The sequence below is a fragment of the Gopherus evgoodei genome, chromosome 5, assembly GCF_007399415.2.
Source record: "Gopherus evgoodei ecotype Sinaloan lineage chromosome 5, rGopEvg1_v1.p, whole genome shotgun sequence".
NCBI lineage: Eukaryota > Metazoa > Chordata > Testudines > Testudinidae > Gopherus > Gopherus evgoodei.
Window position 1 is genome coordinate 104206064 of NC_044326.1, and position 288358 is coordinate 104494421.

At 42.1% G+C, this 288358-nt stretch overlaps 4 protein-coding genes and 1 long non-coding RNA gene across 6 annotated transcripts; 3 read left to right on the forward strand and 2 right to left on the reverse strand.

Annotated features, from left to right (window-relative positions):
* The first annotated feature begins 28778 nt into the window (after positions 1 to 28778).
* On the forward strand, positions 28779 to 131115 carry PDE5A (phosphodiesterase 5A). Its single transcript, XM_030564293.1, is given in 23 exon segments — positions 28779 to 28992; positions 52273 to 52861; positions 55961 to 56050; positions 70590 to 70661; positions 73341 to 73430; positions 74701 to 74838; positions 76230 to 76297; positions 80386 to 80494; positions 83792 to 83876; positions 91758 to 91933; positions 93346 to 93405; positions 104287 to 104433; positions 105826 to 105951; positions 108010 to 108104; positions 111206 to 111293; positions 112485 to 112585; positions 112683 to 112760; positions 113783 to 113846; positions 114874 to 114895; positions 114898 to 114947; positions 121568 to 121651; positions 125417 to 125516; positions 125519 to 131115. Coding segments are annotated over 23 exon segments (2571 nt in total). The 5' UTR covers positions 28779 to 28888; the 3' UTR covers positions 125554 to 131115.
* Positions 131116 to 143721: 12606 nt separating this feature from the next.
* On the forward strand, positions 143722 to 146639 carry FABP2 (fatty acid binding protein 2). Its single transcript, XM_030565079.1, is given in 4 exon segments — positions 143722 to 143788; positions 144744 to 144916; positions 146552 to 146580; positions 146582 to 146639. Coding segments are annotated over 4 exon segments (327 nt in total).
* Positions 146640 to 158828: 12189 nt separating this feature from the next.
* Positions 158829 to 165616, forward strand: LOC115652361. The gene is made up of 2 exons (XR_004000611.1): positions 158829 to 159060; positions 163644 to 165616. It is a non-coding gene; the product is annotated as an uncharacterized LOC115652361 (long non-coding RNA).
* A 271-nt stretch (positions 165617 to 165887) lies between these two features.
* USP53 (ubiquitin specific peptidase 53) lies at positions 165888 to 239255 on the reverse strand. Its single transcript, XM_030564295.1, has 16 exons — positions 239003 to 239255; positions 214267 to 215015; positions 211222 to 211314; positions 208689 to 208823; positions 205031 to 205144; positions 204866 to 204948; positions 200924 to 201029; positions 193886 to 194032; positions 192223 to 192372; positions 191359 to 191524; positions 189896 to 190045; positions 188158 to 188304; positions 187111 to 187837; positions 183098 to 183174; positions 169603 to 169717; positions 165888 to 168621 (listed from the first exon to the last, which is right to left on the reverse strand). The coding sequence occupies exons 2-16, from the start codon at positions 214408 to 214410 to the stop codon at positions 167625 to 167627; spliced, it is 3351 nt and encodes a 1116-aa protein (XP_030420155.1). The 5' UTR covers positions 214411 to 215015; positions 239003 to 239255; the 3' UTR covers positions 165888 to 167624.
* Positions 239256 to 250432: 11177 nt separating this feature from the next.
* MYOZ2 (myozenin 2) lies at positions 250433 to 279998 on the reverse strand. 2 transcript variants are annotated; one of them, XM_030565441.1, is made up of 6 exons: positions 279858 to 279998; positions 279197 to 279299; positions 267291 to 267460; positions 263032 to 263161; positions 260883 to 261066; positions 250433 to 251986 (listed from the first exon to the last, which is right to left on the reverse strand). In XM_030565441.1, the coding sequence occupies exons 2-6, from the start codon at positions 279270 to 279272 to the stop codon at positions 251755 to 251757; spliced, it is 792 nt and encodes a 263-aa protein (XP_030421301.1). In that variant the 5' UTR covers positions 279273 to 279299; positions 279858 to 279998; the 3' UTR covers positions 250433 to 251754. The 2 variants fall into 2 exon arrangements, with proteins under 2 accessions (XP_030421301.1, XP_030421302.1); XM_030565442.1 differs by lacking the exon at positions 279858 to 279998 and having other exon boundaries at positions 279175 to 279263.
* Positions 279999 to 288358: the final 8360 nt, after the last annotated feature.

Here is a 288358-nt window from a genome sequence, read left to right on the forward strand (position 1 = left end):
TCCTTGTACCACATCCAGAAGTTGATCTCTGAGATGTAAAATCTTCCTTACCATCAGCAGGACAATTCAGACACACAGGAATGTGATCTCTAAGTGAGAATGATCCCCCATATCCGGGATGAAGTCTTCATGCATCCCATAGGTCTGGCTACGCATGATCACCCTTTTACAATGGATATCAGAGAACAACAATTGTCAGATCTGGCTTCACTTCCAAGTCATGCATGACCTTCGCTGCTGCCATGGTATTTGCTTTCTGTGTTCTCAGACTGACATTTCAGTACAGACCCTGACTACGAGAATAGTGTAGGGTGAAGTGCTTTTTCAGTATTTCCTATCTGTTACCTACACTTCACTCTATAACCTGACTTTGTGTGAGTGAGTGTGTATGCAAAACAAAGTAACAGCCACAAAATATCAAAATAATGTTTTCCTTTCTAAAGTGACTGCCTGTTGTTTTTCTCTCATATTTTGAGTCCATCTGTGTCTCCCTGGCTATGGATGTGCAGAGATGTCTGCCTAATTTTGTGAGTGTGTGTTTACATTGAAGGGGAAGTTGGAACCTGCCAAGGAATAATTGTCAAGGCCTTTTTTGTTTTTATTTTTGAATCTGTTATTTTTGAACTAAAAGGGTTTGGCTCTCCTGTCTCACCAGCGTAAATCTGGATTAAGTTCATGGAGTTACTGGTGTAGACACCAGTGTAAACAGAATCAGGCCCTTAAAGCACGAGACAAATGTGCCCCCGCGCAGCATATCCATGTACTTTATTTGATCATACACAAAGACTGGGTCTACACTAATTTTTTTCTTCCTCCCTTCCTCCCCCACCTCAACATATTTCTAACAGTACTGCAGCTCTATACATGATAGCAATTTCAAAGGGCTACATTAGACAAGTCCCCTGGGTACAGCCAGTCTTTTAACCAATGTGTCTTCTAGACCTGGTCAGGGCACAGCAAGATGACACAGATGTCGTGTCTTGTATACTAGCTCTTCCACTAGAGCTAGTACCAGTGGAGCTGCCCTGGTATTAGAGTAATGGCTGAACAAGTCCTGCACCCTGCCAGTGTAGACAAGGCCTAGAAAATTCTTTTTGTGCAAGTTGAATAAAGAAAAACACAAATAATATTTCAGTAAATTTTTCAATCTGAAATAAAAAAAGTGGCATTATCAGCTGGAGTTGTCACTTATTGAGGGTATTGATCTTGGCACGATCTAGGTGCAGAATACCCAATGAAGTCAAATAGGCATTATGAGTCAACTTCCGTGTTCCGCTATACTGGTGTAATTCTGAGATAACCCTGATAAAATCAAAGCAATTACTCCAAATTTACACCAGGTCAATGGAGAGTAGAATTTGACCCATTGCGTGCAAATGATTACAGGGCCGGTTCCTTTAGCTGTCACTGGACAGTAATTGAAAGGATAATTGTAAAGTTGATTGCAGTGATTAGTACTGGTGTTTTTGAGGCCATTTCTTTTCCTAATCCAGGGTGTGGTATATAATAGCTTTTGAAAAGTTACTGATAGCAAGGAAATTAGGCGTCATATCCAGCTGTTATTCTTAATGTCTGACACAGTATGATGTGCTGTTCACAAAGCAGGACAGCTAGATGCCTAAACGACAACTAAAAGCAGAATTCTAATTAAGTTACAAGATTTTGAAAATGACAAACGCCCATTGGCTTCAATAAGAACAAGATCAGACACCAGATATTGACATATACAAGCTTGCTCTTGTGATATTTCCAACCCAATTTTGCAGACCAGGAGCTTTAGGACTTGACATACTTCAGATAAAGTTCAGATAAGTACCCAAACTTTGATGTGTTTATCAGAGCTCAAGCTCTGAAACTTTAGAGGGTCACTCCTCGGTACAAATTATCCAACTGACTCTTGGTTCTTTGCTTTGTCAGTTCAGTTCTATTGATCTCATTTATCACAAGGCAGCCAATAGTATTAAAAAGGAATACATTTTATGTTCCAACTCTGCAAGAGATGTGGGGCATTTCCTGAGAGACGAGGCTTGCTTAATATCTAAAGAAAACCATGTCATACACTGACAACACTAATGCTAAAAATTTTGCAAGGCCTGGCAGGCAACTCTATATGTGACTTAGCGGCTTTGTGGCAGGGAGGTCTGTTACTGTGATAATTACGATTATGAGGTCTTGATGGAGGGCAAAATTTTTCATCCAAATCTCTGTGTTTTTTTTAAAAAGAAATATTGCTCTTGGTTACATTTTTTCCCCCTTTTGTTTTGAAGTTTGCATCTAGAAGCTGCCATTCACTCTTAACAAGTGAAAGTAGTTTATTTGAAATAAAAGGGCACTGTGATATGAGATGCTTAAGCTGAATAAAATGCAAATAGTAAACTAACAACATAAATATTTTTGCTCTCTCAGGACCAAATTCTATTCTCAGTCACACCAATATAACATCTGGTTTAAATTCCCAGTGTGAGAGAACTTTGTGTATAGCACTAGAAATACAGAATCATGTGATTTAACTAAAACACTGGGGCAGATTCTTATCACAGTTACACTGGTGCATAGCTAGAGTAACTTGCAGATTTACATTAATCTAAATGTGATCACAGTTTGACCCAATATTTTTAAAATGCAAAGCTATCGCATCTTAGCTACCAATGCTATGCAACTGAGCATTACACAAGCAGGTTAGTATCTAGTAATGTATCCTATATATAACCCTTTCTAAGATTCCTTTCTGGATGAAATGGCAAGTCTTCTTCCTAGAGGTGTATTCCCTGGGTTTGCAAGAGCCCCTTCTTAAAGTCCCACCACCAAATGGAAGGCAAGGTTTCCTATGAAGGTGTCAGACTCTCTCTCAGTACTGTTAGATCATTCCTACCAGATAAATTTAATCTGAAGGATTCATGCTTTGAAGAGCACTATTTTTGCTTTGGAACATACCAGTGGCAGGTATTTTCGATACAAAATTAGGTTTCCTTAGAAGGTTAAAAATATTCACTATACCCTCTCCTGTGCCAAACTGCGAAGCTGAATATGGCCATGTTATCAATACAGCTAGTATATTTTTCAGAAACAAAGTATAAGCATATAGCTAATGCACTTAATATAACTTTGCTGCGGACACTTGCTTCCTTTCTTGGTTATGGTTATGAGAAAGTGTTTGTTTAAATGGGGGGAATGAATAGATTCCCCAGACTCCTCTCCTCTGCCAGCACACACATGCTTCTCTGCATGTTGTGTAACACAGAGTGAAAAGGAAAACAAATGCTGATCCTCTTTTAAAATATTTGCAGCATACCACTGCTTCTCCCTCCTGTAAATGTACACTTAAGGCATGATCAATAGGAGTTTTACCACTGACTTCAAGAGAAGTCTGGTTTAGTCTCCCAGAATAATCAGAAAAATCTTTGATCTTAATTTTGCTTTCACACTGGCATGAATCCAAAGTAACTCGACTGTGTCTCTCCTAGTGCTTTCATGTAAATATTGAATAGGATGGTGGAAGAGATAGTAATCTGTGGAACTCCACAGGTGAGAGCTCTGAAGGTAGAGGTACAGTTTCCCACCACAAGCCACTGGCATTATTAAGAATGGAATGGTTTGAACAATTCTAGTGGGCCACTGATACCCACTGCTTGTTCCCTGATATGCCCCAGCAGGAACTCATGACTGACAGTATTAGATGCTATAGAATGATCCACTACAATGAGTATGGATGTTGCCCATTGTCCATGGCTCATGGGAGATCATTCAACAGTGGGAACAGCACGATCTCTTTGGTGCCTCTATGTTTCCAGTGTGAATCCAGGTTGATAGTACACAGCTACCTCGATATAACGCCACCCGATATAACACAAATTTGGATATAACACGGTAAGGCAGTGCTTGGGGGGGTGGGCGGGGCTGCACACTCCAGTGGATCAAAGCAAGTTCAATATAACACGGTTTCACCTATAACACGGTAAAATTTTTTGGCTCCCAAAGACAGCGTTGTATCAAGGTAATTAAAACTTGTTACCATCTGAAGGCTGTTTGGTAGCATATGGGAAATGAGTTTTGTGATCACTCTCCAGTGGATAAGTGCCACATAAAAAAGCTACTACCATAAATGTCATGAACTGGCAAACTTAGGGACACCGAGGATTTGGATAGGCCTGGACATTGAGCACTCCTTTCAAAAATATAATTAGTACATCCAAGCCATTGTTGCAGCATGTTGGATACACCTACACTGCAACAAAATCCCTGTGGCAGTGAGTCTCAGGGCCTGATTCAACTAACAGAGGCTAACGGGGCGCCATCTAGGGGCTAAAAGTAAGAGTGCAAATGGTCTCTGAGATCTATTCCCCGCCTCCAGGTTTATGAACCAGAGCACTACCCCAAGTAGAATGTCCCCACTTCTATTTGTAGCCCTGTAGCACAACCCCTGTGAACCCAAATCAGTTGACCCAGGCTCAGAGACTCACTGCCGCAGGTTGGTTGGTTGGTTTGTTTGCAGTGCAGACATCCCCACTCACACTATCGTGCTCTGTGGAGAGGGACCCATAGAACTTGCTGTATCTGGTTTGAGGGTAAGTACAATGCTTCAGTCTTTAGCCATGTCAGACCAACATCCTTCACAAGCATCAAAAATTCACACACAAATAAAGTAGCAGGCTTGATGATGATCTACTGCTTTTCCTGTTGTCTCCAATTTCCAGCCCTGGTGTCTCTCAGGAAAAGTCTTCTAGTTACACCAGAGAGCGCGAAATAGACAAATTACTTTCTAACAGCCACATAGGTACTATCACCAGGTCCCCAGGAGTCTGATTCAGAAGACAATAAGACAACTGTATTTATTAGCTCTGGATCCCTTTGAACTGAACTTCTATTTCATCTCTGTATGACAAACATCTGTGGATGATGATCCCTTAAAAACTCTGGCAGCTGGCTAGAAAGCAGGTGCAAGTGAATGCATCTGCTTTCCAGACAGCTCCGATGTATGAGTGACTCTGCTGATGTGTCTGAGGAACACACTACCTGTCAGCTGTTTGACAGGATGAATTTTAAGGAAGATCCAGGAGAGACTGTTCGAGAAAGGCCAGGGCACAATTCAAAAGCATTTTTTTCTTGCCACTCCTCTCTTTTTATATATTTGCTCATACGGCTTAAGTTATTTCTCCTCCATTATATAAGTGCCACTGGGTGCTTCAAGCAAGGCCTGAGGAAGAGATGTGGCCCAGGCTGGCCTATAGTGCAGCTTACGGTAGTCATCTTCTTCCTGTACATACAGAGTGAGGACAAACCTGATCAACTGCAGATTTTTACTGCCAAGTTATTTATATCCAGCTGTCAAGAAAGAGATGAGTTCAATCAAATATTTTGGTGGTGTTAACCTAGTTTTAAAAAAAATTAATAAACGTCAGTGCAAACTAAGTAGCTTTTGAAAAGTTACCAAAAAAGTCCTGTGCATTGCATATTTCAATCACATATTGTAAATTTGCCTAAAATCTATGTTTCCAACCCTTCTCTGTATGCTCTTAATCATTCATTTATATCAATGTTTATGAATGTAAAGTGTCTATCTGGAGCTCTAGAGGCCATAAATTCTTAATTAAACACTTAGACATATCCATCTGGATCTATAGTTTTTTTTTGGTACTTCTTAATATATTTTAAAAAGTACCACAAAAAAATCTCACAACCCACGACAAATAAAACCCTCCCTTTAGGCTACCCTCTACCTCAAACACCTCATGCCCTAAAGCAGTGTTTCCCAGACTTGGGACGCCACTTGTGTAGGGAAAGCCCCTGGTGGGCCGGTCTAGTTTATTTACCTGCCACGTCTGCAGGTCCGGCTGATTCCTGGACCACTGGCCACGGTTCACTGCTCCAAGTCAATGGGAGCTGCTGGATGCGGCAGCCAGTACATCCCTTGGCTCATGCTGCTTCCAGCAGCTCCCATTGGCCTGGAGCAGCAAACCATGGCCAGTGGGAGCCATGATTGGCTGGACCTGCAGACGGGGCAGGTAAACAAACCGGCCCAGCCCACCAGGGGCTTTCCCTACACAAGCAGCATCCCAAGTTTGGGAAACACTGCCCTAAAGGAAAGGGTGGGGAGAACTAGAGTGTGTGAGTTACTCAGCTCTTCAGTGGCTGGAGAACTGATTAGTTAGGTCTAAGGTTTGTAAATACTATGCTGAAATCAGTTCATTCTGTGAATTGTGTCATATTTTATTTTTTCAGTCTGCTTATGAAACTACTGGACCAAGTTAGGCACAACAAGCACTCCTGTCTGCAAGGGACTCTCAGCCTCCTTCTTGCTTAAGATTTAGTTAAAACAAAAATTAAATAGTTTTTTTTCCAACCACATTTCTGGCTAAAAGGGAAGAAAACTCTGCAGAGTTTTCCTACAAACAATTGTCTGACATAGCCAGCACCTTTGGCACAGCTGGGGGGAATTACAGGCTTCTGAAGAGTCTTTTTGACATTCCTAACTGATTCAAAACACCAGCTTCAACGAAAGTGTATGCTTCTTGGGTATCACTGTCCAAGTGTATCCATTTCTTTCAGACTGATTTGCTCTCCTTGGGTCTGATTCAGCTCATACTATTAGCATTGTCATGATTTACTATTTGTAGCACTGTAGTGGCTAAAGGTGCCATCTGAGATTGGGGCCCCCGTGTGTGCTAGGTGCTGTACATGCACATGGTAAGAGACAGTTCCACTAGTAATACACGTGTGTAAGTCCATTGATTTCAGTGGAATTACTCCTGATTAATACCAGAATTATGGTCTTTCAGTCTTTGGTGACTTTGGCACTGGGTCCATTTTTATTTTATTTTTTTTTAGCCATAGAACAAACACTTTGCATGCACATTTATCCCATCTGCACATACAAGTACATGTTTCTGTGTAGATCCGGGATTTTAAGGGGAAAAAAAACCAAACTTGTCCCCATATTCATTTTGCTAAGGGTATGAAAACATGACTCCTGGAGTGCAAGATTCAAAGCACAAAACTCCACCTGTAGACCCAACTGCAGTTGTTCTTCTCTCCCCTTCCTAAAAAACGGTTGTGCCGTGTTTCTCCTGCAGAATGGCAGCTCTATTTTCTTGAAAAAGGCAGCTTTCTGTCACATGTCAGTGAATGATTTCTATATATTGGGGACCTGGATGCCCTCAACCCCTGCTGAAGTGAATGAGATCTGAGGGAGTCCAGTATTTCCCTTAACATCTGGCAAGATCCAGTCCACAGTCTGAGGAGTCTTTTGGGGTACTGTGGACACTATGGCCCAGTCCTCAATGGTATTTAGGTAACTAATTCCCATTTATTTAAAATCAATGGGAATTAGCAGCCTAAATACCTTTGAGGATTTGGCCCTATATAAATATCAATTGTTAATGTAATTTGTTGTTATTGGTCTAATGATAGCTTCTAGGTAACTTCTTTTCTGCTTTATTCTTGAATGGACTTTGCCCTTCTGAGCTTTGCTTCTTGTGGATGTGTGCTGTTCATGTTAAACAACATTTTACTATCAATTGCTTCCTGTGTTGGATACTATGCTGGCCTATTCATCAAAAGCGTTTTCAGCCCAAATGAAAGGCTTCTTCACAGGACTCTCACATAACAGCTCTCCACATGTTTTTCTACACATGATTCTGCAACATTTCTTGCAGGCATTATTGGTTTGCTTTAATGCAGCCATGCCAAACTGTGCCCTTTAAGCCATTTATTGCTAGTGACTGCTAAACCTGTGCCCATCAGATAAAGTTGCAGAGCTATCAACACTGACAAAATCAAATTAAAAAAGGAAATGTTTTCAGCTTTCAGCACTCCCGTGAGAATCCCATCTGATCAATGTATAAAACAAGTTGTTATAACATATAAACCATTAGAATATTTCACTTAACAAATACATCTTTATGCCAGATTTCAAATCAGTTGTAATACTTCATAGTGAGGAAGTGTTTTACATTAAATAATATATTATATGCTAATGTTAAGAAGCAGGGCCAGATTTTTAGCTGGTGCAAATCACTATAGCTTCATTGTAGTTAATGAAGCATTGGTGATTTACGCCAGTTGAGGTGTGGCTAGTAATGTGCTAGGAAGAAAATTTGTAGTTATCTACATTATAACAGTTGATTTCACCATTGTAAGAGATGGCTAATTTATCTTCTTATAGATCCAAGTCTCATAGAGACAATTCTGAAAGGTGTTGAGTTCTCTCAATTTCCAGTGCAGTTTAGTGGAAGTTGAGCATGCTTTGCATCTAACAAGATCAGGCCCTAAACAGCAGCACTGGTCATAAGTTCCCTTGAATCCCACGTATCATTTTATAGATAATCAACTGTTTCTTCTGTATTGGGTACATGTTAATTGTTTCTTCAAGCTACCACTGTTGTATGTAGTGTTGTTGTAGCCATGTTGGTGCCAGAATATTAGAGAGACGAAATGGGTGAAGTAATATTTTTATTGGACCAACTTCTGAAGTTGGTCCAATAAAAGATATTACCTCACCCATCTATCTCTTCAAATTCAAACCTATATAGCTTGATTTCTACTGAATCAAGTTGACCTAATTTGAACTGACCAGTATTTCATCCTCTAAACAACCAGAAGTTCACATAAAAATGTTTGCGGCATACATCAGTCTAATACAGTCAACTCAGATTTTAGATGTAGACTAAGTATATTAAGCCATTGGTACAGTACCTTCGTTGTAACCGTTGCTTGCGGTTAACTGGAAAGGTATACTTAAAAGTCTTGTCTCATGCGCCTATTTAGGTGAGATGGGACACAGGATCTAGCATAGAATGACTATCCTGTTATCCAGCTGTTTCACAGCATCAAGTGCTGCGAGCGAGGGGGGAGGGCCCATGCTCAGGGGAGGAGGTGGCCATGCTCAGGGGAGGAGATGGAGGTGGAGCAGAGGTGAGCTGGGGTGTGGGATGGGGTGGGGAGCTGCAGCCTCAGAGTTAGGGTGACCAGACAGCAAGTGTGAAAAATCGTGACAGGGGTGGGGGGTAATAGGAGTCTATATAAGAAAAAGACCCCAAAATCAGGACTGTCCCTATAAAATTGGGACCTCTGGTCACCCTACCCAGAGTACCCATGGAGTCGGCGCCTATGGTGTAGGGTATTAAGCAGGACTGGCAGCAAGTGACTTCTGTTATAATTCCACCTCCAACACAGATTCTTTCTGTAGCCTTGGTCTAATCACTTAACATTTCTGCTTTAATTCACCCATCTGTAAAATAGGACTAATAATAACTACTTTACTTACCTTTCTCACAGAGATATTATTATGATTAACATGGTTAACATAAGAGCTTTTTGAAGGCACAAATGACATTAAGGTGCCTAACTCCCAGTGAAAATCATTTTCTCTTGCAATCTGTAAGTATATATATTACAACAGCATTCAAAGGCCCCAATCAGATTGGGGCCTCGTTGTGCTATACACTGCAGAAATACACATCAAGAAACAGCCCCTGCCCCAAAGAGCTAACAATCTAGAATGGGTCAGAGATGGAAGGTAAGTAGGAAATCAAAGAATGGACAAAGAGAATAAGCATGGAAAGACACACACAACCTTTAGGTAAATTTATGTAATGTATCTCTATGTCTTTATTTGATTGCATTTCCCTGGCAGACATCTTACATCTCTATTATGGCTAGGGGATGACTGTCTTGAGCACTTACACTGTAATATTGCTGGAGTCTCTAGATTCTATATCTAAATAACTGCAGAAAAATTCAAGAGGGCCAAAGTCAGCAGAGATTGCAGGTGTTCCGCACTTACTGAATTTGTCCCAAAGAATATGACCTGAAATTACAAACATATTTAGAAAACTTCCTACAACTGGAGCCTGTTTACCCCCAAAGCTCTGCCCTAATTGGAGAATTATTCTTTGAAAAATATTTCTAAATGTCAGTAACTATGCACGGATCCCAGCACAAGCACTTCAGTTTCAATACTTCTGCAGCAAGGGAGGCTGGTGGTGCCCCAATTATTTGATGGGAGGGGCCAAGAGTCACCTCACTAACCCTCTCCAAAATCATAATGCCAGCAACTTTTGCCCCAATCTGGAATGGTTTTAATTAGTAACCTAACAGTGAAAGACTCTGTAGTCCACTGTGTTGTCCTGAACCAGAGGTAGTCAATAGCCAGATCATAGGCCAAATACAGATCGCTAAATGCTTTAGAACAGACCTAAAAATATTTTTATTTACTTATTATTATCATTATTGTTATTATTATTTTCTCTGGAGTCTGAACCTTGACTATACGTTGACCAAGAAATTTGGAGCTTGGCTAAAAAAAAAAATTGAATACTCCTGCTGGAACCATTCAGGCTCTAGATTCCCACTCCCTAGGTCAGCTAAAGCTAGGGGGGAAAACTGAGGTGGCAGAATGCACAGCCACTGTGGGGAACACCTCTCATCAGCTTGCAGCTGATCTAATAACAGCAATGGTGGGCTCTGAATAGTCCCTTTCAGACTCCCTTGGCTGAACAAATGTCTACACCACAGAAGTCTTTAGGGATGGGAGACATGAAAGCTGAAGGGGAAAATGGAAGGATCCTGAAAGGAGTACGCCATACTCTTCCAAAAAAAATCAAATAGGATCCAGAAATAGACACATACTAGTAGGTAACAACCTCTTTCCATCTTAACTGTTCTTGTACATTTTTTTGTTGAGTATAATTAAATGCCACACAACCCCAATATATACAGTTTGCAGTGCTGTGGCTAGTATTAGCTGCAAACTAATTTCTAAAATCTTTTGCCTATACTTCTTCAGAAGAGTGGAGATTTAAGTTCAAAACTAGTCATTCTTTTAATTTATCTATCAGAACATTATGATTAAGTAATCTGGCTCTTCACTTTGTTTACTGTTTTATTTCTGTTGCTAAGGGATTGGTAACTGGAAGTGTTTTCACTGACCTTTCAGAATCACAGATTAGTATATTACTTACTTATCTGAGTCCGTCACGCCATGCTGTAAAGTAACTTGATAATAATTTTCATCTCCACTGCATCCTACTTGTGTGGTGTACTGTGTGTTTAATTTTGAGCTCCATGTGTTTTTTTCCCACCTTGATTAAGAAGGTGCTTGAGTATTTGATAATGTGCCCAGATCAGCAAGAGGTATTTCATGGTGCAGCTTCCAGCATAATGGGTCCCTGATTGGAGCCTTTACACAGAACTGTAATAATTATTAATAATTATGATTTTCCCAGAATCAGTGACCCACATTGCAGCAGCATCACTTTAATGACCTTACCAAACCTGAATGTCATTTTACTGAAGTATATGTACTCCCAATGGTTTAGCCAAATAAACTGAAACCTTTTTAAAATTTAAGTATAATGCGGGTTTGGTAAAGGAAACAGTTCATCATTCAAAACTGTCTTCTAGATATATCTATAGAAAACGTTCAATAGTTGATTACTTAGGAATCTGGATAAGATCAAGTCTGAGTTCTGGGTACCAGACTAATCCCATAAGTCAGCAGTTCTCAAACTTTAGCAACCTGAGGACCCCCATTTTGTTTTACAATTTTTTGTGGAGCCCCAAATCCCCAGCGCAGCCCCAGATCCCACCCCTCACTTTATACCCCCATCTCTTCCAGCCCTGGCTCCACCCCATCCCTCCTTTTCCCTGCCTCTTTCCACACCCTCCCATAGGCACGCCCCGTCCCCGCTCCACCCCCACCCTCCCAGTGCTTCCTGCACGCTGGTAAACTGAGGGTATTCTGGGGGTCCGCTGGCCCCAGTGATCAACTCCTCCCTCTCTCTCCCTCCCTCAACTCCTCCCCCACCCTCCCAGTGCCTCCTGCATGTCGCTGAACAGCTATTCCCCGGTGTGCAGGAGGCACTGGGAGCAGGGGAAGGACTTGAGGGAAAAAGGGGGAGGAGTTGATCAGTGGGGCCATCTGACTCCCTGGAGTCTGCAGGCCCCAGTTTGAGAAATGCTGCCATAAGTAAATAAAATCAAAGGGTATACTTTTAGATTCAGAACTGTTTAAAAACTGGGACACTAAGTGTCTGTTTTTGCTATCAGTGGTGGACTACAGTATAATAGGGTGAGTAGGATGACATCTACAAATGCTAAGGGCAAGTTGACAAGTGCACAGCAATATGCTTTACAATACACGTTTATTTTACGATGCAATCATTAGGTAGCACTTCACTCCACATGGTAAGAGGGAAGAAACCAAACCAAATGTATACAAACAGTTAGGAACCTCGTGTCTTTTATTATGAAGATTTCAAATTAATTTTAAGCTAGAGATAGGGCAGCCTTGAAATGTTTCCCTCACCTGGTAGCACCAAAATACATCTCAGGTAATCCACCAAAGTGTAGATTTGGAAGTTTGTTGCAAATCCCAAAAGTGCTAATGGATGGATTAATTACCTGTTTATTAGCCCAAGCTTAAGTACAATAAAATTAAAGGGAACAGAAAGCTCAAAGTCAGAGAAACATTGCATTGAGCAGAGTCTTAGAATACTGGAGAAGTTCCACAGGTCTGGATAAAAAGCTAATGAAAGTATATAAAAAGGGGTAAATGGCATGACTCAGGTAACTTTAAGCTAATTAGCTGACATGTCTCTGGCAAAATTATAAGAAGAGTGATATGGGATGCAATCAGCAAAGAATTAAAGGATGGTTGCATAATTAATGCCAATCAACATGGTTATATAGAAAATAGGTCTTGTGAAACAAAGTTTGTATCCTTGTGGTAGCAAGTTGGTCCCAGGATATTAGAGAGACAAGGTAGGTGGACCAACTTCTGTTGGTGGAAGATAAGCTTTTGAGCTTATGCAGCCCTCTTCCTCAGGTCTGGGTAAGACATTCAGGATATGTCTACACTTAAAACGCTACAGCAGCATAGCTGCACCTCTGCAGCTGCATTACTGTAGCACTTCAGTATAGACACCAAATACACTGATCCTCCTCTCAGTGTAGGTAATCCACCTCCCTGAGAGGTGGTAGCTGGTTGATGGAAGAATTCTTCACCAACTAAGTGCTGTCTACATGGGGATTTAGGTCAAATTAACTACGCCACTCAGGGATGTGGATTTTTCACACCCCTAATTTCCGAGTGTAGACCAGACCTCTGGGTGTTTCCCCTAAATACAAGATGGATCATTGGTTAGCAAAAGGAGTGAACATATATTGTAAAAGACCACTCAAGGTAAAGTGGGCAGTTAACACCATAGGACAAAAGAGGATTAATGGGTTATAGATTTTTGTAATGAGCCATAATCCAGTTTGTTTATGGAGTCCATGATTTTTAGTGTCTAACAAAGTTATTAATTTAAGCTCCCGGGCTAGTCTTTTGAAAGCATTGTTTAGGTTTCCTTTGAGGATGAGAACTGACTGGTCAAATATGGTGAGATAATTTTGTTAGAAGCATTCATCCATGGGTGATACGGTGATTTTGCCTTTTATCATTTTTCTGTGAGAGTTCATTCGGGAACATAGTGATTGTCTCATTTCACCCACACAGTTGTTACCAGGACATATAATGCACCGGATGATATATACTACATGTTGTGACAGGCATTTGTACCACCCATGGATCTTGAAAGATGTGTGATAAAGAGTACTGATCATGGTAGCAGTAGAGATATGTCTGCATGTTTTGCATCTGTTATGGAAGGGTCTGGTGTCACTTTGAGTTGGTGTGTTCTGGTCTGGGGGGGAGCTTGCTTTTGATGATGATCTTGATGAGGTTGCGGGTTGTTTGAAGGCCAGAAGTGGGGTTCAGGAAAGATTTCTTTCAGGATTGGTCCTCATCAATATGGGTTTTAATTGTTTGATGCCCCATATGGATTCCAGAGTGGGGTGGTAGGTGACAACTAGGAGTGTGCAGTCCATGTCCCCATTCCTCCAGACACACATTTTGAGTGAAATTCCACCTCATTGAGTCCATGCAAGTTCTTCCATTGATTTCAAGGGACTCGGTATTTCACCCCTTATTTATATCCAGGCAATCCTGATTCCATATTCAACATGATCTAAATTGCAACAGTACCCAATGGAGTCAGTGCATACTGACTATAGTCTTTCGACAGAGATATTAACCTTCTGTATCTCTGACCCACATCAGAATGACTAGGACCAGGAGATAAAGAACAGTCTCTCTTGCCAGAACTCCTGTGCACCATACAGTGGAATGGCTGGGTTATTTGCCTCATTGCATTGGTTCATTAATGTCGAAGGTGACAATTGTGTGGAGGGCATAAGTCCTTGTTGGATTCCCAGAGTAAAGGACTGAATCTATGACAGTGTTGACACAAAGTCAGGGGCTATTCCAGACATAATGTCAAGCCTTTTTAAAAAAATAAATCCTAACAAGTGCTTCAAGGGGTCAGCAACATGCCAGATCTCATCTTGATTATGTGAATTAAGAATTCTCCCACACTTGGAGCCATGTGAATGATGGGAATTGCATGGAGCTGAGCATGCATCTGCACAGCAAAAAAAGAAGCTGAGAAAAGGTTGACATTGCATTGGCTGGTGCACTCCTGAGTGATTTCTGATCACCAGTTTGACAGCCTTGTTATATCTGCATTAAATGACTTCAAATCAATTATACAAGGCAAATCAGGTAATTACAAAAGTTTCAGAGAAAAACCCACATATTATTGTTATCGCATATGCTAAGCTTCTGTGTGAATTTGATGCAAGGAGCCATATATATCAAGTGCCAGCTTCGGGCTGGCCAGAATCTCACTGGGGAGTGCAGCGTCTGCTGCCTCGTGGCACCTCTGTAAGGAGCTGCTTACCTTCAAAGGCAGTGGGAAGAGGAAGTCCTTCCCCTGTACCTCTCCACAACACCCAACAGACCTCACTGGTTCTGGCATACAGGGGCGGCTCTATGTATTTTGCTGCCCCAAGCATGGCAGTCAGGCAGCCTTCAGTGGCGCACCTGTGGGTAGCAGTGATTCCAGGCACCAGTGCTCCAAGCGCATGCGTGGGGCAGCAAGCCATGGGGCGCGCCCTGCCGGATTCGGCAGCAATTCGGTGGCAGGTATGCCGAAGCTGCGGGACCAGGGACCTCCCGCAAGCATGCCACCGAAAGCAGCCTGCCTGTCATGCTTGAGGCGGCAAAAAAGCTAGAGCCGCTCCTACCTGCGGGAGGTCTGCCAGTCCTGCGCCTTCAGCATACCTGCCGCCAAATTGCCGCCAAAGCCGCTGGACCAGCGGAAATATTGGTGAAATTCCTTTACTAGCTTCATCCTTCATGAGTTTACAAAGATCAGAGGATTAGAACTGTTCCCTGCCCCCAGTGAATTTACAATCTTGCTTTAAACAACCCAGCAAGATCTTCAGCTCCCATGGGACAAAATATTTTTCCTGAGGGCTTGGCTACACTAGAGAGTTGCAGCGCTGGTGAGGGGGTTACAGCGCTGCAACTTAGGATGTGGCCACACTTGCAAAGCACGGCCAGCGCTGCAACTCCCTGGTTGCAGCGCTGGCTGTACACCCGGTCGAGCCTCGGGTGTAGCAATTCCAGCGCTGGTGATCCAGCACTGGTCAGCAAGTGTGGACGCCCACCAGCGCTTTTATTGACCTCCGGGGTATAAGGAGGTATCCCAGAATTCCTGTCCACAACAAACCGAAAGAAAGGGAGAGCTCGGAGTTCAGCCAAACTGCTTATTTAAAAAACAAACACAGCTCCTGTTTGCTGAGCGAGCGGAGGCAGGCTGGGGAATTACTTTGGAATGTTCACAGCTGTTTGCTTGAAGAGAGAAACAGCACTCTCACACGGCAGGGGGGGAGAGGGAAGTCCATGTTCAGCAGTTGCTGATCTGGTCTGACGGGTATTTAGCAGTACATAATTTGCATTTAGTGAATGCGAGAGGAGTGGGGGAAGGGAGTTAGAACTTTTAAAATGATTGAAGGTAGGCACAGTCCTTAGAACTTGCAAGGCAGGGAGCTGAGAACAGTGTCAGCTCCAAAAATCCACTCTCTCTGTCTCCCCCATGCTCCCTGTCACACTCCACCCCACCCCCGTTTTGAAAAGTACGTTGCAGCCACTTGAAAGCTGGGATAGCTGCCCACAATGCACCACTCCCAACAGCGCTGCAAATGCTGCAAATGTGGCCACACTGCAGCGCTTTCCCTACACAGCTGTATGTAGACAGCTGTAACTCCTAGCGCTGTACAACTGTAAGTGTAGCCATACCCAGGGATAAAAACTAAACAGTAGCCATCACCTAATGAATTAAACTTTGTGCCCAAAGTCTAAGCCAAGGGTTCTCACACTTCATTGAACAGTGACTCCCTTCTGACAACAAAAACTGCTGCACGACCCCCTTGGGGGGGGTGTCAAAGCCAAAGCCTCACTGCCCAGAGGGGGTGGAGGGGGGAGCTGAAGCACAGGGGCTTCATCCCCAGGCAGGGGACCTGTAGTATGAGCCCCACTGCCCAAGACTGAAGCCCTCAGGCTTCGGCCCCAGAGAGTGGGGCTCAGGCTTTGTGAACCGCTGGTCTAAGTTATTCTTTCCAGACAGTGAAATAGGAGAGGCAATTATGATCCAGTTGATAATCTGTATATTACAAACAATTTGAGAAGCTGCTAATTTCCTGAGGGTGAGAAAAATGTTGGCTGCTGCTTTGATGGAGGCAAATTACTGTATCTTGTTCAAATCAAAATAGGAGGAAGCCACTACTTTGCATGGCTTCCTGTAAGATATATGCAATGTTATTCCAAAGGAGAAAGCAGTGTAGGTAGCATGGTAGCAGCTCTGTGAAGTTGTGTTTATTTGGGAAGCATTTCCAGTCATTATTAGGAAGGGGTTGGAGAAATAAACTTGCAAGAAATTCTCATGAGATTATAAAATTAAAAACATGTTCTTTAATTGCAAGGAATCAGATTCTGGCTGCTTTTATCACTCAAGAAATGCAAAGGGTCTGGAAAGCTTGCATCAATAGCCAGCTAGGAATTACCCCAGTGTGTGGAAAACCTCCTGCTAGTGTAGAGCCAGCACAACTTGCTGCACCCATTTCATTCCAGTCCCTCTGGTAGTTTGGAACAGCCCTAAGGTTACTGTAAGTTGTGCTAGGAGCCAAAGCAAACCAATCACTGGCTAGCCTCAGGATCAGGGATGGCAGGAAGGTGGTGAAAATCTACCTTGCCCCCAACTCCCAGCCCTGCCAAACTGCTCCAGTGCATCTGTGGATGGAGTCCAGTAACACCATTGCTTCAATGAAATGGATTTACTTCTGTAAAACAACTCTGTTTATGACTTTATAAACAGAAACACACAAATAATGACAAATCTCTAAAGCAGTCTCTTTTCTCTCATAGCATTGATATTCTGTTTCTTTCATTTGTATATGTGTGAGTAAGAAACACATATATAATAAAGGATTTCAACAGTAGGTAGCTACTTTCATGTTTTCTGGTACACTAGGCTGAATATTTTGTGCATCTCAAAACAAACTCTTAAGTGTTTTACATGTTTCTAGCTGTATCTCCTTTACACATTTGAAATTGGGTTAGAAATAAAATCTTCATCATACACATTAAAAAAGTTTTTAGGTTAGTAAAATAAAAATCCTTCATTTAAGACAAACTCCTTGCAAAATTCAAGGACTGTGGGTCTACGTCCAAGCAACTTGACTGATGCACCAAATATAAAATAGCACACAAAAAATGAAGCCTGAACAGTTTAGATTCTCAAAAACTTAAGGACGTTTTTGAGTTTTTAATTCTTGCCTGATTTTTAAGAGAATTAATTTAATATGACTTAGTTCTGCTCTAATATTTTCCAGTTGTGTGGATGTGGTGAGACTGTAGTGAGGATGTAGTGAGACAAGTTGTAGCAGCCATACAGTTGCTCTGACTTACAGCACTGGAAGAATCCCTTAGAGTTCCAACACCCATGACTGTCAGAATGCATTGTGTTCCAGCTCTCTCCTCTTGTGCCCCTCACATGTCCCTCCTTGCTCGGGAACACCCTCGAAGTGGATAGGGAGATCATGAGTGACATAAAGTGGACTACATTGGCTTTATACAGATGAGCAGCATTCCCTGCTCTTCATGATTAAAGCAGTTTTACATCTGTAATGCACCAGTGGAGCAATGCAAAGTGGGCATATCTAGGGTTGAGGACATGGCTCAGTGTGAAGAGCAATTATCAGTAACGGAGAATGGTGAAAAGGGGCAGCAGAGTGTTTTAGCAGCAGGTCTTTATGTGCCAAAAATCAGACAATAACACTGTTTAAATGTTGATAAATGACTGCATGCTGTACTGTAGATGGAAGCAGAATTTCATTTTGGCAGTGACATTGACAAGTGTACAGATCACCTCAGTACAAGGATTATAGATGGCAATTTTCTGCAATGGGAAAAGAATCCTGCAGGCACTACACACCGGCCTGGTCTACACTACGCATTTATACCGATTTTAGCAGCGTTAACCCGATTTAACACTGCACCCGTCCACACGACAAGGCCCTTTATATCGATATAAAGGGCTCTTTAAACTGGTTTCTGTACTCCTCCCCGACGAGAGGAGTAGCGCTGAAATCGGTATTACCATATCGGATTAGTGTGGCCGCAAATCGATGGTACTGGCCTCTGGGTGGTATCCCACAGTGCACCATTGTGACCACTCTGGACAGCAATCTGAACTCGGATGTACTGGCCAGGTAGACAGGAAAAGCCCCGTGAACTTTTGAATTTCATTTCCTGTTTGCCCAGCGTGGAGCTCTGATCAGCATGGGTGGCGATGCAGTCCCAAATCCAAAAAGAGCTCCAGCATAGACCGTACAGAAGATAGTGGGTCTGATCGCTGTATGGGGAGGCAAATCTGTTCTATCAGAGCTCCATTCCAGAAGACAAAATGCTAAAGCATTTGAAAAAATCTCCAGACAGAGGCCACAGCAGGGACTCAGCATAGTGCTGCGTGACAAGTGTAACGGAAAGCCAAAGAATCAAACGGACACTCATGGAGGTAGGGAGGGGGGATTGAGGACTCCAGCTATCCCACAGTCCCCGCAGTCTCCGAAAAGCATTTGCATTATTGGCTGAGCTCCAAATGCCTGTAGGGTCAAACACATTGTCTGGGGTGGTAAAGGTATAGCTCATCAATTTACCCCCCTCTCCCCTCCGTGAAAGAAAAGGGAAGAAAATCGTTTCTTGACTTTTTTCAAATGTCACCCTATGTCTACTGCATGCTGCTGGTAGACACGGTGCTGGGGCAATGAACAGCAGCACCCTCTCCCCTCCCCTCCTTGGTGGCAGACGGTACAATATGACTGCTATTCATCGTCATAACTTCTGTGCCAGGGAAGATAATGGAGCAGGTAATCAAAGAAATCATCTGCAAATACTTGGAAGGTGGTAAAGTGATAGGGAATAGCCAGCATGGATTTGTAAAGAACAAATCATGTCAAACTAATCTGATAGCGTTCTTTGATAAGATAACGAGCCTTGTGGATAAGGGAGAAGCGGTGGATGTGATATACCTAGACTTTAGTAAGGCATTTGATACAGTTTCGCATGATATTCTTATAGATAAGCTAGGAAAGTACAATTTAGATGGGGCTACTATAAGGTGAGTGCATAACTGGCTGGATAACCGTACTCAGAGAGTAGTTGTTAATGGCTCCCAATCCTGCTGGAAAGGTATAACAAGTGGGGTTCCGCAGGGGTCTGTTTTGGGACCGGTTCTGTTCAATATCTTCATCAACAATTTAGATGTTGGCATAGAAAGTACGCTTATTAAGTTTGTGGACGATACCAAACTGGGAGGGATTGCAACTGCTCTGGAGGACAGGGTCAAAATTCAAAATGATCTGGACAAATTGGAGAAATGGTCTGAGGTAAACAGGATGAAGTTCAATAAAGATAAATGCAAAGTGCTCCACTTAGGAAGGAACAATCAGTTTCACACATACAGAATGGGAAGAGACTGTCTAGGAAGGAGTATGGCAGAAAGAGATCTAGGGGTCATAGTGGACCACAAGCTTAATATGAGTGAACAGTGTGATACTGTTGCAAAAAAAGCAAACATGATTCTGGGATGCATTAACAGGTGTGTTGTAAACAAGACACGAGAAGTCATTCTTCCGCTTTACTCTGCGCTGGTTAGGCCTCAACTGGAGTATTGTGTCCAGTTCTGGGCACCGCATTTCAAGAAAGATGTGGAGAAATTGGAGAGGGTCCAGAGAAGAGCAACAAGAATGATTAAAGGTCTTGAGAACATGACCTATGAAGGAAGGCTGAAGGAATTGGGTTTGTTTAGTTTGGAAAAGAGAAGACTGAGAGGGGACATGATAGCAGTTTTCAGGTATCTAAAAGGGTGTCATCAGGAGGAGGGAGAAAACTTGTTCACCTTAGCCTCCAATGATAGAACAAGAAGCAATGGGCTTAAACTGCAGCAAGGGAGATTTAGGCTGGACATTAGAAAAAAGTTCCTAACTGTCAGGGTAGTCAAACACTGGAATAGATTGCCTAGGGAAGTTGTGGAATCTCCATCGCTGGAGATATTTAAGAGTAGGTTAGATAAATGTCTATCGGGGATGGTCTAGACAGTATTTGGTCCTGCCATGAGGGCAGGGGACTGGACTCGATGACCTCTCGAGGTCCCTTCCAGTCCTAGAGTCTATGAGTCATCATCAGCCTGTGAGTGCTCCCGGCTGGCCTCAGGTAAGGTCGGCCGGGGGTGCCTGGGTAAAAATAGGAATGACTCATGGTCATTCCCAGTAGATGGTACAGAAGAGCTGGTAACTGTCTTCATCATAGCAATTGGGGGCTGAGCTCCATCAGCCCCCTCCTTTCATGTCTAAAGAAAAGATTCTGTACTGCCTGGACTATCATAGCAGCGGGATGCTGGGTTCCTCTCCCCCGCACCACTTAATGTCCTGCCTGGACTATCATAGCAGCTGGAGGCTGCCTCCCCCTCATTTTCTCTCACTAAAAAGTCAGTGTTGCTTATTCCTGCATTCTTTATTACTTCTTCACACAAATGGGGGGGGTACTGCAATGGTAGCCCAGGAGGGTTGGGGGAGCAGGGAAGCAACGGGTGGGGTTGTTGCAGGGGCATCCCCTAGAATGGCATGCAGCTCATCATTTCTGCGGGATCTGACACGGAGCGGCTGTGCTCTCTAGTACACTGGTTCTCTAGCACACCTGCCCCATATTCTAGGCAGGACTGACTCTATTTTTAGATAAACCATAAAGGAGGGAATGACCCGGGGGATCATTTCCATTTTTGTCTTTGCACCCCCGGCCAACCTCAGCCAGGAGCACCCATGACAGCAGCAGACGGTACAGAATGACTGATAACCGTCATCTCATCGCCAATTTACAATGGCATGGCAGACAGTACAGAACAACTGATAACAGTCTCTGCTATCTTGCAAAGGCAAATGAATGCTGCTGTGTAGCGCTGCAGTACCGCCTCTGTCAGCGGCATCCAGTACACATATGGTGACAGTGACAAAAGGCAAAACGGGCTCCATAGTTGCCATGCTATGGCGTCTGCCAAGGCAATCCAGGGAAAAAGGGCGCAAAATGATTGTCTGCCGTTGCTTTCACGGAGGAAGGAATGAGTGACGACATTTACCCAGAATCACCCGCGACACTATTTTTGCACCATCATGCATTGGGATCTCAACCCAGAATTCCAATGGGTGGGGGATAGCTACGGGATAGCTACCCACAGTACAACGCTCCAGAAACTGACACTAGCCTCAGTACATGGACGCACACCACCGAATTAATGTGCTTAGTGTGGCCGCATGCACTCGACTTTATATAATCTGTTTTACAAAACTGGTTTATGTAAAATTGGAATAATCCCGTAGTGTAGACGTACCCACTGAGAACTAAGTTTGCTGACAGTGTACCCTTTAAACACCTATCGCTGCCTGTGCTACATTTCAGGTGGCAATCACAGTTTTTGAGAAGCAGATTTTCAGAAAGTGAGGTCACTGGATGACTTGCCATTTCTGCAGCTAAAGTGAAAGACTAAAATACCCAGAAGAAAATGTTTATTCCCTTTTATGGGGAAACATGTAGGAATGACTTATTATTTCAAATGAGAATGAATAAACATAGACTCTATTTATGCATAACATAGTACATGAATAGATCAATCTCTAAACTATATACTTTTCTATTTGTTGTTACTGACAAAGATGAGTTATCACACTCTCTAATTTATATATGTCAGACTAGGCAAAATCATATTCTTATCTTCTAATTGTCTCCTTGCTTTGTGTTATTTGAAAAGCATACAAAGCAAGAATTCAGTACATCTCAAAGCACTCCCAAACCCTACTACGGCTCCAGAAATCAAGCATTAGCACTTTTCTACATGCTGGCTCTTATACTGAATGTGACAGATATTGCAACCCCCACGTAATACCCTTTGGGGACCATAGTATTACATTTATGAATAGTTTATGTATGATTGTGTTCTACTCCATGGAGTATGATTACCACAGCTCCTCTAGGAGATAAAACAGTAGAGGGTGATCACCTCAAAGATTGTAAACAATTCCAGAGATGTTTCATTCCCTTGGGTGGTTTGCATAGACTGGTTCAGGAGGAATTTCCCAGAGACTAAGAAACAAAGAAAGGGCTTGTGGTATAAAAAGATAATCTTGAACTGACTCATGACATTCTTCCTGGTCCAGCAAACAGACAGGCCCTTCTGTCCAAGGGGAGACCCTCCCAACCATTGTGGAAGGATCAGAAAGACTTTGGCCTACTAGGACTGCAAAAGACTGATAGGTGGGTGACTCCTGGTATGTTAGTGTGTGTTTAAATCTGTTTATTTTTATTGTGTTTTCTCTGTAATACTTTTACCTTACACATAAATGTGCTGCTTAGAGAGAACTGCATAGTAACTTGTAACAGCTGGCAATACACACTTCATACCCCTTGGAGAGAAGGCAACGCACAGGCACTGGCCATTAGGCAGGCTGGTTTGCTGGTCAGTATAAGGCAGGGAGCTTTGCAGTCTTTAAAACCCTGGTCAGAAGGGAGTGGGACATGGTCTATTCCAGGAGTACCTGACTGAGGTACTCCTGGAGTAGACCATGAAGGGGGAATATAGGTGCAATTACCCTGAAACTGTGAAACTGAACACACAAATGTCCCGCTTTGCCAGAAGTAGCTTTTGAACTTGAATAGGGTTTACTTATTCATAGATCATTACTCAGAATCCTTTCCAAGCTCACAGCTATTAGTGCTGTCATCTGAGCTCTGGGAACAAACTGAAAAGCCTTGGTGTGAGCTGAGAGGCAGAGTTCTTTCCTGTATGCTTTGCAAGCCAGAGTATTGGAAGGCTTTTTCCACTTTTAGCCTTTACATCTTTGTTGTGTTTGGCTCTTATAACCACTTGTCATCTTAAAAATGAAAATAGCATGTTCAGGATAGTACAAATAGTATATTCATGAAAATATACAGTGACAATCTCCTTCCGTACCCCCTAGCAGTTCCATTTATACTTGTTGTGGAAAAGGGTATTCTAACTTCTGTTTGTACTCAGCCACTAATGTCTTACCACTGTGAATGCAGGAAGATAATCTCCTATACTAGCTACATTGTCTCTTATCTATGGGCTAAATCATGGTATTGTGACAAGCCGGAACCAGAATCTGCCTCCTGGATTTCCCCTTTCCTTGTGTGTGGGAAAATGCAATGTATGCTCTCCTACCTGGTGCGGGTACTCTGATCATTCCAGTTTATACCCCATTGCTCCTGTGTGTCTGTGCAAGCTGGGCCATGCTTCAGCTCTACATTTCCATAGTGCCCAGAACAATGGGGACTCAATCTCAACCGGGGCCTTTGTGGGGAGCTACTAAAATACAAATGTTATTCCTATCAGTGCTACTTCTACCAATAATAATCTGAGATGTGGGATAGCATGTGTTGCAACTGAGATACACAACACACTGAGAGGCCTTTTATTTAGAGGCAGATTGTAAGGAATATTTCATATTAGAGAGTGAAACATCCATAGGAAACCTGTGACAGTCTCCATACGTGTTTGCGTGTTGTCTATCATTATTTACAATGGCATTATATTTCCTTTGTAGTACTAACTTGATAGTCCACCCAAATAAAGCAAACCAGCTAATACAAACACACCACAATCATGTTATCATATACGTGCTGAAATATCACCCTGGATTTGGCTCATCCAGAAAAAAAAAAAAGGTCACTGTGAAGACCTGAGACTGTAGTAGCCTTCAGAGCGAAATTTCCCCTAGATTTTAAAATCAGCAAAATTTGTGAAAAAGAATTTTAAAAAAATCATTATTTGTACAGTGGGAAGAAAATTGAAGGAAAAATATAGAGAAGATAAAAGAATATCAGTATTTTCATATATTTTTCAGTTTGTTTTGTGAAATAATCCAAAATATTTAAACAACTTAAATATAAGTGAATGCTCATATTTCTTATCAGATGACAGACTGGAAACATATGTGCAGACATCGAGGGAACACAGGAATTTCCACACGGTTCCAGACCCAATGTCAAACTAGTCTAGTGTCCAGTCTCTGGCAGTAGTCATTGCCAGATGCTTCTCAAGCAAGTGTGAGAACCTCACAGCAGACAGATGTGAGACAACCTGCCCCCACATTAGGTCTCCTCCTGGTCTAATAGTTAGAGATTGGCTTAAACTTTGAAGCATTAGATTCTTTCCAAAATGTGTTAGCATTTACTATGACAGCTTTGGATATACTTGTTACCTGTATAACTGTCTAATCCCCTTTTGAATCACATTAAGTTTTGGGCTCAATTATTTCCTTCGGCAATGAATTCCACAGAATTTCACACAGTGAGTTGCGTGAAAAAGTATTTCCTTTTGTCAGTTTTTAATTTGCTACCTTTTAATTGTTCTTGTGTTATGAGACAGGCAGCACAGAAATTCCTGACCTATGTTTTTCATACTGTTCATTATTTTATTCTTTTTCTGATGTCCCCTCTTATTTGATTCCTTCCAATCCTCTGGACCAGTGGCTGTTTTTAATAAGATTACATATTTTTGTTAGCAACACTCAGCAACTTCATACTTTAGCACCTTCAGAACTCTTGGGAATATGACAGATGGACCTGGTAACTTATTGCTTTTAAATTAGTTATTTGTTTCAGCGCCTCTTCCATCAGCACCTGAATCTCTGAGAGTACTTCATCTTTATTACACTGGTCTACAATTTTTGAGAAGTCGTCTGCTTCAGAGATAAAATGTGATATTTATTATGTATTTTGATGTGCTGAATTCAAATATGACAATTAAAACAACTGATTGGCTACTGTTTCTAAGATATTTAAGTTTTTACATTTTATGTCTATGTATATTGTGTAGATAGTAGAGTTTTAATCATAAATTGTAAACCTAGGTCTTTTCATGTGTTTATGGTTGCTTTACACGATAATATTTCACCTGTCCTGTTTATGTAACACTTTAAAAATCAGCAAAAGGGTTATATAAATAAAATTGATTATGAAACAAAAGGCAAAAAACTATTATATAAATAGTTTAGTCCTATTCAGTGTCTACTCGGCGCTTCTTGGCTTGTCTCTTGTATTCATTAAATGGAGCATCTCTTGGCACTGTCCAGCAATAGTCTGCAAGCATTGATGGGCTCCATTTGCTCTGAGAGCCTGCCAGGAGATTCCACTGCTGTAGTCTGGAGCCCAACAGCTCTGCCTTACTCTTGGGGTAGTTCCAAATCCCTGACAAGGTCATTCAGTTCACCTTGTGTTATGAGGTGTGGTTCAGAGGTGGAGGATGGGAGAAAATGTGGGTCCTGTGACATTGATGGTTCAGGACCAGAAGTTTCATCCTCTTCCTCTTCCTCGTCTGACTCAAGTGAGAATGATTCTGGTGCATCAGGAACCGGCAGTCCTTCTCCGTGGGGTACTGGACGTATAGCTGATGGAATGTTTGGATAATGCAGAGTCCGCTTTTTCTTCTTTGATACACCTTTCCCAACTGGAGGCACCATGCAGAAGTAAAAATTGTTGGTATGATCTGTTGGCTCTCTCCAAATCATTGGCACTGCAAAAGGCATAGATTTTCTTTTCCTGTTCAACCACTGGCGAAGATTTGTTGCACACGTGTTGCAGCATATGTGTGGGGCCCACCTCTTGTCCTGATCTCCAATTTTGCAGCCAAAATAAAGGTGATAGGCTTTCTTAACCATAGTGGTTATACTGCACTTTTGTGATGCAAAAGTCACTTCACCACAAACATAGCAGAAGTTATCTGCACTGTTCACACAAATACAAGGCATCTCTGCTCACTTTGGCTAAACAGAAATGTGTCCCTTTGGAAAATCAAACACTGACAAATAAGAGAGCACCACACTGTATGATTTCTAGAGCTGATATAGGGCAATTTGTTCAGCAGAGTGATGTAAGCTTCATTATGATTGCATCATCTATGACTTCTAGGAATAACGTGATGCAATTCATATCATGTATGACGCAATACCAGCTTCAGATTGCATCATTCATTGTTTTGCCTAAAAAGCAAGTACTGTCCAAACCTAGTCATGGATTTATTCATAGATCCAGTCAAAGATGTATTTTAGTCATTTCTGGTTTAAATTGAGATCCCTTCCCTTTATAACTCACTTACCCTCCGCTATTCCCAAGTCAAGGGTTGTATATACTGACCCAATAGCATATCTTGAAAACTAGAGCCAATCAACAATTTTAAGCATCATTTTCGTTCTCAGTGACCCAGAATTAGTAAAATTGGACTACATTTATTTCAGAAGCATTTTGGCTGTAGAGCAGTGTTATCAGAAGAGAGCAAGTGTTGAGTAAGTTTCTCCTTGTATCCCTGGTAGTGAAGACTGGTGCAAAGTTATCTTTTAGCTTTTCATCAATGTCTTTATTTTCCTTAATTGCGTCCTTTAACCCATGATAATACAGCAGACCTGCTGTTTCTGTCCCAGGCTTCCCACTTCTGATGTACTTAAAGAATCACTTATTGTTCATTTTACACCATTAATTTGCTCAGTCCATTCTGGCCCTTCTAATTTCCCTCCTACTTATTGCCTGCTGTAATTTCTGTTCCTATTTATTGGCTTCACTAGGGTCAGATTTCCAAATTTTGAAGGAGTTCTGTTTAGGTCGAATAGCCTCTTGAATCTTCCCTTTTTCTGCAGCCGTAGACATGCCTTCTGAGACTACTATAAAACAAATAAGGGAAGTTCTTGTTGTTTCCTTTTCTGTGTGCCCAGCTTTATCATAATTACAGTTTAAATTAATGAATCCTTCACAAAGCCCAAGCATTTGGATTTTCTGCATACATTACCTGAGAATGATAGAAAATCTGTTCCCTCAGGCTGCATAGTTGCAAAGCCATTTTATGAGCAGGGCCAGTCACCACTACCTCAGCCCACACTCCCAAAGTCTGCATCAACCTGTTTGGAACTGCAGTGGAGTGCCCCTAAAGAGCACACAAGAACTACAGAGGCATTCCTGGGTATCTGCGCTATTCACAATCTTCCAGCCTTCATCACAAGTTTATGTGTGGCTGAAAATACTGTATTGGCCTTCTGCAATGAGATGATAAACACCCGATATGAATATCTCTCTATGCTACTTGATTACAAAGTAGGCTACTCATTTTAAATTCCTGTTTTCCCCTTTCCACAGAAACTTGCTGTTATATGTGAGATGTTGCCATCAGAAATTCAAACTGAGGACAGACAACTACACATATTAATAATTGCACTTAATCTCCAGTCTCCTGTGGTACAATATTTCTCATTCCTGAGTCTTTGTCACAAATTTAAAGCCCCTAAATCTCACATTTACTTATCCCTGTTCAAAGGTCTAACCTTCAATATTAGGAGGGCTCTCTAGATAGATAGATAATCTGGGATTCGAGGGCTGTGTGATTCTTGTGCTTGGGTCATACTAGGGGTTAAGCACATAGCCCACAATTTTCAAACCTGTGCACCTAAAGTTAGAGAAAATAGGAGCTGTGAGTGCGCGGCACTTTTGAAAGGCAGGCTACTGCTGTTTTGGTATCCACGTATGGATCGAAGAACCTAACCTTAGGAAGGCAAGATGGAAAATGGGGGCTTTAGAACCCTATGGCTAGAGCTATGTTCCAGTGAGATAGTTTGGAAAGGGATTTCAATCTGCCACCTTTTATACAAGGGATGAAACATACGACTCTTTAAAAAATAATACTGTGGAAAACCCAAGGCCCTCAAGGCACACTCAGGATTCACGGTTCTGTTTTTTCAACTTACTTTTCTCTCTTTCAAGGGCCTTCTCCTGAGGCATCTGCTCCACGAGGCTTCACCTTCCAAACAAGGAGCAGCTCCAGCATGCGGCACACAAACGTCTCATATTTTTCCTTCAGTCACTTAATCAAGGGCTCTCCTGGCACTGCCTTGGGCTGCAGCTGGGAGGACGTTGTGCCCCACGGACAGCAGGCTCGCTCCTGGGCGCTTCCCGCTCCCCTAGCAGAGTGCTGCTGTAAAGCCAGGTCCCTCGCGCCTTTGCCCCCGTTTGAAGCGGGGCAATCCCCGACCCCTGCACGGGGAGGTAGAGGAGCAGCCGCAGCGAGACATTTTGAGGCCAGCAGCTCCTGGGGGCGCCGGCGCTGCGGGACAGGACCGGGGCTGGAGTCGCGGCGGAGCTGACTGGCTTCCCGCCGCCTGCCCCGGGCAAACACCTGGGAGCAGGAGAGAAGCAGAAGGCTGGGTGGGGCGCTGGCTGAGCGCCAGGGTCCAGGCTGTGCGCGGAGGAAGAGGAGGAGGAGGGTCTCGTGAGCTCTCCTGTCCCTGGTTAGACAAGAGGCCGCAGGGGAGGGGGTGAAATCAGCAACAACAAGCCGAGCGCGGCGGTGGTGGCGGTGGCAGTCCGAGAGGCGGCGGGCAGCGAGCGGCTCGGACCATGGAGCGCAGCTGCCTCCCCCAGCCGCAGCAGGAAGCGGTAGAAGCCTGGCTGGATGATCACTGGGACTTTACCCGCTCTTACTTTGTTAGGAAAGCTACAAGGTAAGAGCAGCGGGGGGCGAGGCGAGGCGGCAGAGCCCCCTTCCCCGCACCCCAGCCCTCGGATTTCCCCGGCGCTGCCTCTTTTACAACCACCTTCCCTCCGCCGCTCCCCTCCCGACAGCTGCCAAAACTGAAACCAACACACAGCCGCTCTGTTCCGCTGCCACCCAAGTTCGCAGGCAGGCGCTTCCCAGGGTTTTGCTCCGCAGCGGGCTCTGCCTGCCCGGCCTGGCCCCCAGCAGAGCCGCGCTGCGCATAGGTGTTGGGTGCAGAGGGGGCTGGGGTTGCTGCACCCGAAGTGCTTTTCAGCCTGTGCAGGGTTTGCAGTTTGCTTGGGTGGCTCTCAGAGCCCCCACGCTACACGCTGCCCCGGGCGCTGCGAGGCTCTGAGCCACGGGGCAGTGGGGACTTGACATGCAGTGCAAGGGGGACTGACGGGTCTGGAAACCCTAGGCCTGACCTGGGTCTAGGGATCGCTCTGTAAACCTTCATCGTTCACTTGGCACGAGTAGCCACGGGGACACCCCCCCCTGCAGAAATAGGCCGCCCCCCCGCTTTTGGGGGTTGTGTCACTTGTTAAGGGCCACACAAGTCTCCGGGCTCCGCACAGCGGGCCGGTTCTGACATCTCAGTCCCGGGCGGCGGCCGCGTGTCTGGCGCGTACAGCAAGGCAGGGCGGGAGAGGGGGTGAGCGGGTGCAAGTGCCAAGTGGGTTCAGGCGCCTGGAACGGCTGGTCGTGAGCTGTCTCGGCGCTGCGTTTGGGGAGCGAGCTGGGGGTGTCTCCCCACTTAGGGGAGTGTGGCAGGAGTGGAGAGCATGGGGACGGGACCTGGGAATGCTTCTGCAGTTGGGGAGGGAAGTAGGGGCTAAGGGGAGTGGCGCTGTGTAGCTGGAGGAAGGGGGGGTGCCTGGCGCAGCATTTGGGGAGGGGAGCAAAGTCTGCACACGTGGAGGGGATCTGCGGCCGGAGGGGTTCTGCAGGATGAACAGAGGGAGCGGTGGGGACTGAAGGGGCTGGGGGGAGCTGCAGCAGTTAAGGAAGGCGGTGGGGATTCAGGGGGCCTGGGTAGTGCTGGCTGGTGTCTGGGAGGTGGTGTCTCCACGTGGACGAGCTCAGCGCGGGGAAGCGACCGGGGAGGGGATTGATTAGGGGTGTCTCTCGGAGGAGCACAGCCGGGTGTAGACGGTGGAGAGAAGTTCCCAGTGAGACTTAGACGCTGCAGGGAGTTCTCGGCAGGGATATTCCCCGCCAGAGGGCAGCGCTGCGCTGCCCACCGCGAGAAGCAGCCCGGGGACAGCGCCAGTGCTAAGAAGTTTTCCTATGAACTATTATTGAAGGGTGGCTTGGATTTTATTTATTTATTTATTGCAAAGATTTAGTGTAGAGATCAGAGGCGCTCGTCTGAGCTGACGCCCCTCTGGCTTGTCATGCTGCCGTTTGGAGATAAGACGAGGTATATTTGCTCATCATTATCACTGACACCTCAGCGGTGGAATTGCTGTTGAAAGGGAGTAAATGCAACTATTTTTAGAAGTGGAGTCGGGTTTCCAGTTCGAATATTTTCCTATAAACAAAGCAGTGGGGATGCAAAGTGCAGGAGGTCTGCCGCTCCTGCGACATACCGAGTGCAGGGCTGGTTAGTAAGTTGTGTAATTCGGTCCTTCGAGTGCACGCACCATCTCTGCGGATTCACTCTTGTTCCTGAGCTGCTTCCACCATCTGCTATTGCTGCTGATTTACTTACCTCCCAAGTCACTTAAGAGGAATGGATGAGTTCTGAAATGAGTTTTGCTGCTGCCCCTCTCTGCATGGGATGGAGCGGTAAGAAGAGAGAGCCCCATTAATTATTGACTTGCAGCGAGCAAGAAGGCTTCAGGGGTCAGTCACCTGCTTCCCTGTTACCATCTGTGCGAGATCCCTTCTCCTCCCCTCCTGCTGCTTCATAGCAGACAGGCTGTCAGATTCATCTCTCTGGAAAACAGCAATCAAAATGTGCTATCTTAAAAAAACCCCTAAAATAAGTTAAATAGCTTTAAGAAAATAAGAGCTGGATGGGGATAATTGGCATGTGTGGTTAACCTTTATATTTTTACAGAATACTGGTGTATGGTATATGAGTGAAGGATACTTTGTTTATCCATGAAAAATAGGGTGGTAACATTTTAACCAGCTTTGAGAAGTAGCATTTTATCAGGTCAGCTTGCCACACTTCCTTTGGAAACTGGAAGTAGCACTGAACAAATACAAATGCTAATTAATAGTAACCATTATGTCGATTTGTTTTCCCCATGAAGTAGGTTGGCTAGTCTTTTTTTTAGCACTCAGAAACAGTTGTATTTTTGTAAAGGTATGAAAAAGGCAGTGTTTTACAAAATACAAATTAATTGGGTACCTGTGACTAACTGAAATACCCTTACATTTTTATAAGATTTCTACAGAAAACTGTCAGCTTCAAATGCTTGTTTGGCAACAATTCTGTTGTTGTTTTTGTTTTATAGCAATGGAGATGTCACATTATTTTCAGAACTGTCTGCCAGTCTGACTTAAAAGTATAACAACTTGTTTCTTTTTTTGTTTTGAACTTATTTTATAAGTAGGAGTCTATACAAAGAAAAGGCACGTTTTCAGTTATTTGATGGCCTATCTGGTTTTCTTTGTATACTCTCAAATTACGCTTCATAAACCTTTAAGAGTTTGAAGGAATCAGTGTGTTTAGTAAAAACAACGAGGAATTCAGTGGCTCCTTAAAGACTAACAGATTTATTTGGGCATAAGCTTTCGTGGGTAAAAAACCCACTTCTTCAGAAGCATGGAGTGAAAATTACAGTGTATTTAGTAAAAGGTATAATTGTCTATGTTGTGGAGTTATTTTAGAATATGGCTTGATAGAGAACCTTGAACTTGATTCCATATTTTGTTATTTTTTTTAAAATTGCATCATTTGTGCTACAGTAATAATTACATTGAACAGAGGTGATTGCAGTTTACTTTTCATGTTTTGATTGCTTAACGTTGTACTTGTTCTATCTGATAAATGGGATTTCTCTGAGATTCTGACATAGTTTTTAACCTGTACTTTTAAAATCTAATTTAGTTTGCACTTTTTAGTTTGTTTCATCAGTTATATACACACATGCACGCACGCACCTTGAATTAATTTGGTAACTCATGGAACAGGTACATCATCTTTTAGTCTGAATTCATATTTCTATGTATAATTAACTTTATTTTGTTGAAGGCATCAGAGCTTTTCTGTTACATCTTCAAATATGAATACAAATGAGCAGAAACAGAATTGAGCTCCATTATTTGTTGCAAGGTTAAGAATCAAAGTTGAGAATAAACATTGAGTGTGTGATTCAAAACCCAATCATTGTAACTCTTTCCATTGATTTCAATGGGCTTTGGATCGGGATCTTATTGAGCAAGAAAGTATCTTTGCAATATTAAAATCAATTATACAAAATATTCCTCTCTCCCTTCATGGATTAATTTGTGCAATTCCTTACTCGTAGAGTAATCCCACTGACTTCAGTAGGAGTACTCACATGAGTAAATAAAAAAAAAGAAAGAAAAGATTAGTTTAGGTGGGTTTTATCCCAAGTATTTTATAAATTTAGAGCCACAGTATCATACATATTCTGTAAAAAATAGGTAATGTTTGTCTATTTTGTATAAATCACATCATCATTAATGGATTTCTGTGTATGGTTTATGGGAAGACATTTCCTAGAAAGCAACACTTTAAAATAAAATATATATTTCAGTTAATTTATAATTATTTGTAATCCACACAGCTATGGAAGCGTTGCTAGTCAGTATTCTGGACTCATGTCAGTATGGGCTGCAAGACTGGACTACTTGGGTGTTAAATTTGCATAGCATTGTTATCCTTTTTATAAAAGTTAATTATATAAACAACAGTTTAAACCTTATATTTATTATGGCTACAAGCTATGGATCTAATCCTGCAAGATGCTGAACCATCTCCTGTAGGCTGCTCAGCACTTTTTAGGAAGTGCTCAGTGTAGGCTGAAATACTTCTGTTCCACAGTTGGTACTGATTTCATGGATGAATGAATTATGTGATGCAGTATGTTCTGATATGAGAATGTACAACCTGGGCCTGATCCTACAAAAACTTATTCAAATGTGAAGCTTTTATCCACATACTTGTTTCCATTGACTACATGGGAGTAAGGACTACTCACTTGATAATGGTTTATAGTATCAGGTACCCACAGGTATTTTATTACTTTGTTTTGTACAAGGTTATATGGGAAGTGTATAAATATATATTAAATGTGAGGTTTTTATGAAAGCTCTTGTTCAATATGCAGAACAATGGTTCAAATTTGTCCCTGGCACACTTACTTAAGTTACACTAGTGCAAATATGGCTCCGTTTATTTAGGCCTGTTTAATTTTGGCTTACTCAGATGCAAAATTTTTAGTGGTAATAGTTCAGACTGTACATCTGTTGGTTTGTTGTACCACTTCTTCAAGTTCCTATTTCCTACTAAAATTAAGCTATTTCTTTTTTAAAGCATCCCTCTACTAAAATTAATCTTCCTTTTTAATGTTTTTTCCCCTTTCAAAATTTTAGAATTTTATTTGTAAAAGTGGCTTTTTCAGAAAGGGGAGAAGATGGTTTTCAAATTAAATTTAATTCTTCTCATTCTTGTACAGCATATGGACTTGATTTTAGAATCTATCTTTTGATTACCCATACTATTATTGTAGCCTTTTCATAATTGATGTTAATAATCATTCTTCTGTTACAGTTAGGGGTGAATCTGTTATCAGTATCAGATTACTGATGATATACTTTTTGTATTACTTTTGTAAAACTGTTATCCAGGCAGTTTGTCACATCACTTTCATGTCCCAAGCTTCACCCTTACTTAAAGCTCTCTTCAAGAAACCAGTATACTGTATACAATATTTCTGGTTTCCTTTATTGTTCCTCTTAAAATACTGGTGTGACTTTCTCTTAGTACCTTTCGCGCTCACAGACAAATTCACTGTTCACTGTTGATGCACTCAGCTCAGGGGAAAATTGCGTTCCAGCTATGGGCAACTTCATTGTTCCATAGAGGGTTCCCCCCCGCCCCCGGCTTCCTAAATGTATGGTATGATACATAAAAATTATTAAGCTAAGATTTGCTTTTGTCCTAGTGAAAATAAGACTCTTCGCAATAACTGTCTTGGGTTATTATAACACAGGTTGACTATATCAGTGATATGTGAAAGGGCAAGCATATTTTATTTCTGTTAATGACAGCTCCAAGTATTCCATTTGGACCGGTTTCTCAGTTCAGAGCTTCAGTCTCCATCTTCAGGGAGATATTGGAAAATGTCTTTCATTTTGAGCTATCTATGTAGTGTTGATGCTTTGTAAGCCCATGTTAGTTATAGTTCTTGGGTGTTCTCTCATAGTATTATTCATAGCAATATGCCTATGCTTAGTTTTTCTATATAAGAGGAAGTTTATGCATTTTTATAATAAGTGTACAGAAGTTCAGACTGTCAAACAGATTCTGAATGTGTGTTTTGGAGAGTTATTTTTGAATGATCAGATTTGAAAATACTTTGGTAATCCCCTCTGAAAAAAATGAATCCTAAAAATATAGAACATTTTTACAGGAATGAGTCAAATCAATCCCTTGTGTAACCTTGTTGACATTAGTCATGTTACACCATTCTGGCCACAGTGTATTTTCTCCCATTTGCACATTTTGTTCACGTCATATGTATTTACAGAGTTCGCCTGAGAAAGGAGTGGATGAGGTTAGGGTTGTTGGATTTTTTTTTCTTTTTTTTTTCTGTAAAAACCATGAAATGTGTTTCCTTTTAAAACTAAATTTCTTAAAATCCTTTTCCTCTAAGTAGCCCACACATTCTTAAACACTTTTCTCAGGAACCTTAGCTCCCCAAAGAAATGTATACACTGCATTAAGATCACTGTAAAAATTTAAGACCAACTCCAACAAATGCTTAGGCATGTGTGGAAAGTTACTCATATGAGTCAAGTTACAATTATAGGCAAGTAAGTTACACTTGTGCCTACTTGTTTGCAAGAAAGGGGTCTAAAAGGAGAAGGGCAATGCAGCTGCAAAACTTCCTATGAATTCAGAGAAAGCAGGGTCGACAGGCTCTCCCCCCCACACACCTTTTGTACAAAATGGAGAGAGCATGATTCCGCAGTGCCAGTGTAGGCAGTTCCCTCTTGGACTTTACTGGGAGCTTTGTGTGCATCAGGGTGAGAGGATCAGACCCTAACTTTTTGGTATAAGAAAATGAAGTGTGGGAAGGGGAGTATAAATTCCATTTGAAGGATGTGGGAAGGTGTGATGGATAGTCAGAGAATCTTTATCATTGGGTTAGTATTTTTTAGCCATAGGAATTCACAAACATTTTGGCTACTGGTGTCTATTGAAGAATCCTCCCAGATTTCAGCTACTGCTCGTGAATGAAGTTCCCTCCCTGTGCAGCAGGCTAGCACAAGGCTATATACTACTTAAATCTCACTTAAGTCTGATTAAACTGGTGATCAGAATGTCTTCAGGCCGAAGAGTGCATGTTCCTGTTTTCATAGTGTGTTTGCATGTTTTCGAATGTTTGTCTAAAGGTGAATTGTGTGGAGAATGTAGGATCCAGGTCAAGTACTGCAAACAATGCAGCTCAACCTCCTACAGCGTTTCCTGAGTCAGACTAATACTGTACAATCTATTTTCATTTTGAACATTAAATTAAAGGAAAGCTATTTTGCTTTGTCATAGACAAATATAATTACCAAAGTCACACAATGTAAGTCTCCCTCTTCTTTAATGTCCAAGAAACATAAATAAATTTACATGGAATAATTTGTGATTTATATGAATTGCTCAAAAAACATCATTAGATGCAAAAGACTCTATTTGCAGAGTGCCAAAAAAAAACCCTTGTTCAAATGGCCCCTGTGAGTAATTCAAGGGTTGTCATTTCACATTAGGCCTGGCACCAGCCACAAAATATATTTACTTAGTAAAAAGAATTTTTTTTTCCCATTTATTTATGTGCTAAGGGTGAATTCACTCCTGTACAAAGGCTCAGCCCAAAGCCTCTTCACCACTTAAATCCCTACTTAAGTGGGACTTTAGTAGTATATAGCGGTGAATTTCACCTTAAGGGTTTGAACCTTTTTCCACTAGAATCAATGGCTATTGGCTTCATAGGAGAGTGAATGGGTCCCATAGTTATTTTGAGGCTGGGGCAAGAAACAAACATATTAGCAGGAAAAATAAAAGATCTCATTTATTATTATTATTTAAAACCTTGACCTTTGCATCGCTGTAGTTTTGCTGTGCCTTTTTTGTATTTTGAATGGAAAAACCCTTCTAGGGCCAGATTGCTGTTTTTGAAAAGAAAACAAAAAAGGTTGGGCCTACAATTAAGCTGTAAAAGATGACTTGTAAATAGCCAAGAATAATAAATTATCATAAGGACATGCACTTTTTGGTATCTTCACTTCAACCAGCTAATCGAATTGTATGTCCTATTTAAAAAAAACCCACCAACATGAGGCAAAATTTAAATTATTGCATAACACTGAAAAATCATTACTTTTAGCTCTAACAAGAATACTGTATCTGAATCAGGAGCCAGAGTTCTTCATTTACATTTATACTTGGCAAAGAACTTGTTTAATTTGAAGATCATGAGTTGTCCCATTCATTACTCACATGTTTAAAGTTAAGCATGTCCATAGGAACTTTGCAGATCTGCGCCCATAAATGGACACTATCATCTTTAAAATCACACTTCTATCTTTAAAAAAAAAAAGTGTTTACTGTTGTTACAAGTAACACATCAAGGGATTAGAAAAGACGGTTACTCACCTTTGTAACTGTTGTTCTTCGAGATGTGTTGCTCATATCCATTCCAGTTAGGTGTACGCGCCGCGCGTGCACATTCGTCGGAAAACTTTTACCCTAGCAACTCAGTGGGCCGGCAGGTCGCCCCCTAGAGTGGCGCCACCATGGCGCTCCATATATACTCCTGCCGGCCCACCCGCTCCTCAGTTCCTTCTTGCCGGCTACTCCGACAGTGGGGAAGGAGGGCGGGTGCGGAATGGATATGAGCAACACATCTCGAAGAACAACAGTTACAAAGGTGAGTAACCGTCTTTTCTTCTTCGAGTGATTGCTCATATCCATTCCAGTTAGGTGAATCCCAAGCCTTACAAAGGCGGTGGGGTCGGAGTGAAATGTGGCAGAATAAAACTGCCGAGCCAGAGGCTACAGCCTCTCTTGACTGCTGAACCAGGGCATACTGCGAAGCAAAGGTAAGGACCGAGGACCAATGGAGCTTCGCGACAGGTCTCGTGGGTAGAAACACGAGCCAGCAAGGCGGCAGATGAAGCCTGAGCCCTGGTAGAATGCACGGTGATGTGGCTTGGGGAAATATGAGCCAAATCAGAACAAGTGGGGATGTCCGCCATCACCCAAGATGAGATCCTCTGAGAGGAAAACAAGCAAGCCCTCCCTTTGGCCCGCTACCGGGGCAGAGCTGGGGCACCTTAGGAAATGATTCTGTCAGCACAACATAATGCGAGCACTCCACAGATGTCCAAGGAGTGCAACGGTTATGCCCATTGCGTTGAGCTGTGGGTAACATGAAAGGCCAAAACACCTTAGGGAGGAAAGCCGGGTGCGGTCACAACTGCACCTTGTCTTTGTGGAACCTTCGTAAGAGCTCTGATCTCAGAGACCCGTCTGGCCAAGACTAGGTTGAGGCCCCAGGGCGGGGCTGGGCGGCGCACCCGAGGGTGCAAGCGCTCCAAGCCCTTGAGGGACCTCGAACCCATAGAGCGTGGGACACTGAACGTCCATCTTAGCCTGCTGGAAGGTAGGGACGGCTGCTGAGAGTATCCTCAGCGATGATACCGCCAGATCCTGCCGCTGAAGGCCAGAGGCAGGCCAAATAGAGGGGATCGAGACCTCAGCAGGAGCAAGATCGAGCGTACTGCAGCTGTAAAGGAAACGCTTCCACCTGGCTCGGTACGTTGACCAGGCGGAAGGCTGCCTGTCACCCCGACTCAGGTACGTGAGGCGAAGAGGCTGCAGGTCCAAGTGACGAAGCCTGTCATTGCCCTGAGTGATGAGGTCTGGGCTGACAGGCCGAGCAACGTGGTATGTCAGTGCTGCCTGGACCACTCTGGAGTGATCATGATGATGCACGCTCCGCCCCTGCGGAATTTGAGCAGGACGTAACGAACCAGTGGGAACAGCGGGAAGGCATAATGCAGTTGGCCGTTCCACGGCAGCAGGAATGCGTCCAAGATCGATTCCGAGGAGAGACCTTGGAAGGAGCAGAACACCTGGCATTTCCTGCACTCGCGGTGAGCGAACAGGTCTGTGTGAGGAACCATTTCCACTTCCGGAAAGCGGGACGCCTCACATGGGGCAGAGTGATGACTCGTAAGACAGGAAAGACCTGCTGAGTCAAAGAGATAAGACGTTCCGAACGCCTGGGAGAAAGGACGTCGCCAGCTCCATCGAGTGGGCCATGCAAAAGACCCGGAAATGGATGGCCTCCTGACAAAAAAGGGGGGAGGACTATGTCCCCCCTGAATGCTTATGAAGCACCTGGCCATTGTGTTGGCTGTAAACACCGAGATACAACGGCCTCGCAGCTGCCGATGGAACCCCTGGCATTGCAGGCGGACTACTCTCATTTTTGGGGCATTAATGAGGAATGCCAGCTCCCTAGAAGACCGAAGGCCTTAAGCTCGGAGGTGACCATGAGCACTCGAGCAGAGAGATGATGCGTCCGCCGTCAGGGGCAGTGAGGGCTGGGGCGGATGAAACCGCATCCTGTCCACACCAAGGAGGGAGTTAGCCACCACTCTAGGGAGCCTAAGGCGTTCGAGGGAACGGTGACTACCATGACCATTGGCTCCCTGTCCAAGCGGTACGCCGAGGTGGGCCGGACTTGGAGAGGACGGAGGCGGAGCTTGGCGCGTTTGGTTACAAACTTGCAGGCAACCATGGACCCAGGAGACTGAGACAAGAACGAGCTGAGGTCGTTGGGAAAGCCTTCAGACCTCAGATGATTGATGCCATCGCCTAAAACCGCAGTTGCGATAAGCAGGCTCCGGCTAGGTAGGAGACCAAGATAGCCCCTAGGAAGCCCAACCTCTGCGTGGGAACCAGAGCGGATTGCTCTATTAGTAATCATCAGGCCTTGATCTGTGAATAAGACCGTGACGATGCCCACGGGCTGAGTGGTTTGTGTGTCAGAGTCTCCTCGGATAAGCGAATCGTCCCAATACGGAAAAACGCATATCCGACATAGCTACGGTAGGCGGCGACTATGGCCATAAACCGGGAGTATTCACCGCTGGCTATAAAGCGGAGGCATCTCCCATGCGGAGGGAAGATGGCATTGCAAAAGTACGCGTCCTTCCTATCCAGGGCGGCATAGTAGCCCCCCGGAGGCAAGGATGGAATAATGGTTCCCAGGGATACCATGCAGAACTTCAACCTTATCCCAAACCGGTTGAGTCCATGCAGGACCAGGGAGGTCTGACCTGTGGTCGAGTGGGGGACTAGGGCATAACGGGAGTAAAACCCCTAGCCCCTTTCGTCCGCTGAAGGGGAACAGGGCTGGAGCAATTTTAAGGTGGTACCTATGCTCCATCGTGCGCAGGACCCAGCGATCTAAAAGTAACTGGGGCCATGCCAGGAGAAAGCGGGATCAGGATCCCGTCCTGCGACTGGTACACCGCCCTCCGGCGAACCTTGGAAGGTCCGTCTTTGGTCCCAGTGGTAATTGCGAGGGACCTTGACTTTGGCTTTTAGGGGGCCTGACGTTTGTCTGCGACCACCTTGGCCTTGCCGTTTTCCAGAGTTCTGCCTCTGGCTAGGCACAGAGTATGGCGGCTGGGGCCATAAAGGCCTGCGTTTGGTCGCAGGCGTATACATGCTGAGACGCATTAGGACCCTATTGTCCAGCAGGCTTCGCAGTCTGGGGCTGTCTCTGCCGCGAAGATGCCTTTACCAACAAAGGGTAAATTCTTTCCCCCGTCCTCCAAGACGGCAGCGAACTCTAGGTGGGAGGTTCGAGGGAGAAACTCCTCCACCCAGGTGCTATAATTATCGCAGCTAAGCAAGGCTTGTTGCTTTGCTACCCAGAGGTGCAGGGCCCCTGCAGAGTACACCTTGCATTCGCCAAGGCTCTTTCTGCTTCGGGGCTGGCGCCCGCTGGCCATGATATCAGGATCGTGGTCCTGAGCATAAAATCCGCGCATATGGGGTGACACGGATGCGTGTCCGGACGGCCATGGAGGTACTAAAAGAGGGCACGGGCCGAGTCTCTGACTCACTCGGACCTTGCCCAACTCGGCACCGGGGACCGGCATCGGGAGGCGTATCGGTACCTGGAACGAGATCCAGACCCGCAACCAGAACGGTGTCGGGAGGTCGACCGAGATCTCGAGGCTCGGAGAAGAGCTACAGGAGGCAAGGTACCTGCCCCGGTGCCAGATGTCGGAACGGTGCCGATAGCGGGTCAGCGAACGGGATACCGACCGGTGCAGTGAGTGTGACCAGTACCGAGGAAAACAGTACCGGGACTGCCAGTGGTGTCCGGCGTGCCGACAGGACTTGGAGCGTCTGCGGGACCGTGATCATAGACGGTGCCGCTCTGCTGTACTGACAGGGGACAGTCCCTTGAAGAGACTGTATTACCCGTACCGGCGGTGCCCGGGTCAGGCAGCACTGACTCCGTCATGGCACTGAGAGCCCTCGCCGTTGGTAACATCTCCGGCGCGCAGGGAACAGCAGGCTCAACCACAGTGCGTACTGGGGAGCTGTCAGGCACCGGATTCGACGGCCCTCGTGGGGCCGGGATCCATGGTACCGAGGTCATCAGAGCTTCGGTAGGTGCCGGTGCCGGGAGAACCGAGTTAGATAAGCCGTCTGGCTGGGGTGCCGTCAGCACTGAAGCAGCGGGAGTAATACGCTCAACCACGGCGCGTGCCGGGGAGCCGTCGGGCACCGGATTCTACGGCCCTTGCGGGACCGGGATCGACGGTGCCGACGTCATCGGTGCCGCAGCAGGTGTCGGTGCCGGGCGATCCGACTTAGACTAGCCCTCTGGCCGCGGTGCCGTGGGCACGGAAGCAGCCGGAGAATTAGCTCGACCACGGCGCGTGCCGGGGAGCCGTCAGGCACCGGATACTACGGCCCTTGCGGGACCGGGATCGACGGTGCCGACGCCATCGGTGCCGCAGCAGGTGTCGGTGCCGGGCGATCCGACGTAGACGAGCTCTCTGGCTGCGGTGCCGTTGGCACGGAAGCAGCCGGAGCAATACGCTCAACCACGGCGCGTGCCGGGGAGCCGTCAGGCACCGGATTCTACGGCCCGTGTGGGACCGGGATCGACGGTGCCGACGCCATCGGTGCCGCAGCAGGTGTCGGTGCCGGGCGATCCGACGTAGACGAGCCCTCTGGCTGCGGTGCCGTTGGCACGGAAGCAGCCGGAGCAATACGCTCAACCACGGCGCGTGCCGGGGAGCCGTCAGGCACCGGATTCTACGGCCCGTGTGGGACCGGGATCGACGGTGCCGACGCCATCGGTGCCGCAGCAGGTGTCGGTGCCGGGCGATCCGACGTAGACGAGCCCTCTGGCTGCGGTGCCGCTGGCACGGAAGCAGCAGGAGCAATACGCTCAACCACGGCGCGTGCCGGGGAGCCGCCAGGCACCGGATTCCACGGCCCTTGTGGGACCGGGATCGACGGTGATGACGTCATCGGTGCCGTAGCAGGCGTCAGCGCCGGGCGATCCGACTAGACGAGCTCTCTGGCTGCGGTGTCGCTGGCACGGAAGCAGCAGGAGCAATACGCTCAACCACGGCGCGTGCCGGGGAGCCGTCAGGCACCGGATTCTACGGCCCTTATGGGACCGGGATCGACGGTGACGACGTCATCGGTGCCGTAGTAGGTGTCAGCACCGGGCGATCCGACTAGACGAGCTCTCTGGCTGCGGTGCCGCTGGCACGGAAGCAGCAGGAGCAATACGCTCAACCACGGCGCGTGCCGGGGAGCCGTCAGGCACCGGATTCTACGGCCCTCGTGGGACCGGGATCGACGGTGCCGACGTCGTCGGTGCCGGGCGAGCCATCTTAGACGAGCTGTCTAGCTGTGGTGCAGCTGGCACAGAAGCAGCAGGAGCAGTAAGCTCTACCACGGCGCGAGCCGGGGAGCTGCCAGGCACCGGATTCCCTGGTCCTGGGGGACTGGAATCGACGGAGCCGAAGTCATCGGTGCCTCTGCAGGCCGGATAACGCAACTGAGGCGAGCTCTCTGGCTGCGATGCAGGTGGCACGGAAGTAGCGGGAGCAGGGGGCTCAACCACGGCGCGTGCCGGGGAGCCGCCAGGCACCAGCAGGAATCGTAGACTCTCTCGACCTCGGAAGAAGGGAACGGTGCCGAGTCGACATCGGTGCCGGCGACGGTCGGTGCCGGAAGGCCTTGGTGGTACCGGCGGGGTCCGGTGCCGAGGAGGCGCTTCTGCCCGCCGCTTGAACATCGCTCCGCGCCCAAGGTGGAGGGGCAAGTGAAAGTCCCGCACCTTTTTGTTCTCGGCTTAAAAGCCTTGCAAATGGGGCACTTATCTGTCAAGCGTGATTCCCTGAGGCACTTCAAACAGGAGTCATGTAGATCTCTCTTCGGCCGCGGCTTCTGGCAAGCCGGGCCCCTTTTGAAAACCCGGTGAGCCATGCATGGCTCCGGCACTGGGCTCATGGAAGGGGCTACTTCCTGAACCCCGCTAACTAAACTAACCATGTTAGCAAGGAAAACACGTATAACCATACAAATATATATATAAAAGTGTTATAACTGCATAATTATATACGAGAAAACGAGTAGCTAGGGAAGTGGAGGTCAGCTAAGCCGCGCTCCACTGTTCCAACGACCGACACGGGCGGTAAGAAGGAACTGAGGAGCGGGTGGGCCGGCAGGAGTATATATGGAGCGCCATGGTGGCGCCACTCTAGGGGGCGACCTGCCGGCCCACTGAGTTGCTAGGGTAAAAGTTTTCCGACGAATGTGCACGCGCGGCGCGTACACCTAACTGGAATGGATATGAGCAATCACTCGAAGAAGAACAAAATAGTTTTCTACGTGTTTTCAGTTATGTGCATTTGACAGCACTTTGTATATTGTTTTTTTTCATTATTTCCACTATGTAGTCATACAATTTCTCCTGTTTGTTTAGGTCTTTCACAAAGCATGAGGGGAGAGAAAAACATTTTAAAAATGTGTGAAAATGGGAAAACCTCAACTCTTGGCAAGGGAACACATGGCAGTTTTAGTGCCAGAAACGACCTTGAACTGTTTTGTTAAAAAAACTAGATTTCAAGTTGATGATGATCCTTGAAATTATTTCCGCATCTAAATTACATCAAAAAACTGAAAAGAAAATTTGTTGACGGCTAGTGGTTATTCTAAGAAAAGCACATTGATAAGGATTAATTATTAGGCCTATCTTGAAAAACTATTGACTTCAACAGCAGTAGGATCAGGCTCTAAAAATTAATGCAACTGAATGTTGGCATTCTATACCAGATGAATTCAGGCGTGAGTGTCTTTCTTCTAAGGATCTCAAAGTGCTTTATAGATGTTAAGGCGATCCCTTTGTGACCCTTATTGACACAGCTAGTATCACTACTAATGTGAGGAAGGCAATCCTAATTTCTCCTTAACTCATTAAATATCACCATAGGATTTTTGGGGTAGGTAAGGATAATATCTATTTTGCAGATGGGTAAAATGAAACGCATGGTGGTGAAGTCACTTATCTAAGGTCACAGTGAATTAGTTGCAATGAGAGCAGTTAGTGGGGAACAGTATCGTCTGTGGGATTGAACCAGGAGTCAGGAGAGCTCAGCTCTACTCTCAGATCTGCCCCTGGCCTGCTGTGTGATCTGGGGAAGTCACTTCTCCTCTGTGCCTCTGTTTCCCCTTCCACCCACTTTCCGTCCTTGTCTATTTTACTTGTAAGCTCTTTATACAAATAATAAACAACAAGAGCTGGGGTTATGTAGCTCTGTACAAGGGAACATCCGTGTAGTGAAGGATATGTTTTTCCCCAAATATTTTATTCTCCATTTTCATTATCCCTCCAATAACACCCCCCTCCCCGCCCAATCCTCTCAAAAGGTTTTCTGTTGGAAGAGGTTACCTGGCAAATTCAGTTCTCACCATACTCTAACATTCAACATCTTATAAATGAGAGGGAGGAGTGGATGTGACTAAATGCAAATGACTGTAAAAATAGCCATCACCTACTCCCATTCATGAACTTTGGGCTCAGTTATGGTTGCCACAGTGCAGGCTCACTGGAAGAAAAGGATGCAGGCAGGCAGTAAGGAGGGCGTGTGGCTGTAGCTGCACACGAAGCAATGTTTAAAGGGCTACGCTGGGATGAGAGCATATTACAGTTTTGAAAGGGTGAACAGACTTCTTGCAGCACCTGGATATTAGTATTTTCTCCTGTTTTATACAAAGCTAATCTCTGCTGTCACTGCTGCAACTTCTCCCTCACAGCAGTTCTCTGGCCCCAAGAACCTTAGCGCCAAATCCTACAAATACCTATGCCCCTTGAAGACAGCTTGTGTGATTTAGGAGTGTTTGCAGGATTGACCCTTAATTTGGTCCTTTTCACATCCCATTTGTCTCATAAATAGTGATTTCTCATTTATTTCCACTAATCTCTCTTGTAGTTCAGTGTGTGTCTGGTACTGATAGACCTTACTTACATGGCTTATTGTATGCTGAGAAAATAATTGTTATACTTGTCATGCATGGCTATGGAAAATGGTACTAAAAAAGCAAAAACAAGTCAAGTCAATCCTCTGATTGATTTTTAAAATAGATTAAAATGACTATGTTTTGCATTTCATCCAAATAAAACATTAGTTCTTCAACCCATGCATATAGCTGTATGAGAAAACGGAGCTGAATAATTTCCTTATAAGAAGTGTTACTCAGAACAGGTCAATAAAATTGTTGTTAATCCAGCTGAATTTAAACAACTTTACTGTTACCTAAATTCTGCAAATGCCTAATCAGTTTAAAGTATAAGAACATGTTTTGCTCTCGTCTTAATCTACACAATTTCGTTAAAAACCCACACAGTAACCTGTTAGCAGGTTACTAGACCACCATCAAAGAGACATTTTGGGGGAAGATATATGTTTTTCTAATTATGCAGTTCTACAGTCAAGCTAACAGAATATATAATGCATAGTCTTGTGCCATTTCAAAGTGCTTTACAAACAGAGTCTAATAGTGCAAACTCTCTTTCTAATGAGGAGAAGGCCCTTATTCCAAGGCAGTGGGACTACTTGTATGAGAAAAGTCTTACACAGTCAGGTTCTAAATCCTCTCACCACCCCTGTGAAGCAGGTAGATAAGTTTTGAAATCCCTACTTTACAGATGGAGAAGATGAAATGGAAAGATTGAATCATTCTTGGTCCACAGAGTCAGAGCTGGGCAGGGCTGCCCAGAGGATTCAGGGGGCCTGGGGCAAAGCGGGGGAGCTGCGGCGCTTGTCCTCACCCAGCGGCGGTCCGGGTCTTCGGCGGCATTTTGGTGGCAGGGAGCCCTTCAGTCGCTCCGCGTCTTCGGCAGCACTGAGGGGCCCCCCTGCTGCCTGGGGAAAATTGTCCTACTTGCCCTCCTGCCCCCACCGCCAGGCAGCCCTGGAGCTGGGTTTAGAGGTTTTTGTTGTTTGTTTGTAATTGTTATTACATTAGTAAACCTGTGCTATGGCACTTTACAAACAAACAAAGTGGCAAGTCTCTTCTCTGAAAAACGAAGTCCATACTGTAACCAGTACACTGTGCACCTGATTCTCCACTGCCTTATATTTTGTAGTCACTTACACCTGTGCAAACTGAGTGTGAAACACTACCAGGACAGAGTGATAGCATTTTACTCTTCCTTTCATCACATGTAAATGATCACACAGATGCAAGGCAGCAGAGAATCAGGCTCCGTGTACCTCTTATAATAAACTGTGGTCGTTCAGTAGGTGGAAACAAATTTATCATAGACTTACAAATGTTAAGTATCTGAGTACATTTGGCTGATTAATGAGCAGGTTAGGAAGGCTATTCCATCTTGTTCTTTGCTTGTATAAATGCGTTTAAATTTGATTTTACAGTATTTCTAACCACCAATGTTCAAAAATTATGAGTCAGATTCCACACAATCTGAGATTGGATTAAAAATCAAAGAGTTTTTAACATAATAATAAATGGGTTTTTTAGTTGCCTTCTAGTTTCTGAGCCTTCAGGGTGCACTCAAATCACATTTTCAAGCTTTCTTTGCAACCAGGAGGGCTAGAAGCTTATTTTTGTTAATAAAAACAGAGATTTTCAGGTAATTGTTTGTCTCTAGAGCTAAGGCTTAAAGAAAAATGCTAAATATCACACGTCTCATGCTGAAATCACAAGAGTCAGGAACACGGATTTTAATCCAGGGATGCTCACGGAGTCTTCTTATACAACTATTTATTTAATAATCACCTGTTTTTTTCCTATGGGGATATTTTTGGCCATTTTCATGATTTTTTCCCCCTCTAATTTCCCTTTCCTCCTTCCATTAAGATAATGATTAAGATGTTGGCTTCTTATTTTGTCTCTTACTCAAACAGTTTGCAGCATGAATTTGCTGACATGCCTCTTGAAAAGTATGATTTCATGTATTTTTATTGTACAAAGTCTTCTCTCCCACATTTTAACATCATCTGTGGAAGCTCAGCATATTAAGTGCTATAAAGATGTCCTTCTTAAAATCAGAGTTATGATAATATATTAATCATTCTTCCTATTGATGTAGTTTTTCATATGAAAGTATCATTTCATAAGCCATTTGGGTGAAACCAGATCTCTTTTTCAAAGAGATATTGATGACCTGTAAAGAAGACAGATAATTGAGAATATTTATTTATATTAAATAAACCCCGAATTTACTTCCTAATTTTTTTTAAAATAATTAACCATAACCCTCTCTTTCACAGCAATAGTGGAGTCATTTATTGGTCATTCTATTGCATTTTATTATCCGACATCATTTTCTAGTAATCAGACTGGTTTAATATTCATGGGTGCTTTATAATAGATGTTGATGTACACAGTAATAGTAATTATTATTATTATTTCACCCAAAAGTGTGCTAGGCGCTTCACAGAAGAAGGGGACAGGATTTCATCCCACCTGTTTCCCCACTGAACTCGATGGCAACACTCCCATTGACTTTAATGGGGCCAGCATTTTATCCAAGTTAGCTACCCAAAAGAGCATGCAGTCTAAAGCCCTGATTCTGCAAAAGACTTAGAATTGTGCTTAACTGTATGGACTGTAGTACCATTGACCTTGACAGGATTATCTCACAGTGTGTGAATAATAAGCACATGTGTAAATATTTGCAAGATCAGGACCAAAATACTGCAATTGGGAGCCCAGATAGAGATCAGATTCTACTTTCAGTTATGGTGTGATTAAGAGCAGAAATTGGTCCAGCAGCTCTATTAGATAATTTTAACCAACCACTGCTCTGAGGGAAAAAATATTCTCTCATATATGACCCTGAAATCCTTACTGATGTGTTGTCTACAGTTACATCACTTCTTTTCCTGAACAAGTATTCACTACATAGGCCTTGTCTACACTACGTGTTTATACCGATTTTAGCAGCGTTAAACCGATTTAACGCTGCACTTGTCCACACAACGAGGCCCTTTATATCAATATAAAGGGCTCTTTAAAGCGTGAAAGAAAAGGGAAAAAAATCGTTTGTTGATTTTTTTCAGTGTCACCATATGTCTACTGCATGCTGCTGGTAGACACGGTGCTGGGGCAATGAACAGCAGCATCCTCTCCCCTCCCTTCCCCGGTGGCAGACGGTACAGTGCAGTAGGACTGGTAACCGTCCTCATCATCAGCCCATGAGTGCTTCTGGCTGGCCTCAGGTGAGGTCGGCCAGAGGCGCCTGGGTAAAAATAGGAATGACTCCCAGTTATTCCCAGCAGATGGTACAGAACGGCTGGTAACCATCCTCATCATAGCAATTGGGGGCTGAACTCCATCAGCCTCCCCCTTTCATGTCTAAAGAAAAGATTCTGTACTGCCTGGACTATCATAGCAGCGGGATGCTGTGCTTCTCTCCCCTCCACCATTTAATGTCCTGCCTGGACTATCATAGCAGCTGGAGGCTGCCTCCCCCTCATTTTCTCTCACTAAAAAGTCAGTGTTGCTTATTCCTGCATTCTTTATTACTTCATCACACAAATGTGGTGGGGGGACCCTGCAATGGTAGCCCAGGAGGGTTGGGGGAGCAGGGAAGCAACGGGTGGGATTGTTGCAGGGGCACCCCCTAGAATGACATGCAGCTTATCATTTCTGCGGGATCTGACACGGAGCGGCTGTGCTCTCTGGTACACTGGCTCTCTAGTACACTTGCCCGATATTCTAGGCAGGACTGACTCTATTTTTAGATACAACGTAAAGGAGGAAATGACCCAAGGGGGTCATTCTCATTTTTGTCTTTGCGCCCCCAGCCAACCTCAGCGAAGATCAGCCAGGAGCACCCATGACAGCAGCAGATGGTACAGAACGACTGATAACTGTCATCTCATCGCCAGTTTACAATGGCATGGCAGATAACTGTCTCTGCTATCTTGCAAAGGCAAATGAATGCTGCTGTGTAGCACTGCAGTACCGCCTCTGTCAGCGGCATCCAGTACACATACGGTGACAGTGACAAAAGGCAAAACGGGCTCCATGGTTGCCATGCTATGGCGTCTGTCAGCGCAATCCAGGGAAAAAGGGCGCGAAATGATTGTCTGCCGTTGCTTTCACGGAGGAAGGAATGAGTGACGACATTTACCCAGAATCACCCGCGACACTCTTTTTGCACCATCATTCACTGGGATCTCAACCCAGAATTCCAATGGGCGGGGGAGACTGTGGGAACTATGGGATAGCTACGGGATAGCTACTCACAGTGCAACGCTCCAGAAATCAATGCTAGCCTCGGTACATGGACGCACACCACCGAATTAATGTGCTTAGTGTGGCCACATGCATTCGACTTTATACAATCTGTTTTGCAAAACCGGTTTGTGTAAACTCGGATTAATCCTGTAGTGTAGACGTACCCGTAGACTCACCACATTTTAAATCTATTCTCATTCAGTGAATCAGTTTTTAATACCACATCTGTGTATTTCTTAATCCCAGCCAAGACTTCAAGTCATATGTCAGTGCTCAAATCTTCGCAAGGGAAGACAAATATTCTTCTTTTTCAGGTTATGGCTTACTGTAATATCTATTGTTTTGAAGTGTAGTTGAAATAAAAGACTTTAGAGACAAATCAATCCCTTTAACTTTGCTTTGCCAATCATTTTCAGCAGCCCCTCACTGCTTTGTATTTTACAATGCTGTGGAGACCATCCTTTTAATAAAGAATATATGTATACAGAGATGGTCTCTTGGTTCTCTTGTATTTGTTCATAAAAATGTTCAAAATGTCTTGTTTTCATTCTGATGTGGAACAAAACCACATTCTGAAACCTCAGAATGTTTTGAGGAACAGAATTCTTGTTTTCCAGCCAACCTTACTTGTAGTAGATCACTGACCAACTAACAAGATTCACTGTGCTTCTCAGTCTGCTGCACCTCTGAAATTTGATATGCTCATTCTATGGTATGCTGAGTAAAGAAAAAAATCCCAAATTTGAAATATGACCTCTGACTTTTCCATCATAAGCTACTAAAAGATCAGACATTTTTACTGGGTTTCAACTGTTCAGGTGCCCACGTTATGTGATTTGCAAAATTATATTAATTTATTCTGTGATCTGGTCATATACAGTATGATGCTTCCACTTTAGAACAATGATGATCAGCTGAGATTACAAAATGTTATGTTTCAGATTTTAGCCAAGAAAATGTCGCTACATGTTTATTGGGTACATAAGAAAAATTACTTTGATTTCAGAGATGATGCATGTTTTCATAAGTAAAGGGGTCGGGTGACTGTGTACATACCTTGGGGATCCACTAAAGACAAAGGGCAGTCATGTGCTAGCCTTCCTGATGACCCTTCTATTAAAGTGACAACTGTAAATAATGTCACTGCATTTAAAAGTCAGAGCTTGCAAAGGGCAAGCAAGTGCACCACAATCACAGACTCTGATTGCCACATCTGCCTTCAGGATATACTGCACTCAACTTGAGGTAAATACATTTTTTCAAGAATATTTTTGAACCAGCTCCTCTTTATAATATTATGGACCTTGTTTGGTAATGCTCTTGTATGTAACTCTCGTTCATTACAAGAGTGGAAAAATCATTCAAGAGGAGCTATCTCAAGGCCAAGTCCTGCAACCTGGGAGTTTAGGTGCTTGGTTCCTTGCAGGATTGGGCCTTTGTGCAGTAATTCTGTTTTGAAGAGCTCTATGTTATCTATTCCAAGTTTTCATTGCTGTCTCTCAGTCCAGTACCCCAAGTTCTCTTTCTAGAATTCTGTTTATTCTGTCAGATCTTCAGTCTCCAAGGAAGTATCACACTATCATCTGGCACGTTGGCAGTCATTGCTGTACCATCTGTATGGGATAAAGTTCTGTACAAATTGGACCTTGTAATACTGTTACTGAATTACAAAAGCAGGGTTTTTTAGAAACAGAGACACTGTATACTATGCCAACAGCTTAGTACCTCTCCACATTTAGAGGGTGGAGGTGTGGAAACTCTAATTAAAATACCAACATGTATGGTCCATGTGTCCCAAAGTTTACACACCGACGCTGTTGCCCCATTAAGATCAATGGTACTAATCACGTGAGTAGAATCACACGTTTGTAGTGTTTGTAAGATCCTGACTTTAGTGAGTGACTAGGAACATGCATGAATTGGAAGTTCATTATATATTTGAGGAGTGACATGTGGGTATGCAGTTAAAGACTATATCAAAATGTATATGCTCAAGGGGCAAAATTAAGGTGGCATGTTCAACCTAAACTTTGTCTGACTTTTGAGTATTTAACTCTGCAAGCTTCAGTGACAATACTTGGGTGAGTAAGGATCATTCAAGTGAGTAACAGTCTGAACATTTAGGATCTAATCTGGAACTGCTGAGGTTGATAGGAGTTTTGACATTACTGTCAATAGGAGCTGGATTGGAGCCTTACTCCTTAAGGTTTTTTTGGTTTTGTTTTCCTTCAGCGTGACTTCCCCTTATTTTGGGATAAAAATAAATAAAATGGTCAAGCTCAATTTTTTTAATATTAATTAATCAACCAAAGTTGGATGTGAAATGTTTAAATGTATTGGTCAGAATTACAGCTGGCAAAAAAATTTTGGTTGAAAACTTTCTGTTGAAAAATGTCCTTTTCTTTAAATGAAAATTTTCAATGGTTGTATTTTTCTAATTTTCATTTTTACTATTACAATTTTTCTGTCAGTTTTTTGTTTTTTGGTCTTCTTCCTCTGAACCATCAGAGGGATGGCCATGACTGGAGATGGGATATTGGGCAAGGTCTCGGAGGTTGCATTGAGCATTCTCTCTCTCGGGTGCTTGGATGGCTGGTTCTTCTTCACATGCTCAGGCTCTAGCTGATTGTCATATATGGGGTTGGGAAGGAATTTCCCCCCAGGTCCAATTGACAGTGATCTTGTGTATGTGTGTGGAGGGGGGATTGCCTTAACATACCCTGGTGCCGCAGATGATCATTTGCCAGGATTATCTGGATAGTTCTCACTTAATTCCCTGCCATTTCAGGGGCTTTGGGCATTGGTACACCTCGGTTCCTCTTATTCCCTCCCAGTGGAACATAATAGTCTCATCTCCTGTGATAGGAAATCAGATGATCTGGTGGTCCTTTGTGTCCTTAAAGTCTATGACATGAAAAGGATGAAGTATTTGAGATTAGTGTAGTCATAATTTTCAGCATTTATGCACTGAAAGCTATGTCATGAGTAATTTTCTGTCTTACTCAGCGTCATTTATTTAATCAGAAATACTGCTTTTTATAAGACAAGATATTAGTGCTTAAGTCTCAGCATTGGCTGGAAATGAACAACACTGAGTTAAAGAGAAGCAGGTGTTTCACTAAATGTATTTTATGTATTATTGTGTAAAAAGCGTTGGTCCCTTTAAATTATTATTGCTTGGGGATTGTTAACTCAAAGTATTTATTACCTTTCACTTCTGTTTTTTAGAGAAATGGTCAATGCATGGTTTGCTGAGAGAGTTCATACCATCCCGGTCTGCAAGGAAGGAACCAAAAACCACAGTGAAGATTGCTCTTGTCCTGCTCATCAGACTACCCGAGCTGAAAGCCCCAACCCTGGGACGCCAGCAAGGAAAATCTCTGCTTCTGAATTTGACAGGCCTCTAAGGCCCATCATTGTCAAGGATTCTGTTGGAACCGTGAGTTTCCTTTCTGGCTCTGGAAAAAAGGAACAGATGCCTCTGCAATCTACAAGGATTGGGACTGATGCAGGGGATCAGTGCTCAAGACTCTTAGAACTAGTGAAAGATATTTCCACTCACTTGGATGTCACAGCCCTTTGCCACAAAATTTTCCTGCACATCCATGAGCTCATAGCTGCTGACCGTTATTCCCTTTTTCTGGTCTGTGAGGATAGCTCCAATGAGAAGTTTCTTGTCAGCAGGCTGTTTGATGTTGCAGAAGGTTCCACCTTGGAAGAAGCTTCTAACAACTGCATTCGCTTGGAATGGAACAAGGGGATTGTGGGACATGTAGCAGCTTTGGGACAGCCTTTGAACATTAAGAATGCATATGAGGTAAATATGGTAATTTTGTGTAAGTAAAAAGAGGCCAGATCCTCAGCTAGTGTAATACATGCAGTTCATTGAAGCCAGATTGATTTTACACTAACTGAGGATCTGGCCTCAAATATCTCGGTATAAAATATATGCACATTTGGCTACATATGATGTTTGAGGAATGGATGTTTGAAAACAAGTGATGGACATTTGAGAGTAAGGGTCAAGATTTCATCCTGGCCTTAACCAGTTTTCTATTTCTCTACCCACAGTTATTTGCATTTGTAATTCAGGTCACTTAGAAATTTATGATTTTGATTGTACGAAGAAATTATGTATTTAAAGTGGACTACATTATAGGGGCAAATAATGTTTGCATTTTAAAAAATAAACATAGGCCAATATATGAAAATCTACTTCTAGGAATTGTATACCAAGGCTGCATAACTTGGCATAATGGGATGAAACTGAGCAAAGGAAAATGTAGGCTGAATATCAGGAAAAAACCTTGATAATAAGATACATTGGGCTGTAGAAAAATCTCCTAATGGAAGTGATAGAACCCCTATTACTTGAATGATTTAAGTGCTAGACTGGGCAACCTGGAGAATATCCTACAAGAAACAATCCTGCTTGATAAAGCAAGTTTTGTGCTTTCAAAATTAGGGATAAGGGAAGAGAAGGGTTCCCAAGTGGAACAAGCACTGGAATTTTGACTTGCAAATTAGCACTTTCAGTTGGTCATCTCTTCATCCTCCTAAATGGATTTTTTAGGATGTGTGATATTGCCAAACAATGTTTTCCAGCAGCAGTACATATAAGGGTGATATAATCTGCTTTAATGGTCATTGTTCATGAAGACTGAGTATTTTCTGGATTTGGGCCTAAGTATATATTTCATCTTAAGCAAGTGAGATCAGTGGGAGTATTCATGTGCTTAAAGCTAACTACATATGTAAATACTTTCCTGGATCTGGGTCAGTGTACTGAGCTTGAAATCAACTATTGGTGAATTAATAATCTTCCTTTTAAGAACATTTTGCTGCATTTTAGTGAGATGATTAAATAAAATCAGTGTTCTAGAATGATACACCGTTTAAACAAACAACCCCAAAATCAAACTCAAAATGAAAAGGAAAGAAAATGAATCTCATTGCATAATTTATACCTGGAATTTTTGGACGGTCTATACCACTTCTCATTGCATTTTATGTAAATACAAGGGGAATGATTTAAAAAAAATACTCATGGTACATAGTCACAGACCTATACCAATGGGTCTGCACTTAATTGTGTTACCAAATGTGAAATTAGGATTAAGGCTGAGTGAGTTTCAGTGGAATTTGGTTGCCTAACTCCCTTATGCTCCTTTGAGAATCCCAGCCTAAATGACTACAAGTTTGGTTATAGCAAAAATGTTATATTGCCAGTAGAGTTATTTTCAGTGTTTCCATCTTTTTGCAGTAATAATAGGGATTTTATACATACACAATACAAATGAGACTTTATATGGAGTGTTGCTTTTTCTTCTGGCCAGCTGCCCTATGCCTCACACTCAAGACCATTCTTCCTGTACAAGTACTAGCTTACCGCAAAGTGGTGGTGGCAGAGGAGCCAGAACCAAAAGCTCTTTGTTTTCAGTTCCAATTGTAGTATGTATTCCTACAAATGCCATAATGCTTAAAGTCTGCCAGCTCCCTACTGGACTGATTGCACTGAATGACTCAAATTGGTGGTGAGAATTTGTTCTGATTGTCAATGATTATTTTTAGGTACATTACTGTAGACAAGCAGACTCACCCCTGCAGCACCTCCTGCTGGTGACTCCTGGAAATTAACTCTTTTTCTAGCCAGGAGCACCCTCTGCAGGCCAGTGATCTGCCTGTCCTCTGGCCTCCATGTCCCTCCATGGACCCTGGTTCCCTTTTAACTGGGGTGCTGCCCCCTGGCAGTACCCCACCAACCTGGGTCTCCTCTCCTTGGGGAACCCCCAACCCACTACTCCCACTTTGCCTCAGTTTTGGCTACTGCCCAGTCTCCATCTAGCCCCTGTTCACTGGGGCAAACCGTAGTATCAGCCACTCATCATAGGCAGAGGGGTTTGGACCTGCTGCCTCTGCCTACCAGTGAGCTGCCCCTTTGCAACCCCAGCACCCAGTTGGCCTTACCCTAGGCCTGCAGGGTTTCCAGACCAGAGCTCCCAAGCCCCTCTTGCCTTCCCCCCAGCCCTGCTCCACCTTCAATACCCAAGTGTGCTCCCTAGAAGCCAGGCCCTTCTCCCTCTAAAAGCAGAGAGAGAGTGATTGCTCCTGGTCTTCTTATAAGGTCCTGTTGCTCAGTTTGGGGCATGGCCCCAGCTGCAGCCACTTCCCCCAATCAGCCAGGGTTTAGAGCTGCAGCTTTCAAGCCCTCCCAGGAGCTTTTTAAATCCCTCAGGGCAGAAATGGGTAACTAACCTGCTACAATTATGAATAAGTCTTGCAGGAGCAACAGGTTTTAGAAAATGGTTATTTTTGTATTAAAGCTGCTTTCTGAAGCTCATGGACTTGACTTTTCAGTACGCATGGGAGAGAGATTTAGGAAAGCATGGGAGCTTGTCAGCCTTCTCCTGCAAACACTTTTCAACTCTGAAAAGGAAAAAAAGTACATTTCCAATGTTTTTGGTGTATATTCCATAAAAGCCCATTCTCTGACTTTCTCAGATGGGGTATTATTCATTTTAACCCCCAAGTGGAAATCCTAATTCTATTAATAAAATTTAGCCTTGCCTGCTTGTCTTTTGGAAATTTCCTCTGAGAACAAAAGACATACTAAAAATGGTTATGTGTGAATATCTAGCCTGAACAAACAGCTTTTCCTAAGCTTACTGCATTTTCTGACATTTGTATTTATCCACAAGTGTTTATATTCCTCATAAACAGTTTGTTTTGTACAATATTGCTGGAAATTCACTCAGTAGTAACATATTTACAGAGTCATTGTCTCATAATGGAAACATTGTGACACTGGGTAACAGTTAAGACAAATGCTATAATTCCTCTATGGGCCTATAAATTGGGGAATTAAACAAGACATTCTTTGAGGGCGTATTTAATTTCACTTTTTCCTCCCTGTCAGGATCCCCGATTCAATGCAGAAGTTGATCAAATCACAGGATATAAGACTCAGAGTATTCTTTGTCTGCCAATAAAGAACCACAGGGAAGAGGTAAGATGCGGTACCTGGATCATCTTATACAATAGCGTCTATAGCTCTAATTCCTTTAAACACTTATCTCACAGTAGAGAAAAACCTTTTTTTTACTGTCCTATCTGCATATCATTCCATGGAGTCAAATTTTATCTTTTCCACTTTATTTACATTAACCAGAGTTGTTGAGAAGAGCTTACACACAATTTTTGTTTTTTTAAACAATGTTGTTTCTATTTCCAGTTAAGAAAAGGAGTCTGCATTTGTTATGCACCCAAAACTCCCAGTTTACATCAGTAAAATCAATAGGAGCTTTGTGTGTGAAAGAAATGCAGGAACAAGTGGTAAAATAAACGAGCTTCTTTCAAACTATAGCTGCTTATCATATATGTGCTACTATCTTTAAACATGTAAAATACATGCCAGTAGTGCCCAAATAACTTCAGACCTAATTACAGTCCTACTGATTGTCCCATGCATTGTAATAAGCTATGAGAAGGGACTTTTTCCTGCCGAAACCTGTGATTATCTTATTTTGAATGAAAGATGATCTTCCTTTTCTCTCTTTTCTGAATCAAAGATACTCCCCAAATGTTTTACTGTGGCTTTTCACAATGCATATAAATCTTATCTTTAGGTGACACTTTTCAGTTTTTACCACTATGTAAAATGGTGACCACATTTTACCAAACACCTCACAAGTTTAAGATATCGAGCAGGGGCTCCTTTTCATAGACCCAGGGCAACATTTTCAAAGTTATGTACCTGAAGTTAGGCACCTGTATCCACATTTTAAGTACCTACATAAAAATGGCATGATTCAGAGAATCTGAGCACCCACAGCTCACATTACCCTTAATTGATTTACACTGGGGTGCATGCGATCAGAATCAGGTCTTCTGGTTCTCTGCACAGCTCTCCCCTCCAGTCCTGTGTCACTTCTCACAGCAATACTCTTTTAAGGTCTGATCCTGTTACAACTAGAGTCAAGGAAGTTTTGTCATGGACTTCAAAGCATAAACAAAGTAGGTCTCTATTGGGTGGCAACACCTAAAACACTATCAAGAGGAAATTAGAAAATGGGAAATTAAGTGAGGAATGACATTATGCTGAGTATTCACCATCAGCTATCTGAGTAGAGTGATCCTGGTTTCCTTCTCACACTGAAGTAATTCAAGAGTGACTCCAGTTAAGCCAATGCAATTACACTGGTGTAAAATTAGTGTAAGTGAACAGAAAATCAGGCTCATTGTATATTTATGTATTGCCAGTAACTGAAAGAGCTTCTTGAAGCTGGAAGGAATAAGATTCAACTTCTCAGGATGTTGGCACAGCATAGGCTATCCAAGGAGGGCCCCAGAAATTTTCAGACAGTGATTTGCTGTCCACTGAATCTTCCTTTTTCAGCAGAGTTCATGGTGCGTGTCTAATCAGTTCATACTGTTAAACATTGCTCAAAAAAATGATTTGAAAATACCATTTTCCCTTCTTTCTAACCTTTCCACTCTCCCAGTCCTGTTGTGTAAGACACCAATCTCTCATGTTTAACCCCAATTCTCATTTTTACTTTGATTTATTTCACTCATTTGGGTCTGATGTTCCTGGTTGACCCAATGATTAGATGTGGGATCTCCTACATCTGACTTCTGTTTCAAAGTGTTTTTTCCCTGCTCCAGGTCTCATAAGGAAAGTGTTTAAAATTTACAACCCACTACCTCACACTGATCATGATCACTGTTCTCCCAGTCAGACATTGCTCCCACTTCAACATGCCTCCCCATGTTAATTGGCAGTAGATGCAACTGGCCGTGAGCTAATCAGTGAGCAAGAAGAATGTTGCGTGCAGTGACATCTGGCTTGGAGAGTGGCGCTTGAGGTACGATTGACGCAAGATGGAGCGTCTATGTTTTGTCCAGGTCACATGCTTTATTTATGTGCATTGGAAAAAACACAAGAATGCTATAAGCTAAGAACTTGGAATCATAAATTCATGACAAAATTCAGCTGGCCACAATACATGGGTGCTTCTTACTCTGGTCATACATGAGAAAGAATTAAGTAGAAGTATTCTCTGCTCATATATATCAGCACTGACTTGGGCTGAATGAACCTGTAACTGGCAATTTGCAGATCCTTAGCTGGGTTTCCCCTCTAAGCACAACAGGGGTTCTAGATTAAATAAAGCAGGCACCTCTTTATTATGAACATAGAAAATGACTGACAGATTAACAAATTGATGAAGGCTAAAGGAGGAGGGGGGAAAATGAAGTGTTACTCCTATATGCTGTAAACTGGAAGATCTAAACTACGGAATTTCTCATAGAGGACTCTTTTGTTATTTTAAAGTCGTTTACCAGAAGGTTCTTGTCACCCTCAGTGTAATGCTTTGACACTTTTCTGGAATGAGATTTAATTCCGTGAATCAATCCCTCAATTACCATCTGCTTTCAGCTGGTTTTTCTACTAAAAGCATCTCCCACCCCAAACAAAGAAACCACCGTGGTTCCTCCATGCCTCCCCAACCTAAAAAACAAAAAATAGACCAAGCCTTTGTAATGATATTGTATTTAGCACAGGGGTGGGCAAACTTTTTGGCCTCAGGGTCACATCGGGGTGTGAAACTGTATGGAGGGTGAGGTAGGGAAGGCTGTGCCTCCTCAAACAGCACTGGCCCCAGCCAACCTCTCCTACTTCCTGCCCCCCCCGCAAGCCTCCCCCATTAACCCCCCCCATTCCTTGTCCCCCGACCGCCCCCTCCTGGGACCCCTGCCCCCTAACCACCACCCCTGGACCCCACCCCCATCCAAACCCCCTTGTTCCCTGTCCCCTGACTGCCCCAACCCCTATCCACATCCCTGCCCCCTGACAGGCCCCCCAGGACCACACCCTCTATCCACTCCCCCCTGTTCCCCGTCCCCTGCCCGCCCGAACTTCTGGCCCATCCAACCACCCCATGTCTCCTAACTGCCCTCCAAGACTCCCTGGCCTATATCCAACTCCCCAGACCCAGCCCCCTTACCATGCAGCTCAGAACAGCATGCTGGAGCCGCACCTCCTGGCCAGAGCCAAACATGCTGCCCTGCATGAACGTGCCACCCAGAGCACTGCTTGCATGGCTGCGGGAAACGGGGGGACAGCAGAGAAGGGGCCGGGGGCTAGCTGCCCAGCCAGGAGCTCAAGGGCCAGGCAGGAGGGTCCCACGGGCCAGGTGTGACCCGTGGGCCATAGCCTCTGATCTAGCAATTAAGGAATACTGCTTTAGTGCAGAATGTCACTAGTCACAGTCCAATTAGGTAGCCAAAATATGTCTCTGAGACACATCTGAAAATAAATACTAAGAAAGAGAAGCAGGTCTTTTCTACCTTGAAATTTGGCCCCCGGAAAATACGTATGATACATTTGTTGTGTGTTTTATATTATTGATATGTTTAAAACAAAAAGTCAGTGTTTGATCTGCAGAAATATCATGGTTGAATATCAAACCTCTGGGCCAGTTGGGGAATTAAGATTTTTCCAGTAGAGATGAAAAGTAGGCTCAGATTAGTCTAAACTTCCATGTGGAGCCTGAGCTGAGAAGCCTACTTAAAAATAACACAAGATGAGGAATAAGCTCTTCAAGAAGCAGATCCCATGGAGAAGGACTAATGAAGGACTGTAGTGGTCTTACCAACAAAAATGCACCATATGTCCCAGCATATGCAAGAGCAAGAACCTCAGTACTTTATAGACACACAAAGAATGGAAGTAGCTATGTTAATAACAAAGTAAACTTTTTTATAAAGCTTTTTTCCTACTTATTAATTATAGCTGATAGGCCTAGTTTCTACTGGCTCTCTCAGGCCCCGAACTAGAAAACACTGCTGTATGTACTCTTCAGGCTCAGAGCAAAGGGAGAGTTATATAGGAGCTTGTTACAAACAGAGCTAGCACTATTTTCGCCATGAAGAATTACAGATGAAAGCCGGCCAAGCTTTGAGTTGGACTTAAAGGCTTTTGAAGCAAGTTCTGATATCTGCAAGCCACTTCTGCACAATCTCTGGTAACTAAATGGAGCCTCTGTCCCATCCTACACAACCACCATTGCCACATAGTTTGCTTTGGCATTCCAGAATATGCCATCTGATGTTTATAACTATTTAGAAAAATCAAGAGGGAAGAAAGATGAGAAACCTCACTTCTATGCTACAAAGGGAAAAACAAACAAACTGGCCATGAGTGAAACCATTTCAAACTATATCTGTTTAAAACTGTCATACGGCGACTGCAAAACCATTTGAAACATGCCATTTGGTTCCTTCTGGGTTTTTTCTTCTGGCAATTCTCTGACAATAATAGATAACTCTATAACCTGATACCCTCTTAGTTTATGAAATCAGCCACACTGATTATGAAATGTAAGAACACACACAACTCTAAAATTGACTGAATTCTTATCATCAATGGTACTGTGACCACTAGTAGAAAGTTGGTATTAGCCAGCTGTTACCATATAATTACCATGGTTATATCTTGTTGTATTTGTAAGGGGAAACTGTGGTGTCTGTTGGCCACAACTGTAGCTGTAGATCTTGACCAGTTCAATGCTACAGTGTATTTTCATGAAGCAGGATTGTTAAAAGTACCTTCCTTCTGCTGAGAAGATAGCTTGTTCATTTTGGTTAGGAGAGCCATAATACAGCCTTCCAACATTCTTAGGGCACCAAGAGTACTCCTCACTGCAGGAGAGATGCCTACACCTATATTCCCAGGGTTTAAATTCTTATTTTCTGGCATCCCCCACACTCCCTCCAACATGCTACAAAAACTCCAGGGCGTTGAAAATATTTACCGGAGCTCTGCTCCAGACAGCTCCAGCTGAATTTAAGCCCTTTGTATTCCTCCGTACATGTGCTATTCCACATCAGCCATGATCCAGAAAATAACTTAAAGCACGTTTAACTTTGAAGCCAATAAGACTACTCACATGCTTAAAGTTTAGGATATGTTTAAGTGCTTTGTTAAACTGAAGGCCTGATGCTCAGCTCTATGCTCAGCAACCTTTAAGCAGTATCTTTCTCTGCAAGTTTAGTTCAGTGGGAGTAAAGTACTAACCAACATGAGAAAGGATGGCAGAATCAGACTCTTAATGTTCTGTCCCAGGAACAGGAGTATGGGATAACTGCACATTTCATATGTGACCTTGGACTAAGTCACTTCTCCTTTTTGATCCTCAGCTGTAAAATGGGTATAATAACACTTCTTTACTTCAGAAGAGTGTTGTAAATTATTTAATTTATTAATATTTGTAAAGTGCTTTGACAGCTTCGGATCAAAGGCATCATATATATGATACATGCAAAGTATCGCTTATCATAAGCTAACTGTAGTGGACAGGCAAGCAAATACCTTGTAGCCTAAGATTTCATGATTTATCAGCAAGAGAGAATAGCAGCAGAAGCCCTGGGACGGTGGCAGCTCAGTACCTTGATCTCTACTGACTGCATAGACTGAGTCTCAGAAGTTTTTTCCATCCCTGAGGTACACCTTTTGGTCCTCTAAAATGACACATGGACACCTAAGATCACAGGAGCGTCACTAATTTAGCCTCAGGCACCTTTATGCTTGAAGTGAGTGGGTTCCAATCACATTTGGTTTTGGATGGATTTATAGATCTGAAAATGGACTACAGAAATTGCTGTAAATCTTTATCTCCACTTCTGAGCACTTTTCCGTCTAATTTTTCAGACTTGTATATGACCATTTTAAAACCACGCCTTTCAGCAACGTCCCATAGAACTGCATAGTAAATTATTTTTTTGTGTAGAATTTTGTGGCTAGAATTCTAAGTTAAATTCCTGGTTGGTTTAGAAAGGAGAATTCTCTATTAAATTCTATAGACTGTCTACAGTAGCTTCTATAAAATCCTATTTTGGTTTCACCCCTATTAACTGTATATAGGATTTTGCCATATGGGAGCTTTGAGCTGAATTAACTCCCAAGCTCTGAGCAGAAGTACGCGAGATTCAGCTTCCTGCTCGGTGAATGTTTCATCACTGCAGTTGTTTGGTTTATTTAATTTTGTTTTTATTTTTGCCTGGTCTTCTGTCACTGGAAAGTGCTTTGCTACAAATCAAGGGTGCTATGCTTTTTATATCAGTTTTTTTGTTGCTGTTGTTTGTTGCTGTCTTGCTGACTTTTATTTTTATAAGGCTTAGCCAAGGGCATTAATGACAATCAGCCTGGGAAGGTGGTTCTTACCTCCCTCCCACAATGTAGACATAGTTGAATTATGCTTATGCCCTGATGTTAACATTGCCTAATAAGCACCTGTACACCTTGGCACTCCAACAGTTAGCTAAGGCACATTATGGTGAAGAGTATTAGAAATGAAAGTGTTGTTAGTTAAAAGCTAGAGTCTGTAAGTAAATATCTGAGCAGGACTGCATACTTTTGTGGCCATGAATCATGCTCAGCCTCTGCAGGGATGAGGAAGCAAAATAAACCTAAAATCACACGGGTCATAATTTCATATCAGTTGGTCCCCCCCCTTTTTTTTTTTAAAGTAGATAGTGTTGAATTTCCTCTTTCTGTCATCATTATTTGTTTTAGTGAATCATCTTTCTTCTGGTGCTGGCTTTATTGAATCATTAAATCTTCTCAGGAAGCAAAAGAATGTTCTTAAAGTCAGTGAAAAGGAAGTGACTGTGAAAAAGGGCACTGGCTCTCTTTGAAGTAGCTTTCACAGAATTAGGCCTGAGAGTGGCATGTACAAAAATGCAGCAAGAAGCCATCCAGATAAAATAAAATTCAGAACACAGCCATCAGCACTGAAGAAATGTCTGCTGTGTTCCATAAAATCCTGAGGGGGTGCACTGCCACTGGTAGGTATAGAGGTCAGCTATCCATTTCAAACAGTTTTAGTGACTGTGGTGGCTTCTGACAATTAAAGGAATGTTCTCTCTCCCTTTATAAGATGAATCAGGCCTTATGAAAGGGGATAACTGACATTCCTGGAGCCAAAAGCCTTCCATCTATTGAACAATTAGCAATAATAGAAGCTTCCCCATACTGTCAGCTATGCTTTGGTGGGAGGAAATGAGTATAAAGGGCGGTTATTCCTATTTATTTCTTGGTCTCCCTTCTGTGACTGGTGACAAGGGAGCCAGCTGAATTACTGCCAGTTGTGAAGTTGCATTTGTTTGTGGTGTTGGGTTGTCTCCTATAAACTGGAGAGACACTACCAAAACATGTAGCCTCTGATCCAAGAGGAGTATTTCCATCGACTTTATCAATAGCTGGATCAGAACCTTAGGTCCTCCCCCCCACATACTCTCTCTCCCCCTCTCAGCCTCTTTCCCTCCCTCTCTCTCTCTCTGGGCTAGATTCTGATCCTAGCTCCTACACACTTCCCTAGTCACGTGCGAAGGGGCTGCAACAGCCTGGGGGATAATTCCCCTTATACAGGAGATGCATAAGGTTGGCACAGGCAGTCCTCTGCTTCCCCTTCCTCACCACCGCAGCATAAGGGCTGTGCTGGGGCTGAAAAAGGGAATAATTAACACTCAGCGTTGAAGCCTATTGGCAACCATAGAGTGGCTGTGATAAATTAGAGGTCTCCTGATGTAGGTAGATTGCCTGTTATTTCGGTCCTTAACCCTCCCTGTGTCTCAGAGCTTCCAAACCTAAATTCTTCCCTGCCAACTTCTGCCTGTCATTCCCTATTCCCGCTCTTTCTAAACCCTCACTACTGGGAATACTAGAACTATATGGGACGTTTTTGTGGGCACATTACAAGAATAACAAGAAAATGAAAAATAGCCAACTTGGCTTCTGTTGCTAAACTATTCAGCTTTCAACCCAGTTCACACATCACCTGCTTATTAAAGAATTAAGGAAGGTAAAATATTGGGCCTAAGCAACAAGACATTGTCTAATAAAACACATTTTCTTCTTGTTGCTGATTCTCTTACACCAATGCAGTGTCTTCACCAGCTCATAGACTATCAGGGTTGGAAGGGACCTCAGGGGGTCAGCTAGTCCAACCCCCTGCTCAATACAGGACCAATCCCCAACTAAATCCCCAAATGGCTCCCTCAAGGGTTGAACTCACAACCCTGTGTGTAGCAAGCCAATGCTCAAACCACTGAGCTATCCTTCAAGGTGCTTGAATGTCTGTGGATTGTTAGTGTTTGCAGCATCCTTCAGGGTTTACAGAGAGCAGTAGAGAAATTCTATAGAACCCAAGTATGCTAGGTGCAGTGTGGATTCCACTCTTTCAATATACATGCTATTCAGTCAGGCTTCCCACATTTTTGTGTTCATAGATGCATAGATTTCAAGACCAGAAGGGACAGTTGTGATGATCTAGTTTGGCTTCTTGTATAACATGAGGTACAGAACTTTCCAAAATAATTTCTAGAGCAGATCTTTTAGCAGTATATCCAGCATCATTGTTACAATCACGTTGGGGCTAGATTTCCTTCAGGTATAAACTAGCCCAGCTCCTTTTGAAGTCAATGGAGCTAAACCAAATTATACCAGCTGAAGATCTGACCTATTTTCATTTATGATTTGCTCACAAGAAATTTTTTTGAGGTGTTTTGGTTTTATAATAAGCTTAGATCTCTCTCTAACATACAGATCCTATAGTCTTCGTGACCTGTGTGCTGTCAGATGAAACACATTTGTCCTAATTACTCCAGAGACTGGAACAGGTCCTCTTGAGTTTTATATGTCTCTTCCTAATTGCCTGCCTGTAGGAACATTTCCCATAGTTTGGCTAAGTAGCTTTTCCACCTGAATTTTTTTTCTCATTATTGTCACTGGGCCAAATCTCATAGAAATCAGTACAGTTTGTTGGAATTTGTACTGTTGTCAATGAGGTCACAATCCATTTATCTTGTACGTAGAAATGGCAAACACCTCTAAAACATCTTTTAACATTTATAGTGTCACTGAACCAAAAATTGAACCAAAAATTGCTAAGGTTTGTCATCCACTTCGAATTTTTATCATCATAAGAAAAGCCATGAATTTCTAACTGTTTTATTCCTTTTTCTTTTTTTAAACACCTATTAATGAAGGGCTTTACAGGGATCTAAAAAGAGCACAAGTACTCTTGGTATGCATCCTTCTCTCAGTAAAAGAGAAATCTGCAGTGCTAATGAGAAGAGACTAAATGGTCTTTTTAGTATATGCTAACATAGTCCTTTTACTGTTTCCTCGTGGCTCTTTAAGCACCACAAGCTTTCCTTTCATAGAGGAAAGGTGTTTACACAGGATAAAAGTGCTCACCTTTCGGATGCCTCAGAGAGCGTGTGAGCTCATTAAAATTGTCTTAGCTCCTGTGGTTCAAAGCTAATAAAAATACAAGAAGGCCAGTGGTGTGAATAAAGACCTGAGCATCAGTCAGTGTGCCTGTAGGTTACTGCAAGAGCATGTGAGAGGGCTAGACAATTTCCTTACTGTTCAGAGGCTGCAGCTGTACTTAAGGAAAGCTGCACCTCAGTACAGCAGTGTGAATGCTCATCGGATAAGAGGCATCGTTCATTGTGTATAAATAGGGTTGCCAATTTTGGTTGGATATATTCCTGGAGATTTCATCACATGACAATCTTTAATTAAAGATTAATCTTTTAATTCCTGGAGAGTCCAGGCCAATCCTGGAGGGTTAGCAACCTTGTGTATAAATCATATGCACACTCCTGTTCCCATTGAAGTCAGTGAGAGTTTTGCTGTATGGAGAAATGAACCGCGTGGTCCTCACAATAAAGTCTTTATTTTAAATGGACATTTTTGAGTCTATAGCTGGTAGTGGCTCATCTTGCAAAACAATTACCTGACTTGTGACACTGATATTTTGGGAGGGCTCATGTGAGAGACTTTAAATTGTCTTCTCTCCCATTAAGAGAAAACTATTTTTCCAGCTGCCTTAAGTACTGGCTTAACAGTTATAACTTTAATGAATAACAGTTAAACACAGTTCTTCAGACACGTGCACAGCAAAGTTCTTCTGATGTTGTCTGTACTAAAAGCAGGATGGAAAATACCATTATTTTAACCATTCACTGAACTTTACACTGCTAAGGTCACAAATAATGCCGTTTCTCTGGAGCATGGCCAGGACTTGCTGCAAATGTGCCAAAAATTCTGATCTGAATTAAAAGCATAATTTCAAATAAACCGCCATGCTTCTCACTGTGTAACTTTTCAGATTCTCATGCTCCTTCTACACTGGTGAATTACATAATCATAATTTGCCACCAGTGCAGCTCCACTGCAAGTAGCAAGGGCAAATGTGACTCAGCTGCTTTTAGCGTGTCTCTGAATAGGATTTGACATAGTGATAAAGTTCCTGGATCCTAGCCTACTCTTCTGCTTCCACTCTTGTTAAATTTGCTCTCATTGGTGGAGCTTTATCGATGTTGATTTACAGCTGTAAAGTGTTCTTGTATAGCAAAGGCTAGAGCACATTTTACTTTCGCCAACCCTTTTAGGTCACAATTCTTGGTAGGTGTCAATTGGCATAGCTGCCTTGAAGGCAGTGGATCTATGCCAACTTATACAAGCTAAGAACTCAGATTCCAACCTTAGCTGTCTAATAAGTGCTCTATGAAAGAGACTGATTAATTGATTACAGTGGTATGTAAAATATGGGGAGGGTAAAAGAATGTAGGAAAGATCTATATTTATATTATTTGTAATAGTAATAAATATAATATGAATCAAAGGACTTCTTAAAAATGGAATGGCAGAAGCATTAAGTAGATTCTCCTCTCATTTACAGGCAAATCAGGAGAAATCCACTGAAACCCCACTGTTTGTCTTCAGAACCCCTTTCTTTCCTATTGGAGCCTGCCGTTAAATCACTAAGTTAAACTTATGACACTGCCATCTTTCATGTGGCGAAAGATTATGAGCTCATAAGCACAATAATAAGTGTAGGTTCAAGAAGAAGCTAAGCTAGTTTGTGCGATGGAGCATTCTGTGTCAGCACACAGATAGTTGTAATAATTGCAAGGGGAGCACAGATAAATACTGTCCAAGTGAATAATTTCTTTGGACAAATACTCTCTATCCTCACATTTGCTCCTGTGAAAGTCTGTGTTTAAAATCCTTTGTTTTTGTTGGCTTCCATCACAGACTCCAGTTTCTAAAAAGGATGTCCATGGCCTTCATGAAAGGCCAGGCTCTAAATTGGTCACAAATTGAGGACTAAGCTTCAGAGCAGCCCTGCAATTTCATTTCTGCCCAGGCAGCAGAATCACACCCTGCAGTAGAGAGCTGGAGTCAATACTAAGCAGTGGTCTCATTTCCACCCTCATCTGCGTGAGTAGTTTAGCCAGATGGATTTTTGGTGGATAGGAAGAGTTAGACAAGCCATGTGCAGCTTACTGCAGCAGCTGAGAAACAGCTTTATATGATCAGAGGATACATATAGAGTGGGGAACAAATAAAGAGAAGCAAATAAAACCAGAGGGGGAGCCATTACAGAATCCAGGCTCGTAGTAGGCAGTGGGCCTGGGCCAGAAGATTAAAACTCAAAGTGAATTGCTAAATTTTAAGGTGGGGATTGTATCTTGAGTTTCCTTTGGGTACTAATCCATTTAGTGATTTATAGGTTGGTAAATGGAATTAAGTCAGAAATTTTTGAATGCACAGTTTTGAATTTTCCCTCTCTCCGCCTTTTTAATCCCCATCCTCTGTTCAAAAGTATGTGTGTATGTAGGAGGGAGAGAGGGGTTCCCACCCAAAACCAAACAGAAATTTGAGTCTTGATATGTCAATTGCATGTGTAAAAGTTCTCCATGATTAAATTTTGTTATCCTGAAAGTGCAGCTACATTGGAAAATTAGGCCCTCAAATCCTTGGGCATAGTAAGAAATAATAGATCAGATCCTGGCCACTTCAGTGTCTGCTTTGCTGCTAGTCTGTTGGTTCAAAGCAGCCAAAAGCCCAATTTAGCCTCTCTCTGAGAATTCCCCTGGCACAGGCCTCAGGATGGCGGACAGAAGGTGTCATCCTTCTACCTTTCCCAGCCTCAGGCTCACAGCAAAGATGTGCCAGATTATGGATCTAATCCAACAAGTATCCCATAGAGGCAGATGACTGCAAAATTGAACTAGTGTTCCTTTTCTTTTACCCTTCCTTTGAGGTAGTTTGTTCAAGTGGGATATTTGTGCATTGACTCATACTGTGAGAAATACATCATGCAGTTTTCACTTGCCACCTATATTAATTAATAAAAATTGCATAAGCATTTAGAAATAAATTCAATTTTCTTCAGCTTTAGTGCTGCCTACAGAATGCTGTTAGTCAAAGAGTGTCTGAACATGCCCCGGGAGGTATTTGTTGGGAGGTGAGAGCATTCAGCACCCCCAGGAGGCATGCTGTGGCTTGTCAAATTACTTAAAATTTCCACCATGTTTTGAACAAATACATTGCTCTTCCAGGTCCATTCTGCACCTTTTATCTAAATAAGCACACTGCATCAAAAGGTCACTTTTTGGGCCGATTTTCTTCTCTCCAGTAGGTCCCAAAAATATGAGAAATTCAGATATTAATTGACCTCCCTGGATGATTATTTTCTGTATTCTAAGAAGTAAAGTTTTAATCTCACCATAGAGAGAGAGTTATGTCAGGAAACTTGAAATCAGAAATTCCCCCAGAACTGTTTTGTATACAGAAAAGATTCAGTTAGGAATTTAAAGTAACTTGAAGTTAAACAAACTTTTATAAGAGTTCATCCTAAGAGGAAATAGAGCTGGTCTGTTGATTTCTGTAATCATTTCAGAGATTACAACAGAAAGTATTTTTCTGGTTAAAGCAATAAGGAGTTTTTACTATCTGGGGAGTGACATGATATATGCAGATTATATAATATGTAGAGGATCTTTGTTATGTGAGGTCAGTTGGATGTTCATTCTAATGCCTTTGATGAGACATCAAAATATCTGAAAGTTAAGACATTGATTATGTCCAGAGCTCTAGTGAATAAGGGCATCAAACATGGACTCAGGCGACCTGGTTCAATTCCTAGATGAGTCATAGACTTTCTCTGTGACCTCAGGCCTGTCACTTATCTATCCTGTGCCTGAGTTCCCCATCTGCAAAATGGGATACTTCCCATGGCAGCTGTGAGAATGTAATCCATTAATTGTGAGGTGCCCAGACATTGTGGTGGTGAGGTATGTGGATAGTGTGAAATATTCACAGTGTTAACAGAGGAAAGATACCTTTGTTATGGTGCCTGCTTAATATGTTTTTAGGAAAAGCCTAACTTTAAAAAAATTCCTTAGTTTGAAGAATAAATGTGAATCTGGTAAGAATATTACATGTGAATTATATTTATAATCCTTGTTTATCATCAACAAGAAAAAATCCACGATAGCAAATTATTTGGGTACAAATTGTGGAAAATACATTCAGATTCTAAGAACAAAATCCTGGACTCTACCAATAGCCCCAGGAAACTGGGGCTCCACCTCACAAAAACAGCAGAGTTACTCCCAGGCCACTACTACAGGCTTGTGGTTGAAGAAGTGCCTGTAGCTGTTGCTACTCCCTGGGAATAGCTTGGTTCTATGTAATCATGAATCTACTCTCCTCCTCTTCCTCAGACCTATCTCTATCTCATCTCAACAAACCCTTTGTGTGCTGACCTATAAGAGGTCCTCATCAAGCACAGAGTGCAGACCCCCTGCAGAGGCTACTTACCACCAGCATCTCAACCCCAAGTAGTAGATTCCATTGTATTCAAGGCTTCCATGGCTGCAGAGGATTTGCCCCATAGGGACTAGGGCCATGCTTCAGCAAGGTACTACAATATGTGCCTATCTTTCAGCACCTGAGCAGTCCCACTGAAGTCACCAAAACTACTCACATACTTAAGCTATGCAGGTGCGAATGTATCTTGTTGAACTGGGGCCTAGTCTAGTACAATTAAATCAGCTACATCAACACCATATTTAGTCAGCCTCAAAGGTAAGTTAAAAAGTAGTTCTGAGTACTGCACCTGCCTCTGAATCCTATTGCTAATTTTTGTGGCGGTCACATTTTCTTATTTTTAAAAATGTTTTTACTATTATTTGTTATCATCATTTGTCTTGCAGTAGCACAGAGGAGCCCCAGCCATGGACCAAGGACCCCATTGTGCTAGGTGCCGTGCAAACAGAACAAAAAGATGATCTCACTCTTGTGTGAAAGACTCATACAATCTGAGTGACTGAGTGTGGAAAATGCCATCAAGTGCACAAAGTAAAGAAACTGGCAAATATGGGAAAAATGTCCATACTCTTTCTATTATAGCAATCTGAAGTGTCAGTAAGAATAGTAGGTAAAAACAGTCAATCCAGTAGTACAGTTTTTTAGTTGAGAACATCCAATTCTAAAGAGCTAGTCAGTAATTTGTAAAAATAAATAATTTAGAACCATAGACCCAGCTCTCTAACTAGCCAAATGTTGAGTGTAAAAGTACCTGTAATCAGTGCTTGTCATCTTCTGTAAATATTGCTTTCCAGACCGTGCAGAGGCAAACTCCTCTTAGTTACCTAACTCTTCTTTATTTTCATTGCATTAGGTTGTTGGCGTGGCTCAAGCTATCAATAAGAAATCTGGAATTGGTGGGATATTCACAGAGCAAGATGAAAAGGTATAAGGGATGTGGAGAGAGAGTGTGTGTGTGTGTGTATCATCAGTGGTTTTCTTTTATGACAACTAGAAATCTTGAAGTTATCCATACTGCACTAATCTTTGAATAAGTAAAAAATGGTTTGATGAAACTGTAATTCTTTCTGAGGCATTGCAGAAATGTCAGCGTGAATCAGTTTAATTTCTGGGTCAGTTTGGTTTCTCTCTTCTATTAGGATTCGCAGTGTTTCCATGCTTTATTGAATGTATTATAAAGGGGTGTAGGCTTAACAGCTAGTAGTTGAAGTCACCTTATCTCAAAGGAATATCACAATGGACACTCAGTAGCAGCTTAACATTAAAACTAAAGCTTGCCAAGCAACTTTCAAAATTACTACATAACTTAATTTCTGTGTACACTAGTTGTAGAAAGAAAGAAAGCACTGGATAAATTACACTCGTCTGACATAATCAGTAGTGCAGAAACCATATAGATTGTGAACTCTCACATTGCAGGCACTTTAAGAATGCTCTCAGACTTAACATGCAAACTGTGGTGCACCACGAAAGGCTGAAGTCAGGCCGAAGAAATTGACTTAAGCCTTGGCAATAACAAAGTAAGAATTTACACCTTCCCTGTTCCAATGGAATGCATAATGAACATCTGCAGGACATCAGAATTAATCCCTTTCCTGAAGAGAAACAGCCCTTGGCTTTGCTACTTAAGCAAGATTCGATTTCCACTTCTAAAAATATTTAATTCCTTGTATACTAGATGCTCATTTTGTGTGTTCAGTTTTTAATGGTGAGATTTTAGTTGGGTTGGTTCCCCAAAACTGCTTCTTATTCCAATACAGTTCTGCCAAGATAAAAACATGAAGCTCAATCATTTGTTTCTAAAAAAGGTGGGAGATTCCTGCTGAAATGGCAGGAAGAGATCAAGACCAACCAAAGAAAACAATTTATGTATGATTACCAAAAATAACCTTCAACATACCAATTACTACCACAAAGTGAAAACAAAAAAAACTGCAATGTGTATATCTTTGTTTAGATTTCAAGGATTTTTTGTTTTGTTTTTTTCCCAAAGCTTAAATTTAATTGGGAGTATTACTCCTGAGGGCATTCTGCACCAAAAAAAATAAAAATTCTGTGTACTATATTTTAAAATTCTGCAAATTTTATTTGTCAAATAAATGTGGAGGCTCCAGCCTGGCACTGGGGAGCACAGGCCACTAGCTGTACAGAAGTGGGAGATCATTATCCAGTTCCCTCCGGGACACAGACTCAGCAGTGAGGCTGCACCCAACTCTGACATAGCACAAGGACCAGGCCTGCCCCAGAAACAGCCCAGGGCCCTGCCCTCTCATGTGGGCAGGCAAGCTCAGCAAGGCAGGATTCAAGTGTGGGGAGATCCAGGTGTGTTTTGAGAGGGGTCTGTGTGGTGCAATCTGGGTGCGGGCAGCTCAGTGGGGGATGTAGGGGGGGATCTGGATGTACAGTGGCTTGTTGGGGGGTTCTGGATGCAATGGCAATGGGACTCTGCAGGGGGTTCAGGTGAAGGTGGGTGGGGCTCAGCGGGGGAGGGGGAGAGATCTGGGTGTGGTGGGGATAGAGCTTGTCAGGGGGGTCTGGGTGTGGGAAGCTCAGTGCAGGGTCCGCATGCTGGGGGAGTGGGGCTCCAGGTGCAGCTGGTTGGGGCTTGGTGGGGTGCGGATTCGGGTGCAGGTGGCTTGTCAGGGTAGTCCAGGTACAGAGGGAGTGGGGCTTATCAGGGTGGGTTCTGAGTGCCAAGGGGTGAGGCTTAGCAGGAGGGTCTGGGTATGAGGGGGTCTGGATGCACAGGGGTTAGGCAGATGGGAGAGCAGCTCCTTGTATAGGGATCCCTCCCTCTGCAGCTAAGGAGCTATAGGTGCAAGAAGCGGGATGAGAGAGAAGTTTGCAGAGCTTCCTGCAGCCTGGAGAGAAATCTCGGGGTTGGTCTGACCCGGGCCCAGATGCTGTGCAGGGGAAGAGGAAGTCCTGTATTTACAAGCCCAGTCGGGACTAGCAGTGGGAGGCCAGTAGCTTGGCGTGGGCTCGGCTGAGAAAGGACCTTCAGGTGTTGGGGGCTGGAGGCTCAGCCCAGTGCTGGGGCTGGCCCGGCGCTGAGGTGGGGTCCAGTGGCTCAGCCAGGAGAGGGCCTTCAGGGACTGGAGGGCTGGGGACTTGACTCAGCCGGGGTGGGGAGGGCCCAGTGTGGCTGGGATGAGTGGGCTGAGGCTCCTCTGGTCGCAGGGGACCCCTCAGGGCTTTTCCTCTGTGTGTGGGGGGGTTCAGGGCTCTGTCGTGCAGGGGAGCGGGGCCTTGGGCAGAAGGGGTGGAGTCAGTGTGCTAACCTCCCCAAAGCGGGTGAACTCCCTTGGGTTCACCTGCTACCCAAGTGCTTAAGTTGCACAGATAATAACGCACATACCAAAGACCATTGTTTCTTCTTTCTGTGTATTTACAGGTTGACCACAAACTGTACTGCCAAAGTTCTGGCCATAGCCAGGATGATTTGATGGACTTTTATTAAAAGATGAAAACAAACATATTTATATTGAAGCTGAAAGCTTGGAAAGAGAAAATAATAAAAACCTAGTTCTTCAGACACATTAAGTGGGCATTTTGGATGTGAAAATACAACTTTGTTAGAAACATTTAATTATCTGTTTTTCAGGATTTTGCTGCTTATCTGGCATTTTGTGGAATCGTTCTTCACAATGCTCAGCTATATGAAACATCACTGCTTGAAAACAGGCGTAATCAGGTATGTCCAACAGGTTTATTCCAGCCTGGGATGTGGCATTTGTGATGAGCAAGTAGTAGTTAGTACTTGTTATCTACAGCTTCTGGCTTTCACCAGATGGTAGATATTCCTTGCATATGTTAATTATTTATTTGTCTCTTTGTGGGGCTTCCTGTGCCTCTCTATTAAACCCTAGTACCAGGTGTCCTGCATAATGGGCTGGCAGCAGAATGTTGAGTAAATTGCAGATTTTTAAAAAACTAATGCTTAAATTTAATTGGGAGCATGCTGTTTTAATACTTCATCTAGAGAGTTATTCCTGGACTCCGTGCACTTTGTGGAGGGCTGTGCATAAATACCTGTAAATTCCTTCCCCATCAGTATCCTGGATTCTGCATAAAGTCAGAATGTGTCTTGCTGCATGTGCATGTTCGAGTGTGTAGCAGAAATGCTTGAGCTATACAAACCTAAGTTATTCTCATGCAGCCTGTTAGACTCCCTTACACCCACAACCAACCACTTACGGTATCTGCAGCAACAGTGGGAAGCAGAGCTGATCTGTCTGTGTGTTTCTAATTGTGCATCTTACAGCCATCCTCTTTGTTAAAGAGTTATTTATACCACTGCTATTTATTGAGGAAAGTATCTGGATCCACAACACGCAATATGAAAAAAGGTGTGTAGAAGCAAATGGGCAGAAACTGTTCCAAAGCTTTCCAGCAGGGTAGAATTTCAAAGTTGTTCCTTGAGTTTACAGATCAATAAACATGTCAGGCTAGATTCTCAGACCCTGGTTCCATACCCTTCGTGCCACCTGAGTGGGGAGCAGGTAATATAATCCGGCCACATTTGGCTGGTTGAGAATTCTCCCAGCAGCATCTCCTAAGTCTATCAGGCTATAGTTGGATACACTTATTTAGCTAGGTACACTCTTTGCCTCTTTCATCAAAGGTGTTCACAATGGATGCCATTAATGACATCCCACATAGCATGTTGCCCTGCAAAAACTTAAAAGAGAGAGTTCAGTGGTTTGAGCATTGGCCTGCTAAACCAAGGATTGTGAGTACAATCCTTAAGGGGGCCATTTAGGGATCTGAGGCAAAAATCTGTCTAGGGATTGGTCCTGATTTGAGCAGGGGGTTGGACGAGATAACCTCCTGAGGTCCCTTTCAACCCTGATATTCTGTGACCAAAGTTATCAGACAAGGGAAAAAATCCAAGAGGGTAATAAATATAATTATCATTTAACTCCTAGAATTAGAATTTTCACAAAGAGTTTCTTTTTGTCCAGGTGCTTCTTGATCTTGCTAGCTTGATTTTTGAAGAGCAACAATCTCTGGAAGTAATTTTGAAGAAGATAGCTGCAACTATAATCTCCTTCATGCAGGTGCAGAGGTGCACCATTTTCATAGTAGATGAAGATTGCACTGTGAGTATCAAGTGTGACTTCATTTAAAGGGAGTGATGCTCTTGTTCTTTAGAGGCCCCTTGGGTCAGATTCTACATTTCCCTCCTCCATTTTGATTTGGTCACATTTTACACCCACTTTGCACAATTCAAATTACTACATAAGTGCAAGGAATTGGAGAATCAGGCCTCCACTGTAAAGAAGAGGGAAGACAGAAAGGCAATGGTTGCAGTGTACTCTTCGGTTCACAGTAGCAGATTCCTTCTGTCCACAGTTCTTTTACTAGCCTTCCATCACTGATCCATTACAACATTTTCTTCCCCCATTCTCATGCCTCCTCACCTCTGTTTGTATGACATCCTTTCAGTTCAGATGTCAATTCTTCGGGGCATGACCTCTCTCAGGATCAGATTCTGTGGTTTGCATCAGCCATTTTGCACTGCCGGCTAGTGTAATCTGTCTCTCAGGTCATCTGAAGCATCCCAGAGAGGATCACCTCCAGGGTTAGTATACTCCTCCCGTGACAAAGAGCTGACATGGGCTGTTGAATCACTCACTCACTCTGCGACTGGTGTAGAAGGGAAAAGGGGAGTGGTCAGAGGAAGAATGATGTGGCCAAAACCAGCTACTCTAAATGAGACCTTGGCTTCACTTTGGGCCCTTTGTGGCTATTGCAGCCCAACATTAATTAGAGCATGAAGCTCAGGAGAAACTGCCCTGCAGAGCAGTACTAGCATCACAGGAATGCAAAAGAGAGATTTATGTCACCTATGCTCCCAGTTGCATACGCACTCTCACACACACACTCTCTGATTTATGCTCTGTGCAGTTTAGCCAAAACCCAGGGGTCTGGCCCGGTTCCTCTCTGTGCCTCAATTTCTCATCTATACAATGGGGATAATGATAATTCTCTGCCTCACAGGGGTATGTGAGAATAAATTCATTGGTGTTTGCAAAATGCTCAGATACTACAGTGATAAGAAGCCATAAGGAGATCTAGCAATACGTTTAAGGCTCATTGTTGCTCCTGCGACTTTCTACATCCAAGCAAAGTGACATGACTGAGGTTGATCACAAATACACACTTACTCTGGGGTTGGGTAAATGTTAAAATAGATTCTTAGCTCTGGAGCTAACTGTTAGCAATTTGTAAACATGCCTGCTCTCATTTGGGGTGAATGTTCCCTGGAGATGCAAGGGTTTTCAGTGACACAGGGAGGTTAAATTTCCCTGTTCATGGGGCTGGCAGGGGAGAGGGAGTGTAAAATACAAGGATTTCTCTCTTTCCCCGTTAAGGCAGACTCAGTATAAATAATTGCAGCTGACTTTCTCCTTTATACTATTGTTACTGTTAATCAGGATTATGAATATTAATCGTTTCCATCCAATAAGAATCCTTTTTGTATTTGTAGGATTCATTTTCTAGTGTGTTTCACATGGAGTTTGAGGAATTAGACGATTCAGCTGATGTCCTGAAGAGGTAAAACAACTTGATTTGAATTTCTATTCATTACAGGCAAATGGAAGTGACTGAAGAGACTTTGTTTTTAAAAACTTTTCATAACTTCAGTAAACAGAATTAGACAGTGCATTATTATCTACTGTAGGCTTTTACTCTGAGATATGCATGCACTGTTCCCATTGGTCTCAGCAGAGTTGGTCACACAGTTGTGTCTAAAGGCAGCTTTGTTTAATTTTCTTAATTTCATGCAGTGTTTTAAATGTTAAAGAGCCCTGGACAACGTGTGCTCTAAACCTTTTTCCTACACTGTGCTATTAACTATCTCCCCAAAAGCCTGTTCGCATTCATTTTAAATATAATTGTTTTAGATTTTGATAACAATTTTAACATCACAAGCATTTTCAACCAAAGAAAGAAAAATTAAAGCAATACAGAAAATTACACCACCCAGCACAACCAACTTTCAATGGCCCCTGGAGTATGGCTCCCATAGCCCCCTGAACATGACTCTAAGCACAGAATGGGAAGTATGGCACATTAATGCAGCCTTTTTCTGTTGATTTAGAAGGGATGTGAACTGAGAGGAGTATACAGGGCTCTCCCATGCCACCCTTTACTTGTCCTGTCCTGCTCTGCAGAGACCAGCAGAAGGATCATTGGTAGTAAGCAGCAGTATGTGAGCCAGAGTACACTGTACCATTGGCTACTGTCCTATCCTGCATGCAAACAATGTCATTCTCCAGTTATAGAGCCTTAACAGAAATATTGCCACCCTGCCACTTAGTGGAATGCCTTGCTAGCTTACATTTCAAGCAGGGTAGGTATCAGAACTTAGGAAAAACCAAAGATTTTTGGGCGTGGTTTTAAATGCTGAAAATAATCTAGAAAATGAAGTTAGAACGTCACGTAAACAAAATATTTTCATATAGACTTTCAGTATTGGGGGGAGAGGGGAGTCCAATATTAAATCAGTTTCATTCCACTGCATAGTTTTTGTGAGTTCTTAATAATTTAGTATCCTAGGAGTTCTGGTTAGGCCTTAAATTCTGATTACATGGCTTTGTATAACAGCGGCACCTACTGGCTGAACATGTATTATTACTATTATTTCATTAAAAAGCGACAAAGAATCAGACAGTCCAGACTAACACGGCTACCCCTCTATTATTTTATTATTTATTAAAAAAAAATTGCAATAGTACCCAGCGACCTCAATCAAGATTACACCCCACTGTGCTATCATCATCATCATCATGTTCCTATTACGCCTCCGGCATTTAGGCTAATGACGAAGCTCCTCCATTCCTGTCTGTTTCTGGCAAGTCTTTCAATGGTTCCCCAGCTGTGCCCCAGGTTTTTCAGCTCAGCTTCCACAACTCTTCACCATGTTGTTTTTGGGTGGTCTTGTTTTCACTTGCCTTCAGGTGTCCATCTTATTGCTCCTCTGGTGATGGAATAAGTTTCCAACTGAAGCACATGACCAATCCATCTCCAGTGCCTCCTGGCAATGATGGTACGCAGATCCTCTTGGCTGTACTGTGTCAATAGATCTTGGTTTGGGATTATTCTGGGCCAAAAGATATGGAGGTGCTAGGCCAGAGGTAGGCAAACGACAGCCACATCCGGCCCACAGAATCGTTCTGCCTAGCCCCAAGCTCCAGGCTCGCCACCGGCTCCACCCCTCGCCTCCCCCGCAGCCTCAGCTCGCTCGCTCCACCGCCGGCACAATGCTCGTCTGGGCAGCGGGGCTGTGAGCTCCTGGGCAGCGCAGCTGCAGAGCCCAGCCTGACCCAGTCTCTGTGCTGCACAGCTCCAGCCAGGCAGCACGGCTGTACTGCTGCCAGCCATCAGTGCTCCAGGCAGCGCGGTAAGGGGGCAGGGAGCGGGCTGGGGGGAGGGTTGGATAGAGGGCAGGGAAATTTGGGGGTGGTGGTCAGGGTTGGGGGTGTGGATAGGGATCGGAGCAATTGGGAGTGGGACAGGGGACTGAAAGGGGGCAGGAGTCCCGGGGGGGCAGTCAGGAAGGAGGGGAGGTTGGATGAGGCAGCGGAGGGCAGTCAGGGGCAGGGGTTCTGGGGGCAGTCAGGGGGCAAAGAGAAGGGGTGGTTGGATGGGGCAGGAGTCCTGGGGAGGCCATCAGGGATGAGAGGAGGGGTTGGATGGAGTGGCAGGGGTCTGGAGGAGGTCAGGGGACAGGGAGTGGGGGTGTGTGAATGGGGCAGGGGTCCCAGAGGGGCCATCAGGGAACAGGGGGGATTGGATGGGACAGGAGTCCCCTAACCGGCCCTCCATACAATTTATGAAACCTGATGCGGCCCTCAGGCCAAAAAGTTTGCCTGCCCCTGTGCTAGGCACTGTACAAATACACAAGATAACATGATCCTTGCCACAACAAGCTTATAAATATGACCCTGATCCTGCAAATACTTAAGTGTGTGTGTAACTTTAGGCATATGAATAGTCCCTTGAAATCAATTAGGGACTACTCATGTGCCTGAAGTTACATACATACTTACATCTTTGTAGGGTCACAGCCTAAGAAAGAGCTTGCAGCCTACAAATAGCTGTATCTAAAGACTATCCTGCAGGTCTGTGTAGATGTACAAAAAGCAGAAATCCAGCTCATATAGGCACAAACCTCTAGTCTAGAATTTACCCGTGAGAACCATGTGCATTTACATCTGAAAAATAATAGACTCCTACTCACAAGTCAAAGAGAAAATGCAGAGGCCTGATGGGAACAGGTATATCGATAGGAGATGGGCGCTCTCCCAGATGGGTGGGGAAGGGCTATGACAAGAATCAAAGTGCCTTAATTAAATACATAAGCACTAAGCAATTAGAAAAGAGATGATTGATTTTGTAAAGTTATTTTAGGCCCTGATTTGGGGGAAACAGATGTTCTGTGTCAATAACGCAATCCCCATGCAATTAATTGTTCATTCATTCTAAGAGCACATTTTACATTAACTTAAAAGCAGAAAATTCATAAATGCTGCCATCTGTTCTCAGTTGAAAAAGATATGAATTTCATCTATTATTGATTTTCTAATGTGTCAGATTTCTAGATGCACATTATTTTTGAAGTGTTCTATTTCTGTGAACACACATTCAGCTGGTTTAGGTAACATCTTTTATTGGACCAACATCACACACCTTGCCTCTAATATCTTGGGACTGATATGGCTACAACTACATTGCATATATTCATCTGTCATTCATTTTTATCCTTCATTCTTGTAGACTACATTGATTTATTTCCTAAGTTTAGTATTTCTAATACATCTCTAACTATCCTAACATTTAAGAGTATAATTTCCTCTGAATGCTTACACAAGACATTACTAAGTTTTACAGCTTATCTCCATCAGAAAGTTGCACTGGTTTATCTTAAATAAGTTTTTAAACCAATTTAGTTAAATTGGTGCAAACCCCTGTGTGGATGCATATATTTCAATTGAAATCAGGCTTATTTCAACTGAGCGTAAATAAGTTAGGGACAAGTTTAAACTAAACTGAAATAAGCCAAACTTAAATCAAAATGTCAGCAGAGCGGTTTGCACTAAAACAGTTAATTTTTAAACTTGAGTTATACTTGTGCAGCTTTCTCATGTAGACAAGTCCTTAGCAGAACCACAAATATGTAGAGAGAACTTGTATGGATTTTAATAAAAGTCACTTGCGTGCATGGAGCACTAAATACACCCACACATCTCCTGTGTTTCATTTGTAATTGATTAAACAAAATAAACACGTGCATCAGAGACAAGGCTTATAATGTTACTCTCAGAATACTGTTAATTGTTTGATCTTTTGTAGTGATGTGCACAGTATGGAATGGCTGGACATTATCATCTCTGTTAGTTTAATTTAAATGAGACATGGATATGCAAAATTGGACTGTCTGAGTCATCTAACTGTAGCACAGCCTACGATTGTGTGTTGGGTTGGAGATGATGGTGGATCTGTGCTTGGGAATTGATCACACCTTTCCCTTTGATTTACACATGTTGATATACTTTACATTTGCTTAGAATAATTGCATGTGCCAGTGTCATAGAAAGAATACCATGAATAATATCTGTCTGTTCCCGCTGTTCCATCAGGGACTATGATGCAAACAAAATAAATTATATGTATGCTCAGTATGTCAAGAATACCATGGAGCCTCTTAATATACCAGATGTCTGCAAAGACAGAAGATTTCCATGGACAGTAAGTAAAGTGAAATTGGGTTTGGAATCCAATAATTAAAGACACAGTTGATTTTTTGTTTACCTTTCATATATGACCTAGTCTTGTGTGTTCTACCCTTATTACTACTATCATTGCTGTATTTACTGACTGCCGATGCTCAGAAGTGTTTAAACTTCGAGGAAGATACACAGTCCCTGACCCAAGGAGTTTACAGACAACACAATTCTGACACACAGTGGGGCAGGATGGCGAGAAGATGGATTAATCACAAAGAAAATCAGTATAAAAATAAATCTAATTATACTTATTTACTAGAGAATACATGTTCCTAGGCCAAGAGAAAGAAGTATGTTTTAAGGGAGGTTTTAATGAAGACAGGATGGAAGCTTTCCACATCAATCCTAAGGATTGGTCACCACAGTTTGCTGTAAGATTTGGGAGTAGACTCAGAAGTTCTTTCTCCCACTTTTGGTCTGGGAGAGGTTAGCCATGATACAGATGTGAATAGTTTGCTGTTCTGAGGAAGGCACAACTGCACTTCTCTTCAACACCTCATGCTTCCCAGTCCGCAGAGCGGCATCAGGAAGAGCCAGCTTGTGGCAGGGTGTCCCAGAGACCACTTAGATAGAAGCTGGAGGTTTAGGGAGGAAAGGACAATTGGTAACAGACCAGTGTAGTGGAAAGCCCAAGCAACAGCTCTAGTGCCCTGGCGTCCCTGTCAGCAAAAAGCAAACCTGTGCCTCTTACTCCCAGAACAGTGCATGGAAAGCCGCCTGGTCTTCTTGTTACACTTTTGCAAAAGCAGGTTGGTTTACTATAATCTAATAAATTTGTTGGAAGCCTCTTAGACAGTGGATGAGGGAGAGAGTGGGAGGGGGGAGGGAGTGTATTATTGTCAGCAGATGGGCTTCCACTATACTCTCTCCCTTCTGGGGTCAAGCAGCAGGCAGGGCAGAAGGTACAATGGCCAACAAGATTGTTCCAGTAACTGGATAATAGGAGCTGCTGGAGAGCTATGCAGTGTTTCCACTTTCAGCTGTGCACACTGGGAGCTGAGTGCTGTGCATTTTGCAGAGTAGAGCCCATGACTAGCCCCATTTAATGTCTCACTGGAGGGAGTGGGGGGACAAAATGGATGTCCTAGATTAGATAGACAAAATAGGTGACGTTGGCAGAAAATTTAAAATACCTAAAAGAAACATTTGGGGACTAATTTCAAACAGGTGTTTGTTTAGGACAAGCCCTTTGATTTGGCAGCAGAATTTGAATTTTGTGCTTATGCAGAAATGCATTGTTCCCTGGGCTCTAAATGATTTATTATGCCTAAGAAAAATGTTGACATGCATTTACTTCTAGATACATGTCATACATGGGTAAAGAGAAAACAATTGTACTACTGGAGAGGAATTCTGGATAATCTATTTCTTCAGCACAATGACACTAAGTGCACACCTTATATTCCTTTCATATCTATTCTCCCTCCCTCCATCTTTCCAAACAATTGTCTATTTTCTGTAAGCAGGGTGCATTGTGGGGTGCTCCAAAGTCCACGCGAGTCAACGGAGAGACTCCATGGGCTTTGGATTAGGCCACATATGAACATAACCTTGGGGCCACTGTTTCCCCTCCTCCTCCAAGCGCTTAACTAGCTTTCATAAAAGTCATCCTTCAGTGTCTTTCAGCTGCAATTGCTAGAGAGTTAGAAGGGAAGGAACATTTGGGACAAATAATGGTTGCAGCTTAGAGAAAAGGTTAATGATTTAAACTTTAAACAATAGGGAAATCAATGGAAGAGACAGGAGAAGAGGAAACAGAAGAGTGGCAAGAACAGAAGGAAATATCAGGGAGCGACAAGAGGAGAAAGTGGGAAGGAAAAATGGAGTGACAATGGACAGAAGGGAAGGACATGCATGAAAAAGGAAGAATAAGAGTAGAAAACAGAGATCTGCATGGAGTGGATAGGATAATTTTCACCACTGATTCAAGTTAATGGAAAAACTTGTCAGCTAACCAAGTACAAACCTTGTGCACGGCTAACACACCTTAGAAGGGCAGCGTGCAAGGTCGTACTCCACTCCACACTGGCACTGAAAAGAACAGATGTCTGTTTGTCATTTTGAGGAAAGCAAGCAAATCTTTTTTTGATTGCTGATGTTCAAAGAAGGAGAATTGGTGTATGGGGATGAGAGATGAATCATGAAATCAAGGCTCCCTGCCAGTTTCTTTTCTTTCCATCCCAGTTTGGGCTTTAGGACTCTCGATAACCCCCAAAGCGTTATCAGCTCATTTCTCATCAGCACCCTGCCCCTGTTGCAAATTGTTGCATTTATAATGATTAAGCTTACCCTTGAGTATTCAGACAGACATCCTCATACCTGTGTAACTAGACTATTGAGCAAGTGTACAATGTGCAGCAGCAGATCTTTGAAGATATGTGTCTGTGCACCTGAGAGGAGAGTTGAGACAATAGTTGTTACCACCATAAATTAAAACACTGTAGACAAGAGCAACACAGTATAGGTCACTGTGTTCCAAACTGTGGTCTGTGAGGAGCTGGCTGGCTTCAGGGGGCTGGTGTTCCTGCTTATTTCCAGTTAATTTCACAGGTATCCAAGCTCTTAATTGCAAAGAAGTGCCTGGAGTCATATAAAGCATTACACATTACATCATCCCTTTGAAAGTTTTCTACAAAGAATAGCATATGCTGTCCTACACTGTAGGATGTTCCTTTATTTGTGCAATGATCATGCCTGTAAGGCTAAAGAGAAACTAACTGAGGCAGCCAAGAATCGAAGAAAGTTCAGAGCTGAAATATTAGCATGCTAATATTTTTTCCTTCCCTTATATGGAATCAGACATTGGGCCATGCTTTGTTCTTGTACAAGGTGTAACAGAGCAGAATTAGGTCCATTTTCTTTCATTACTTAAGAATCCTCACAACTGGGGAAGTGGAGAAGGTATCTTAGAGCCCCACTAATTTCTCCTCAGCTACCCTAAATTGAAAAATCTGTCCTGAGTGTACAGTAGAGTCATTTTCATTCTAATGAAAGGAACTATCATAAAATGAAAAAGTAGACCCAAATGACTGTAAATTCATCTTGAAACTTTGTTATTACTCATTTATTTATTATTCCTTAGTCCCCGTTAGGCTAGATGCTGCATAAACACAAATGAAGACATAGTCCCTGCCCCCAAAGACTTTATAGTCTAAGAATTACAGTTTTATAATCTGCCTTCCTTGCATGGCCTGCCAATCAGGGCTCATGAATAGATCTCTCTGTAAGTTTTTAATTGTATTCTTTATTTGCTTAACAGAATGAAAATGCAGAAAATGTAAACCAGCACATAAAAAGTTTGCTTTGTACACCAATAAAAAATGGGAAGAAGAATAAAGTGATAGGTATTACCATTTTGATTTGTTTACATTTCTACTTGCACACTGCATGCTCAGTCTTTAAACAAAATATCATAACATACATCTAACTGTTGTCTTTATGTGAGATAAAATGTATTGATATTATACTGCTGGTATGTAACTATGTAGGATTTTTTTGGATACTTGTGTATAATTGCTATACAGAAGTATTTCTGTACTCCAGAGTAAAATCTCAGCAACATGAAATCTAAAATCACAAGAGAAAATCCTTAAGCACAATGAAATAGTCATCATGATTTTAATTCAGGGCACCATCATACTCCTGTCTGTCATTTTTTACCTGCTATAGGTGAAAAAATACCAATAACACCTCAATTATTTTTTTTCTACTTTTTCTATTTATCTCCTTTGTGCGCCTGACAGTGCTCTGTTACTAATTATTTCCATGGTATCCCCTGTAGACAGTCAGAGTTCCTTGTTCTTCTTATGGGTCTTTTGCATGGCAGTAGGTAAGAGAAAAGCTTTTCTTTAAAAAATAGGAAAATATAAAAGCCTGAGACACCTGGCATATAGACTAAGGGGAAGAAGAAGCACCTAAAACTACTTTTCTTTTATATTTTATTTAGATTTCATGTTGATAGTTACTTTTTAACAATTACACATGCTCCATTAATGTAACAAATTATTATGTTAAAATTCCAGTCTAATCAATATTGTATTGAGGAACAGGAAGGACAGTCTATGGGATGTAGTGTTTAATCATCCAACTCATTTGTGCCACTCAGCTGGTGCAAAGAGGCTAGAACTGATTACAGCTGGTCAGCTGAAAATCCCCTTGTTGGAGGGGAATGCCCAGGAGATGTTAAGTGTGCTAGTGTTGAAATCGTCACCTGTCAACAACTGTTCTGGCATGGGGGCATTTTGGGGACAAGGTGGAGCTGCACCCATTAAGTATCCAGCATCAGTGGTGCAAGTTGAAGCTGCTCTAACACTCATCAGGGGTATGACAGACTGGCCTGATTACAGATCTGGAAATGGTTCTGAGGAAGCCCCCACACCCAGAGCAGGAAGCAGAGCTCAACCACAAGAGTGAAACCCTAAGGGTCAAACATGAATTTCTTCTAAGTCCTTACACAGAAGAATTCTCATTTTCCTCAATGGGAGTTTGGACTGATTGATTGGCATTCACTTGGGTAAAAGCTCAGCCAAACCTAAGGAAGAGCCTCAGGATCTCCTCCATAGGCATTTCACATAACGCTAGTCCAGACTGGGAGTAAAGATGTATTTTTAAAACAACTAACTTTTAAAAACTTTAATGTGGACATAGAAAGATTTATTGTAACAGGTCAAGGTGGTCTCTAGTGGGTAGCCTGGGGTTCATCTCAACTAACAAATCTGTTAAATTACAGCTGGCAGTGCATATTGGGATTTAGGTAACTTGGAAGGCTTTGTACAGATTTTTGCATACAGCATACATGATTATGGGAAAATAATGGATAGGATTCTGGGTGGCACCTCTAAGAGGGGCAGCACCAAACTTGCAGCCCAAGGGATGTGGGAAGCTATGGTGGTTTTAAGCCACAATGTGGGTCTTGATATAATGTAGACTGCCTTGGAGGTCTATATAAGTTATGACAGCCTCCCTATGGACTGAAGCCCTACATGTGATGACCCTGTCCCTGATGTGTCCCTCCTGTCCCCAGCCCCGCCCCCATCACACTCTCTACTACCAGGCTTACAAGGGAGTTCTCTGAGAGCTGTTTTCCTCAGCTGTTTTCCTCAGTTCCTGCATCAGGAGACTCCTCTCCATGACAGATCTGGGTGTTTGAAGTCCCTTTACACCACTCCAGACATTTTAGCCAGAGTATAAAGCTCAGAGCCTGGGTGAGGACCTCATCCTAGGTATTCTTAGTCATTAAAGTCTCCGTACCATAGGCCTTTAAATATGTTTACAGTGTGAAAATTCTCTAAAAAGAAAAGTGAATCAAAGAAGGAAAAGCTAGAAAGGTAGAAAGTGCATCTAATGAATGATCCAGTGACTAGGTAGTGCCAAAAGTCACTCATCACACTCAACACAACTTAAGATCCGCCAAGCAGCTAGATGTTACTTGTATGAATTATTCAGAGTAATTATTATGCAGAATAATTCAGCATCTATATCCTTTAGCTAGTGGAACAGGCCCAAGGTAATAAATGACACCTTGTCACGTTTTTCATTTAATGTTGATGTAATCTTTTACTATAGTCTGTAACATGTCTTATTACAAGATCTTGTTTGTTGTTTGAACAAAGCTGTAAAGAGAAAATCTACTTCTATTCCCCATTACACTTGTGTAAATCTAGAGTAACTCCATTGAAATCATTGGATTTCACTTACTGATGTAATTTACTGTAAATAAGCGATGAATCAGCCCCAAAGAATAGAATAATGTCTGCAAGTGGGTGAATATAATAAATGTATGGTCTTGTGTAAAGTTACAACAGGTTTTATATTTCATGCAGTTATGAGATATTTCTTTAAGAAATCAGTGGTTTCAATCGCAAGGTGAGATGGTTGGTACTGTGTTTGGCTTGGTGAGTACAATTGCATAATCCTTTCATGGGATCCACATAGCTCCAGATTTTGTCTCTCTTTCTGATGTTTTTCCCATTTAGTGTAAGCATCTCCATTATTGCTGTAGGTCAACCACCCATTCTTCAAGTGAGCAGTTAGTTTTCTTTTAAAAAAACTGAAATAGGAACATAAATAAGCAGGGTTTTATTCATAATTTTTGTTGAATTTCGTGATGGTGGTCAGAATGTTTCTTTGTGTTAGTAAAGAAGCAAGCACCAGGAAATGTTGATTTGGGAGTTAAAATGAAAATATTTAAAACATGATCATCTATCTCCTGCCACTTTCTCATTTCTCTGATGAGTTTTTACCCTAAGATTAACAAAGGCAGCTCATGTTCTCACAGTTTTTTCCCTGTATCCTGCATATTATTTATACGGCTCTCAGAGCACTGACCCACAGTGTCTGCCTCTCCTTACTCTTTCTAGGATTCTACTGCTTCTGTGACAGCATAGTGGAAATGCTGTCACTGGTCCTGTAGGGTAACATTTTCGAAAGCATCTAATTTCAAAAGAGACTAAAAGAGGCATCTAGGACTTTAAGGCCCGTTGACTGTCAAACAGGATTTCAGTTCCTATATGCAAGTCACTTTTTTGAAAGTGGAACTTCAGTTCATACAGTGCATCTGCACTTTGCGCTGGAGGTGTAATTTCCAGCTTTGGTAGACATACATATGTTAGCTTTGATTGAACTAGGGATCTAAAAATAACAGTTTAGCTGTAGCAGGATGGGCTAGCCACCTGAGTAAGTATATAGGGAACATGCTCTGGACAGCTAGCCTGTCCCACCACCCACATTACCACAGCCACACTTCGGTTTTTGGCATGCTTATTTGATCAAAGTGAGTGTATGTACGTTACCCCAGCTGGACATTCCACCTCCAGCTTGAAGTGTGAATATACCCTAAAGTCACTTTGGAGCTTTTAAAAATGTTATGCCTGGTCTGTAGATTTGCAGGGTTAGAAACCATGTATATGTGCCTTTTCCAGCAGCAAGAAGTTACCCAAGACTATATAATGGGGACAGTTTCTGTCTCATAGAATCACAGACTTAAGGTCAGAAGGGACCATTATGATCATCTAGTCTGACCCCCTGCACAACGCAGGCCACAGAACCTCACCCACCCACTCCTGTAACAAACCCCTAACCTATGTCTGAGTTACTGAAGTCCTCAAATCATGGTTTAAAGACCTCAAGGTGCAGAGAATCCTCCAGCAAGTGACTCGTGCCCCATGCTGCACAGAAAGGTGAAAAACCTCCCTGGCCTCTGCCAATCTTCCCTGGAGGAAAATTCCTTGCCGACCCCAAATATGGTGATCAGTTAAACCCTGAGCATGTGGGCAAGACTCACCAGCCAGCATCCAGGAAAGAATTCTCTGTAGTAACTCAGATCCCACCCCATCTAACATCCTATCACAGACCATTGGGCATATTTATCTGCTAATAATCAAAGATCAATTAATTGCCAAAATTAGGCTATCCCATCATATCGTCTCCTCCATAAATTTATCAGGCTTAGTCTTGAAGCCAGATATGTCTTTTACCCCCACTACTCCCCTTGGAAGGATGTTCCAGAACTTCATTCCTCTAATGGTTAGAAACCTTTGTCTAATTTCAAGTCTAAACTTCCTAGTGTCCAGTTTATATCCATTTGCTCTTGTGTCCACATTGGTACTGAGCTTAAATAATTCCTCTCTCTCCCTGATATATTTATAGAGAGCAATCATATCTCCCCTCAGCCTTCTTTTGGTTAGGCTAAACAAGCCAAGCTCTTTGAATCTCCTTTCATAAGACAGGTTTTCCATTCGTCGGATCATCCTAGTAACCCTTCTCTGTACCTGCTCCAGTTTGAATTCATCCTTCTTAAACATGGGAGATCAGAACTACACACAATATTCCAAATGAGGTCTCACCAGTGCCTTGTATAATGGCACTAACACCTCCTTATCTTTACTGGAAATTCCTCGCCTGATGCATCCCAAGTCCGCATTAGCTTTTTTAACAGCCATATCACATTGGCGTCTCATAGTCATCCTGTGATCAACCAAACTGTCGTGTGTTGGTTTCTGACAGCAGTTGTCACCCAGCTTCCTATTTCTCAACCACCCACACCACTGAATTCTGCAGAATCCCAAGTGTGTGTTGTTAGACTAACACGGCCACCCGTCTGATACTTGTTTTGTAGAAGGGTTTCCAATGACTACATTTGGGAAATGGGGGAATACTTCATAGTCAGCGCTCCTACCTCCATATGTATTTTTGGGCTTCATTTCATGGAGACAGATTGTTCTTAGCCGCCAGCTCCATGTAGCTGATGAAAACAGAAGGTCCTCAGAGAGAAATTATCTTTAACTTGTCTAGTTCTCAGGATTTACATTTTATACCAGCTGCTTTTATGGGACTGTAGTGCACTGGATGATCTCTTGTTTTGAATACTCTACCGATGCACAGAAGGCTGAGTTGAAGATTGAAATGATTTGGGCACAAGTAGGAATTTTTCACTGTGCTTGTTGCTCTATGACAGACTTTTAACTCCTCAGACAGGTTTTTCTATTGTTGTTTGCTGTTTAAATTCATGATTAAACATCTCAGGCAGGCTGCATTATGTAGGTATATTTTTATTTTTAAGCTAAACGTCTCTGATAAGAACAGTAAATTTTTCGGGAGAGCAGCTTTCTCCATCTTCAACAAAGAAAGAAAACCTTTCTGTTTGGTCTCCTTTTGAGCCTCCATACCCTTTAAATATGTGCTGAGAGCATTATAGAAACCTTCTGTGGTTTTATAAGTATGCCCTAAAAAAGAATTTGGGCTCCTTTAATTCTGATGTGCATGGAACTATTGATGCCTCATGGGAAAACTTTTGAAAAACATTCTATTTAGAGAGTGCTTTGGCTTATATATCATGCAGAATATTTACTGTAATTCTCTCCCCATTTTTATTAATAGAGTCATTTACATGAAAACAAAATCTATGTTTTTCAGAGTTCATCTGATCTCCTGGTTTAGTCACTGCTGGAAGTCATCATCCCCCATTCATTACATCACAGTTGCTATGGAAATGATTATAATGTCATAAACAGCACTAAACAGAGAGCTGAAAGTGAGATCCATGAGATTGTCCCACACCCTCAAAAGAGTCTAATGATAGATCAGTTCCTCTTCCACAGAGGGAAACCAGTCCATTTCCCAGTGAATTCTTATTCGTTGTTGCGTATTATCTATAAAGCTGTAGTACTGACAGGTCCCAATGAGGGATTAGTGAATCACTGTGCTAGGCACCATATTCCTACATCACAAAAAGACAGATTTTGCCCCAAAGAGTTTATAATTCAATTGCAACATTCGTACTGATCTCTGTGAGAGCAGGATCTGGTCTGGGAGAATTTCCCATAATAGGGCATATTTGGCAAAAAAGGGACACTGTTACTGTGCTATAAGTAGATTGGAAACTGTTCTGTTTACAGAACCTTTACATTTCAAAGAACTCATTCCATATGTAGGTGCAACAATCATTTTGTTCTCAGAGTTGCTATAGACTGTTACAGAGAAGACACATCAAGACTTTGATCTTTCTTGTTGTTTTTCCTTAATGTAAAATGAGTAATTTTAGACCATAAGTGTAGATTGCTAGCAATGGTGGGAATTTTCTGTAAACATTCCGTAGTGTAGGGAAGGCCTTAAAAAGGTGCTGATTACACCCGCTCTCGATATAGTTGCAAAATTTTTTTCATTATACTTCCCACCCCACCCCCACTCCCCTTTCAGAAGCTGAGAGCAGCTCTGGTATTGTTGAGGCTCTGACCCTAAGACTGTATATTATAAGAAACAAAAAGCGAGGGATCCAAATTCTGCTCCCATTTACAGTGGTGTAATTCCAGAAGCAAGAAAATGCAAAAGTTACAGTTCCAGTAGCAGTGTTAGATGGGTGTCACCCAAAATAGTGTTTTGTATTCCAGTTTTATTGGTGAACTATATAGTTTAATATATTATTGTTTAAACTGTTAAATGTGTGGCATAAAAAGCACAGCATATGCAATATGACAAAACTATATCTTCAGTCATAATTTTTGCATTTCCTAACTCATTATAATTTTTAATTGTTTATCTGTAACTTTCCAGTGGCATAATTATTTACATTTGATCAGGCAAGTGTTTGCCCTCATAGTCAAAAATGTTAGAGGCATGTACACAGAAAGTTCTGTGTGTATATTACTGAATAAAGTCAGTAGAACTTGGTGATAACATCTATAGCTGTTTATTTTTAATAATAAGCCATCTGCAGTTAGGGCTTGATCCAAACCCAACTGGAGTCAACAGGAGGCTTTCCAGTGACTTACATGGGCTTTGATCGGGCCCTTTATTGGAGAGACCACATCTCCATAGAACGGTGGTGGGCAACCTGCGGCCCATGGGCTGCACGCAGCTCATCAGGGTAATTTGCTGGTGGGCCATGAGACAGTGTTTATATTGACCATCTACAGGCATGGCTGCCCGCAGCTCCCAGTGGCCATGGTTGGCTGTTCCCAGCCAATGGGAGCTGCAGGAAGTGGCAGCCACCATGCCCCTGTGGCCCACGTTGCTTCCTGCAGCTCTCATTGACTGGGAACGGCAAACTGCGGCCACTGGGATCTGCGGGCAGCTGTGCCTGTGGATGGTCAATGTAAACACTGTCTCGCAGCTCACCAACAGATTACCCTTGATGGGTCGCAGTTTGCCCACCACTGCCATAGATCCTAGCAAGCACACTTGAACTTTAAGCCTGAACTTGAAATATTTTCTGTTTAGTTTTTTTTTTAACTTTCCGGTACTGTTTCAAATAAGGAAGTGCAAACTTTATGTGCCACTATCCTGATATTCAAAACTGTTCTTTTGGCATAGTTACAAAAATCTAATTAGCCTCTGACTTAATCCCTAAAGACAATTTGTCCTTCAATCTAAAGTACTTTTAACAATAAGTCAAGAAGAAAACTGCCCTGTAGAATTTTGCAAGATAATGCAAGCTATACAGAGCTACATATCTGCATTGTAGATCTTAATGAATACTTGTAAATCCACAGAACAACATATAGTAGTGTAGTTTTTATTCTTTGGCATATGAAAATAAATCTAGTAAAGTCCTTTTATAGCATTCTGATTTGTGTCCTGTATATATTTGTTTTAAAAATACATTGATTATTTGTTTTATAGACTATAAGAATTCAGAGAGCTAATATCTTGTTCTGTTTTGTTTCCCATAAGTGTGGTATTTTAGCAATTGCTATATTACTTATTTTTATTCCTGTGACCTGATGTAGGGGTTTGTCAGCTTGTAAATAAGATGGAAGAAAACTTGGGCAAAATCAAGGCTTTCAACAGAAATGATGAACAGTTTCTGGAAGCCTTTGTCATCTTTTGTGGCTTGGGGATCCAGAATACACAGATGTATGAAGTTGTGGAGAGAGCCATGGCCAAGCAGATGGTGACATTAGAGGTGAGCTCAAAATCTAGGCAATCCTTATTTGGCTCAGTATATAATCTAATTTTGGTCCAAATTTTGCTTTCCTTACTGGCAACCTAAAACTACTCAGATGAGAAAAGTGAGCAGAATTTGGCCCCCTGCATTAACAGGAACTACACTTATTTGCTGCTTGTTTCCATATTTGAATGCATAGTATTTTATGTGTTGTTGTATTTTAACTGCACTCATGGGATCCAGTGAGTCTGCCTTCCCTAAACACCAGGCTGCACACTGACTACAGTGATCAGCACAGTTGGTTTGTCCAATTACACAGAAAGAGGAAATAGTGTGGAGGATTAGGGGTGTCCTCTTTGTTTTGAGGTTTTCTGTGATGATTTTGGCTCAGTTCTTTAGACAAACCAGCATATACAATAACAGCAGGATTACTGTAGGCTTTCTGCAACTTCCTCGAACTCCATCAAAGTATATTAAACATGAATGTCATCTGGCCTAGCCTTTGAATTGTTTACTGTTAGGTTTAATGACCGTGGTGTTAAAGGAGGTTCTAGCATGATATGCTGAATTACTTGGAAGATAACTGTAAGCCTGAAACTTAAATTTTGTAGACTTTGGATCTGTCCAATATGTAAATAAGAGTGTTTGCAAAATTTCTAAAATGTGGATTATGTACCCAATAGCTTCTAAAGGAAACATTACAACTCTCATTTAAAGATGTAGTTAGTTGCTTCAAGTGGGGCACATGATAACCGTACTGTCAAGTAATTTCATTGCTTTTTAAAAATAAGATTGGGTGGTTTATTTACGTGTCACATTATTGACTCTGCTGGTTTATCATTTAAAAAATAAAATTCTGTAGAGGCTGTAAAAAATGTCTTTTTTAAAAAAGCCAGAGTTGGTCTGTTAGTTGCACATATGTTTAAACGAACTCAACACAGTAGCATTCTCCTCTCTTTTATTCTCACAAAGAAAAAATAATATATAGGTTGTTGGGTTTTTTTGTTTTTGTTTTGTTTTATTAATTTAAAATTTTATCCAGGACGGATTTTTCTTTAATGTCTGAGTTATACACCCATGAAAGAAAGGGACTTATTCTGGGAACAGTGTCATCCTATAGTTTATAGCTGAGCTGTGATATATTTGTCTTTGAAATGAGGTATGAAAGCTTTCCCAAGAGAAGGGGTTTTGGTGGTTTATTTTATTTTTATTTTAAATCAGAGCTCTTTGCGCATGTATAGATTTTCTTGGCCTGGTTATATCAAGAAGCCACTATGATGAGCATTTCTATGCTCATGCAGGCTTCATTAAAGTCAGTATATTGCAGGCATAATTTCAGCCTTTATCTCTTCTAAAAAAAAAAAGATTCAGTTGCTTTTACATTGTATGCTTTTATTTGTACTTAGGTTTCTTCATTCCTTATCCCATAGGTCCTCTCATATCACGCTTCAGCCACTGAGGAGGAAACAAGGGAGCTGCAGGTAACAGCGGTAATAGCATTTTTAAAATAATAGTAAAAACGCATTCTTAATATATGGAGCAATGAAAGATGGTCCAATGTGCAGGGTAAAGTTTTCAAAAGTGCTTATGTTAATTAGGTATCCTAAGTTACAATGAAAATAAATCTGTTGCTGAGTTTCATTGGTGTATCATGGGTAAGGCTATGTTTTAGTCACAGGTATTTTTAGTGAAAGTCATGGACAGGTCATGGGCAGTAAACAAAATTCATGGCCCATGACCTGTCCATGACTTTTATTATATACCCCTAACTAAAACTTGGGTGAGGGGGCTGTGGGTGGTGGGGAGGCTGGCCTGGGACCCCTGCTGGTGCTGGGGTGGAAGTGGGTGACACGCAGCCTGGGACCCCCCTGCTGGTGTTGGGGGGAGCATGCAGTGGCATGCACCCCAGCACTGGCCCCTTCACCTAGGAGCTGCAGGGACATGCCGGTGGGAGCCAGGGAGCCCCTCCACCCTGAGGTGAGTGCCGCCCTGCACCCCAATTCCCTGTCCCTAGCCTTGAGCCCTCTCCCACACACCCAAACTGCTGCTGGTGGCTGCTGCAGAAGTCATGGAGGTCATGGGAAGTCATGGTATCCGTGACCTCTTTGGCAGACACGCAGCCTTAATCATGGGACATGAAAAGACTCTAGCGCATCATGGGAGATGTAGTCTAGCCAGGGAGCTAGGCCCATAGGGAGAATAGGGGCATTGGGGTCTGAAACTACAACTACCATGAGGCACCATAGCAACTCAGGCAGACGCAGAGTTTAACATTATCCCAGAATGAAATTTTTGATATTTCTGGATTAAAAATTTTGATAACTTTTTATTCCACAAAATGTTTTATATTTCAAGTTTTCATCTGCTTTGGGATGAAAACAAATGTTGAAATATCAGAATTTACACAGGACAGAAATTTTGTTTTTCTGTCAACTTCTATCTAAATAGTAATCCTGGGGTATTATAATTAATGTATTCCCCTCCTTTGCTTACTGTGTACTTCTGTAGTTAACATCCACTACCCCATCCATCTAGTAGGTCAAGACATGTTTCAGTCTTACTCCTCCTGTTCTGGGACATATTGCTGATGCCCACTGTTTGTTCTTCCCTGTAGATCTCAGTCACCACATCTTCATTATAAAATTGAAGCTTGTTATCATTAGGTATACTTCTAACTTATCTAAGGCCATCCATCTCTCTCTTTTCCCTTCTTCTCTCTTCTGTGTCTGATACAGTACTCCTGGTTTTGATACCTATTGTCCTAGTCCCTAGGAGGCAACAATTGTGTTTTCTTTATTGGCCACACTTTCTTGTGCCACTTTTCTCCAATAGAGATACCACCCAGGAGAACATTCCTCTTCTTTCTAGTGGCTTCCATTTAGGGCTTGCCTCTTGATCACTGATTGGACTGTTGATCTCTGCTGGGTTCTTAGTCTGAGGATAGAATACCAACTGCAGGCACAACTGTTGAAACAGTTCTTTTGTGCATTATCTTTTCTTCTTACAGCTTTTAGCTTTCATTTAAGCCACATTCCTCTATCTTTCTTCAGTTCTCACAGCCTCTGCTAAGCTCTGCATGCTCTCAAATTGCCTTATCTTTCTTGAAGATCCCTTTTGTCTCTTTCCAGTTTGTCTTTCTTTGTGACTTTCTTCTCATTGACTTCATCTGCCACTCAAACGTTTCCATCCTTCCTCCAAATTAGAGAGGGCAGATTACATTTCAAGATGGGTATCCCTTATGTTCTTTCATTTGTTGCGCATGTCCCCCCACACCAGACTGATTTTGATCCTTCGTTTGCCATTCTTTTTAATTCATCAATGATTGTAAAGAGCTTTGAGAGCCTCCGATCAAAAGTGCTATAGAAGTGCAGAGTATTATTACTGTTATGGCAAATGGTGTTTCATACTTTGGAATGTCTCTTCATTTCTTGGAAACTTATAGGCCTGGTCTACACTACGCATTTAAACCGAATTTAGCAGCGTTAAACCGATTTAACCCTGCACCCATCCACACAACGAGGCCCTTTATATCGATATAAAGGGCTCTTTAAACCGGTTTCTGTACTCCTCCCCGACAAGAGGAGTAGTGCTGAAATCAGTATTACCATGTCGGATTAGGGTTAGTGTGGCTGCAAATCGACGGTATTGGCCTCCTGGCGGTATCCCACAGTGCACCATTGTGACCACTCTGGAAAGCAATCTGAACTCGGATGCACTGGCCAGGTAGATAGGAAAAGCCCCGTGAACTTTTGAATTTCATTTCCTGTTTGCCCAGCGTGGAGCTCTGATCAGCACGGTTGGCGATGCAGTCCCAAATCCAAAAAGAGCTCCAGCATGGACCATACGGGAAATTCTGGATCTGATCGCTGTATGGGGAGACAAATCTGTTCTATCAGAGCTCCATTACAGAAGACAAAATGACTAAGCATTTGAAAAAATCTCCAGGCTATGATAGACAGAGGCTACAGCAGGGACTCAGCACAGTGCTGCGTGACAAGCGTAATGAAAAGCCAAAGAATCAAATGGACGCTCCTGGAGGGAGGAAGGGGAAACTGAGGACTCCAGCTATCCCACAGTACCCGCAGTCTCCAAAAAGCATTTGCATTCTTGGCTGAGCTCCCAATGCCTGTACGGTTAAAAACATTGTCCGGGGTGGTTCAGGGTATATCTTGTCAATTTACCCCTCCTCCCCCCATGAAAGAAAAGGGAAAAAAATCGTTTGTTGACTTTTTTCAGTGTCACCGTATGTCTACTGCATGCTGCTGGTAGACGCGGTGCTGCGGCGCGGAACAGCAGCATCCCCTCCCCTTCCTTTCCTGACGGCAGACGGTACAAAATGGTGGAAAACTGTCAGCATCCCGTGAGTGCTCCTGGCTGGCTCGGTGAGGTCGGCTGGGGGCGCCTGGGTAAAAATGGGAATGACTCTCTGTCATTCCTGGCAGACAGTACAAAATGCTTGGTAACCATCCTCATCATAGCAGCTGGAGCCTGAGCTCCTCCCCTTTCATGTCTAAAGAAAAGATTCAATACTCCCTGGACTATCATAGCAGCTGGAGGCTGCCTCCCCCTCATTTTATCTCGCTAAAAAGTCAGTGTTTCTTATTCCTGCATTCTTTATTACTTCATCACACAAATGGGGGGACATTGCAACAGTAGCCCAGGAGCATTGGGGGAGGAGGGAAGCAACGGGTGGGGTTGTTGCAGGGGCACCCTCTAGAATGGCATGCAGCTCATCATTTCTGTGGGATCTCTGGGGCTCTGACCCGGAGTGGCTGTGCTCTCTGGCTCTCAAGTAGACTTGCCCCATATTCTAGGCAGGACTGACTCTATTTTTAGACAAAACATAAAGAAGGGAATGCCCTGGGGATTCATTCCCATTTTTGTTCATGCGCCCCTGGCCGACCTCAGCAAGGCCAGCCAGGAGCACCCATGACAGCAGTAGACGGTACAAAATGATTGATAACCATCATCGCCAATTTCCAATTGCAAACGGTACAAAATGATTGATAACCGTCATCGCCAGTTTACAATGGCAGATGGTGCAATAGCGATGGTAACCATCTCTGCTACCTTGCAAAGGCAAATGAATGCTGCTGTGTAGCACTGCAGTACTGTCAGCAGCATCCAGTACACATACGGTGACAGTGACAAAAGGCAAAACAGGCTCCATGGTTACCATGCTACGGCGTCTGCCAGCGCAATCCAGAGGAAAAAGGACGCGAAATGATTGTCTGCCATTGCTTTCACGGAGGAAGGATTGAGTGATGACATTTACCCAGAATCACCCGCGACACTGTTTTTGCACCATCATGCATTGGGATATCAACCCAGAATTCCAGTGGGCGGGGGAGACTGCGGGAACCATGGGATAGTTACGGGATAGCTACCCACAGTGCAATGCTCCAGAAATCGACGCTAGCCTCGGTACATGGACACACATCACCGAATTAATGTGCTTAGTGTGGCAGCATGCACTCGACTTTGTACAATCTGTTTACAAAACCGGTTTATGTAAAATCGGAATAATCCCGTAGTGTAGACATACCCTTAGTGTCAAAGGACTCTACTACCCTAACAGCTCCCATGCTGCACTCTCCTGTTTGCTTCTCAGCTAACTTTTTTTGTGCTGTACATTTTGCTCCCAACTCAGCTACTGCCTTGTTTATGCCATGGTTTACCACTCGGTACTTAACTCCTGCACATGTCAGACTTTTGTTTGGATTCACTCTGTTGCTGGCTTTTCTCTCTGAGACCAAAGATAAGCTTGAGATCGGTGGTGGTACCTGAAGTCAAAAGTTTTTTAAAACAAAAGGCAAATTTTGCTAAATTTTGAAATGCTTTCTAGATTTGTTTATTAAAACAATGTCGGGCGAATTTGGCCTTCAGACTGAGGCTAATAGTGGGAGCTTGCTTTTTCCACTTTCTTTGAACTTGGCACTTATGCTGTTCAAGTCTCATGTGTATATCTACAGAATGTAAAATAATAACACATTGGTGGCTTAACAGGCTACACCACAGATCTTCTGGAGAGGCTGCCAGTGGCTAATTTCCTCTCAACCATCTGGTGGCTCTCTCAGGATTCAGAGACCACTAGTGAACTGTTTTCCTTTTGTAGAAATTGTAGGACCATGAAGGGCCTCTGGCTGCTAGCCTGCTCCACTTTCCTATTGCAGAAAACAATAGGCCTTTCTCAGTCTTGCTACTTTGTGAAACAGATCTTTATTTACAGTGAGCCTCCTTTAAGTGAATAAAAGAGTTAACCTGCACATGATAGTGATAGATGACATCAAAAAGAAAACTTGCATTCTGTTTTGCATTTCGTCATTCAGAGTTTGAATAATATTCTAAAGAATCATTCTTTTTTATTGCCTATAACATCTTCGTGGAGGAACTTTTATTTTTTTAAGAGAAAACCCAAGCCAAATCAATAGACCTTCTGCTGGTCATAATTCAAGATGTGATGAGCACTGCTGAGCATGCCAATGTTTGTTTATTTATTTATGTTGATTTGTCGAAAAGAGGGAGCATTTTCTGTTCTGTTTTTATATACCAAGGCTCTGGTGCCTCTGCCATATGTTAAAAATACAATCAAACCAATACACACAAAAATAACTGCAGCCTCCCCGAAACCACAAATGGAAAAACATAAGACACAGCAACCACAGACTCCAGCCCACAGCACATTCACCTTCCCTCTCCAAAAGCCTGGAAAAGTGATTGGGTTTGTAGCATGTGTTGAAGGTCAGCAGGATTGTGCTATTGTGATCAAGGATGGTGATTTACTCCAGAGTGCAGGGTTCCTGACAGGGAAGGCCCTGCCAGCAGTTTCCTTTTTTCTTTTAAAGCTGGCCGAGGGGAGTGTTTCTTCTGTACCACTGGGAGCCTTACCTTGAGAGATGTGGTTTTTCACCTAAGCTGATCCCAAAAGCTTTAGATCTTTATAGATTAAAACTGTCATTAGCCTAGAAAAGGGGAGAAATTATTGGAATATTTTTTCCTTCAAATTTTGAAATTTCATCAAAGTTCAAAACATTCTGACTAATTCTATAGCTGGGTGAAAAATGGGGCAAATATACATTGTGAATAATATCTCAATGTTTCCAGTTTATTTTTTGAATTTCATCATTTCAGATTGTGACCTGTGCTGGTCAATGGCAGGACATTAGGTTTCAAGGGTATGTCTACACTGAGCTGGGGAGTGAGCACTCCATCCTGAGCAGACAGGGCTCGAGCTAGCATGCTAAAAATAGCAGGGTGAATGTTGTGGCTCCATCAGAGACTCAGACTAGCCACCTGAGCTCAAGCCTGTGGGGCTGGGTGCCCCCATACAGCAGGAAAGCCCATTTGCCAAAGAGGCTGCCACTTCCTGCCCGAGCATCATTTTCTGAGTTGATTCAGAGTGCAACCCCTTGTTGAGCGCATTGCAGGAGTCTAATCTCAAGGAGACAATGGCCTGGATCCTGGTAGCAAGTTCACAACCAAAAGAAATGATCTCAGTCTCCTGGCCAGGTATGTATGAGCAAAGAAGCTCTCCCAGTCACTGCTGCTACATGATTATCTAACTGCAGCTGGGGATCTAGGAATGCCCCAGATCTTTAACTGGAGTAACAAATGGTGGGTTCACAGTGTCTGTTAAAGGGCCAGATAAGATCTCTGCAATACCTTCAGTTGCTTACCCCATCTCACCAGCATCACTTCTATCTTAATACCGTCTGGAGGCATATTAAACCCAGCAATATGAGTCACCTTCAGTCAGCTAGTCCTCATCCAGGCTTATATTCCTATCAAACAGCAGGTAAGGCATTTGGGTCAGATGAAATTCAGAAAAAGAACTGGGTGTCACCAGCATACTGAAAATACTGCCAGCCCAAGCCTCATCACTAATTCTGCCAATGACTGAATATACATGTTCAACAAAAGGGGGTACCAGATAAGAGCTCTATGAAACACCACGAGAAAATCCTAGTACTTCCTTCTCAGACCCATGGTCTCTGCTGGCAAACAATAGGCGTACACCAACCCCTGAACCCTTCTAGTGTCCCTGGAGTGCCAGCCTCTGTTCCACTGCACTCACAGGACTCACAGATTTCACCACTCTTGAAGGAATAGTATACCCCAGCTTATTAGTTTTAACTCCAAATAATCACTCCACTTAACAGACAGCACTTAGATACTTTTATAGTGAAAACAAGAATAAGTTTATCATCAAAGAACAGAGATTCAAGTCAAGGAAAGCAAAAATATTGGAAACAAATGGTCATATATAAAACGAAATCATAACATTTTTTAGAGCCTCAACTTAACTCCTACAGAACAGTTTACCCTAACTCCTTTTCCCAGTATTTTCAATCAGGTTGTTTGAGATCCCTCTTTCATAAGATCAAGCCTGCTGGTGGCTTGTCCTCACAGACTGAAAGAATACTGGGGATTCATCTGCACCCCAGGTATAGTTCCAAAAGTTCATTAGCTTTTCTCGTAAACAGGCCCTGCTTTTCTTGTTAGTACTTAAAGTCCCCACAATCTACTGATTAGCATTTTGTTCAGACTGTAAATGGGCATCCTTGGGACCCATATAATACTCAATTTCACATAACCAGCTAGGGAGAGATCTCTTTCCTCCCTCCTTACAGGAGTATATGGGTCACTATTTGGTGACCTGTCTTTACATACAGACCTAGAGAACATAATTTGTAGTATCTATCCATAGCTCCTCACATATTGTCCATACATGCATCTCACTATGATGAGTGTGGCACAGGCTTTCATTAGAGAACTTACCTGGCATTCTTTGGCAGACTAGTATGTAGATACGAGACCCAGAGAATCTCTGTAACCCTTATGTACCCCAGTTGGCATCAAGAGGTCCTTGGGTCACACACTCACCGGGGCTTCTCCTCCACACTGGGCTAGGATAGAGAGAGTGACCCATACGCACACACTGGAGAGCAGGGCCTGACCATTTCACTCAGCTCCCCTCAAAGAATATTTTTACCAGGTGACTATGATTGGAGTCCCTAATTGGGGCCTCCTGACACAATCAAAATACATACAGTAAACAATAGTAATTATAGGCCAGCTCATTGCATCACAGTTATGCAGAGAAAGGTAGCGGTAGCTCCTCTTCTTTCCTTCCCTATGCTGTGCCGGTTTGTAATTTTGCTGAGGTGGAAAAAGTGAACATTTTGGATGAAAGAAGTGGTTGTTCGGGAGGTTAATACTACATTTAGAAAGTACCATGTATTTCAATAGTACAGGCTGGGAACAATAGTTAAAATGGCTTTCAAACAGTGACATGGGAGAAGGAGCTCTGTTGTCTCTGAGAACTGAAAGGAGAAATAACCAAGCCACAGTTGTTTTGATGTATAGCTGGAAAGCTGTGGTTTCTATATCTCAGTTGGGGAGAAGCTTGTTGCTTTTCTTCCCACGTGGGCATCAAAGGCAGGAGATCAGTGAATAGAAAGAGATAAATTATAGAAGAGGTCAGAATGCAAGCATGAGAAAATGTCCTGCTGAGCTCCTGCTGTGTACATCCTTTTACCTCATGAAAGATATGGTTGCAAAGGCCTTGTGCTTGCTTCACTTTGTATAGCTAGGGGGAGAGTTCATACGCCACTAAAAGGATGGTGATGATATATACTGCACTCTGCATTATTAAAATCCTGCGAGTTCCACCCCCCAAGACAGCCAGGCTCATATGCTCTGTGTTTAATATGCCTCAAGACAGTTGAAATCTCTCACTGGAGGGGATGTTAATTTATTGGGGAAAAGATCAGAATCTCCCATATTGAGAATCACAAAATTACTCCGATTGCAGTGTGATGGGTTCCCCCTGGAACTGGGGTACCACTGAGCCCTCTGACCCACCATCCTGGGGTACCTCTCACACTGCACTGCTGTGACAAGCTGCAAAGTCCCCCAAGCTTGCACTTTCACCAGCATTCACGCAGGTAGGGACACACCCAGCTGCAGTTACAGGCAAGCTTTCTAACCACCAGCCTAGGACTCCAGAGCAGAATCATCCTGCCCTGGTCAAATCTGGCCAGTATATGGGTTTAATACCTGGTCTGCCTCTCCCTCAATGTGAAGAGGACCATGCACACTTGTGGTAACAAAGCAGAGATTTTCCCCAGACATCTTAGTCAAATGTACACTGTTTGGATTAAAACATAAAATAAGTTTATTACTACAAAAGATAGATTTTAAGTGATTATAAGTGATAGCAAACACATCAAAGCAGATTACCTAGTAAATAAACAAAAACTCAAACTGAGCTTAACATACTAGAGGAATTAGCAAATTCTCACCCTGAGAGATAAGCTGGCTGGCAGATTCTTAAGGCACAAGCTACCTTGGTTTTGCAGCTTGGGTTTGCCAGGTTTTCATACACAGGCTAGAAATCCCTATAGCCTGGGACCATCACTTCCCCCAGTTCAGTCTTTGTTCCTCAGGTGTTTCAGGTGTGCTGTAGGGAGAGTGAGGTGCCATCATGATGACATTTCCCCCTTTTATTTCTTCTTCCCACTTACTGGAAAGCTCTTTTGTTGTGACCTGGGTCAAACAGTTCCCACTGTGTAGTGCTATCTCTGAGAGGTCTATCGTACACAGTCCCTGGGGTAGTCCTTGTGTTTGTATGCATTTCCTCAATAAACCATTAACATTGTTTGGCCTTTTTGCTGTTGTACCTGAAAGGCTGCTTGTGGGGGTTTTCAACCTCACAACATGTTTCAGTAACACATACATAGCCAAACTTCATAACTTCGCATACGATGATAGCACATACAATTCAACAAGATATAGTCTAGCAGATGAAGACTTTTAGAATGATACTTCACGAGGCATACTTTGTGCAAAACATATCCTAATTACATGACCGTGATGAATAAGGGGTGCCAGGGTGTTACATACAGAACTACGTTCCCCCCCATTTAACTATTTTGAATGAGGTGTAATAAATGTGATGTAATGTATTTATTATCAACATTTTATAAGTGGAAGAGGTTGGGAATTCCAGGAAAGCAAAGTAAAATAGTAGTCCTAGTTCACTAAATCATTCTTTTTGCACAGGGAAACAATGTGAAAAAGCTGTAGCATTTGGAGTTACATTTTGAGTGGCCATTAGGTTTCGCAAGTGGTTGTATTATTTCCTATGGAGAATATTGGCAGCATGGCCCCTTCACCTACCAAGGCAGTTTATAGTAATGTTAGATTCCTTCTTAAATGTCAGTTTCCATAACCTCAGTTTCATGATTCTACATTTCTGATTTAAGTAATACACAGCAATAAAAGTGAGAAGAAAGTAAATGTGGTTATGAAAGAACGATGTTATTTCTACCAAGAGAGAGCTGAGCAGCATGATTACAATACTAGTGTTAATAGAAATATTCCTGGACTTCAGTAAGGCTAAAGGTGAAAGATAAAACACAGGTCTCCTTTTTATCTTTCACTGTCTTGATTTCTATCTGATTTTTTAAAAAAAACATCAATAGATACATAGTTGAAACAGCTGTAAGGGAACTGCACTGGAAAAATCCTGCCTCTTTTTATTTGATAAAAAAAAAATCGGTATGAGATTTTGGATCATAGTGCCAGATTCTGCTTCATTCATCTTGATATTTATTTCTAACATCCTAAATGTAAAGGCCATGAAGATGCTGCAAAGGGGCTTATATCGTGAATTTCACTGCTGTATAAAGAAACTGAAAACGTTTGGAGACATTGGAATAGTTAGTGCTAAATATAGTGCCAGATTTTTAAAGTTAAGTTGCCATGGGTGGAGCTGAAATTTTCCAAGCCAAGGGTCAGCCTCGCAGTGATTTTTTTTTTTTTTTAACATTTCAGCAGTAAAATTTCAGCCATTTCTGAGAATGAGGTTAGAGGAAAATGGGTAGTTTGATCCACTTTAAAACAGTTTCCAGCTGTTTCTTTGTTTAGGTCTAGCGCTTCCAGGGTTTAGAGCAGGAACTTGAAATTTGGCAGGGTCTTATGGTCAGAGAAGTGCCTTTTGTGTCCCTAATTCACAAGCCTCTGAACATTTTCAGTAGAGCATGTTAGCGGATTGCAGCTAAACCCTGCTTAAAAATCAATGGCATGATAGTGCCATGGGTAATTTAGGTGACAAAAGGATGGTCCAGGTAACCCTTTTAATAATTTTGGCTTATTGATAAATTTATATTAATTCTAAGAACCAAATAAGATTAACATTGAACAAATAAGGATCGGAACAGATAATCAAGGGAATGTAGTCACCAGCTTTCAGTACAATGCAAAGGTAAACTATCAAAATATTGCTGTTCTCTTGATGCAAAAAGATGCGATTATTCCTGACTTTCTAACTGCTACTGCTCAGTATGTTCTCTTTTATTTTTCCCAAGACGGCTGTTGTACCATCTGCACAATCTCTCAGGCTAACTGACTTCTACTTCAGTGACTTTGAGCTTTCCGATATGGAGACAACACTGTGTTCAATTCGAATGTTCACTGATCTCAACCTGGTGCAGAATTTCCAAATGAAACATGAGGTATGGAAGCTGCAGAATGCTATTTACATGTGGAGGGAAAACATCAGAGAACTTCACTTCAAAAATGTGTGTGTGTCCTCAACACACTGCCAAGACCAATTTTAGGATGAAAGACTGATTTGGGGGACTGGATAGCTGGGGCAATTGGTAGTGAGATAAAGAGCCTTTCAACTAGACCATCAATTCATAGATTCGTATATTTTAAGATTATTAGAATTTAAGATTAGAAGGGACCACTAGATCATCTAATCTGATTTTTAGGGCAACCCCCCCGAGCTCTGCAAGTTTCAGCACTGTAAAGTGCCAGCATATTCAGTTGCTACTGTACAGGTGTCTGCATCATAAAAAAGCACCCCCACAATTGGCACCCATGTTGGAACCCTCACCAGAAACACCAAGTCATTAATGGACGTGGAAAATTGAACTATCTTTTCCCACCAGCCCTGATCCCTCCAGTCTCAGATTAAAGCATATTGACAGGAGTAGCAACTTATATTGCTCTTGCCTGTTGCTCGTTGCTCTTTTTTGCGAATGGATGATGTTAATTTTCCATTGCTGTCAATGTGACACCTTTTGCAAGAGCACTAAAATTCCCTTAAACAAAATGATATCAAGATCCTTAGCTGGTGTTAATCAGCATAGCTCCATTTAAGGCAACAGATTCAGACCAATTTACACCATGTGAAAATCTGGCCTTTATACCTTTCACTTTCATAAAACTACGGTAAAATCTATGTCTTTTTGTTCTGTAAAACACCTAGCAGGGATCTGCATAAATAATAACAACAAACAATATAATAAGCATTAAAAGCCTTTATATCATACTTACATGATTTACAAGCTCCATCTGTCTCTTCTTATGCTTTGATTCCATCTGGTGTGAAGCAGGAGCTCATGTTCACTTTCCAATCCACTTTTCCAGAAAACCTTTACGATTCCCTCTAATTCAAAATGAAACAGGTTCTGGTGAATACATAAATACTGTGAACAAATTCTTCATTCAGTTAAATCAGCATAACTCCAAATTCTAGGTCTGCACTAGTGTACCTGGAACCATAATTTAGCTATTGGTTCATGTCACGGATTGGTAACTTTAGGAATACGGGTGTCCACATAATAAATAAAACAAAGCTGTAGTTGCCTATTAACTGTTTAGCAAACTCTAGGTTTTGGACGTGAGGACGCTAAACTAAGAGATTACACAGATTTTCCTTATCCATATTTTTACATAAAAGTGCATCAATATTAAACTCTACTGAAGACAAGTAAAAACGAAAATTTTTCCACATTAAATCTACAATAATTAGAATTCTCTTTATTTTATTTTTGTGCGTGAAAAGACTAAAGTTGTAGTATATTTTGCATTTAACTGAATGATTCTGTTTGTTAAAGGTTCTTTGCAGATGGATTTTGAGTGTGAAGAAAAATTATCGAAAAAACGTTGCATATCACAATTGGAGACATGCCTTTAACACAGCCCAATGTATGTTTGCTGCTTTAAAATCGGGTAAACTTCAGGTATGTTTAACTGTTTTCACCCTAAGAGCCTTTTAATTAACTAAGTACTGTAAATTTCACAGACCCAGTTTTGATCTCAGTAAGACCTATGTCAGTCTGGAATATCTTCACTGAAGTCAGTGCATCTTCTCTGAAGAGTTCAGAACCTCACCTTAGAATCATAGAAATGTAGGGCTGGAAGGGATCTTGAGAGGTCATATAGTCCAACCCCTTGTGCTGAGGCAGGACCAAGTATACCTAGACCAGGGGTTGGCAACCTTTCAGAGGTGGTGTGCTGAGTCTTTATTTATTCATTGTAATTTAAGGGTTTTGCGTGCCAGTAATACATTTTAATGTTTTTAGAAGATCTCTGTAAGTCTATAAACTATTGTTGTATGTAAAGTAAACAAGTTTTTTAAGATGTTTAAGAAGCTTCATTTAAAATTGAATTAAAATGCAGATTTTATCAGTTTAGTGCAGTGGTTCTTAACCTGGGGTGCACGCACCCCCTGGGGCAGGGCCAGTGCAAGGATATTTTGCGCCCTAAGCGAAACTTCCACCTTGCACCCTACCCAGGACCCTACCCCCTATTTGTCTCCTGACTGCCCCAACCCTTATCCACACCCCTGCCCCCAGACAGACCCCCAGAACTCCCAACCCATCCAGCCCTACCTCTGCTCCCTGACTGCCCCCCTTGGACTCCCCTTACCATGCCCATGCCAGTCAGACGCTGGCTCCACATGGAGGCAAAACATGCTGCTGGGCTGCTGCACGCATAGCCCCTCCCTCACAGTGCTGAGGCAGCGGGAGGGAGGGGAGCTGCGGGAGGGGCAGCGGTGGTGGCTTACACTTCTGGGAGCCGCAGAACCCGAGCGCAGTGAGGGAGGAGCCAGGCGGCGCGCCTGCCAGCAGTCTGGGGTCCTGGCCGCTGGCCCCGCTCAGCCTCCTTCCAGCCTGGGGTTCCGTTCACTCAGCCGGCACCAGGCTGAGTGGGGCTGGCAGCTGGGACCCTGGCTGGGAGCCACATGCCAGGCAAAATCGGCTCATGCTGTAGGTTGCCGACCCCTGACCTAGGCCAATCCCTGACAGACATTTGTCTAACCTGTTCTTAAAAACCTCCAATGACAGAGACTCCACAAACTCAACTACCCTTATAATTAGAAAGCTTTTCCTAATATCTAACCGAAATCTCCCTTGCTGCAGATTGTTGATTATGTCTTATCCGACCTTCAGTGGACAGTTGATCGCCATCCTCTTTATAACAGCCCTTAACATATTTGAAGACTTTTTATTAGGTCCTCCCTCAGCCTTCTTTTCTCAAAACTAAATATGCCTAGTTTTTTTAACCTTTCCTAATAGGTCAGGTTTTTTAAACCTTTTGTTTTTGTTGCTGTCTTCTGGACTCTCTCCAGTTTGTCCACTTCTTTCTTAGAGAATGGTGCCCAGAACAGATACAGTACTCCAGGTGAGGCCTCACCAGTGCCAAGTAGAATGGGACAATTATCTCCTGTGTCTTACATATGACATTTTTTGTTAATACACCCTAGAATATTAGCCTTTTTCATGACTGCATCACATTGTTGATACATATACAATTTGTGATCCATTATAATCCCCCAAATCCTTTTCAGCAGTACTAGTACCTAGTCAGTTATTCCCCATTTTGTAGTTGTACATTTGATTTTTTTTTCTTTGTTAAGTGCAGTACTTTGCATTGTCTTTATAGAATTTCATGTGATTGATTTCAGACCAATTCTACAACTTGTCAAGGTCGTTTTGAATACTAATCCTGGAATCCTCCATAAATTTTATAAGCATTCTCTCCACTCTGTTATCCAAGTTATTAATGAAAATATTGAATAGTACCAGACCTAGGACGGACCCCGGGAATCCTACTAGATATGTCCCCCAGTTTTACAGTGAACCATTGCTAACTGCTTTTCTTTGAGGAAACTAATTGTCCTATTCTGACTAAAACTATCAAAGTTCTAGAAGGTATATGTTGACAATACTAATGCATTTAGTATCAAATCTGTATTGCAAAGCTAACAGACATCTTGTATTTCCTGTTACATACAGAACAAACTGACTGACCTAGAGATACTTGCTTTGTTGATAGCAGCCCTAAGCCATGATCTGGATCACAGAGGGGTGAATAACTCTTATATACAGAGGTAAGCAAGTCTGTCAGGAGGGGAAGGAAAAGCACAGATATATTTTCTTATTTCACCGAAATTAATTTAAAAAAAACAACAGAAAATTAGAAAGAGTAGAATCTTGATAATGTGCACTAATGACAGGGGGAGCCTTTGTGAATTGAGTTTTGCAAATCAATAAATCTGAGAACATTAGGATAAACACACCATGACTAAGTAATTTAACTGATCAACTACTCATGTTTCTCATGAATTCATTGAATGCTGGGTTGTTTAGACTAAAATACAGATGTAAGACTTCTTAAAAATGTATGTGGAGTTGGTGGCATACGTATGCAGAGTTATGGTGGCATAGGTACGGTGCTGTAGCTATGCCACTGTATTCCCTGTAGTGCAGACATGGCCTGAGCCACTTTTCAAAAGTGACTTAGACACTTAGGAACAAAAGTCTCCTTGAAAGTCAATTACACTTATGCTCCAAAGTGACTTAAGTGATTTTGAAAATGTTTCCCACTGATATTTAACATTTAATGCTTGATTCAGCACCACCAAAGTCAGAGGGAGTTTTGCCATTATGTTGAATGGGGGCAGATGATACCTTTATTTAGTGCTTTGATTAAATTAATAGTTTGATTAGACACTGTAGTTATAAAAGAATTACTGTGATATTGCAGCAGTGTCTGGTTCTGACCAGGTTTGGGGAAGAGATACAGTATGAATTTCTCAGCATCTCTTTCTGATGGAGTGGGAGAGTAATGTTGAAGCTAACTTTGGAGGAAGTGGCTTTCTTTATACTTGGTGGGCACAATAAGGTGCTGTCAAGATAGCCCATAGAGGAGGAAAAGAATATGCATGTGAGGGAGGGAAGACTGGGAGTAATGGGAGGAAATGTAGGAAAATAAGTAAAAAGTGAGCAAATTCCTTCCTCTCAGGTCTATTGATCCACACTGAAACTTTGGGGCTCAGAATTGTTCCAATTATGGTGTGTGAGAACCAAAAAAAAGCTAAAAAGCTGAACTGATGGCAGTCCTTTGACCCGAAAATGGGGAATCCAGTAACCCACAAACAAACAGTGATTGGAACCAGTTAGCTATGTTTTTCCTTTATTTATTTAAAAATAAATTTCCTGGACAACATCTGGATATGCGTCATCTGCTCTTCAAAAATGTCCTGGGAAAAAGTCATAGATAGCAAAATCCAACATTCACACATGCCACAAATCTGAGTCGATTACAACTTTACATTTTTTTCATTAATAACAGTTCCAGGGATTTTGTTTTTAAATCTCTCAGGCTAGTAGAAACCAAATTAAAAGTAAAAGAGTTTTCCAGAGATGAATTGTTTTTTTCAGTTGGGGGAGAGGGAGTAATACTTGGCACAAGATTCTTTTCTTGAGCAATGGGTTTAAAAAAAAAAAAAAGGGAACTATCCCCCTAGCACATATTACAGGAAATGGACTCAGTTTTAGGATCTCTTGGCAGATGCACAGTTTTTCCCAAACGTGTGTGTAAAGAAGGCAAGAGCAATGAGAGAAGGTTATATAATCAAATCACTGTATTCAGAAAGAATGGTGTCCTTTGGCCTGGCCTGTGGGCCTAACGGAAACGCCATGCACTGATCATGTTAGGAACTTGAGTTTATTCCCACCACTGGTATCTTCCTTCCCAGAATAGCAGGGGCTGCAAATGCTGAGGAGGCAACACTCTTAGCCCCAGTTTGGTACAGTAGATGGGAACATAACTTGTGTCCTTCCTTAGTTATTTGGATCTCTGATAAGGATGAAATCCTGACCCCATTGATGTCAATGGGAGTTTTGCCAGTGACTTCACTGGAGACAGAATTGCACCATAGGTATATTGGCAGCCATCCTAGGATACACACACACACTCTTGCACTTTGCCCAATAATCCTTTGCACTTATCTCCTAGGAGGGGCACAATCCTGCAGTTCCAGTTACTCATGGAGTAAACTGTCCTCATGCAAGTAGCCCCATAGGACTGTATATTTAAGTTAGGATTATTCACATTGGTAAGGATTTGCAGAATCAGGTTATAGGTGACTACAGTGCTTGATACAGGGTCAGCAGTGAAACAAGTTTCAGAGGGAATCCCAACTAGTCCTTAGCTGAGGGGATCAGGGCAATGATGTGGAGATGAAATTCAAATGGTTAAAAATAGGAGATTTGTCAGGCTCAGTAATAAAAGCAAAGAACACCATTATGCAATGGAGAAGAGGGAGAAAACGGAGAAATCTTCAGAGAAGAAGTTTCCCTATTTTATCCAAAATTAAGCAAGCACAATAAGCTCAATATCCTTAAATTAACTTTGCATCCATACAGTTAGTTTCATAATGTTTGTTCTATCAGTGGTATAATAAAGGCTGCACAACTCACATGCCATTTTTCTTTGGATTTTTTATTGATCACAGGAGAAATGCTAGCTCAGTAATGCTTGTTCATTATAAATCAAAGCATTTATTCTGGAACAGAATGAGAAAGATGACTGGTGTGTAGTCACTAGGGTCACAAGCTAAGGAGGGCATGGCTGGCATTGACTCCTACAGGACCTGATCCAAAGCCTACTGAATTCACTAGGAGCTTTTTCACTGACTTTAGTGGGCTTTGGATTGAGTTACTATTGCCATTTGCTACTTGCAAGCTCAGTAGCTGCAGAAAAGCCACCTGCCTAAATTGCTTATTCAAGAAGTCACCTGATAGGTAAACGTAGGTATATTTTTAAAAAAATTCTCCTCTTTTGAAGTTTTCTGTGTCCTTTTTTTTTTCTTTTTATTTTTAGACTCTTGCCACTTAAAGAATCTTAAATTATTTTTTCATTGCTTGTGTGTTAGTGACCTCTACAGGCACCAATTTAAAACCAGAACTTTGGAGCTGTCAGTATTTTGAAAAAGTAATCACATTGTTTCTGCATTTGTGCTCCCCTATACACTTCTCTACATGCATTCATTCTGTTTGCCCAGTCACATGGAAGAAGAGGAAAAGAGAACCAACAGGGAATGAAGTGATGGGGGTAGGAGAATAAGTTGTGTGGCTACTGCGGCTAGGTGATTGGTACCTTTAAGTTACTTTCTCATTTTCTCCAAGTGATGTTTTTACTCCTCAGAAGCGAACATCCACTGGCTCAACTCTATTGCCACTCAATTATGGAGCATCACCATTTTGATCAGTGCCTGATGATCCTGAATAGTCCGGTAAATGCCTCGCTTCTGTGTGTGCATTGAAGGAAGCCCTAACCTATTTCACTTATATTTTTAGTTTCTGGATAGATTCCCAGTATTATATATTCCTAAATGATCTTTATTCCTTTTTGGGTGAAGAAGGCAAATACATAGCCCCACTTCTGAGAGTCACCAAATCTTTCCAAATGTTTCCTGATAAGGGAAGCCTTGCAACTCTCATTTTGAGTATCTGCTTCCTTGGACCAAAGAAAATAAGAAGCTTTGTTGCCAGTTCTGTGACCTCGAATGAACCCTTGTTTGAATTGTCAGTGTTGCTTGCCTTGTAAGGTATATCCCTGCTTACACATGCACACAACAATTCTGAAAAATAAATTAAATACCCTTTGGCTACAAACGGGCCTGAACCAAACCCCAGGTGCCAAACATTGACATTCAGCAGTGACTCCAAACCCAACTGAAATAAATATGTAAATAAAATGACCGCATTCTTAATCTCCTGCTACATTATATATTAATTTTGAAGACCAGTTATTCAGCATGCACAATAATTTAGAAATAGCACATTTACACTATTCATTTCATATCAGAGGCTTGGTAATGTTGGCTTACCTAATAGTAAAAGTGATTCACCTGACAGAAGCTAGGAAACACTGTAGATATCCTCACGTCATCCCCAGTATGCTTTGGTTTTGCAGTGGGTCACTGCAATGACTTATTTTAGATGCTGTTTTGTAATTGAGTGAGTCTTACATGTTGTTTACAGTATGGTAGGTAAGTTGGCAAGTTCCTAAGCAATATATTTGTCTGTTACAGTCTCTTTACTGGAGGAAAAAAGAAGCAGGTCCAGGATGTGGCTTGTGGAAAATGAACTTTTTGGGATGAAATAAAGACTTGGAAGGGTCTTTGCTTCCTGACTGCTCTCTCTCTTGTGTATATCCTCATAAAAAATACTATAGTATTCTAATGTACAGTCATTTAGTCTGGCGCTGCGACCGAGCTTTGGGCCATTATTCAAGAATACTGCAGTATGTTTTTATGCAGGAGTGTGGGCAGGAGAATGTGAGAGAAAGCAGAGTATGAAGAAACCATCAATTACAAGAAAACAACTCCCAGTGATTTAGAATCTAGGAGGGAATGTAATAATTTGGTGACGTTCCAAGTTTTATTGTTAACACTGCTTTTTTTGTTGTTGTTGGTTGACAGGGAAACCAGATTCTCAGCAACCTTTCCATTGAAGAATACAAGGCCACACTGAAAATGATAAAACAAGCCATTCTTGCCACAGATTTAGCACTGTACTTTAAGTAAGTTAGAGATACATTTGGCTGAACAGCTGCTGAGAGATGTTTGGATTGTGTCAGACTGACTGTGAATCTCTCTCTTGTTTTTACTGGTTTTAAGGAGAAGGGGAGAGTTTTTTGAACTTCTACGAAAGAAGCAATTTAACTGGGAAGATCCTCTGCAGAAGGAGCTATTTTTGTAAGTAAATGGCAGATGTTTAAAAAACAAACTGTACTACCAACTATCTGGTTTTCCACTACACACTGCTATTACTTTCAGTAGAGCCAACATAAATTTGTGTAATCTGGGCTTGTACAAGCTGACACAAGTCAAGTGGGTCAGTTAATGAACACCTGGATCTGAATATTGTTAAGAGAGCTGCAGGGGTTGCCTGATGAACTCTGATGAATGACTTCTTGTGGCCTTTCTCCTGAAACAGTCAATAAAATTGCTAGTTATTGTTAGTGATGACAGTGATTTTTATAATGCGTCCTCTGTCCACTAGCATTTCTATTGTTCCTAAAGGGTGCAGGACTCCTGACAGAATGCTATGTTCTTCTTTTGCTGTAGATGCATTGTCTTAAAGCACTGAACTGTTGTAATCTGTAGCTGAAAGATTCAGGGAGGGCTGCTTGTTTTGAAGCAAATTCATTTCCCATGAAAGGAAAGAGATTTAAGGATAGAGAAACAAGGGACAGAGAACAGCCACACCAACAGCACAGCAAGATTCCCCAGGCTGCCTCACCAGTGTGCTACCACTTTGTTTTGAAGGCACTGCCTCTATAGGCAGACTAGTTCAGTTAACGTCCATGCCCATGGCTCATTCAGTCCTCAGCCTTCTTCCTGAAGCAGCCAGCAAAGGTGCTAGTTATTGTCAATGATGACAGTCATTTTTGTAATGTGGTACCTGTCCATTAACAAACGGACTGAAGCCAGCTCTTTTCACATAGGCCTTTCCTGTGGTAATGGATTTGATCTCAACCCATCTGATCTAGATTTGCTCAGGTCATATGACACAAGAGAAAGGCACAGTACCTCGTTACCATTCCTCAGACATCTAGTCCCCCATTAAAGGATATTTTTATCATCTTCTGTAATTTCATCAGGTAGCCTGGCTTTGATTTTGTTTGATGTTGGATACTGTATTTATTAGCTTCTAGACTGAATGGCTACATGAGTTTCATGTTACAACAAATCATGAATTTTCTTTGTTTTTACAGAGCAATGCTGATGACTGCTTGTGATTTGTCAGCAATAACAAAGCCATGGCCAATTCAACAACGGGTATAAACTTAATTTAAGACTTTCTAAGGGTTTGCTCTCCATTATAGCTTCTGCTTCCTAAGCCTCACCTTCCACTTTGCAAAGGCATTGGTGGAAGGCGCAGCCTTTGGGAGCAATCCGCAGATGGTAACTGACTTTTATTTATATGTGTATTTATCATCATTTTGATTGTGAATGGCTAGCTAGATGCTTTTTCCAGTTTGCTTGTGATGTTGTGGTAAATGCACATGTAAATGTGAGTGCACATTTGTGCCTAGGATCTCTCATTTTTGTGTGTGGTTCCAACTTAATACACTTTAAAGGGGGTTGATTTTCAGAGGATAGCTGGTAAACACTTTCTGAAAGCCAGAGATCAGGTATCTCAAGTTGGACACCCACTGACTGAAATGCCCAAAATCACTAGACACTTTTGAAAATCTTAGATTTGTCTCTTATCATTTTTGTGCTTCACTTTACCCATCTGCAAATTAATGCTTACCTCACTGGATTGTTGTGAGTTGAGCTTATTAACATATATAGAGCAAATTTTGGAATAGCTTATGTACAAGTGCAATGCACTGTAATATCTTAAGTGCCTCTAGAACATACTGGCTCTGATTGGGCCCTGATTTCTAATCCACGCAACTCCACTCAGGTCAGTGGAGTTAGACAGCTGAATGCATGTACTAATAAGCTCTTTTTTCGGAACTGATGTGTAACAAATGCTAGTTGTTTGCTGTGTCTTCTTGTACAGTGAAGTCTTGGTGCTACAGTCTAGGTTTGTTTACTGATAAAAATGTTTCATTTGACACTGTGCTATTTGACTGAGACAGCTTAGTGGGCCTACCTCAATACTAGAGATTTTGCATTTAGGCACATTTAAACAGCTGGGACTTCATGCAGGCATATGGTTACAGAATTCTTTTCAGAATCAGGGCCTTATTTCTTTTTCAGCCACCTAGCAATAACACTTTCTGTTTTGACCCCCAGTAGAAAGTGTAAATCCAGGCCTTTTAAACTAACGAACACCGTGTGACATTTCTTACAGATAGCTGAACTTGTAGCTACAGAATTTTTGACCAAGGAGATAAGGAGAGAAAGGAACTCAACATAGAACCAACAGTAAGTAGGAAAGCCATATGTGGTAGCACCTTTTTCAAAATTCTTACTGTCAAAAGGACTTCCCTTTCTTTTTTAAATGTTATTTTTGGTGATGGGTATCAGAGTATGGAACGAGCTTCTTCCCAATCATTCTGACACCTGATGGTTAATTTCCTTTTCTTGTTCCCAAACATCTGCAACGGACCATTTACCTTCCAGACAATAGTGTAAAGAGCATAAGTTCTTCTAGTGCTTGCTCATGTCAATTCCATTCTAAGTGTGCGCACGCCCACATTCGCGGTCATCAGAGATTTTTGCCCTAGTGGTATCTGTAAGGTTGGCAGTGGCGCCCCCTTCAGTTCTGCACTCATGTGTCGATATATCACACGCTGCCGGCCCTACTCCCTCTCAGTTCTTAACACCTATGGTGGTTAGTTGGATCGCCTTTCCTTGCATTGTAAGGGCTAGCAGTTTCATTTCTACTGACTTCAAGCCTTAACCCCTGTAAATAGTTTGTTTATAGTAGTTAGTGTTAAGTAGTTGCTAAGTGTAGTTAGAAGTTAGAGTCCCAGCAAGAACTTTGACCCAGGCAGGGTATGCCCCGGTCAATCAGGTTTAAGCCCTGTGTGGACTGTAACAGGCCTATGCCTGTAACTGACTCCCTTAGCAGCTGCCTCAAGTGCTTAGGGGAAATCACATGTGAAGGACAAGTGCCGTATTGTAAAAACTTCCGGCCCAGGACTCTGAAGGATCGGGATAGTCATTTGTGGGCTCTGCTCGTGGAGTCTGCCCTTCACTCAGCTTCCAAGCCATCCACCAAGACTCGCCTAGTACCTTGGCCTTGGGGCACCATGCACACCCAGCACCGGGCTCCGCCCAGCACCATTCCCTGCCGCCAGTGCCCAAAAAGAAAACAAAGAAGCATGGCTGTCCGGCTCCAGACAAGAAGAGCCACGGGTCATCAGGCAAGGGACCTAACTCAGGCAGCCTGGCCACTCCAGAGTGGTGTGTGCGTGCCTCCCCGGTCAGGGCCCTTAGCCCCTTAAAAGGTCCACCACTACCGACTCCCGGGAGCAGTATGGGACCCAAACCCCTGACGGCACCAACGCCTTCTCAAGCTTCCACAGCACCAAGAAAGCAGAGCCCTCCACGTGCGCTGCTGACACAGCACATGCTGCAGAAAACGGCAGAGGCTCCCCAAAAGGGCAAGCCAGCTGCTAAGACCCCTCAGGGGGCAGTGGAGTGCTGCTGATCCCGAGACAAGACAAGGCTCTCCACCTCCGCACCCCAGATTCCTGGAGTCGCAGTCCAGATCCCTGGGTCTTGCTCTGGGTCACTAGCACTGTGATCACGGTCCCCACCATCTCAACACAGGTTGCCTAGAGGGAGGTGCCAGTCTCCGTACTACGGCACCATTTACCCTCCCACCTGTTGTCCTCTCGGCACACATCTCGACTGCCTGCCACGTCAGAGTGCTCCCCATCACGTCTCTGGTCCGCCTGGCACTGGAACCTGTCCCCTCGATTCCAGCACTGATCCTCCCACTCCGGGCACTGATTTCCGGGGCAACAGTCAGACTCAGGTATCAATGGGCCCACTGTGGTTATGGGGCCCACCGTGGTCTCTGGAAGGAGATTCTTCCGGCACGGAAGGGCAGTTCAGCTCCAAGCCTTGACTCCACCAGTGCAATTGGGCACCCGAGGCCATGTCGGTGGCCTTATTGGTATCGGATGATTTTAAAGAACAGTAGGCCTCACTTCGACGGGTGGCCGAGAACTTGCGCCTAGAGGCGGACGAGATGGTTGAGCAGGAGGAGACCTTGTTCAACGTCCTCTCAGCCTCTACCTCTGCCCGTGCTGCACTACCAGTGCATGACTGAGTTCTCAAAATTGCCAAGGCCCTCTGGCAAACCCGTCCATCCCTCCCATTTCCAAAAGGGCTGAAAAGAAGTACTTCGTCCCAGCCAAAGGGTTCGAGTATCTTTATATCCACCCTCCTCCGGGCTCACTGGTTGTCTCTGCGGCCAATGAAAAAGACAAGCAGGGGCACACCAACTCAACTCCCCAAAACAAAGAGTCTTTTGGAGAAAATGTATTCAACTGCCAGCCTGCAATTCCAGGTGGCAAATCATCAGGCTCTCCTAGGCAGATACAATTTTAACTTATGGGACTCCCTCTGTAAGTTCAAGGAGTCCCTCCCACAGGGTTTGGCCAAAGAATTCGGCACCATGGCAGATAGGTGCTCCCTCCAAATGGTGTGGGATGTGGCTGACTGGCAGCTAGGGTGGTTGCGTCAGCAGTGGTTATGAGGCGCAGCTCCTGGCTTCAGACTGCTGGCTTCTCACAAAAATGTAGACCTCGATCCAGGACCTCCCATTCGATGGGAATGGTATTTTTTTGGAGCAGACAGATGCGAGGCTGCATGGATTATAGGACACTTGGTCCACCCTTTGCTCGCTGGGTATGCATACGCCACAGTCTGCACAGAAGCAGTTCTGGCCTCCCCTGCCGCTAAGGCCTTGTCACCCTTGTCCGGGGTCTGCAAGGAGAAGGGATAGGATATAAGTTTCAACTGTTGCCATGCTTCCTCCTCCCGCTCATCTGCACAGCCTGGCCTGGCAAAGCATCCTGGGGACCAAAGCATTCATTTTGAGGGTGCAGTCAAGAACAAGTCAGCTCCCAGGATCCACCCCGTTCTTTCCTCGACCGTCTTCATCTCTACAGTTTGGCCTGGTCCCGGGTCACCTCAGACCGCTGGGTGCTGGACATAGTGTCACAAGGCTACACTGTGCAGTTTTTGACCATCTCTGCCTCCTCCCTCTTCACTCCTCTTTCCCATCCCCCTTCAGGGATCCTCATCATCATAGGTGCCAACTCCATGGATGCTCCAGGGCTGGAGCACCCATGGGGAAAAACTGGTGGGTGTTCTGCATCCACTGGCAGCTTCACGCCCTGCCCCCCTGCCCCAGCTCACCTCCGCCTCCTCCCCTGAGCATGCCGCTGCGTCCTGCTTGTCACGCTGCCTTCCCAGCGCTTGGCACTGTGAAACAGCCTGGCATGGTTGGGGGAGGTGGGGCTAGGGCGGGGATTTGGGGACGGATCCAATAGGGGCAGGGAGGGGTGGAATTGGGGCAGGGACTTTGGGCAGATGTGGAGTCAGGGCGGGGCTGGGGCAGGTGGGGGCGCGAGCACCCACTGGCAAGGAAAAAAGTTGGCACCTGTGCTCCTCATGAGCAACTCCTCATTCAAGAGGTAGAGAACCTCCTGCACCTGGGGGCGGTGGAGGAGGTCACTTGGGACATGACGGGAATGGGGTTCTGCTCCTGTTATTTCCTAATCCTGAAAGCAAAAGAGGGCCTGAGACCCATTCTGGACCTGCAGCGCTTCAACAAGTCCGTCAAGAAGTTGAAATTTCACATGGTCTTCATGGCCTTCATCATCCACTCCCTAAATCCAGGAGACTGGTACATCCTCGACTTGAAGGATGCTTATTTTCATATTCCAAGGTCACAGACATTTCCTCTGTTTCATAGTGGGTGATGCCATTTCCAATTCACGGTGTTCCCCTTTGGCCTCTCATCGGCTCCACGGATCTTCATAAAATGTATGGCATCAGTGACCACTTACCTGAGACATCGAGGGGTCCATGGCTTCCCATATCTCAACAATTAGCTCATCACAGGCAAGTCTCAGGAACAAATGCAGAAAAGCCACAATCTGGTAACTCCAACCTTCTGTGACCTGGGCCTGTTAGTAAACGAGAAAATATCCACCTTAAGGCCAGTCCAACTAATAGAGTTAATTGGGGCGGTTCTCAACTCCATGCGAGCCAGAGCCTTCCTTCTTGAGGCGCGTTTTCAGGCCATGTCGGACCTGATCTGCCATCTGAAAACCACCCGCTCACCATAGTTCACACCTGCCTGTGGCTGTTGGGCCACATGGCCGATAGTACATGGTCAGTCATGTCTGGCTCCATCTCTGGCCTCTGCAAGCATGGCTGGCATTGGTTTACATCCGCAACAGGCACGACTTAGGGTAGTCAGAGTGCTGGATCACATCCTATCATCCCTGAATTGGTGGATGAACCCCAGGTTGGTGTTGCAAGAAGTTCCCTTCGCAGCCCTGTCCCCATCACTGACAGTGATCTCCGATGCTTCGGACCTGGGCTGGGGAGCCCACCTGGGCAAGCTCAGCATGCAAGACTGCTGTTTGCAAGACGATCTGGCCCTTCATATCAACATCAGGGAGCTCAAAGCGATTTGCCTGGCCCGCCAGGCTTTCTTTCCCCCCCCCGAGGGGCAAGGTGTGGAGGTCCTCATGGACAATACCGCCATGATGTATTGCATCAACAAGCAAGGCAGAGCCAGGTCATTGGCCCTTTGCCAAGAAGCTCTCCACCTTTGGGATTTTTGTGTGTGGCATGTCATTCATCTGGTAGCCGCGCATCTGCCCGTGACCAAGAACGTGTTTGCAGATTATTCTCATCTCGCCATGAGTTGTCGCTCCATCCAGAGGCGGTCAGTATTATCTTCTGGAAGTGGGGGACTCCTCAGGTGGACTTGTTTGCGTGGTCCCTTCAGAACAGGAAATGCCACGTGTTCTGTTCACTACAGGGGATGGACAGGGGTTCCCTGTCAGACACTTTCCTGCTCCTGTGGTCAGGGGCCCTGATGTATGCCTCCCCACAAGTGCCACTGATCCACAGAGTCCTCATGAAGATCAAACAGGACAGGGCAAAGGTTATTCTGACAGCCCCCGATTGGCCTCACCAACAGTGGTTTGGCACACTGCTGGACCTTTCAGTAGCCACCCCGTTGCGGCTACCTCTTTGGCGGACCTGCTGTCACAGAACCACAGTAGTCTTCTGCACCTGAACCTGGTGGCATTGCACTTGACAGCATGGTTACTGCAAGGCTGAATGCAGAAGAGTGGGAATGCTCAGCCGGGTTCAACAGGTCTTGTTGGGTAGCAGAGAGCCCTCCACCAGAGCAACTTACCTGGCCAAGTGGAAAAGTATCACATGCTGGGCTTCAGAATGATGTATCCAAGCCGAGCAGGCCTTACTGAAGGTGATCCTGGATTCTCTTCTGCAACTCAAGCTCCAGGGTTTGTCCTTGTCATTGATCAGGATCCACCTAGCTGCTATTTTGGCTTTCCACCCTCTGTTCCAAGGTAGGTTGATCTTCATTCATGGCATGATGGCCTGGTTTTTGAAAGGCTTGGAGCGTTTCTATCCTCATGTCCAAGACCCTGTCCGTCTCTGGGACTTGAATCTCTTGCTGTTGAGGCTCATGGGACCTCCCTTTGAACATCTGGCTTCCTGCTCTCTTATCCTTCTGTCCTGGAAGGTTTCGTTCCTGGTTGCGGTAACGTCTGCCCACAGGGTGTCTGAGACAGGGGCATTTCTTCAAAACCGCCTTATATGGTATCCTACGAGGATAAGGATTAGCTGCGGCCGCTCTCGGTGTTCCTGCCCAAGGTAGTTTCCCAGTTTCATACCAGCCAGGATATATACTTAACTGTCTTCCTCCCAAAGCCTCATAAATCGGAAGAGGAATGCAAGTTGCATGCTCTGGATATCAGGAGGGTGCTGGCCTTCTACATTGACAGGACAAAGCCATTGCACAAGTCAGAGCAACTGTTCATTGCGGGATGATAGGTCACCCAGTGTCTGCTCAATAGATTTCGTCTTGGATCACGGCCTGCACCCACTACTGCTATGAGCTGGCGAAAGTGCCTCCACCAGCAGTAGTCAAGGCGCACTCAACTAGAGCGCAAGCATCATCAGTAGCCTTTCTGGCTCAGGTGCCGATCCAAGAGATCTGTAGAGCTGCTACCTAGTTGTCTGTCTATATGTTTACGTCCCCTTATGCACTTACTCAGGAGGCACGGGACAATGCTGGCTTTGGCAGAGCAGTGCTGCATGCTGCAAGATTGGGAACTCTGAGCCCATTTTCATTGACACTGCTTGTGAGTCACCTAGAATGGAATCGACATGAACAAGCACTCAAAGAAGAAAAAATGGTTACCTGCCTTTTCTTAACTGTTATTCTTCGAGATGTGTTGCTCATGTCCATTCCATTACCCGCCCTCCTGCCCCTCTCTCGGAGTTGCCAGCAAGAAGGAACTGAGAGGATGTAGGGCCAGCAGCGCCTGATATACCGATGCATGAGCGCATCACTCCAGGGGTCACCACTGCTGACCCTACAGATATCGCTAAGGCAAAAATCTCTGACGACTGCGCACATGGGCACACACATGCCTAGAATGGAATGGACATAAGCAACACATTTTGAAGAACAACAGTTATGAAAAGGTAGGTAACCATTTTTTCCTCCAGGGTAGCTGGTAGTGCTGCAAAATTATTAAGGAAGGGAATTCTTAACGAGTAGTGCAAACTAATCTTACCCTCTTAAAGTGGGCTTCAGCCTGCCCCGATAGCCTGCACACTGCATTCCAGGAAAAGACTCCAGAAGTTGTTCATGCAGCCAAGTTATCTACTTGACAACATATTGTGCTGCTACGTTTCTTACTACATAGTTCCAGATTGACTCTTGGATTTTTTTAAACTTATTTTAATATAGAGCTGACTCACCTTGCATGTTTGCTGTGAAAACTGACTAGTTCTTTTTGTGTTTTCAGGATCTAATGAACAGAGAGAAGAAAAATAAAATTCCCAGCATGCAAGTTGGATTCATAGATGCCATTTGTTTACAGCTCTATGAGGTACTCTATTTGAGAGGGGACTCTTTTCACAAATTGTACAACTAACTAAACCAGAACTAAGCATTGTAGCCTGCAACAATGCAGAGGCCGAACTTAGAACCAAGTTAGCTGTTGTTCTATAGTTAAATAAGATATAAAAATGCTTTATTGTTTGTTATTCAATATTCAATCTGGTCAAAAGACTTTTTCAACATATATCATTATTCGTTATTACTTATTTGATTGAAGTGGTTTGTTGTAATCATTGAAAAACCAGGTGGAGAGGCAGAAGTTGGATCCCTGAGTTCTATTCCTGGCTCTGCCACCAAGTTGCCAGGTGCTCTTGGAACAACCTCTCTATGCTTCACTATGCGCATCTGTAAAATAGATAGTACGAGGCTTAATTAAGGATTGTAAAGTGCTTTGAAATCATTGAGTGAGAGATACAGTACAAGTGCAAACCATTATTACGTTAACTAGGATATTCACCAAGTTTCAGATTATACACATGCAACACGACAGAACCCATTGAAACGTTTTGCATTCTAGCAACAAATTGCTGCTTAGCCAGGTACTTGATCAGATTATGTTGTGTATTAAAACTTAGTTAATTTATATCTTTGAGACTAGAAAAACCTCTCAGGTTGTATCATGTATTCTGGGTGCAGTTATTGAGATCTGAAACTTGGGGAGCAAATGGGAAACTAACCTAACCCCCAAAATCTATCCATTGGAAACGGGAGCAAGATGATTTCACACATTCATCCCGCATTCTCTATGTCCACTTCAAAGCCACTTTACATGAATGCACATCTGCAGGTTGAGGGGCGGGGCAGGGCTGGATGCTCTCTAATACCTCTGAAATCCACAGAACAAATTATCAATTTACTGAGGACAGAATCAGCAGTCATGTGTGCAGCTTCCATTCCATGCTTTAGAAATCCAACATCAGGGGAATATAGTTGCAATTGTTATTGTAGAGCCCCACAAAGCTCCTTTAGTGGAAGGTAGGCAGCTGTAGGAGACTGAGTGGCTGTGCACTACAGATCTTCCGTGCAAGAGACCTGTTACTTCTGCAGATGCATTGTGATTCATGCAGATCTCAGGGTCCACAGGGCTGAATATCTGGCCTTTTCCAAAGGGGGAAGACAACCCAACCCCCAACACAACGAATTCTTGGGAACCTCCCAGTCTGAAACTCCCAGAGGAAAACTGGGTTTCACGTGAACTAGTTATCAAAATATATTGGGCAGATTGTGCCCTGCCCAAGGGGAATGGGGAGTGAAAGACACTTCCTTCTTGTGCCCATGCTTCATAACAAAATTGCATTGTTGAGCACTCTTGAGAACAAGGCCTGCTCCTGGCTAGTGGCAGTAGCCACCCAAATGATCTATGCAGCGACCCCCCTCCACTGATCAAGATATAAGGGGAGTGCACACGCCATCCTTTATGAGGATGTGACACTTCACAGGAGCTCTGGGAGACATTGTACCTGCTGGAGACACAATGCTACCTTGGGGCAGAGCTGCTCCATGCTGTGCACAGTGGAGGACTGTGCCTGAAATGCACAACTGAGCCACTAAACCTCATATGGTAGGAACTGAAACTCTGATGCAGGGTGGCAGCTTCTAGGATCCTATATAGGAATGCAGGACCATACAGATGAAAAGTTATTTCTGCTGATTCATGCTGCCAGGTGGGTCCTGTTAGCTGCCGCCCTGGTAAAAAGAGGGTTTGGTGTATCTCTATGGAGAAAACGGAGAGCACTAGGATCTACAAGTAAATGCATGGAACAGCCCGCTCTGGAGAAAGCTTTGGCTGGGACATATGCTTATTTGTTGTCATTCAAGTTAACAATACAGGCAAGCCTATGAAAGAGCTAAATTTGGAGCAGATCCATTGTAGATTTATTCTATTTGGAGCAGGGTGGGGACTTCACCTGCTTTCTTTAATGAATAACATGTAATGAAACAATAAATCATTTCATAATGTCACTTGGAAAAAAACAAGGAACCAGTTCACTCTCCAGTGTTCTAACACTGTAAAAATGAACAATAAGCACAATTATAACTTTGGCCTGCCCACTCATTGGCTCTTTCATGAGTTTTCATCCTGTCCCTAGGAGTTTGTCTCTCATGCTGCAGGCAGCACTGAAAGTCTGGTTTACCATGTTACCAAAAGTGACCAAATTCATGTGAATGAGCTGATGTAGGAATCACTGGGTGAAGTTCTACGGCCTGTGTTATGTAGAATGTCAAACTAGATCAGAGGTTCTCAAACTTCATTGCACCGTGACCCCCTTCTGATAGGAGAAATTACTACACAACCCCAGGAAGGGGGACTGAAGACTGAGCCCTCCAGAACCCTGCTGCCCCAGGTGGGAGGGGAGGGGGGCAAAGTCCAAACCCAAGGACTTCATCCCCAGGCGGCAAGGAGCTGTAACCTGAGCCCTGCCACTCAGGGCTGAAGCCAAAGCCCGAGCCCTCCACTCCCAGGACTGAAGTCTTTGGGCTTTGGCCCAAGGCGGCAGGGCTCCAGCTCTGGCCCTGAGCCCCAGGAAGTCTAAACCCCAGCACTGGTGACCTGATTAAAACAGGGTCCCGACCCACAGTTTGAGAACCGCTGGACTAGATGATCATAATGCTCTTTTCAGACCTTAAAATCTATGAATCTATAAATAACAGCAAAAGTGTTTTACTCCTTTCACTGACTTTAATGCTGACATTTGATTAACTGTTCTAGTGTTTTTTAAACCCATTTAAGGTAGACAAAAAAGATTAAATGGTATAATTCAGTGAATTGTGCCTAATAGGCCTGATTTTCCTCTCAGTGGTGTAAATCGAGAATAATTCCTTTGAAGACAATAGGCCAGTTCCTCAGTTCTACTGGTGGCAATGGACCTATGCTGATTTACACCAGGATATGGCCCAGTGGAGTTATGCTGTTGTAAAACTATCATTAAGAAAAGGAGAATCAGACATCACATCTTCTATTGTTTGAATGAGAATTAAATTTCATAAGTGAAATCCTGACTGATTTCATCCCATACTCATTAACTTCAGACTTCACCCCCTGTGCTTTGTGTAATAGTCAGTCACTTAATATGTCTAACAGACAGGGGGCCTTACTCATTACTTCTGTCGCACTGAATTCCAGAAGCTGATAGGAGTAAAGGGCTATGTGGTCATCACATGTTATTGCGAATGAGGAAGAAAAAAAAATCACAAAAATGTCCATGGATTTTACATTTTTCATCAAAATTTTGTTTCAGTGGAAATGTCTTGACCTTCCCTACTATTTATCCATCCTATTCTAACCCAAACATTGGAATCCAGTTCTCTTTCCAAAACTTGTTCTCCGCTTCACTTTTATTAGTCCATGTTGGCCTAACACAGTAACTCACTATTGCGTGGTCTACACCAGGAGATGAAAGTAATTGACAATGGCTATTAACACAGCTCTTCTTTAGACCTTTCTTAATCAGTTGCTGAATACACTGGGGCCAAACGTCCTCTGGGTAACTGATAAAATCAATAGTTGCATCAGCAATAAAGATGGCCAAATTAGCCTGGTCTGCATAGGTGAAATAACTGAGTTCTTATTGGAATTGGATCAGAGGGAGCCTTTCTTAAAATCAGTTTTCCAACATAGCTCCACTTTCTAGCAAAAACAAGCTCTATGTTTCAAACATATCTCGTCTAGTGCCTCAATGGGCACATCGTAAGGAGCAGGAAAACTGTGTTTTTTGTTATGCATTGCCAGCCTGATTTGTTTTATTTCTTGCAGGCCCTGACACATGTCTCAGAAGCCTGCTACCCTTTACTGGATGGCTGTAGAAAGAATAGGCAGAAGTGGCAATCCTTAGCTGAACAGCAGGAGAAGAATCTGATAATGGAGAAAGTAATCAGCCCAAGCGGAACTGAGATTCTGATTTAGCAAATCTAAGTTTTGAGTTTATTCAGAAGATACAGTAATTTGGGGATACTATATTTTGCTATACACTGTAGGGATTCGGTGTATTCTTTGCCACTACTGTATTTAAAATAATATATGTGTATTTCCCCTGCCATTAAAAGCATAGCATGACCATTTTTATGTGAATGATGTATAATGATTGTATATTTCTTAGATTTCATTTAGGTGAGTTAGAAAAATAGAACTGCAGAGTTAGTTTACTCTGCTCAGTTCTACACAGAGGTACAAGTACAGTTACTGGACTGCTTTTGAAAGCCTTTTACTTTACAGATGTACATAGTTGTTTAGTGTTTCGTGAGTGGCCAGTATCTTAAGGATTACCATATATGGCACTTTTCTTCCTCTTTTATTCTTTGTTATGTAACCATACGTAATAAGCAATGTTGTTATTCTCTTGCAAGAAGCCTGAAGGCAAAAAGGAGCTTGGGAATTAAAATTCACTCTAAAGGCCTAACCCAACAATTGTTATGCAGACAAACAGTCGTTGAAATCAATGAGAGTTTCATTTATATGGGAATGCAGGATTGGGCCCCAATTGACAAAGCACAGGGACTTGTGTGCTATACTGTACCAATGCCTTATGATTTTACAAGAATGTCTCAACAAAATAGTCATATCTTTCTGAGAAGTTTTAAAAAAATACTGTGAATTACTAAACAATCAGGGACCTAAGTGAGATTTGCAGTGGAAGTGCCAAGAAATTACACAGAGATGCGGAAAGCTACTCAGTGAGATGATACGATAGCACAACTCACAAGGTAGCTAACAGGCTGTCTGAAAGAACTTGTAAGACACAGGGCTGGGAGAAACAGAGAATGGATGTGAAGAGAAGTAACTGAGCTAACCAGGATCACTACTGAGCTGCTGATAATATGCTCATACTGCAGATGAGTTGTGTCAGTCTGTTGGTTATGATGACATTAAAGAGAAGGAAAAGCACAGGAGAATGTGATTATGAAAGCGTGTGATGAAAAAACTGACTCATCAAGAACATGATCTGGAAAAGAGGATGTTTCAGGAAATTGTTAGTGAGTCTCATTCATTAGACTAGTAGCACTAAAAAAATGACCATGACCACTTTGAAGGTTTGCTTGAGATTGCAGATGTTAACCTGGAAACTAGAACGTTTTTATTTAAAAAGTGATTTTTAGCACTTATTTTACTAGGTACAGTTTTTAACCAGATGAAGTCTTAAAAGCAATAAGTGAAAGGAAGACTGAAAGCAAAGCAAGTGAGAATACTGCAGGGACTTAAATTTTTTATTTGAGGCATAAAAAGCATTCAGAGACAGTGGATTTGCAGCAGACATAGAGGAAATCATTTTTTTAACAGAGGAAATGCCTAATAAAAATTCTTTTCAATAGGCCACTTGGCATGAATTCAAGAAAGCGTATGGACAAGACAAACCCCAAAACATTAAAATAAAGGGAGCACAATTGCCATGTGTAGCCATGATCAGTAGATTAAAAATGAGACAGGAGCTCATAAGACTTCTCAGTAATACAGATACAACATTTGCTGTTTAGAAAGCCACAAAGATGATGATTTTCATTTCTGTAACAGTATTTTGTACCAGCAGTAGTGATGGGCAAACCTCATATATTTCAGAGTGGCATTCAGTTTGCCTGAACCCATTTAAGCCCACACAATTTTAGTTGGAAACTGCAAGAAATCTTTTTTCCTCATGAGATTTTCAGTACCATCTGTTTACAGGTAATCTGGAACGCTGTGAAAACAGCCTCTGTTTATCATCCTTCCTGCTTCTGGTCTTAGAAGGAATCAAAGAGACAGAGGCACTCAAATATGAAAAATAATAGATAGAGGAAATGTAAGTAAATATTTCAGAATCTTCCAAAATATTATTTGATTCTAGAAATAAGGAAATGTAGAGGAGGTTGTTCTTGTTGTTTTCTGCAGCATTTCAATCAACCCAGTTAGTAGCACTGATTTAACTCTAGTTTAAGATCTCCTGTGAATGTCAGTACATTATTATTGCAGCCAAATTTGAAAACATTGCCTATAAAAAAAAATTTGTTCTAAGCTGTCACTCACATTTCCATAAGTCTGTATATAATAATGAAACAATTCTTCGGATATTATGATATGCAGTGCTCTATGTGTATCGCTGCATATAATACGAGGGGTGTGTGTGTGTATGTATGTAATATTTATAATAGGCACAAACACAGTCATCACTATTAAAAAACTTTTCATTTGCTCCTTAGATAAATAAGATTACCTCAGGATGTGCATATTCCTGTATTCGCCTTTTTATTGTAGGAATTTGCATACGGCAGGTTACTGAAGTAAAATTATTTTCTTATCTAAGCCATTTATTTTATATATAATATATGTGTGGATAAAATATCTATAGGTTTATTCTTGCTAGTATGATCGAGAGCAAAACTTATTTGGGGATGACACAACAAATCTACTATAGTGATAAAACTGTTAATGATACAACATTAATATTAAGAACCCAACTATTATGTATGTTATTTGCTGTACTTTGTGTGTGTATAACATAGTTTTTTCATGGCCTGATTTATATTTTTAAATAATGCAAAAGAATGCTGGAGCCATATCCTTTGGCATAACAAACATGTAAATAACACATAGCCATCATTTTTTACTTCCACTGACAAATATACACAGTTATATAGTATTGCATATAATTAAGGTATACATACATCCCACAAAATCTCTCCCTGTAGAGGAAAGTATATGTTGAAACCAAATGTAGACTTCTATTCTACCTAAGATTTTTATCAAAATATTGTCCTAACATACATGTATCTGTATTATTTATTTTTTAAAAACCACATACAAACTCTTTAAAACTATTGGTTTAGGGCCTTATGTTTTATGTATTTTAGGCAAATTCAGAGAATGATCAGGGCATTATATTGCGTTTCAGTCTGCCTGATTGCAGGTTTTTGTTTCAAGGCTCTAGCATGGTTGGTTTGTGTGCACATGAGATATTTTTGTCTTTGGTAACATAGGTGACTATATAGGTAAAATAATGGTTCTCTGCCTGAAATACACTGTACATGAAGATGGAAATTTTCAAAGCAACTAATGTATTTAGCTGCACAGCTATCATTATTTTCATCAGGAGTTGTGTCTAAATGCCTTAGTGATCTGTGTGCCAAATTCTGCCCTGATTTACACCCTGTGCACCCAGTGGAGTCAATGGAAATTGCACAAGATGTAAATTGGGATAGAATTTAAGCCTCTGTTGGCCCAATCCTACTCCCATTGGAATTTTCAAGAATCTTGACATTGACATCTTTGGGAGCAGGATCGGGCCTTCTGTGTTCTTCATATTGCTTTGAATCAAGATACCAAGAAAGACCAGTGCTAATATGAGGCCAAATTTTGCCCTCAGATGTGCATGCACACTCCCATTGAAATCAATGGAAAATGTGTTCTCAGATCCCAGAGCAAAATTTAGTCCCTTAATACAGACTTTGTTTCTTCTTTTCTTCCCCTTTAAAAAAAATATCGTATCACTTAACATTTACCTAAAGAGTGAGTGATCCTACTCTTCTCCTTAAAAAAAGAGGGAGGATCTTAAGCAGGAATAAAAAAACCATCTATTCAGCAAGTTACCATTTCTGTAATACAGTATTAATTGTAGAACAAACAGGGTTCCTATTATTTCGCGTCCAGTAAAAGAGCTAAGGAAAATCACGCAATATATTCTTAATAGCTACTTATATGTATTCTTGATTTATAAATCAATAACATCTTGTCAACCAGTCAGTCTCTAGTGTCTCCAGCAGTCTAAAGTTAAGTGGGTCACCACATGCTGCTTTCAGATGGTGGGGATGCTGACAGGCTATTGATTGTGAGTTCTTTCTGTCTGTAAAACATTCAGTAGTAGCAAGGCTGGCTCCTCTCTTTACAACAACCAGTTTTGATTTTTCAGAAGCCTACTTTTGCCTTGTGCACATGCAACCCAGTGCATGCAAAACGTGAATTTTTGAAAATCCAGCCCAATGTATTCATTTGGGGAGGCTCTGAGATGCCACATTCAGGTGTGGAATCTAATCCAGATCTAAGATTCTTTGGTTTCAGGGGCATTTGGTCCCAGTATTCTGGTTCAGCCCATTAGAGAAGCCTGAAGTCAGGTAGGTCAAATCTAGATCCTAAAGGTTGGTTTGATCTCATAGCAATTGTGAACCAGAATCAAAGCAGAGAGTGCTGACTCATGCAAATGATTCTTAATAAATTATGAAGCTGTAAGGGAATATCTCTTAAAGGCCTGATCCTGTGGGTGGAAATTTCATTAGCTTTAACTGGGAGTTTGGCCTCTGTGAGGGTTGTAGAATAGTCCCCTCCGTGACTAATCACATGCAGTCTACATTCCATAAGCACTCTGCTATTTCTGCAGTATCCCGATCTGCAACAATCACTCTCATACGAACTCTCCAGACCCCTGCATTGCTTTAAAAGATGGGTCTGAGCCTTTTTTGTTCGGAACACTCATAGAAATGAGAGCCATCATCTGAGTCAGGTCTGAATATTCGTGACATTTTGCTAGACACAGCAAATTATGAGATCAGGCTATTTCTATGTTCAGCATTGCTAGCTGAATGAAAATTGTGTGGAAAGGCTTGTTTTCCACAGAGAGAGGTTGGTTTCCATGGAGAAATTCATATCTAAGCACCATTTGTAAATGTATATTAATAAAGTGTGCTAAGCAGTAGCTGGCTTCTGCTAACTGCTGCACCATGAGCTCATCCATTCCATGATATAGGGTCTCTGATCAAATGCCCACTTGAAGTCAATGGAATGATTCCCATTAACTTCAGTGGAAGCTGGATTGGGCCCCATAGAGAGCTGCGGAGCGGGCCAAATTTATCCTTATTCTTGCCTATACCTATAAAGACCCTGGACCAAATTCTTGCCTTCAGTGACACCTGCACAGTCTATAGTTCATTCAGCCAACCCCCATTGACTTCAATGGTACCACACAGGTGTAACTAAAGTTAGAATTTGAGCCTTTTGTGTATAAACATGATAGACACATGCACATGTCTGTTAAAGAATGTAGTGTGAAAAGCACTGTACATAGTTTAAAAATAAATTTCTATTACAGTTTAATAAAAGGAATCGTAATGAACTGTCACTTGCCACTGAGTATGTCTATTTGTATTCTTCTACCTTTTCAAACATTTTAACAAATATACAGTTTCTGGGCACAGTATTTTTGTACTAGGCTAACAAGGTTACTGTATATTATGTTCAGCTTTTAGGTAGTATTAAAGTCTTTCGAATGTTGAGTTGTTCTTGCTTCTTCAATTTTCCCTACTACATAGTTATTCAGTACAACTCTCTTAAGTTAGTTAACAGAGTTGTTTGTCCTAGTTACTGTATAGTTGATAAAAGAAAGAATATACAGCTTGGTAATTTTCTATGATCAAACTGCTATTCAACTACTTATTTCCTCATTCTCTTTGTATTGTTTTTCATGCTTTGTAAAAAAAAAAGGAAGATGTCAACTATGTTTTGCTGTTTGGTCATTAATTTTATCATGGATAAATTTTCAAAGCAGTGTCATTGTCCTGATCCAAGAAATTGCCTCTAATTGTTTGGGTATTGTAATTAATTGTATCTGTTTATAAACCTCTTGATATTGGAGAGCCTGCTTTGGAGCATTAGAGAATTTTTGCATTACTATCAGGAAATTCCCTGGGCATAAGGTTGTCATAACTGAAAACCGGTGGCATAGTTTCCCGTTTCAAAAAAAGAAAAAAAGAAAAAAAAAAATTGGCTGTTTTTCCCACTAGAAAGCACTCCAATTACACATACCAGGACCCGACACAAGCTTTCTGACTTTTTTAGAAAAGTGGGCTTGGCAAAAATAGCTGCTGTAAAAGGTGCTGTGTGAATAAATTAGCCCCCAAAGGACAAGTCATATAACAGAGGTTACAAGAGTTTAATCTGGTGAGTTTGAAAAAAAGGGGGGGTAAATACACTTTGATCTGACAGCATAATCTTAAAGTTACATCTTGTGCAGACTGCTGACCCTGGCTGCTGATTCAGGCCTCTCAGCACTTCTTATTCTTTGCCTTGTTAGGTTCTGAGCAGCAACATTTCTGGCTCTAGGAGTTTTGCAGCTCTAGGCAAAATGGGTGAGTATGCATGCAAGCAGCAGTAACTTCCAAATAGAGTCACTGAGTACCAGATTTTTGAGTCTGCACACACACGTGTGCAGACTCTTGCCCATTGCTTCAGCTAACCACCACTTGCATATCACTTAAAACCATGTAACTATATTCTAACAAGTGCACAGCCACTTAGGGTATGTCTACACATCCACAGCTGGCTCACGTCAGCTGACTTGGGCTCATGGCTAAGGCTATAAGTATGTCACGGAACTCACGGAATCCGTGATTTCCATTGACCTCCGTTACATTTTCTGCTCTGGGGCTGGAGCTCCCAGCCAGCCCTGCCCTCAGAGCTCCCAGCCTCCAACCTGGTGGGGATTCCCTGCGGCTGGCCAACCACGGTGGGGGGCTGGTGGAACTGCAGCTGCCCAGTTGTGACAGGCAGGCGGGGGGGACCCACAGCTGCAGCGGGTGGCCGGCGGACCCCCCGCAGTTGCCCAGATGTGGCCAGCAGCTGGTGGACTCCCCGCATCTGCCCAGATGTGGCCAGCAGCTGGTGGACTCCCCGCATCTGCCCACCTGAAGCTGCAACCATGGCCAGCAGCCGGGCGACACCGCAGCTACCAGCTGCCCGGGGTTAGGGGACTCCACAACAGCCCAGGGGCAGGGGGACCAGAGCTCCCACACACTGCATTGATGGGGGACCTGGGAGCCCCAGCAGCAGTGGGTGCTGAACCCACCTACCCCTTTTGTCAAGACTATTTTTAGTGAAAGTCAGGGATGGGTCACGGGCTGCCATGATTTTTACTACCCGTGACCCGTCCCTGACTTTTACTAAAATATCTATTACAAAAACTTAGCCTTACTCATAGGGCTAAGGCTACGGGGCTATTTAATTGAAGTGTAGATGCTCAGGTGTTGGGACCCTATGAGGAGGGAGGGTCCCAGGGCACAAGGCTCTACAGCCCTGTAGCCTGAGCCCTATGAGCCTGAGTCAGCTGACACAGGCCAGCCACGGGTGTTGAACTGCAGTGTACCTTTGGGGACTTCCCAGTCATCACTATGTGACACACCGTGGCCATGCAGAACTTCCCTGCCACTTACTAAAGAAGCACCTTTAAATATTAGTAGTATGACTCAGCAGTTCTGGTTCCATACAGTAGAGTTCAGTGCTTTACACACCTCAGTTTATTAAAATCTCTACATGCTTTAATAACCGTTATAACAGTTTTAGTGCTACATATTAACCATTCTCTGACATAGTTTGAATCAGCCATTAAAGCCAGTACCTCCCTCTAATAATCCTTTAACAAGACAACTAACATTAGGATCTCATATTCAAAAGACCTCAGTGTTGCCTTAACTCTGTTCCCATTGACTTCAGTAAGACTTTTACCATTTTTTTCAATAGGTGTAAAGTTAGACCAACACTGAGTTCTTTTGAAAATACCACAATAGCGAGGCGATATGGCTCCCCTCCCCCTCAGGGAGGGTCGAGCCCCATCAGTCATCCACGGGGGCAGGGCCGCTGAGTGGAAGTCCCGCCCCTCAAAGGGTCAGGTGGCGACCTGGAAGAATAAAAGCCGGGCCCCAGCCTTCAGTTGTGGCTTGGCCACTGGCAGGAGCAGATGTGCCTGCCCTGCTCGTGACTGGGAGGCTGCCTGAGCCAGAGGCTGAGACCAAGAGCTGCCTCGCCCCAACTACGACGAGGAGCCGCCAGAGCTGCCTCGCCCCTACTACGGCCCCGAGGAGCCCCCAAACCAGGCGTGGCCTGACTTCCCCGAAACCCTACCGGATCTGCCGCCCAGCCCGGATTGGGAGGAACCGATGGTCCTGGATGTCTCCAGAACAGAGGCCCCAGACCAGGTAGGAATAGAGGGGGAATTAGGAAGTAGCCCGGGGGCAGCTGACTCCAGTCAGGCTGCAGAGCTACCGTTGCCCATGTCAGTGTGTTGTGGTCAGGACCCCACTGACCACCAGTAGCGGTGACAACCGCTACCAGGGCCCCGGGCTGGAACGCAGAGGAGGGGGTGGGCCTGTGTTCCCCCTGCCACCCGTAAGCGGGTGGCAGATTCTCCCTCTTCCCAGTCGGAGAGGCCTGTAACTGTTCAAACTGTGTTTGGTGCCCTGCCAGAACCAAGGGCTGGGCCCTGCTGACTTTGCCACTGCTCTGCCCTCCCCCAAAGGGCCAGAGCTACTTGTAACTGTGTGTTTGGTGCCCTGCCCGAACCAAGGGCCGGGCCCCCTCCTGACTTTGCCACTGCTCTGCCCTGCCCCAAAGGGAGAGAGCTACTTGTAACTGTGTGTTTGGTGCTCTACCCTGCTCCAAAGGGCCAGAGCTACTTAGAACTGTGTTTGGTGCCCCGCCGAACCAAGGGCTAGGCCCCCTTTGACTTTGTCACTGCTCTGACCTGCCGAAAGGCCAGAGCAGACTGTAATTGCAGGGGAGACATCGAGGCTGGTGTGGCTCCCCCCCCCCCCCCCCCGGGAGGGTCGAGCCCCGGCGGAACCCGTCTACAACCACCCTATAACATCTCAGTTTGCACATACAATTAAGCAACTGTACCTATATGTGTGCACACAAAGCTGAGGAAAATTTCATCCTAAACATATTACAGCCCTAACACTGCTGAGTATTATGGATGTTCAGTGACTGACATGTAAGCATGATTGTCTTTCTTAGCACCTACCATCTTCCTGGTATAAATGCATGTAGTCCAGCAATTCTATAGGGGGAAACCAGGAAGAAGGGCAAGTGGGGGAAAGCTCTCTTACTAGTAAAATCATCATTCATTTATTTCCAACATCAGAGTTGCTATAGGCTCTGTACAGTATTAAAAATCAAAAACTCAAAAGAATTTTCTGGAAACCAGACCCAAATATGTATACATTTTCTAGAGCTGGTTACAATTTTTCACGTCAAAAGTTTTCCCACCAAAAAACATGATTTTGCTGAAGCCAAAGTTTTTCATTGGGAAAATACGAATTCTGAGACATGTCAAAACAAAAATTGTTGTTGAACTGACATTTCAAAAGGAAGTCAAAATGTAGATTCAGAATAATCATTTCTGTTTCAATCAAAGCTGTCAAAGCTTTTCATTGCAACATTTCTGATTCAAACTTTTCAGAATTTTTTGTTTCAGATTTTTTTAATATATCAAACTTCACTTCTGTTTCAGAATGGACTCTAATTTCAACATTTCCTGCAGGATAAAAATTCCATGTTCCAAACAGCTCCAATATTTTTGCTTCTGAGTCAGTACTGATGTTATAAACAACTGAAGCTTTTGTAAGTTAAAGCCACCAGATGGCTCTGGTTATTACATAGGGGATGGAAGAGAGAGTTTCCTTTCCCTAATCAACTACCAGCTAGTGGTCATAATATACACAATGTGAGACTAAGTGAAATACCTTGTATGTGTCAGTGTGTGCTATTGTCAATGCTGCTGCTCCTACTGTTGAGCAGGTTGAGCTGTGGAGGCTGACCTTGGGGAGGTAGAAGAGAAGGAGCATATCATAATACACTTACAGCCCATTCATGAGCAATGCTGACAAGCTCTAGAGAGAATTACACACAAATTCCCCTTTGGATATAAGGGGAGAAGAAGAATCCCAAAGCTTCTCTAAAATAGAAATTGCACACAAAGGTTTGCCTTTTCAGTTAGCAGACCCCATTCATTTGAGCCCACGGTGATAGGGTGTCCACCCCACACAAGGCCCAAAAGGGTTTCAGTGGCTTGGTGGGCCAATTGACTGCCCAGCAACACCTGGATGAAGAGCCAGAGAGCAGGGATTAATTACAGATAAGGCTCAGCTGGGCAGGAAAAGAGTGGCCTGATAAAGCCCAGGAGCTTGGAGCAGAAGGGGGTTGCTGGTAGGGGTGTCAGAACAGGGTGAAAAGTGGGAAGACTATGGCCTCCTACTTTTTACTGACCATAAGAGGCCTAATGGGGAAGGGGGATCTTGAGGGTAAGAGCTGGCATGGGGCTGGGCCTCAGGGGTGGGAGCTCAGAGAGAAGGGGCAGCATGGGAGGGGCACAGTTTGGATACCAGTGCCCACACACCCACACTTTCAGGGAGCTTCTGCCTTTCCTGGCTGTTGGGAAATAGGCCGCAGTTACTCTGTGGAAGGAGGGAGCTGTGAGGCTGGCAAGTGGGGGTGGGAGAGCTAGGAGTTAAGGAAAGGACTCGGGGAAAGGCAGTAAGGTTTAAGAGGGAAGATTTTGGCTATTGACTAGTGGGTCTCTGAGCTGGAACATGGACTAGAGGGTGGGCCTGGGTTCCATTGTCAGGCACTGGGGAAGTGGCACCAGCTGGGCAGTGAATAGGAAGACTGCTCAAGCCCATTGTTAAGTGGGGACCTCAATACTCTGGAATAGGAAAACAGTGACCTGGCCAGAGGGCTGAGTCAGACAGAGGAAGCAGGAGCTCCTGGTGTGAGAGAGGGGATTCAGACCTAGCGAGAAAGAGAGAGGTGGAGAGATGGCATGCAACCGTGGGGAGGGGTGTTGCTAATACCCAGAACGGCCAGGAGGAGGCATCATCCCAGCAGTGTGCAGCGCACCCTGTCACAACATGGTGGAGAATGTGGGCGTGCAATTACCCTCAATACAAGAGGAGAGTGAAAGACTGCAGGTGATTACAACTGATCAATGGGGAATGCAAGAGACTGTGATGTCTCTAAAGCGGTCATCCCTGGTACATGGGAAAAGTGGAAGGCCATAACATTAAAAAGAATGAAATAATGGAGCCGCAATATGTGGAGGCCTTTTTTGCAAAGGGCACTTATATAGAGGTGAAAGTGGGCTGGTACGGGCCGGTATGGCATACTGGTAAAAAGTGGTCACTGGTACCAGCCCATACACAGTCCATGTTAATGTTGCTGCCCCTTCCCACCCCCCAGGGCTGCAAATGGGGGGGGGAGGGGTCAGTTGCCCCAGTACCTGGTAATTTAAAAGGGCCCAGGGCTCCCAGCCACCGCCATTGCAGGAGCACTGGGCCCTTTAAATCGCTGCTGGAGCCCCGGGTGGCACAGGCTGGGCAGCATGGAAGGGCTGGCTGGGGGAGGTTGACCCCCCCCTTGTCTTGCCCCTTCTGCCTGAGGGCCCACAAGCCGAAACTCCATACCAGTAAGTCTTTTATCTTACTTTTACCCCTGTACTTATACCTTCCCAGGCTCAACCCCCGAGTTGCCACCCCTACAAAAGGGAACTGACAAACAGCAGGGAAGGATCCAAGCCCAGCAGAGGCAGGTGCTGAGTCAAGCCCTGTGATACCACTATCAGCTGCTCTGATTAGCTTCTTAGTCATTTCTTTCTAGCTCACCTACAGTACTGGAGGGAATAAATCACATCGGGTTGAGTAGATGATTGCTAGAAAGATGTTCTCATTATCCCCACTCACCTGGGTTCTGCTTCTTAACAAAACAAATTTGAAACAAGTACTTTTGAAGTGGTTCTGGGCAAAAAACCCTATGGAAGCAAAAAATATTGTTTTTAGCAAACCAGATATAACTTATTAGCATTGATGCTGCCAATGGAAGTTGAAAAGTAAAAGCTTTCACATTTGCTATTTTGATACTATAAGTAGAGGGAAAACAACACTTTTTCCCTCTGACGAATACTTTTATAAGCCATGTGCAGGAATAAAAGCCATGTAGAAGATAATTTACAGAATCGTTGTATAGAGTCACGGCCTGAAAGCTATGGAAATTTTTCTCAATAACAAGGGGAAATATATCCTACATTATCAATGCAAAAGACCTGTACACTCATCAGACATATCCCTCTTATCAACAGAGAATTTTCCTAGTTCTTGCAATGGTCCTTATGAAAGTGTACTGCTGGGGGGGGGGGGGAAGGAAGGGTGGCAGGGTGTTCTGTTTAGTCTGTTTTGGCTTTTTTTCAATGAACAGATTAGTTGGGTGTATTCCTAACAGGTATGAAAGAAGACAAGACATTTTCTTTAAAAACTGATGTTACACATGACTAATCTAACCACTATCTTGCTATCAGTTAAGTGCTCCCATGAAATCTTAGTCCTTAGGAGAAATATCAAGAGATTATTCTGGGTACTGGATGGATAGTCCTCCTTTTATCTATAACTAGTAATGTGCAACCTTGAATATATTTTTTTAAACTGAACTCCAACAAACTTCCAAGTACAATGCCCTATAGATGGAATATTTGGCTAGGTTAAATTTTATAGGCATCTAAAAAAATACAAGATGTGACTTATATAGGTACAGGAGAGTGTAGAATCTGCTGGGAATGAGCAAAGAGATACAATGTCCCAATAGGACAAGCTTAATTTACTTCACTGGGAGAATGTAAATCTGCTGAATTTGGGAGTCTTTGCTCCTGGCTCAGCCAGGGGCCCCAGGGCTTCTAAACTTTTGGCATTCTGAATTTTTTTCAGAATTTCATTTAAACTCTTGGAAATATTTTTTTTTTTTTTTTCAAAATTAATTTTTTGGGGGAATTTCCCTTTGTAGGAAATTTCTACTTTTAGTTCCAAAATGGACCATTTTTATTTATTTTATTATTTAAATTTCAGAATCCCCACAGAAGGGAAATGCTAAGTTTTGACCAGTCAGTCTTCTCCTTCCAAAGTGCTGACTAAGGTAGTGACAATTTCTGGATGCTCTGGTGGGTCAAAGGGTTTTAAGCTCAGAACTTATCCTGTGTTCACAGTGACCCAATTTCTGTGTCCACCTCTTAAATTTGCATGTTTTTTTACAGCACACATCTTAGGAATTTTAATTTTGATTCATGAAATAAGATGGTGGGTGGACAAGACATAATCTAGAGCCTTCCACACAAAACATGGATATAAGGGTAACGGACTATCATAGATTCATAGAATATCAGGGTTGGAAGGGACCTCAGGAGGTCATCTAGTCCAACCCCTTGCTCAAAGCAGGACCAATCCCCAACTAATTCATCCCAGCCAGGGCAGTCAAGCCTGACCTTAAAAACCTCTAAGAAAGGAGATTACACACCACCTCCCTAGGTAACCCATTCCAGTGCTTCACCACCCTCCTAGTGAAAGTTTTTCCTACTATCCAGCCTAAACCTCTTCCACTGCAACTTGAGACCATTACTCCTTGTTCTGTCATCAAGTACCACTGAGAACAGTCTAGATCCATACTTTTTGGAATTCCCTTTCAGATAGCTGAAAGCAGCTATGAAATCCCTCCAATTCTTCTCTTCTGCAGACTAAACAATCCCACTCAGTTCCCTCAGCCTCTCCTCATAAGTCATACGCTCCAGCCCGCTAATAATTTTTGTTGCCCTCTGCTGGACTCTTTCCAATTTTTCCACATCCTTCTTGTAGTGTGGGGTCCAAAACTGGACACAGTACTCCAGATGAGGTCTCCTCAATGTTAAATAGAGGGGAATGATCACATCCTCGATCGGCTGGCAATGCCCCTACTTATACAGCCCAAAATGCCATTAGCCTTCTTGGCAACAAGGGCACACTGTTGACTCATATCCAGCTTCTTGTCCACTGTAATCCCTAGGTCCTTTTCTGCAGAACTGCTGCCTAGCCATTCGGTCCCTAGTCTGTAACAGTGCATGGGATTTTTCTGTCCTAAGTGCAGGACTCTGCACTTGTCCTTGTTGAACATCATCAGATTCCTTTTGGCCCAATCCTCTAATTTGTCCTCTAATTTGACTATCTGGGTAAGAATAGCCAAATCTCCCTTAGAAACAGAGATGCAGTATACATTCCTAGACAGAAATTAAAAGTGGGATTTTAAATGACTTAGGTGTCCAACTCCCCTTGAACATCTACCTAAAAGAGAATAACATCCAGAAGAACCAGCCAGTTTAATAGCAGAAGGAACCTTATGTTTAACCCCCAAGCAAGTCCACAGCCATCAGTTTATCCAAGTAGCTCTAATAGTCACAGGTTCTTAGACCTACTTGCTAGAAAAGTGGCATTGCAGACCTTGGTCTGACACTCTTAACTTTCTCTGTGTACCTTGGGTTCTGCAATGGCAGCAAATTATAGGACTGACAAGGCAAGAAGGAGAGAGATGCCCATCAGTGGGTTATAGCAGACTGTCAGCTCTTGTAAACACGTGCATGCCTCCCGATCTTTGGAATGTCATTCAAATTTCTATAGTACAGCTTTATGTGATATGTTCTTGATTATCAGTGATGGCATGATTAGATGGTTGTGCTAGTTAATAATTTTCCACTCACCTCAATTAGAGGTCAGTTCCTGGCAATACAGATCAAACTTCAAACGTTAAAATGTTGTGTAGTCTATTTTCTGCACTTTAAAACCAATACAGATTGGCGAGGAGGCCTCATCTGGAAGCCTCAAATTCAATCAGGTAGGACTCCATGCTACACAATGTCATGTAATGAGCAATGCTAAGGGACAGATTTTTCAATAGTATCCTCAAAAACTGAAGACATGGTTTTCACATGCAAAAACTGTGGTGTCAAAAATTGCACAGGCAACCTCTTAGATGAGAAAAAAGGCATGCGAAACAAAAGCATGCACAACACCTCCAGCCATGGGGAAAAAATGACTACAGGCATAATCAGAAAGGCCAGGTCAAGGACTCTTTTGGGAGAAAACAAACAAATGAAAAAAGCTTTTATTACAAGAGCCATAGTAGAAAAGATTAAGATGAATAAAGCTGGTATAATTTTTACCTGTGAGAAAATCAAGATCAGATTTTACTGTATGAATATTCTTGAACTGCACAGGTAAACTGTGAGGGTGGAAAAGTACAGAATGTTCTATCATTAAAAGATCACTAGTCCTCAGAGCAACAGTGAATGTCTATGGGGAGACATTGGAGGGGGGCAGAAGGGTCCCATACTCCTCCCCAAATGCTGGGGGGCAAGGAACCAGCAACCGCCGGAGCCAGAAGGGAAGAGGCAGGGCCAGAGCCTCTCCTCTTTCGGCCACGCTGCCTGGTGCAGCGCAGTGGCAGCACTCTCCCAGGCAGCCTCCAGCCACGCTGCCTGGGAGGGGACACTGCCTGCTGCAGCGCAGCAGGACAGAGCCCTGCCAGGTAACATGGAATGGGGAGAGGATGGGATGGAGAGACCGTGGGGGCCCCAGGCTCAGGGTGGGTCGGAGTCACATGAAGAGGGCACGTGCCTCCCCTTTAGCTGGTGCCCAGCCCCTTTGTGTCCCTCCCACGTGTCACTGAACATCACAAATACAGGTCCTATGAAAGATCTTCTCATTTATCTGCCAGATCTTCAGAGGCAGATTAAAGCAGCATCCTTGGGATTCAGATCCCCAGGAAGAGAGGTCAGCATAGAGAAATGAGGTAGAGCCAAAGCAACGAGTTGCAATGGAGAATACAGATAACTGCCCCATGGCAAGGTGGACTTGAGCTGGCTAGTCAGCCTGACCTGGGAGAAAGACCCAAGATCCATGAATGAAAGAAAGACAACAGCCAAGCTGTGGGATGAGAGTGTGGAGGAAGATTTACCCAAGAGTGGGAGCTGTTGGGTGGAAGAGATTATCTGGGTATCACAGAAGTTTTGGTTAATCCAGGACTCCTTTTAATTAGCACCTGCAAGCCCCCTAAACACAGAAGTAATTTTCTTTAAATGTTTGGAGGAATTGTGGGAATAAGCTGGATGGAGAAACCCTTCCTGGCCCACCACTATTCAGAGTCTTTTTGTCAGTAGGAATAGTTTAAGGTGGTACTTTACAGAGTGAGCAGTGATTAATAATAATGAGGCAGTAATAATGTATTTAAGCAAAAACTGAACAATGGCATGATCTTTATCACGCTCAGCTCAGTATTTCCTGAAATACATTTTTTCCAGTGGCTACTTGGGAAAGAGAAGTTTTGAAAGGGGACAGAGGCAAATTCGGTAGGGTAGCCCTCGAGCAATTCAGTCAAGTGCTCAGTGATGTGAGTTGAGCAGGCTTTTGCCGAAGTGAAATCCCGTTAGATGTAGCTCAAGTTACCTCGTGTGATATCAATATTTAGGTCCTCCAAAGATACCAGCAAGTCCTTATAGAAAGAAAAGGAAAAGAAGAACCTGATAGATACTTATTTTTTTCACATCAGAGGTATTAAAACCTTTTAAAAGCATAGGCGGCCATCTTTATTCAGCACAAAGGAGCACTAAAAGGCAAAATAAACATTTTGTTTTTTGTTTTAGCTTCACAGTTCACTTCTCTGAGAGACTGGGACACTGTGAAATCAGCGAGCAGCTTTTCACAAACAAAGCAGGGTAAAACCAAGAAGTAAATTGCCTCTCCCAGAATGCTCTAAAGAAATGCTAATAGTATGCCTATTTGCTGGACTTCATATGCTTCCAAATAATGTAAGCTAAAGGTCTCTTTCCACTGTTTCCATAGAACATTTTCAATTTTCCTTGTTGCTGACAATAGAGGAGCATAGGCAGCTAATATTCTACAGCTGTAAGGTGTTATGAGTGCTAGGTATTATGCTGGACTTGAATTTAAGGTTGCAGAAGAAGCATTGCACAGGCTTTCTATTTTATTGGATTGAATTGAAAAAATACATTATTCAGAAGTTGCATGGGGCCAGTGGCAATACGCTCAGCTATAAAAACCATGAAGAAAATAAAGTTAATAATTTACTAACTGTCAATAAACTGCTGTGAACTATAATTGGACACGAAGCATCTATAAACTTAACCTATTGCATCTAGTATATATGGAGATTGATAATTTTGGAGGTCAAAGGAAAATCCCAGTATAATAAAAAAGATGATTAGTATATCTGCTTGCAAAAGAAGAGTAATTGATCACTGAGGGCTTGATTATGTCTTGTAGACACAGCACATAGTAAGTTTCTAACCCCAGTGCTCCAGGCAGCACAACAGAGCCAACATGAGGGAAAGTGATCCCCATCTGCATACGATTCGTAGTTATTAGCCTCTCACCCCCCACCCCTAAGCAAACAGGACAGGCAGAGAAGGAATTGTCACTCGCCAAGTCACATTTCCTTTCCATGGTTGCACACTGCACCTTACTCAGGGCGAGACGTAGTCTTAATTTTGCCCTTAATGCAAAAGGGATGCAATGCTCAGTGCTGGAAATGATGTTTAATGTCTAATATTTGAACCATCAAAACGATCTTTTATTTTTCTACCAAATAAAATTGCCTGCTTTTTGTGTGTGTGCAAAGTTTGCCTTTTGCAAATTTGTTTTGGAATTTTTCCATAAGCGCTACATAACGTTAACCTGCATTTAGACATCACTATAGAGACTTAGAAGTTGTTGTTAAGGTGCCCCCCTACCCAGCCCTTATATATAGGATTGTGCAATTTTGCTCCATACTTTGTATTTCTTTTACTCAGAGTGTTTCACATTTTATTTTTTAGAGTAGAAGAAAGGACATGTTAGTTGTGCTACTTTATTTCGCTTTTCTTGTATGTTAGCTAATAAATACCACTGAAACTGGCTGGCGTGAAAAGTCATTCTACATTATCCGATATAACAGTCCAAAGAATTATCTTAATTGATTATGAAGTTACACTTTTAATTAAAACTTACCTTCTGTCTTGCAATCTGCGAAGATAGAGAAGCTTGAACTATTGCAATGACATCTGGCACTGTTATAATTCTATGTGTAGGGAGCAATCACTCAATTATACAGTGTATCAGCCAAAGTCCAATTTAGCAAGTCCTGGAGCTAACACTCAGTCAGCTAGCACTGTTTACGGGAGCAGTAGAGTAACTTCAGTGAATTGCCACTTTTCACCACCATTGTAATGTCACATGTAAACTGAACACAGTAACTATTATAGCTTTTAAGACAGAGTATTCAAGCATTTCACAGTTTGACAAGGTGGGGAGAAAAGACAGGTCACTTGAATATCCAGTAACTTGACCCTGAAGAGATCATATGATGAGCTGAGCTTTAGCCGGCCACATCATCCTGTGAAGATAAGACAGATCATAAATTCCCTTTTTAAAGCTGAGCTGCATCTCAAGTTGACTAGAAGCTGCCTCAAGTAAACTCCTGCTTCAGTCAGAAAAATGGCACTTGATGGCAACTGGAAGGTAGCCAGAAGTGAAAACTATGAAAAGTTCATGGAGCAGATGGGTAAGCTTTACTTTTCCAGTGCCTCATTTTTATCTAAGCGCAATCACTGAATGCTAGTGCTGCCCTTGGTCCTATTCCTGTTAGATCATTCTCTCTTAATATTCAGGTTTTAGACTAATTTCTAGAGAACCTATTTATTTTCTATAGCCTGCATTTGGTTCCATGCCCATTAAATTCTATAGCACTTTTCCATAAAGTTCAGAAAGAGAGCAAGGTAGATTACTGCAGAAATATTCATTGAAATGTAAAGTTCTTCAGGCATCATGCCGACTGGTAGAGTTTTAATTAGGTGCATAAAACTGGGCACTCCATCTTAGAAGCTGATTTTGAGAATGTCCCCTATTATGCCTGATGGGCTTCAATGTCTAGAAGGGTGAGGGGAAATTTTCATGTGCAGTTTTAGAAATAGGGAAGACAATATACAGCTAAGCAATCATTTATGTCTTGTGATATTTAATTAATTTCTGATTAGTTTAATTGCTCAGGGCGGGGGAGAGAGAGAGTGAGAATTTCCTGCTCTTTTGGCCACAGGACTAAATCATCAATGGGAAAAATCACATTGAAATGAGTTGGGTTCAGTCAAAGTGCACCCACAAACACAAGGCATCATACTGAAAGGTTAGGGACCTGGAACTAAAACAGAAAAAGATATTAAGTTCTGCACACAAGATCAGTCCAACAAAGGAGCTGATTCTCACTGCCTTGCACCGTGTAGTCATTTAAACCTGTGCAAAGTGGGTTGGAAATGCAATCATTCTCTTTGGCAGTGTCTTGCACCAACTTTGCACAGGTGAAAATGGCTACATAAAGTGAAAGATGATGGTGAAGAACCTGGACCAGAGAGCTCCAGTAAGGCCCATAATTTATTAAATTCACTTGCCCAAAAACGGTCATTGGAAAATATACAAATCTGATGTTGCAATATAAGTTGCTTGATGTCCAATTGTTTTTCTAGGTGTTAATGTAATGAAGAGAAAGCTAGGAGCCCATGACAACCTGAAAATTACTATTCAGCAGGAAGGAAACAAATTCACTGTCAAGGAATCAAGTACTTTCCGCAGCATTGAAATAATATTCATGCTGGGAGTCAATTTTGAATACAGCCTGGCTGATGGAACTGAGCTCAGTGTAAGAAATCCACTTTTATATGAGAAGCCTGTATTTAATAAAGTTATCACTGGGATGTTTTATTCATCTTTCTGATTTTATTTTAAATTTGACTCTGTCTAGGGAACATGAACCCATGTAGCAGAGAACAGAATCTGTCTCTTCAGGCATAAGGCCAGAGCAATGAAACATTTATTCATTTGCTCTATGTAAAAATCAAGTCCCTCACAATGAACAAGGATATCAATGTGGTGTGAGCTAACAGGAGTGTATTACACATGCTCTTTAGCAGCTGCATTGGTTTCATGTTTGCTTGAGCAATGTCTAAGTGTTGACATTACTGTAGGAAATTCAATGTGGCATAGGACTGGCTACCTGAGAGACAATCTCCTGCCACATGAACCACGATGGCAGCTGAAATCAGTTAGAGAGCTTGACTAAAAAGGCTCTAGGTGAAATGCTGGTACCACTGAAGTCAAGGAGAGTTTTGTCATTGACTCTAATTGAGCCAGGATTTCATCCCCTAGCTTTAAACACGATAGGGTTGTAGGCAGAGCCTTCTTACAAGGTCCCTAATTCTGCAATTCATTGCCTGAGCTGGTCTGGTGAAGCTAGGGTCTTTTGGCTCTTTGAGTGCAATGAAACACCCACTGTCTCTCTCAGACATTTGTCTGAGAAGTAGGAAGGGTCAGAGTCCATAGTAGGGTGTGATAGAGAATGAAATGGAATTGGTTATTTGTGAGGCACCATTCTTTCTATGTTAGAGAAAGAGGTATGTTAATATATTCATTTAATTATGTGTACGGTCCCTGAGCTCTGTGGGAAGGAGAATTGTATTCACCCAATAAATATTATATTATTTATTATTATTATTTGTATTACTGTAGCAGCTAGAAGCCTTAGTCCTGGACCAAGGCCCCATTGTGCTAGAGGCTATACAAACACAGAACAAAGAGATGTCCCCTGCCCCAAGAGGTTTACGTTCTAACTCTAATACAAGAGACAACAGATGGATACAGAGAGGTGGGGGGGGGGAAAGGAAACAATGAGACAATATTGGTCTGCATGATAGGCAGTGGTCTGAGCAGACTAGCAGCCTAACCGTTGTCAAGCTTTATCTATGCCATCATGGCAAAACAATTTTGAGCAGGGATTTGAAGGTGGCTAATGGAGCAGCTTTGTGGTGGTTTATGTAGCGCAAGTCCCAAGCATGTGGGACAGCCTGGGAGAAAGAAGGCAAGTGTTTGTCTGGAATTTAACAAGTGGCAGGGGAGGCTGGCATCACGGGCTGATCAGAGGTGAGCACAGACTGCTCAGTATGAATAAGAGATGATTATAGAGTGGATATTGACTGTGAAGGGCCTGAAAGTGAAGATAAGCAGCGATATTTGATATAAATGAGAAGGGGGAGTCAGTGGAGGGATGCAAAGGAGGGGTGACATGGTCAAGGAGACGAAACTAAAAGAATGCTCATATATATGTGCTGTATGTATGTGTTTATAACTACTTTGTATATATAATCAAAAATAGAAGTGCTTTGGTGTTGTGGAGGGGGTAAAACTCCTTTACTGCACCTGCCATTTCGCAAATCCTAAGAATGCATATACAAGATCAACATTGTCAGGATTCCTTTGATTTTTTATTTCTACAATGTAGGGTACTTGGAACTTGGAAGGAAATAAGCTGTGGGAAAATTCACCCGAAAGATAATGGGAAAGAGCTCAGGCATTCAGAGAAGTCATAGGAGATGATTAATCAGTGAGTTAAGTCATTTTTTCCTTTATTCACAGCATCAAAAGATAAAGAACTGAGGCTGCATTGAAACTGAGAAGTATCAACTTATTTTTTAAAATCCAATTTTTATTCAAAATTGAATTTTGAAATTCAAAAACCATTGAATTTCAAATATGAACTTTTTTGACTTACTCTAATCTTTCTATTTTCCTACCCACTTGCACTCATTTAAATTATCGGAGTGCAACATGAGCTAACGCTAAAGGAGCCCACTGCTGAGTCCATGCTCATTCTTACCAAAGGTCCTGAATCTGTTAGTTTCTAATAAGGCCATTCTCATGTAGAATCTGCGTTCCTCACAACCGGTAATGAATGTCTTCACATGCTCCTGTGAGATAGAAAAGGCATATTATCCCCATATTTAAGAGATGGGGAGTTGAGGCACGGTTATATTAAATGACATCCCAAATCACACAAGATCCCTATAGCAGAGCTTCACACTGAAATCTGATATCTTGAGATCCACTCCTGTGTCGTATCCACAAAACTTCTATCTTCCCTTAATGAGCCAGCCTTAATCTTCAAGGCCTAGATTATGGCTTGTACACACTTGAAATGCTACAGTGGCACAGCTGCAGTGCTAAAGCTGTGCCCACTGTACCTATCCCAGCAGGATGGGCAGGGCGGTGAGTTATATTGGTCTCTGGTGCCCATGCTCCAGCAAATTCAGGGCCCGGGGGGCCAGCTCCACCAATGTTGGGGTGGATACCTTCCTGGCCCTGCTTGCACTCTGGGCCTTCCCCTGAAGTGTCCCTGCCTGCACCCTGGGCAGCGGCCCCTGCCGCTCTGTGCTGTGCTCCCTCGCCAGACATTGCAGTTACAAAAGGAGCGGCACAGGCAGCAGGGCTGAGATGGCAGCACAGCCACCGCCTGCAGAGGGAGGAGGCACACACACGATGGCAGCCCTCCCCTTCCCCCCCAGCCCTCACAGGGAAGGCAAGGGGGCTCCTGGACCCTGAGAGGGGCTCGGCCCCTAGGAGCATGTGCAGTGACAGTGCTGGGTGAGTGTGCTGCCGTGGGGGAGAGGCCTGGGGGGACTGCGAAGTCCTCCTCTCTGGCCCCAGCCCTGGGACCAGCCTGCCTGCACCCCAAACTCCTCATTCCAGCCCTGCCCTATCCCAGACTCCTCATCCCCCCACCCGCACCACTCCAACCCTCTTCCTTAGCCCTGAGCCCCCTCATGCACATGAACTCCTCATCCCCCAGCCTAGCACACAGCCCTCACCCCGGCATCCCAACCCTCTGCACTAGCCCTGAGCCCCTCCCACACCCCAAACCCAGAGTCCTCACCCCCAGCCAGAGCCCTCATCCCCCCACATTGTGCAAATATAGGGAAACTGTTAAACCTTTCTAGTCCATTTAACATTATTTTAAAATATATATATCAGCTTACAAAAGCAGGTGTGTTTGGGGGGTGGGGAGGACTTGGAACCAGTTCAGGCACCACCAAAAATTATACAAACCTGCCGTCACTGAGGAGGGTTTATCAATCAGTGTGGGTAACCCTCTCTTGAGGTTTGTCTACATTACCCACTGGATCGATGGCAGCGATCGATCCAGCAGGGGTCGATTTATAGTGTCTAGTCTAGATGCAAAAAATTGACTGCCGAGCGCTCTCCCATCGACTCTGGTACTCACCAGAGCGAGAGGCACAGGCAGAGTTGACAGGGGAGCATCAGTTGTTGACTTACTACAGTGAAGACACCAGCAGTAAGTAGGTCTATAAGTACATCAACTTCAGCTACGTTATTCACATAGCTGAAGTTGCATAACTTAGATCGATCCCCTAGTGTAGACCACACCTTAGAGGCAGTAGCTGGTGATGGAAGAATTCTTCTGCTGATCTAGCACTGTCTATGCTGAGAGTTAAATTAGTTTACTTGTGTTGCTCAGGGCTGTGGATCTTTCACACCCCTGAGCAACATAGCTGGGGTAAGTTAACTTTTAGTGTAGATCAAGCCTAAGTAAGGGAATGCAGGTCTAGGTCACAGTCCTGAACTATAGTCTTCCTCTTTGATTTTGATTGAACTACTCATAGAGTATGGGTTACTTATTAGTGGTAGCTGGACTGAGCCCTTAGGTTGTAAACCGTGATGGATAATAAAGACTCTCTTGATGGGAACTGTAAAATAAATCTCAAAGGAAATAAAAGGCTTTCATCATTGACTCTTTTTCATTAAACTCTTTCAGACTTACATATATGAAGGAAGTTGAAGCCAAGATGAATCTTTAAAAGGGTTTAACCTCAAGCCCAGAAAGAAATCTGATGGTAGAAGAATCATGTTGTATATGGCAACTGTTTCCTTTTCCCAACAAGCACCAAGTTACTGACTGATCAGTCTTGATGTAAACACAGGCCAACATTTTGCATTTCCAGTTCTGCCAATATTACATATTTGTATTATATATCAATAACTGTTTTGATATATGGCATTGTTAAGGGCTGTGAAAACTATTTACATTTTGTAAATGAAAATAAATATTGTTTCTGCACTGATTTTTCAAGTGGCAATTTGCTTTTATCACCATAAAAGGTGTTTGTTGTTGTAATGTTTCTCCATGTACTGTATATTGAATCACATTGGCTGTATATTTTAAACAAACAAAAAAACAAAATAACCTCCCCCTCAAAAAAACAAATCCCAAGATCCTGCAGCCCTTCACTGTACATAACTCCTGGAAGTTTGTGTGTCTGTAGCTGTAAAAGACTGTGACTCTGATAATATAGTTCATCTCCAAGAAAGATCAATCCAACTCCTGCTGATGTCAATGGGAGTTAGATCAGGGCCTTACTGTACATTTACTGGTTTGTTTTTTTCAATGAAAGTGTGCAATAACAAAGGGAATCTCTAGGACAGAAAATCCAATTGTCAATTTTAAATTAATAGAGATATATGTGGCCCATGCCCTCATCTCATTTCTTTTCTAATATTTTTACTGTAACATTTTGGAGCAGGTTGTAGATATCATAGCTGTAATCTAATCTAACTACCTATTATTTTATGTGATCTGTGTATGGGGCCAATTCAGAAGAAATTTGGCCCTTCTGTGTTTTTCCTTTTATATCACTAGGCTCACTAGCCTTTTTCATAGTAATTTTTTTCCAATGGGATTGTCATGAAAGTTTGCTAAATAAGATAAGAGAGTACAACCGAAGTCTCTTACAAACTTACAGCACAGGAAATGGAGATACATTCAGTGATATTAACAAACTTAGAGAACTGGTAGGTAAGATCCTATGGGAAGAAAAGGTAAGGGAAAAAGTAGCCCAGGAGAGGTGGCAGTTTCTCAAAGAGGTAATATTAAAACCACAACAGTAAACTATCTTGATGCAAAAGAAAAACAGGAAGAATTGTGAGAGCTGTTTAGTGACCTGAAAAACCAAAAAGGAATGCAAAAAGTGGAAACATGGACAAATTGCTAAGGATAAATACAAAAGAGTAGCATATAAGAGTAGCATAGCATAGGGACAAAATCAGAAAAGCTAAGGCATTAAGGCCTCACCTGGAGTAGTGCATCCAGACAAAGAAAGAGAGGCCAGAGGAGAGCAACAAAAATGATAAAGGTTTTAAAAATTGGACCTACAAAGAAAGGTAAAAAAACTGGACATGTTAATTTAATTTTAAGAAAAGAAGACTGAGGGGGGACCTAGCAGTTTTCAAATATGGTAAAGGCGGTTATAAAGAGAATGGCAATCAATTATTCTCTGTGTCCACCAAAGCTAGGATAAGAAGTAATAGGGCTTAATCTGCGGCAAGAGAGATTTAGGTTGGATATTAGGAAAAAACTTTCTAACTATAAGGCTGTTAAGCACTGGAATAGGCTTCCAGGAGAGGTTAGTGGAATCCCCATCATTGGAGGTTTTTAAGAACAGGCTGGACAAACACCTGCTAGACTGGTCTAGTTTGCTTGGTCCTGCCTCAGCGCAGTGGGTCGGACTAGATGGACCTTTCCATTTCTGTGATTCTATTACATGCATGCCAGATATTGCAGTGGCAAGTATGGAGGAGGTGGCCAAATATCCCATTTTTCAAAAGAGATTCATATTTATTGGTCCTGATATTTGGAACACTCGCACCTGAATATGATTATTATTTGAACTGACTTTCTATTTCCTCATTGCAGGACTGGAGTCCCTTTGTTTACCTTATATTGACTTCTGGAGGAAAGGGGTGGGGTGGGGCTAGGGGATAAGACACAATGGTCCCCACTGCAAAACCTAGAAGCTAGCTCTGTTCTGCTGCAGAAGAACTCAGTGAAGAGAGGCTGTCCCCATTCAGGAAATGCTGGAACCTAGAGTCTGGGGAGAGCAGCCATACCAGACTGGCTCCCTAAAGAATCAGGACGGGGAAACATGTCCACCGGTTGATCCCTAGGGAAGTTTATATCCTAGCAAAAGTCAACTCTTTCTTCTTCGGGGCTGTCTAGGAAACAGATATCCAAGCAGCCCTGGGAAACTGACGCACCAGAAATCATCTTCCTTACCCTCGAAGAGCCCTAAGGAACTAGATCTGACTGAAGACAATCTTTGCATTCCTCAGCCAGAGGCCAATGGAGGGGAGAGCTGGGATATGTCCTCTCCTCCAGCAGGACTTGGAGGAAAGGGATTGAGGTTTCTGCTGGCCAGGCTGTAAAGCTAGTTGTACTGCTTAACTCTTCTAGCTCAGGTCTGTCAGCATTTCCTGCAGCAGCAGATGTGGAATGGCTGGTTAAGTGCTCAAAGAACATTAATACGGATAAATAGGGCAACTATCTGCAATGTTTATGGATTCTTAGATTTTAAGGCCAGAAGATGCCTAGAGAGGATGTTAGATGGGGTGGGATCTGAGTTACTACAGAGAATTCTTTCCTGGGTGTTGGCTGGTGAGTCTTACCCACATGCTCAGGGTTTATCTGATTGCCATATTGGGGGTCGGGAAGGAATTTTCCTCCAGGGCAGATTGGTAGAGGCCCTGGAGGTTTTTCGCCTTCCTCTGCAGCATGGGGCATGGGTCACTTGCTGGAGGATTCTCTTCACTTTGAGGTCTTTAAACCACAATTTAAGGATTTCAATAACTCAGACATAGGTTAGGGGGTTGTTACAGGAGTGGGTGGGTGAGATTCTGTGGCCTGTGTTGTGCAGGAGATCAGACTAGATGACCATAATGGTCCCTTCTGACCTTAAGTCTATGAATCTAAGAGAACACTATGATCATTCAGTCTGGCCTTCTGTATAACACATGCCATAGCATTTAACCTAGTAATTCCTGCAGTGGAGAAATTATTCTTTCCCACTATTTAAGTTAACACTACCAAGCACAGTAACTTGTGGTTGAAATAGAGCATTTCTTTCAGAAAGACATACAAAGTCCACAAAAAGGTTCCAAATCGTTATGAATTTACCATAGCCTTTGATAAGTAGTTCAGTGGTTGTCCTCTCACTGTTAAAAAGTTGCATCTAACTTCCAATTTGATTTTTTCTAATTTCAGCTTCCATCTGTTGGATCTTGTTATGCCTCTGTTTGGTATATTAAAAGCCCCCTAGTGGCAGATATCGATCTTCTCCCTGTGTAGGTGTTTATATACCATGATCAAGACCCCTCTTAACTTTTTTTGCTTTAATAACACATTTATTGAAGACAATCTCTCATCTTTTCGGCAGATCTCAAATCATTCTCGTAGCCCTTCTCTGAATCCTCTCAAATTTTTCTGTATCTTTCTTAAAGTGTTGATACCTGAACTGGACTTAGTATTGCAGTATTTCAGTCTAACCAATGCAATATACAAATGCACATGCAAATGTAAGTAAAAGAATTCCCTAATTCTGTTTGATATTCCCCTGTTTACACATTTAAAGATCGCATTAGTCTTTCTCGACTAAACATTACACCAAGAGTTCATGTTCAAAATTACATACAAAATCACTAAAGATTGTTAAGTCCCAAGCAGACTGTGAAGAGCTACAAAAGGATCTCTCAAAACTGGGTGACAGGGCAACACAATAGCAGATGAAATTTAATGTTGATAAATGCAAAGTAATTCACATTGGAAAGCATAATCCCAACTATACATATAAAATGATGGTGTCTAAATTAGCTGTTACCACTCAAGGAAGAGATCTTGGAGTCATTATGGATAGTTCTCTGAAAACATCCACTCAATGTGCAGCAGCAGTCAAAGTGAACAGAATGCTGGGAATAATTAAGAAAGGGATAGATAATAGGACAGAAAATATCATGTTGCCTCTATATAAATCCAGAGTATGCCTACATCTTGAATTCAGATGTGGTAGCCTCATCTCAAAAAAGATACATTGGAATTGGAAAAGGTTCAGAAAAGGGAAACAAAAAATTATTAGGGGTATGGAACGGCTTCCGTATGAGGAGAGATTAATAAAACTGGGACTCCCCAGCTTGGAAGAGAGATGGCTAAGGGGAGATATGATTGAGGTCTATAAAATCATGACTGGTGTATAGAAAGTAGATAAGGATGTGTTGTTTACTACTTCTCATAACACAAGAACTAGGGGTCACCAAATGAAATTAATAGGCAGCAGGTTTAAAACAAATAAAAGGAAGTATTTCTTCACACAATGCACAGTCAATCTGTGGAATCCTTGCCAGAGGATGTTGTGAAGGCAAAGACCATAACAGGGTTAAAAAAAGAACAAAATAAATTAATGGAGGATATGTCCATCAATGGCTATTAGCCAGGATGGGCAGGAATGGTGTCCCTAGCCTCTGTTTGCCAGAAGCTGGGAATGAGTGACAGGGGGATCACTTGATGATTACCTGTTCTGTTCATTCCCTTTGAAGCACCTGGCATTAGCCACTGTTGGAAGACAGGATACTGGGATAGACTGGCCTTTGGTCTGACACAGTAGGGCCATTCTTATGTTCAGATGGTCATCTACAAGGATCCCTAAGACCTTTTCAGAGTCACTACTTTGCAAGATTAAGTCACCAATCTCATAACTCACCACTCTTTGTTTCTATTCATAGGATCTTGCATTTGTATTAAAACATACTTATCTTGTTTGTTCCCAGTTTATCAAAAGATCAAGATTTCTCTGTGTCAGTCACCTGTCTTCAACATTCTCTCTCGCCTCACCAATCTTTGTGTCGTGCAAACTTTAGCAGTAATGATTTTATGTTTTTTCCCTAGATCACTAATAAAAATATAGAATTTGATTCATGCATCTCTTTAAAAAAAGCTAAAAGGTAAATTCAGACTAAACTGGCCCTGGATCCACAAACCTTTACCACTTACCATAGTAGCCACCCAGGTATGCTACTCATGCTTAAGTTGCCTGCTTCACAGCCATTCTAACCCTGCCCCACTTCCCTTGGTTCACACCATTTCCTTAGGGTTCTGGTGAACATCTTGGACTCTAGCTGCATCTACTCCTTGGGTATTGTACTGGCAGCAGATGGCTAGCCAGCACTCCGACATGTATTATACTGCTTGCAGCTTCTAATCTCTAGGATCCTCCAAATCCCAAGGCTCCTCCATGAATCTTTTCCAGAAAGGATACATTTAAATAACTTATGGTGATATTAATAGCTTTGGAGCAGCTATTACATAGTAATTATTCTGGCAATTTCTTTCTTAATCTTCCTGTACTTTCTTTCTTCTGAGCATTTAAAAAATTTTCATTAAGTGAATTTTTTTGGCAGTTTCTGTAACTTCATCTACCAAAGCTATTATTTTCCACAGAGTCTAAGAGCTCCATCTACTGGTTAGATGCTATCATGAAACACTTTTAAAAATAGTTTGATTCACCAACTAATATTCCAGTTGAATGTGCCATAAAGAATAGGATACACAATCCTACATTAAGTATTAGCTAAATTTCTTTTCATATACTGACATATATAATTTATTTTAATATACTTATGTATATCAATTTATTTTATCATATATATCTATATAGATATACAGCCTGCCCCTTTAAGGACCTGTGAAACCAGTGAGCAGCAAGCCCTGGCCTAAGGAGAACTCCAGCCGGCAGGGGTTGGAAAGCAGCTGATTTAGCTGTGCTAGTGACTGGTTCTGATTCCTAGCTGGAAGATATAAATGAGGCCCCAGCTCCCCAAGACAGAGTGGGAAAGAAAACTTTTTTGAGAAGTAACAGAGGGTTAGTCTGCAATGAGGTTAAAGAAGAACTGTAAAACTTAAGCAACTAGAAAGTAAAGGACCCTGCAGTATCAGTCCAAGTCAGGACTACCACTTTTGTTACTTTTTCATATTTCTTACATTTGTGTGGCAGACGAATAAAAGAGTCTCTGTAGAAGGCTAATACAGAGTTGGGCTTTGCTGACTGTTCTGTCTTCAGACAATAACATATTTTTGGAGCTAGCATACATTATGAAGATGACAATGTTAACTTAAATGGGACTAATCACATGAATAAAAGATGTGTAAAACTGGATACTGAATGTATGTAGAAGTAAACATTCATTCCTGGTTTAAATCTAATTACAAGGCCAAAACTGAATGTGATTGAATGCTGTACACACACTGGTGAAAGATAATGGCCTTTAAAGAAAAAAAAAGGGGGGGGGAGACAATTAAAGCCCTGACCCTGCAATGAGCTTCAAGTGAGTAGATTGACCCCTGTGCCTGTATGAACCCTATTAGCTTCAATGGGGCTCCATGCAGGTATGAGGGTCTTCCTACCAATTTCAGGATTGGAATCCTAATCACAAAAAAACATGTTGCAGAGTTGAACCTGTGATGCATGGCATACTGTCAATATCACTACTATACTGTAAAGGACAGAACTGATGAGCAGGCTTCCAACTTTTCAAGGATTCAAACTAAATGTTTTTGAGCCCATGAACACTCTCTTCATTGACTAAGTGAAATATTGAGTCTCATGATATGCCTTTTCCTTTCCCCTTGAATTGAGCATGCTACCTCTGCAACCCTAGACCTTTCTGGATAAGGAAGTAGGAGAAAAGCAATAGGACTCCAACCCATGTAGTCTACTGATCTAGAAACCCAAGGTAGGTGAGGTAATATCTTTTACTGGACAAACTGTTATTTGTGAAAGAGACTAACTTCTAGGCTACACAGAGCTCTCCTACTGATCTAGGTATCTGTACCACACCCAGCACTGTAACATACGTATCTGCTACATGGCAGTGCAGAACATTACCACTAGGCTACAGGGCCTGTTCTGACTTGTTTTGAAATGTGTTTCTGCAAGTGTTGTCACATGAAGGTGTGATTGCTAGGGACACTACTGTATTGCTACTGAATACCAGAGAAAGGAGACTGTGTATCATTGGATTTATACATAAAATCCTCAGATAAGTGATACAGAATATGAGGTATTATTAAAAATACTCACTGGAGACTATGCAACAAATCTGTAGAGCAGTCAGACAGACATGCTTGTCAGCTGTATATTTGTGGTATCAAAATAAAACCCCAACATCCTACAGCTTCAAGAACCCAAATCTCTAGTAGTTGAGCTAAATGAGACTCCCCATTAGCACAGAAAGGCACTTATGTCCTTTGTGAGCCAAGAACAACCTGATCACACATTTAAACCAGTACATGACAATGGCAGTCCTCCCCATTTTCATAATTTCAGTAGAATAAGTAACATCACTTGTTGTGCTATGAAAGTTTATTTCCTTCTGGAGTGCTATGCAGAATAAGGCAGAGAACTATAATTTCCGAACCCATTCAGACAATGATTTACCTCAGGAAAGGTGTTATCCACAACTGGATTATGTATGTAGATCTACAGATTAATTTTTGAATTACATTTATGTCGATGCTGCGGTTCCTCTTTGTCTAGAACACATTCTATTTAATTAAGACATACTTAAGTGGAATTTTATTAAGGCCATGTCTACACTTATAAGCTTACAGTGGGACATCTGTCCGAGAGCTCATGTAGCCGAGTTATGTGGACAGGAGAGCTCTCACGCTGACATAATAAAACCAGCTCAATGAGTGACAGCGCTTTGCATGTGAGCATTTATGCCAGCAAAACTTGTCACTCGGGTGTTTTAAGGACTAATTAAGCAGCTTTAGGTAGTAAGATAGCTGGAAACATTACAAGCCACCACCTAATGTGACAAGTCACAGGGCAAGGCCTGATGAGAAGCCAGCCCTGTGGGCTCCAAAGTTCCCTGCTTGAAAAGCAGAGGCTAGGCTTTTGTTTTGGCAAGCTGTCTGTGTGTTAAAGGAGAAAGCCAGTGGGCAGTGAGAGAACCACTTGTGAGCACAGCCCTAAGAACAGAGACAGAGCTCCACGGGGGACAGAAATGACTGGAGGGGCAGACTTGGAAATTGAGTGAGGAAACTGCTTGTGGGGTTGGGTTTTTTTGTTTGTTTTTCCTAGTTCAGGGAAAGAGGCTTTTGTGTACATTTCTTGTAAATAAATGGGATTTCATCAAAGAATTACCTGACTGATGTAACCATTTTCTCCTCCCAATGGAAACAACCTTTAAGGCTCCAATATTGACTAACTGCTTGCCCCAAAGAAGCAACGCCAGCTATAAGCCTCCGCCAAAATTGATTTAACCTGCGTTCCAGGTCCATTGTTCAGAGTTCTCTCTACGGAGGGTTCCATTATTACTATTCAGAAATTTATTGGCACATTTCTCTAAAAGCCTTTCAGCACAATTTGGGGAAAAGTTACTTTGAGCCTTCTGTCACTGGCAGATCTGAGTTATCTTTAACTCTTTAGAGTTAGGACAATCCTAATTCCTAATCTGGTGGCAGATTGCTAAACAGTATGATGCCATTTCTGCCATCTCTTACTCTTTTCTTCAAAGATCAGGCACAGTTTCTCTTTGTTAGTTTTTGGTTAGAAGTCTGATTCCTGACATTTTGAACAAATATATTCTCTTTTTCATACTAGTAGAAAGTATTTCTTTAACTCAGAATTCCTCTCTTGCATTGGCTGCACAGTGTCTCCTCTCTGGGTTTATTGTGCTTCGTATCTGCCTCTTTACAACCTCTAATCTGTGGTCACTGAGTCTATATTTGGTAAGAGTTTACCTCAAGTTTGCATATTTCACTGTGGTGGGGTAATTTGCTAGGTGACAACCAGGGTTTATGTCTAGTTTTAAACTGAACCCAACTTCGTTCACATACAGTAGAACAGGTTGGATTATAGCCATCAAATAGTTTTAGCAGTAGTTTCACTAGACATCTAATAGTTTCTTTATGGTGTTGAAGACCCCCCCCGAGTTTCAGCTACATGAACCTCTGTAGATACAAACATGTGCTTGATAGTTGAAATATTATGAACGTTTGTTTCTCTAGAGTCCTATTTATGCCAGAAAAAATTTGTTAGCCACAGCTGTTTATAAATATGACTCTTCCTGGAAATGTGCTGATACAGTTTCCTGGGCTAGATTAGAACAAAACTTAACCATATTTAAAAATATTTTGGACTAACCATTTCCATTTTAGTGTAAATGCGAACTAAGCATGGGCTGGGGATCATTTGTCCTTGAAGCCACTTTCCATCCTGGCATCTCTGCTGCCATCTCTGGAAGGTTGGGATGGATGGAACGGAAGAAGGAATGTTCCACTGATGTTACATATTTTAAGCAGCAATTTAAAAAAAAAGATGGAAACATAAGAATGTATTTATCAGATAACAGCTGTGGTCCATCTAGTCACCTTTGCTGTGAGGGCAGTGGCCAGTACACATTGTCCCACGGGAACATGCAAAATAATCGTAACGGGCAACTGTGGACTAACATGCTCATACAAGAGAATTTGCTAAGCCCCCCAGTTAGTGGATGCCTCATGCACGTGGGTTTGTGCGTTGGTGTCTGTTTTCTGAAGCTCGTGTGGGAGTTGGACTTACCCTGGCTATAGCATTCTTTCTGTGGGCACTTCTCTACTACTGCTGACGGGCTTGGAGAGCGGGACGCAGCTCTGAAGCACAGGCTGCTTGGGGCAGAGCGAGGCCTGCAGCGGCCCCACCTCCGCCCGGGGCTGATACGTTCTGTGAGTCAGCCGCGGGGGCAGCCCTCCGCCCTTGCTCAGCGGCACGGCGGTCACGTGACCAACCCAGCAGGCGCCCGCCGGCTATTTTCAACTGTGCAAAGAGCCGCCCCTCCCGAGGAGCAAACAGGTGCGCATGAGCGAGTTAGCCACGCCCCCTGGTCGCTTCCGCTTTGCTCTGGTAGCCGGAAGCAGGAGCTGCGGAGGAGGGGAGCGATGGAGGCAGAGGGGCCGGAGCAGCGGCAGCGCGGCCGGGAGCCGGAGCCGGAGCCGGAGCCGGCCACAGCGAATGGCGACTGCAGCCGCCCCCTGTCGCTCTCCGGACAGTCCTACTGGCTCGACGTGTGGCTCTTCGTCCTCTTCGACCTGGCGCTGCTCGTCTTCGTCTATCTGCTGCCCTGAGCCCGCGGGTGAGTGAGACCCGACCCGGCCTCCCCACCGACTCCCCAGTCTGTGTCCTGCGGTGAAAGCCCGGGGCGCTCCGCTGTACCCACCACCGCGGCGGCTTTTGGGCAGCCCCGTGATGGTTATTGTTGGGCGTGGGAAGCAGGGCCCAGCGCCGCTGGCAGTAGCATGTATTGGGGGTTGAAGTGTTCGGTGCCTCTGGCTGCCTTTCCGTGGAAAGCGGCCGGCAGAGTGGTTCAGGTGTGGCCGGGAAGGAGGCTAGGGGACAGTAGGTTGTTTTGCCCAGGTTAAAAATAATTCTGTTGTGGCTGTTATCTCTTGGGGAAGCCCAGGCGCGGCCATGCTTTGGAGCAGGGACTCAGACGTTAGCGCACGGCAGCCTGGTGTCAGGGCTCTGCCTTTTGCTGTTTCCGTGAAAATTCACTCGTGTTATCAATTTTTGAAACACTAGTTTGCACACGCTCAGCAAAGGCTTATTAGCAGCTTGCAGCGAAGAACTGGGAAAGTTCTGAGCAGGGGTCACCCTGGTGCTAACCAGGCGTTTCCTTGCAATGGTAGTTCTGGGCTGCCCCGCGCTATTGTGGGCCCAGGTCCGGGCATCAGAACCGAGAGTTGGGAGCAGGGGCGGCTCCAGGCCCCAGCACGCCAAGCCGCGGGGCACGCCTGCGGGAGGTCCACCGAGCCGCGGGACCGGCGACCGGCAGAGCGCCCCCCGCGGCATACCGCCGTGCTTGGGGCGGCGAAATATCTAGAGCCGCCCCTGGTTGGGAGACTGCCTCTTTGTGCTCTCAGTGCCCTCCTGCTGTGCCCTGACAGCTGGGTCCTGGAGGCTACCTGATTTGGGAACAAGAGCCAGGTTTGCAGGGGTGGGAGCCAGTGGGGGAGGGATTAGGGAACACAGGCCAGGATTTGGAGAGGCTGGACAGGGTAACCAATATGAGACGCGTGAGCAGTGGAGACTAGGGCTAAGTGAAGAGAAGGGGTCTAAGAACCAGGACAGGAAGGGGTCAAGATTGCATATGAGGGGAAGTAGGGAAAGGAGTATGCTTGAGCACGCTCCTCTCCAAAGCCTGCAATGGAGTCCAAAACTTTCCATTCCTCTGCTGTCAGTGTCTATGCAAGTGGCAAAGTCTGGTGCTTGTGGAAATAGAGGATGACAGCCTATCAATCAGTTACTCTGTTAGCTCAAGTGGCAGAGGCCTGTGCAGTGAATCTAAATGTCTCAACCCTGTTGATGACCCATGCGCATGTCAGTGTGAAGCCACATGATGGAAACTGCAGTTTTTTTTATTGCTTTTTTAAATAAAACCTTGGAAATGACACACACCCTATATTGAGAGTATTACTGAGGATGCAAAATCAAGCACTCAAAAGTTAGGAAATGCCAGAATGTCCATCCAATTGTAATGAGTGCCAAAGAAAAGTCCATGAGGAGGGTTTGATTAAGGTTCAGGAAATAAGGCATGGGGCTGCACACTGAACAATGGAAATGTAATATTAAATAGCTGCTCATTAAGTGAGCACTATCCAACCTGTGCACTGAATGAGCCAGGAATTCAGTGGGAAGAAATATGATTCATAGGCCCAAGGGTTCTGAATTAAGGTTGTCTTAATTCTGGCATTTCCTAACTAGACTGCTTGGCTTTTCAACCTTTATGTTGAAACATATGTTTAAAACAAATAAAAGGAAGTTCTTCTTCATGCAGTGCACAGTCAACTTGTGGAACTCCTTACCTGAGGAGGCTGTGAAGGCTAGGACTATAACAGCATTTAGAAGAGAACTGGATAAATTCATGGTGGTTAAGTCCATAAATGGCTATTAGCCAGGACGGGTAAGGAATGGTGTCCCTAGCCTCTGTTCGTCAGAGGATGGAGATGAATGGCAGGAGAGAGATCACTTGATCATTGGCTGTTAGGTTCATTTCCTCTGGGGCACCTGGCATTGGTCACTGTTAGTAGATGGACCTTTGGTCTGACCCAGTATGGCGGTCCTTATGTTCTTCTAACATACATTTTGCTTGTGTGTACATACATATACCTACCATCATCTATCCCTTCTTTCCTAATAAAACCCCTTGGAGTTTCCATCTAGGCAGTTGCTCATGAGATTCTCAACCTGCACTACTGTATATACCTGTGATGGGATGCTTAGCTTATATTAAACTACAAAGCATCTACTTACATCTGTGGCTTTGTCAATACAGAGTGTGCCCTTAAAAGGGTAAGTGCAGAAGTTAACTTCCCATTAGTATCAGTAATGGTACTTAATCACACTAACAGCAAAGCTGTCCATTGCTAATATACTTTTCCTGAGTGGTTGTCTTGCTCAAATATCATTTCTATTTTAGATTTAGGAAGGATGTAGAAATTCATAAGCCCAAGATATCCAAAATGAGTACAGACCTCTGATCATGGCTGGCATCTTGCATTAGAAGGTACAAGGTCAGAGTAGAAATGTCAGTTCTGTCTCTTCACTTCTGTGAGTGGGAAGTGACTAATAAGCCTTATTTAAGTGTTGCTGACTAAAGGAAAGTCCTGTCACATCTTGCTTCTGCTAATGAGAATTGCAATATTTTATACATCTTGCAGGGCTTTTTTCAAATGATATCCAACTGTACAAGCATAAAAAAACACTACTCTCTTTGCAAAAGGAATGCTGGCACACACAGAGCCAAACTCTGTGCTTGTGATCTCACTGGCATATTACTGGCTCTGTGCTACCTTACCTTCCGCACCCTTTTTCTAGAATGTGGGAGGACAGAATGAGGTGTGGCTAAAGTGTGCTCTGCTTTTGCAACCTGCTTGGTGTAAGGCTCCTTAGAGAGCTGTTAGAAGTAGTACAAGTTAGAGCAGCCCTGAATCTACCCTAATTTGTTCCAAGGACCTAATTGCTCCTAAAGCCCTAGGGCACAAGGAAGCACAACTGGTTTAAAAGCACACTTCCCTTTTTTAAGGAGAACTGTTGTTGAGCAGAGCGCTGGCACAAGCAAGAATAGAGGTGACTAAGCCCAGTAAGGTATCTTAAAAGTGGAAATCTGCAACTAGAGCTCTGATTATTTAAAAAGGATGGTGAATAAACCAAAGTTCTGACAAACAACCATTCTACAAAAATAGATCTGAAAGCTTTAGAATTTAAAGAGGTCTTTCCAGGCAGTTTTCCCATTTCCTTTCTCTCCCTCTTCTAGGTCTATTTCTGTTGAGCTTCATACCTGGCAGAAATTAAAACAGAATTAAAACTCAAACTTTCAAGCAGAGATGAGAAGGAAAAATCTATGAAAACATATGTCAAGCAGCCACAGTGCTTTCACTCATAACACAGCAAATTTCAGATGTTTAAATTTCAAATAAATAGTGGTACTAGTGACAGATCCTGATCTGGTTGGTTAACAGATGTTAGTATTAAAGTCTTTTTTTCAATAGATACATTAGAAACTTTGATAGTTTTATAGCTCAAACAGCACTGGACTGGTATAAAGGTAATTAAGTCTGATGTTCCTTTCAGTATATTGAAGAAAACAGCACCTAATCTATGGGTATATCTGTGCTACAGCAGTATCATACTATAGATCAAGGGCGGGCAAACTTTTTGGCCTGAGGGATGCATGGGGTTTCATAAATTGTATGGAGGGCTGGTATGGGGAGGGGGTTGTAGCCTGGCCCCCACCTCTTATCTGCCTCCCTGGGACTCTTGCCCCATCCAACCACCTCTCCTTCCTGATTGCCCTCACTGGGATCCCTGCCTCCTATCCACACCCCCACTCTCTGCCCTTTATCCAACCTTCCCTGCCCCCTTACTGTGCTGCCTGGAGCACAGGTGGCTGGCAGCACTACTGCTGGGCCACGCTGCTGCTGTCACTGCACAGCACAGAGCACCATGTCAGGCTGGGCTCTGCAGCTGTGCTGCCCCAGAAGCTCACAGCCCTGCCACCCAGAGCATTGCCTTGGCAGTGGGGGAGGGAGGACAGCAGGGGAGGGGCTGGGGGCTAGCCTCCTGGGCCAGGAAGGATGGTCCTGCGGGCTGTAGTTTGCCCATGTCTGCTATAGATGCTTCCTATATTGATGGAAGGGGGGTTTCCCTCTATGTAGTTAATCCACCTCTCCAAGAGGCCATAGTTGTAGTCCCCTCTACACAGGAGATTAGGACCTACTGATGATGCTCAAGGGTGCAACATTTTTCACAGCCTTGAGTGATGAAGTGAGGTTGATCTATTTTTTTTTTTTGAAGTGTAGACAACTTTGGCACAAATGCCATAAGTGGCACACAAGCTGATTTTCAATGGCACTCACTGTCTAGGTCCTGGCCACCAGTCCAGAGGGCTCTGCATTTTAATTTAATATGAAGCTTCTTAAACATTTTTAAAACCTTATTTACTTTACAATAGTTTAGTTATGTATTATAGAGTTATAGAAAGAGACCATCTAAAAATGTTAATGTATTACTGGCATGTGAAACCTTAGAGTGAATAAATGAAGACTCGGCACACCACTTCTGAAAGGTTATTGACCCCTGGTGTAGACTTATGCTTATTTCCTTTCTTACTGACCTTATACCACTGAAAATGTAACCTGCCTTTTCCATTCCTCATAGTGGCAGCTCCTATTCAAGATGAGGAACCTTATTTATGAAAACATACTGTGGATGAGTATACATGCAACAGGACAACTGGAAATGAAACTCTGAAAGCTGTTAAGCCACTGAGTGCTAGTGATACACATTGATCCATTCATGGATGTACTGATTTGAGGCGGTCTGGTTCATCTATAGCCTATTTACTTCAGTGACAATGTAAATTGTGCCTTAAGTTAAATTATTTCAAAAGTTTGAGGATACTTCAGCTTCCATAGCAGTAATATGGATTGCTCATTTGTCTTTTAGATAATGTTTAGTGTTTGAAGAAAGATCAGTTGAAAAAAATGGAACTTCAGATTGGCTGGATAGCCCCTTCTGTAGAAGAATGGGTTTAGGTAAGAAGATGTTGCCTGGTTTCTCCTGAGGTTATTGGTTATGACATCCTTTTCTGACCTGGCAAGATCAACTCCCTCTTCCAAACACTTCCATGCAGCTCTATCCCTCTGAGGCTTTTTATAGGAGCTTTGTCTAGAGACAAATAATAGCCATAATAGTAAAATTTTACTGGTGTCCTCTTAAATTACCCAGCATGACCCTATGCTGGTTGCTTACTTCCACTATCCTTTCCTACTGGAATAACCTGTAGTGCAGTGGGTACATGGAGCCACATTTTGAAAGGCATCCTCCTCTGTGCTAACCACTACTGTTATCTCCTCTAAAATATCAAGCAGGTTTTGATATCAAAATCCCTTTGTAACTAAGTAAGGCATGTAAAAAGGCAGGCCTGGCTGCTGAAAGCTTGCCTACATTTAAAGGGCTGCACTAGTGAAGATGTGACCTACACCACCAAGAGGGTTTTTCCTGTTGGCACAGGTACTCCACCTTCCTGATGGGAGAAGGTGGACATTGACAATGTTTTGCACATACAGCAGAACTGATGATTCAAACAAGGCAGAATTAGCTTTGCAGAGAATAAATATTGAAGTTTCCTACGTCTAAACTTTTTTTTCCTGTTAAACACCACCTATTCTTGCCTAATGGGTTTTATTTGAACAGCGATGCTCACAGCTTCACTTAGATAGCTGAGAACTACTCTCAAGCACCACAAATCTTCTGTTAGATGACTAACCTAATTTGCAAAAAGTTGGTGTTCCAGCATTGTTTCACTACTTTTAAACCACCTGTGTAAAAGAGAATAGAGGTAGCAGCCACAAAAGTAGTTTTTTATCTAACAGTCTGAACATGCAGAAAAATGCAACTTTGCATGAAAATAATTTGAAACTGAAATATTACAATACCTGTTAAATGCATTAAAACATTACAAAGTGTCTGTTCTTATACAAATCTATAACCAGGACATTTATAAAAAAATAGGCACTCTAGCTAAATCAGTGTCAGATTGCACATTAGTTAACGAATTAAATAAACATAGGGCACGTAGAGTAAAAACTGAAGGTGTCAATTATATAATAGTGCACGTAAAACTTATCTGGTAAACAGGTTATATACAAAAGGTTTTGCCTGGAAAGACAGCTTCAAGCAAAGCAAGGAAAGATCAATGTTCATCTAAGTGACTTCAATGAAGATTGTTGCATTTCAGAACCCCAGAAGAACCTAAGCAGCTATTCTTGAATAAACTCACCAATTATGCTCACTAGCTTTCTGGAAACCAAATTCACTTGTTTGTGTTAGTAATAGGCATTCACCTTGTTTCTTTGTATACAAGTATGAATGTTTGTTATGAACCTTTAAGAACACTTTAAGTTTGCTCTTGTATAGTATTCAGTGTTGTTGCTGTGCTGTTTAGACATTAAAAATACTACAATTCCAAATACAAGATTTCTGGAACAGTTGACAAGTTCTAGTACTAAGTTTTTTAAATGTCAGTTTAATTAACTGTGTACATAAAGTAATGCCTATCTGGTATGGGTTAAATTCATGTTTAAAAGCTATTTTTCACAAAAATAAAAAGATTAACAGTGGGAATCTTCCATGCTCTCACACATCCAAGTGTTTTTAAATCAAGTTTTCTCCCCACCCAATTTTATCCCCTATACAGAATGTAAGGATTTCAGTAGGTTCAATTTCACTTGCATTCACAGCCATACATGTTGAATGTATTTGCTTTAGATGAAAGAATTAATTCTGGAATTGATAGTTACAAATGCTACTAGGTGATTGAAAAGTATAAAGGGACTGGTTTGAAATATTTGGTCTGAGGCATATCATGTTTGCATTATATTAAAAATGACAAATCTTAGGTTGAATTCATGTTAGGAAATTGCCAAAGTAACCACAGCTTCTGTTTTATATTTTGGATAACTTAATACACATGACTGTCACCATTTGGTTGAAGCACTGTAATTCACATAGCATACAAAAACATTGAAACCTGTCTCACCACAGGGCGAGTAGAACATACATATGTAGCATTAAGCTCAGAACTAAAAGGCATTTTACATTTAACTGTAATCAGTACCAGCCAATTTTAAAAATCTAAGCACTTTCCTTTACATTTAAGAAAGCCATGAGCTTCAACTACTCATTCTGCACAGTCCTGATTTGGTAGTGTTCATTACAAGTTACATTAGTTATTTCAATGGCCAACAAATGGTACAAAGCATTAACAGATTACAGTGAAGCTGAATTCTGAACCTCCCTAAAGGGTGCAGATTCAATTAAAAGCCTATCCAAAGGGGGATGTCGATTCACCCATTCATTGAAAATACAGTCTAGAAGTGTTTTGGAGTGAGGACAAAGTTCTGTAACAGTAAGTCAAACTGACTGATCCCATAAATTTGCTCAGGTTTATGTGAGCCACAGTGATGTATTTTCAAGAGGGAAGGTGAAAAGACAGACATACATAGTAGGGTTAAATTTGATTTTGCAGCTGTATGCAATCTGATCTGAAGAATAAGGTCTTGAAATATAAATGTACTGCTTCTTAAATTAATCTGTTCAGCTATGTGACTACTTCATATCCTAAAATATTAGTTTCTACAGCACATTGCAGACTACTATATTATTTGTAGCTTACAAGCTAAATTAAATTTCAGTAATAAGTTAGTGTTCTACAAGCAAAGCTGTGATACTTTAACTACAATTTAAGTTAAGGAGCAAACAGTTGGATAAAAAGTATGTACAAATATGCAACTGGAGTTTTAGGATAATTTAAAAATCTCAATTCCTTTGTAAAAGTTCTGTTTACAGTTCATATAGACTACGCTAATTTGTAAAATCCCTCATTAAGGCATCATTTTGAGTACTAAAAATCCAATTCTCTGGGTAAACTTGCATTAAAAAAAGACACAAAGGAAATTAAGTTAGACTTTCACAGAAGTCAGATGAAGAAATAGGTAACAAATTGTTACTCATTAGGAAAAATGGTTCCATAAAGCAGATAGTTCTGATATGTACCATACTATGTATGATACTGTGCTTATCAGCATATCACTAGCTAGTTTAAAGGATTACAGGTTAATTTACACCTTTTTTCAGTCTGTGAGCACTAAGCTACAAGTGTATTAAGTTCTCCAGTAAAATGAACAACTTTGTATTTAGTTAATCTCATATGCTGACCGATCTACCTAGGTATTAATTACAAGCACACACTTTTAAGGGGGCCATTGTAACAGACTTACAAACTCATTCAGCATCATCACATGGAGGTAAACATTGTTAAGGCAAGAAAAATGACAAATCCATGGCCAAAACTTTAGCACCTTTTCCCCTGCTCACCCAGATTTGCGGAATCATTTAAACAGTCATCTTTTTTAAAAGCATGGCTGACAGGATACCTAAGTATGCAGTGTTGTAGCTGTGTCCATCCCAGGATATTAGAGAGACAAAGTGGGTGAGGTAATTTTATTGGACCAACTTCTGTTGGTAAAGGAAACAAGCTTTTGAGCTCTGGATACCTGTCACCACACACTGAGACGTCCATGTTTCCTGCCCCATAAGCAGACCATGTGAAATGCATAAGAAAATGGATTTGACCATCTACCTGCTGCAATGTATGCCTTCCATGCTAGGTTTGTATCTCTGTTCAGATGTGGGATGACTAGAATCAAGAGTACCATGGTATACAATGCCCAGATCTATTCCAGTTGGTGGTAGATGCTTATCTTTGTGGAAGCCACTGTCTGCAAAATACAGCTTGGGTCTTTGATGGTATTTCATCCTGTATGTATCTGTCATGCAGCTATCTACTGAAAAATAGGTTGTCAGAGAGACACTATCATTTGCATCAGGAGAACTAACACTTTGTCCTGTGTGCTGAGATCCTTTATTAAATATACTGCCAGATACAGTCTGACAGTCATTAACTGATGACCTAGGTGCGGAATCCAGTTTGCGAATGGTGTGCTCATTCCCTTGAAATGTTTCTTTAAATCTTTCTTCATTTGTAAATGCACCTTCTGATGCAGATTTTGAAGCAATAGCTGTTTGCCTTTCAAAACTTGAAGGATTACTCTGTAACACTTCTGGCAATTTTACATCAGCTGTAGATTCATTTTTTGATCCTAAAGAAACATTCAGAGTATATTTCTTTGGAGGTAAAGGAGGTGGAAGATTCTGGTAAATTACTTCTGGAATTTGAAGATTATTAGTTGTACCAAATGACTGATCAGCACGTTCACCAGATGAGGACAGCTCTGTATGGGACTGTTCTAACAGAGTCTGCTGAACTAAAGATACAAGCCCTGACTTTGATCCAAGAGTTCTTGTATGAGGAGACTGTAGCTCAGATGATGAGAGAAATTCATTGTTGTTCACTCTCTTTCCACACACAACTAAGAGTTCAGTGTTATAAGGGTGGGCGGAGCTGTCAGCACTGTACACTGGCATACTGATCTTCTCAAATTTATCTGGATTAAGCCTCTCTGAAGAGCTCTGTTCATCTAACTTGCCGATCTTTGTTTCTCTCTTCATGTGGTCCTTAAAATTTGGCTGTAGAGTCGATGAAGGAAATATTTTCTTGTGTGGCATCTCTGCTCTAAAATATAAACAGGTAGAGGTATTTAGGAACCAGTCAAGAGATTTCTTCACAAACATTTACACATGCAGTTTTTTTTAAAGCATACACCACACCCATAAATCCTAAATACTATGAATATGCATTTTTTTTTAATAAGGGTGTTCTTGGAGACTATTTAAATATTACCCTTGATCTGACTGGAGGATTCAGAGACTTATTTAACAAATATTCATTTAGCTCAAAGATATCAAATCACAGCAGATTTTCTTTCATAAGACATTTGAAGAATTAACAAAGCTCTGCAAAAGCTTCATAGATTCACTTCCAATAAAGAAAGCGAAATCTTGCTAAAGCACAGGATAGCATCAGGTCTGGGTTCTTTTCCTGATCCTACCACGCTGACTTTCGGGCAAGTCAGGTATGTTAAAAATTTGAAAAAAAATGTCCACTACTTTTGGTTGCCCAGTTTTACACTCCAGGTCTTGATTTTCAGAAATGCTAGGCACCGGCAGCTCCCACTGACTTCAGAAAGTCAGATCAGGGTGGTGGATAACTGGCTTCCCCATTTTTAACTACAGTTGTCAGAAGAGGGTTTGACCAATCATTTGTTGTATGAATGTGCAAATTACATCACTTTAAATTCCTGCCCTAGTTAAACTGGTTAAATATCAGATAAAGGGCCAGATTATTAAATGCTAGTTCGGTGCCTATCTGAATCTTTCAGTGCCTAAATCCCTTTAAAAATCTAGCCTAAAATTTGGGTCTCTGTTGGCTGATCTTTATAAACATCAATCAGGTCTCCTTGTCTTTTCAAAGAGAAAATATGTCAGCCTAGTCATTTTGACACACAAGCTACAGTATTAAAAGAATGTCTGAAGGCTACGTTTGAAATGCATTTAGATCTATTATATATTCTCTTTGGATCAACAAATGGAGCTCCACATGGACAGTGCATTTCAGATAGGAAAGTTTCACAGTAAAGAAACAAAAATTAATTACCTCTTCAGTGGAGGACTGTGCATCTGCAATTGAGATTCTGAAGGAAAGTTGATGTGTGGTCTGTTGATGTGTGGTCTGTAATTAGCTTCCATATTCATTTGGTCTTTCCTCAAGTCTGGAAAAAAATAGCCCAGTTTTACTTTACTTACACTAACAAAACAACATTGTTCATTATTTTCAAAATTACAATAAAAATAATATGGTCAACAAAACCACTTCCAGTAAAAACCTTCTACACCTTTTTTCATAAGTTCAATTTGTTATACTTCAAAAAAAGGTCTTTTTAATAAGAAACGCCCATTAAAATATCTACATACTGAATAGCTTAATTACTAAAAATATACCTCTGATCTCTGTTAACATCACATGCTTAAACAACTAGCAAATGGACACAGTGCATTTCTAAGATTTCTAGATGATGTGGGTCTATGGAGGCACAAGGTTAAAGGTTAACTTCAACTCCCAGAAAAGTATGAAGAAAAGGTACTTAATCCTATAGTAGCTGTGTTCAAGATATATTGACTATATATATACACACACACATATATATATACATACACACACACACACACACTATTGGTTTCCATGTCCCCCATGTGCATAAGGTCAGATTCTTTTCACCAGCAATGTCCATTCGGTCCATGCCTGTGCCCTAGATGTTCTCATGTCCCCACCATCCAAGGGCATAAAGGGGGCAGGGCAAGTGCAATTACCCTTAGTTCTTTCACCAATATAGAATCACAGAAAGGTGCACACCATAGTAGCAGAGAAAGGAGAGTCGTTGAATCCACATGGACAACACATTTTGAAGAATCACAATTACTTTAGGTAAGTAATCATTCTTTTTGAGCAATTGTTTACATGAATACTACTCTTGGTAACTAACAAGCAGTTGTCTGTTTTCTTGGCGGTAGATACTAGAGTTCCTTCTTTAACAATGACTGCAGGATAGCCCTACCAAACTGGACATCCCAACTGGAAGCCTCTACATCAAGGCGCAGTGTCTTCTAAAGGGTGGGCCAAACTCCACATACCTGCATTCCAGATTGCAGGGAGAGGGACATTCAAAAAGGCAACAGAGGATGCATGATTTCCAGTAGAATGATCTCTAATGTAGCAAGGTGAATCTAACCTGGTAAACTCATAACATGTCCTTATATAGCTGGAAACCCACTTACATAACCTGTGTGAGGGTATAAGTTCCCCCTTAACTATCAGCAAAGGCCATGACTAGACTGAGCATGTTCTTGAATGATTTTGCCTTGCTGATGTACAAAGACAGTTCTCCTTACTACACTAATTGTGTGTGAAGTTTAGCTTCTCCTGGGTTGAATGAGGTTTGAGACAGAAAACTAAGAAGCAAATACAGTGGCTGATATGGAACTCAAACCACTTTGAGCAGAAACTTCAGTGATGCCTAAGAGAGACCTTGTGTTTATGAAATCCTGTATAAGGGGGACCTGACATGAAAGCACAAGTTTTCCCTACTCTTCTAGTTAACTTACCAGACACCAGAAAAGCAACTGAAAAGTAGCAACCTATTCTTTGTACCAAAGGTTAGGATGAGAAAATCAATCCTGCTAATGCTGTATTGAGGCCTTTAAGGAATCTTGGCACAGTAGTGTGAGAAAATGTAGTATGGCCCTGGACAGGAGGGTAATGCACTGATATTGCTACTAAATGAACCCTTATGGAACTGAAAAAATTCAGACTGGTTCACAGCTAACAGTCTAATATTGCTGAAACGGGCTGTCAAGAGAGAAAGCTGGTGCTGAGATGCCCTAATGGAAATCCTCTTCCATTTTGCTTGTAAGTCAGTCTGGTTAAAAGTTTCCTGCTGGAACAGCATGTTCTGAACTTCAGCTGAACAGCTTTTTTCGGTAGATGTCAACCAGCCAGTATCCAGGCTGTTAGATGTAATGAAGCTGTGTTCAGGTATAGGACTAAGCATTGCTCTGCACAACAATATTGGGCAGGGCCAGTAGATCAATGGGGGACCTGTGGGGAGGACAGCTGTGTGGAAAGTTTTATCAGTTGTGAAAGAGGAACTGCCTATCCTATGCTAGGACTATCAGAAATGCTCTGTCCTGTGTCTTGATTCACCCTCCTCAGATCTCTTGGTATCACAGTGAATCAACAGAAAGGCATACATCAGTCCTGGCATCCAGGAGATGAGAAAGGCATCTGCCAAGGAGCCTAGGCTCAGATGCCTCTCCCCCCGCCCCCCCAAACAAAGCATCTGACACTTGTTGGCCTGGTCTGTGGCAGACATGTTTCCAGGAATCCTCACTTGCAAAAGTTGTTCTGTAGAACTGAATATTTAACAGACCACTCCTGGTTGTCTGAGAGCTTCCAACTGAGTAGATCAGCTAAGGTCTTCTAAAGGCTGGGAAGGTGCTGATCCACTAGGTGTATTCTGAATAAGATCCCACAATTCCAAAGCTACATAGCCTCCCAACAGAAGGGGGATGATCTTGTTCTTCCCTACCTGTTGACATGCATAAGTGTGAAGTTGTCTGTTAGCACTTGTACTGTGGAACCCTGAAGAGGCAAGAATATTTGCATGCCAGGCAGATGGCTCTGAGCTCTAGGACATTTATATGGAGACAGGCTTCTTGAGAAGACCATAGGGCCCTGAATCCAAAGGGGATCTAGAAGAAGTCACTGAATGGAGGAAGTCACCCTAGTCTTGGTAAGCAGAGGGTAGAGAAGAGTACTTTCTTGCAGACCTGAAGAGGGTCAGTCTTTCCACCAGTTTAACGAGATGACTTCTTCTGGGACCATGACCATCATATGCACATGGGGTCTACTGTAGATACACCGATTTGAACACTTGCATAGAGCATAGGTGAAGTCTGGCAAACCATGTCATACAGGTGCTTGAAGCCACATGTCCCAGAATTCAATCATGTTTTCACTGATTTTCTTGGGTGATTTTGAAGTTGGTTGGTAAAATCTATTATTGTTTGGAATGTGGTGGAAGGTAAACTGTTGGCCTAGATTCACTGCTCCTGCTCCAATAAAAGCTATGCTCTCAGCCACTGTGGATTTCTCTCTGATCGAGATCCAGGAAGGCAAAAAGCTGTAGGGTTACCTGAATTCAGTTGTTCTTCCTCAAATTAGCTAGTTGAAGTATGGACAGACCTGGATTCCTGCCTTTTTTTTTTTTTTTTTTTTTAATATGAGCTGCCACAATTGCCAAGCCCTTGGTGGCATGGAAAGACTAAAAGGCAGGATCCTGTATTGGTAGTGCAGCAAGGTGGTGTGATTCCCCATCACCCCAGAGAAGGACGAACCCCTCCTGACACCAGAGTGAGCGGAGCCAGCGAGTCCCATGCCTGCCCACCAGAGGTCAAGGCGCAGGACAGGACGTATAAAAGCCCGACCCCAGAGCTCACTCAGGAAGCAAATACTGGAAAGGCCAGACACCTCCGGCCTAGCTCCTGGTTGGGAGACCCTGGCAACCTATGGCAGACCCAAGAACTGGCCTGACCTGCCAATGCCCAACACCGACCAGAGCCTGAGGGAGCTGCCCAGCCTGACCCATGCCAGTTACCCAGAGGACCCCAGAGTGCTTGACCCCCTGGAGGACACCGTCCAGACCAAGGTACCTCCAGAGGGGAAGTAGGAAGTAACCTGGGGGCAGCCGACCCTAGTCTGGCTGCAACACTGCCAGAGCTTACATCAGTGTGTTGCCGCCAGGATCCCCACTAACTCCACAGCAAGCTTTCTGTCACTGCCAAGATTTCTGAAAATAAGAGGTGGTTGCCATCAGGAGACCAAGACATTAAAAAAAAATCTCTGGTGGTTCTATCAGGCTTTTGACACTGACATCAAATCTGTTGCCTGGGGAAAGCCCCAGACTGAAAAGCAAATGAAGAAATGGAATAGGATTGCCTATGGTAGAATCTGTCTCCTTCAGCTTTCTCTTTTGTCTGATAGTAATACTGGGCAGAGGAGTGCTGTCTAAAAGATGGCTACTAGTATTTGCACTTTCTTCTTGGAGCAGAAACCATGGATCCAAAGAGCAGAAGTCAGGAAAAAAGTTTCCTTTATCTTAAGAACCTCATACTCAAAGCCATTCTGCCAAAAATATCTTAAAATGTTGTTCAATAGAAAAAAGTAGAAATTTTGTCTTGAATTCCTTAAGTTTCCACTCCCGGTCAATATATTAAGTTTAGATCCAAAATTAGGATATGGGCATGGAAGAAGTTTAACTTTTTAAAATAAAAAAATAAGCTAACACATTTTAGCTTAACAGTTGCTACTAGGTTTACTGTGATTATAGTTAAACTTTCAACATTCAAACTCTGAATTCATATCCCACATATCAATCATTTGGTTCTTATTTTTATCTAGTTATGTTTTCCACATAATTTGCTCCTTACTCCCCATAAAATGACTAATGTGAACTGCAGTTCCTAGCTAAACAATTCAGTCAATGATTTTACTGAATTTTGTTTCAGGAGCTGTGAAGTCCCTCGGTGAAACGGTTATGTAAATTGGACACAAGGAGGCAGCAGCGATTTGCAAGCAATCACTAGACTGTCACCAGGGCAGGCATTCAATCATAGCCGCTCACAGACACTGGGAGGTTTGTGCCTTTGGAATTCCAGCTAATTTAAAAATAGATGTGCTATTTTTCTCTTCTGCTGACATGGAGATCCATGCATGGTTAAAACCAGAGAGAGAGTGAGTCTACTGGGGAATTTTGGCTCCAGGTTCTTTGCAAACCTAAATATGATAGATGTTAGCATACTGCACAGTAGATGCCTCAACACCATCATAAAAAACTCAAACAATAAGATAATTTTGGCATTTCTCAAATACAAGCCAGTCAGATTTTTGGGACTCAACTTCTAACTTAAACATCTGAATAGATAGTCTTGTTTTTAAAAGACTACAACAGCCATTCTTCTATCCACTGAATAATCTAACTCCACTCAACCCCGCCAAAAAGATGAAGATTATATTTCCACGTTTTAGAAAATATTTTCTATTGTATTGTCAAAATATTGCTAATAAAATATACAAAACCCAATAGTAGTAAACAAAAAGGAACTTCATTTTTAGAGTATATGTAGAACTATTAGTAAGAAGCCAAAGTATAATGACTGGCAGTATTTTCTGTGTGACAAATGAAATGTTAAAGTTTGGGGGGTTATTTAGGTTATATTTGAAGAATTTACAGAGAAATTAAAATTTGGGAATGAACCTTGGAAAAACTAGACTACAGTATTACTGCTATGGATGTTTAACAACAGAAATGAAATGAAGGACCTTTGTAATTTACAGACATCCACTCGTTATATGCCCTCCCTTCACTAGGACATGCACATCGCACTTACGTACTTTCAGAAATTGTTTAAAAAAGATCTGATAAGGCTTAATTTGGTTGTCAGAATAAATTTAATCTTGCCCTGCATGATCCATGTTAGGTTTCACAATGCTTTCACTCTACTCAACCCCCAATTAAAAAAGGTTGAAGTATTCTTAATTTTACAAGTAATCCATCCGCACGCATTTCATGACTTCTCAGAAGCCTGCAAATTAAATGTTTCCTTACCTCCACTGCATATACACATTGATTTAATAACTAGAATCACCTGCAATGATTTCTACCCTTCCCCGCCACTTTCTCCAGTAGGCACTAGCTAGTGGGCAGCATCTTCTCCCTCTCCCATCATACTGCAAAATTAAGCACACATTATTTTGGGATATTTATTAATTGTTCCTTCGAAGTTAAAAAGAATCAAAAAAAGATCCTGAAAAAAAATGGAGGGCCTGATCTTGAAACTGGCTATTGAGTGCAATTTTAAAATCTCCCTAAATAATTACAGTCCACAACTTTCCTGTATTAGATTAATATAGTTCCCCTTGATTTGTAGGAGGGCAGGGGAAGGAATGGAGGAGAGGTAGAGACTATCACTTCTCTCTCCTGGGGCAAGCACCATATTCCACTTTTCTCTGCCTCCCACAGGAGAAGGAAGGAAGCAAGGGGAGCACTGGGCCTCATTCCATCCAGAGGAAGAAAACATTGCTTCTTTACACTTCCAGATTTACATACTCCTGAATGGTTTAATCTCCTCCTTTTCAAGGAAAGCCCAGTATGTGGCAGTGGGCCCTAGATTTTGCCCCTAGGGTTCATGAAAACTGTGTGTGGGTTTCAAATAGCAGCCTGGCCGAAAAAAGGGTCAGGACTAAAATAAGAAATTAAAGCACATATGTAGACAGAACAATGGATCAGTGTGTGTGTGGAGGGGTGTCTTGCAATACCTTTAAAAACTGGATTAAAATTGGTGTTTCTTGTAAATATTACCAGTTTTTTTTTGTGAGGGGCATGGGGAGAAAGATTTAATTTAAGGGATAGATTAAAATCTTGTGCTCTTGTTATTCAAAATTAGAGATTGGGATGTCATTTCACACTTGCACTGATGTAATTGTTATAAAAACAGGCTTTAAAAATCACATTTGTCATCACTAGACATTTTATCCTCTATATTTGACTAGAAGGAAGACTTTAGTCAATTAAATATGGAATAAGTCACAACTAAAGCCACTCTAAACAAATATCCTTGTTATTGTTCATGTTTCACATTATGCAGATTAAATGGCTGTACATTTCAGTACACAGATCTGTGAATATAAAACAAGACAGACTGTCATATACACTTACTGTGCCTTTAAAGGCAGTGACTAAATTTCCTTAAAGAAACAGGGATTAGTAAGAGAAGTTCATTTGGACAAAATTTAAAAGACATATTCCTATTTTTTCCTTTGTAAATTTATGTTTGGAATTTTCACTAGGGGAACGAGACATCACATCTCTCCTGAGTAAAAAGGGGGAAAAAAACCCTTTTTACTCAGATAAAGATGTGATGTGACACCTATCCTCAAATGAACTGAAAATTTGAGCCTTGTGTTTGAATTCATTGGTTTTTTTTTCCCCCACTTAATAATTCAACAAGATTTCAAACAAATGGTTGTCTGATGCTGTTAAAACACAATTGTGTGTACAACAGATGAAACACTATTAGCAGTATAACGTTTTATTTAAAAAGCACTGCCGGCTTTAGTAATGCAAGAAATTAGTTGTTAATTCCTAAAGAGAAGAGAATTGGGAGTTGAGGACTAAAGATCTGTATTATCAGTTTTACCCTTAACTCACTTCACTCATTTGTAGAACGTGCAGCATTTCTCTTCAAGATACTTGAATAAGAAGGTACTATGTAGATGGGGAAGTAGCCACGGGGAGCAGAGAAAGCTCAGATGCCCAGAGGTACCAAAGAATAGGAGGAAGAAGTAGGACAGAGCTCAGGAAAATAGCAAGCACATAGCTGCAGCACGTACAGTTCCTGTGCTGGAACATGGAGTATAGGGTGGGCCTGGTTCTCCTACCAGCCACTGGGGAAGCAGCACCACCTTAGACATAGAATGGAGGACAACCAGGAAAGGTGGGGGGACAGTTAGTCTGGAGGGACTTTGACAGATCCTAGAAGGGAAGGTATTATGATCCAGCTAGAGGGCCAAGTCATGAAGGAGGAGCAACCCGAGTCCCAAAGAAGATGGCTACCCTGAGTCCTGGAGGATCAGACTGCGACAACAGCTGAGTGACCGCAGGAAGGGGCGTCTGACTAGTGACGAGTTATTCCCCAGGTGAGCCATGAGGAGGCATGCCAGCAGTCAGTAATGAACCCTGTTACAACCTCAAAACCCCATTCTAAGGAGGGCAGCCTCAAGGGTGACAGGGTAATTCCATTCTCCTTTGGTCTTTAGCATTTGCAGTTGTTTTGTGGACACTTATCCACCAGGATTCAGGTGAAGACTCAACTCCTTCTACATGTCACTAAAAACTTTATGATGGGAAAGGTTTTAGTTATTATGGAGCTTCACTAGCTACAAACATCCAAGATACTCACAAAATATTCCATAACCCTTTATCAATTCTCTAAAGTCCTAACATCCTTGCATGTTGATGACTAACAGAGCCCAAAGAGAGAAGTGTCTGAATATTTCCACATCACTGCATTTAAAGGATAGTTAACTTTCTACAGACTTATTTCCAGTTCACCTTTTCCATTTCATTCACTAGGATGAAAAAAATATAGCACAAGAGTTGCTTTAATGTCATTCACACCCAACCCTGGCAAAATAAATTTGATTAAAATACTGTAATTGATATTAATTTTGCTTATAATCCTCTTGCTTATTAGATAAGTATGGAGTTTGAGACACATTTATTGAAAGTTTACTGCCTCTGTCAGAAGATACAGAATGGATCTAAGGTCAGTGAAGAATAACCATATTCAGTTTGGAAATAAATCATCATGATAACATAGGACTCAACAAAAATGTGAAAGTAGGAAGAGAAAAATCCCAATAATATAATGCAGGTGGTCTACATATTGTGTCAGAGAGGGAGTCATCATGAGTCAATTAATAAGAGTTCTCTCCATTAATTAGCATGGACAGGTGTCCACACTGCAAGGAATTCCATTAAATAGGCTTAGGTAACAAGCTGTCTGTAGGCAAAAGATGGGAGAGGAAAGTAAACTTTCCTCTTACCCACGAAGAAGGTCCCTTCAGCTTAGAAGTCTGAGGAACACTGGCAGAGACAGCCAGAAAGCTTGCATTGCCACTGCTTATGCTATCTCTCCCTTGTAAAATAAAAGGGCTTCAGTCTCTTGGGCAGTAGAGACTAATAAATAATATTAATTACTATGCATGCATCCGATGAAGTGGGTATTGACCCACGAAAGCTCATGCTCCAATATGTCTGTTAGTCTATAAGGTGCCACAGGACTCTTTGCTGCTTTTACATGAATTACTATGTAAGTGCTGTATCAATACTGATCAGAGTAAACAGCTTTCTGAGATAAGGGTAGGATTTTCAAAAAGTACTCAGCCCTTGTCTAACTGGTTTAATTCTGCTATCAATTACAAAGTTAATTCCATGATAAAGATGAGGGCAGGGGAGGGAGAGAAATAAGACAAAACCTGATTTGTCCAAAACCAAATAAGTAGCCAGTGAGAGCTGGAATCTGAGCTAGACTGAATTCCGTTTTTCTGTTCAGGGTATGTGTAACTTTCTAAAAAGTACTATTTCTTGTACACCCCATCTCCAAGAGGTTAATACAATAGCTGGTGGGGGACCTTGGTTGGTTTAGTTTGACTACTTATTTTCTTAACTTAATTCAAAAGGCACATGAAGTGCCAGACAGACATCTTTTTGTATATTTTAAGGGACTCAAAATATAATCATTGACCCAATGCAAATTTAAAATTCACAAGTTTCTTTAAAAAGACAAAGGCATCTCTATTTCCCTCCGCCTCCAATCTGGTTTGTGGTTACACCTATGTATCTGAGCATATGCCAACCTGATTTGTTCCTTTAACTGCCCTTTATCCCAACATTACTCCCCCAATTGAACCATTAGAATGCACTATACCCATTACTTACAATTTACACTAATTACACTTGCTTTAAAAAGGAACACATTTGTCACAACTTGTAAATAACCGTTTTGATCTGGAAGGTATATAGATTCTGAATAGTTTAACAGTAAATATTTAGTTATTGAAGAGGAATATTTAGGATTCTATATACAAAGCTTTCAAATGATGCTGATCTTATGCATTTTTTGAGGAAATATTTGCCATACAAATATTTTTAAATGTAGTATTTGAACACAGTTTATTCAGTAACCTCTGAACAATACCTCAGCAACTGAAAATTTCAAATATGGTTTGGTTACATCTAATTTGCATTAGTTACTGAGGTACCCTTTGATACATTGTCACTAACTTATTCCTATTGCCAGTGAACACCAGCCTCCATTCTCCCACTGATACACTAAGACAATACAACAAAAATTTGTTGTAGCATAAATGTTAAGGGCAAATATATTCTAGGTAATCCACATAATACCTGGCAACTGAAGTCACTCACTTCATGTGACAAGAAAACCAGATTGAAAAAGAATTCATGTGTATCCAATAAAGAATTAGAATAATTGCAGAGAAAAGATTCTGTAGATTTAAATTTAAGGTTAAAAAACAGAAACCACACAAATCAAACAGAAGATTAAAAAAGCAGCTAGGTAATTATAAAATTACCTTAGCAAGTGGCTTTATGTTCATTGCCACCAGCTGACAGACTGCTTTGTACAAGTATAGAAAATGTAATTGCTTCATGGTCATTAGGCTGTGATTCTGGCCGACCTCATACCATTTCCTGTAATATTTATATGCTGAGGCACTTACCAACTTTATAAAAATCCAGACATTTTAATATGTAAAGGAAGTTGATTTCCTTATTGTAAGTATTTCCTCCTAATATTGCTACGTATCTGATGAAAAAAATGAAAAGCTTCTGAGTGACGAGTACGACTACTTAAGATCGGAGTTAGTACTGAGTCTATACCCAGCCAGGGCCTGCTCTAGGCACCAGCAAACCAAGTACATGCTTGGGGCGGTATAATTCCAGGGGTGGCATTCCGGATGCTTGGGGCAGCATTCTGGGTTGTTTTTTTGCTTCGGCAGTTGCGCTCTTAGAGATTTTTTTTCCTTTCTTCTCCCTGCTTGGGGCAGCAAAAAACCTAGAGCCGGCTCTGTACCCAGCAGAAGACCTACAGTTCTAGAGAAAAAAATTCCTGAATGGAACCCAAGGAATTTTAAAAGATTTAACAAAAAGAAGTTATACATTCTCATCCTCATCATAGAGAGACACTTATAATGGCTGTCTGTTGGCAAGCACTAAAAATGGAGATTTCAATTTAATCAGTGTTAGAGAAAGTTTTGAAAGGAAAACAAAGGAGATGGAACTCTGGGAGTATTTTTAATAAGGGTATATAAGGTAGGCTTGGAAGGACTAGATTTTTATTGGTAAATATTGATTTCACCTTTTGACCCAGGAATCTCATGGTGCCAAATGGCAGGGAGCAGAGGGGTGCATAAGGGTTACAGGTATCCCCTGGCTCTGGTATTTACTTTACTAGTTCACCAAAGTATATCATGTAAAGTTTCTAATGAAAGCTAGTGTCATAAGAGTCCTCAATGATTATGAAATGCATACATGGATAGTATGCAAGGAGATATGCATGTATTATACTGAAAATTATGTTCTTAGGTTCTCTGATTTGGGGCTGGTGATCAGTAAAGGTGAGAGACAGGTTTACATTTATCCATCCGTCTACACATAAATTGAGTAATGCAAGATTCACAGCGGACAACCCATTTACAATTTAAGCAGAATGTTAATCAAGTGATTGCAAACTTTCCAGAGGAGAAAAAAAAAGTATATGCAATGAAGGTTATCCTGTCCGCAAGTGCAGACAATGAACTATAACTTTTGGGACAGGAAAAAAAAGAAACTTCTGAATCTTTCCACTGAGACAGCACAACAATGGCGTGCTTGTTTCATGAAGGAAGATCACAGCCAAGCCTGACTGTAATACGATGGAAAGATTTTAGGTGAGCTTTTGGTCTGTCTTACGACAATATCTTTTTAGTTAAGTTTAGCTTCTACTATGCATGTTATGATTTTATTTTATATGTAACCTTGGCTTCCAATATTTCTGCATGCTATCATTTGACTCTGCTCTATGTGACAAACTTGATTTCTCTACAAACAAACCTAAGTGCTGTGTGTTAAATGGACCTGTCTTCTATGGTATAACTAGAAGCTGTGATGTACTGTTCCTCTGGAACTGGGAATTCTGTGAGCGTCCAGTAATCAGGGGCTGGGCACTCCAGGCAGATACTTGGAGGACTTGGGGGTTGGACTGTGCCTATCATTAACCTGTAAAGAAAGAGCAAAGTCTGGAAGGCAGCTCTTGTATTGCCAGAGGATGGTAGTGTTGGGAAACTGATCCACAGCAGGTATAGACAAGGCCTCTTCTTGCTAAGGGCGGGCAGGAGCAAGGTTCCTCATAACCCTGGGTAACCCCAGGAAGCATCCCCCACCCACCTACATCCAAATATTTCCATCAATAACTGAAATTTACAGATAAAGGTGCTGCTTGAGAACTCAGAGTTTGAATTAAGGATATTTCATTTGAATATTTTGACAATTTGTTTTAACAGCTATGAAGCTTTAACCTTTTGAATTTCTCTCTAATGTCATTGGATAATTACTGTTCAACCTCCACATTGTCTCCCCTCCCTCCCACTGCATGATTTCCCACAACTATGAACATTTAAATCTATAGAAAGTGAAAAGCTCAAAATTATTTAAAAAAATTGAATTCTGTCATGCCTATGTATAGTATACACAAGTAAAGGACAAGTTGTTTGTGTGACCTAGTGACTAGAGCACTGGACTGAGACTCGGGAGACCTGGGATCTATTTCCAGCTTTGCCACTGGTCTGCAGGGTGACCTTCTGCAAGTCACTTCCACTCTCTATACCTCAGTTTCCCCATCTATAAAGTGCTTGGAGATCTACCAATGGAAAGCACTGTATGATAGCTAAGTAAACTGTAGAAACAAATGCAGTCTAATCCAGCATGCTGAAAGACATGGGTAACCAAAAAATTGCACTAGTGCACTGTAATCTGAATTATGTAACAGCCAACTCAGCTTTACAATGAAAGATGATTTAAGTGATAATTCCAGGGTTCAACAAATACCAGTTAATTAACGGAGATGTTCATACGTGGGTACATGATGAGCCTCATGACCAGACTGGGATGATAGGGTCTCCCAAGCTTTTCTCTGTTGCACCAAGGGCTCACGGTATGGAGAAGACAAGAGCTACTGTTCCAACATACTTGAGCTGTTGGTTGGTTGTTTTTAAAATCACTTGGTACGCTTTCTTAACAAATGAGGCTGCCTAACAAAGGAGCTCTCTCATACAATTTATTAAAAATTATACGTGTTCCTAGAACATGTAACATGATTACCAAAATACCAAAAACGGCATCAGTTTAGCCAGGGTTACCAAGTTGTGAGGTGAAGAACTTAAATTATTAAGATGAGTCAGAACACTGAGTAATGGTGAACAGTATTTGAAGAATGAATCAAAATATTGGTATTCATTGTGGAGAAAAAGAGAGCTAGCTTGCCACCAGGAAGACAAGGGTAGGCTATAAATACACAGGATATGTACAGAATGGAAGCAAGGCATCTCTCCATGGGAAAATGGTGGCCCAGTGGGACACATTCCCAATACTGTATAGATTCCATTCAGATTCACCTAAATACAAATTAACTTCACATGTGAACTTGCCCATTTTGCAAATGCAAATCTAAGATTTGGTAATCTAGTACTAAGCAGCAACGGTTTGCATAGTAAGAGAAGGAGAAGTTCACTTTTATTGGTTGGTCAACTCTGCAAAATCTGAACTGTCAGTAACTATGCAAAGTCTATCCGGAACCTTTCAACTTTTCACACAGTATTAAAATTTAGTAATTGATAAAACAGCAATATTGGACAACAGCACATCCAGAGGTTCTTTAGAAAACTTTATAGTAAATATGCAAGTTAAAATTCTCACCATCAAAATAGTTTCTGTTCTGCTGGGAGGTAGACTGCAACACACTTTCAGTATATTTGATCGAAAGATTCTGGTCACTGTAAAACAAAACAGACCTTGTAGTTTAAAATTTAAATTAGTGCACAATTACAGTTGCCCATATATGTAAGTATACTATAAAACATTTAATTCTTTGTGTGTACAACATATTAATTTGGCTTTACAAACACTAATTTAGGACTAATCTTCCCTCTCCTTACAAAATTTACAAGTCTTCCTATTTAAGCAGTATATTCTACAGGTGAGCATAATATTTATATATATTAGTTAGGTCTCAAAGTTATCAGTGATTGAAAAATGATGTGCTGGATGTGAAAGGTGATTGACACCAACAACTTACATTATTTGGGAACAAACATTGCTTAAAAATTTGTCCTTAATGAAGGCCAGGGAGAAGGCAGGATATAGTTTTGAAAATTTCCCCTTAAATGATATAGTCCAAAACATAAATGGGAGTTAGGTGCCCAACTCCCATTTTGCCTTTAAAAATGTTCCCCTCATCTACCAGTCTGAGAAAAAGCACACTTTTTAAAAGGACAAGCTTTCAACTCCAAATATTTCCAAATGGGCACATGCAAAAAATGTGCTCTTAAATATTTAACTTTTCAATTCCTCCTCTCCAGAAAAGTTTTTTTTAATATTATATACAAAACATACACACACAAGCACACAGATGCACAAAATTCTATGTTGTTGCCATTTTCTTCAAAGTTGAATTTTACCACGCAGTTAGAAGCTTCCTTATGCACTAAAAATTTAGTTTAATAGCTTCAAGGCACAAAAATATTATCATGTCAAAGTTAGATTGTACTTGACCAATTTGCCTTGACCAATTTGCCTGTTTCAGACAATCAAAATGTGGTGTGTCAGAGCCGGAATACATTCCCATCCCCTGCCCCTGTATAAGACTTAATAGAAAAAAATAGTACTTCATTTTGATTTGAGCTTCCTGAAAGATTCAACAACAACACATACTACTGATTCAGCTTCAAAGATGTAGAAGTACATGAACATTCAGCTACAAAGAGTAGAAGAGTTACTGTTCCTCCCTCTCCACCACGATCATCAATTACTCAGACTGATCATCTAAAAAGCTTTTCAGCGCTGTGCAACATATAGAAGGAAAAAACAGCTCTGCCCCAAAGGTCTTTTAACCAATATAAGGGAAAATAATGGATCAGACAAAATCTGTGGACCAGATAACATCAAATCTCAAAGCAATTAAACTGAAAGTTTGCTTAATTTTTGTTTAAATATTATCACCTATTGGAAATCTTTAAAAGAAAAAGTCTGTTTTGAAGAGATCTCAGTGAAGAGAAGAATGTTGGGCTATGGGTTGTTTTATTATGCACTTTTCAGATATACATTATTAGATCTGTGCTTATGCTATGGTAAACAATGGACAGATTTACCATAACAGTTGTCACATAAAACTTTGATTAAACTCATCCTTAGACAACTACTTCTGGCAGAGATTTTCAGCTAGGGTACTTGGCTTTGGAATTTGCTTCCTTCCTTATTTCAGAATATGGAAATTTTCAGGTCATGCTATAAGACCCATCTGGTTACCTTTTGGGGAAGGTGGGGGTTGATGGTGTGGAGTGAACAATTAATGGGACCATAATCTGGGAAAATATTGCACGACTATTTTCCTTGAATGAAATATGGGCCCAAGTGATGGTTCCATGTCACTTTTATATAAAACTATTCCAGAAAAGCCATTAAAATAAGTATGGCTTAATTTTTGTCACTCTTAACACAGGAGAAATGGATTTTAGGATTTTTCATCCAAAACAGTTATATTTTGACAGATATTTACCATCACATCCAACTAGATGCAAACAACTGAAAATACATCAAAGTGTTACAAGTTTAAACCCTAAAATGTGTGGGGGTTAAAACACAGCAGAGCCTTGTGCTGACCACAACCAGCTAAAAATATTTTTTAAAAGCATAAGACCCATTTACATTAGGCATAATACATTTTAACACAACCTATTTTCCTAATCTACACATGCATTTACTCATTAACATCTTGTTTGTATCAATATTAAAACTGAGATCTTCCCTCAATGAGTTGTGATTGTCACTTAGGCCGATTCATTTGTACCTAGTTGTGAAGCTTTTAAAATAAGTCTTTATCACAAAATTCAGCTAGGAACTTATAACAGCAGGCTTGAAAGGAAAATTCAACAGATTTGGTACAGCAAGAGGATTGACTCCCTAAGCTCTCTTCCTAATACCTTTGGCAGGAGCCATGACTACTCTCTAACTTCCTTGTCATGAGAAGGTAGGGAAAAAGAGGTACACATCACTAAAAGTATAGGAGAGATGTGTAGTAACTCAGCAGGAGACGAAAACAAGGAATAATATTTGAGGGAAGTGAGAAAAAAATTAAGGGTACATCTAACATTGAAATAAAAGACCCATGGCACAGCTGTGTCTGGCCTCAGCCAGCTGACTTTGGCTTGCAGGGCTTGGGCTGCAAGGGTAAAAAATGCTGTGTAGGTATTGGGGTCAGGCTGGAGCTTGATCTCTGGGACCCCATGAGGGAGGAGGATGTCAGAACTCGGGCCTGAATGTCTACACAGGAATTTTACAGTCCCACAGACTGAGCCTCGCAAGCCAGAGTCAGTTGACCTGGGGGCCAACTGCAGCTGTTTAACTGCTGTGTAGATGGACCCTAAGAGCCTACAGGAATACACAGACACTGTATCTTTCAAGTTGTTTTTCCCCCTACATCCTGAAAGCAGTCTCAATAAGTTCCCTCAGACAGAGTTGTGTTAATCAAGAAATCACTGAAACTGCTTTCCACTAGTCCATTAATGATTTAGGCTCTGTCTTCACTGCACTTCTGTCAGTAAATGTTCTCGGTCAGGGGTGAAGAGACACCTCCAACCAACAAATGTTTTACCAATAAATCGCCGCTGTAGGCAGTGCTCTGTCAGCGGGAAATGCTTTCCCACTGACAAAGCTACCGCCGCTCATTGGGGGTTGTTTTATTTTGTCAGAAGGAGAGCTCTCTCCTGCCAACGAAGAGTGGCTATTCAGTCAGTGTACCTTACAGCGGCACCGTTGTAGCAGCACAGCTGTGCCACTGAAAGGTGTGCAGTGTAGACACAGCCTTAGAAAAGTACATATAAAAATGGCATAAGCAGCTTGTCATTGAAATTCAGTTATTTATCTGCAGTATTTCTACTACCAAAAATATTTATCGGCTAGGAAGGCAAGGACCATTTTAAGTGGCAGAGCTTTGTGTAACATATTAGCTTTTTAAAAAAAACATAGTTCAAAGGAAGAGAAAATTTAGAGGCCTAGCAGGTTGAAAACACTGCTTCAGGTCTTCAGTGTTAGAGAGCCATGAAAACAAGCTGTTAAAGGTTTATATCATCTTATGTTCATTGTTTCTGTATATTACAGTTTGCAAAAAAGTTTAATAATGCCTAGGATTTGTTAAACTGGTGTTAATTGTACCAACGTGTGCATTTACATAAGCTCTGAGACAGATTTATTTGGCGCACTTTACCGGCTGAACTGCAAGATGTACATCTAAAATCCTACTAAATGTTTCATTCTAGATTACATACAACATTGCTGTCACACCATTCTCACAGATTTGTCCATCAGCCTTCCCATAAATTCTACTCACTAAGGGACCAATTCTGCAGCCCTTATGTGTACAAGTCTCATAAGAGTTAATGAGAGTTTTGAAATGGTGAAAGTGTTGGGCCATGGTGATTATACAGAATTCATAATTAGTCTCACAGTTTGACTTTGCATTTGTTTTCTACACAGCCCCTCCCACTCTCTAGGACTCAATTTCAACCTTTCCTAGTTTTCTACAACTGTTGCCTATAATAAAAGATTGAATATTTCAGACAGTTAACTTTACCCACAATCCAGAAAACACCACATGGCACTAAGACAATTCACACTTCGTTAAGACTCTTATTTAGAGTATTTGTTAGCATTACCTGCAGGAAACAGTTTCTTTAATACCCTTGATGTCCAATGGGCTAGTTCCTTCAACAATAGGCGAATCCAGATTGGCAGATTCATTGCTGATATGATCACTACTTTCATATCCAGACTCAGTCCTTTGCATTTGCCAACTGTCAGCATGGACTTGTCTCTCCGTAAATCCTTGAATTTTCTCAGTATTTCCTTTTCCTTCCGAATCCAAGGAACTCCGACTTCCTGTCTCCTGTTTTGTTTCGTCTTCATAAATAGTCATTAACCCTTTCTGGGTTTGGTTCTCTTTTGGCCAATTGTTAAAGCTCCGCTCCTTTTCATGTTTAGGTTTACTGCTTGGATTTGTCTTATGCTGTGGGCTATGCTGCTGCTTCTCAGTCTCAATGAAAATGCTGTCCACATTTAGTGTCTCTCGCATAGGTTTCCATCCTCTGTTTCTGCTTCTGCTGATACTTCCTTTTTCCCTAGAGTCTTGGCTGCTGTCTGTATCATAGCCAGTGGCACTGTCAGCCCTAACCCTGCTTATCATTTTCTCCCCAGCAGGAAAAACTTCTCTTTTATTTGACCCTAAGACACGTGCAGAAGGCCTGGTTTGGTTTGGTACTCTTTCATGTTTGTAGGGTCCTCTTCCCTGGCTACCATATAGCCGCTGATCAGTGTAGTGTCTAAATCCATTTCCAGCAGGGGGTGATCCTGACTTAAAATGAGAGCGGTCTTCCCCTATTAGATCTTGTAAAAAGAAAGAAAAGAAAAAAAAGAAGCTCCATTGAAGTTCTCCTTTCAAGTACATTCTTTTAATAAAAATCTTCCCTGTCTGACATTGTTGTGCATAAGACAGCTATTTATTCCTGCTATGCGGTAACAATTTAAGGGGAAAGGGAGAAAAAAAAAAGTCAAATGGCACATTTTAAAAACATCTGTAAAAGTGGAGACTTTAATCTTGATTTTTCTCCTTTATCTAAAGTAGCAAATTTAGCACATAACATTTTTAATCTAGACAAACTGATATTTCAGCCATTTGTTTCTAAAGTTTAATTTTTAAACTGTACCTCTGTGTCTCCCAGAGTCTCTTCTTGGTCCTCTATCTGCATCTTTTCTTAGGTAGGATGAAAAGTTTCTCATATCAACTGCCTTCTGGGCACACTCTTTGGAGATGTCCTTTAATTTGTCCTTCTGTTCACTGTGCCCTAATTTAACTGCAAAAATATTCATTATTGCATCTTATCTAAATAGCCCTGGCAAAAAGCATGTACAATTACACTTACTATACCTTCACATTCTAGTGAAGGCTACACCATCACCTATCTACCTCAAATTTTAAAAATTCACAACAGTCTGCACATAGCAAAATCCATTAAGGTTAATTAATACAATAATATATAATACTTACCTTAAAAGGATCCTTACAAATGTAAACTTATAAATTTGACAAAATATGTACATTGATTGTGTTTCATGTAAGCAAGGTTTAATTGCAACTGTTGAACATACTACATGTTTTCCCTCTGGATCTAAAACTATTTGACCTGAATGAAAATTAACCTTTAGGGCTCATACTAAAAAAAAGCAGAGGGTTAATATTAATTACTTCATCAAAAGCAAGGCTTTGTTTTTGAGAATATAGTGGAGTTTCAAGTAAAGAATCAAATCTGTTTTATTTAAACTGATGTTCCCAGTCAGTGAGCAGTGTTCATTTTTGGGTCACCATCAGTCCCAAGTGAGTGAATAGCAAGTTGAACATTTTTAAAATTTACAGTGAAAGAAAAAAGTACTTTAGCCATCGAGTCTGGCTCCAAGTGGTAAGAAGAAAATAATTTTAGCTAACATCTAGACCAGGCGTAGGCAACCTATGGCACGGGTGCCGAAGGCGGCACGCGAGCTGATTTTCAGTGGCACTCTCACTACCCGGGTCCTAGCCACCAGTCCAGGGGGGCTCTGCATTTTAATTAAATTTTAAATGAAGCTTCTTAAACATTAAAAGCCTTATTTACTTTACATACAACAATAATTTAGTTATATATTATAGACTTATAGAAAGAGGCCTTCTAAAAATGTTAAAAATGTATTACTGGCATGTGAAACCTTAAATTAGAGTGAATAAATGAAGACTCTGAACACCACTTCTGAAAAGTTGCTGGCCCCTGATTTAGACATTGGGAGACAGGAGGGGGTAATTAACAGAGAAAAGAAATCTCTTAATTAAGCAGAATCAGTTTATCTTGTCTAGGTCCTTCATTCCTTCTCTCTTACTGGTCTTTAAGGTGTAAACCACATTGGCAACCCAATGAGGGGGAGGAGATGGAAGTGAGGGCAAGCTGTGTCCTTCCTGCATCGGCATCACCCAGTTGTGATATCCTGATACGAGAATTTTGTAATTTGTCTTAACCTGAAAATCTAATTTACACATAAAAATGGACTGATGTTTTAACAAACATAGTAGAAGCCCACCATAAAAAGGAAGTGGACTACTGCTACTTATGCTTTCCAAACATAGGACAGGAAAGATCAATTTAAAAGCAAAGAATTACAGTCAATAACTACAGAGTCCAATCCAACATATTACAATAGTGGATTTTTATTGGGGCAGGAGGGCAGTGGAGAACTTAGTCATACAGTGACTAAGTTCAAATTAGTTTTTCACATGTCATGTAATCAGTCTTCATGGTAGGTGGACTGAAAGTTCAGTACCAATGATGGAACTATTTCAGAATAAGCTTTGCAGCTAAAGAAAATATATCCAAATAACATTGCTGTAAAAGAGAGTTAGGAAATTACATATTTAATTACCTGGCACTCTACCACCACTTGCTTGAATATGGCTTCTACTGAATGCTGAACTGTCTGTCTGAAATTTTTTAATGCTCTTCTGACCAGCACATTCTCCAAATCCATTCTCTTTTGTGTGATCTGACTTTGGAACGGATGATTTCTCAAATCCTGTAACATTACACATCATTAATCTTCAGAAATGAAATTCTTGCTCATTTACATCTTCACCACATTTATTTTTAATTTCAAGAATTAGAAAGTATAGTTTTGGATTACTTTAAGTTTTACTTAGTAGTTCACTTAATAGTTTGGGGCATACAAGAAGATTTTTGTAATGTTACATATTATACAATTTGTCAATATAAATATGGTGATGGCCTTCACTTCTGATTTTCTTCCTTGAGACTATCACCATCAGGCAACAGTTCACGAAGTGAATGGGAACAGGCCAAATCCAATTTTCCTTTCATCATCACTTTCAAATTTTATAACACAGACAGGACCACTAGAAAATAGCCAAACACTGCACAGTCAAAGGGCTAGATTCTGACCAGGTAGGGAGACTACACTGCCTTTCCATAATGAATCCCTAAATAATAGGTTTCCTGCAACCTCAAGTCTTCAAGGTTCTGAACCGTCATCACTTGCTCAGTTTTTCCTCAAAACATTTTTTCCTGTTTACACTATTTTTGGGGTATCCAAAAAAACAATACATATATACCATCATCTATCTACTCTCATGCAGACAAAACATGCCATGACTACATATTAAATACTATTAGTAATACTATTTAGTCACAAACAAAACAGACCACCACACAATAGAAAAATCAAAGTTCTCTCTTTCTTGGTTAAGTGAGATCACTTAGGTCAACATAAGGCCATAAAGAACAGTCATACTGGGTCAGAACAACGGTCCATCTAGCCTGTACCCTGTCTTCCGACAGTGGCCAATGCCAGGTGCTTCAGAGGGAATGAACAGAATAGGTAATCATCAAGTGATCCATCCCCTGTCGCCCATTCCCAGCTTCTGGCAAACAGAGGCTAGGGACACCATCCCTGTCCGTCCTAGCTAACAGCCATTGATGGATATATCCTTCATGAACGTACCCAGTTCTCTTTTGAACCCCAGTATAGTCTTTGCCTTCGCAACATCCTCTGGCAAAGAGTCCCACAGGTTGACGGTATCAACTTACAGAAGTAAGATTTACCATATGCTTCCAATGTGTAGTTTTAGTGTTTTAGCCATTTGTGTTTTTACAGTTAAAGAATGTTTCTAGTTAGGAATCCTTTAACTTTTTCTCAATCCACATTCTAACATTTGAAACAAAACATTATTTTTGAAAGTACACACACACCAAATGCTATCAGGACATTTAGATAATTATTGATAAAGGCACTTAAGCTCAGGACAGTTAATCAATTACCTCCAGATATTGGTCATATTCTATAAAAAATAGTGTTAGTCAAAACTTTATTACCCAGGTCATCTCCTGCAGCTGCTTTGTGATGAGACCAGTGAATTATATGCTTTGGGGCATCTTCTGTCGATACAGCTGTACCATCGGGGTTAGTATAAAATAGCAGCAATGGCTGAAAGTGACATCGAATGCACTTGGAGACCACATCTTTCCATTTTGTTCCAACCTAATAAGAAAATGCCCATATTTTTGCAAATATAAAATTAACTAGTACTTAAATCCATTTATAAGCATACCTTAATAAACCAAATTGAATGTCTGATCATGGAGGAGGGATTGATTGCTCAGTGGTTTGAGAATTCAAACCTTGAGTGGGCCACTTAGGAATCTGGGGCAAAATCAGTTCTTGGTCTTGCTAGTGAAGGCAGAGGACTGAACTCAATGACCTTTCAGGGTCCCCTCCAGTTCTATGAGATAAGTATATCTTCATACTTTTATTTTTTTTATCCTAAAAACACAGCACAACTGCAGCTTTACTACTAATTTTAAATTTATAGAAGTTAGAGCAGAAAAGCAAACATTTACATAAAGTTAGCAAACTAAACATCAACACACCACAAATACAGCCATCAACAGATTTTATCATTCATTATTAAACCTATATTTTTAAGTAAAATCACACTAACATCTACTATCCAATTACTGCACATTTAAGAACAGTGAAGCTATGCTTTTTTTTTAAAAAAAATACTTAAAACTGACTTGTCAAACTACTTTTCATGAAAATGAGGAAATCTGTTTGTGTTTTAAGTCTGGTGTCAAAAAAATAAGTTATGTTCTAATGCAGAAAAAATATTTGGGGCACAATGTACCATTAAAAAAATAAAAGGTCATTAAATCTAGCATCAATAATGGAAAGCCTACCTCTTTCACATTCGCATCATCAAACAGCACCCACTTGCAACTCTTGGTATGAAAGGCAAAGGCACAGTAATGTCGACTTGTGTAGCAAATCATCCCCACAAGAAAAAGTTCACTAGTTTTGGCCTGTTCATCTGTAACCCTATAGAACAGCTGTAAAAATGATTATGTATAGATTAAAGAAAAAGCACATTTGAGGTTGTAAAGTTAGATTAAGTCAAGGTTGCATGCATGTCTCAGAGAACTAATCCATTGTGCGATGAAGGACACTTATGTTTGTAGGACTTTTACTTCATTTATTGCAGAAGTTTGAAGGTATACAGTGAATGAGGTGACGACGGCAGGAAAAGAAAGGATGGCCTCATGGTTAAGGAAGTTGACTGTCACCCTGGAGAACTGATACTTTGGAGTCACTGAAACCAAGTTTTTCACAAGTGGCCGCTCACTCTGTGTTTATGTTTTGGGTACTCAATGTCAATTAGACCTGTGTCTTGAACATATAAAACGTTAGAAAAATGCCATGAAGTCTGAAAATCAGGCCCTAGCAGTCTCAAGTTAGCAAGCACTTGACAATTTTGCCATTACTCTCGATGCTTCAGTTCCCCAAATGTAAAATGGAGTTACCACCACTTTACCTCACAGATGTGTAGTGAAGATTTAGTTCACACAAAATATACTCCCTGATCAATTTTTTAATTGTTAATTTTAATTCCAAAGTTAGTTTCCGTGTATACTCGTTCATAAGCAGAATTTTTTTAAGTAAAAAAGGGAAGCACCAGAGAAGGGGGTTGGCTTATGAACAGGTATAGCGAGGGAGAGGAGGGACACAGCCTCTCCCCCCAACAGGGGGAGCAAGGAGAGGCAGCACAGCCAGCAGAGACAGAAGGGAAGAGACAGTGCCAGAGTCTCTCCACACTGCTCTCCCCTCAGCCTCTGAAGCAGCTGCAGCTCCAGGGCTGGCAGCCCGCCGGGGCCATGCCGCCCGACCAGCCGCAGCCCGCCGGGGCCGTGCCGCCCGACCAGCCGCAGTCACTGAAACATGCTGTGGCCGCACTGCCTGGTCTGGCCCACCAAAGGAGGCTGTGTCTGTGCTGCCCAGCCTGCCAGAGCAGCTCCAGCCAGGTCAGATACATCCTCCCCGACCCTCCCCAGATAAGATGGGAAGGAACGGGATGGGGAGAGTGGGGGGGGGTCCCCAGGCTGGGGTGGGGTCATGTGAGGGGTGGTCACAGGGTTACTCCTCCAACTCCCAGCTTCTCCCCCCAAAAAAATTTCCCCACCAGTTGCTGTCCCCGCCTGTCAGGGTAAGTAGCTGGCACGCTGGGACACTGTTTACTTAGATTTACCTCCGCACCTGCGGACACTTGAGGTAAACAAACCATCTCAGCCCACCAGCAGCTTATCTTGATGGCCTGGGAGCCAAAGTTTGCTGACCGCTGGATTATAGGGTCGACTTATGAACAGGTTATAAAAATTCTCCGTTTTTTACTTATCCATCTTGGGGGGTTGGCTTATAAATGAACCGGGCTTATGATCAAGTATATACGTATATATAAAAACTTACTTTAAGAAAAAAAAAAAGATATGAGGAAAGGCATGAGCATGATGCATCAGCTGTTGGGACTGAAATTTAAAACACAAGATAGATTAGTTTTAATTCAGATACCCCAGGAAGATAAAGTTGTGTTGCCAGATTCCGCATGACATCTTCGGTCAGGTCAGAATGTTCCGAATCCCAGACTAAACCAATTGTCACAATCTCAGGGCAGTTCATGAGAACACGACGGATTTTTATTTTTTGACCACAGTTACTCTAGAAGAAAAAAGTGAGACGGAAAAGATTGAACATGCCAACAACTAAGAAAATCAGAAAGTTATTGGATGACCAGAATAAAAATAAAGAAGTTCCACACTTTTCCTAGCCTCAAGTTTTAATTTATGACCTCTAAATAGTGAGTAGCAACCATGAAGCTATGTAATCTCATACTGTTATAATACACTAGACACACATCCTGATTATGTCATCTTCAAAGTCAGCTAAGATTAATTCCCCCAGCCACTTACGGCAAACTTATGAGATGGAGGACACAGACTTTATTATTTTCTTCTCTTTGATCCCTGTTTAGTATTTTTCAGGAATATTTCTCTGTGGCCCTGAAACAAACAATACTAGAACACAAAGGCAGACAATTATAAGAGAGAGACACAGAGTGAGCGAAAGGCAGACACAAGCAAGAAAGAAGAGATTTGAGATGAAAAAAGACGGTTACTCACCTTTGTAACTGTTGTTCTTCGAGATGTGTTGCTCATATCCATTCCAATTAGGTGTGCAAGCACCACGTGCATGTTCGTCGGAGACTTTTTACCCTAGCAACGCTCGGTGGGCCGGCAGGTCGCCCCCTGGAGTGGCGCTGGTATGGCGCCTGATATATACCCCTGCTGGCCCATCCTCTCCTCAGTTCCTTCTTGCCGGCTACTCCGACAGTGGGGAAGGAGGGCGGGTGTGGAATGGATATGAGCAACACATCTCGAAGAACAATAGTTACAAAGGTGAGTAACCGTCTTTTCTTCTTCGAGTGCTTGCTCATATCCATTCCAATTAGGTGATTCCCAAGCCTTACCTAGGTGGTGGGGTCGGAGCGAGATGTTGCGGAACGCAAGACTGCTGAGCCAAAGGCGGCATCGTCTCTAGACTGTTGGACCAATGCATAGTGTGATGCAAATGTATGGATGGAAGACCAGGTGGCCGCACGGCAGATGTCCTGTATGGGAACATGGGCCAGGAACGTGGCAGATGAGGGTTGAACCCGGGTAGAATGGGCAGTGAGATGGCCCGACTGAGTATGAGCCCAGTCATAGCAAGCCCGAATACACGATATAACCCAAGATGCAATATGCTGGGAGGAGATTGCCATGCCCTTCATACATTCCGCCACCGCCACAAATAGCTGAGGTGAGCGTCGGAAGGGCTTGGTCCTCTCGATGTAGAAGGCGAGAGCCCTGCAGACATCCAAGGTATGGAGCTGTTGCTCTCGTTGCGATGAATGCGGCTTTGGACAAAAGACTGGCAGGAAGATGTCCTGACTGACATGAAAGGCGGAGACGACCTTAGGGACGAATGCCGGGTGTGGTCGCAGCTGTACCTTGTCCTTATGGAACACAGCATATGGAGGATCTACAGTCAATGCACGAAGCTCCGAGACTCGTCTAGCTGAGGTGATAGTAACTAGCAAAGCTACTTTCCAGGACAGGTACAGCAGCGAGCATGTGGCCAAAGGCTCGAAAGGGGGCCCCATGAGCCTGGTTAAGATGAGGTTCAGGTCCCAGGTAGGGGTAGGCCGTTTGACCTGTGGGTATAGTCGCTCCAAGCCCTTGAGGAATCTTGAAACTATAGGGTGGGGAAAAACGGAACTGCCAGCTTCGCCAGGATGGAAGGTGGATATAGCCGCAAGATGTACTCGCAGAGAGGAGATCGCCAACCCTGCTGTTTGAGAGACCACACGTAGTCCAGGATAGTGGGGACTAATGCAGAATGCAGAGAATGGCCGTGCTGGTTACACCAGTGGCAGAAGCTCTTCCATTTTGCGAGGAATGTCGAGCGCGTGGAGGGCTTTCTGATACCCAGCAACACCTGCTATACTGCGGTGGAACAGCGCAACTCCGACTGGTTTAACCAGACAGGAGCCATGCAGTCAGATGAAGGGACTGCAGGTCCGGATGGTGCATCCTGCCAAAGTCTTGTGTGATCAGGTCCGGCCAAAGCGGCAGGGGAATTGGGTCTGCCAGGGACAGTGCTGCCTCGGCCAAGCCGGAGCGATCAGGATGAGGCGAGCTCTGTCCCTTCGGAGTTTGAGCAGGACTCGGTGGACAAGAGGGAAGGGTGGAAAGGCGTAACAGAGGCGGCCCGTCCACGGGATCAGGAACACGTCCGACAGGGAGCCCGGGGAGCGACCCTGTAGAGAGCAGAACACCTGGCATTTCCTATTCATTCTGGATGCAAACAGGTCTATGTGGGGAAATCCCCACCTCCGGAAAATCGAATGGAGAACGTCCAGACGGATGGACCATTCATGAGATAGGAAGGATCTGCTCAGGTGATCCAGGAGGGTGTTCCGTACCCCCGGGAGAAAGGAGGCCACTAGATGTATGGAGTCCCACAGGCGTATTGCTTCCTGACACAGAGGGGAGGACCAGGTCCCGCCCTGCTTGTTGATGTAATACATGGCCGTTGTGTTGTCCGTGAATACCGCAACACAACGGCCGTGTAGATGGCGCTGAAACGCTTGGCATGCCAGCCGGACCACTCTCAGCTCTCGCACATTGATGTGGTGCGTCAGTTCCCGTGGTGACCAGAGGCCTTGGGTGTGCAGGAGCCCTAGGTGGGCACCCAAAGGACACGTCCGTTGTTAGGGACACAGAGGGCTGGGGAGGATGAAACTGCAGGCCCGCACACACTCAGGAAGATGTCTTCCACCAGTCGATAGAGCTTAGAACATCCGGCGGAATTGTCAGGATTGTGTCTATGGCATCCCTGCCTGGCCGATAGACTGACGCGAGCCAGGTTTGCAGAGGGAGCATGCGCAGTCTTGCATGCCTTGTGACGAAAGTGCATGCAGCCATGTGCTCCAGGAGAGCAAGGCAAGTACGAGCAGAAGTGGTTGGAAAGCTTTGCAGACTTTCAACAAGGGAGACTATGGCTTGGAATCGGTGCAGGGGTAAACTGGCTATTGCAAGGTTGGAATCCAGCATTGCCTCGATAAATTCTATCCTCTGCGTAGGCACCAGGGTGGACTTGTCCAAGTTGATGATCAAGCCTAGACGCACAAACAGCTCCCTGATGATGGCAACATGGCCGAGCACCTGCGCCTCCGAAGTCCCTCGGATAAGCCAGTCGTCGAGGTAAGGGAAGACGTGTATTCGATGACGGCGCAGGGAAGCAGCGACTACCGCCATACACTTCGTGAAAACGCGAGGGGCCGAGGAAAGACCAAAGGGAAGGACAGTAAACTTGTAGTGACCCTGATTTACCACAAAAACACAGATACCTCCTGTGCGGGGGATAAATTGCAATGTGGAAATATGCGTCCTTCATGTCGAGAGCGGCGTACCAATCTCCGGGATCCAGGGAAGGAATGATGGTTCCTAAGGATACCATGCGGAACTTGAACTTTTTGATGAATTTGTTCAGTCCTCACAGGTCCAGGATGGACCGGAGGCCCCCTTTTGGACTTGGGGATTAAGAAATACCGGGAATAAAACCCCTTGCCCCTTAACTCCTCTGGCACCTCCTCTATAGCTCCGATCAAGAGGAGCTTGCGAACCTCCTGAATGATGAGTTGCTCATGAGAGGGGTCCCTGAAGAGGGACGAGGAGGGGAGTTGGAAGGGGGGGGAGAAATAAACTGAAGACGGTATCCAACCTCCACCGTGCGTAGGACCCAACGATCTGAGGTCAGCTGGGACCATGCTGGGAGGAACGAGGAGAGGCGGTTGTAAAAATGAAGAGGATCCAGGGAGGGAATTGGTACACTGCTCTCAGGCGCACCCTCAAAAGTTTGCTTTGGGTCCCGGCGGTGGTTTGGTGGGACCCGAATTGTTGCCCCCTTGAGGTCCAGACTGACGTCTGCGGGTAGCGCGGCCTCGTCACTGGGCAAGATCCTGTCTTGGCCGAGGCAGGGGGTAAGCGCACTGAGGTTGGGAGCGGAAGGACTGTCTCTGAGTCTTGGGTGTATGCATTCCCAGCGAACGCATGATAACCCGGTTGTCCTTCAGACTCTGTAGTCTGGGGTCTGTCTTTTGTGAGAATAGACCTTGCCCGTCGAATGGCAAGTCTTGGATGGTATATTGTAGCTCAGGCGGTAGGCCAGACACTTGTAACCAAGATATGCGGCACATAGCTATGCCAGAGGCGACTGTTCTGGCTGCCGAATCGGCGGCATCTAAGGAGGCTTGCAGTGAGGTACTCGCGACCCTCTTCCCCTCCTGTAGGAGAGCTATAAACTCCTGACAGGAGTCCTGGGGAACCAACTCGGTAAACTTGCCCACAGCTTCCCAGGTGTTGTAGCTGTATCGGCTTAAGAGGGCCTGTTGGTTCGCCACGTGGAGCTGAAGGCCTCCCACAGAGTAGATTTTCCGGCCCAGCAAATCCATGCGCCTGGCCTCCCTAGATTTTGGTGCGGGAGCTTGCTGGCCGTGGCGCTCCCGTTCGTTGACTGACTGTACCACCAACGAGCAGGGGACGGGGTGCACGTAGAGGTACTCATACCCCTTAGACAGCACCATGTATTTTCGTTCCACTCCCCTGGCTGTGGGTGGGATGGAAGCCAGGGACTGCCAGATGGTGTCTGCTTTGGCTTGGATCGATTTGATGAAGGGGAGGGCCACCCTAGTCGGTGTTCCGTGGATAATATGCTAACCGTCGGGTCCTCCACCTCAGGAACTTCCTCCACAGGAAGATTTATATTCTGAGCAATAAGCCGCAGAAGGTCCTGATGCGCTCGGAGATCAATTGGCGGGGGCCCCCGATGATGATGTGCCCGCTACCGCCTCATCCAGGGAAGAGGAGGATGATAATCCAGGGATGAGTGGGTCTTGGACTGAAGCCTCATCCTAGGGGACCTCTGTTTCCGGAACGTCATGCTGCGCAAGGGGATGCGCAGAGTCTTCCTCCGTACCAGCGGGGGGAGGCCGGCTGACTGTGGCCTCTGGTGCACAGTGCTCCAAGTGGCTGGAGCGTGCTGGGCCCATTGGCTCGCCCTGGGCTTGGTGATAGGCCCAAGGCGTCCAAAAGGACCACTGAGGTGGTCCATGGTCCGGGTGGGCCTGCGCATCTGAACCCCCGTAGGAGGCGCTGTCCGCGTGTGAGGAGGCGGACAGGTGACGCGATGGCCACGGAGGAGCTGATGTTGATTGGGCCAGGTCTCTGCCCCCATAGCGCTCATCTCTACGCAGTACCGATGAGCGGTACCGGGAACCGTAGCGGTATCTGGAGCAGGACCGGGACCTGCTACCAGCGCGGTGCCGGGAGGTCAACCGGTGCTTTATATCATCATGCTGGGATCGGCTGTGGTAAGTACGTCGGTGCCGCGATCTGGACCAGTGCCGAGAGTACCACGATGGCGACCGGGATCTCGAGCGGTGCCACGAGTACGACCGGTTCCGTGGAGAATGGTACCAGGACTGCAAGCAGCGCCGGGATCTTGAGCGATGTCGAGGCCGAGAGTGATCTCGGGATCTGGAGCGGGACCAACGGTGTTCCGTGGTGCCCGGTGAACATGGTCGCACCATGGTGGGCTTGCCCAGCAACTGAATAACCCGCATCGGCGGTGCCAGGGGTTGGAGCAATTCGGGCTCTGTCAGAGCAATTAGGTCGCGTGCCGTGGAGAAGGTCTCCGGCGTCGAGGGCGCGACGAGTTCAACCACAGCGCGTGCTGGGGAGCTGGTAAGCACCACACACAACGGCTCCTGTGAAGCTGGAATCGACGGTGCAGAGACAAGCGGTGCCGCCGCAGATGACGGTGCCGGGCGATCTGTCTTGAAGATACGCTCCGACTGCAGCGTAGCTGTAGTTGCCGCAGGAGCCTTGTGCTTCTTGCTCCTTGGGGAGAGGGAACGGTGCCAGCTGGAGTGTTGGGCCGGTGAAGAGTGGGGAAGAGGAGCCTTTATCAATGCCGGGCGGTTCGGTGCGGAAGAGGCACTTGGTCCCGGTGCCGGAGTCGGTGCCAAGGATGGAGGAGTCAAAGCTGTCTCCATCAAAAGCTGTTTTAGGCGAATGTCCTGTTCTCTCTTTGTCCGGGGCTTGAACGCTTTGCAGATCCGGCACTTGTCCGCAAGGTGGGATTCGCCTAGGCACTTCAGACAGGAGTCGTGCGGATCTCCTGTGGGCATCGGCCGATGACAGGCCACACAAGGCTTGAAACCCGGTGAACCGGGCATGGGCCCCGGTACCGGGGGAGGAGAAGGGGCGAGCCCCAGATCCTCTTTAACTATATACACAACTATAAAAACTAACTTTAAATACTAACTAGAACTACAGTAAAAGAACTATATACACAATACTAAACAAGAGAGTGAATCGCTAGGGAGGTGGAGAACCGCTAAGCCATGCTCCACTGTTCCAACGACCGACAAGGGTGGTAAGAAGGAACTGAGGAGCGGATGGGCCGGCAGGGGTATATATCAGGCGCCATACCGGCACCACTCCAGGGGGCGACCTGCTGGCCCACCGAGTGTTGCTAGGGTAAAAAGTCTCCAACGAACGTGCACACGGCGCGCGCACACCTAATTGGAATGGATATGAGCAAGCACTCGAAGAAGAACAGTCTGTTTTATCAAGCCATAACATTACCAAAAATCAGACTAAAGGAAACTGCATTTAGTCAGCATTTATCATTCATCATTTATCATTCATCAAATCCAACCAAGTAAGTGGTTTCTTAGTAAGTGAAGAGTTTCAACTAACAAAACATGGACTTAAGTACCTCATTTTCACAATGGCCATTTGCGTGCGCAAACCCTCTCACACAGATGATAGCTGCATGTGTAGGTAAGTACTGACAAACTGTCACTCAGGGGGTAGATGCAAGTGGTTGCATGTTCAAAGTTGAGCTGCACTCAAATACAGTCCAAAATATTATCAAATCTGAATCCTAGGAAATTATTTCCTATATCTAAACCACAGAAATGAAATTATTCTGTCTACTTACAGGGCACTTCCTGAAGTCATCAGTAGTATTTGCTGCCTGTAGCAATTCTGCAAACATTTCTGGCTTGAGACGCTCATGCCTTTCCATCATTCTGTCAACTTCATTGCTGTAAACATGAAATAGAAACACATTTCACCAGAAATCATCCGCTTTAATAGTAAACAGATTTAAGCTCTCTCAGTAATGCCTCAACATTTAGTGTTGCAAAGTATACCTAAGAATTAATGCAAGATTGCCTTGCTTTCTTAATGATATTTGCTAATATTTTTTCTTTACTGAATTTATTTCTCCTGAAATTGTAGATTATCAGCCCTGAAGCCCTCTATCCAGATCAGGAGGATTATAATGTGGACTGCAGACAAGCAAGTTTCCCTGCAATTGCACTGCAATGTGTCTCAAACCTGACCTGATTATGTTTCAAGTGAGAGGATAGTCCATAGCAACTATACTAAGATCAACTAATTTTATGGCAGAGTCGGCTGAACAGCAGAATTTTTGTATGGAATAAGTTAATTTCAGTAAGAGGTTAAAGTTATCAGCCTGAAAAAAAGTTTACAATTGGTGGAAGCAAAAGATGACTTAGAAGTTAACTCTAAGGTATAGTAATTGTTTTCAACCATAAGAACAGCCCCACTGGATCAGACCAAATGTCTTCCGACAGTGGCCATTGCCAGATGCTTCAGAGGGAATGAACAGAACAGGTAATCACCAAGTGATCCATCCCCTATCACCCGTTCCCAGCTTCTGGCAAACAGAGGCTAGAGACACCATCTCTGCCTATCCTGGCTAATAACCTATCCTCCATAAATTTATCTAGTTCTTTTTTGAACCCTGTTATAGTCTTGGCCTTCACAACATCCTCTGGCAAGGAGTTCCACAGGTTGACTGTGTTGTGTGAAAAAATACTTCCTTTTATTTGTTTTAAATCTGCCGCCTATTAATTTCATTTGGTGACCACTAGTTCTTGTGTTAAGAGAAGGAGTAAATAGCACTTCCTTATTTACTTTCTTCACACCAGTCATGATTATGGACCTCTAACATTTCCCCCTTAGTCATCTTTTTTTCCAAACTGAGAAGTCCCAATCTTATTAATCTCGCCTCATATGGCAGCTGTTCCACATCCCTAATCATTTTCATTGCCCTTTTCTGAACCTTTTCCAATTCCAATATATCTTTTTTGAGATGGGGTGACCACATCTGCATGCAATATTCAAGATGTAGGCGTACCATGAATTTATAAAAAGAGGCAATATGATATTTTCTATCCCTTTCTTAATGATTCCCAATGTTCTGCATTAGCTTTTTCGATTGCAGTTGCACTTTAAGTGGATGTTTTCAGAGAACTATCCATAATGACTCCAAGATCTCTTTGTTGAGTGGTAACAGCTAATTTAGACCCCATCATTTTATACATATAGTTGGGATTATGTTTTCCAATGTGCATTACTTTGCATTAAACAACATTGAATTTCATCTTCCATTTTATTGCCCAAGCACCCAATTTTGAGAGATCCTTTTGTAGCTCTTCAGAGTTTGCCTGGGCCGTCACTATCTTGATGTTTTGTTTCATCTGCATATTTTGCCACCTGTTTACCCCTTTTTCCAAATCATTTATGAATATGTTGAATAGGACCAGGCCCAATGGAGACCCCTGGGGACAGCACTATTTACCTCTCTCCATTCTGAAAACTGACCATGTATTCCTGCCTGTTTCCTATCTTTTAACTGGTTACCAATCCATGAGAGGACCTTCCCTCTTATCCCATGACCGCTTACTTTGTTTAAGAGCCTTTAGTGAGGGACCTTGTTAAAGGCTTTCTGAAAATCTAAATACACTTTTATCCACTGGATCCCCCTTGTCCACATGCTTGTTGACCCCCTCAAAGAATTCTAGTAGATTGGTGAGGCACGATTTCCCTTTACAAAAACCACGTTGACACTTCCCCAACAAATTACGTTCATCTATGTGTCTGACAGTTTTGTTCTTTACTACAGTTTCAAACCAGTTTGCCTGGTACTGAAGTCAGGCATACCAGCCTGTAATTGCCGGGGTCACCTCTGGAGCCCTTTATAAAAATTGGTGTCACATTAGCTATCCTCCAGTCATTTGGTACAGAAGCTGATTTAAATGATAGGTTACAAACTACAGATAGTAGTCCTGCAATTTCACATCTGAGTTCCTTCAAATTTCTTGAGTGACTACCATCTGGTCCTTGTGACTTATTACTGCTTAATTTTATCTACTTGTTCCAAAACCTTGTCTAATGACACCTCATCTGGGACAGTTCCTTAGATGTGTCACCTAAAAAGAATGGCTCAGGTTTAGGAATCTCTCTCATCCTCAACTGTGAAGACCGATGCAAAGAACTTATTTAGTTTCTCTGTAATGCCCTTATGGTCGGTGAGTGTTCTTTTAGCATCTTGATCGTCCAGTGGCCCCACTGGTTGGTTAACAGGCTTCCTGCTTCTGATGTACTTAAACGTGGGGTTTTTTTGCTATTACTTGGAGTCTTTGGCTACCTGTTATTCAAATTCTTTTTTGGCCTTCCTAGTTATATTTTTACTCTTCATTTGCCAGAGTTTATGCTCCTTTCTATTTTCCTCAATAGGATTTATCTTCCACTTTTTGAAGGATGACTTCAAAAACAATGAAAGGAAAATAATGCCTACCAGGCAGGGAGTTTGCCCATCAGTTTTCATCTCAATTCCATACAAGAGTTCCCAATACATCAAGAGAACATTTTTAAAAAATATTTTGCGCCTTTCTCTATGATGTTTTTTGGATATAGAAAGAAGACTCGAAGAGTTTATTTTCAGTGTTTGTGGAGGAATTTCTTATATTATAAAAACCTCAAGAAGGCCCTCTCTATTTAAAAATCAAACAGCTCCACTTTCAAGTAACACAAAGTTCACAAAAAACATAGACATGCTGAAGATACTCCTGGAAAATGAAAGGAGACCAGAGATGACGACATTGTTGCTATTTCTAAAAGTAAAAAGACAAAAAAACCTCTCATACCTCAAGGAAAAGCAACAACAAAAATCAAGAATACTTTGCATGTCACCTTTAACTATCTTAGGAACATTCAAGAGTTTTTCTAATAAGAGAAAACTTAAGACAAGCATTTGAATTGGCATGGAGACCATAAAAATCATAACTTCACTTAAGATTCCACCATCTTTCTTATCACCTGGGCTTATAACCTTGTCATTTTTCTCTGTTTTCATTCACACCACTAAATCCTGTTATTTTCCCATCTATAACTTCTCAAAAATCCGTCATTTCCTCTTTATTATCACGACTAAAACCTTGTCTGGTCACTGCTTCTCTCACTCTTCAACTACTGAAATATACTTCTCTCATGCCACCTTCCTGCCTTTACCCCAGAGTACATCCAAATTACTGCCAGTAGTAGACCACCTGGTCTGCCGTTCCAAGAAATATACAGAAGTGTTTATACAAATATAAATAGGAAATTTGAAAAAGATACAGTAGTTGGCATAAGGGGAGAGGTATTTGCATTACTCCTTTTATTTTAGTGACCATAATTTTCAATCCTTCTCAGAAGGCTAGCTCCAGTAAGTGCTTGATCCTCCTGCAGTCGTCAATGACAGCAGTGAAATAAGCACTGCATGAAGTATTTTTTTAATACATCAAATTAAAGAGCAGTCAATTTAGAGCATTCCCTTGTTCAATGACAGGTTAAACAAAAGGAAAGGTTAGTTTTGCACCATACTTTTGATTTTCAATACCTCAATCAAGTCCTCTCCACCCTCTTGTTTACTATCTAAATTTTATTTTTTGGATCATTTATCATATGTCAATTTCAGCAAAGAAAAAATGTACAAAATGTGAACAGTTATAGGGCTAATATGCATCAGATTTTGCATTTTGGGAGAAGGGAGGAGTTGGACAGGGGAATGAGGAGAAAAGGAACTTACCACAGGGCCGTTGTAGAAATGTAGCGCACAAATTCTGTAAAAGGCAAGGGATCGGATGACGCCCCACAACTACGGCATACACACTGCAAGTAAACAAGATGTTTTCATTTTTACAAATTCATAAATTTGGAAATAGAACAGATAAAGTTGTAACAAAGATCTTACCTGTTCATATAGTGTCATAGCAAACTTCTGATGAGTGATGCAGGATTTAGAAGTGCACATGTCTGTTTCACAGCTTGGCACAATGTGGAAATGAATTCTCTCAAGTATATTTTCCTAAAGGAAATGATATTGTAAATAGATGGATTTTAAATATTACCAGTAGTGTTATTCTGGCCACTGCTCCTGTTAGCTCCAGAAAATTTACCTCCTAACTGTTGGCAGGCAATTTGCATTGATCACTATCCTGGTTCATGACAGTCTATACCTAGTCAAAGTTTCTAGCATTAAGAAAACAGAACTTCAAAATAGAATGAATGTTACCTGAGTGGCCTTACAGACATGTGGTCTCCTTTGCAGAAAGTCAATTTATAGGCTGGGACCAAAGCTCTTTCTGCAAGAAGTACTTTAAGGGTATGCCTACACTGCAACATAAGCCCAGGCTCAGACTCAGGCTTGAGTCCAAACCTCCAAATTGCTCCGATTCAGAACAAGAGTCCTAGGGCCCTGCACAGGTGGTGGGTCTGAGCCAGAGTCAAGCCAGGATCCAACCTCTATTGCTCTGCATAGATGAAGCCCCCTTGACTTGGGTCCCAGAAGTTCACCAAAAGTATCCCACAATCATAGAAACTTAGGGCTGGAAGAAATCATCAAGTCAGCTGTGACAAGGACCAAATAAACCTAGACCACCTTGATTGGTGTTTGTCCAACTTGTTTTTAAAAGCTTTGAACAATGGGGACTTAATGTCCATCCCTGGAAGCCTATTCCAGATCTTAACTACCCTTACAGTTAGAAAAATCTTTTCCTAATAGCTAATCTAAATCTCCCTTGCTGCAGATTAAGCCCATGACTTCTTGTCCTACCTTCAGTGAACATAGAGAACAACTGATCACCATCCTCTTTATAATTCCTTGGGCCAACTGCCTTTGCCTTCTCTATCCCAAAAATCTCCAGCTGACTCTAGGGAAATGAAAGAAACTACCCCCCTCCCCCCGCCAAACTAGTGTAGTACACCAGTTTGGTGAGTCTGCCTTTAAACTATTGTCTCTTGGATGTGTACCAGTGCTGCTGGAAGAATCCACACCTGCCACCCAAGATAAGAAAGGGGAGATTTAACACTTATCTAGCTTGGCACACTCTACTGGCTTACTTTTGTTACTGGGAGCCTTTGTTTGGATCTTTGGCAGAGAAACTTATAAAAGGATCTCTTGGGAAGTCAACAGGGATCAGCAAGATCCTGGTAAGGGAGGGAGAAAGAAGCAGATTTCTTCAGTTCTGGCAGGCCAGTTCTCAGCATGAACATGCCACAGAGTGCCTTTCTGTCTTCAAAACCAGAGTTCTTCTGCCAGCAATATTACTTTGAGCAAGGAGGAAGCCAGAGCACTAGACTTTCCAACTCTTCCACAGAGTTTCCAGGTCTTCAACCTCAACCCCAACCCCCTTTCTTTGCTCTTAGATCAGAGAAGGGACTTCTCTTCAAGATAACATTCACCGTTTTCCATCCACTGTCTCAGAATCCTTCCATCAGAGTAAAGATGGGAATACCTGCCAGGCAGAATCAGTACAAAGCCTGTTGGTAGCCCTTCCTTCAGGATAATGACCACGCATAACAGTGCTTGGGGAATAAGGTGGGGTGAGGAGGAAACAGGAAGGAGGTTTAGGGTCTAATCTATTTAAACGATACCCTGTGATGCAGACACTTCAAGCAGAGGAAAATACAGAGCTCTCCCCTCCATCCTGTAAACAGAGTAAAGAGGGGAAAAATATGATGCGAGGCCACTCTGGCCCCACTACATACTTCTCCAGGTCTCTGCCTCAGTCCTAGCACCTCCCGTGCTGGCCGAGGCCACACATTTGGGGGAACAGAGTTATGTTTCTTGGGGTTTCCCTGGCTTCTCATGGCAGGGTGAAGGTCCCACACAGCAGGTAATAAACACTGAAAAAAATGTTGTTGCTTCATAGTGATGCTCTCTTCCAATAAGGAGCTCACTAATCAGCTGCAAAGTATCTTGAAACTGAGGATACACCACAAACTGCAGCAAGACGGGTCAGTGCTATGTAGGTACAAGTTGTCTAACAGCTAGGGGGTGGAGCTAATCAAGCTAGAACCAAGAGGAACAGTGGCCTAGTTGCAGACGGAGTGTTCCTTGCAGAAAATTAATCCCATGAATCAAAATGAAATACTATTAAGCTCAATACCAATCTTGTTAATCGATACAAACAGCATCTCAGCAACCAATTACTGTAATTAGTTACTAGATCACTTTAATGCAATCAGGTATCAAATCAGCACATTGCTTAGAAAAGCTCTCTTGTATGTAATCTTTTTCATTGTTTTTCAGAGCATGAGAAACAGGGCCAAGTCCTTCGAATTCAACGGAGATGTGCCAATTTACACCACTAAAGAACTTGTCTCATATTTCAAAATGTCTTGTATCAGTAGTTTCATTATGAAATATGAAGGAGAGTAGTAATAACTTAAACAAAGTAATCAATAATTTATTAAAGCCTCTCTAAAAATCTTAACCATATTGGAACAGATAGAATGTTTACTTAACAGTAATGTAGTGCTACATGGATACAAGGCGATTCATTTTCACTAAGGAGCTTATAATCTAGATCAATTTACAAAAAACAAAAAGGAGAGAAAGTGTCAGCCATTCCCAAATTTGTGTGGGGAAAACATGAGTTGACATACAATGAAGATACAAGTCATTCACTGAGTCACAAGCCATTAAAAACAATTTGAGGCTATTGGTACAATAGTGTGCCCCTCTGGAATGACAGGAGCTGTATGAAAACTTAAGACTATCTCTACATTAAAAATGTTCAGGGATCTCCCACCAACACTATGAGGAGCCTTAGATGACACCATGGTAAAAAAGTCTATCTTTGTCTATATTAGCATTCCCACCATTGGTTCTAGTACCACTCTGGTGCTAAACAAACAATAGAAGGATTTCAGATAAATGCTCATGTAGACCAATCTTAAGACAGATATATACCGTCATACTTTAAATCTATGATCAGCAGGCACCATTTCATGTTATGTAATATTTTAAGTAATCATCTTTTGTGGACAACCCTCACATATTAAATGAGCCAAACACCAGGCAACTGAGTAGTTTACATGGCCAGTGAAATATTTCTTAGATGTGTGAACTATGTTTTACTACATGAAATACAAACAGAAATGACTACCTCACATTTAGTAAATGTGATGAAAATGTTAGTTTCTTTCACTGTGTTAACCACATCTTATTCATCAAGAGGATACTTTATTTTGTTACATTAAAATGGCAACTCGGATAATCTGAAGAGCACAGTTCAAGTTTCAACTGCTGACTGGGTTCAATGCTCTCTCTGCATTCAGCAGGTTACTTTGGAAATTTTTGTATAAGATGGTACTTTCAACTGGAGCAGAGAAAAATCACTAGTGAAAGCATAATATCCACTTGGTAAAAAAATAATCAAACACTGTGCTGTCTTATTTATTTATTAAGGCCCTTGTACAATAAATCCTTCAGGACCTATTCCACCATTCTGCAAGAGTAAGCTGCCAGAGTTTAATGCAAGGAGCCAATTTGGCAATGTACCAAAAATAAACAACAAACAAGAAAAACTCTTAAGAAATAAATTACCACCACTGTAAATACTCACAAAGCATTCTGCTGCATCATCCATTAAGCCAAGCTGAAAACGATGTTCATCTTTAAAGCTTTCAGCCAAGGCATGCCTCATATTATCTGATGGGAGTGCCTTTTCTCGACTGTGTTGAAACTGTGCAAATATTGTCTAGAAATGAAATGATTGATAACTTCACTGACATTTCTTTTTCATAGTATATCAGAACAGGACAACAATTCATAAATAGACGTTACTGCTGAAAGGAAATTATGCCACTGCATTTAATACAAAATTCTGTTTATTTACTTGGGGCAAGTAAAAAATCTCTAGCTTTTTTTCAAAACTATCCAATATTAAATGGATATAAAAACATACTATGGGGTAACTGTACATTTTGAAATTGATAGATCGTTTCCTTCCAAATCAATCCCATTTCTGTGTTCTTGCTGAGACGTGATCTATTACACAGTTTACTCTGACCGAGCTGAGCCATATCACTACAGAGCAGGCAAGCAGATTTTACGCTTGCCCTATCATGAAAATGTATAGAACTATGATTAATACTTATTCACAGCTTTTACATTGTTCATAATTTGTAAGATTACTTTATATCTTGGTCACTAAAATAGTTACCAAGCCATGCATAATCTATCAGTTTAGCTTTACGGCTGGTGTGCATTCCACATGGATGAAATGTTACGAGTACCTTGAGCATTATTTAATGAATGACTGATTTTGTAAAAATAATGTAAACAGGTAGATTTATACCTCTCTCTAAAATGGTAAAGATAAATATGCAAAACACTTGTTTGGAAATTACACACTTCCCCCATTAAAGATGGCTATGATCAGCACCCAATTCGTTTTGTTTTTAAAACAGAAGTTTGCATAGGGATATTGAAAAATACTATAATTAAGTCGGTTAACTGCAGAACCAGTGAAAGTTATAAGAAGTTGGGTCAGTTGACACTAGAGCTAAGTATACTGTGTGTGTTCTTGAAACAACTATGGGACAGACTTATTGCAGGTTACATAAAGACTAAACCACTTTATCCCAGCAGAGATATTTGTATTCACTGGTCTAGTTATTCAAAGCTAAAAAAGTCAATTGAGGGGACATGAAGTTAAGCAGCTGATATAATTTTGGGGACATTAAATAAGAGGCAAAAACTACAGTGGTAGGTGAAGTCCATTCCCAAGAATTAGTTTTAGTCTTGTAAGGAAAGCCACATCAAGTCTAAACATAGTGATATTCTCCACTTCTTTGGAGTCCCCAGTGACAATGAGTGCTCTGTCCAACAGATCTTCAGATACAGCAGTTAAGCTAGTCTCGGATGTTCATGAAAAATACTGAACTGTATTCCAGTTAATATCAAAATGGCAATACAATATCCAACTTCTCCCTTGCCCCCAAAACATCAATTACTATGTTATTACTTTGATAAAAATTACAAGCAAGGCCTCCAAAAATGGAGGTTAAAATTTATAGAATCTAACATTCAATTCACTTTGATTTGTAAATATTTATCATGTGCCACCTCTCTACTCTGCCTGCTGGTTCAGTTTTTGGTATCCATCAGAGTATTAAATGTAAGAATCGTGAGGTCCTGTATGAGAACAGGATTTTTAATCATTTAAATGCCTTGCCACCTCAAGAAACACAAGCAGTAGGCAGGGTTATATAGATATTCACAATCATGAACCAAAACAAAGATTTTTAGGTCTACTTTCAAACCTACAAGCCTTTACAGAAGAACAGTTGTATAAATTCTGAGTGAAAAAAATTCTGAACAGAATTCAGAAAAACTTTGGGAATTTCTCCCAAAACCCCCACATAGGACAAAGTGTGCTCTTCCTATTCCTTTATTTTTACCCCTCCCATTTTGTTTTATTTTAAATCACCCTCCATAACTCTAAACCCAGATTTGTTGTTTGAACTCCCAGTTCATTCACTTGCACCATTATAGTCCAGTTGTGCTGCACAGTATATAGTACTACTTGTTATACGTCACTTTGAAACACATACAGCCCAAAGGAAATGCAGCTGACAAACCAAGCTGTTCTGTGTCCTGTACACACATCTCGGACCACAAATTCAGTCAGTACAACAGATAGGCCTGTCCCAAAAAGCAGGGTTGTACTTACACCAAAAGAACTTATAAAACAGAATTACCGTTTGATAAGACACGGTCAACACACTTAAAACATAAAATTCCCAAACTGCAAACTGAAAGTTAATAATTAGCATAATACAAACTGTTTAAGTCATCTATATAAAAGGGACAAAAGTTGGAATTCACATTTTGTTCAAATATAAACGTATGTGCCTCTGCTACATAGATGTGAACAAGATTTTGAAATATTGTTTGCAATTTCCATACACCTAGAGATCAACTCCTCATTAGTACGGTCTCTCTCCACTGCAGACTGAACATGTGTACCAATGATTAGTGTCTGAAAAGTACTACTTTATTCTGATGAAAACTAGTCTCTGATTTCATTAAATGGATAGAAAAACTGCAAGTCCAAATTGATTTAAATTCCATCTGAAATAATCTATATATACCTTTAAAGCACAAAATATACAGGCATCTCCCTGACAGATATGTCCAGTTAGACCTCTTAAGCTCCGTCGGAATATGTCAAGCTGCCATAAAACCTACAAGAAAAATAAAGTGGAATAGAAAATAAGGATTCTAGTCTAAGGATTTCTTACCTAAAAATATAAGATTCATTTAACCACATGTATTAGACATTTTTTTTTTAACTTTGTGGCAGGTACAATGTTAGCATGATAATTACTACAAGAATTGCAGTTTTTTCCCATTAAGACCAGCATTTGTGCCTCTTGCACATGTATTTGCATGTGCAGAATTTTTAATTTTAAGAATTAATGGTCCCTCGTACTGCAAAGATGGAGAAGGGCGTAAGAAATATTTATAATCTGCTGAACAAGTGAGAACATTCAGTTATAAAGTGAGTGGCAAACACAGATGGGGAATTACGGTAAATATACATGGCAAAATGTAGATGAATCTTATCAGAGAAAATGCATAAAGAAGTAGAAGTCTTCCTCTGACTTTTTACTTTACTCAACCCTCCCAATGTACTTTCAAATAGAGAACTAAGTGAAGACAATAAAACAACTGTTAGCTACAATTTTCATATACTCACAGCCCACACTGTACTATGTATCTTATTACAATGGTCTGTTGAAAAATATTTGTCTTAACAGGTTATAATAAAAACAATTCACTGAAACTTCTGAAGTTTGAGGCTCTTATTCTTTTCCTATATCTACCTTTTATTTTATGAAAACTAAGTTTCAGTGCTTGTGCAACAGATCAGAGTTCACATAACTCCTCTTATAGAGACTGTTTCAGGTTGAAACCTAACCCAGCAATAATAAAAAGGAACAATAAAAATTCTATCTATAAATATAGATGCAAAAATGAATAAAGTACATTTGAAAACAAAGTCAGAGTACAAAGTACTTTTAAAGGCGCGAGGAAGGGGAAGGGGGAAAAACAAACACTCCTCCTCATAAAAGAACATTGCTGCCAATTCTCTTCTCCGAATCATCTTTTAACATCTGTGGATTGATGGGTGGTAGGACTGTCTAAAACAGTAACTAAAAAATGGACTTTGGGTTTAATTTTAGAGCACCCTAAGGGAAAAGCCAAACTAAACTGAATATAGGTCAGGTTGTTCCCATTAAAATGAATGTAAAGCAGTATATTCATTCGGCTGTATCCACACTATTCCATATTGTTTTAAATACAAAAACAACCAGTTAATTTAAAAATAACATTTTGACAGCTGGCATAGATCCATTGAGGCTGTAAACTCTTTGTCAAAGGACATAATTTGGTCCTGCCATGAGGTCAGGGGACTGGACTCGATGACCTCTCGAGGTCCCTTCCAGTCCTAGAGTCTATGAGTCTATGAATAAACACCATAATCTAACGAGTACTGCAATATTGTTATGCTGGTATGATCTAAAAGGCTACACATTGTGTGTCTTAGCTTTTTACATGAAACTGTTCTACAACAGATCTCACTATAATGTAGTACAACAAGAGACGGATGTTCCCCTTCATCCTTTTTAAAGCTAATATAAATATTAAGAATAGGAAAGATGCCCAACAGCAGGATAATGAAGACTAAACAGAAAACACAGCAATATGCAATTTAAAAATTGAATTTCACTAAAAATTTTGTTTGACATCAAAACCTTTTGAGATCCAACACTATTCTGAGACTGATTTTTGTTGGTGTTCTGCACACTGGCAACATGGGAAAGGTTATCGTCTACTATGGAACTGGGTTTTCTCCCATGCTAACAAGGGCTTTTTAATGGGCTGGCATCACAGTTAGGATAATAATATGCACTTGTGGTACTAACCTACAGAACATAAAAAATAACCCTATATTTAGGAACAAATAGCTGCCCTCTGAAAGGAAGTTTATCACTATACAGCATCCCAAGAGAATGCCTTTAAGCTTAATTTATGGTGAATTTTGAGACCGATGATGGTATTTAGAACATATTTTTTAGAACTATAATTCATCTATCAACATGGCAGTATGTAGCAACACATACATATGTAAGAATTAGCTTATTTTAAATATATCCTTTTATACAGTAAAAGAAACCTATATTTTATTTCCTTGATAAGAAGATAACATGGAACAAGTTTCTGATCATAGATACTATATAGATTTGTTATATACACATGCCTGAAATTAGAATCAGGTCTTTGATCAAAAAATTCATAATAAAATAGAATTCAATTCAAGATACTAACAAAAACAATTTAGATTAAACACTGTAGATTTATACACTAAATTCTCAAGTAATAATAGTTTAGGTAAAAAAGAAAACTCCTGGTCCAATTAAGAAAATTGTCTGGTACACTTTGTGAATTAATATGACTACAAACATTTCCTGCCCAACATACAAGAAAGTTTTAAAAATTCAATATGGACATTACAAGTGGCTTGCTACCAGATTTGAAGGGAAAGACAAGTGTCTGTTCCTGAAACTTGCAAATAAAATGGTAGACCAGGTATTTAAGTGTCACTTTCTTTACAATTTGAAAAGTATATGCTAACTCCCTCGGACAAATCTAGCCCAATTAAGAGAAATCCATAAAACACCAGTACCATAGCTTCCCATTTCTTTCATTTGCTCAATCTTCCACAATCTATTTTGTTAGCAAAGCAAAAGGATTTGTAACAGTCCTAATCCATTCTTCAAGGACAGATGCCAATTAAGCAGATTTTCAAAAATTTGCTAATTGTAAAATATGCATCATTTGTTCAGGAAAGTAATGTGTTCTTACAAATGAGAAAGCACTACTGTGATTTTAGGAGGAGTGCACCTGGCATCATTATCAACACAGATTAAGAAAATATGACGGCAGTCAAAACCATTAAATGAAAAAAACTTACTGTACTTCTACAATGCAAGAAAAATATACATTACACAAAAGCTTTAATAGCCTTTCAAAAAGAACAGATATATGTTCATAATACAAATAAATTGCTGTAAACATCAACTTGTTTACCAAAAAAATAAAATGTAAAAGTGGTGACAATCTTTTCTTACCTGTACAGCACTGTTTAGAAAGCAACTGTTTTGTCCTGGCTCATTTAACAAGCCTTTGGTAGGGGCCAAGGACAACATACTTCCAGGCTGATATACTTTTCCAAGATTACCTGCAGATTTCCGCAAGAACTTTGCCCACGCCATTATTTTTTATAAAATGTATATAAAAATCAAGCTATTTGCACTTTTAATATTTTTAAGGATATGACAAGTACAAGGCAAAGAAGAACTTATGAGAAGTGTCTTAAAGTCATGGCAATCTGTTCAGATAGTACAATGGCATCCACTTAAAGAATTTGTCTTCTGCAGCTGTTGGCTATTTATCAGGAACAGTCTGTCAACTAAATTTGTAACCTCACAAAAAGTTTTGTAACTTTGGAGACTTAAAAAAAGAATGACAAACCCATAAAACTGATGATGTCCTGTTAAAATTAAAATATTTTGAAGGTCCTCCTTTGTCAGAATAAAAGTTCTTGCTGAGCATGTCACCCAGTATCTGACTTTTCCTTCCAGAGATCTCTTTGAAACAAAGTATTACTGCAAAACATGAGTTGGAAAAGAATTCTTAAACACTATGGCCTTAATATATTACAAAATAGAAAATTCTTGTCTGGTATTATATTGCTGTTCTCTCATTTCCTGGAGTCTTCCTTTTTCTTTTAACAGCATAGACTCTCTCTCCCATGGTCCATGAAATATATTCCAGTATAGAAAACTCCATATTTTATTTCAGTATTTTCCCAGTAAATCTGTAACAGAGAAAAAAATGTTTTAAAATAAGTCCTTTATATTAAGAGAACACGGATGAATAAAAAGGTAACAATTAAAGGTACATGGAATTTCATAGAGAGAAGAGTTACACTATTAAATGGAAAAATTGTTAAGATGAAAAAGTCTATTTGATGTGGTTCAGTATTCATCATAGTCCAGATATTGTTTATTCTATCAGAGACCATAATCAGATTAGTTTAAAGGGTGCTAACTTCTGTCAACACTTAAGTGTCAGCTTATTTGAAGCCATACAGCACAGTTGCATGAAATCTGTTTTTTCTCACTTAGAAGCTCAAAGTTGAATTAATATTGGGTTGCCTTTGATAAACTGTACTTCAACACTACTCAGTGAAGTTTTGATTTGATAATCCTAATGTTGGTGTCACTAGGCATAAATCTAGGCCTCAGTGAACCAAAGCTCCTCCATATTGAACTCTACTTGATCTAGAAAGCTAGCAGCTGTGAAATTAAATGTGTAACAGTAAGTTATCAGTTGCAGCACAGCTCAAACCCGTCTAAAGTAGTAGTGACAGGGCCTGTGCACCTTTAGCAGAAGGACAAGATAACTTGCAGAAGGAAAACTTACTAACGAGCTGCCGCCACCAAAATTACTTAATGCACTTGCGCTTACGTAAGCGCTACAGAGGCAGGAAAGGGGTGGCGGGGGGGAAGAAAGAAGAGAAAAAAACACTTATAAAAAAGGGAAAAGCCACTTGTGTAGGTGTGCTTGATTTGAGGCATCAGTCTCCTTGCACCGCTTTGAATCTCAAATAAACTTCGTTTGCTTCTCCACCCTGGTGTGTTTATTGGCGCGAAGTACACCGGGCAACGAACCCCGCCGTTGTCCCCCTCGGGCACTTTGTGAAGGCAACAGTTCTTGGCACCCAACATGGGGCTCGAGGCTAAAATTAGCCTTGCCTGGATCCCTCCTGGTGGTCAACGAATTGCGGTGACGACCGACGCCCAGTGCGTACCAGTGACTCCACCAGGGGCCTCGGCAGAGACGCAGTTCGACCGACCCCGGAGGGCATAACGGTGCAACGCACTTGAGTAGTGGAGAAGCAGTTGCGGGCAACGGTGAGGAACCGGTCCCTTGGATAACGGAGGAACAGTCCAGTGGTCTGGACTTTGGCCCGGGGAGGGTCCCTTGGATAAGGTAGTAACAGTTCAGTGGTGTGGACTTCTGCCCGAGGCTGGGGACGCCTAGTCGTTGTAATTCAAGGCTGGGGATGCCCAGTTGTTGTAATTCCCATTAGCTTTGGTTAGAAAGCAGAGGTGACAGAGCACCTACTGATTTATTAGCATATAATAGGTTGAGGGCATGGTATGGGGCGCCAGGTACAGTATACACCCTTAGAATGCATTCTGGTGAATTGGAAAGTGTTTGGATGGGATCCAATGACTAAGAATAAACTGAAAAAAGTTCTGTACGGTAGACTGGCCTCAATATCAGCTAGAGAACCAGGAAAGGTGGCCACTGGAAGGATCACTTAAATATAATACAATCCTTCACTTACTCCTGTTTTGTCAGCAAACCGGTAGCTTCTGAAGCTGTTTGTATGGAGAGCTCTTGTAAAGATCCCCCACCATATGCCCCAGAGCCGCACCGGGAGGACAATTTTGTTCCTGTTCTTCCCCCTGTCTGGTGGAGTGCAAGGATTCAAAAGCAGTTAGGGATAATTCAGGGACAAAGGAGGGACCAATCTAGAAAGGGGAGACCCTATGTCCTAGTGCACTCTCTCCCTGTTGTAGCTAAAAAGCAAGATCAGATGCAGAATGGTACTGGGGGCCAGTGTGAGTGACTGTTCCCAGAAGATGCCCAGAGTACCCTGTGAAGCAAAAGCTCGTGACCAGGACTATTCTAACGCAAGCCCGGTAACTAGTGGACCTTTAGGAGGTCCGACCCATGGTGGGCTGACTTGGCCTGGCATCGTCCAGTGAGGAAGCTACCTGGGTCTAGGAGTGTGTGTACCTATCTTTCCTTCCCCTTTCCTTTCCTTTCGGGCTACTGACAGTCTGATCATCTCACTGGATGCAATCAGAGTAAGCGGCGCCGTCTCCCAGAGACTAGCCGACACTCTCTGCTGAAGGGAGGTGTAGGAGGGTCGTGGCCATCCTCGTTAGCCTCTCCTGTGTGAGTACCCTGTAGGGAAAAATCCTTAGTTTATGAGCCGCTAGCGCGGACAGGGCACCCTCCCTGTGTGTGTAAGTGGAAAATGGGTGCGGGACAGTCTAAACATTCCACCTCACCCCCTGAGGGTACCCCAGCATATTACATGTACGTACATTATGGTTCATCAACCTGCAGGTATTGAGAGAATTGGAATATTTACACGCATGAAAATCCATCTAGACAATGCCCACTAGAAGGTACTTTAATGAAGATAAGATCATACATCTAAGAGGAGTGTTTAATCACCAAAAAACCCTGACACAGTGTGAGCAAATTTGTCTATTGAGAAAAGGAACAGGTTAATTTGAAATTCATCTTGGCCCAGGGATAAAAAGAAAGTTGCTCTGCGTTCAAGGTCAAGAATCAACGCAGACTATGCTAAGTACAAAGAAAAACTGCTTTCGGCCCCAGCTGGCTGTGAAGAAAAAAAATAGACAGAGGCGAACCAAAGGCAATACAAGTTACAGAACTGAGATTACATTTGCAAAGCTTAACTGTCCAGTAAGATCCAACAGTGTGCTTTTGTGACCCCGGAGTCGGTGTGGCTTGGTGACACTAAAGAAGCCACAAGCAGCCGACCTGGACTGGAATCTCTGATAGAGACGCCGCAGGAGATTCCAGGGTGTAAGAGAACAGCCCTCCCAAGAGCGGAAGCATGTTGGAAATTCTGGACAAGCTGCATACAGGATAATCTCCCATCCACCTCTCCCCCTTCTCTGAACATTATACACAGAAGTGGCCAATCTGGACGTACGTATGAGAGTATGAAAGGGGCTTAGGGCTTGAGGCATTAATGTTTTTCCTGAGTGATGTGGGAGCAATCCCAACACTCTCCATTGTTGTTCTATTATCTTATTAATGAAGCTTTAAAATTCAGTTATATAAAATTCAGTGTGTTTTCTTTATCTTCCCCCAACAATCCTGTAGTGTCAGCCTGATCACCTGACACGAGGGATAGATTGGTAACAGAAATTTGTCACAGTTTGGTGAGCCATTAAGAAGGAGGGAGCCCTGCAGAATTTACACCATCTATTTGTTTTACCCTTGTTATTTTATGTTTGCTTTGCTTGGTACTGTTGGTGTTATATGTTGAAAACTGCATGATTAAAAGTGAGCCCTAATAGGATAAGGAAACGCGTTCTGGTTTTGTTCTGTTTAATCGGTTACTGTTGTTTTTCTGCTCTGTTCATTTGGGCGTTAGGAGCGTGGGCGGAACTGAACCTCTCGTTCGTAATTCCTCGGAGTGGAAGCCATGCGTGCGAGGAAGCTCTGAGGTGGAATTGAGATCCTTCTGTCCCGCCCCCTGTAGCGGTCAGTGTATAGAAGTAGGAAAACATGGCCTAGACTGTAATTCCCTCTGCTCTCTGTGTAATTCTCTTTTCTGTCTTAGTGTCAGCAGACAAATGGGTAGGTCTCTGGGTAAACCCTCAGAGGATAGTCCTTTAAATTATATGTTAAGTAAATGGTCTTTGCCCAATGGGCCATGTGTTTTTGTCCAGGTGGCAAGCCTCACGAGGAAGGACTCAGGTAGTCTTGTGAGTAAAAATGTTTAAGGGAAGAGACCAGGAGAGATGGGGGCTAGTTGAGAAGCCCACCCTCCTAGCTAAACTGGTAGTGGAACAAGTTGGTGCCCATGGAAGGGACGGTTCAGCAAGAAAAGCAGGATCGAGCCCAGGCGGACAGGCAACAGAGATTGGAAAACAGGTTGAAAAACTTTGAGGGTGTAGTGGAAGGAAGGAGTCAGTAAGTGTAAGCATGGGGATTTCAAATACCCAGGACTTACCTGGAATGGTGAGTTAAGTTGATAAATGTGGCAGTTGGGAGACAAGCAAGTGATTTAAGGGAGAGTGAGAAGTTAACTCTGTAGTTGCTGGAGGGAACAGCAGTTGAACTTTGTAAAAATGCTAAAGAGGAAAGTTCTTGGTGTCTTTGAAATGTTTGTAAATAAATTCTGGTAAAATTAATCATGTCCCTTTTAAGGTAAAAATCTTTAAGCTGTGAATAGCTTTGGATCCAAAAGCAAGCCAGAAAGCATCTGTATTAATGCAAATTATCTAACTGATAAGGTAGGAGCCACTGAAACCCGGGCTGCCTATGAAACACATACAAGAAAATATGGGGTAATTCCTCTGCTTTGCCTGAAATCAACAAGGGTATTTGTATATTTTAAGCGATGACTGCCCAGGAGGGTAGACCTCTGTTTTTTTTGTCTTTCAGATAATCAGAGAAAACTGATGCCAGCTGAACAGCATTCAACTTATCATGCATTTACTGGCACAATAGGAATTATGTTCTGTGTTCTATATTGTGGTGTTTGTCCTGCGCCCAGAATTGTTGTGTTTAGTGTTTTCATGAAATGGTCTGGTACGGAATCAGGCGGAAGGGTTAAATTGGAATGCAGATATTTGTTTTGTTCAACTTAAAATTAAAAAAGGGTTTGGATAAATCAGGAGAATGTGATATACTAAAGTCTAATACATTTCCTTAAGTAAGGAAAAGAATCTTCATTGGCCAAATCTTTTAACTGAAAATTGTTATTAAAATTTGCATACCAACAGTCTTTGAAAGCAAGGACATAAAAAGTTAACCCACTCCCCATATTGTACATGGGATCCTTCTGGCTACCTCAGATTTCTAGCCAGAGGGCTGGGGGTGGTGGGAAGCTATTGGACTAGAAGTTGTATTGACTAAACTCCTCAAAGTGGGTGTGCTTGTCCTGGCTTGTTGCTCCAAAGCTCTGTAACAAGGTTATTTTAGTGGAAGGGTATATGTGGCATACATTAAATAATAAGACTGATGTACTGTATAAAGGCAATGTTTGTGTGTTCATTGTTGGGAAAAAGGTGTATGAGTAAAGAGTGGAAGTTTCCTTTGTAGGCTGAAAGAAGCCAAGAAGAGAAGAAGGACAAAGAACAGAATGAGTTAACTGGAAAAAAAAATAGCTAGCAAGCTCAGGCTATAGATAAGACACTGACTCCACTCAAGAACACTGCTCACAGTCAAGACTTGGCTGACAACCAGGAAAAGGAGGGCTTGAATATGCCCACACAGCTATGAGATCTGCAAAACACTGCCAGGCACTAATGAAATGTGTTAGGTTTCTTTTCTCACAGGTAAAGAAGCACTACCCAAAGACCCTAGCAGCCCTGCCACTCCTTGGAACCAGGAAACTGGACTGATGTAAAGGTCCACCAACGAAAGACTGCTTTGGCTCCATGCTGAAAAGGCCCTTATTAAGCCCTGCTGACTACCAACACCGCTGTGAAGTGCCAAAGGCTGACTGCTTGGACCCATGATTCTCACTGCAAAAAGACCCCTCCACCTCGGGAGAATTCTCCTATTGATGCTTAGCCTATTTCTCCTTCTAGCTCCACTGTGCCTTCTGGACAGCAGGGGAAAAATACAAGGTGAAGTGCTAGTAACCTCTCCCGTGTCCACTGACAGATCTACTGTGCCTCTGAATTTTTCTAGATGAATCAAAACCATTACAGGGTGATGTGCTGGTAACCTCTCCCCTGTAGGATGCTGCACCATGACTGTTTTGGGAAAGGAGAAGGAACACTCACTCGACTGAAATTGCCAAAGTCCAGGAATTCCTGACTAGAAAGGACATTAAGAACTGACCCTGGTGAAGAAACAAAGAATTATACACTGGCGGGAGGACATTTGTGGGACCTGTGCTTGGGAATGTGGTATTGATTGGATTTTGGGGTTTATTCTACAGGCTGCATCCTGTGTCCTGGAGAGTGACTAATAATGTAACCCCCTCCTATGCTATTAATGTCGATGCCTTTTGAAAGTACCTGAAAATAATTAAACAACAAATGTAATATAGTACTACACCGAGGAAAGATGGTATTGAATATAACTGAGGCTGGGAAGGCATTGCAGTGGGATCTAGTATGTTTAGGAATTCAGGATTTCCTGAATGACCAGCTGATGGCCATTCGGAGTGATCTTGAGTACCAGACTTGGCCCACTGCCCTTACAGACGCATCAGAAATACCATCTGATCTGTGATCATGGAGACATACTTGGACACTTTCTGGGTGGAAGTGTGGCTTCACAGGGCGGGGTGTGCGCCCTTATAGGGGATGAATGCTGTACTTATGTCCCAGAAAACACACAGGATATTAACAAGCACATTCTGTCAGCTGAACAGGCTTTTGAACAGTGGAAGGCCCAGGAAAAGGAACCCACTATTTCTGATTCCCTCTGGGGCTGGTTACCCAACCTGGGGGAACTAGGGAAAGGCATTGTTCGCCTCCTGCAAACTGGTGTGGTGTTGTGTATCGTTACTCTCCTCTTGCTTGCTTGCTTGCTGTAAAGCAGTCCAGCTCCCTAGAGCTTAATCGCTTTTTGTCTTCAAAGTATGAGAAAACTCAGCCAAAAGTTTGTTGAGTATTCTCAAAGGAGGGAGTTGTTGGTGTCACTAGGCATAAATCTAGGCCTCAGTGAACCAAAGCTCCTCCATGTTGAACTCTACTTGATCTAGAAAGCTAGCAGCTGTGAAATTAAATGTGTAACAGTAAGTTATCAGTTGCAGCACAGCTCAAACCCGTCTAAAGCAGTAGTGATAAAGCCTGTGCACCTTTAGCAGAAGGACAAGATAACTTGCAGAAGGAAAACTTACTAACGAGCTATCGCCGCCAAGATTACTTAATGCACCTGCGCTTATGTAACTGCTACAGGGGGAGGAAGGGGGGCGGGGGAGGAGAAAGAAGAAAGAGAAAAAAACACTTATAAAAAGGGAAAAGCCGCTTGTGTAGGTGTGCTTGATTTGAGGCATCAGTCTCCTTGCACCGCTTTGAGATCTCAAATAAACTTCGTTTGCTTCTCCACCCTGGTGTGTTTATTGGCGCGAAGTACACCGGGCAATGAACCCCACTGTTGCCCCCCCTTGGGCACTTTGTGTAGGCAACACTAACATTTGTATGTGTGTGAAGCATAAATATTTCTATGTTTTTAAAGAAAAGTTAACTCAACAGGTGATACGGATGGATTTACTTGATACCAGGCTAAACTGTATTCTCATTATTTCATATTATTGTCTATGAATATCTTGAAAAACATTTATTTAATAATATGGCAATTGGGTTAGCTGAGTTTCTCCTAAAATTTTGTACCAATATCAACAGAACTGGCCACCTGAGACCTCTGTTGTCACACCAACTGAATCTCTGCATCAGCTCTGACTTCTCAATTTACAGCCACAAAAGTTGTTACTCTTGTATATACATCATATGACAGCAAGAAGGTTATCATTACATATTCAGAGCCAACATTTTAAGCTCAAATTACTGGATTATCCATTTAGGTCTGCATCACAAAAGTCACTGGCATACTTATGCCATACTATAATTTATTTCAGATGATAGCCCCAAAAAAACCCCAAGGATTAGCTGCTAGGCAAGAAAAGTTAAAAGTCATGTGTATAGAAAAGAGAAAAGGAACCAAGGGTAAAAGTCCTTGATGGCAGTGAGGCCAGAAAGCCAGAATTTCACCCCAGATCTTAAAATGCACATAAATAAGCTAGTTAAAAGTTATACTAACGGTTTTGAAAGAGCAGCTTCATCCCTATAATCATCTTTTCCCCTGTACTGTGGCAACCTTAAAGGTCATGTAAGTGCCAATTAAGGATTACAATTTTTGTTTAGAATGCTTAAAGAAGAGATCATTGTTTCACCCAACTATGGAGTCCCAACAAACCTTGTTATGGCTAAACAATCCAACATCTTTTAAACTGTACAGAAAGTGAGACCTCACACAGAACCACAAATATTTGCCTTTCAAAAACATCCCCAATGAGAAAAATCTTTGCACTCCTAAAATTCTCTCTTTTTATTCCTAGATTTCCTCCCACCTTGATGTCCCATCTTTAAAGAACATATTGGAACTCCGTGTTAGTAAGAATCAATAACTGGAACATCACCAAAAGTCTGTGTTGACCAGTGCATAACCCCATGATTTCTGTTTACCGATGTTACTGTATCTCAGCCATAAGTAATTTGATCTTAAAGATGCAGGAAACAAGAAGCCTGAGCCACAACTGCACTGAAGAACTTAAGAGATTTAAATATCAAATTTAAATCTTTATTTAAAACCAACCTCAAAGTCCATGGTAATAGGTTATTACCAAAAAGTGATGATTTCATTTTCCTTAAGATCATTTAAATATACCCAGAAGAAAAAAAGCTACAATTGAATAAAAATTGTGAATGCATACCAGTTTGAGAAAATCTCTCTTATAACCTTAACATTATTAAAACATCTGAAAGTGAGGAACTTCTAAGGGGAGACTCTTACAGTGAAAAAGTATCCTTCGTAACGTAACTGCCATTCTTCCAAAAATGAGCAAATGCAATTTAAGCAAAGGAATACAGAGGTGAAGGTAACTGCATAGCACAGATCAACATGAAAAAGGACTTCTGAAGCCAAGGCAAGCAGAAGTGACAACAGATATGCACATCATCACTAACAAGAATTTTTGCTACAGTTGGAAGCTTTACTGTGAAATATACATCAATAATAACGGAACATTGCACTGAGGATGAGTTCAGAGAGGATGTAAGAAGAGCTGTGCTATGGAAGCCAATGTCACTACTCCAAGGAATCAGCACTTCAAGGGCTTTCCTAGTATACTGAGGCAGCAATGCTGTGGAAGACCCGTAGTGCACCAATACCTCAGCCCCGAGAGACTAGTCCCATAGCACTGCTGCCTCTGTATGCTAGAGAGCTGATGCAATAGTATCAGGGAAGCCCTTCTAACACTGATGTTACCCTGCAGTACACACTTCACCATCTCACTTCCCATAGTCCTCTCCTGTATCCCTGTCACCACCTGATCCCAGGGGGAGAACAAGCCAGGGGAACGGACGGAAGGAGCAGGCCCCAGGGAGAGTCATGGCATCAAAAGTGATTAGATGAGTTGGAGAGGATGTAGAGGAAGAGGGGTTTGGTTGAGGATGGGTTTACTGGGCCTGTGTAGATGACTGGAGATGAGGGTGCAGAAGCCTAGTGTGTTTGCACTGATACTGGAAGAGGTCCCCCTGGGGCTGTTACATCCTCATACCACACAGCAGCAGTAGCAGGAAAGCCTGACAAGTACTGGAATTCTGACACAAATACTGGGCTCTCCCATCAAGACTCCCAACCCTACCCCAGGCTCTCCCTGCTCCCATTCATCTCTTCTACCTCTCAGGCCTACAGATAACTACTACTACTAATCTCCCAAAATCAGCTCAAATTTTCATGACACCCAAGTTCTGCTCTCTGTCTGCCTGCCTCCCTCTCCCCTACACACTACTCATCCACCCATGGTCCCCACTCCCATACACATGATGCACAACTTAACTCAGCAAGAGTATAGGCACAACACATTTGGCAGGTCAGGGAGGTTGTACGGTAGCATCAGAAAACAGAAGGAATTGTTCATATTTGCAAGAAACATCAGCTAAACTTTGTTAACAAAATCACACTGTGAGTTCAAGTGGGCGGAGGGACTGCAGTTGTTCACCGAGAGGAGCCCAGAAAGCAGGGAAAAATTTCAATGAAAGCATTTTTAAATATTTGCACTACACATTTTTAAGTAAAATATTTCCCAATTTATAGAAAATGCAGTTGCCCTTCAGAGAGTTTTATGAATTTGGACAATGAATTCAATCCTGTGTGTGCATAAAATGGATTTTAGCCCAATTCCAAATACAAATCTCCATGCCAACCCAATTCTGCAATGAGATGCTCAAAGGAAGACACCCTGTATATACACAGAACCCCACTCATTTCAGTGGGACTTCACCGAGAAATTCATCTGTGCACTCTCACTGCAGGATCATGGCCTCACATATCGAGTCACCACTTTTGGCTCCATTATAAAAAAACCTTTATACACATGTAGACAAAATATACATAGAAAACTGGAACATAGCAGCTAAAAAGTAGTTTAAAAGATATATACACTGTATAATGGAACAATTCTTTAGAATAATTGATTTTAAATTCAGATCAGAATCCAGAACTATTTTTATTGAAGGAAAAGCTGAAATAAAACTAGTCGTACCAGTTAGTGTAATTCTAAACAACATTCTTCCTCCTCCTCTCCACCCCCTCCCCACTGCTATCAAAAGTCTTTGTATGTTTCTGGACATAAGATTTATGCATGCATACTGGAAAAATATACCTAGCTTGTGATTGGATGGGAGAGGAGAGAAATAAGTACATAAAACTTTTAGAAACAATGTATGCCAAAGAATTTTCTTCAAAATAAAGTAGTGTTTAATTGCTAAAAACTTATAGATTTGTGTATAGCATTTTACAGATAGCCTAGAAACAAAAATTTTCCACCATGTATGTATTCCTTTTCCCTAAATTTGATCCAACAACTACAAAGACTCACTGCAAGAGCGTCATCAAAACAAATTCTATGCTCGTTAATATCATGGCAATTCACAATTCTCACTCTTTTATCGAAGACTACACAAAATTAAAAAAACAATTTGATTATAATAATCAAATCAATGAGATGCATAATTCACAATGCTTTAATTAAATTCCAAAGTAAATTTACTATCCTGTTTCAACATTTTTTCCCGTAAAGTCAGGGACTGACCTACTGAGACACTGTGATAATATGTTCACATCTAAAATTATCACTACCACTAACTCCAAGGGGGAATATAAATAAGATTCCTAGGAAACACAAAATCTACACACTCATCATTGTAACACTGCAATGATAAATCTGGAGAACTGTCTCTCTTGAAACATCACATTTATAGAACAATATGCTCAAATTACTGTTTCTATGAATACAAATGAGCGAATTGGCATCTGTTATAATCAGTCTTTAAGTTGTTTGTTTCAACCTAAGAAAGACACCAAACAAGTTGATATTTAGTTGCATGTCAAACATTTTAAAGGTCTAAGAACAAAATGCCATAATACTTAACTGACTGCGCAATTCTCATGATCTGTAAAAGGAGCAAAGAATCCTGTGGCACCTTATAGACTAACAGACGTTTTGGAGCATGAGCTTTCATGGGTGAATACCCACTTCGTCGGATGCATGTAGTGGAAATTTCCAGGGGCAGGTATAGATCCAGACTAACACAGCTACCCCTCTGAAACTTAATCCTCATGATCATGCACCTTAAAAGATACTTCAAACTTCTTCCCAAGGCAAAAAAGTCTGTTCACTTGGAGCCACACCTCCACTGAATTGAGCATACAAGCCCCTCTCCAGTTAGATGGCTATCTGGTAGAATTTTGAACCTGTTACCTACGTCTGGCATGCTAGAGAAGGTTGGAGAGTCACTGAGAACCAGCTCAACACAAGGGATAGGAAGAACTTGAATGCGTTGAGAAGAAAGCCTTAGTTCTATCCCCATTTAACAATCTGACCAAAGACACCAGCCATCAGTGGTGTGGAGTGGCTAGTCTCATCTCTTTCCTGTCCACAAGAACACCCCTTGTTACTATTCTATTTTATATAGGTTCTGGTTACACAGGACTTGGTTTAGAGGGAAGTAAAGGCAGCCATAAAAAATAATGAATAAGTAAAACAAATGGAAGGAAGGGGAAATTTATATTGGTGAATATAAACCAGAAATTAGGAACTGCAGAAAACCAGCGAGGGAAGCAAAGAGACAGAGAGAAATCTATGGCTAGCAGAGATAAGGACACTAAAAAGCAATTTTTAAAAATATATTAGGAACAAAAAAGATTGGACAATGATAACTGTCCATTACCAGATGGAAATGATACAATAAATAAAATACAGAATTATTCAATTAATATTTTCATTCTGTATTTGAGGAAAGCCAGATGACAGTCTCATTATATGGTGATAGTCTTTGCATTCCACTACTATCTCTGGAATATGTTAAACAGAACAGAAACCACTAAAGTCAGACATTTTTAAAATCAGCAGGTCCAAATAACTTGCATCCAAGAGTTTTAAAAAAGCTGGCTGAGAAGCTCAATGGACCATTAACATTGATTTTCAATAAATCTTGGAGCACTGGGAAAATTCCAAGATGGAAAGAAAGCTACTATTATATAATTCTTTCAAAAATTGGTGTATATATATGGAGATACCTATCTCATAGAACTGGAAAGGACTCTGAAAGATCATTGAGTTCAGTCCCCTGCCTTCACTAGCAGGACCAAGTACTGATTTTGTACCAGATCCCTAAGTGGCCTCCTCAAGGACTGAACTCACAAGCCTGGGTTTAGCAGGCCAATGCTCAAGCCACTGAGCTATCCTTCCCTCTGTGCCAGCCTGACCATTGATCGGGCAAGTTAATGGAGCAGCTGATATGGACTATAAATACAGAATTAAAGAAGGAGAAAATAATTAATGGCAATCAACATGGGGTTTTGAAGAACAGAGGTCAAACTAACTTAATATTGTCTGTTGATGAGTTTACAAATTTGGTTGATAAAGGCAATAGTGTTAACTAACAGACTTCTGTAAGGCGTTCAACCTGGTACTACACAACATTTTGATTCAAAAACTAGAATATAATAGACAGAGGGAAAGACATGTTGCTATGTTTGTTAGAGAAGACAATCTCCAATTTATCAAGATCATTTTGAATTCTAATCCTATCCTCCAAAGAGCTTTCAACTCCTCCCATATTGGTGTGATCTGCAAATTTTACATGCATACTCTGCACTCCATCACCCAACTCCTCCCATATTGGTGTGATCTGCAAATTTTACATGCATACTCTGCACTCCATCACCCAAAACAGTTAATGAAAATATTGAATAATACCACATCCAAGGCAGGCCCCTGTGGGACCTCAGCTGATAGGCCCTCACAGTTTGAAAGGAAAACATTAAGAACTACTCTGAGTAGTCTTTCAACCAGTTGTGTACCCACTTTATAGTAATGATCTAGAAGATGAAGTATTTCCCTAGTCCGCTTATGGGACTGTGTCAAAAGCTTTACTAAAGTCCAGATATGTCATGTTTACTGTCCCTGCCCCCCCTCCCCACACCACTATAGGATGGTTTGGCAGGATTTGTTCCTGACCAAATCAATGCTGGCTAATACTTATGACCTTATCACCCAGGTTTGAAGAAACTTTTATAATGTTGTTCCAGTATTTCTCAAGGAATCAAAGGTAGTCTAATTTGTCTGTAATTGCCAAGTTCCCTCTTAGTCCCCTTCTTGAAGGCAGAACTAAGCTTTTTGCTCACTCCAGTTCTCTGGGACTCACCCATACTCCATGAGTTCTTTAAGATAAACACTAATGGTTGCTTCGGCTAGTTCCTTAAATACTCTAGGGTGACTTTCATCTAATTTACATATTCTTTAACCTGTTCCTCTATTCTAGCCCAAGAGCCTTCACCCTTGTTAATACTGTATTAAGCATTAATCGAGTTAAACATTAATCACCTTTCTAGTGAATATCCTGTATGTTGCTTGGGTTCAGCTTCAACCAACTATTCTTCATCCACAAGCTAACCTTTTCCAAGCACTGGACCATCCTAGTGGTAGTGGTACGGTCACACATAGCAAAGCGTAAATCTCATCTGTATCTCATCAGTTTAGTGCTAAGCACTTGCCTTTGCAGTGTCCAGAATTTTGTGATGCATAAATGTACTGAGCTCCAGAAATGCAGGTGGGCACAGGTGGAGGAAGCTTGTGATGAGGTGACAATGAAGCCTCTTGTCTTTGAAAGAAAAGTTGTGCCACTAACTTAATCAATTTAGAAACAGAGTTAATTAATTCACTGCACTCATTTCAGTTCAAGAGTGACAAGTATCAATTTAGCTCTTATCAACTTAAGCTAAATTGAAAAGACAGAAAAAGTAAGTGTCAACACAAGAGGGTGCACTATACCCATTTCTAAACTGATTCAGATAAATAAGACCATATTCTAAGATCTAAAACGACAAGGAATAAGAAAAGGCAACAACCAAATTCATTGCTAGGGAAAGAACAGAAGAGGAAAGAAATTAAATGGGTTTAATTTGGAGTGGAAATCTGGAATTTTGGCTAGTGATTTAACAATATCATTACAGATACTGTCACTTTTTCTGCTAGAAGCAAGTGACAAATCCTGCAATCAAGACAAGCTGAATTTCAGTGTTCTCTGCAGCATTTAAGCTGTTATAAAAATAAAAATTTTAGTTCTGGTTATTTGGTCTTTGTACTGTGTTAGTGGATCAAGGCCCCAATCTAATCTCTTTCCAAATGTGAAACAATAGAGTGATGCCTCTTCTTGAAACTACAGAAATGAGACAAACTATTTGCTCTGGAGGTGTGAACCTCATATTCATCTCAATAGGATCTTAACTCAAAAGTCAACTGAGAACAGTGACCAAAAGATTTAAAGTTTAATTTCAAGTGCAGATCCAGTCTACTTTGAACTACATTAAGTTTGTCACACAACTGGTCTGATTTGTAACAGTAATAATATCCAAGTATTCTACTTAAGTGCAGTCACTAAAGGTATGTCTACAGCAGAGAGATGGGTTTTCCAGCTCAAGTAGACATACATACACTAACTCGGCTTAAACTAGCACCTAAGAATAACGGTGTGGCTGAGGCAGCATGGGTGGTAGCTTGGCTAGCCACCCAAGTGCACACCCTGGGGAGGTCAGGTGGGATGATTGATTGTATACTGACAGCTAGTCCAAGCTCCCACCCTTGCTGCTGCAGCTGCCACATAACTATTCTTAGGGTATGTCTACATCTACAATTTTGCAGCGCTGGTTGTTACAGCTGTGTTAGTACAGCTGTATAGGGCCAGCGCTGCAGAGTGGCCACACTTACAGCAACCAGCGCTGCAAGCGGTGTTAAATGTGGCCACACTGCAGCGCTGTTGGGAGTGGTGCATTGTGGGCGGCTATCCCACAGAGCACCTCGTCCCATTTCGGCACTGTGGCTTGTGGGAAGGGGAAGGAAGCGTGATTGTCTTTCCGCTTCCTGTTCCTGTTCCAACACCCCGTGGTGCTTTGGTACACATTCGGAGCAGTGTGGCAGCATTGTGATTGTACAGCGCTTTTTCTGCGTTTTTTTTTTTTAAATGGATCCTGAGCAGCTGACGACCTTATTGATGAATGTTGCCAGCACATCACGCTTGGCAGTGGAGCTATTCCTTCAGCTGCAAAATGAGAGCAAGAGTGAGAGCGAGAGTGAGAGTGAGGAGTCAGACGATGATATTGAATCGCCTCACTGTGAAGACAGTAAATTGCTTGTGGCAGTAACAGACGTGCTCAGCTCCGTGGACCAGCACGTTTGGGCTCGGGAAACCAGCACTCAGTGGTGGGATCAAATCGTCCTGCAATCCTGGGATGACGAGCAGTGGCTGCAGAACTTTCGGATGAGAAAAGCCACTTTCATGGGACTGTGTGCTGAGCTCGCCCCTACCCTGCGGGGAAAGGGACACGAGATTTAGAGCTGCCCTGCCTGTGGAGAAGCGGGTGGCTATTGCAATCTGGAAGCTGGCAACTCCAGACTGCTTCAGATCGGTGGCGAACCAGTTTGGAGTGGGAAAGTCTACCGTTGGAATGGTGCTGATGCAACTTTGCAGGGCCATTAATCGCACCCTGCTAAGAACCGTGACTCTTGAGAACGTGCAGGATATTGTAGATGGCTTTGCAGAAATGGGATTCCCTAACTGTGGAGGGGCAACAGATGGGACGCATATTCCTATTCTGTCACCACCCCACCTGGCATCAGAGTATGTTAATCGCAAGGGGTATTTCTCCGTGGTTCTGCAAGCGCTTGTGGATCACCGTGGGCGTTTCACTGACATTTACTCAGGATGGCCTGGAAAGGTGCACGATGCACGCATATTTCGGAACAGTGCCCTGTTCAGGAGGCTGAGGGCCGGGACTTTTTTCCCAGACCACAAGATCACAGTAGGGGACGTCAAAATGCCCACTGTGATCCTTGGAGACCCCGCTTACCCCTTAATGCCATGGCTCATGAAACCATATACAGGGAAGCTTGACAGGAGCAAGGATCGGTTCAACTACAGGCTGAGCCGGTGCAGAATGACTGTGGAGTGTGCTTTTGGCCGTTTGAAAGCTCGCTGGCGCTGTCTTTATGGGAAGCTAGATTTGATGGAAAGCAGCATCGCCACTGTTATATCCGCGTGCTGCACCCTCCATAATATTTGTGAAGGGAAGGGTGAAAGATTCAGTGAGGAATGGACCTCTGAGGTTCGAAGCCTGGAGGATGAGTTTGCTCAGCCAGAGAGCAGGGCTAATAGGGAGGCCCAGGAAAGGGCTTCAAGGATTAGGGATGCTTTAAGGGAGCAATTTGATGCTGAGAGCCAGCAGTAATGTTTGATGCGCTTTGCTTTACCTTGCTGTGTAATATTTACCACTTCCAGCAACAATAAAAATGTAGTGAAAGAAATAGAAAAAAAACTTTATTCAACATACAGTACATAACAGGCAAGGGGGTAGAGGTGGTGGACTGTACATTTACAGGTTTTAATATGTCCTATTTTGATCAATATTCACTGTCTGCTGCACTTCAGCATTACTATGCTGCAGAATAATGGGGGTGGAGTGAACAGGGTAAGAATTATAGTTATCAGGGCTGGTAGGTGATCTTATAGGTGTTGGGGGCAGCTGGGGATAATATGGAACTGGCTGCTGGAGAAAGTTGTTTTGTGGAAATACTGGGGAACAAGGAAGAGGGCTTTGGGAGGGCTGTGGGTTACCACGGTACATATTTGTCTGCATGGTTACAAGAGACTCGAAAGACTCAGTTTGGCGAGACAGGAGGCTTATCATCTGCTTTGTGGTTTTTTTGGCAGACAATTCCTTTCTCCTGCTTTCTGTTTGCCTCCATTCATGTACACTCTTTCTCCAATCCTGTACACTGCTTCTCCATTCATATGTCTTCTCTCTCCATACCTCTGTATTCCTACTTTCTCTGTTGTAGTGGCTCATAACAGACTTGATCAATTCCTCTTTTGATTTCCTAGGATTCCGTCTCAAGTTCTGCAACCTATGTGAGGCCGGTGATACGGCTGCAGTAGTCAAGGTCCCTAGAAAACAGAGATAGAACCATGTAATACACAGAGGCATCATTGTTTATTATCACAGTTTGAAGGACTTTTGAGACTTTTGGTAGCATCCTTCTCACATACCTCACATAACACAGAGAGGACAGGCAAGCTAAGTCATGGCGAGCAATGGGGTGAGTGGTTTTGCCCCGATTTCCCCTTGGGAGTGGGAATTGACCACTGGGGTTTATCAGCAATGGGTACAGGGGGTAGCTGGTGTCCTGAAGAAGGGACAGTAGTGAACAGGAAGGTGGTGAGCTAGCTGCTTGGGGGGGGGGGGGGTTCTTTGGTCCGCGTTCACGCCATCCTTACGGTGGGGGGTGGGAAACGCGGTGCTGGATGCCTGCTCGGAGGGGGGGTGGGGAACACCAGAGCACACTGCGTGGCTGCCTACGTGCTGGGAGGGAGGGTGGTAAGCACGGGAGCACACCACGGGGCTGGATGCCTGCTTGGAGGAGGGGTCGGGGAACACCGGAGCACACCGCGGGGCTGGATGCCTGCTTGGAGAGGGGGGTCGGGGAACACCGGAGCACACCGCGGGGAAGGATACCTGCTTGAAGGGGGGGTCGGGGAACACCGGAGCACACCACGTGGCTGCCTACGTGCTGGGAGGGGGGGGGTGGGAAACACGGGAGCACACCGCGGGGCCGGATGCCTGCTTGGAGGGGGGACCGGGGAACACCAGAGCACACCGCGGGGCTGGATACCTGCTTGGAGGGGGGGGTCGGGGAACACCGGAGCACACCGCGTGGCTGCCTACGTGCTGGGAAGGGGGAGGGGGGGGAAAAAACAGAGCGCCATGGGCTTGGGAACCGCGAATCTGGCACCCTGCACTCAATTATCCCTAAACTCTCAACAGGGTTTCCTATTGCCAGACATATCACTGCTGCGTGTTACCTGGGAAGAGAGGGAGGGTCTTCTACAGGAATGTGGATACCGCCCTGGCCCCTATGCAGCTTGCCTGTGTGCAGCCATGGTCCCCCCACCCCTCGCTGCACAGTGGATCGGACGAGTTAGCCTGACCGGGACAGGGACCACGGTAGCTCTCCCGATCAATTTGAGAAAGTAAATTGCAAATGCTCTTGCAGCAACATTTCAAGAGATTACCGAGGCAGACTACAGAGACGTGATAGAGCAAATCAATGGGCTATTCCACATTTAGGCATGCATGCATGCAGCCATAACCAAAATCCTCCTCTCCCAAAACACTGAAATCTACTTACCACGAGCACGATCCTCAGCTTCCTCCTCAACATCAGCTTCCAGCTGCTGCGACTGGCTAGCCTCCTCCGGGCTTGAGAAGAGCTCCTGGTTGCATGTGTCCTGGGACTCCGGGGTGTCTCCCTCCACGCCAGTAGCCTCACTGTCTCTGTCCTCTACAACATCCCCCACTTCTCCCTGCTCTGAACTCTCCATCGTGCTCCTAGGATTGGCAGTGGGGTCACACCCAAGTATGGCATCCAGCTCCTTGTAAAACCGGCAGGTTGTGGGGGCAGCTCCTGAGCGGCGATTTCCCTCACGGACTTTGCAGTAAGCACTCCTCAGCTCTTTAATTTTTACCCTGCACTGCAAGGCATCACGTTCATGGCCCCTTCTCATCAAGGACTGCGATATCTGCCCATACGTATCATAATTTCTCCTTCTGGAGCGCAGCTGTGTTTGCACAGCCTCCTCTCCCCAAACACTAATGAGGTCCTGCAGCTCTGCATTGGTCCATGCTGGGGCTCATTTGGTGCGTGGAGGCATGGTCGCTGAGTGATTGATAGATTAATTGCACTCCACACCTGGCTGAACAAACAGGAAGGGAATTTTTAAATTTCCTGGGGCATTTAAAGGAGGGGTCAGGTGAGCACAGGGCAGTGGAGTTTGCTTGATTACCAGAGAGGCTTCTTCAGGTATGCTGGGATACCTGCTTATGCCACGGAGGTCAACAAAAACGCTGGTGAGTGTCTACACCTGATGACCAGCACTGGTGATCCAGCGCTGGATCCTCTACACCCGAGGCTCGACCGGGTGTACGGCTGGCGCTGCAAACAGGGAGTTACAGCGCTGGTAGTGCCGTGCAGGTGTGTACACATCCTAAGTTGCAGCACTGTAACCCCCTCACCAGCGCTGCAACTCTGTAGTGTAGCCAAGCCCTTAAGCACTAGCTAGAACAGTTAGTGTATGTACGTGTACCTGAGTTGGGAATCCCATCTCTCAGCTGCTGTGCAGACATACCCTATGACAGCTGTCACTCCTATGTTGGCTTTGAATAGGAAACCACACACTTTCAAGCTTTTGAGCAAAATATTGGCTTAGAATACCAATTCTGTTCTCCAAGTCCCTGCCAATGCAAAACAAAACTACCACTGAAATAAGGAATCAAATAGCATGTTATGTCTATTTAATGTACACTTATTCTCACACAGAAGTTCCAAACTTCTACCCTGAACTGATTACGAAACACCAATTTTCCATTTGTTTACTTTAAACAGAAGTGAAGAATACAGTTCTATGATTTATAAAGTAGCATAACATGTTTCAATAGGGATCCACTTTAGAAATACCCATCACTGGAATGCTGAACAAAATTTCCCCAAAGCAACAGATAAAAAGACAAATTTCCACTTAATTCAAAATATCAGCATGCAATCTAGTACAACAGCTTTCATCGAAGTCTCTTAACCTCTTTCTGTTCAAGTCTCAGAATTGGTATTCTTTGCCTTCCTTGAACAAGTCAACTGTATTCAACACAGTTAACCATGCGCTCATTTGAAATTTTGTCCTGCCTGGGCTCTTATTCTATCTTCCTGCCTCTCTAATCATTCAGCATTTTGGTCTAAGGTTCATTCTCAGGGCTGGTCCACACTACGGGGGGGAAATCGATCTTAGATACGCAACTTCAGCTACGTGAATAACATAGCTGAAGTCGAATATCTAAGATCGGATTACTCACCCGTCCACACCGCGCGGGATCGATGTTCGCGGTTCTCCCTGTCGATTCCGGAACTCCGTTGGGGTTGATGGAGTTCCGGAATCGATATAAGCGCGCTCGGCGATCGATATATCGTGTCTAGATTAGACGCGATATATCGATCCCCAAGCAATCGATTTTAACCAGCCGATACGGCGGGTAGTCTGGATGTGGCCTCATACTCATTCTAGCTTTCAGTGCAGGTCTAACAGGCTCCATTTTGGCCCCCTCCTCTCTTCATACCACACCCTCTTTCGCAGATCTCACTCGAAGACATGCCTTAATAATGATAGGCTTGTGAATCATCAGTGTAAAGATTATCTAAAATATTGGCCTGTCTGACATATCCTTGTGGATACCCAGCCATATGATTAAGAGCTCAATTTTGGCTATGTTGAGCATAATCTTCCCACTACAAACTCTCCCCACTTACACCATCATCATCCCTCGGGTTTGTAATCTGGGAATCCATCTTTGACTCAGACCACTTCCTCAATATATGGAAGGTGTCTAAATCTCACCACTTCTTCCTGCACAACATATTTAAGGTACAGACTTTCCTCTCTGTCCATACAGCTAGAACTCTGGTTCAGATTCTCATTTTACAGCTTCAGTACTATAATATCCCCACTTTTTGATCCTCACAGATGCCATCTTGCTCCCCATCCATTCAAGCCACATCTGCAAAAAAACTGCGCCCCCCCTTACACACAGTTCGTGTATCTCCACTGAATCCTCATTCCTACTACATCAAGCACAGTAAAACCCCCCTCTGTTCCACAAGTAATACTAGCGTTTGTTCTCCTTTAGTCAAGTTTTCCAACAAGCACCTTCTGCATTTTCCCATGCCACCTCATATACAGGCAGTTCCCTCTAAATCCTCAAAACCACTGCCTTATCCTCTTTAAAACTCACTTATGCTATGAGGCTCACAAATGTTTGGCATGACTAACCAGTTTGCTGCTTATTACAGTAATCAAGACAGTCTCACTGTTATCTTGTGGCACCCCTGACTAGTTGTGATATCCACTTGTTATCTTTCATCATATTCTATGGAGCATGGACTCCTTTTTTCATTACATGTTTGTACAATGCCTTGCTCAGTGTAACCCCGATCCATTACTAGGGCTCTCTAGGCACTACCACAAGTAATAAAATAATCCTGAATTGAGAACATCAAGAGTTTTAGACTGCGATAGTGCAACATTGTTCCAAAGAAGCCACCAACCCAATCTAATTTAAAGTGATGTTATTGATCTCATGTCTATAAATGAAGTTTGCTCCAATATATTTTGCATGGAAATCACTGACGTCTACTATGCATGCACAGATACATGACATTTCCTCTCTGAAGAGATATTTTTAAAAAGTTATTTTTATGTAAAAGTTGTTAAATATTTAATCAAGTGAAGCTGTTTAATCATGTTTAGTAGGACTCTTGAGAAATGTGTTATCTGCTCATGGTGCCATACAACCTTTAAAAGGCAGGTGCTACTTAACTATTCCATAACAGAAAGGTATGGTCAGAATTGACTTATTCCTGTTTAAGCATTATTAGCATAATACATTTACTATACATAAAAAAAGAGGGTACATTGACAAATATCTGTAAGAACAGGCTTCACTGTCTAAGGCTAAAAAGTTCCACTTCCCACAGTAGTATACACTAGTTGCTCAGCTATCATTTTCCAAGCCACAGAGATTTGTACATTTCAGTGTTATATGTAATTTGTAATGTATTTTGAGATTCTAAGGGGGAAAAAATATTTTTGCAAGACTGAGGAAAATGCAGTTCAACTAATCAGACAGATATTATCAGTACAAATGATCTCATATTTCCATAAGTAACATTGCAAAAGATTCTTCTGCACCAGGTACCATAAGCTGTTCAGAGTATTCTTGTGAAGCTTGAGATGCTTTCTGTGAATACTAATGCAATCTTTGTATTTAATACTGATTTTTTATTTATATGTGTACATGTATTTATACACACACACACACACCCCTTATCAGGAGGCTTTCTACAGAATTCTGTTAAAAATGTTAATATATTTCATATATATTGAAAAAGTGTGTATAACTGATTCAGTGAAGTATATCCTTAAAAGGGTTTTTATTACCTACAATATACATCTATCAACAAAAATAGTTGTTGATACAAATGTTGTGACTTTAATAATATTGTTTACTTTTCTTATTAAAAAACCTTATTGGTAACAAATAGTACCACTTCGGTTAATCAAGCTGTAAAACTTTACTTTTTAAAACATAGTATGAACTCTCACCCTTTTAATACCTCAAATTATGCCTTCATTTCATAATAGGATAGTAAAACAGAAATGAGTCAATCATGTTTAGATTCACAAATGTACAGTAATTTCAATACATAATCCAAAGTAGCCTGTGGGGACCTAATCATGCAAAAGATTTATGCTTAATATTTTGCACTTGGAATGGTCCCATTGACTTCAAGTTAAGGAAGTGCGTAAATCTTTACAGGATTAGGATGTATGTAAATATATTTAACAGATGCTGCATGTTATCTTTTATGAAGCACACCAGGAAAAAGATGGTTTATACAGAGAATGGACAATACAAGTAAATTTCCCATGTTTGTTCTTAAAGGGTCTGAACAGCTTGTCAGATAATGAAAGTGCACAGAAAACCAAATATGTCCAATTAAGGAATAAATTTACATAACTTCTACATCTCAGACACTGAGCATGCAGTTCACACAGCTTCTGAAACATTCTTTGTATAAGGGAAAATATCTAGCAGCTGTATATTATGCTACAAGTGATCAAATGTCAAGCAGTGGAAATCTACTCCATTATACCTGCACTTGCATTTCCTGATTTCAAAGAATGTTTACAACAGGTCCATAAAATACTATTTAATATTTAACCTAGCTGTCACATGTCTTTTAGCTTTGTATTATACATTTACATACATAAACATAAGCTTGCATTGATTGAATATTACAGTCAATCATATTAGGAGGGAACATAAACCAGTAAGTTTGTGTATAGGAGTTGTAGTAACATGTAAACATCTTTTTTGAAATGTTTTAATGTAAAAACACCCCTGTTCTCAATTTAGAGGGCAGCGTAGCAATTAATCCCTCCATGCACTACCAATGCAACAACACTATCTTCTCCCTCCCCCCGCCCCGCCCCAATATATGCCGTTTAACAAAACAGCCACTTGAAAAACAACGAATGACCAGAAGCATAGCCTGGAGAGGCTTTATAGCCAAAATATTTACTCCGAGACGTTCGCATCTATTTAGAGTCGGGGTGGCACTAGTGACTGATCAACCCGCGGTGGGAGACGGGGATGGGTGGAAGGAAGCCTGAAGCTAAAGGGGTTTAGGAAACAGGTGGGGAGGTGCGCTCAGGGTTCGCGAGGCTGGTTAACACCACGGCAGTTAGGGTCATGTAACTGTAAGTTCCCCCCGCCCCACGCCGACACACAGACCCACCCCCTATCCCCACCGGACAGAGCGGGGGCAGGCGGCTGCGCTCGGCAGGTCCCTCTCCCCGCGGGCGGGAGGGCGTGCACAGCGCCGCGCACACCGCGCCGATCGCGGCCACCCCGGGCCCCCCTATAGGGACAGGACGAATCCCTGGAGCAGGCGGACCGGCCTCCCGCGCCAGGACTGATCCCTCCCGCCGCCCCACCCAGGGGCCAGCCCCCGCAGCTCCGGGCGCCGCAGCCTGGCCCCGGGACCCCCTGCCTGGACTGGCGGAGTTGCCGCTCGCCCGCGCTCCGGCTGCAGACCCGCCCCACCGGCCTTACCTCCAGCCCCGGAGCGCTCCGCACGCAGCGCCCGTGTCTCCCGGCCCCGGCCCGGTCGCGATTCTGCTCCGGCTCCGCCCCACCCTCGGCTAGTAACTTTCTTCCAATGCTGGGCGGCTGGCGCGTGACCGCTTAGGTGGTTTGGCGGCGCGCGCCCGAGAGCCGGGGCGCAAGGGGAGGCGGGAGCGCGTCCCAATAGCCCGGATCTTCGCAAACCACTGCGACCCCCAGCGCGCGCCGCAGGTGAGGAAGACGCCGTCTTAGCAACCGGGGAGAGGAGGGGAATTGAAAGCACCCTGACGGCGATTGGAAGAGCAGGGGAGTGACGTATAACACGCCAAACCAATCAAAACGTCGTGTCCTACCTCAACCGGAGAGAGACTTATGGGTGGGTGCGTCTATTAGCGCGGAGCAGCGCATGCGTGGTTAGTACCTGTGATTAAAAAATTACTAAATAGTGTTAGAACCGTAAGACATGGGCACGTTACCTCTCCTGCCCCCTATGTGTTAGGGCAGGTGGGGCCCAGAGGATGGACTCTGCCCCCAGCCATCAGGGCAAAGGAATCTGGCGTGGAGCGGGCTCTGTGACTTATTAACTCTACGCTGGAAGAGTCGCGCACGATGGAGTGGTGGCAAAGACAGACGCACACAGTTTGTCTAGACAAGAGCGGGTGATCCAGCCTTAAATCACTGATTGTCACTTAACTTGAGTTACCTAATACACTTGTAAGTTCAAGCCTGGACAAACCCTGTGTATGTTCAAACGGGATCACAACTGTCCTCTAGATATAGTCACAAAGGCCTTTGTTGAGGAAGTTTATCACTTTTTTCCTTTGATATATTTGTAAAAACACTTCATATTCCACTTATCCCTTTAGCTAGCATCAATTTAGTGCTCAGTTCTGCATTACTTCACTAGGATGTCACAAAGATCTGTGGATCCCAAAGCAGGATTAGGGAGCTTATTCTGAGTTTTTGCTTACCTTTTCCCTTTTCTCTGTGTATTCTTATTTTGTTGCCTATGATTTTTTCCAGTACAAATTTGTTTTTAACTTCTGATCTTTGAGATGTCCCTCATGAAGCTATATTGGCTTATACCCATTTCTTCTCTAGTCTTTCTTCACAGAGGAAATCTAGTCTGTTGGGCTTTAATTATGGTGTATTTTAAGATTCCCTGCCATTTTTCAGTCTGGAGAATTTTAATAAAATTTTCACGCTATTCAGACTGAGAATGACACAAGTGGCACAGGAACCCTGAAAGGAACTAAAAGGAGAGTTTTTAAAAAATAGAATAAGTGGTACAAACTCATAACAGTACTATACAAGTTAAAAGATTTTCTGCTATAGTTGTTGTCAAGACATGACCTGTAGCATACATAATCAAGGGCTGTGGAAGAATGACCATGTTATTGGAATTGATGTTTATTTCTGTAGAGTATAGGGATATTCACATCCTAGTAGAATGTTTAAAACAGTAGTAAAGTAATTGTTTTGTACAAAGGGAAAGTTAAAATAGGAGGTACAGTTCCAAACTGGATGACTATAGGGAGCAATTTGTTATGGCCCCAGTCTGGCAGATCATCAGCACCATGTGCTCTTGGGAATCACTAGAACAGATGGGAGCTTAGAAATTAACAGCAAAAAAAATAAAAAGAACAAGACACAGGGCACAATACAAGTGTGTGGAGACCCTTAACTCATCTGAGTGTCTTTTCCATATATTGGGTACATTGGATGTTCAGAGAAGACCTGTTCAATCAAGGCTAATCAAGTCTGGAAAATATGTATACCAAAAGAAGACCCTGCCCTGGAAAGTTAGGTAGATACCAGGAGTTGTTCCTATGTCTGTGTCTATTTCAATGGTGCCTATGTATTATTGCAACACCGTTTTGTTCAGCTATACAAATGAGTGTTTCTGTACTTTTACATTCCCTCCAATGTTATGCAACTTACACAGTGGACACACAAAACGTTTTCCCATGATGAAGATATATTGGCCAGGTTTTAACAGGAACTGGCCAAGATCTTCTAAAATTCAATAAGCCAAGCATGCCTCTCAATTACTACTTGTTTTTATTTAACCTCCAACCATCAGTATTTTAAACATCCTTTTTTCTTATGAAAATAGATACAAATAAACAATAACTAGTTACAAATCTTTCCCCCTTTTCTATTGTGTAGAAGCCCTCTTGCGATAGAATTAGTGCATTTCCTCTGTGGTAGGAGGGGGTAAAGGAAAGAGCAGGATTTAAGGGGGCTGTGCAGTGCAGGAGAAATCCCCACATGGCACAGAGACCAGGTCCCAGTGATCTCCCCGTGTGCTGCCACACAGGACCGGCGCCAGTGTTTTTGGTGCCCTAGGCGCACGGCCATTTCGCTGCCCCGCGCGCTGCTTCTGCAGCTCCGGTGGACCTGTGGCACGTCCACTGGAGCCGCAGGACCAGTGAACCCTCCGCAGGCACACCTGCAGCAGGTCCACCGGAGCCGCCTGCCACCCCCCAGCAAAATGCCACCCCCTAATAATCCTGGCACCCTAGGCGATTGCCTAGGTCGCCTAAATGGAAGCGCTGGCCCTGCTGCCACACCACATCTGTGTATATTCAGTCCTTCCAAATACCACAGTGGAGATTACAGTGGCTGTGGAGTAGCCAGGGAGACTCTTCTCCTTTCCCACTACAGATTTCCCCAGTACAGTTAATGTACCCTCACACTCAAAATTACTGGTAAACCACTATGAAAGATAGTTTCAAATGAGTAGAAATAATGTGCTAGCCATAAACAATGTTATAAGTATGTCAGGGTCTTCTGAAGCTGGGCCACTGTAAGGCATGAAGAATCACAGGTGTTATCTCATTAGGGGAGCTTTCACAGAGCATAAACATTCATCCCTTTTTTCTTCCTCCTCACTTCCCTCTAGACATAACAGCAAACACACAGTAAACTTTGCTTTTCCTTTATTTGTTTCATCTACACTAAACTGATTGGTAATGTTTCTCCAGTTTATTTATCAACAGTGCTAACTTCTCTGAAAATGCTAAGCATAGTGCCAGGAGTAGTTTCCCTGAAGTCATCTAAAATTTATTTATTTCCTATTTTTAAAGAAAAATAGGCCAAGATTTTCAAAGATGGATCCCTAAAGTTGGAATCCTAAATACATATTCGGGCCCCTAAATAAATGGCTTGATTTTCATAAGTTTTGAACAATCAGCAGTACCATTGACTTCTGAGTGCTCATCAGCCTCTAGTTTAGAAACCAAAATATAGAGTTAACAATCAAACCGTAGGGACCCATTCTTGAAAATCTTGGCCATAGGGTTTTCTTCAGGAAAATTTCACTGTTCTCTTTTGTTTCAATAACCTGTGGTAAAATGCATGCACACACTCATGGACACCAAATATACACTTACAGACCCAATCTCAGACTGATGTCAGATCTAGGAAGGGTTTATAGATACACTGTGCTGTAAGAAGAGAATATGAATGCCGCTGCCTTGTAGTACACAGAGGCTGCCAAACTTACAGCCAGTCCTGGCTGATCTGTGTTCCCTCCTATAAGAGAAACACATTGGTATGTGGCTTGGGGCAATTTCCTCCTGCTCATGTTTTCATTTTCAAACCAAAACTATGCTCCCTTTTCTATCCTGCTGCTTTCCGCCTTCCTTCCCCTGCTGTTTCTGCCCTCACCATTGTTATTTTTCACAAAAGACTATCTGGCAGAAGGATAGACTGAAGTACCATGAAACATGATGAGCCTGTGATTTTTTCCGCAGACTCTCTGTGTTTTCCCTCACATTCTAGCTTCAGCATTGCTTCCCCAGCCATCCCCCAGTCAGTGAAATATATTTCAAACATTGCAGAGCTATAGCACAGAATAAGCACATTCCAGTTTAGTTCAGAAATAAACACCTGCAATAAGTGGTCAGTTTGCTCATCTGCTGCCTATTTGAACTAAATATTCTTGTTTTTCTGTTTCCTTGAAAATATCTAAAGTGCTCTGATTAAGAACTCAAGGAATGACCCGGTGCTGGAATTTAGCTATCGGAGTTAATGAAGGGGAAAAAACTTTCATTTAATCTGACCTGAGATAACACCCGCGATCCTTCATGGCTTACAGTAGCCCAGCTTTGGAAGATCCCGAAGTACTTCAAACATTGTTTGTGGCTTACACATTATTTCTGCTCGTTTGAAATTGTCATTCATAGTGGTTTAGCAGGTAATCTTGAATGAGATGGTACACGAACTGTATTGGGGAAATTGGCAGTGGAAAAGGCAGAAGAGTCTCCCCGACTACTCCACAGCCACTGGAATCTTCACTATGGTATTTGTAAGGGCTGAATATAAACAGATGTGGTGTGGTAGCACACAGGGAGATCTCTGGTACCTGGTCTCTGTGCCATGTGGGGATTTCTCCTGCACTGCACAGCCCCCTTAAATCCTGCTCTTTCCTTTCCCCACTCCCACCTCAAAGGAAATACACTAATTCTCTTGCAAGAGGGCCTCTACACCCATAGAAAAGGGGGAAAGATTTGTAGCTACTTTGGTTATTGTGTATTTGTATCTATTTTCATAAGAAAAAAGATGTTTAAAATATTGACGGTTGGAGGCTAAATAAAAACAAGTAACTATTTTAGAAAATGCACAATATTCTGTCCTTCAGAGACAGCGGCGTGAAAAAATTCCTGCATTAATAAGTCTGCTGGTACAATCATCTCCCAACTTGGCAGAGTTCAGAATGTTCTTTTTGCAACCCTTAATAAACATTTTGATCTCTACTTGTTTTTGCAAGAATAGCTGGCTCACTTCGTTCTCTGCTACTTATACACTTACCGTGATTTAGAGAGCTCAGTGCCTTTCACAAATATTATTGAATTTAGTCTCACAATATCCTTATGAGTTAGGGGAATATTATTATCCCTATATTACTAATGGGGGAATTAAGGCACAAACAGATTAAATGTCTTGCCCAAAATCTGCCTGCGACAGAGCCGTGGTTTCCTGACTCCAAATCTTGTCCTTTAGTGATACAAGAGCAGCCTTTCTCCTGTGATTAGATCCATTTTCTGTAAACTTTATGTAGTAAATGTAACTTTCATTTAAGTAAATAATGCCTGTGACTCATAGTGAGCTGATGTCTAACTTGATCTCTATCTCTATCCTATCTCATTTTAGTCAATGGGGGTGCGATTCACAAAGGTACTTAGGTTCCTAACTCCCATTTTTAGGCATCACTGCAATCCACAAAACTGCTTAGATGCCACCTAATCCTGTAGGTGCCTTAACTTGTTTGGTGCCCAAGTTTTTGCATTAAAAGTTCCCTAGGCACTTATGTGAATGCCTCTAAGAATGCACACTGATGCCTCACTCTAGATTTCTGGACACGTGTCTCATGCATAAGCCCCAGAGCAATTCACAAACCAGGGAAGACAGGCATTCAGCCACCTGAGTAGTATATGGGGGCCCAGTCAAGTTGGAGTACTCAAAAAGACTACCTACCACATTTGACCCCGCTGGTAAAGTCATACAAAACAGACAGGAATGGGGACAGGAGCAGAACCTTCTTTATCACATCTGACCTAGAATGTGGAAACCTTCCAATTCAAGTTATCCTCCCCTTCACCTGATGAGAAGTGATTTGATGAGGAATCTTCACCTCACAGGTGAGTGCTGTAATCATTAAGCAATCGAATATTCTGATGTGGGTCTCCCTCAATCTTTCTTATTGAAGTTGTTCCACTTTAATTAAATAATTAAATATCAATTTGGCCAAAGTGTTAGAATGACTCTATAGCCTCATGGTTAGGGCACTCATCTGAGAAGTGGCTGCTCCCTGTTCAAGTACCTTCTCCCTCAGGAGAAGGTGTGACTTGAACATAGGGTCTCCCACAACCTGGGTTAGTACCCTACCCACTAGGCTCAAGCTCAGGATCCTTTTTCCCTGGCTGTTTTGTTTCAGCATCACACATGACTGAATGCCTGTCTTCCCCTGGTTCATGGATCAGCAGCAGAAATAGGCACCTCCTTACTGCCCAGACGTAGGCGTTCATCTCTGTGAGAGCTCTGGGACTTAGAAAACATCCCTCTGGTCAGCATCTTCCATTGGCTAGTTTTGGCAGCCCTCGCCTAGTATGCTGGCTTTGTGGACTGCACTCTAATGTGCCTATCTCTCCCCATTCATGGTATAGGAGTCTAGTCCCTTACTCAGGCTTTGTGGATTCCAGTGTTGTTTCTGTGATTTTTTTTAGATGCCTAAAAGGTAGGTGCTGCAATGATCAGGGTTGCAATCCCCACATCCCTTTGTGGATCCTACCCTGGGAGTTTTGCTGTTGACTTTATATGGATCAGACTCCCATCCAAAATGTAGAAGTGTCCTTAATACGATGTCCAAATTCCACATTTGGATGCTCATAGTAACACTTAGCTGTGTATGTTTATAATGTACATTCCTCAGTACCCTCATCCAAATGAGGGATGTGGCTGTCTTATGGAGGAGTCCCCAGTTGAAAATTGGACTCCTGCTGTGTATTTCTTATATGAGTTTGGTATAAGAGTCTCTGATGTTAACAGCATTTAATTGACTGACCCACGACACTTTAACACCATGTTTCTCAAACTTTATCAGTGCTGAGTACATTTTAATACAGAAATTATCTTCTGGAGCACCTTCCGTCTCCCTCACAATCATATAATATCTCTGTGGCAACTATAACAACTACAGACATGGAAAGTAATATTAGGAAATAATTTAATGTATTGCAATTGCCTTTCAACAAAATGTAGCCTCTGGAAATAATAAGGAGGAACCAGCACCAAGTGACCATCCAACTCTCTGGGAACCACCAAGAAGTGCTTCACAAGACTGCTTGTGATCTATGGACCACAATTTGAGTAGCTCTGCCTTAACTTATGTAGTATTTCATTTTCCATATACAGCTTTTATTATCCATTTTAGAGGATAGTTTGTTATCTTCATGTCCCAAGTATGTCTCAGAACACTTTGTACAGGCTACTATGATGTCTCAGAAATGGCAGCAGCTAGTCATTACTGTACAAGAGCTGAGCTGGAAAAAAATTCTTTGGTACCAAGAAATTTCTACACTGGTTCAGACCCATTGTCCATCTAATCCATAGTTCTGTCTCTGACAGTGGCTGGTACTGCTTCAGAGGAAGGTGCAAAAAACACAAAAGTGGACAATTATGGAATATCCTGCCTATTAAGAAAATTTCTTCCTCACCTCTGTTGGTGAATTTGTCCCTGTCATAGCATATTCCTCTTTTTGTTGAATAATTCTGTTTTTTATTGTAGTTTCAATCTATCTACCTGAATTTTTGAGGAAGAATCAGGACAGTTTCCATCTTTACTAATGTACTACTCCAGTCCAACTTCCTGTATGGTTAGCCCTAGTCCTTTATTCTCACAGCATTAATTCTGCTCTTGGGAGCATATTGGATGAAATAGTGGCATAAATTTTTCTTACAAATATTTGTTTGACATACTTTGTGATCTGATAAAAATAAACTACATCCTGGCTCCACTGAAATCAATGGCAAAATTCCTCTTGCCTTCAGTGGGGCCAGGAGTTCAATCCCTCATGTTTTGTTCTATCTTCAGATTAACCAATAAATTTCTGCCTCTGAGATTTGCTAAAAGCAAAATCCTATTAAATGAATTAAAGCACATGTTATTGGAGTTAATATAATGTGAATTTATTTCCAAAAGAGTGAGATATTTGGATTATGAAGAACAGGAGCAATCAAACATATTGACACAATCAGGACCTCTGAGAAGTATATATGTAATTAGGGAACTTTACATCAAAGTACAGGATAAACATGAGAACTTCAGTCTAACATTTCTTTCTAAAGGCAGATACTTGGTAACCTAAGACTGTAATATGGGAGGCACATTCTCATTTCCTAGAACCAGCTATCAAAGACACTCTTTATGCAGCAACGAGAAGAACAAATTGGCTAAAACTCTTGTTGAAACGGGGAGAAAGACCACATGGGTTTAAGACTAGCTTTCTTTCCAACACATAGCTGCTGCCATCTCCGACTACACCTCTGTACAAATAACATCATAGTTACAACTGATACCTGCATATCGTCAGCCTTCTATAGCCATTAGAGGCCATGAACCCTGACTTTTCATGATATTTGTTCTGGATAAATAGAAGTACATTGCATTTATCTTTGAGGCTTTTACTCTATGGAGTTTTTCATCGAAGTACTCCCCCTCCACTTGATTTTGCATACTCTAGTAGGAGGAGACTATCACACAAAATATATTGCATAATTTGAAAAATGGAGGACTTGGTTCTCATTTATACTAAGTCTCCTTTACACACTCTTGCAATGGAAATGTTTACCAGAGTAGTGTAAAGGTGCCCTGTGTAAATGAGAACAAAGCACAGAAAATTTTAGGGACAAGAAACAACCTTCTAGCTCAGTATACATATAAAGGCCTGCTAGCCTTTTCAAAATGTGCCCTTACTTCCTCTACCTTCCTGCATTTTTATCATACTCTACTATCCTCTCCTTTTCTGGAAACAAAAAGTGTCTCATGGACTCATTTATACTCTGTACTTGCTGGCAAATTATTCCTTAAGGTTGTTTACCTATGCATAAAGCAGCTGTACTTCAGTTCCCCATTTAATCCATTTTGTCAGTCATTTTCCTTAGTTTTAGAGGAATCAATGTTAAAAAAATGTTTCTCTTGACTTTGCCAGTCCCTGGAAACTTTTATTCTGTCACCTCCAGGCCATCTCTTTATCAGTAAGGATAAGCCCAAATCCTTACTCTTGAATCATGAATTAGACTCTTCAGCAATGCCCTTCTCTATGTATCCAAAGACAATAATATATTTCCAGTGGTATTGTAACTGCATGGAGTATCCCAATGGCATCTTGCAAGTGCCTCACAAAGTAAATAGCCAATCCAAAACACATTGAAGTCAATGGAAAGGCCCTAAATTTCCAATCCTGCAAATTGAAGCTCCCTAAGTGGACCTGTACACAGGTGCAGAGTTTTGTTTACTTTAGTGGAACTCTGCACAGTAAAGGTGGATCAAGTGGATTGTTTTGCACATTTGAGACCTAGCATACTATGATTTGGGGTGGGAGGGGGCTGCTGCGCCGCTGTAATGCTTAGTGAAGAGTCTACTTATGCCAGTGGGAGAGCTTCTTCCATCAGCATAGTTATTCCAACTCCACGGACGTGGTAGCTATGTCAACAGGAGAAGCCACCGGGAGTTAGGTCAATATACATCGCTCAGGGGTGTGGAGTTATACTGACAAAAAATTGTAGTGTAGGCTAATCTGCTAATCCTTTTCCTGATCAAGATGCTGGATTATTCTTTTATTTAGCTCATATTCCCCTGACTTGATCTATGCTCACAGACTAGTTTTTTTGCAATTTCATGCATTGAAATATGTTTGTCATCTGCTGGCCCAATCATTAAACAATTCTGATTGCTTTGAATCTGGCTGTAATGCTCCCCATTATGTACTTTACTTCTAGTCTATTTGTGACACCTGCAGAATTGGGGAACTCATATTTAGTGTCATTGCCCATATCATTTTATATATTAACAACAATAAATTTCCTAAAACTGACTCCTGTGTTGGATGGGGTTAAATTTTCAAAAGAGCTAAGGACCAGCCTCTGTTTGTTAGGTGCAATTGACACCTGTACAATTTGTGTTCATCTTTGTGCCACAAAATCAATTGCAGGTGAGAAATCAGAGGATTTGTGCCCCTAACTACCTGGCTTGAACCCACAATTGAAATGCCTATGCAATTTTTGCAGGTACAAATTACAACCACAAAAGTGGAGGGTAGGCTTCAACTCATTTGGAAATGTACCTCCATGACCTCTTTCCAGTGTTAAAACTATTCATCCTTGGTTACTCTTTAACTCTCTTAAGCCTTCCAGTCACCCCATTTTACTTCTTATTCTTTGGCCTGGTCTACACTATGTGTTTAAACCAAATTTAGCAGTGTTAAACCGATTTAACCCTGCACCCGTCCACACAACGAAGCCCTTTATATCGATATAAAGGGCTCTTTAAACCGATTTCTGTACTCCTTCCCGACGAGGGGAGTAGTGCTGAAATCGGTATTGCCATGTCGGATTTGTGTTAGTGTGGCAGCAAATCGACGGTATTGGCCTCCGGGCGGTATCCCACAGTGCACCATTGTGACCGCTCTGGAAAGCAATCTGAACTCGGATGCACTGGCCAGGTAGACAGGAAAAGCCCTGCGAACTTTTGAATTGCATTTCCTGTTTGCCCAGCATGGAGCTCTGATCAGCACGGATGGCGATGCAGTCCCAAATCCAAAAAGAGCTCCAGCATGGACCGTACGGGAGATACTGGATCTGATCGCTGTATGGGGAGACAAATCTGTTTTATCAGAGCTCCGTTACAGAAGACAAAATGCCAGACCATTTGAAAAAATCTCCAGGCTATGATACAGAGTTCACAGCACAGTGCTGTGTGACAAACGTAATGGAAAGCCGAAGAATCAAATGGACACTTATGGATGGAGGGAGGGGGTACTGAGGACTCTAGCTATCCCACAGTCCCCGCAGTCTCCAAAAAGCATTTGCATTCTTGGCTGAGCTCCCAATGCCTGAAGGGTCAAAAACATTTTCCCAGGTGTTTCAGGGTATATGTCGTCAATTTACACCCTTCCCTTCCCGCAAAAGAAAAGGGAAAAAAAATGTTTCTCGCTTTTTTTCAATGTCACCCTATGTCTACTGCATGCTGCTGGTAGACGGGGTGCTGCAGCGCTGAACACCAGCATCCCCTTCCCGGTGGCAGATGGTACAATATGACTGCTATCCACTGTCATCATCAGCCTGTGAGTGCTCCTGGCTGGCCTCGGTGAGGTCGGCCGGGGGCGCCTGGGTAAAAATGGGAATGACTCCTGGTCATCCCCGGCAGATGGTACAGAACAGCTGGTAACCATCCTCATCATAGCAACTGGAGCCTGAGCTCTATCAGCCCCCTGCTTTCATGTCTAAAGAAAAGATTCTGTACTGCCTGGACTATCATAGCAGCAGGAGGCTGCGCTCCTCTCCCCCGCCACCCTTTAATGTCCTGCCTGGACTATTATAGGAGCTGGAGGCTTCCTCCCCATCATTTTATCTCATTAAAAAGTCAGTGTTTCTTATTCCTGCATTCTTTATTACTTCATCACACAAATGGGGGAGTACTGCCACAGTTGCCCAGGAGGGTTGGGGGTAGAGGGAAGCAATGGGTGGGGTTGTTGCAGGGGCACCCCCTAGAATGGCATGCTGCTCATCATTTCTTGGGATCTCTGGGGCTCTGACACGGAGCGGCTGTGCTCTCTGGTTCTCTAGTACACTTGCCCCATATTCTAGGCAGGACTGACTCTATTTTTAGACAAAACATAAAGAAAACACAAGAAAAACAGGCATATGAACGTGTATATTTGTGATCAGAAAGTTAACGTGAGTCACGTGCATCATGAGCCCCTTAAGAATGGATTCAGTACACATTAAAAGAGAGTTTTTACAGACAAAATTCACAACCTATTCCCCAAAACTGACATTCTTCATTCAAAATGTAATGTTACCATATTGTGTATTTAAAAATATAACATGAAATGTTTATCCTTCCCAAACAAAAGATAAAATTAATGAAAACTGAGTTATTAAATTGATGTTTTGCCTCTTATTAAAAATAAAGTTCTAATCTGAAAAAAGACATTAAAAATGGCAGCTTTTTATTTAGTTTATCTGCTTTGTGTGTGTATTTGAATCATATCAGCTTCTGTTCAGCCCAATACTTCGTTTTTAAATACACCAGGGCTTACTACTGGACAACATGCAAGAAAATTCCTACACACTGTAGTAAACCCGAATCTTACTCTGTAACCTGGACAGAAAACAAAAAACAAAAAAACACTCATGCAAATATACTTTATGGCTATGGAAGGGCTATGGGCTAGTGAAGGATTTCTCAAGCAGGATATTCATTTGATATAAAGACCTAGCTCATTTTATTAGTACTCATTTGACATCAGTACTTCACTCATTCATGACTTTGCAGTTGTGCATAACAGAACCACCTCAAACTCATGTAGGTATAACCTTTGTACCTCACCATATCATTCTGTAGTCTCTCTTTCTTATAACTATATCTACTATATACTTTCTACACGTCTAGCTGAACTTACTGTTGGTGGTGATACAAGAGTCAGCAAAAATGTAAGTGATAAACCTGTTCTCACTGAAGAGCTTTAACCTTGTAGGGAGCAAGATTGGAGCCCAAGCTTCATTTCCAAATCCCAGAATAAGCAGGCAGTACTGACAGTATATTGATCAAATCTGACATGGTATTGAGAGGATCTGCTAGGACCAGAATAGACATGGAATGCCATGATGTCAGAGTCATTTTTTCCGTATCACAACTGCTCTTAATGTGGCAATGCAAAGGTCTGAAACAACATTAAGTTTTCATTAAAGAATAAAAGTGAAAAAAATAAAATGTATAGACAGACAAAAGTAAAAAATGTGTCAATGAATGGTTGCCAAATTATTTTATTTATATTAGGTCTCTAGATGAAATTAAACTCATGAAAAGGGATACTATATTGGAAGTTATTAGACTCCAGCTACCAAGAGAAGTTGTTGCAAGGAGCATCTATTAAAAGTCAAAATAGTTACACGCTGATTTTTATAGTCAGCTTTTAGCATTTTGTATCAAATATAAAACAACAGCTTCTTTTTCACAGGTCATCCGATTCTGGAACAGCGTTGGAATCCGAAGGCTGGATGAACACTATGGGAATATTCTCTGATGTCCATCCCTTAGGAGTCCTGTTGAAGGACCTCCTGGTAGAAAGAGGGTTAGCGAGGATCATGAACCTGGGATCATTTAGCAGCAGTAGATTAAAATCTGGTACCTTGAATTTAACCAGCTTTGATGCTCTCTCAAAACCACCAAATGGAGTGGCAACTCTGTAAAGATGGTGGGGAAAAACAAAAGTGAAATGTGATTTTAACAATACCCATTTTTCTTTTGTCCCAAGAGCTGAAAAAGAATAATCTGTTTTTTTATTTGATTTGGTATGACATTTTTTCAATACAGTAATATGATTCCTAGCTTTCTGAGATCTCTTGGAAAACTTTTGGAAAAGCAATATGTTGATTATTTTTCTGGCAGATTCTCTTCAATGCCCCTCTTTTGTTCCTATACAATTTTTCTTTACATACATGTTTATTCTCAGCCTTTCTCTTAGTCATAGTTACCCAATATTTGGATGGAAAAATGATTGAACAATAAGTTGTAACAAAGTGAGTGCCTGATGATTGATGATTTAGTCACTGAAGGTATTTTGCAAATGATACGTCTGCTATACATACGCTCCAGCCTCTTCCCCTCCTATTTTGAGAGTCAGAACATATTGTCTTCCAGACATATTAAGGACCAGGTTCTACTGTCTTATGTACATTACAGACCTCAAGAAGGTGAATTAAAGCAGTAAGAGCCTGATTCTGATCTTACACTGCTATTAATCAGAGGTAATGAAGTTGAAGTCAGTGGATTAACAGTGTATGACCCTATCTACTCACAAGTGTTGTGTTGGTTTAGAAACTGGCTAGTTAAATTGGTGAAAAACAATGTTGCAATTGAAACCTTCTTTCTGAAGAAGACTTTGTGCCTCAATAGCCCTTCCTGGGTTTCTTTCGGTAGAGGCTTGCAGAAACCCAGGCTTAATCTAGCTCATTATCTGCTGCCAGTATTTTTAATGTTATTTAAAGGTAAATGTTCCTGAGATGATTAGCTTGATAAATCAAAAGATAAGAAACACTTAGCAAGCATAGATGGTTAAATAAATTTGCAAATATTTTAAAACAACAATATTTCCACATACAGTTTGTGATTCTTTTGTACTTGCAGACTCCTGGGCTGAGAGTTTTCCCTTAGCTGTTCCAGAACCAGGGCTGGCTCCAGTGTTTTTGCCGTCCCAGTGGCAACAAAACCCAACCAAACAAAAAAAAGCCATAATTGGCAGCACTGTGGCAACAGCTCTACCACCGCTGCTTCATTCTTTGGCAGCAATTCGATATCAGGTCCTTCCCTCCGAGAGGGACTGAGGGACCCGCCACCAAATTGCCGCCAAAGAGCCGGACGTGCAGCCCCTTTCCATTGGGCGCCCCAGGCTTGCTGGACTGGTACCTGGAGTCGGCCCTGTCCAGAACCGCATGTGTAAACAAACCTAATCAAATGGAAATAAATTGCACCAAATGTGGCCATACCTGTTAGTGAATCAAATAGTTTTCCTGGAATATATCTAGATTATGGCCAGTAAAGAAGCAGTTACGATTTGTTAACTGGACCTTGATTCTTGGTTGCCACAAAACCACATAAGTAGCGGCACACCCAAGTGAATTCCAGCTGAAAACTGAGAGCTCTCAGTTGACCCACTTGTTTTTCTGGGTTTGATACAGAGTAATGGATCCATTGGTCTAGAGTTCCTGGGGCTACTGGTCCTCCAGTGCAGACCAAAACAAATAACTGAACACCAGCAGAAAACAAACGAGAACAATTGAAGATTTTACTGGAATGTTAGCAGGTTATACATGGTAAAACAATACCCACTGCCAGATAAGCAAACCCTAAGATTCCACAAAAAAATCAAAGGCAAGTATCTACTATAGACTAGACTACTCTATGTGGTGCATAGAGATTGCTCACTGAAATTTTGCGATTAGGTACATAGAATTATGGAATCATAGAACTGGAAGGGACCTCGAGAGGTCCTCTAGTCCTGCACTCAAGGAAGGACTAAATATTATCTAGACCATTCCTGACACGCTTGTCTAACCTGCTTTTAAAAATCTCCAATGATGGAGATTCCACAACCTCTCTAGACAATTTATTCCAGTGCTTAACCACTCTGACAGGAAGTTTTTCCTAAAACTTTCCAGCCTAAACCTCCCTTGCTGCAATTTAAGCCCATTGCTTCTTGTCCTATCCTCAGAGGTTAAGAAGAACAATTTTTCTTCTTCCTCCTTATAGTAACCTTTTACATACTTGAAAACTGTTATCATGTCCTCTCTCAGTCTTCTCTTTTCCAGACTAACAAACCCAATTTTTTCAATCTTGCCTCACAAGTCATGTTTTCTAGACCTTTAATCATTTTTGTTGCTCTTCTCTGGACTTCTTCCAATTTGTCCACATCCTTACTGAAATGTAGTGCCCAGAACTGGACACAATACTCCAGTTGAGGCCTAATCAGCATGGAGTAGAGTGGAAAAATTACTTCTCGGGTCTTGCTTACAACACTACTGCTAATACATCCCAGAAGGATGTTCACTTTTTTTGCAACAGCATTACACTGTTGACTCATAATTAGCTTGTGGTCCACTATGACCCCCAGATCCCTTTCCACAGTACTCCTTCCTAGGCAGTCATTTCCCATTTTATATGTGTGCAACTGATTGTTCCTTCCTTAAAGCGGTAATTTGCATTTGTCCGTATTGAATTTCATCCTCTTTACTTCAGACCATTTCTCCAGTTTGGCCTGTTCATTTTGAATTTTAATCCTATCTTCCAAAGCACTTACAACCCCTCCCAGCTTGGTATCATCCGCAAACTTTATAAATGTACTTTGTGTGCCATTATCTAAATAATTAATGAAGATATTGAACAGAACCGAACCCAGAACTGATCCGTGCGGGACCCCACTCGTTATACCCTTCCAGCATGACCCTGAACCACTGATAATTAGTCTCTGGGAACAGTTTTCCAACCGATTTTGCACCCACCTTATAGTAGCTCCATCGAGGTTACATTTCCCTAGTTTGTTTATGATAGGGTCAAGTGAGACAGTATCAAAAGCTTTACTAAAGTCAAGATATATCACATCTACTGCTTTCCCCCTATCCACCACAAGGCTTGTTACCCTGTCAAAGAAAGTTATCAAGTTGGTTTGACATGAGTTGTTTCTGAGAAATCCATGCTGACTGTAACTTATCATCTTATTATCTTCTAGATGTTTGCAAATTGATTGCTTAATTATTTGCTCCATTATCTTTCCGGGTACAGAAGTTAAGCTGACTGGTCTGTAATTCCCTGGGTTGTCCTTATTTCCCTTTTTATAGATTGGCACTATATTTGCCCTTTTCCAGTCTTCTGGAATATAAGAAACTTGTAGGACTCTAATAGTATAATTCCTTCATTCACCCTCCTTCTTCCATGTGTCTCTCAAGTGAAATAAAATCCTCAATACTCTTGCATTGCAAGTTTGTCCTACAAAGCCACGTACTGCTAGAGATCACTAAAGATTCCATAGCATTTTTTTCCATAAGCATCCCTGGTGTTCTGTCCACATTCCAACTCAGGTTGGCAGAATGCAAATACTTATGTTTCCACTTGCAGTTTCAACTGGCTAAACTATTCTCAGAAATTATCAGAAGTTCTGATATTCTAGGATGCATTTCATCAGGCCCTGGTGAACTGAACACATCTGATTTGTCCAAGTAATTTTTAACTTGTTCTTTCCCTATTTTAGCCTTTTCTGATTCTGTCTCATTTTCACATCATCCCAAGAAGAGCCAACTATGGTTTCAAAAATTGATCCTGGCAAGGTGATAAATGCCTTATGAAAGGTTCTGATCACACACACTCGATGGGAATGGAGGATGGTTTTGGATAAGGCTCCAAAATGACATCTTTTGATACATAAAGGACCAAATTTTGTAGCAGCAGCCACTCTTCACACACAGTGACTGTCTAAGCGAGCCTGGAAATTTTCTTCCAGGATACACATGACAAATTCTATACTGTACCTTACTGATTAAAAATAATTACTTTATAATCAGCACAGAGTGAGTGCAGTGACCTACATGTTATTGGAAAATAACGATCATTTTAATTGCTGCTCTAATTAAAATGTATATTCTCCTGGTAGTGTTCATGTAATCTTTAATGTTTATGGATTTATAAGTTAACAAAATTATAATCAATGTTAATTTTGTGTTTGTATTTTGATATTATTATTATAGTATTTTATATTATGAAATAATTGCTTCCCTTTATAATTCTGTCTATATGAAGAGCACATAGTTATAGATAACACATTCAAATTTGTGTGTTTTACCAAAATTCACTAAATATCTTTTGAACTTACAAAAAATGAATAACTGCTATACTAAAGCTGGCCTCTGGATTATTCATTTACACATACCTGTGTGCTATGCAGACATACATGATGATCTGCATGAAAGAGAGTGCAGTAATCAGCTAATAAAAGTTAATTTGTCCTTCATGGCATCAGTACATTTTCCTGTGAGCAATAACTTGTATGATGACAAGGTGCTGTAATACCCTGCACTGTTTGGAAATTAAGCAAATAATCTGAGTTCTGATTCATTGTCTGTAACCCAAAACTAGTGCCTAAAAAATTCCAAATAGCCATTGCACAATATAGGAGAAAAAATGATGGTCTCAGGCAGTGGCAGCAGGAAGTCTAGGGAGTGGTTTAATATTCACTTTGCATATTCCTAAAATGTTGATGCGTGATTTAAAAATATCATGGCGCATAGATGTGTTTTTTTAGCCCCTGCTCCATATGTGGACATTATTTTTTTCCTCATTTTTAAAATCATTATTAAATTGTCCCTATAAAAGAGAGAATGTTTATCTGAAAGTTTTGAAAGTTAACAGATTGAGAGAGAAAGTTGTTAACTATGCTGGTTTAGCTGCTATAGTTATATAATAAAATAATAAAGAAGGTTCTTCATTTGCCCAGAGTTCTCTAAAAATGTGAATAATATTTCCTAAACATTCTGCTTAGAGCTGTGCAGTGGAGACCTCCTCCGACACACCCACACACTCTGGAGCAAGTAGGACTCAGGTGATGTCACCTCACCCACCAGGATGCCTTGGGGAAAAACTGCAGAAAGGACTGGAACCATACAGAGACACCATTGGGTAGGACCATCTGAAGAAGCAGCCAAAGCAGGAACCTTTGGACATTCTAAAGACTTTTCTACAGTTTCCACTGGACTTTTTATTGCATGTGCTGATTGGCTGTTTGTTCCAACCCTCTCCTTCCCTTCCCTCACAGTCTCTTCACCTCAGCTTCATTCCCTCTTCACTTCTGCTTCCAGTCCCTGTGCCCCTTCCCCTCACTTCATTCTCTTCAATGTCCCCCCTCCCTTTACTTTACTTTTAGTTTAACTGTTTCCCTCCTAACTAAACCCGGTCATAAAAAATGAATAAATCATGGCACTAACAGTATGTTTGCTGCTGTCTGCTTGTGTGTTATACACTCTCCCCCTGTCCTATGTTTTTCTTGTCTATTTAGACACGCTCTTTAGGAGACGGACTGCCTGCTAGACTGGGCTAAGACAGTGCCTGCCTCCTGCAAATTGAGGGCACTCAACACTTGGCAGGAGACACTTCGCATTTTGCAGGATCAGATCCAGGGTTTGTAAATCAATAAAGCAAAGCACTAGCCAGATGGACTGGATTCCTTAGTGTTTTGGAAGCAATAGTTTGGGAAGGGAGAGGCCTCAGCAAGGACTGATCTAGTTGGAGAGGAAGAACCAGCCAAACCTGCTTGTTGTCAGATGCAGGCATGCTGCAGTGCTTTATTTGTCACTTATAATTCTATTTTTGACATTTTTCCCCACTGGAAAGAGAGTGGAAAGAAGAGGTTAAGTTAATTTCCTATTATAAACTAATTAGCAAAAATAATTCACACTGGCTTTTCCATACCAATTCTCGGATAGATTCTTCCAGGCTGACATTCTTACCTTTGTGCCAGTTAATTCTCCTTGTGTCCCCTGGGAGACTTATCTCTAAAGGAAAGCAAGTGGTTTTGCCATTTCCTGCAGAATGTTCATTAGAGTAGGGCACCTCTAATTTTCACCAGGAGCTCCACAGGTTCCTTACCAGCAGAGTCTGCTCAAGGTACTCCTCTGAGCCTGTGTGTTCTGGTCACCCTGACCATGCACTCTACTCCATACCACATATATTTTAGACTGCATTGGTTATCTATAAGTCCTTAGCAGGGAGGCGACTTCAGCTGCTTTTTGCTACCACAGCCTCCTTGTTGGTGGACTTACCATTGCTGCCAGGCTCCTGTTGTGTAAACCCAACTCCAGATCAGACCATTAGCTGTATTAATTCCTGAGATCTGATCCTGCTGGGAGTCAATTGTTAAACTCCCATTGACATGTGGTCAAGATTCGGCCCTGTATTGCAGGAAGGAGCAAATGATACATTTCCACACAAAAAGTTCTGAATCCTTTTCTAGCTTCCATACACTTCTAAAACAGTCCTGATTTAAAGTCATCTTTATCTGAGTCTTATTCAACAAACCTAACTCATTTCTTCAGGAAAAACTCCTAATGAAGTCCCATTGATTTCATTAGTAGTGATGCTTGAGCAAGCACATCTGAAAGGATCCTAAATTTGGTCTCTAAAATGAAAGAATGTCATTTTAACAAATATAGCTGAATGTACTAAGAACAATCTGAACACTATGTTTGGAGTTCCATGCCAGGCATGTCATCAATCCCACTTCTTCTCTCCTTCTGCTGATTAATGGTGAATGTACCTGTGCGTTGCACTATACTTGGAATTACCAAGTCCTGAAAGTGATTCTTCCTGGAGTGACACGATGGGACTGGAAACCCTGACTGATACTAGCTAACACAGTGACGTCATTATGATATCACAACTCATCTGTTCAATATTTTATCAATTGCATGTTTCCAGGATTGTAATTAAAGAAACCAATTAGCTAGACAATTTCTCCATTAATAGTGAGTAGAGGTCATAAATATAAAGGTACTTTACACATCAAACAGCCAATCTAGGCCTGGCATAGTTTGGTTCTTTCTTCCAGATGGGGCAGGGTATGTTTTTATTTAAAATATGAAGGATTACATCATTCTGCCTTGTATTTTAAATTTACCAGTTCCATTTTTAAAACTTTCTGGATCAAAATAAGACCAAAACCTGAATTTCAGTAGCAGGTTTCAATTTGTTATAACAGTTAGTAGGGATGATATTGACCCTTCCCATGCACAAAAGAGAAATATGTACCCCTAAAAGATGCAGTTACACCACGTCATCCTCATGGAAAAACAAGACTGGTAGCAATGAGAAATGGGCAGTGGACAAAACCTAATCTCCCTGAGGAGGCTGAAAATCTACAGAAGACACCACTGGGTATCAGCCAGACCTCAGATCACATGTGTATAGCAATTCTGCTTCAGTGCAGCCCCTGGTTCTTCCCTTTCCCAGCAATGGCAGCATGTGTCTGACTCAGTTGCTGTCTGTAAGTGTCTATCAGGTTTTCTGTAGTGCTAGTAACCATAGTAGCTAAACTGTGCTGCTATTGTTCCCATGGTGGCAGTTGTGGTCACATGAGCTCTCCAGTCAGTATCTGTTGTGTCATTTTCTCAGGGGAACATGGCACATTGTTTCCCAGCTCTTCCTCCAGGTCAATAGCTACAACTACTTGTTCATCTGGTGATGCACATAATTGTTGTGAAGTAGATTTAGGGGAGGCTATGCAGTGCCAGGATGTGATAGCTGTATTTCCCCTCCTCACCCTCATAATTTAGGTGCACCTGCGTATCTCCATGCTCCTGAGTGGTCTTGACAATTTCCTACAGATTTACATTCCCACTAGCTCTCATTTTCTGTGGAAGTAGATTGGCACACAGCTGGGTTTGTTTGTTTGTTTTTATTTTTTGGGCCAGTTTCTTGGTTTGGCTTAGTCAGCGGGAGCTAAACAGGAGCCATTTAAATAAAAACAGTTTGTGACTTTAATAAAAGAAGATATTGTGGACAATATGAATAAAAGTGGGAGGCACAGTCTAGATGTTTTTTAAAGCTCCCAAAAATAGTTCCAAGTTCCAACCAATGTCAACATAACAAGAGGTTCCAATGAAAACCACAGTATGCCAGCTACTGTGTAAATAACTTCTCATTCAGCTCCCTGCTGGCTCCACACTCAGTACATTGTTTTTGGTGCCTAGTTTTATTTTTGTGACCCTATTTTGCAGATTTAAAACTGGAATCTCTTAGTTTAAGATATTACCAGAGATTGCAATAGCCTGTTAAACATAATGGAAGGTCTGATGCTTCAGGTGATTGACCAGCTCCTGTGAGGGCTGAATGTTCTCAGCTTTTCCAGGCTTTTAAGGGCAGCAGGTGAGAGTTGAGGGCACTCAGCTCTTTGCTGGTTCAGACCCTAAAACACAAATCTGTTGATTGTCGATTGTAACATAAAGAAACAAAAATTGATGGTTCCTATTATAGTGCTTATGAACCAAACTCTAACTAGACCTCTCCTTGCACAGTGCTCACTTGGGGCCTGATCCAGTGCCCATTGAAGTCATTGGAAAGATCTAATAAGCTTTGGATCATGCCCTTGCTGTGTCCTATTTATTCCATCAAGTCAGGTGCACTGGAACAATTTGTATAGTAGGGGTGTTGAAAGCCACTGATCCAAACTGTAAACCCTGTATATGATGGAAATCACTTCAAGCCAGGAGATGCGGTAACACCCCCAGCATCCCTACTTCTAGCACCTATGCATCAAATTCCTCGTTTCATTGGATATTGTGTTCTTCTCTTACTTTTCCTTATTTATTTAATTATTTCTTAGTCTTTTACTATGACCTTCCTCTTGTGATGTTTATGCTAGAGCTTATTTTGGAATCCATTCTTTAGATTTAGACTAATTGTGCTTTCACCTTTGAAGTCTTTGCTGTGTGTGCATGTGCACATGAACCAGTTTCTTTCCATATAATCTGGTAAAAAAATATTCCACTTCACATATGTATTTCTACCATCCTGTAAAATTTGTCTTCCTTCCTAAATTACCTGTTAAAGCTCCTATAGTCAGGCAGCTCTGGCTTTGCTTCAGGCTTAAACAGTCTAGGGTATAAAGCCTCCAACAGCTCTGGGTCATTGCTGATGGCTTCTATCCAGGGGGACTGATAATATTTTGGCACAGAAGTAGTGTTGAACCTCTCAGGAGGAATTTCCTTTAGTGGTCCAGAATATCCTTCATGGAAATAAATGAAGGATAAATAATTATAATCAGGCATTGCATTTTATAGCACTTTTCACCCAAGTATCTAAAGGGGCAATTACACATATTAATTAATACTCACTCCAGTCCTATGTAGTAGATAATTATTATATACCCATTTTATAGAAGGGTAAGCTGAATAACAGAGAGGGTTAAGTTAAGTGTCCAAGACTACATAGAAGTAGGAAGCAGTAGGGGATTTGTACCACTTTAGTTAAACCAGTGCAAAGGGCTTTGTAGATGCTCTTATTTAGGTTTAAGGGTGGTTTATTTTGGTTTATCTTAAACCTGTTTCTTGTTGATTTAAGCTGGTTTAAACCAAAGTACCAGTATCCACATAGCCTCTTGCACTGGCTTACCTAAAGGAGTTTAAAATCAAAACTTTAGTTAAAATAATTCAATTCTGCCTGTAGACTAGTCTTTGGGTGGGCTTTTTAAAAGCACTAAAAGGAGTTAAGAGCACAAGTCCAATTGCCTTTCAGTGGGACTTGTGCCCCTACTCCCTTAAGCACTTTTGAAAAACCATCCTGTATCCCTGGTTCTCCATTGTCTTGCACCACACAAACAAGTGAAGAATCAGACCCATACTTAACCTCACCAGTGAGAGAGACATTCTTACATCCTTACTCCTGTTGATCAGTACTTTACTACACAAGTAGTTCCATTGACTTTAGTGGGATTACTTCCATAACTAGGTGCTATACAACAGGCGTAAGGGTGGCAGAATCTAGCGCTAAGTATATACCGTAGTTGAGAGTATTAAAAATGGGAAGGGATTGTCCTAAGATCTGAACCAAAATTATTTGTTGGAAGAAGAGGGAAAATTATTCCTAACTTTTTACCTCACTAGGTTTCTAATTCTCTAAATTAACTCTATTACTCCATTTCAGCATAAAAAACACTGTTTTGTTTCCAAATCAGAAAAAATCAGAGTTTAGACAAATATTTTCTGCAGACAATGAGCTCAAAGATCACACCTCAACTTTGGAAACAGAGATTGCACCGTTCACATTGTATTGGGCTTATGGATACACAGTGTACTAAAGCTCTTCGTACTTTTAGCAATCACTGATAGAGTGGCATTGATCCAGTTCACACTGGCTAGAAAAAGTCTACACAAAACATGCATGCACTGAATAATGCTGAACAAAGAATGACTTTGTAAAAACCTCTGCCTGCTTATGGATAATTCAGAACCAGGAAAAAGAGCTATATTCACTGCACAAATTATTTGTCACCAATTATTTGGCCAGCTCTAATCTTTAGGCTTCTATGTAGCTCAGGGCTTTAAATAAAGAAGATAGGATCCTTGCAACCAAGGTCTTTAAAATAGAAAAATATCTCTGTAGCCAGAGAGACAAATTCTCCTCTCAGCTATTCCCACATAAAGGGCTCAGTCAGAACCTGCAGTGACTTCAGAGTCACATTTAGAAGCTGTAATAAAATTAGTGATGCTGAAGCTCAGAAGGCTGAAAATTTTGGTGCAGATAGACAATTAAGATTGGTAGGATCAGATCAATGGGGTTATGCAGATTTAGGGTCTGATGATCTGGCCCTAGATATTTATTCAAACTTATCAAATATACTTTGGCCTAAATATCTACTGGGATTTCTAGTGTTTCATTGCATTAATTAGCTCATAGATATCATGAGAATAGCCTCTCTCAATATATCTATGTATTGCCACTTGTGTGTGAAACTAGACAATAGAGGTATGTGAAGATTTTTATAAACCACCCTGAAGCAAGTTAACTACTCTGATTTGCATTTCAGATGAAGAGTCATATAAATTCCTTACAGTACTTCTGACCTCATTTGAATCAATTTGCTGATCCCTAATAAATATCCCATTAATGATCATGTAAAAAAATGCTCTGCTGTTTTCTGTGCTGTGAAATAGCTGAGTACTCAGTACATGCACAAATTACAATAGTTTACCTGGTGCAATGTTTTCAGGATTTGGAGGGCTCCGTAGGTCAGGTGTATTAGGAGGTGTCATTGGTGCATGCTGTTGGCCAGCTTCGGCATTGCTAATTTCCATTTTAACACTCTGCATAGGTTCACTACGCTGCATTAGAATAGAAACAAATACCATTGATAGCATGTGCATATCAAGAGATGTTACGTGACTCTCTGAAGTAGGGAATTATTATCCTCATATTATAGATGGAAAACTGCGCAGGAGATACAGTTAGTGACTTGCCCAAGGTCACACAGGAAGTCTGTGTTGAGCTGAGAACTGAACCCATCACCAAGTCAAAGACCCCGTCTACTAGATCAGTTTATCTCAGCATTTTCATGTTGGTGACCCCTTATTCAAAGACAAAAATGTTTGTGAAACCCCTCACATGTACTGTAAAAGTAAGAGCAAAAAATGTATTAATGATAACAATGATAAGCCTATATAATTTAGGTGTGTCTGTGTCTCAAGAGAAATTCAAGAGAATACTAGACCTTGAAGGGTAAGTGTGTATGGGGAGTGGGGGAGCAAGATTTTCTTTGGTTTTTTGCAATAAAAATTTCAATGCTTTAGGACCCCCACCCCCCTACTGTCTTTCATGACACCTCCCCTTCCCCACAGTTCACCACCCCACTGGATGAGAAATACTGCCCTAGACTGAACCTAGATCCTTCCTATTCTAGGATTCAAGCAATCTGATGAGTTAATGTAGAAGCCATTGATTCTCTATAAATGCTTTTTGTATACCAACTGAAAATGCATCAGCCACACAAAAAGTCTATACACCTTTGTGGGATTGTTTTTTCTTTACAGTAGTCACAACAATCTTAGTGCAGGCCACTTCTTGGAGATTTTTGATAGGCTGGAGTTATCCCCACCTCTCATCAAGTCATTAGTTCTAAGGAAACATCCAAAGCCTTAATCATTGTTTCTTTAAAAACAGAATCAGAGGCTTGTAAAAAAAATAGGCAGTAACTTATTTTAGCAATGAGAGACAGTCTAAAAGGAACTTAAATATAGAGTGTGTTGGAGTAGGATTTCCTTAAGGTAGAAAAAAACAAATGCTTTTTTTTAACTTGAAACAAAGGAAATATTTTTGATCAGGTCAGTACATTTTAGAAAGCTCTTAAAGCATATTGGAAAGATCATTTTAATCATAGCAGGCAAAATCATCCACTCCAGCATAAGGCACATAGTAGATCAAGGCCACACAAGTGCTTGCCAAACAGGTATGTAAGGGAGGTCAGTAGAAACTAGAAAGGAATCATTCTCTCTTTCCCCAGGGTGTGTGTGAATATGAATGGCTCAGCTTGCTTTGTGGAGAATACCAAAGAGGGAACAGAACAAGGAACTGACTGTAGAAATCCCATGTGAGTTATAATGCTAGTATCAGACTTAACTTTGGCTGCACAGCTTCTATTACATACAGCTGCAGGGGAGGGAGCTGTCAGCAGCATATTTCCTCAGGAACTAACCAATTAAATTGGTTTTATAGTTGCTTTGCATTACCAGAGCAGTGCAAATCAGCCAGAGTCTATTTGTGAATCTGGCCCACAGGCTTTCAAAATCTCAGGCCCACATCCTCAGTAGTGTAAATCATTCATTTTAATGGAGCCATGCTAACTTACTCCAGCCCTCAGATTTTTCAGCTTAAATAAATATTAAACCATAAGGTCAAAATGTTCAAACTTGGGTGCCTAAAAGTGGACACTTTAGGGTGGGATTTCTAAAAGTGCTCAGCTAACCCTTCAGATAACTTTGCTCTTTGATGTTAGTGTGAACAGCTAGGCCAGTGCTGAGTGCCCTTGAAAATCCCACCCTATATCTACATTTAGGACTTAAATAAATGCCTGATTTTGAGGGGTGCTGAGCACTCAGTATCTTTGAGAATCAACACTTCTGAACATCAAAACTTGGCCCTAGTCCTCATTTTAATTTTGACTGAGTGAATGAAAATCTGGAAACTCCAGTCACCAGCTGTTTTCCTTCTACTCGTCACAAAAAAAATGGATATAAAATCTATCTTTTTATCTATGACAGGATATTGGGACAGATTCTCATCTCTGGGCAAAGTTCATTTATTGAGCTGAAAAGGCAGGAGCTTCTGAACAATAACAGATCACAGAGCTTAGACTTCTTTCTTGAATAGGTAACAAGGCAAGATATTGGAGAGTTCAGGTGTGATACTGAGGATTTCAATCCCTGTTTATGAATATAATCTTATACTATCTGATTGCCATGGACTCCCTCAGCATTCTGCTTAGTATGGGCAGTGGGGAATAGGGAAGGCCCAAAGCTCCTCATCACAAACTAGACCAGGAATCCAGCAGATGATACTGTTATTTTATTGCATTTTTTCTGATGAATTATTAGTACTAATAATTCTGTTACTCTGAGACCAGTTCATAGTAATTTAGCCAACCCAGCTTCAGTATAGTACCGAACCCTCCCCACATGTTTACAATTGTAAAAGAGTTGCTAAAATAGCTTTTTCAGAGCAAAATACCCAATGCTGTGATGCAACATATAGTTTTCCTAAACACCTGGTGCTTTGCCAGTCCTGAGCAATGTGCTGCTCATCCCATACTCATGCCAATAAAAATTTTATACTATGTCACATCAATACCTTACCTATATCTATATCTATCTTTCTATCTATATATAATTTTTCTTGCTCCAAATGAAGAATCTGATTCAACTCTCATTGAAGTCAATGGAAGTCTTGATTCACTAGCAGTTGGACTGGACCCAAAAGCATTAGCACCACCATCTAAAACATCTTTGTAAGTTTTAAAAACTGTTGGGGGATGGGAATTGCTATTTAGCAATAAATGTTTTCTAGATTAATTAATAATAGTTATACTTATATATACCAATACAGCTCTCTTCATCTTCAAAGCAGTTTAAAGATGCTGGGACAAATTGTGCTCCTCAGTCACATGCTTTCATAACTGAAATCAGCGGGGAAGTATCCAGGGAATTGAAATGTAGACTTTAGTGCATTAAGAACCTGAACCAGCATTGAAGTCAATGGGGCTACTCACTCACTTACAGTTAAGCCTGTGTTTAATTGTTTTGCTAGACTGGGACTGAAATGCTCAGAACCTTGCAGGAGAGAGCCCTAACTAATTAAACTTCACAACACACCTGAGAGGTAGGTGAATCTGTAAATGTAAGGCTACGTCTAGACTACCCGCCGTATCGGCGGGTTAAAATCGATTGCTCGCGGATCGATATATTGCGTCTCATCTAGACGCGATATATCGATCCCCGAGCGCGCTTATATCGATTCCAGAACTCCACCAACCCCAACGGAGTTGCGGAATTGACAGGGGGAGCCACGGACATCGATCCCGTGCGGTGAGGACGGGTGAGTAATCCGATCTTAGATATTCGACTTCAGCTACGTTATTCACGTAGTTGAAGTTGCGTATCTAAGATCGATTTCCCCCCGTAGTGTAGACCAGCCCTAATTATCACTATTTCTACAAATGTAGAAAACAAGTCGGAGAGGTTAGGTGTATTACCCCAGTCCTCAGAAGGAATGAGTGTCAAAACTAGTATTAGAATATAGAAGCATCTGATTCCCAGTCAGCAATTTCTACTATCCCGCAAATGTGCCTCAACCCTATTCCTTAAGGGCCAGCTCAAGGGGCAGTTTTGTCCCCATGGCCCATTTAATTCCTTACTCCTTTCCTAAGAGTCCCAGCAAGGAAGACTATTAGTACCAATTGCACAGGTGATGTTACTGACTAGGAACTGGAATAAGACCACCAATCTATTTTTAGTAGTAATAATAACAATAATAATATTAATACTTGCTGTTTATATAGAACTTTGCATCTTCAAAGCCCTCAGCTGTTATAAACAAAGTAATCCTTACACCATTCCTAAATCACCAATTAGCTGTCACATGGTAATGATTTTTGGTCACTATTGACCTGAGTCATATTTGGATGTGAATACTTTCAGCCTGAGGCCCTGGAACCTTGTTGTCCCATTCTGTGGGACCTAAAAGTAGCACCCAGATCTGAGCCTATTTTGATTTGTCTAGAAGACCTCAAAATGATACAGCTCACTTTGTGTTTCACATTGACCTTGTTCCAGGTCATGTTTCAGTTCACATCTTTTCCTAAAGCTATGTATAATTCTTGCAATCAGTACCATGTAAATCATAGTTAATCCCACACTGGTCTCATTGTACTGTATTTAGAAACTTGTAATACAAAATACTTACATTCCTTTGCTTATTTGCTAAATAATGATAGTTTTCATAGGTGTACTTGTCAGATCTCCTTTGACGCATCTTAAATAGTCTTGCACCTCTGTTACTGAGTATTGATAGTTCCTCTACCATGATGTCTCTGGGGATGCTGATTTTCTTTCCAAGGTCTAGGCCATCTGACTCTGTAATACGACAGACAAGCATATGCCTTATAAAATATTCTTCTCTGTTTTCCTTAAATGCTGCTTTTTGCTAAATTATACTTATTATTATATCCCTATATCTGTAGTCCAACAAGAAATGTACCCCCATTCCCCAGTACCATCCTCATGCTTCATGCTGTATTAGTGAAATAACTCATGTTTTGGGGAGCTATGAAGTGCACCGTAGCCTGGAATGAGCTCCTAAACCACTGCACTGAGAGCCTGATTTACAAAGGTGCTGAGCGCACACAGCTCCCTTTGATTTCAGTTAGAATTGTAGGTGCTCAGCTCTTCTGAAGATCAGGCCCTTGGAATCTTACAATATAATTTCTTAGTGATCAGTAAAATCCTACTTTCACTGAAGTCAGTGCCAAAACTCCCTTTGACCTCAGTCCTGGACCCTTCATAAATCAATATATATCCTGGACTGGAAAGAGAAAGAACTCCTCAGCCTATTTTACACATATCTTCCTATTTTTGATTGCTTGCAATAGTTTTTGTCTCAATGATTCACGCACATTCGGATTTTTTAGAAATTTAAGGCTAGCTACCTACTGTAACAGAGGTTTGTATTAGCTTGGAGCCACTACTTAATAGTTTTATTTAGAGAATTTCAGAATAAAAGTCCAGTTTATGAAAATGAAAGATGTAACAATGAATTAAAATATGCTTTTAACAACTTTTACATGATTTCTGTAGAATAATTATCTATTTTTTTTCCATGTTGCAATTGTTTAACAATTCTCATTAATTGGAAAATTACAAGCAACCCTTTTCAAAAGATTAACAAATGCTGGAAATCTAATTACTGCTGTCAGTGTTACTTGGGTCCCTGCTTGGGAAAAAAGATCATTTCCGTGGCTTTACATTGTAACCCTAGGGCACTTTGATAATTAATATGCATGCATGGGTGGTGGTGGAAGGGGAAGAGTAAGATTGCAGGCAGAGAGCCCTGTATGGCATAAACTTCATTGTCAGTCTTATGGAGAAGTTCTGGAAGTTGGGCTACTAGTGGCACTGAGTATGCTGACACTGCTTTGAAGAACTCTGTCATCTGGTGTCCTCAATTTTAAAGCCCTTTTTTACTCTTTACACCATGATAACTTCAATGCTTAGCAAACTATTTTGTTATTAATTTCTTTCTGCCAGAGTTTGGAAAGTAGCCTTTGTCACATGCGGCTGTAATTATATCATCCAGTAAAAATAACTTTGTTGAGAATCTTTTCCTACTTTGTCATTTACAATTACCCATGCTCATCATTTTAATAATTGAACTAGGGTATGTCTACTGTGATGGGGCAAGGCCAGATGGCTACAGTAAAGTAGTGAGGAATAGGTATGTTAGCCCCAGGCTAAACAAATCCCTGGTACCATGGTAACCAAATGGCAGTTGCTCCAGGTTAATTAAGACACCTGGGGCCAATTAAGATCTTTCTAGAAAGCAGTGGAGATAGCTACATTGATTGGGACACCTGAAGCCAATCAAGGGCTGGCTGGAACTAGTTAAAAGCCTTCCAGTTAGTCAGTGAGGTGTGTGTGAGGGGCTGAGAGTGAGAGTTGCTGGAGGACTGAGGGGTACAAGCATTATAAGACACCAGGAGGAAGGTCCTGTGGTGAGGATAAAGAAGGTATTTAGAGGAGGCCATGGGGAAGTAGCCCAGGGAGTTGTAGCTGTCATGCAGTGGTTACAGGAGGCACTATAGACAGCTGCAATCCACAGGGCCCTGGGCTGGAACCCTGAGTAGAGGGTGGGCCCAGGTTCCCCTCAAACCTCCCAACTCCTGATCAGACAGAGGAGGAGTTAACCCAGACTGTGGGTTCCACCAGAGGGGAAGATCACTGAGGTGAGCAAATCTGCCAATAAGCGCAGGACCCACCAAGGTAGATGAGGAACTTTGTCACACTACACTGGCAGAGTTACATTGCTGGCAGTTACATCGCTGCTCAGAGAGCGCTGACGGGAAACTGTTGTTGTGTGTTCATACTCTCTGCTGCCTGTGCAATAGTGTATTCACACTTGTGGCACTTGCATCGGTATTTGGAGCGGTGCACTCTGGGCAGCTATCCCACAGAGCATCTTTCTCTTTTTCCACTAAGAGTTGCGGGAAGGTGGAGGGGGTCATGGGGCATCCTGGGTCCTGTCCCAATGCCCTGTGATGCATTGCTTCACATCCCAGCTGTCTCTGTGCTTCTGTTCACATTTGGCACCCATCTTTCAATGGTTTGTGTACTGCACGCTCTGCCTCTTCAGTCTGCAGGAATGGATCCTGCACTATTGACCAATATGCTACTCGCTCTCACTAACACACCATGAGTGGCAGTGGAGTTATTCCTTAAAGTACAAAGGCAAGAGCAGTTTGACCTCACCACGCATAGTAGCTGCAACATGAGATTGCTTGTGGCATTCATGGAGGTGCTGACCACAGTGGAATGCTGTTTCTGGGCTCGAAAAACAAACAGTGAGTGGTGGGATCACATCATCATGCATGTCTGGGATGATGAGCAGTGGCTGCAGAACTTTTGGATGAGGAAAGCCACATTCATGGGACTGTGATGAGCTTGCCCCAGCCTTGCGGTGCAAGGACACGAGAATGAGAGCTGCCCTGCCCATGGAGAAGAGTGTGGCAAGTGCACTGTGGAAGATGGCTACTCCAAACTGCTACTGATAGGTCACTAACCAGTTTGGAGTGGGAAAGTCAACCGTTGGACTCGTGTTGATGGAAGTGTGCAGGGCCATTAATTGTATCCTGTTCCAAAAGACATGACGCTGGGCAATGTGCATGACATTGTGGATGGCTTTGCACAAATGGGCATACCTAAATGCAGAGGGGTGATAGATGGCACACATATTCCAATTCTGGCACCAGACCACCAAGCCACGGAGTACGTGAATTGGAAGGGGTATTTCTCTATGGTTCTCCAGGTGCTTGTGAATCACCTTGGGTGTTGCTGGCCTGTTCAGGAAGCTGCAAACATTGACTTTCTTTCCAGACCACAAGATTACTGTAGGGAAAGTCGAAATGCCCATTCTGATCCTGGGAGACCCTGCCTACCCTTAATGCTGTGGCTTATGAAGCCACACACAGAGAACCTTGACGGCAGCAAAGGGCGGTTCAACAACAGGCTAAGCAAGTGCAGAATGACTGTGTGCTTTTGGCTGTTAAAAGGCCCACTGGCACTGCCCATATAGGAGGCTGGACCTGGCCGATGACAATATTCCTATGCTTATAGCCATCTGCTGTACACACTATAGTATTTGTGAAGAGAAGGGTGAAAGCTTCACTCAGGGCTGGACTGCTGAGGCTTAGTGCCTCGAGGCTGAATTTGAACAACCAGAGACCAGGGCTATTAGAGGGGTGCGGTGTGGGGCCAAAAGGATCAGGGAAAGCCACTAATATTTGTTGCTCTGCTTGGGAGTGCAGTGCTTGTAATGCTAGGAGGTAATTGTGATTGGTGCAGACAACACACTGTCAAGGTTTAAGAAAATTGCCTGTTTTGCAGGGTTTTGTTTGCTTTCAATTAATGGAATAAAGATTGCTTTCAAACCAAAACAATTATTTTATTAAAAAACAACAACCGGAGGAGAGACACAAACAAATGAACACATCAGCACTGTGGGGGATGGGGGAAAGGAGGGTCCCAGGAGGAGGTGGGGTCCCGAGACAGTTAAAGATTTGTGTATGTCCAGGTATCATATGCAACCTTATCCTTTGGAGTACAGTGCAGAGGGACAGGTTTGAGTGCAGTGGATAGTTGGAGTTCACAGGGCTGGACTGTGTAATGGGGCAGGAGTGGAATGCAGTGGGTACAGACTGGAGCCAGGAGAGATTGATAAGAGTTTGTTGGCAGTGTCTGGGGAGGTGCATGTGAAAGAGTTTTGCGACAGCAGCTGCAGGGGAGGGCAGGTGCGGAGCTGCTTGGTTTGCAGTCCTAGTAGCACCTGAAGTGTGTCTGCTTGGTGCTCCATAATGTTTAAGAGCCATTCCATGGCTTTGTTCTGGTGCACATTCTCCTTTTGGTCCCTCTTCTCACTCTCCTGCCGCTGCTTCAGTTCTTGTTTTTCAGCCACAGAGTGCTTCATGACAAAGTCCTCTTTAGTTCTTCAAGACCACTTTCTAATTCTGCACAGCCGTTCAGCCAGTGATAACAAAGTGGGAGGCTGGGCTCCCAAGGTCAGATCTGTGAAACCAAAATGCAACATTTTACAGAAGCAGTATTGTTTGCAACACACAGACCACTGATTCAGTTATTTAAAACACAGCCACCATTCACATACCTGTCAATAACTGGCCGACCCCAGGCAAGCACACATGAGCCACAGGACCCCCAAAATGGTGAGTAACTGCAGGGGCAAGGGAAATCAGTGTTACAGGACCCTGCTGTACACTGAGCAAGTGGCTCTTGGGGAGATCCAGCACTGTAAGAGGGCCTTATAATCATACCTGTCCCCACATTTTCCATAGGATGTGATCATAATGGAAGATCTTTCATTGCTGAGGATGAGCAGGGAATCAAGGGAGAGTCTTCTCAAGACCGTGATTTCCGCCCTGGCCCTTATAAGGCTTGCTTGTGTGCAGCAATGGTCCTCCTTCCCTACCCCGTGATGGTGGAGTGGCGCGAGAAAGTTACCGTTAATGGGGCAAGAAACAAAGCAGCTCTGCCAAAGAGCCTGCAGCAGTGGATTGCCCAGCGTCTCCATGAGAGTTTCCTGGAGATCTCTGTGGCAGATTTCCATAAAGTGAGGGAGTCAATCTGCAGCCTGTTCCACCGTTCAGACTAGGCATGTGGTGGTACACACATCATACAGACACAAGCCTGCTTTCTTCAACCCTCCTGCCCCCAACAGCTTGCTTCAGCACTTCCCCAAATCAATTCCACTTACCACGGGCCTCCTCTCCTGTTTGCGCTTTGCCAAGCTCCAACTCCTGTGATTGGCTAGCCTCCTCCGGGATAGAGAAGAGCTGGCTGCATGCATCTCTGACCTCCAAGTCATCCTCTGCCTCTGGGTCTCTCTCTCCCTCTACATCCTCATCCAAGATTCCCTCCTCCTGGCTTGGTCCACTCTTGACTGGCATGCGAGCCACCAAAGTATCCACAGTGGCCTTCGCAGTGGGGGTGCAGTCACTACCGAGTATCGCATCCAGCTCATTGTAGAACCGGCAGCTCATGGGCACAGCACTGGAGCGGCGGTTTGTCTCCTGCGCCTTGTGGTAGGCATTCCGCAGCTCCTTCACTTTGACCTTGCACTGCAGTGTGTCCCACTCATGGCCCCTTTCTGTCATTCATTGTGAAATCTGTCCATAGGTATAATTCCTACGACTGGAGCGCAGCTGGGACTGGACGGCTTCCTCTCCCCAAATGCTGGTGAAGTCTAGCAGCTCGGCATTGCTCCAAGCAGGGGATCGCCTGGTGTGTGTAGCAGGCATGGTCACCTAGAAAGATGTGATGAGACCACTGCAAGCGTCACCAAGCAAGCAGGACGGGAACTCCACCCTCTGGAATCTAAGGGTGGGGCTCACGGTTGGTCACTTGAGGGCAGGGCCAGCTCCAGGCACCAGCAAAGGAAGCAGGTGTCTGGGGAGGGCAATAGAAAGGAGTGGCACTCTGTCTGTTATTGGGGCAGCACGTTCGGGTCTCGAGTGGCAATTCAGTTGTGGGTCCTTCAGTCCCTCGCTTCCTCTTCGGCGGCAACTCTATCGCTCCACTTCAGTCTTCGGCGGCACTTCAGCACTTTGGCAGCTCAATCGCTGCGCTTCAGTCTTCGGCGGCAATTCAGTGGTGGGTCCTTCACTCCCTCCTTCCTCTTCAGTGACACTTCGGTGACAGCTCAATGTTTTGTTTGTTTGTTTTTTCTCTTCACCACTTGCGGCTGCAAAAAAGCTGGAGCCAGCTCTGCCTGAGGGTAAGGCAGTAGAGTTCAAACCGATGACCAGAGAGACGAGAACACGCATTGTGGGACACCTCCTGGAGGCCAATCGCAGTGCTGTAATTGACCAAGGTGTCTACACTGGTACCGCAACACTGTAGCCCTGGGGCAGAAAGCTCTATGTCAGTGTGGTTTTTTACAGTGCTGCCACTGTGCAGTTTCTGTGCAGTATGTGGCTTGGCAGCATGTACACCTTGGGAGTTACACTGCAGAGAGCTGCTTTACTGCGCAGAAACTTCCCATTGTTGACAAGGCCTTCGTCTCTGTGGGTGTTTATAAGCTTCAGGACCAGATATGAAGTAACATGATACTATGCAAAACTGCACTGAGGCTCCAGTATGAATCTTTGCTCTGCTTATTCAAGGTGACATTTTGGTATGTGTTTGATATAAGCCCTAATTCTTTAAATATTTTTATGCACTACAGAATATTCAGGCTTCAGTTAGTGTGTAAATGTATGCAATATAGTAAAATGAACTGAAATCAAATTACATGTTGGAAACTATTTAATTTCTTCCAGGGCATCCACACAGAAGAGCAAAACTTAACTTTGCATTACAGATTACAATGGGGAGCAGTTGGTAGCTACAGTAAATCTGGTATTTAATAAGAACTGAAAAAAATAATGGAGATATTAATATTTATTTTCAGAGTTTCTATAGTTTCTCATTTTTAATACATTGTGTAATATCTGCTGGAAGCTTAGTGAACCTAAACAACATGAATTCTTGATTTCTGGCAAATATAAATCTCTTCTTAATGACACAGACACATTAAATACTTATCCCAGGCTGCTGAGATTTTGAATTTCCCTTTAACTCACAGAGAGAAGTTTGCAGGCAGGGCCAGCTCCAGGCCCCAGCATGCCAAGCGTGTGCTTGGGGCGGCATGCCGTGGGGGGCGCTCTGCCAGTTGCCAGGAGGGCGGCAGGCGGCTCTGGTGGACCTCCCGCAGGTGTGCCTGCAGACGGTCCGCTGGTCCCATGGCTCCTGTGGAGCATCCACAGGCACACCTGTGGGAGGTCCACCGGAGCCGAGGGACCAGCGAGCGGCAGAGCGCTCCCCGCAGTGTGCCATCGTGCTTGCGGCAGCGAAATGGCTAGAGCCAGCCCTGTTTGCAGGCACTGGACTTGCATCTGGATTGGCTCAGTTCTGCTCCTACTGATGTCATCCAAATTTTTGCAGTTGACGTCAACTGGAGCAGGATCAAGCCAGCTATGCATAATGCCAGGAACAGGAGAATGCATTTCTGCATTAAAAATAATATGAGCAAGAACCCTGATAGCATCCTGTTATTTAAGAGAGAACAATAAAACAAAGAGTTCAGCATGAAAGATGATGTCTCAGTTTGCCCACTGCCTAAACAATGCCAGATAGTGGTGATTTATAGGCATGATGATATAGTATGCACTAGGTATGGGCTAAAGCCGCAAAATTTTGATTCAGAACTTCATTTTGAACTCCCCCACCTCCAAAAGTCAGGGGTGTTTGAATCTGGAACATATCGCAGCAGGCATCTTGGCTGGTTGGAGTTGACAATTTCACCTCTTAGTCCACCAATATTTTCATGTAAAGCAAAGGCTTCTTTCACTCATGTTTTTCTCCATTGCCTAGAACTTGGCCCACAATGAAAGTTTGTGGGAATAGGCTGGAGAGAATTCAGTTCAGCCACACCTCTGCTCCATACTGAATGTTAAATATTTTGGGCCTCGCTGTTCTCTCAGACACATACTATCCTCGATCTGTATGCAGAGCTCTCATTATGTTAATTCAGCTAGGATCCAAACACTCTGTAACAAATTGTGTGTTCTGTTGTGTATCTAGGCAGCTTCCCAGAAATGTAAATGTGAAATTTTACTCCAGTCTTCTGAAAATTAAAATCTAATCTGCTGCCTGTTTCAATTATGTGCATAGGGATTGCTATGGTGTCAGTGCAATGAGGGTGATGAGAAGCAAGAGAAGGTGGTGTTTAGAGGAAGACAAAAAGATCATCTCCAAATGCAAAAGTTAACAATTAATAAATTGACACTTAAATCTGCAGCTCCATGCTTTAATCCTGATCTTAACTTTTTAGCCTCAGTTCTTTCTCTGTTCCTGCCAAGTCCTCTCTGCCCCTTAAAATGGTAACAGCTTTCATTTTAAATATGATTTGTATATTTCCTCCCTCATCCAACCCCCTCATCTCTTTTAATCCTCCAGTTTAAAATCTTCTAAATATCTTCTTGTAGATTATACATTTTAATCATGAATATTAGATAAGATATGTTTATCACATAATCAGAAATAAGAATCTATAAACCGCCACAAAAGGTAGTTAAATATGTATCTGTCGAAGCATGCATTAATGATGTTATATAGAAACTAGATTTAAAGGTGAGCAAGGAGTAATTAACAGATATCAAGGGCTTCCTTCACAAAAAAATACATCTAGTTTTTAAAAAATGAATGAGCCAAGTATATTCTCATATTTTTAAAAGTAAATTAGACTTCAGCCTATCTTAAACATTTTGAGCTTATTTTCTACTTTCATTTAAACCTATTACAGTGAAATCAGCATTTGTGAAAGGTGAAGATTGCCAGGCCCAGAAAATAAAGCCCTCTACAAAACAGGTTTATCTCAAGCAGGAATAGTCCAAGTCTTCCTCCATCATTCTGCCAATCCACCTCCACTCAACTGTGGAGTCCAGAAAAGGCGAGAGATTATTACATTCGCCCATTTAATACCTGGACTCTCTCTTGAGAAAACAAAAACATGCCTATTAGCTCCTACTTTTGTAGTGTTTTTCTAATGTGGACTTTGCCCACTAGAGATGGGAATAACAACCCATACTGATGTCACACAAACCACTAAAGAACTGGTGGAGAGTAACAACTTTCAGTCTCTGCCAACCAGGCCCAGATTTGAAGCAGCGATGTAGAGCTAACAGGCTTTGTATTGAATCAGCAATTAAGTCTCCTGGTATGAATCAGTTTACAGAGAGTTTGACTCTCTCTACTTATCTTAAAATGTTATTTTAAAACTGATTGAATAAAAATGAGTCCTCTTTATGCAATAGACCTGCTTCAAGCCATAAGTATTTACTTTACTCAGTAAAATACATTTTTACTGTTTTTTTTACTCCTGTTAACAATACAGAGCCAGTCTCATTTTGGGAGAATGAGCAGGATTCTTTTGTATGGCTCAAGCAATATAATTGAATTGTTAGCTAAATTCCAATTGCAGAATCATTATTACAGGTAATGATGCAAAAACCAAAAAGAAAACAGCTCAACTTTAAGATCTCACATTAAGTTTGCAGGCCAGCAATTAGGGGGAAAAGGATAGGCCAAATCAAAATCCCAGATCCAAGCTTTTTTATCTTTTTTAAAGGGTCAGAACAAAACTGTGGTTCTGAACTTGAGGATTTAAAATCCACATTCCAACCCAAATTTCTCCAGATGGCTAGAAAATGTCCAGGATTGGGAAGTTTTTCATTGATATAAAGTATCGATCAGTGAGTCTCAAGAAGTTACACATCCAATAGCTTGACTGCTTCTCCAAGGCTTGTCTGAACATCAGTGGTTTGGATATCAGGTTGGAAATCTCATGACAGAAGACTTCACAAGATTTCTAGTATGACCAGATTTGGGCTGAGCCAAAGACACCAAGAGGGCAGCTTTTCATAGTGTTTTGGTTTTTCAGTTTACATTCCCAGCTGAAAACAGAAAATGCAGAAGTGAGTAAAATAAGTTAACTAAACTTCTTTGAACCTCAAAAAAAGCCTGGATTCAGTTCAATCATACGAATGCTGACTAAGTTCAGATGCAGCAGCATTTTGTGCCCACTCCCCCAAAATCTTCAGGGCCTTCTAAAGAGGATCTTTCTCCTAGCCCATTCTTCCTTTGCACCTTCAGTGAGAAGGATAGACTGTCAATCTGAGATCCCCCCCACAGACAGACTCCAGTTTTTCTCCCACTCCTAAATCCTTGATCTTCTACTTTCACTTGCAATCAGGTAATAATCATGTTCTGAGCTGCACTGCTGCCTGCTACTCTGCCTCTGCCCCTGCCCCATTCAGGCCTTCTCCTGTCAAGGGTCCTATTTCCCAGTTCCAACAACATTGTCTTAATCCAGATATGGAATCAATTCATTTCCAGTTTCCAGTGAAGGCTGAGTTGTTTCTCATACCAGTTCCCTATGCCTAATCTAGAGTCAAATTTTTAAAAGAGAGGTCCAATTGTGTGTGTGAAAATGAGAGCAATTGTAAATTGAGTGTTGAAGTTACCTTCACTATAATTGCAAAGTGAGTATTTACACATGCCTTTGCATGCATAAAGTTATGATCTGTACTCATAACTGCAAGCACTGTACATGCAAATGTAGGCACACACATTTTTAAGCATGGATGTTAAACCTCTACATTTAAAAATTTGATCCATTAACTATTTTTGCATTAAAGCTGGCTGGTGGCCCACTACAAATGCCTAAATGATCCATTGGATGATTTAACTGATCATTGCAGTCAGCTTTAACAAATGAGTTAAATAAGATAAGATACTTTAGAGACAATGATGTCATATGTGGAACATCTAAATAATCCTAAATTGGCTTCAGTACAGCTTGGTTTACATAGTCTTTAAATACAAAGACATGGGATCCAGAAATGGCATCTACAAAAATATTGCAAATGTCACTCAGATATTAAACTGTTTAATAAAACTGCATTAAAAAATCTAACAGATATATTTACAACAAAATGTGAAAAGAATGGGCAGGCACTTACACGGGCAGATTCTTTTTTGTACATATACAAAGGACTTATTCCTACTTTCCTTGGAATCAAATTTGTCAGTTAGTTATCTAAGTGGGTTATTTGTCAGTAAGTTATCTAAGTTATCACAATACATGTGAGCAGGAGAATAAAGCCCAGAGTTTCGTAAGTAGATTGAAAGTTAGGTCCTTAATTCATAGTTAGGTACCTAAACCAATGGCCTGATTTTCAAAATTGCGGAGTATTAAACAACTTCCACAGACTTCAAGAGGGACTATTAGATGATCACCACTTTTGAAAATTAGGCCATGTATTTAAGCAACAAAATAAGGTTCTATGGTTGGCATTTTTAAAAGCATCTGAGTGAGGAGCACAGTCCCAGTGAAAGTCAATGGGACATGTGCTCCTAAATCACAAAGCACTTTTGAAAGTCTCATGTTAGGAGGATAATCTTAAGCATCTACTTTTGAAAATCAAGCCAAGATTTTCATAGGTGTTTCTATTTCCCTCAAAGTGGCAACAGAAAAGTTGAATTTTTGCTTAAAAGAACAGCCAATAACTATGTATAGGAGAGAAATGACAAGAGCTAATAAGGTTTATTAATCCCAATAGCTAGCTTTGAGGGAAGGAAGGAAGGAGAATAATGATACAAATATTTTTGATCATGGATAATAAAAGAAATGGAAAACGGGAAAAAAGAGAGAGACAGATAATCATGTTTTGTATATGAATAGTCTTGTAAAATGGAATCCAGTCATATTAGCCCCAGATAATATTCTGAAAGGCTATCCAAGCAGAATGTACATCAGCTGTTAGATTACTTCATTCCTTCACAACAGTTGTTCATCTGAAAATAGCTTTCAAATGAAAAGAGACAACTACAAAAGGATTAGTTACCATAGGCAGCATGATACCCCCACCGGATTATCTATGACAGAATACGCAGAACTTTAAGAGAGTTAAACTGTGAGATTAAAAAGAAATGTTAGGAAGGGGCTAAAGGAACATAGGACATACAGTAACCGGTTTTAGCTTATACCATTGCCGTGGATTTCCTTCATAATGGCGGATGCTTGTTGTTTCCTCTCTTTGACCATGGCAGAATGTGATAACATTGTGATTGTCTGGTGGGGTTTTCCTCACTGAAAAAAAAATCCACATTTTTACATTGTTAAGCCAGTGTGCAGAATCTCATTGACTTTTGTTTCTAGCATTGTCTTCGGAATAATTAGTGAGTATACTTGTTTCTCATTTGGCTAAGCTGTCTTTTTAACAATGCCAAAGACACTGGCAATCATTCTGATCAGAGACATGTTCTCCCACTCAAGGATAAGAAGTCCTGAGTGACATACTGTTCTTTGGCTACACAAGATTTGTGGCAGTGGCCTGGGCCTTCTCATTTCCACACACTATGTTTAAAAAAAATTGCAAATCTGTGATTTATTTATTTATGTCTTTTGTTAACCCTTGTTCTACAGTCTCAAAAATAGGAAAAATTCTGGCAATCTGCTTAAAGTGACAGCAAAAAGGTTGATGAGCTTGCTAAAGCATCTTTAAATAAGCAAAGAAAGTAGATTCCCCACTAAATAAAAATATACATCTTATTTTATTCCTGAGATAGGATGTTACTTAAATGTCTTCTATGCAACAGATTGTAGGAAAAAACAATGTCAAAATATTTCAGGAAACAATACACTTACCCTATTGTTAGGCTTTGTGCAGAAAAAAGCAATCCCAATGCCTTTTGGTGAAGTTTCTGGAGTTTATGAATGGGTATGACCTGCCTGGTCCTGGATGGTTTCTATCCTTCTGGTTGGGTCTGCATGGTACCTAGTACAAAGACAAACAGGGGGCTGAACCTTTCCAAAGAGACTGGCATCCAGCTGACATCAGCCAGCTATATATAGAACCAGACACTTCAGCTAGTCATATCTTCCTGGCGAAAGAAGAGAACAGAAAGGATTCAACTGTACCCACCACAAAGAGAGTATCTCTTCCAGAGCTTATTGGGAGATTTCATGGAATGCTCTCGTCATACTTGTTTAAATCATCCCATCATCACCTTGAAGAAGAATAATCTCCATGTTAAAACTAGGGGAAAGACGTTTAAAAATAAGGTGATAAATATATGATGAGGAAGACTATATGATGGGAATGGAATGGGCTAATCCTTCAGTGAAAGATAACACTGTGCCTTTATAGTAGCTGATGACTAAAGTTAGTGGCAGACGGCTGACGGGGTACAAAGCCGACTCTTAAAAAGAAATCAGAAACCTGCAGTGTTATTTGTGTTAAGACAACGCTTTTACAATAGACTACAGTTTGTCTCAAGAAATAGTACAAGAATTTGTCTCACAATGATTTTTTAAAATTGATTTCAGAGAACTGCAATAATTTAGAGTCCATTAATACCCAATATACTGTATCACTTTATGCTGGAAACTTGCTATATGTACTATCACAGGTATCCCAGGACAGTAGCTATCTTGTCCACCTGGCAAAGGAAACACTGAGGCTGTGCCCCCCTCCCTTTTATGTATAAAGGTACCCGAATGGTAGGGTAGAAGGAGATGAGAAGGCTGTTTTTTCTGGTTTTGGTTTTGTTGGGTTTTTGTTCTAAAGAAGTTCTGTTTTCTGCTTTATTTTCCACATCAGAAACTGAGTTCTTGCCTCTCTGGAAGACTCAGTAGAGGACTGGTAGGATTGTGACATCACAGTACAAAAGAAGTGAAACCTGGATAATTGAGTTTGGATGTGAGTTTTATTCAGATTCTTTAAAACAGATATATAATTGTTAATACCTTGTAAGCAAGAGGCGCCCTCCTCCTAAAAATATAAATATATATACACACACTGTATAAAATTCAAACAAACATACTTATAAACATAAACCCCAAGCTAAGCTTTCTCCTCAGGTTTGGCTTTTCCTAAACCACCTCTGTAAACCTCTCTGTTGCAGACCATAGTTTCCCCTGCCCATGAGTGAGGCTCATTTTTAATCCTTGTTAAGAGTCAACAGAAACCACTTACTAGTATACTTGACAGTAATTCCTCTGCTCTTTCAAGCATGGTTCAAGCATCTGATAAAAAGGATGCCTTAATAAACACTTGAGAAACTGTTTGTTAAAGATTCAGTACTTTTTACCCAGTCAGTAAAAGACCCAGAGAGCTCCCTATTTCTCTGAGACCTTTAGCAAGTCCTCCAGCAAAAGCCAGGAAGACCAGACTTGATAAACCTGAGATGTCCAGGGTGAAAAACAAACCACAAAACCAACAGCCACCTCTCCACAAAACAAACAAAAAGCACATACACTTAAAAAACCCTTTAAAACCATCTTTATACCCCGTGAAAGAAGAAGGCGGGGAAGCTGGGGAGCTAGGAAAGCAGGTGGAACGAGGGTGAAGTGGAGAGACTGTGAACGAGGTGTGACAGTGTGTGTGTGTAACATACCTTGGATCATATTATACCTCCTTAAACTCTGACTACAACACTTGTTTTTTCTCATTCCCTGGCTACCCATAGTGCATATGGAGCTGATGGTCAATGTTTTTCTGTGACAGCCATAATTTGGACAGATGTCTCAGTGATAAAAATCCAGAGCTATGCCTCCACAGAGGGTAATTTACAGATTTTGCTCTGTGTATAGATAAAGGAAACATAAGAATTTCCCCCTTACAATTGTTTTGTCTTCTTGCTTCAAAAGTAGAAGCAGTTGTTAGGAAAGAAGATACAAAAAAACAACAACAAAAACAAACAAACAAAAATTCAAAAGAGTAATTGTTTCTAACAATCCAAAAGTTATTTTGATCACTTTAATCAGTGTTTTTGTTCTTATGAGGTTAAGTACTGGGTTGGGTATTTTGGTATTTGTCTTTTCAGTATTTAGTGCAAATCCTGAAGTCTTGCTCAGTTTTCATTCAGCCCTTGTACAAGTAGAAATCCCACTGATTTCAACTGAAGCTGTATGTTTTGTTTGTATTTATGTTCGTCTGAGGCTTTTGCTTTAAAAATGCATCCAAGAGTCATTTCTGGGGCCGATACTCATGACATTTCAGCACCCGATTAGTGGAAATGCCATGAGAAGATCAGGTCTCATTCTTTCAGCACTATGAATTTCCTCTAAAGCAAAAGTAAGTAAAACAAATATGGAGAGATTTCATTTTATTTAAATTTAGTCCCAGCTATTTTTGTCTTAAAACAGGTAGCTATGGATTTTGTACACAAGTCCAAATTTTTGTGGGCCCAGTTCAGGTAAGCAGATGACTGGAAAGGAGCTAATGTAAAGCCAATTATTAAAAAGGGTGTCAGAGGAGGTCATGGCAATTACAGGCCAGTAAGCCTAACTTTAGAACCAGGCAAATTTGTAGAAATTATACAGAAAAGAATTGTCAGACACATAGATAAACACAATTTGTTGGTGAAGAATCAACAGAACTTTTGTAAAGGGAAATCATCCTCACCAATCTATTAGAATTCTCTGAGAGAGTCAACAAGCATGTGGATAAGGCTGATCCAGTTGATAATAGTATACCTGAATTTTCAGAAAGCCTTTGACAACATCCATCACCAAAGGCTCTTAAAGAAACTAAATAGCCATGGAGTAAGACAAAAGTTTCCATCATGAGTCAAAACAGATTGAAAGATGGTCAAGTCTTACAGTGAAGAGAGGGGAAAAGCAGGGTCTCCCAAGGATCTTACTGGAAGCAGTGCTGTTCAACATATTCATCAATGATCTGGAAAAGGGGGTGAAGTGACTAGTGTGTAGATGATACAAAATTATTCAAGGCTGTTGTGTCCAAATCAGACTGTGAGAAGTTACAGGGAGATCTCACAATACTCGGTGACTGGGTAACAAAATGACAGTTGAAATTCAACATTGATAAATGTAAAGTAATGCCTATTGGAAAAAATAATCCCAACTATACTTACATAATGATAGGTCTAAATTAGCTATTACCACCTAAGGAAGAGATCTTGGAGTCAATGTGGATAGTCCTTTGAAAACTTCTGCTTAATGCACAGCAGTGGTCAAAAAAGGCTAACAGTATGTTAGGAACTATTAGGAAAGGGATAGAAAATAAGATGGAAAATATCATAGTGCCACTATACAAATCCATGATGTACCCACACCTCGTTTACTGTGTCCAGTTCTGGTTTTTCCATCTCAAAAAGGTTCAGAGAAGGGCAACAAAGATGATCAAGGGTATAGAACAGCTTCCATATGAGGAGAGACTAAAAAGATTAGAGCTGTTCAGTTCACACGATGGACAAGTAACCTCTGGAACTCATTGCCATGAGATGTTGTGATGGCCAAAAGTATAACTGGGTTATAAAAAGAGCGGGATAAGTTCATGCAGAATATGTCCCTCATGGCTGTTAGCCAAGATTGTCAGTGATGCAACCAGAGGTTTGAGGCTACCTTAAACCTCTGACTACCTGAAGACAAGGGTGGATCACTCCATAATTGTCCTGTTCTGTATGCTTCCCTTGAAGCTCTGGTAATGGCCAATGTTGGAGACAGGATAGTGGGCAAGATGGACCCGTTTGACCCAATATGGCAGGTCTTATGTTCTTAAAGCACTTAAGAACATTGCTAATTTTAATCACATACTTCAGTACTTTGTTGAACCGGGGCTATATTCTGTTTGCTCCTTTCCCGTTTGTTTACCTCTCTGGCTTCAGTGTCACATCTTACTCCGAGAAGAAAAGGATGGCACCAAATCACTACTTGAAACTTTATGTGCGGAACATTTAACTGTGAAATTTATGATTTGAAAGTTGAACATTAAACAGCCTTTTTGTGAAGATTATTCAAGGGCCCAATCCAACTCCCATTGAAGCCAGTGGGAGTTTTCCCATTAATTTAAATAGGAACAGGATTGGTCACATAATGAGTTTCATCTGGGGTATCGATGGAACCAGTAAACGTTAACTGTAACATTTGCAAAGAGAGAATCTGATCCTGCAGTTTACTATGGATATCTCTACGCTGCAATAAAAGACCTACGGCATGGCCTTGTCTGGACAGGTCATCTGACTTAGCCTCATGGGGCTATAAAAATACAGTGTAGACATTTGTGCTTAGGCTAGAGCCCAGGCTCTGAGAACCTGTGAAGGGGAAGTGTCTCAGAGGCCGGACTTCAGCCCAAGCCCAAGCATATGCACTGCTATTTTTAGCCCCACAGTCCAAACCCCAAGTCAGCTGACCTGAGCTCTGAGACTTGGTACCAGTTTTTTTATCACAGTGTAGATATACTCTGAGTACACCCAATTCCCATAGTAGTCAGAAGAGTTCAGGGTGTTCAGTATCTGAAAATATCAGGCCATGAGTTACTAAACCCACTGTGTGTATACGTGACTCTCATAATGTTCATAATAATGAATAAAGGTTAAAGACTTATAGCATACAGAATCATGATACAGTATATCAAAACCAAAGCAAATCATGCATTTCAATGAGAGGAAATATTATTAAGTTAGTGGTGAACTGGAATGCTTTAGCCACTCTGTGTAAAAGGACAACAATTACTTGTCTTTTTCCTCTAGGGCATTTTTATTTAACTAAGTCAGACCTTTCCTTTTAGTATTGTCCTTTGTAGCTCCTTGTGGGATTTTTCTTACCATGCTGCTTTCTCCAGAGAGCATAATTAATGAGAAAGGAAGTGCAGACTTAAAAGTGGGGGGAAAACTACTTATATCCATTTCTCTTCTGTATTTCAGTTTTTCATTCTTATATGCACCAGGGAATCTGTTCAGGCAAAACTCAAACTGAGGTCAATGGGAGTTTTGCCTGAGGCTTTTATTCACTTCAGCAAAGCACTTAAGTGTGTGCTTAACTTTACACATGTGCTTACATTCAACTCTAGGCCCTGATTCTTCAAACATTTATGCACAGGCTTAACTTCACTACCACGAGTAGTCTCATTAAATTGAACTCCTAGAATGGCATAAAATTAAGCATGTGTGTAAGTGTCTCCAGGATCAAGATTCTGTTCAGTGCCTGAATGAGATTTGCAGGGTTAAGTCCCAAGTATACCTTCTGGCTTTTTTGTTTTCTTTTTTTCTGTGAGGAATGTCTCCCTCTATCTCTTTCTTTCTTTTTTATAGTATTCACTTTCCAATAAATAGAACAGTTCTTAAAGAAGGAGAAAAAGAACGCCAAGAATATAGTCAATGGTAAATTCAATACTCAACTTCAGGTTTGTTTTTGTATAAACTCCTTAAATTCAGATATTTATTGAAGATTATGGTGGGGATTGTGGACTCATGGCAGAACCCAGAGGGTAAATTAAGTAAATTACACTCTCATGCAACTTGAAAGGTGAACTGCAAATCATAGATAGATAGACAGACATACTCAATCTTGTTTTATTTTTTGACTGTTCCTTGATTTTGCAGTTTACCTGTCAGTTTTGAGTTATTTTTTTAAAGCTCTCTTCAGTCTTATAGTCTAAGGTAAGTATAGTATTGTCCAAAAAATAAAAATAAGATATGTTAAAAAGGAAAGTAAGAATTGAGAGATCAGAAAGGCTTCATAAGCCTAAGGGATGTGTGGACTTGACTCCAAAACTCCGTCGTCTTTTTCAGTGCTTTTTCTCACCTGTGCCAGCAATGAAACTGCTAAATTGTGGAAAACTCAAATGTTTGGTGCCCAGCCTCACTGTTACACTAACAATCCACCCCCTAACACATAGGCTATTGTTGTGCCAAAGTCACCTGATGTATCCATAATAAGGAATGAAACTAAAGTAAATAGAGGTGGATACTTGGAAAGAGCTGCTGTTCCATATGTCAAGAAACAAATTGCCAAAGCAAGCCTACTTCCCCCCCCACACACACATTTGATTATATAATTCCAGTGTCTTATCTATCCAGAGATTTTATCACATTTTCCTTCACAGCTCTTGCCAATGTTTATTTTTCCTCTAATACATTGAAGCATTTTCTGTAACAGTTACCTCACCTGGAAGAAAATCTGCATGCTTGTCTCACACAAATTTAGCATGACCTAATTTTAAAAAGGGGAAAGAGTTTGTTTTTCCTTTCAATTGAAACCTGCTCCAATAATGAATGCAACCCAAATACAACAGCACTAGAACCCCTAGTGAACCAAAGGCTCTGATCCTCCCATCACATCCATATGGGAGGATTCCTGATTCCATGCAGAGTCCCAGTGAAGTCAGAAGGATTCTGCTTGAGTGCAGGGTTCCACCTTTGTTGATCTAAAGACAGGATTGGTACAATAAAGAGAAATCAAGACTGACCTGTCTATTTCAGTGTCCAAGTTGAGTGGAATAAAAGAAAACTTAAAATGTAGAGCTGGTTGGGAAGACACGTTTTTTCTTCACAAAAAATGTCAACAAAAACAATAATTTTCCATTTTCATCAATATTTCTTCTCAAAATGTTTCAGGTTTTTTAGGTTAAACCCCAAACAATTTCCAGTTTTGCTTACTGAAAACCAAAAAGATTTCAGTTTTAACACTGAATAATTTCACTTTTTTGGTTTCTGAAAACTGAAAATATTTTGGTTGTGGATGTTCACAAAAATGCCAACATTTTGGATGAAAATCTGATTTTGTTTTTTATAGAAACAGATTTTAATGAAAAGTTCTGTTTAGTCCAAAAGTCAGTTTTATTCAAAAAAAGTTTCAATGATTTTTTTCAACCAGCTCCACTTAAAAGTTGAAAAATTAGTTATTTAAAAAAATTCTCAGTTTTAATAACTAAGGTGTTATTAACGCATAAGGGTGGAAATTAGCACTTAGATGATGTGATGTGGTACTGTACTGTACCATGAATGCTCTGTAACTATGATGACTTGGACAAGTAGATAGACTGAGAGAGAAATTTGTATCTCCTTTAACTTTCTGTCTTTGTATGTATGCTTCTCTTGTTTTAAAGGTACAGCTATGCTTGTGGAGGCATTTAGAGTACAGACACTGCACGCCCAGTTAGCATGGGTATAAATAACCATGTAGACGGTCAGGCACAGCTTAGGTGAGTCGAGGAGAGCGCCCTACACATCTGCATTCCCGGGGTATATACTCTACACCGTGCCTCCCATGTCTACATTGCTATTTTTGCTGCCTTCCTGCTGCTGGAGCTTTTCAATACATCATGTACATACTCGTGTAGTTCTTGTACTCCACACACCAGCATAAGCTGGTAGACAGAGCCTAAGTGCCACTAGCACTTTCTTCAGAACTTTCTTTTCAACCCACATACTTTTCCGATTCTTTTCTGGGATTGGTACCAACGCCTTCTGTGAGTTAGTATCCTCATGTGATACCTTTGTTTGTTTGAGGAGAAGGATTATTTTGCAGGCTTTATACCTCTGTCCTGCCAATTCCACTAACACTTTAGAGAGAACTAAGAAAACAACACCTCATCTCTTAAGGTGTCCTCAGGGCCAGCTCCAGGCACCAGCTTATCAAGCAGGTGGTTGGGGCAGCAACTCCTGAGCGGGGCGGCACTTTAAGGTGTTTGGCAATTTGGCAGCGGGTCCCTCACTCCCGCTCGGAGCGAAGGACCTCCCACTGAATTGCTGCAGATCGCACCTTTTTTTTTTTTTTTTTGGGCTGCTTGGGGCGGCAAAACCCCTGAAGCCAGCCCTAGATGTCCTATCTATAAAATCTTGCAGAAATGGAAAGTGACCATTACGCCTTACAGTCTGTGTTAGCATGTGGCTAGATTAAAGCAATCCTGGGCACTAGGCAAGCCCATAGCTCTGCTCCTGCAGCCTCACCCCCAAGCCATGGGACTTTTCCCTATGCAGAGTACTGGTGGCAGGGGGTGGATGCTGGAAAGGGTGTAAGGCCCAGAAAAGCAGTTGTAAGGAGTTGGTGTTCCAGCAGAGAACGAAGGAGAAGGAGAAAGATGGAGAAGCCAGAGGCCTGAGAGGCTGTGTTAAGCACAAGGGGCTTACAGGTAGTAAGTTGCCTAGGGAAGTAACTGTGAGTCTGAAGGAGAAGACTTAACTGTGTAAACCAGGGTCTGTGGGCTGGAACCCAGAACAGAGGGTGGACCTGGATTCCCTAACCAGCCCTGAGGGAAGGGTGTACAAGTCCCGTCTAAGGACTATTGAGCCCAGGGACTGAAGATTAAGCTAAAGGATGAGCCAAGGAGTAGCCCAAGAGGGGCCAAAGGGGTGAGTTGTATATACAGTCTGACCACTGTAGAGTCAAAATAAAAATCAGCA

Excerpts from the sequence above, each read along its gene's own strand:
- MYOZ2 (XM_030565441.1), bottom strand. The coding sequence starts at position 279,272 with ATGTTATCACATTCTGCCATGGTCAAAGAGAGGAAACAACAAGCATCC. Across the intron at positions 267,461-279,196 it reads GAAGGAAATCCACGGCAATG|AGTCAGATGGCCTAGACCTT; the intron begins GTATAAGCTAAA and ends GTCGTATTACAG. Across the intron at positions 251,987-260,882 it reads GACTATAGGAGCTTTAACAG|AGTTGCCACTCCATTTGGTG; the intron begins GTAATTTAGGAA and ends CCATCTTTACAG.
- USP53 (XM_030564295.1), bottom strand. The coding sequence starts at position 214,410 with ATGGCGTGGGCAAAGTTCTTGCGGAAATCTGCAGGTAATCTTGGAAAA. Across the intron at positions 192,373-193,885 it reads CACAACTTTATCTTCCTGGG|CTGTTCTATAGGGTTACAGA; the intron begins GTATCTGAATTA and ends TCATTTTTACAG. Across the intron at positions 168,622-169,602 it reads CACAGTCCTCCACTGAAGAG|AGCAGAGATGCCACACAAGA; the intron begins GTAATTAATTTT and ends TTTATATTTTAG.